Source organism: Prionailurus bengalensis, chromosome A2, assembly GCF_016509475.1.
Source record: "Prionailurus bengalensis isolate Pbe53 chromosome A2, Fcat_Pben_1.1_paternal_pri, whole genome shotgun sequence".
In the NCBI taxonomy this organism is placed as follows: Eukaryota; Metazoa; Chordata; class Mammalia; order Carnivora; family Felidae; genus Prionailurus; species Prionailurus bengalensis.
The window spans coordinates 52,184,620-52,472,977 of NC_057348.1; the positions used below are offsets into that span (position 1 = coordinate 52,184,620).

The 288,358-nt window shown below is 47.6% G+C and overlaps 2 protein-coding genes across 3 annotated transcripts; both read left to right on the top strand.

The window, feature by feature from the left end:
• Positions 1-815: 815 nt before the first annotated feature.
• On the top strand, positions 816-133,523 carry SLC6A11 (solute carrier family 6 member 11). 2 transcript variants are annotated; one of them, XM_043588126.1, is made up of 14 exons: positions 817-1,121; positions 4,089-4,223; positions 4,340-4,480; positions 7,761-7,851; positions 29,282-29,414; positions 64,096-64,230; positions 101,022-101,125; positions 106,337-106,461; positions 120,026-120,138; positions 123,190-123,327; positions 127,305-127,407; positions 128,264-128,364; positions 129,144-129,314; positions 133,274-133,523. In XM_043588126.1, the coding sequence occupies exons 1-14, from the start codon at positions 863-865 to the stop codon at positions 133,424-133,426; spliced, it is 1,902 nt and encodes a 633-aa protein (XP_043444061.1). In that variant the 5' UTR covers positions 817-862; the 3' UTR covers positions 133,427-133,523. The 2 variants fall into 2 exon arrangements, with proteins under 2 accessions (XP_043444062.1, XP_043444061.1); XM_043588127.1 differs by lacking the exon at positions 64,096-64,230 and having other exon boundaries at positions 816-1,121.
• Positions 133,524-183,178: 49,655 nt separating this feature from the next.
• Positions 183,179-226,526, top strand: SLC6A1 (solute carrier family 6 member 1). Its single transcript, XM_043588128.1, has 16 exons — positions 183,179-183,265; positions 205,729-205,791; positions 207,397-207,726; positions 208,133-208,264; positions 209,070-209,170; positions 210,038-210,147; positions 211,821-211,953; positions 215,041-215,175; positions 215,395-215,498; positions 215,820-215,944; positions 217,316-217,428; positions 217,844-217,975; positions 219,446-219,548; positions 221,140-221,240; positions 222,084-222,251; positions 224,146-226,526. The coding sequence occupies exons 3-16, from the start codon at positions 207,489-207,491 to the stop codon at positions 224,248-224,250; spliced, it is 1,800 nt and encodes a 599-aa protein (XP_043444063.1). The 5' UTR covers positions 183,179-183,265; positions 205,729-205,791; positions 207,397-207,488; the 3' UTR covers positions 224,251-226,526.
• The last annotated feature ends 61,832 nt before the right edge of the window (positions 226,527-288,358 follow it).

Consider the following 288,358-nt stretch of genomic DNA (forward strand, 5'->3'; position numbering starts at 1 on the left):
CTGTCATCAGACAGATGCCCTTAACTGCCACACTGTCCTGCCTCCTTGTGTTTAGAACAGTGAGCACGAGGATGAACAAGACATGAAGGTGTACCCATCCTATGGGAGCTCACAAACCTTGAGAAGTGGGAAGAAATTGAGTTCATTTACTCCCTGTTACGTTCAGGTGTGGTCTCCGGACCAGCAGCATCCACAGCACTTGGGTGCTTGCTAGAAACGCAGAAGCTCCAGCCCAGCTCAACCCCCTGGATCAGGATCTGCAGGGACCTGCAGGTGCTTGGTGTGCACCTTAAAGTTGGAAATGCCTGGTCTAGAGCCCACTTCTCTTATTAGAGATGGGCAACCGAGGCCCAAGCTGTTGGAGATTACAGTGAGTGGTGGAATTTGGGGGTTTGGCGTCAGCAGCCCAACCTAGGCCTGAATGGGCGCTTCCACTCTTGCGCTGAGGCCAGTAGGAAGGTGAACAGGAAGGGCGCGCAAGGTGCTCGGCGCGCGCAAGGTGCTCGGCGCGCGCAAGGTGCTCGGCGCGCGCAAGGTGCTCGGCGCGCGCAAGGTGCTCGGCGCGCGCAAGGTGCTCGGCGCGCGCAAGGTGCTCGGCGCGCGCAAGGTGCTCGGCGCGCGCAAGGTGCTCGGCGCGCGCAAGGTGCTCGCGGGCTCCCGGGCCCTGCCGGGCTGAGGCGGCGTGGGCGCCCTGAGGGCCGGGCCGCCGCGCCGCGTCCCGGTCCCCGCGCTGGCCCGGCCCGGCCCCTCAGCTCCACCCCCTGCCTCCCCCCCTCCCGCCCGCTCGCGCCTCCTGAAAAGCCAGCCCGCCCGGGGCGGCGGCGCAGAGCCGGGCCCGGCGCACGAGGCAGCCAGCGCGGCCATGACGGCGGAGAAGGCGCTGCCTCTGGGCAATGGGAAGGCTGCCGAGGAGGCGCGGGAGTCTGAGGCGCTGGGAGGCGGCGGCGGCTGCAGCGGGGGCGCGGCGCCCGCGCGCGACCCGCGCGACAAGCGCGACAAGGCGGTCCACGAGCGCGGCCACTGGAACAACAAGGTGGAGTTCGTGCTGAGCGTGGCTGGGGAGATCATCGGGCTGGGGAACGTGTGGCGCTTCCCTTACCTGTGCTACAAGAACGGAGGAGGTGAGGCGGCGCGCGCGCGGCGTGAGCGGGAACGAGGAGGGGAAAGCGGCCCGGTGGGGGCGGGGAGCAAGGGGGTGAGCGAGTGACCCCTCCCGCGCCTGCGTGTAGCGGGACCCTCGTGGGGAGTGCCTGCCTTGGGCCACCTGGCGCGTGAGCTCTCCCGGGGCTAGGCTCGCCTGTCCCAGGGCGCATGTGCACGTTTCTTCGCACCTGAATGTGCCGCCTGCCAGCACGCGAGGACGTGGTCGCCAGGTGTGTTCTGAACCAGCGTCGGGTGGAGGCCCATGCTGGGAGCCCTTCCTTGCTTTTGAGACGTGCCTTAGCGTCTGGGGCAGGAGACAACCCCTTGGAGCCTCAGCTTTCCCAACTGGAAACCAGTGTGAAGGAAAAGGACTCGGATCCGTGTAGGCTGGGGTTCTGAGCACTTAGTGAAATGCCAGACTCAGCTTTCCCTCCATCATCTCATTTCATCCTTAAAGTCATCTCTGCAGGCAGTGGCAAACCCATGTTGCAGATGAGGATGCAAAGGGTCAGAGAAGTAACCCCATAAAGAGATAAAGATGGGATTCTGACACCAAGGCCTTGTTTTAAATTGGGATTGGACTGACAACAGGGAGGACTTTTGGGCGAGGTGTTGATGTTCGATTGCCCGCCCCGTCTTTCATTTGCCCTTAAGGCCTTTACTAGGTCCTCTTTTCGGTCCTATCTGGCGGAAGCACTGGCACCAAGCGGTTTCTTTCACCGGTGTCAGAGACACGGACAAAGAGCAACGACACGGATTTAATATTTAGGAGATGCTTCGAGAGTGTGGAGTGGGGGACAGGGAGAGGAAGGTGATGAGAGAGTTGTGCCTAGTGGCTTGTCTGAGTCAGTTTGGTGGAGATTCTGCAGTGAATCCTCAAATCTTTCAGCTGAAGGACTTTAGGAGCCTCCACCTGTCCTATCAGCAGGACAGATGGTAGGTGTGTGGCAAGGGACCTTGTGAAACCTTCGTGGGTGGCACAGTTTCTCCCAGGAAAAGCTTGTGTCCATGTATTCCTCCCTCTTTGCTGTGCCCCTGCCCCTCTAGCAGATTCCCAAGACCCCAGTGGAGGTGGCTCAGAAGTTGGCTGGCAGGGACCACACTGTTAGGCCGCTCGGAGTAGGACTTCCTGTTCGAGCAGCTGCAGGGAGAGCGAGAAGGGTACTGCTTGGCCCAGGCCCTTTCTTTGGAGACATTCATCCTGAAAGCCCAGGCTGCTCCAAGCCTGCTCTGCACTGGTAATGAAGTGGCCGCCGGTGTTGGTGGCTTGGCACTGGGGACAGAGGGAGTGGACTTGGAGACCCGGAACGTGCCCTGTGGCCTCAGCTGAGTTCTGCCTTTGCAGATTCAGCCTTTATTAGCTGCCATGTCTTCTTAGAAACCTGTGGAAACCCTGTTTAGGGTAGTCCCAGGCAAAAATCGTTTTAGCATCTTTTTTTTTTTTTTAATACAGGAAATTGTTATACCAAAACAATGCATTCCTAAAAGGAGGAGACAGAGTAAATTGGGTTAATTACAAATTCTGCACAGATTAAAAGAAAAAAAAGTTGCAGTGAGTAAAATTTAAAAATTAGTAGGTTTTTTTTTTTTTTAACTCGCCAAGAGTCCCCATTGGGCGCACAAATATCCTGATTTAATTGAGGTAGTTATCTTGAGTACTAGCTTTGCGAATACATGGGTTAGAAGTCTTTCAGAAAGTGCTGTTAGGTTCTAGAGGGTTCAGAGCATATTAGCGAACCTGTTGTAGCTTCTTCTAATCACTTAGATTTATATTCAGCAAACAGACTGTCTTGTTCCTTTCACACACTTTTTGCCTTCTGCTATAGCTGGGGTATCTGATTATCCACTGCTTGCCTTTAAAAAAAAATCTATACAATTCTATTCATAGATCCCAGCACTAGTTTAAAGGATTTCTTTCCCAATGTGAAACTAAGAAAACGAAAACAGCAACAACAACAAAACAGTATCTTGCCCCAAAAAGCTTTTCAAAGACGCTTTCAAAATTTGATGGATGTGGTCCTACTATCAGGTTTGATCAAAATTGTTGCTATTAGTTCTAAGGCTGAAGAGACTTCATTTAGCAAAAAGCAATTTCAGTTAAAGCCTTCATTTGTTAGATTAGATCGTGAGGAATAGCATGTGTTTCCAAGCTTTGTTATTAAACAGGTGAGAGGGAATGAGGGATTTGGAAAATCCTTTTCTGGTTATAGTAGCTCATGCTCACCTGAGTTATTTCATTTGTTTCAAAGAAAGGCCCAGGCAGTGGGTATTGTGTACCAGGATAGGAGCACTAAAGTTTATGGCGGTCTTTCTCAGATTGATTCAGAGTCAGCCTTCTGGGGAGATAGATACTTGTTGCAAACCCCTTATAAGTCAACTCCATAGCTGGGTCTCATGTACTGGGGCGCCATATTGCTAATAGCACATCTCCTTGAGAATGCTTTTCTTAATGAAAAGTATTTTCTTTCTTTTTGCAGATCACTGCCAAAGTAAATAGGAGGAAGGGGTCCCCTTCACCTAGCCTGTTGAGGTTACTTTAGGATAAAAAAGAAGAATGTAATGTTCAGGGAGAGAATGGATTTAACCTAAAGAGTGCTAGAGAGTGAAATATATACATTATAGAATTAAGCAAAGAGAACACTTCCTTTTTACATTATCATCTTAGATGCACAACATTTCTGTGAGATGAGTGGTACGGATGTTAAATATTAAAAGCCCTATTTTACATATGAACAAGTTGAGGCTGGGAGATGTGAGGTAGATGTGCAGAGAGCACAAACCCAGGGCCATGTTTTCTGACTGTGGTCGTCAAGGTGTGAACTTGACCTCAAGCTCAGCGAACATTATGTCTTGCACGTCGTAGGTGATTATTAAAGATTTCTTGTGCTGAATTCGAAATAGTAGAGGCAATTTTAACCTCATTCCCTTACTTTGCATCCTTGTAGGGGCGTTCCTGATTCCCTATGTGGTGTTTTTTATTTGCTGTGGAATTCCTGTTTTTTTCTTGGAAACAGCTCTGGGACAGTTCACGAGTGAAGGTGGCATTACATGTTGGAGGAAAGTTTGCCCTTTGTTTGAAGGTAAGCACTGAGTTCAAGAATGAAATGGTGCCTGGGTGATGTCAGGCTGTGAAAGGCAGCTGAGACTGTTTTAACAAGGTGGTAAGAGACCCACATCACTCCCTTTGTTCTTTCAGGCATTGGCTATGCAACACAGGTGATCGAGGCCCATCTAAACGTGTACTACATCATTATCCTGGCATGGGCCATTTTCTACCTGAGCAACTGCTTCACCACCGAGCTCCCCTGGGCTACCTGTGGGCATGAGTGGAACACAGGTATGGTCCCCAGGGAGGGTCTCTCTGCAGGTCCTGCTGGGGGACCAGGGATTGGGGGTATGCCCTTGTCCTGGACATCAATCCTGGCCTCTTGACATGAGTCTAGATTCCACTGAAACTGGAGATCCGTTCTGTGCTGGGTCTGGTTGCCCTGGCTCAGTAATTGGCATGGGTAGAAGAATGGTGATGTTCTTTCCTCGCTTTGCTGAATACAGAGACTGAGCCCTTTGTGGACAGAGAGGGGTTCAGGCTCTAGTTCCAGCCGGGCCCCTCTGGGTGTCAGATTTTCCTCTGTAAAATGAACGGGTTAGGCTAGATCAAGGGTTGCAAACCATGGGTGTGTAGACCAGTTAGGCTTTAACTCAGTGATCAGTGAATTTCAAAAATGTGTTTGGTTGCCAAAATTTAAAAACCAGAAGACCTCACATGAAAATCCAGATTTCCCGCTTCTCTTGAAAAAAATAAATAAAAGATCTGGCAATAGCAGACCCACATTCTCACAGTCTTGCTTGACAGCAGCTGGGGCTGATAAGCAGTTGTCTTTGGATAAGGCATCTGTCCACAAGTTGGCCACAGTCTCCACTCAGCTCACAATGCTTATTTACTTTCCCAATCTAACCCAGGTAGAAATTTGAATGTACCATTCTCCCACTTCCTTGAATGGATAACTCTTTAGATTACTTTGGATTCTAATGTGCTGTTTGCTTTTCAGTTTGTCCATCCTATCAAGATGGTGTCTTAAAATCTAGGGAAAGCAACAACATATTTATTCCCTATCTGTGATGGCTGTGCTCAGAGCAGACATCACTAATTGACTGTAGAACTCTATCCTTTTGAGCCTAGTCTTGGCCTCAGAACCCTTCTCAGCAGTGCTCCAGGCAGCCACTGCCTTTTGACTGGAATGAACACACATGTTTTAAGCTGTTCACCATCTGTGTTATAACCTGTGGTTAGGTTATCCCTGGAAGGGTCGTTTCATCCTGCAGGCTGAAGTATGGTAAGATTGGGTGGGATGTTGGTTGTCAGCATAAGGAACAGGGAGTAGGGAGTAGTAGGTCTAGAAAGTGCTGTGATGTCACTTCCAGTGTTGTGGTGACTGCCCTGCTCCCACTGTTGGATTGTGTGGAGGTCTCACTATCTCTCTTTAGGGCACTGGTTCCTAACCTTTCTTTGGCTGGGGACTTCATAGAGATGTTTATCAAATTAAAATTCAAGGATATATTCTTGGAGGCCTGCAAGTCCTCCATGATAATTTAACTGTGTGTGTTTATTTTGAGGGCACTCTAAAAATACGCACATGTTCTAGATTATCTGCACAACCACCTTCCACCGAGGACAGTCAGGAGACTTCAGTGCCCAGCGTTGTGCGTGTTTACAGTTTAAGATGGGTTCTTGATAAGTAGGATGATGGTGGCCAATGGAGGAGAGCACAGAGATTTAATTTGTAAATGGTGCTTTGGTATTCATCAAAGTCCAGTTAGGAATGCCACAACCTGTAAGAATGAAGATATTGCGCAAGTGTGACCAGAGGAAAATGATAGTAGAATTGCTTCTCAAGTAGCCAGTGGAAGAATAGGCAAGCTGAACTCCACAGACCCTGCCTCCTCCCTTTGGCTCCACTCTCCTGTCAGGAAATCCATTTAATTTCACAAAATGGCATTGTCCTACACATACATTTTATGCTATCAGTTTGAATTGTGTTCCGTAGTTGGTATTTAATGTATAAATTTAATTCTGGTTTTATAGTCGTATGAGTACTATAATCACAAGGACTTTATAACTCATTTATTTGTACACAGGTGTCATTTTAATAAAAATACCTTGTCAATGTTGGATGTCTGAGAAATTTGTTTACTCTAGGGAGAAAAAAAAGAGACGCACTGTTTTAGAGACTGATCAAAACTAAGGGCTCCCTTCCCTGGAAAAAAGCATGAGGTTCCTATAATCTCAGGTTTTCAGACTCCTTTCAGGATGTCATGGCCCCACAGCCCCCCCCCCCCCCCGGCTTTCAGAATGTGGTTAGTCCTTGCCAGGAGGAGCAGGAAGGAGGCAGACGATTGGGGGACTTTTCCCCAGCAGACAGCAAACCTTTCTCCCACTGGTTTGCAGCCCCCTTTCTCTCCTAGCATGTGAACACTTGTGTTGTGTAAAAACGTCATGTGTGAGAGGTACTTCCTGCTCCAGAGGCTACAGATGTAGTTGGAGGGTTTGTACCCATGCGAGGAGAGAGCAGTGCCAGAGCGAAGCAGACCACTGACTCCGTGCTGGGTGCAGGGGCTCCAGAGTGAACAGTGCAGCTGCCCTCGGGGAGTTCACAGTCTGGCGCAGAGCTCTGTAAACAGGGGTGCTGTAAAGAGGTGCAGGTCCTGTGGTGGGAAACAGACCTGGGTGATAATCACGAGATGGGGCACTGGCTGGGGTGGACTCCCAGTTCTGTCCCTAACTGACTTTATAGAGGAGGGAGTGGGTAGGGATATGGGTCCCTTGACTGTTCCTGAACCTTAGATTCTCCTCTTCAAAATTGAAGGGAGTTGGAGAAGGTGGTTCCTTGGAGGGTCTTTACATTCTGCTTTTCTTAGAATTCAGGGGAGGGAGATAGATGAAGTCTCCCTGGAGGAGGGGGTCAATCTGGGCCTTTAAGATCGAACAGTTGGATATTTTTACTGGAAATTCAACTCCCCCTTGGTCATCAAGTTTCATGAAATGAGACATTCAATAAATCCTTTCTTGGATTGACCAATCAAGTAAGGGAATGAGGAAGAAAGCAGAAATTCTTTACACCTACAGGCTCACGCCATTTCGTCCAGTTCCCACATCTTTATGAGGCAGTTGCGATATTAGTGTCTTCCTACGTGAAGGAAAACGGAGTCTCAAATGCATTACCGTCGTAGGGACACTGTGACTGACTCACTCTTTTAGACCCTCCACCCCTGCTGAGGCCACTGGGCAGGACAGATAAATGCCATGGAGAGGGCTTCTGTAGGGAAGTGGAAAAAAGGAAAGGAAATTCGGAACTGTGCAGGAGGAGAGTTTGATAGGGCATTTGGAGTGGAAGTGAGAGAAGGTGTCGTGCCCCCAAACCTTTCCCTCCTGTTCTAATCAGACCAGACCTCTCATTTAAACTGTAAGTGATCGATTTTCCTCCTCGGTGTTCTCTGAGGCATGTTTGCTTAGAGCGGCTAGTTAAAACCACCTGGTTGCACCATCAGCTTTGAATGTTTCCCAAGGTCCAGCCCTTGCAGAGGTTAATCTTCTCTTTCTTGTCTTGTTTCCACTGTAGAGAATTGTGTGGAGTTCCAGAAACTGAACGTGAGCAACCACAGTCATGTGTCCCTGCAGAACGCCACCTCTCCCGTCATGGAGTTTTGGGAGTAAGTGGAAAGTGACTCGTGTCCCTTGGCCTGTGGGGCCTCTGTCCTGGTTCTGCTGAGTTAACATTGCCCCCACCCTTGGAAAAAGTCTGACCCTTTCTTTCTCTGGCTTCGCACTTCCTGGTTTCTGGGGACGTTTGACTGCTTTGGAAGCCAGTGCGGAGATTTTACACATTTCCTAAAGGAGCAGCTGAGAGGAATGTTTTCTTGTTCTTTGATGGCATGTCAGCATGCCTGGTTGCTTATTAGGGCAGGAAATGCTTGCTAAAAATGATAGTTTAAAAAAAAGGGTTTTTAACAAAAGAGGAGACATAGCATGTTTGCTATAAGCTAAGTCAGAAATGTATTTAGCCTGGAAAGCAGAAGTCTCCAGGGCAGAGAGGGCAGGTTAGCTTTCCTTCAGTACCTGAAGTGTCATGTGCAAAGGAAACAGGTGAACTTGAATGGTTAGAGGTTCTAAAGAGGCAAGTTTAAATGTGCTTAAGGGAGAGGTTAGTTTCATAGCACGGTCTGCAAGTACTTCTGAAGGTTGTGATCACCCAACCCTGAAAGTGTTTACCTGGTGGAGGGTCACTAAGCATTGTTGGGGAGGTGTCTGAACCCACCGACATTACAGGCAGTAATTGTGTGAATGGGCATTTCCCCCGAGGTGGGCATTCTTCCTTAACATCCCAAAGGGGTCTGTGACCTGGCAGTTACAGGGCTGCCACGTATGGTTATAGAAGTCGTGCACTGCACAACTCTAGGGGGCCTCATTCATATTGTGAAATGTGTGCTCCAGAATTGTACAGTGCCAACCTGCATAACAGTACACAGAGGCCCTGACTTGGGGTCTTCTGAGGTAGAAGGATCACCTTGTTTTGGGTATTGAAGAGATGTTTCCTCTGTGGGTCAGAGGTTGGGCTAAATGTTTTCTGAGACTATTCAATCTGAAAAAAGTATGGCTCTGTTCAAGAACATTGCCTACCCTAATGCTGATTATAAGTAGGGTAGAGGGGCAGTGGTTTTATGAGTCATTTTAATTCTCTTCCCAGATACCATTCATCTCCTTACCTCTCTAGAGGTCATGATGCTGAATTTAGACTTATCATTCTCATGTTTATAGTTGGTGTGTGTGTGTCATACATATATATACACATTCTATATCAATATGTAATTATAAACTTTAATAAGCTTTTATTATAAAAATTATAAAGCTTTATATAAAATTATAAAATTATAAAAATGTATAAGCTTTATATAAAATTATATATAAACTATTTGTATGTCAGCTATATATATGCTATATATACATCTCCCAAATAGTACCTAGATCTTTGTGGCATACTTAAAAGTTTTTTATTGATGGTATCCATTACTTTTCTTACAACTTTGTTCTTTGCTCAGTTTTGGTTTTGAGATGTTCCCCTGTTGATACATGCAGCTTTGGTTCATTTATTTTTTCCTGCTGTATAGTATTTCAATGTATAAAAAGACTACATTGTATTTAGCCAGCTCCTCTTGATGGGCATTTAGACTTTCTCTAGTTTCCCAGTGTTACTAAGAACACTGAATAAATGTCTTGCCCATGCTTCCCTGTGTGCGTGAAGGAAGGTTTCCTGGCCTGTACCTAAGAGTGGGATTGCTAATGGTAGTGTGCATGTTTATTATCGGTTTTATCAGATAACGTCCAATTGCTTTCTGAAAGGATTGTTCTAATTTACTTTCCAAACAGTAGTGTATGAGAATTCTACTGTTCCATATTCTAGACAGCATTTGGTCTGGTTAATTTTTAAGTTTTGCATCCGACTGTTCTAAATTTGCATTCCTCTAATGACTTGCGAGGTTGAGCACATTTCATGTGTTTTTCCCTATTTGGGTTCCTCATCTGTGAACTTCCCGTTCGTATTCTTTTCTCTTTGGATTGTGTGTCTTTCCTCATGGGTAGGAATTCTTGACACATTCTAGATATTAGTATCTTGACACATTCTAGATATAAATATGCTGCAAATTGCCTTCCCTAGTGTGTGGCTTTTCTTATTTATTTATGGCATTTGGAGTTTTAACTTTATTGAAGTCAAATTTGCCAGTCTGTTCTTTTTGGTTTGCACAGTTGGTATCTTATTTAAGATGTATTTCCCTACCCAAAGTTGGGGGAAAAATCTTTTATATGTTCTTCTAAAAGTTTTAAAGTTTTGGGGTGCCTGGGTAGCTCACTCGGTTAAGCATCCGACTTCAGCTCAGGTCATGATGTCGCAGTCCGTGAGTTTGAACCCCGCATCAGGCTCTGTGCTGACAGCTCAATGCCTGGAGCTTGCTTCAGATTCTGTGTCTCCCTCTCTCTGCCCCTCCCCCGCTCACTCTGTCTCTTAAAAATGAATAAATGTTGGGGCGCCTGGGTGGCACAGTCGGTTAAGCGTCTGACTTCAGCCAGGTCACGATCTTGCGGTCTGTGAGTTCGAGCCCCGTATCGGGCTCTGGCTGATGGCTCAGAGCCTGGAGCCTGTTTCTGATTCTGTGTCTCCCTCTCTCTCTGCCCTTCCCCCGTTCATGCTTTGTCTCTCTCTGTCCCAAAAATAAATAAACGTTGAAAAAAAAATGAATAAATGTTAAAAATTTTAAAGTTTTAAAGTTTTGTGTTTTCATATTTAAGAATATAATCTACTTGGAATTTTATTTTTGTACATGGCATGGTGTAGGAGTTCAGGGCTGTTGTTTTTTAATACAAATTATCAAATTTTCCAGCCATATTTACTGAATTATTCATCTTTTTCCTATGATTTATAATGCTATCTTCCATACATAGTTATCTTAAAAATACAGGTCTGCTTTGGGGCTCTTGTTCTGTTCCATTTGTCTCTCTAGCTAATTGTGTGTTAATACTACACCCACATTTTTATTGTAAGCCTGGAGCTGGTAAGACATGTGGGGACTTGTCTTTGTTCTTTTCCAAAATTGCCTACCAAATGAATTTTAGACCCAGTTTGTCAGGTTAAACAACAATAAAGAACAAAATAACTTCGTGGGGATTTTGGTAGGAAGTATATTGAATGATTAGGTTAATTAGAAGAAAATTGATATCTTTGTGTCTGAGCCTCTCTGTCCATGAACATGGTATAGCCCTCCATTTATTTAGGTTTTTTTTTAAATTCCTGATACAATAGTGTTACTTAAATGTCTACAAAGTAGTGGCATTAGAATACCTGATTAGAAATTCAGGTTCTCCATTCCTCCCCAGACCTACTGAGTCATAGTGTCAAATACAGCATATGTAAGACATGTGCTAGAGAGAGGATTGCTGTGGTAGGTGGACTGGTGTGGCCTTTCCCAGCCCCACTGGGCTATGATTTCCCAGAGGCATATTACAGAGACTTATTTGTGACCTGCATATTTTGAGGGTCTGTAAAACAGGGTCTCTTTGCTCCCTTAGAGAATCGATCCTGAAACCCCACAATGGAGAAGATCTCTGTGTAACTTACATTGTTTCTCACCATTTATTTCCTTTGTGTCATATATAGAAAACCTCAAATCATTTTTTTGTGTGTGAAATGTGTTTGTTTATTGTCTGTATTCACCAAAAGGTAGTCCTGAAGGAACACCTTGTCTGGCTTTACTTACTACTGCTGGTCTGTGGAAGATCCCCAAGGAATATTTACAGAATGCATAGATGCATGCGAGGAAGACAAGCAGGCAATATTTTCTTGGAAATACTACACGAAAACTCAGAGTGGGTTCTGGCAAGAATTCATCCTGTCACTAAGGTCCCTGGCCAACAGCATCGATTGCTTCCTGGATCCCTTTGCACTATCCATATCATCAACTTATTTGGACACAAAGTGGTGGGAGGAGACAGCTAATCTGCATCCTCGTGTGTAACTGAACCTTGTGGCCTACCGCGTGGCCATTCTAGATGAAAGTCCATGGGAGAATGAACCCATGGTTCTAGTTTTCTATTAGATTGCATCTGTATCATCTGTGCAGTGTTGAATTCTACATCCTAAAAGTACTCAGATACCTGTGTGACAATCACCTTTTCATAACATGCTTTTGTCAGACAGTTCTTTTATGTACGTATGTATTTATTTTTAATTTTTTAAATGTTCATTTATTTTTGAGAGAGATAGCATGAGCAGGGGAGGGGCAGAGAGAGAGGGAGACACAGAATCGGAAGCAGGATCCAACCTCTGAGCTGTTAGCACAGAGCCTGATGCGAGGCTTGAACTCACGAGCTGTGAGATCATGATCTGAGCCGAAATTGGACACATAACCAACTGAGCCACCCAGGCGCCCCTGTCAGGTGGTTCTAATTCATCTCTTCCCAGAGATGAGCTTGGAAAGGAGACTCTGTGAGATGTTCACAACATCCTATGAAAAGCCACTGGGGCCACATGCATTTGAGAAGTGTTGAAAACTGTGCCCTTTGGCAAGAACATCTGTTGTCTTTGATTAACTCAAATTGCCAAATGTATTTTCCTGTGGAATCATTTGGAGTCGTTCCTTTCTACCCCCACCCTACCCCCACTCCCTGAATGCTAGCCGTCCATGCAGCACAATTTGACACATACTTTGCTGGGAGGGAGTTCTTCCTTAAATTCAGCTGACAGTTGACTTCTGGGGCTTTGGATGGAGCATGTCTAATTCCTTGCCAGTGTGACAGCTCTTCAAGTATTGTATCAAGTTTCCTCAGAAGCGTTTCTTCTTTGGTTCTTTGTCCTGTTTCCCTGTGTGGCTGGCTCACGGGTGCCCCACCTCAGGGTGCTCCTGGTACCTTTCCTTACTGCCTCTGACCTCATTCAGGCCCACACACTGCTTGGTCCAAATAGACTGCCTTGGCTGCCTGCTCGTTCACTCATTCCATAAATGTGTGAGTTCCTGGTATTCATAGGAAGGACACTGCACGTTTGGAGGAGGCAGAAATGTGGGATGCAACTCTAGCCCTCTAGAAGCGGAGGTGAGACAAGCCCCTAAACGGCCATAAAATCAGGTACAAGGTGTTACTTCCCTGCACATGACTGGCCATAGCTTCACTTTGACCTTGGGCACCTGGCCCAACCCACCCCCTGTCTTACAGGTTCATTTCCCTTTTCAGGGTACAAGTTATTGGCTTAGCCAGTGAGAAAAGGTTGGGCCCTGGGTCAGTCTTGGACTGTGGCTCAAGCAAGGGGCCTATGGGGCAGGGGCAATTTGTCTTTCTCATGTCAAATTTCAAAATTAGGCCGTTCTGGTTTTCTTAGTAACTCATTATGCTTCTGGCATCTGAGCATTTATCTAAATATGTTTGCAGTCCTAAATTTTAAGCCTGTATCCTCTGCTGGGATTGAGTACTGCCAAGAGTGTAACCACCGTCGTGGCATCAGGTGGGCTTTGGTCTGTCCTCACATCAGGCCTTGGATTCCATTAGTCCACGTGTCTCCAGCAAGTCCATATTTGCTGTGTGTACAATTAAAATCACTTTTTCGTGGTGTCCATTCGACTAGCACTTGTTGAGCACATACTGTGTGCTGGGCCTGAATTAAGCTCTAAGGGTTTTCAGTTCTGTATCTTTGTTCAGAAGGATGTGGTCTTATCTTTCTGGTGTATCTTCACTGGACAAGGTTTTAAAATTTCATTATTTCTAAATCATGTGGCCACTTGATTTTCTCTGGACACAAAATTTGGGAGGCAGGGGAGCTGGAGTGAAGCCCTGATTCCTGTGGACCCAGGGCCCAGCTCTGCCTCCCTCTCAGACTCCTTCCCCTCCACCATCACCCTCCTCCACCTGGCTTTCCTTCTGTCCTTTGTACGTACTTGACCCATGCTCAGTCACAGGTCTTTGTTGTTCCCTTTGTTTGGAAGATTCCTCACCAGATCCTTATGTGTCTGGCTCCTTCTTACCATGAAATCTTCATGCAGATGTCATTTGGGAAGCCCTCTCTGGCCATCCTAGCTATATCAGCACTCAGCCCCTCTCAACCCCATAGCTCTGTTTTATTGTCTACGTAGCCCTTACTGAAATCCCCGCATCTTTGCTTATTTTCTCCCTCACTCCATTAGAATGTAAGCCCCATGCCAGGAAGGGCTGCCCTCATTTGTTCCCTGTTCTGCCAGCACATTCTAGGTGCTTAACAAATATTAGTTGAGATGGGTGAGTGGAAGGGTGAATAAATGAACAGATGTTTCTTTAAAAAAAAAATTTTTTTTTTAACATTTATTGAGAGACAGAGACAGAGCATGAGCGGAGGATGGGTCAGGAAGAGAAGGAGATACAGAATCCCAAGCAGGTTCCAGGCTCTGAGCTGTCAGCACAGAGCCCGACGTGGGGCTCGAACTCACAAACCGCGAGATCAAGACCTGGGCGCAAGTCGGACACTTTACCGACTGAGCCGCCCAGGCACCCCTGAACAGATGTTTCTTAACTCCTCAAAGTTCATTGTCCTCATTTGTAAATTGGAAATGATCATGATAACATTCACCTGCAGGGCTGAGATGAGGATTGAATGGGTCCTCCCCTGTCTTGAGCCCGGTATAGTTTAGACCCTTTGGAAAGGACTGAGTGCAGAAAGAGAATGTTTGTGATTGACTTTCCTATTTGTGAGTTGGAAATTAGTCACATTCCCTGCTTTGCCAGCCTCTCTGGATTTCTGTTGAGGATTAAAGGGGAGAACACATACTAACTTTGATGGGGTGTAAGTGGGGTGCCCAAGTTAGCTCCTGGTACTGAGGCTTGGTGCCCCACTTCGCCCCTGCCTCTACAGGTGTGGATTCATGGCTGATCCTCATGCAGCGTCAGCCTGTGCGTCTGAAGCAGCCATAGTGCCTCCTACTGCAGGTTCAGAAATGTCCCTTCCCTAACCCAGAACCCAGCACTGCATGGCACTGTCTACTCCTGCTAGTTTGGAGTACTCCACTCCCAGTGTATTACCTCCTTGACGTGCACAGTGTAGACTTGAGCGGCAAGTTCTAGAATCCAGTTTAAGTCATCGCTTCCTCTACCAGCCCAGTGCATGACCCCGGGCAGCTTACCCTCCTAAACCTCCATCTGCTTCTCTGAAGATGGGAGGGTCATAGGACCTAACTCTCAGGGTTTTCAGGAGTGTTAGAAGAGATGAGGCCTGTATGCTTTCTGGGTCGCAAGTGTTCAATATGTGGTAGCTAATTTTTACAAGGAAGATGTCATCCACATCTTTGAAAGTCTGCGTGGATTCTTCTAAGCATTCTTAGAGAAGTCTCATCAGCCAGGTCTGTGTGCCCCTCATGGTGGACCTGGAGAACTCTCAGTGCATTTTCTTCACCTGGTTGTTCTTTTGACATTTTCTGAGAACTTACTAGGTGTTGGACACCTTATCAGTAGTCAGAAACATGAGGGGGCGGTGCTATCTGTCCCCAAAGAAGCACACAGCTTGGTGGGGGAAGCTGGAAAGTAAAGATGTGATAAAATAAAAGATTTTTTGAAATACAAAGCAACGGATATGTGTAGGATGGTTGCATTGGGCCAAGATGAGGAAGTCTGGGCTTTGGGGAAAGCTTCATGGAGTTGATGAGGCTTAGCTGTGTTTTGAAGGGTGAATAGAAGTTTATGTGTTTGCCAGCGGAGTGATTGAATAGCATGCCAGGTGGAGAAATAGCGTAAGCAAGAACCGAAGCAAGACCTGAAGCTAAATGTTGAGGCTTGTAGACTTTACCTGCCATACTACTGCATGTGGAGCCTGGGGGATGGTGGGGGCTTTGCTGAGGAAGTAGGCAGGAGCCAGAGCATCTGGTCAGTCACAAGTCTTTACTGAGTACCTACTATATGTCAGATAGCATTGTAGGTTCTGGGATACGGTATAAACAGAACAACATACTCTCCTGGTGGAGCTGGCTTTGCAGACAATCAAATACGCAGAAAGTATTAGCTTAAGTCAGGATCGTTCTGCTGAAGAAAAAGCAGGCAGGGAACAAGAGTGTCACAGGACCAAGGAGGGCCTCTTTAAGGAGGTGACATTTGAGCAGGTACCTGAGAGAAGTGAGGGAGGCAGCCATGTGGATGTGGGGGATGAGGCCTCAGGCCGAAGGAGTAGCGGGGCCTGTGACCCTACAGCGGGAGAATGTTTGAGGTGTTGGGGGAAGAGCCGGCAGCCAGCAAGGCTGGAGCCGAGTGTGAAGGACCTTGGTGCCTTTCCAAAGGGTTTGAAATCATCCCATGGGCTGCCTCCAAAGGCCCCATCCATGGAATAATAGGAGTAAGACAGATCACCCATGCTGCCAGGTGGATGCAGGAGGCAGGGCTGGGGGGACACTTTCCTGGTCCAAGTGCATGAAATTGAGTTTTCTGCCTGAGAGAGGGCATGTGGGTGGGAAGGGATGGGCAGAAACAGTGTTGTGAGGATGATGGTAATTCTGCTTGGCCAATCTGTGCCCTGAGAAAGTAAGAACACATCCCTATGATCTGTTAATGCCTCCCAGCTACTTGCTGGCATGCATCTGTGGTGGGCTTTTCCTCATGGGGGCAGGGGGGAGGCTCCAAATTGGCCTGGACTCTCTCACAGCTTTTACACGGCAGTGGAAGCCAACTTAGCAATAACTCTCAGTGCTTGGGCAGTGTGTCAGCTTTGTCCCCAAAATTCCACTTCTGGAACTTTATCCTACTTGGGTAACCATTCTAGTTATGAACAGCATGCCAATGGCAACATCGTTTGTCATCGTTGGAAAAAAAAAGGGACACATGTAAAATGTGATACTGATTAGATACATTGTGGTATCGTCGCAAGAACTGCTAACAAGGAATGAACAGAAAATGTGTTGATATGGAAAAAAATCTCTAAGGTCAAATTAAGTGGAAAAGGCACAGTGCAGAAAGTTGTATATAATACCATAATTGTAAAAATATATGTACATGCCTTGTTTTCGTAGAATATTTCCGGAACCTTACACAGGAAGCTGTTAAACGTGGTGACCCGAGAGTGGGATGGGGGCACACAGGCGTGGAGAAAGAGAGTTTTGTTTGCTTTTTATTTTTTTTTGTACTATTTGAGTTAAAAAATTAAAACCAGGAACATGATTATTTCATAATTACAAAAAATAGGAGCTGAGAGGTTACAGAATACATTGTCATTTATTATAATGATCCCCCCTGAGTGACAAATCTTAATCACAGCCCTGGTAGTGACTTACTAGTCATTATTTATTTATCGTATAAACCGTTTTTCTTAACATTATCTCATTTAATTTTTATATTAGCCCCATGAGATAGGCAGATGAAAAACAATTCTGTTTTCCCGTTGAACAAACATAATCTTGGAGAAGCTAAGGGATTGCCCAGCTCATACACCAGAACTCAAAACTCCTGGCTCTGGCTGCCCCCAGGGCAGCCCTGGTTTCTCCAGAAGGTGCTGCTCTCCGGTGGGGTTGGGAGGGGCTGCCTCCCCCTACAGATGTTTCCTGTGGACCAGAGGAATTCACCTCCTTCTCTGCTCAATCCTCACCACCAGGGAGGCTCCTGGGGGCCTGAGTTAAGGAGAGCAGGGAGGAGATCACCAGCCCCCTTACAAGGGAGCAGGCCTGGGCCGCCCTTCCTAGCTCTCAGGAGATGCACCAAAGCAAACCCAAACTGGCACTTTGTGTCCTTTTCCTTCTAATTATTTAATATTTAACTGGTTGCAGAAGTAGTGAATGTTGTAAGTGATTCAAACACAACAGCTACATAAATGAGGTACATCTGTGCATCAGATATACATAATTTATAAATATGTGTTTTAGTCCGTTTGGGCTGCTATAACAAACATACCACAGATTGGGTGGCTTCTACAACAATTTATTTCTCACAGTTCTGGAGGCTGGAGGTCCAAGATCAAGGTGCCGGTAGATCTGGTGTGTCGTGAAAGCTCATTCCTGGTTCATAGGTGGCCATCTTCTCGCTGTGCCTTCACGTGGTGGAAGGGGCAAGAGAACTCTCTGGCCACTCGTCCCGTTAGGAGGGCTCTACCCTCATGACCTAATCACCTCCCAAAGGCCCTACCTCCTAATACCATCACCCTGGGGGTTAGGGTTTAACGTATAATTTGGGGCGACACAAACTTTGAGGCTGTTGTTAACAATTCAGAATCTCTTCCTGTCAGTATTTCCCTATGCATTTAGCTCCATTCTTCTTACCTTTCTTTTTGCTCTGTGTGTTGAAGAAAAGAAATTCCCAGGTTCAGGAATTTTATTCTGTAAAGGTCAGCTCCCTTTTACAGAAGTGGGTTCTCCAGTGGACACTCGATTTCCTTACTGGAAAAGTAGTCCATGTTTTTTTGCAGAAGATGTAGGAAGCATGTTTAAGTACATAAAGGAAAAAAACAGCACACACGATAGCATTCCAATGTCCACACTGCTGAAGCTGAGAGGGGTTACGTGTCAAAGCCCACTGTTGTGGCTCCCTTGTTTCCTCTAGATCTAGCCTGGTAACCACCCTCGAAGTCAGACCCAGGCCCCCGCTTTCAAGAAGCAGCATGCAGCACCTGTCCCCCACTGACAGTGATAGAGCCCCAAGGTGACGCTCCCACTCCGCCCCCCCCCCCCAGCGGTAAGCTATCTGCCCTCAGTTGTCAGCACTGGGGTGCCCGCTCACCCAGAGCCCCTGCCCCAAGAAGGAGCGGTTAACCCTTCTTCTGCTGATGCAGTCTGAATACACCACTGAGCTGAGAGTAGAAGCACTGCTTGTACGCAGAATTACTGAAATGCTCTTTAAAAGAATGGTGATGCGGTATGGGGATGCAGAGACCTGGGCTTTGGGACCCCAGGACAAGAATTTGAACCCTGTGGCTTCCACTTATGAGCTGTGTGTTCGTTACTTACACCTCCCGGCAACTCACTTTCTTTGCCCGCAGAATGGGAGGCGGAGGAGGAGTAATTCAGCTTATTAGGAAGTGCTGAAGAGCTATGATCTATTATCTTTTGTTCATTGGTGGAGTAAAGATATTTGTATATAGAATCAGCCACGAGTGTGTTTGTATTCACACACAAAAAAATGGTGGATGACTTACACTAAATAATGAGAGGTAGCAATTTAGTGAACCACAGGGCTTTGTCTGAGGTTTCTTTTATGTCTTGATGGTGCAGCAGGGGAAGGGGAAGCCCTGGCCCTGTGCCCTGGCCCGGAGCATGCCCTCCAGCCACGCTTTTTCAATTCCAACCACCCACCCAGGGGATAAATGATGTAACATCACTGTGGGGGTCCTCATCCCACACAGGGGATTCTGAGGCAGAGAGAGGTTAAGGGACTTGTCCAAATTGCCTCTCTTGGCAAGCCAGAGCCAGAACTGGGCTGAGAGAAGGACTCTCCACCCCACCCGCGTCCCTTCGCCCCTTCGCCCTTCCATGCTCCTCTTGCCTGTGTCTGAAATGCGGGCAGCTGCCTGTTTTATCCCATGGCAGAATCTGACCAGCATGTCCCTTCTCTTTGCAGGCTGCTGGACCTAGGTCCTTGAAGGAAGAGGTTTTTTTTAGCAGATTGGGGAGAATATAATTGATGGAAGGAGGGAAAAATGAATGGGAATGGGTGAAGAGAAGGCTCTGGTGCCCAGCAAAAACAAAACAAAAGCACCTGTTGGGTTATGTCTTTGCTGGATTTCAAGAGGTTCCTTTAGGAAAATGATTGAATCTTGATTTTGAAAGAATACTGTTGTTTTCAGCTGAGCCAGATGGTGCTTGTGACACTCAAAGACTCTGATCTACTGTGATGACAGATGTAAATTGATGCTGGCCTCCTGGTGTATAGCTTATGGCCCTGTAGCTGGTGGCACAGGTGTTAATGAATGACTTTAATTCAGGCTCAGGCACAGAATAATGCATAAGGGGCTGTTACCAAATTTCAGTGCATTAACTCTATTCTGGGTGATTTTTTTATGTTTATTTTTTGAGAGAGAGAGAGAGCGAGCAGGGGAGGGGCAGATAGAGAGAGGGAGACGCAGAATCCAAAGCAGGCTCCAGGCTCTGAGCTGTCAGCACAGAGCCTCCTGTGGGGCTTGAACCCACAAACTGTGAGCTCATGACCTGAGCTGAAGTTGGACGTTTAACCAACTGAGCCACCCAGGCATCCCTAGTCCAGATGATATTTAATGAAACCACAAGAAAGTATATGAAACTGTCAAGATGCCTGACACACATGTATCCTCACGTCTGCTCTAGACTGATGCTGGTAGACATCTTGATGGGGAAGAAGCACCAAAGCTGGGGAACCTGACCCTCCCACTTACTGGTGGGGTCCCTGGGCATGTGACTCGGAACCTCTGTTCCCTCGTTGGTGAAATGGTGTACCTGTCCCACCCTTCAAGGTGCTGTCAGTGTGAAGGGACAGTGGTGCATTGTGAGTAGCTGACCAATGGTAGCTCCTCTCACTTCTGCGTCCAGCCTGCCCCCCTTCCCGGTTGGTAAGGTGACATTCAAAGGATGGAGGTCTCCTGGTGATAGACACCAGAGCTGGGAATAGACCCCTCCTCCCCACTCTGGAGCTCCTTGTCCAGGGCTTTTCCTAATGGCACGTGTGCCTCTCCTGCGTGCTGTCCCTCCTTGGCAGACAGTAGCTCTTTGCTAGCCTCGGCACAGAACGTCTCAGAGGCGCGAGGGGTGGCAAAGATGGTCAGACTTCATCAGAGCTTTTGGTGGCTGGTGATGCAGAGGTGTGGTACTGTGAGGGCCCGTGGGGTGGGACTGGAAAGGCTTGGGCAGCACTTTTGGGCCATGCTGAGTCCTGGTGAGGAGGAGAAAGGGTCAGGAATTGGAGGGTCCTGGGACCCCAGCTGTGGGTGGTGAGATCCTCTCTGCTGCGTGGGACCTAGGTAATACATATGAGGATGTGCTATGTTACGAACCAGCGGGTTCCCCAAAGCCGTGGGAGCCTCTCTGTTGCTTGGCCTGCCCCTTCTGCACTTTGCCTCCTGACCTGCAGTACCTCTGTTCATGTCTCCCCATGAGGCACAAGTTTTAGGGCTCTTCCCTGAGTTTTGATGCCATAAGAGTCCCTTCTTCTAGACTCACGCTCCTCACTGCCTTCTACTTTCCTGGATCTCACCCTCCAGCCAGGGGGGCACTGGAACAGAAGACTGGGGCGCAAGCCCCGTCTGTGATCCAAGGCAAGCTCAGTAATACATGGAGCCTCAGTTTCCCCTGAACAATGGGAGCAAAACAGGACTAACAGACGCAAGAGTGCCAGTGTGCTGTTCCTAAGTGTGTGTTCTGCGTAATGCCCTCGAGGAAGTATTGCTTTGGAAAGGCAGAAACATGGCACAGTACACTTCTTACTAACAACTTAAAAAAAAAATTTTTTTTAATGTTTATTTTTGAGAGAGACAGAGAAACAATGTGAGCAGGGGAGGGGCAGAGAGAAAGAGAGACTCAGAATCTGAAGCAAGCTCCAGGCTCTGAACTGTCAGCACAGAGCTCGATGAGGGGCCTGAACTCATGAACCACTAGATCATGACCTGAGCCAAAGTCGGCCGCTTAATTGACTGAGCCACCCAGGCGCCCCCCTTCCTGACAACTTCTTAGTAACTGGGTTACAGTTTACATTCCATAAAGTGCTCCCCTTGTAGGTGCGCAAGTCAGTGATTTTGAATCACTGCCGATCGTGACATCATCACAATACAGGTTTGGAACATCTCCAACACGTCATAAGGGCTCTCAGTACCCATTTACACTTCATCTCTCCTCCAGCCTGCAGGCAACCACTCCTCCACTTTCTGTCTCCCTAAATTTGCCTAGTTGGGACTTGGCATATAAATGGAGTCATGCAAGGTCTCACTAACTTCCTTAATTTAGCATGTTTTCAAGGCTCACCCATGTTATCACATGTATCACTTCGTCATAAATAACATTCTTTGTGGCTAAATAACATTCCGTTGTATGGATACACCACCTTTTGTTGGTCAGTTAATGGACATTTGGGTGCTTTTCCGTTTTTGGCTATTAGGAATAACCTAGGGGTGGAATCTCTGAGTTGAATGTTTAGCTTTTTGAGAAACTGTCAAACCGTTTTCCGTTGTGGCTAAACCATTTTTGCATTTCCACCAAAAATATATGATGTTCCATTTCTCCACATCCTAGGGGACACTTGTTATTTTGATTACTGCCATCCTGGTAGGTGTACCCAAGTGGATATGAAACAGTATCTCATTGTGGTTTTAGTTTGGCTTTAATGGGGAATACTTCTGAATAAACTTGGGAAACATTGGGTTAATCAGAGTATAAAAGTATCTTTACCGCAGGACTCCTTAGAACCTTTAATATTCTGATGATCATTGAGATTCTCAAAGGAGGGCTACAGTGTACTTCGTTTTCTCCACTGAGGTCCTGGTGAGAACTCTTGAGTGTCTGGAAGGATTGCTGTTCTTTGGAAAGCCTAGGACAGGGTTCTAGAGACCACTGGCCAAACCCCGTCTCCTGCCTGTTTTTGTAAATAAAGTTTTATGGAAGACAGACACACTTGTTTATAAATTGTGTATGGCTGCTTTCACACTGCAAAGATAGATAGTTGGGACAGTGACCATATGGCTTGCAGACCCTAAAATATTTACACACTGGCCCTTTAAAGAAGGTTTGTTGACCCCTGATCTAGGAGTGCCTGGTGCACAGTAGATGCTCGCTTAACCTTTAGATGAAAGGATGGACTAACCCTTACGATATAGGTAGGGACCAAGAATACACTTTGTGAGGCTTTGTGTTATTTGAACTGGTGCTTAAAGGACAGGTAGAATTTTTACAGCTTGGGAGAATGAGGAAGAACGAGGAAGAATTCCTTACAGGAATGAATCCTGTAAGGTGGAGAAGTCAAGGTGTGCTTGGGGGCTGATGGGTACTTCCTCATGGCCTAGGGGGATTTCTGCAGTGACGGAAGAAATTGGAGCAGTAGCTCCTGACTCCTCATGCCAACCTGGGTCATTCTGTAAATGACACAGTTCTGTTCCATCTTCCCCATGACCAGACAGTGGCTCCAAGCTCTGCCTCTGAAGTCGAACAGGTGAGGCTTCGGATTCTGCCTCAGCCTCCCTGGGCATATTAATTTCCCTAAGCCACACTTTTCCCACTTGTAAAATGGGAACAACTGTTGCCTTTACCTTGGGAGTGAGCATGAGGAAATCCAGGCTATCATGGTCCTTGTTATTTTCTTCATACTCCTGGGTACAACCTGAGGGGGTGCTCTCTCAGGGCACCCCTGCTTCACTCATCGTTGTGGCTTTAGTCCTTAGGGTACGCGGCATGGAGTTAGCACCTGATAACTATCTGCTGGAAGATGGCATGATGCAGAGGCCTCAGTTGCTTGACAAGGAGGGTCCTTGCCCTGTGCCTCCAGCAGCATTTAGGATCTCTGCTGGGGCTCATAGGAGCAAGTCAGAGCTGGGGGCCTGCACTTCTTTCTTCCCAGAGAAGTGAGCGCAGAACCCCGAAGGCAGAGAAACTCTGGAGGGGGCAGGGAAGGCACATTAGTTTTGGTGATGGGCCCTTTTTTGTTTGTTTGTTGCTTGGGGAGACCAGAAAGGAAGACCAGCAAGGCTATTTATAGCCCAGCCCCTCAGCGCCAGTTTTTAGGGCGGTCTGTGCGTCCCTGGCAACACTTACTCCGTGGCAGGTTAAAGAAAGGTGATGTGTTTGCCGGCTCCGTGCTGGACATCAAGATGAGGCCTCTCCGGCCGGCCAGCCACGCTGGGAGCTGTTCCCACATGGCCTCTCCCAGGCTCTCTGCCGGTGGAGGAGAGGGGCCTGGCTGCCTGCTCCTTCTCCGCTTTCTGGGGTCAGACCATGCCTGGCTCTGCAAGCTAGGGAAGCCCCAGGTGTGAGGCTGTTTCCTCCTCTCCAGACTCAGCCTCTCTGTGTATGAGACACTGAGATGGAAATGAGGGTGATGTCTGGAGACTGGATTTGGGAACCCAGCCATTTTCCCTCAGACTGTGAAGGATGGGGGAGAAGCCTTGAGTGAGAGGCATCCTTTTGCTGGGGTCCATTTCTGGCGGGGCAGCAGTGGGGGAAAGGGTGTGGGCACCGGAAGAACCTGGTTTCAAGTCCTAATCTGGGCAAGTTCCTTTACCTCACTTGGCCTCAGTTTCCCCACCCATAAAATGGGTCTAATAATACCCTCACAGTGAACTGAATGTAATGAGCTGTACAGCTTTCATGTGGCACCTGCCATAGTCCCCTCTGCTTCCAGCTCCTTCCAATTCTCTCCTGGCAGTCTCTTAATAACGACAGATTGTGGGCGCCTGGGTGGCTCAGTGGGTTGAGTGCCAGACTTCGGCTCAGGTCGTGATCTCACGGTTCCTGAGTTCGAGCCCTGCATCTGTTGTCAGCGCAGAGCCCACTTTGGATCCTCTGTCCCCTCTCTCTGCCCCTCCCCTGCTCACGGGCATGTGCTTGCTGTCACTCTCTCAAAAATAAAAAAATAAAAAAATAATAAGGTTGGTTTCCTTCCAAACTGGCCTCTTGATTTCCCCAACACATTCACCCCATTATAAGTAAAACAGCTCTTGTGTTCTGTGTGGCCCTTCCAGCTACCACGGTCTCTGACCCATAAGAGGCAAACTCTCCAGGGTCCCACCAGCATCCCACTGCATGTCTGCTCCTCACTCACAGCTGCCTGAAGTCTACCCCACGAGGATCTGTTCTCCCTGCCTCACTCCCACCTTCTGGTCCCAAATCCCCTGACACCCTCCGTCTTGCCAGGCTGCCCTGCAGCACGTGGCAGGTGGACTGCTTCCCCTTCTGGAATGTCCTCCGCCTCCAGGGATGCCGGCTTCTCCTGTTGCTCCCTGCTTTTCTGCTCACACTTGTCTCCCTCCTGCAAGGGCTCCTCCCTTCCTCTCCTGTCCTGTAAATGTTGGGGTTCTGGAGGCTCTGTGCACGTCCTCCCCCTGCCTCCTCCTCCTCCTCCAGCTCTCCCAAGGGAGCCTCATGTGCTCCCAGAACACCCTGATGGCTCAGGTCTGAATCTCCTCCTTGTGTCTCTTTTCTGAGCTTTACACCCAGAGACCCAGTTGCCTCTGGGCATTGCAGCTTCCTACGTGTCCCACAGGCACCTCAAAATCATCTTGTCTAAAAGATTGATTCTTCACCTCTTCCTCCTCCAACCTTCTTGACAATTCACCCCTGCTCAGCTAATGCCCGCCATCCATCCAAGTATGAAGCTGGGTGTCACTTGGAAACCCCCTCTTCCCTCCTACCTGCCACCCCCAGCAGTCACCTTGTTCCTGTGCTTTTTTCAAGCCCACTTGTTCTCCTCTAGGGCCATTCCCCTACCTTGGTCCAGACCCTCACCAATTACTATGCAAACTAAGGCAGCCCTGCCCCATTCTACCCTTACTGCCCATTCTTCCCACTGCAGCCAAAGAGAGTCTTCCAGAATATGTATCTGATAGGGTCTCAGTCCTGTTTAAGATTCAGTGAGGCTCCTGTTGCCCTCAGGATGAAGCCCTAGCCCCTCAGCAAGGCTCATAGTCCAGCTCTGTCCTCATCCCACTTCTCACCCTGGCTTCTGCCGCGCTTACCCAACGTGCCATGCCTTTCCCTGGTCTCACTGAACTTTTGTTCCAGCCTTTTGCACCTGGTGGCCTTTCTGCCCCACGTGCTCCCCGCCCTTCTTTGCTGACTCCCTCCTACCCTCCAGGATCTCCTGGCTCACTCTGATCTCCACATCCTGGTAGTGGCCAAATCCCCGATGATGGTCCCAATGATTTCTCTGTCTTGATCCTCTCTATGCCCAGTTCTATTTTCTTGTCTGCTTTCCCCATTAGAACATGAGCTCTTTATGGACCACCGGTGTAACACTGGCACACTAAAGACATCTTACTAAGTGCTACTTGAATAAATTAATAAATTACGAAGGACATGTGCTGCGTACTACCTTTATGTTATATGCAAAAACACGTAAGATAGCTTTGGAGCATGCGTTTAATGACAGCTTTCATTAATGAAGAAGAGAAGAAGGCAGTGATGTTAGTGTTACAGAGGAATCTCAGAGCTAGCATTGAGGCTGGAAGTGCGGGCTTTGGAGCCAGGATCCCTAGGTTCAAATCCCAGCTCTGTTGCTTGCTCCTGGTATGACTTTGGGTGAGTTACTGAACTGCTCACACCTCAGTTTCCCCATCTTTGAAATGATGTTGATTCTCTTTACCTCAAGGATTGTTGGGAGGGTTAAATGATGCTTGGAAACCTGTCAAAGGGAGGTATTGTCATTCCCATTTTACAGATGAGGAAGCTGAGACTCAGAGAAGCGATGTCCCTTCCCAAGGTCATACAGCTGGTAAGGAACAGCGCTCAGTTTGAACCCAGTCCATCTCTACAGGTGCCAGGGGCTGGAGAAGCAGAGGCGCCAAGCTCTGGGTAGCTATCTCCAGAAATATTCTACACGTGTGGTCTGAAAAAGATACCTCGTGAAGGACCTGCTCCCATGCCTGGCTTATAGTAGGTGTTCAGAATAACTTGAGTAAATGCCTCCAAAGAGTTCTGTTTAGTCTTCAACATTTCCCGCTCCCTGGACAGTGTCAGGAGGTCTGTTCCTTGGTCCCCTTTTTTTTTTGCCAGGGTGTTGGCAGCAAACTCTTCCTTATTCAGACCTTTCTCCTCTCCAGCACTTCATGGGGAGGGTCATTAAAAAAGCTTTTTCCCAGGAAGAGCTGTGCCTTCTCCAAGTCTCCGGAGTTGAGTGCCCCAGCCCCTGGGCTCTCAAAGGCTGCCCTTGTGGGTTTCAAAACAACCCACAGCCCTGCAGGCTGAGAACCTGGCCCCTGAGCCTTCTATCTTTAGAAACCTGAGGTCCATTGCTAGTTAGAGTCAGTGCTGGTAAAACCTAAAGAAAATAGTTTGAGGATGTTTTCAAATAGTGTCTGGTGAAACAAAAGAGCAATTCATCCTGCGTAGCTTTTAGTAATCTGCTTCCCATTCTGGGAATTAGATTGTTCAATTAAGCGAGAGGGCGCCGAAGCAGGCTGCATGACTCAAAAGTTTGCGGCATCCAAAATGTGGAAGAGAGGGGACCTGAGCCAGCTCCCTCCTGGCTGCTCTGCCCCCTCTGCTGTCCCTCTGTCCCCATGCCGTTTCCAGTTTTCAAGTCCCAGTTCAGAAAACAACTACATCAACAAGAAGGCATATGTGTATGTGCACCCCTGCTAGCTGGGGACCTCATGTAAGTGCTTCTTTAATGAAAAATTCACAGCCTGGAGTGGAATGGGAAAAGCACACCATCTGCACTGGCCCACTTTCTCTCCTGAGCGGGCTTATTTCTTCTTGAATGAGAAGGAATGCCCACCTCATGGGCATTCAGGATGCTGTCGGGGGCAGTTTGTAAGGTGGTAGATATATGTAGGCTATGAGACTCTTAATCGAGAAACAAGGTCCTTGATGATCACTCTGAGGTTCCCTGCAGAATTTTGAGAGTGAGTGGGTACATCACAGTATTTTGGGGGAGGAGAAAGTCCAGTCCTTCAGGAGCTTCTCAAAGGATATCAGACCCCATCTCTAGGTCCTCTTCAAAAATACTATTCAGGTGGGGTTTATAGGTTATTCCTTCATTGTCAGGAAACTCTACTTCTGTGGTGCTGAGGCCTTCCCATGCATAAGCAATCCTTGGACGGGTGCAGCAAAATGCAGCTTCGGGAGAGTCGTTCGGCAAAGATCTGGACTCAGTAGGTCTGGGACGAGATGCAGGAATTTTTTTTATTTTTAGCAAGCACTCCACAAGGACCGTGCTCTGAGGCCCACTATTCTGTTATGATAATAGATACTCTTGAAGGTTTCATTTAATGGCCTGTAGTTTTTAACGGAATTAAAGCCAGAGACTACTAAGCATAAGAAACAAAATTAAAAAAAAATTGCTGTTACAATGATGTGGCTATCTCCTTCCTTAAAAACTTGGACTTTTTTTTTTTTTTGGTCCAACTTATACTTGTAGAGGGCAAAAGCCATACATGCTTTTGTTTTAATTCAGTTTTAATATAGTGCCTGGTCCATAGTAGGTGCTCAGTAAATGTGTATTTAAGTGGATGTTCGCACTTCTAGCGATAGGTCTGAAAGCTGGTTTCCTTTCAAATAAACCCACACAGCCCAATTTTGTTTGGGGGCCTGCCTGATTTCTCCAGCAGGGGTTGGGGCTGGAGGGAGCCTGTAGACCAGTGCTAATTGGTGTCATTGAGTAATTAATGCAGAATCAGGCCCTGAGCAGATTCCCAGGGAGACAGACACTGAGGGAGGCTTTCATGCTTGGTGGGATGGGAGCTGCTTGCTCAAAGGATGTTCCCAGAGCGCTGAGACGACTGGCGTGGTCCGACGGGGGTGGTTTGGCAGCCAGAATGGGGTTCGTGGAGCGAGTTTGGAGGGGGTTTGTGTTAGTGCCACGGTTCTGCACAATATGGAGCGTGGCGAGTTTGACTTTAAAGAAACACAAACCCCAGGCGTAGGCTCTGGGAGCCAGGCCTGTGTCAACCCTGAAGGATTGATGGGTTCTGAAGGAAGACTGTAGCTCGAGGCATTGACTCAGTGTAGCCCGGGGTCCTCCCCCTCCTGTGGCCTGGGCCTTCTGGGACATCCCTACTCTTGGCCTGCTATTCAAGGCTCCCAGGGATGCATCTCTGTTTACCTTTTCTGCGATTCCCTTATGACCCCTATGTTCCAGCATTCCCCAAGTATCCCATACTCTGTTTTCTGGCTTTTGCTTGTGCTATTCCCTCCATCTAAAACAATTTTAAGTCCCTTTCTCTCCTGGCTGAATCCCATCATCCTTCATGGTTTAGCTCAAATATCACTTCTTCCAGACTGCTTTTCCTAACCCCATGTATCAGTCAGGATTGGCTGGGTTTTGCTGCAATAACAAACATCTCCAAAGATCTCAGTAGTTTAAGGCTGCAAAGTTGCTTTCTTGCTCACACAACATCTTTGACAGAGGGTAGCAGGAGGGCTCATGTGTAGTCACTCAGGAAGTCAGGCTCCTAGGGGCTCCATCTTGACACATACTCTGTCATCACAGCAATAGTAGGAGAAGGCAACATGGTGAATCACCTCACCTGGCTCTGCAAGTGACACGGGTGCTATTGGCCAAAGCAAGTTCATTGGCTGCTGTTTAGTTCAGCAAGCCAGGGTTGTATAATTGCTCCCACTGAAATTCCCCACCTGGAATGTGTATGGATAGTCCTTCAGTCTCCTGGCAGTCGTCAGGTGGGCTAGATGCTTCTCAGTCTTTCCAGAACCCCTCTACTTCTTCCGTTTTAGCCCTTGCCTCACTTACTGTAAACCATTCCTAACTGGCCTGTCTTTCCCCAATGAGTGAATCCACGAAGACAGAGGGCTGGGTCTTGTTCCTCGCTGGGGTCCCAGCCCTGGGTTTGGCTCGGAGGAGATGCTTGGCAAATGGTGGTAGGGGAGGCAGGTGAATGATTGGGTGGCCCATTCTTGCTTCCCTATAGCACTAGCTTTGCCCCGGGTGGGGTCAGGGTGGGTCTCCAGCCCCTGTGACTCTCCCCTCTCCCCTCCACAGGCGCCGGGTCCTGGCCATCTCAGGTGGGATCGAGCACATTGGGAACCTCCGTTGGGAGCTGGCCTTGTGTCTCCTGGCAGCCTGGACCATCTGCTACTTCTGCATCTGGAAGGGGACCAAGTCCACAGGAAAGGTAAGAGGTGCATCTTCAAGCAACTAGCCACCAGCAGGGGAGGACATGAGCTGTCCTTGTATAAGATCACAGGTGACCCGGAGAGTGCCCCGAGTTTGAATTATAAAAGTTAGCTCTTATGCTGGAAGGTAGGAGGAGCACTAGACTAGGAGTCCACTCAGGAGCTCAGAGCTAGAACCCAGTGCACCACTCACGTGCCACACACCTCAGGGCTGGTCAGTTCTGCCTTTTGAGCCTCAGTTTGCTTGTCTGTGAAATAGCAAAGCCTGTCCTGTCTTACTGAGAGCTCTGCAAGGAAAGGGGAGGTAAAATGCTTTGAAAACTGGAAGTGCTGAAGTACAACCATATAGTTTTTGTAATGAAGACATGGGCTTCAGGCATGTGCCAGGGCAGGAAATGCTGGCTGCCTGCACTGATAGGCCCCAGGACCTCACCCACTAAAGTCTGTGGATGGAGGGCAGCTGTGTCCATCTCGTTGCCTTGCCGTGCCATCCGTACTGTGTGGCCTCCGGGACCTGCATCTCCTCTTGGGGGGGGGGGGGGGTCGGAGAAGTGGGAGGAAGCAGCCAGGTCTCAACAGCCCTGGCCAGGAAGTTAGCTCCCACTCACAGGCACCTGGCTGGAGCCTGAAGCATGGCCTCAGCTGCCTGCCAGGGAGGCTCAAGATGTAGGGGAACATGGGGGGAAGTGTAGTGAGCACAGCCATCTGTGCCATAAGAATCAATGCACATGTTGTACATGTAGCTCATGGACAAGTCCCGCCCACTCATGTGCTTTGAGGAAAAAAAAAAAAAGTAGAGATGCCTGGGTGGCTCAGCTGGTTGGGCAGCCTACTCTGATTTCAGCTCAGGTCATGATCCTGGGGTTGTGGGATCTAGCCCCGTGTTGGGCGCCATGCTGTCAGTGGAGCCTGCTTGGGATTCTCTCTCTCCCCCCCCCGCCCCTCTGCCTCTCCCTGCTGGTGTGTGCACAGGCGCACATGTGTGTGTGCTGTCTCTCAAATACATTAAAATAAAAGCATAGTTGCCAACACTTAAAAATCAGGAGATTTCATGTTGGAAAAGGAAGTATGATTCTGGTATCCTTTGGCAAGTTGAAAGGTTTGGCAGCACTGGGCCTGCATGCCTACACAGCAGTTGGGTTGGTGGAGCTGAGCAGTAGCCACCGCCTTCTAGGGATACTCTGGTTGGCCACAGTCCTCACCATTCCCTATTGCCCTGACGCTCTAGCTGAATGTCAGTGCCAGTAGTTTGCTCATTTGTGCTATTCCATTTTTTCTTGTGGAAAAGAGGACGTGCAGCTTTTCTTATTCCAGTCACCCTGACCATCTCACTCCTTGCCTGCCTGTTTCCGGTAGGCATCACCTTTATTCTAAGCTGTTGGCTGGATCAGGGACTGGAGGTCAAACCTCTAAGGAGATGGGAACTTAACCACTCTGGGTCCTTTTACAAAAGGTGGTTCCCTCATTTCCCACAGTGGTAGGTATTGACTGGTGGGCAGACCTGCTGGGGGGAAATTAGGCGAGCAGAAAAGAGATATTGACAAGTTTCCATGCTGAGGGTGGTAAGGGAGCCAAGGAGGTACTAGAAAGTAATCATAAATTTGCCTGGTGCACCAGAGAAAGGAGAACAGAGACTTATGTTCTGTCAGCCGAGATGATTTTGCTAATCTTTGCTTTCTCTAGTTTGCATCATGAAAACAATAGAATTTTTCTGTTTTTCCAAATCTAAAAATCAGTGCATTATTGATGTACTTCTTTAGACTACATACACGCTGCTCCTGTCCCCTTTTTTGCTGCCTCTTCTGGCTAAAGAGGAGGAGAATGACTTGGAGGAGTGAAGAACCAGAGTTTGGAATCAGGATTCACATCTGAGGTCTGTCACTCACTAGCTGTGACCTTGGTACATCACTTAACTTTTCTGAGCCTCAGTTTCCTCTTCTGCAAAATGGGGATTGATCATTAAGTTTGTCTCATGGGGTGATTGCCAGGATGAGATGCAAGGATGCATATTTAATGCTTAGCGGAGTGTGTGACTAATAGTAAGTGCTAAATAATGGTGATTCTTAAAAATCTTATTAAAATGATAAAATTTACTCATATGAGAAGTTGTTTCTGGGTATCTACTCTCTGCCTAGCATTAGTCAATGGATATCTAAAGGTGAATGAAACACAGCCTCTACCCTACCCAGTTAATATATGTGAGAGTGCTTTGTGAAGTGCAAAGGGAAGGGACACTGCTTCCACCATGATTACCACTTTCTTGGGAGTCAGTGCCAAGGCCAGCAGGCTTGGCTGGCTAGCAGTTGTGTGTGGTGGGGGCGAGGGCCATTGGATAAGGCATTTGTGCATGCGTGTACTTGGGTTGTCCATGTGGGCACATGTAGCCTTGAGCTCTTGGGTCCAGAACATGGGCCACAGCAAAATTTGGTTCCATTTGGCTCTTAGGAGGAAGCTGAGTCCCACTATAGGGCCACTTGCCATTGGCTGGGCTGTTGAGCCTGTGTGTTGAGAATTCTAATGCAGGGACTGGGTTTCAAGGAAGGACTAGCAGGCTGCATTCTTGGAGATTTCAAAAGAGACATATGGGGAAGCATGGGAGAGAACATTCATCCACAGCCTTCTGTTCGGTGCACACTCTGCCAGGCATTTTTCATCCACATTAGTACATGAGATCCCACAACCTAGGGAGATACTGCCTCGAGTTCATAGGTGGAGACCCAGAGGCTGAGAGATTGAGGAGCCTGGCCTGAGTTGGATGAAGACTGTGCCTCGGCACTGACCCCATGCTGCTCCCATCTTGCCTGTCCTTGGACTCAATCAAATTTTAGAAGATTGTGATATTTTGAGTGATGTCCTTTCACGCATTCTGCCTGAGCCTACTTTCTCTCATCACTAGTAGGCATGGTAATGAGGGCAGTAGTACTTGGTGATAGTAACGGGTGATGGTCATTGAGCGCCTCACATGCCCACTCCGTTTAGAACTTGAAACAAGCCCAGGAGACAGGGGCAGTCATTATCTCTGTTTCAGACGAGGAAACTGAGGCCTGGACGGAGTAAGTAACTTGCTTAAGGACCCTCAGGTAGGAAGCAGACCCCAAGCCTTGGTGGCCGCATAGCCTGGGCTTTGGATGAGAGTACTATCCTGCCTGCCCTTTGTGGTGTAGCGATAATGAGTTTTCTTATGGGCTGATTATAAAGAGGCAGTTGATGAGATAACATAGCACACAGTGGGGGCTCAGTGGTTGTTGGTTGCAGCTGTAATAAGATGGTGGTTTTAAGGGAAATGCTGAAATCCGATGAGCCAATTAAGCATTTTCCTGAAGGCTGGGTTTCAGGGGCTCTTCCCCTGTTCCATGCTCAAGACCAGGATTAGCATCAGGATGGAATGTGGTTTTCCAGAGCTGTTGTGATTTCTCAGAAACCATGTGCTTTACCCCCACCCCTGACATTTTATTAGTGAAGAAATTTAGGCTCAAAGAGCAGAAGGGACTTGTCCAAGGCCACACAGGGAGTAAGTGACAAGTGTCAGGTTAGGAACTAGAGCCTGGTGGCCCAGCTCCTCAGCTCTTTATATATGATGAGGTTCTGACAGTTTAAGGAGACCAGGGGTCCCCCATCAGCACATGGTGTCTTCTCAGGAGAGGGTCTGTTGCTTTTCTTACTGTTTATTGTTCGCCTCACCTTGGACATAAGCCCAGGGTCCAAAGGTTTTTCAGGTTCTGTACAAAAACAGCTAAAAATAAACACAGGTCATATGAGTCTTCCTGAGTGGGGAGCCACCGCTCCTGTCTCTTGCCTATGACCAGAGCCACTTTCATGAGGCTGTCCAAGGAAGGAGAACCCTGTCTTTCTGATCTTGTCCAGGCCATGACTGAGTTCCAGCCCACTTCCCATACTCAGATTTCAGCAGAAAATTCTGAAATTTCATTAGCTTGAGAAAAGTTTCCTGGCCCAGGTTTAACTTAATTCATTGAACGTGTCTCTTGCTGCTGGAGGCATGCATTACAGACTCACCTGTTAGCAGATGACTGTCTAAATGGAGGTTTGGGATCAGGCCACAAATGAGTAGATCACAGATGAGTCTGTGACAGGGCCATAGAGGAAGGCCCAGCCACCCTCTCCAGTGGCTCAACAGGCAGTGTGTGGGCTCCTGATCTGTGTTGATATTAGCATACCCCCCACAGATGGTCTCCGCAAATGTCCTTCAGTGCCCTCCCCTCCTGCTCCCTGTTTGAGTGCTTTACGGTCTTCTGACATCACAGAGGCCAGCATTCAGGATGTCCCCAGAGTCAGAGTGAGCAGCATCTCCTGTCAGAAGAAGCTGCTGTGGGTTGGAGAGACACAAACTAGATTCAAACTTCAGTACGTAGCAAGGTGCCACCTAACTGTTCTTAATAAACATTTGTGGAATGGATGAATTTCACCTGTGCCTGGGGCTCCCTGCAAGGTGCTGGGGATCCAATAGAGAGGGTGGTGGGCCATCTTGTCCCCATAGAGTGTGCCTAGCAGGGCAGGCACAGACAGATAAGCCATTGCAATTTAGTGTGTTAGTGCTAGCATTCACAATAGAACAGCTAGAGAATCAGATGCTGTGAATGTGGGGATTCTAATGGCTGCATACTGGCTCTGGAATATTGGAACATAGCATGTCAGAGCTGGGAGGCATCTTGGCTTTTAAGGTCAAACCCTATTGTACAAATAAGAGAGTAGAGGCCCAGAGAGGTTGCAAGGTTTGCTCAAGGCCACCCTGTTTGGAAGGAGCAGAGCCGGGATTCAAGCCTGGGTCTGTCTGCCTTCCCTAAGCCTGATCCTCCTCTGCTCTCATGCCCTCAGCTGGGAGTTCATGTGCAAGTTCAGCGTGAGCACGTTGATCATAGTTCTAAGCACACAGTAGGTGTTTATTTCCCTACCTCAGGGCAACAGCTATGGTTTATTTCTGCATAGCTTTTTTTTTTCTCTCTTTAGGCACAATTCAAAATTCTAGAAGTCTGAATTAGAAAAATAAATAAAAACCTTTCTCAATTGTTAATTAAATTCTGCCAAGATGTAGGATTCTAAGATACTTGATTTCTTCACGAGGAAACTTCCAGGCTGTTTGTAACTTGTCATCTTCTGCATGATAAACAGTTTTACTCCAGATAATTGAAATCAAGTGTTCACAACATGGAGACATCTTTGTGATTTTCCTGTGTCCTTGGTTTTTGTAGTTTGTTTTTAAAGACTTTATTTTTAAGAGCAGTTTTAGGTTCATAGCAAAATTGAGCAGAAAGTACAGAGATTTCCCATGTATCCTCCTGCCCCCACACACGTGTCACCTCCCCCTTTATCGACACCGACCACTGGAGTTGGGCATTTGTTACAGTTGATGAACCTACCTCATCATCACCCAAAGGCCCTAGTTTACACAAGGTTTCAGTCTTGTTGTACATTCTGTGCATTTGGATAAGTGTATAATGACACGTACCCGCCATTATAGTATCCTACAGAATAGTTTCACCACCCTAAAAATCTTCTGTGCCCCACCTTTTCCTCTCTCCTATCCCTAACCCCTGACAACCATTCATCCTTTTTTTTTTTTTTTTTTTTTTTTTACTGTCTCCATAGTTTCAACTTTTCCGGAATGTCATTATCATTGTAATCATACAGTATGTGGCCTTTTCAGATTGGTTTCCTTCACTTAGTAATATGCATTTAAGGTTCCTCCATGTCTTTTGATGGCTTACAAGTTCATTTCTTTTTTTTTTATGCTTTTTTTATTTTGAGGGGCAAGGAGGGACAGAGAGAGAACCCCAAGGAGGCCTCCAGGCTCAGCAGGAAGCTTGACATGGGGCTGGATCTCATGAACCATGAAATCATGATCTGAGGCGAAATCAAGAGTCAGACGCTTAACTGACTAAGGCCCAAGTGCCCCCCAAAGTTAATTTCTTTTTAGCACTGAATAATAGTCCATTGTCTGGATGTATCATGGTTTATCCATTCACCTTAATTTTTTTTCTTTGATAGTTGACACACAATGTTACATTCGTTTCAGGTGTCCAACATAGTGATTGGATATCTCTATATGTTATGCTATGCACACCACATGTGGATTTACCATCTGTCACCATACAACACTATTATGATACCACTCATATGCTCCCTATGTCTTACCTTTCATTCCTGTGACTTACTCATTCCGGCCTGTGCCTCCCACTCCTCTTCACCCATTTTCCCTGTCCTCCCACCCCCTCCCCTCTGGAAATCATCACTTTGTTCTCTGTATTTATAGGTCTGATTCTGCTTTTTGTTAGTTTATTCGTTCGTTTTGTTTTTTAGATTCCATGTATGAGTGAAGTCAAATGGTATTTGTCTTTCTCTGTCAGGCTTCTTTCATGTAGCATTATACCGTCTAGATCCATCCATGTTGCTGCAAATGGCAAGATTTCATTCTTTTCATAGCTGAGTAATATTCCATTGTGTATACATACCACATCTTTATCCATTCATCTGCTGATGGATACTTAGGGTGTGTCCATATCTTATCTATTATAAATAATACTGCAATTAACGTAGGGTGCGTATCTATTCACCTACTGATAGACATTTTGGGTACTTCCAAGTTTGGCAATTATGAATGAAGCTGTTATAAACATTTGTGTTCAGATTTTTGTGTGGACATCAGTTTTCAACTCTGGATAAATACCAAGGAGCGTGATTGCTGGATTGTATGGTGAGCGTTTTGTTTTATGAGAAGCTGCCACTCTGTCTTCCGTTTCACATTCCCACCGGCAGTGAATTACAGTTAGTATTGCCCCATATCCTCGCTAACATCCAAGTGTTTTGGATTTTGGCCATTGTCTCATTATTTTAATTTTCATTTCTCTGATGACACATAATACAGAGCATTTTTCATATGCCTACTTGCCATCTGAGTATCTTCTTTCGTGAGGTGTTTGTTAAGGTCTTGGGCCCATTTTTTTTTCCTTAATGTTTATTTTTATTTTTGAGTGAGAGAGGCAGAGCATGAATGGGGGAGGGGCAGAGAGAGAGGGAGACACAGAATCTGAAGCAGGCTCCAGACCCTGAGCTATCAGCACAGAGCCTGACACGGGGCTTGAACCCATGAGCTATGAGATGATCTAAGCCCAAGTCAGATGCTGAACCGACTGAGCCACCCAGGTGCCCAGAGCCCATTTTATAATCAGGTTGCTTTCTTATTGTTGAGTTTTAAGTGTTTGTGTGTGTGTGTGTGTGTGTGTGTGTGTGTATTTTGGATAACAATCCTCTATTAGATGTGTCTCTTGCAACTATTTAAAAAAATGTTTTTTAGGGGCGCCTGGGTGGCGCAGTCGGTTAAGCGTCCGACTTCAGCCAGGTCACGATCTCGCAGTCCGTGAGTTCGAGCCCCGCGTCAGGCTCTGGGCTGATGGCTCAGAGCCTGGAGCCTGTTTCTGATTCTGTGTCTCCCTCTCTCTCTGCCCCTCCCCCGTTCATGCTCTGTCTCTCTCTGTCCCAAAAATAAATAAACGTTGGAAAAAAAAATTTTTTTTTTAAAATGTTTTTTAAATGTTTATTTATTTTGAGAATGAGAGACACAGCACAAGCAAGGGAAGGGCAGAGAGGAAGACACAGAATCCGAAGCAGGCTCCCGGCTCTGAGCTGTCCTCACAGAGCCCAACATGGGTCTCAACCCCATGAGCTGTGAGATCATGACCTGAGCCAAAGTAGGACAGATGCTCAACTGACTGAACCACCCAGGTGCCCCTCTTGCAACTATTTTTTGAGCTTATTGTTCTTTAAATCTTTTTTAATGTTTATTTTTGAGAGAGAGAGAGACTGAGACAGAGAGACAAAGTATAAGTGGGGAAGGGGCAGAAAGAAAGTGAAACACAGATTCTGAAGCAGGCTCCAGACTCTGAGCTGTCAGCGCAGAGTCCATTCCATGGCTTGAACTCACAAACTGTGAGATCATGACCTGAGCCGAAGTCAGATGCTTAAGTGACTGAGTCACCCAGGTGCCCCTAAGCTTATTTTTTTTTTAATCTTTCAACATTTATTTGCCCATGAGAGGCAGACAGAGTGAGAGGGGGGAGGCAGAGAAAGGGAGACACAGAATCTGAAGCAGCCTCCAGGCTGTCAGCATAGAGCCTGACATGGGGCTCGAATCCACAAACTGTGAGATCATGACCTGAGCTGAAGCCAGACACTTAACCGACTGAGCCACCCAGGTGCCCCCCTAAGCTTATTTTTTAAAATAATCTCTGCAGCCAACATGGCACTCCAACTCACGACCCTGAGATTAAGAGTCATAGTCTCTACCTACTGAGCCAGCCAGGCACCCCTCTTGCAACTATTTTCTCCTAGTCTTTGGTTTCTCTTCTTACTCTCTTGACATTATCTTTGGCAGAACAGAAGTTTTCATTTTAATGAAGTGTATCTGATCACCTGCTTCATGGATCCTGCCTTTGGTGTTGTGTCTAAAAAGTCATTGCCGTACCCAAAGCCACTTAGGCTTTCTCCAATTATCTTCTAGGAGCTTTATAGTTTTATGTTTTATATTTAGGTCTATGATCATTTCAATTTAATTTTTGTGAAGGATGTAAGGTCTGTGTCTAGATTTATTTATTTTTTGCATGTGGATGTTCATCTGTTGAAAAGACTGTCTTTGCTCTGTCCTTATTTTTTTGTTTTTATTCATCAACCAAATTCATCTTGACCATCCCTGCCACCCACTCCTCCCCTGGTCTCATAAGCCTGAAACCACCAAGGCATTTTTGACAACTTCTCCCTTTATGTCTCATGCAGTTATTGACCAGCTTGCTTTTTGTAATTACCCTGGCAAACATCCTGTCCTCTCCATTTATTGTCCATCCATCTACTCACCCACACATGCAACAAATATTGAGCCCTCAGTAGCTCTTCAGTACCTCCAGAGTGACAATTGCTCTTAGAATTTCCCATTTGTACAAACATATTGCTGACACGCAGAATAATACAAATGAAATGCTGTATATTCTATGAAACAGCAATTTCAAATAACTTCTGTATGCTCCTGTCTTCATTGTATTTTATCAAATGACAGCATGTGAAGCAATGTTGTGGTTTTGCAATATTTTCCTGGTACCTCTATGCATATTTGTTGAAGATGGAAAAAACTGGTGATTACTGGTTGTCCTTCCTTTGTAGCTTTGCTAAACCTTAGTCTAACTCAGGGAGTAGCCAGATCTGGCCAAAGGCCTGTTTTTGTACATAAAGTTTTATTGGAACATAGCCACATCCCTTCCTGTAGGCATTGTAGGTGGCTGCTTTTGTGCTACTGTATAGCAGCAGACTTGAATGGTTGTGACAGAGACGATGTGACCCACAAAGCCTAAAATATTCACTCTCTGCTCCTTCACAGAAAAAGTTTGTGGATCTGTAATCTTTTTAAGTTTATTTATTTATGTTGAGAGAAGGGGGGGAGGGGAGGAGTGCAGAGGGAGAGAGAGAGAATCCCAAGCAGGCTCTGCACTGTCAGCACAGAGCCTGATGTGGAGCTCAAACTCACAAACTGTGAGATCATGACCTGAGTTGACATCAAGAGTCAGCCGCTTCACTGACTGAGCCACCCAGGCGCCCCAAATAGGTCTATAATCTGTGAAACTAATTCACGCAGACTCTCTGGCATCTAACAAGAAACTAATATAAACTGCTGTCACCCAAAACATGGATGGTTTCAAACACTGCAAAGCGTTAGTGATAGCTGCAGTGCAGAGGTTTTCTGAAAGGTCCTTAAAAATCTCACCCCAGCCTTTGTAGCCCGCAGATGTGCTATTTCTTGTGTCCAAATGCTCACTTACTATGGATGTTACTCATTCACTCATTAATTCATCCAGTAAGTGTTGCATACTTACTGTGTGCCAGGTACCAGGCTGGGGGTTCTTCTCAGCGGTGGGTAATCCAGACCGTGGAGTTACGGCCTGCTGGGGGAGATGCAGAATGAATACGTAACAGAAATGCTATGGATGGAAGACAAGTGGGGCTGGGAGAGAAAAGAACAAGGGCGGGGGAACCCTTCACAGGGGTCAGAGAAGCATTCCTTCAAGAGAGGTGTCCATCTGCAATGGGAAGGACGAGCAGGGCTTGGCCAGGTGAGCAGCACATGTGAAGTTTTCAAATGGGAAGGATCTGGTGAATGTGCAGCGAAGCAACTGGGAGTCCAGATAGAATCGGTGATGGCATGAGATGGGGCAGGGGAAGTCGGCAGGGGTCAGACCTTGCAGGTCATGGGGAAAGGGCAGGATTTTATTCTAAGTGTGATGGAGAGCCCCTGAACGTTTTTAAGCAGCATGATATAATGTTCATCCTTAAAAGCTGGTTCTGGCTGCTTGTTGCAAGTGGATGGGTGAGAGACAGGCTGTGGGAGCCCTGTTAGCAGGTGACCAAGGCAGAGGTAGCAGCGGAATGGAGAGAAGTGGTCGCATCAGTCGACTTTTGGCGTGGCATCCTTGTTCTGTGGGGCCAGAAGGTGCACAGGGGTTCGAGACCTTAAAATCCTTTGACTGTGGAATGGGGGTGGCTGGCCCAGCCTCGGTCCCGGACACTCTGCCCTCTGCAGGCAGCCGTCCTGCCCACCAGATAGTCAGGGTGTCCCCTCATGCTGCCCCCCACTCCCTCCCCTTCTGGCTCCTGGTTTTTGCTCTCTCCTCTGCCCAGTTTCTTCCTCTGTCCTCCTCTTGGTGGATGATTTATGGATTTTTCCCCCTCATTTCCTGGTCTCCAGGAGCAGAGGTTGGGAGGGGAGGGCACTGCAAAAACAATTCTGGTCCCTTCCCCGCCTCCTACTAGTGCCACTTTAAAGGAAGCTGCAGGATTAGCTGGGATTTTAAGAAGAATCCTGCCTTTTCACTGCTTTGGGGCTCTGTTTTTATTCTTTTCAGAGCTCTAGGACACCAAGGCAGGAGAAAAGAAAACACACGCGCGCGCGCGCGCGCACACACACACACACACACACACACACACAGAGAAACAGCTGCAAATAGCCTTGACTTGATTTTTTTTCTTCCCCTTCCTTCATTCACCAACAAGTAGAAGAATTGGAGGTGGCACAGGACTCTTAAACAGCCCGTGTCGTCTGCATGATGTTAATAGTAAAGCAAATGGTTAAGTGGCACTTTGTTGCAGGCCCTGTTCTAAGGCTCTAATTACATTAACCTACTGAGTCCTCACAACAACCCTGTGAGAAAGGCGTGACAATTACCCCATTTTGCAGATGAGAAGACCAAAGTTCGTAGGGCTTAAGTTGTGTGCCCTAAGATCCTGGGGGGACCAGAGCCTGTTGGGATGGAGGAGGAACAAGGTGGGGCCCCTGGACAGGTGAGGGCACCCACTCCAGGCAGTCTGCCCTAGAGCTGCCTCATGGATGCACAGCCCAGAGGGGCCCTGGGAGGCTCCTCCCCAGAGTGTGTGCCTTTTTTTCCCCCCGCCCCCCCCACCACTAAGGCGGGTTAGAGCCGCCAGCGGGGAAACCACCAGGAGCCCCACACAGAAAATTTATTCTTCAGGAGCACCCTCTAAAGTGGCTAATGGATTCAATGAGGCATAAAGCAGGAGTAAAGGGGGCAGGGGAAATAAAAGGGAAAGATGTGTGAAAGGGAAGAGAACAGGCCCAGGGAAGGAACTGGGCAGCGCTGTCTCTAGGCCCTCAAGTGGCCTTTGTTGTAGCCTGAAGCAAGTGGGGACGGCCTTGGTGGCAGGGCTCTCCCAGTGGCCCGGCTGATGTCTGCATTCAGAGAAGAAACTAGAGCGCTCATGAGCTGCATGCAGAGAGCCCAGGCGGCCGGCGCAGGGAGGTCCCTGCCCTCGGGCCCCCAGAGCCCGAGGACACCCGGAGCCTGAGCCACTGCGAGGGGGCTTTTGTGCCCAGTTGGGAGTGCTTCTCCCACAACTGTGGTTTGGGGAGAGCTGTAGATTGTCACATTAAGTCAAAGGAGTTTAGCATCTTGATTCAACCCTTTCTTTGGCCTTGAATGACAGCGCGTCACCTTTAGCGGGAACCCTGGCAGCGAGGAAGGTTGGAAAGGAGGGAAGCTTTGTGACTCAGTAATACTGTCTTTATTAAAGCACAAAGGCCCCCCAAAGTCCCAGTGGTTGCTGGATGGGAGGGGCTCTGCAGGGCTGGCCGCCTCCTGAGAAGGCCCGTTGGAGCACTGCACGGGGGACCTGGCTGGGGGCAGCGGGCGCTGTTAACCCTCATGGAGCGGAGCACCTCTGGGGACCTGGCACGCTTGGAGCCCACCCGCATGCGTGGCCTCCCTGGGAATCAGGAGCCCACCCTTCCCTATGGCAGGCATGGAAGAGTCAAAGTGGCTTTGCTGTCAATGTGAGGCCAAGAGCAGTGCTTTTGGAAAACTAAACCAGAAGCAAGTGGGTACTTATTTTGTGCCTACTGAATGTCAGCACCGTACTAGGCATTCACAAAAGAATTGTGAGCTATGTATCCTGCCCACAAGAATCTGGCAAAGGAGATGAAGAGAGATAGCAATTAAGAGGAACAGAATAAGCCAGTGTTTGGGGTCCAGAGTCCCACCCCACTACTCACCAATTGTGTGATTCAGTGCGTGCCACCATGACCTTGTATGGCTGTTCATATCACTTCATCTCTCAGGGCCTCAGTTTCCTCTTCTGTCAAGATTAGCATGACAAGTGCAGTGACAAGTTGGTAGCTGTGCTGATGTCACTAATGACAGAACAGATGAGGCAGGGGGTCCTGGCAGCCAGAGCATGCTGGAGGGGGAGGAAGACAGGGAAGGGGTCAGCGTGTCTAGGAGGTTCTGGGTAGGGGTGAATGGGAAGGGTGATGAGCATAGACCCAAAGGGGACTTCGGGGGAGCATTGAGAGGTCATGTGAGCCTGAGCAGACTGTGGAGTGGATGGCGAAGCAGGGGGCTGGCAAGTTACAGTGCACCTGCTTGCTCTTGGCTGGCAGCAGTTGGCTAGCTCAGTGTAGTGTAGCTGGAATTGACAGGGAGCCACTGTCTTCCTCCAGAGCCCCTGCTAGATCCCTCCTTCCTCCCCATCCCTGTGTCAGTCAGGGATATTGCCACTGTGTCAGTCAGCATTCAGCCAGAGCAGCAGAACCAGTAGGCGATGTAGAGATTTTGTGCAAGGCACTGCTGATTGTGGGTGCTTGCCGGACAAGTGTAAGGTCCGTAGGGGAGGCTGCAACTCTTGAGCAAGAGCTAATACCGCTGCCCACAGGCACCACTTCTTCCTGAGGGAAACCTTGCTTCTGTTCCTGAGGCCTTGTAGCTGATGGAATCAGACCCACCCAGATCATTTGGGATAATCTCCCTTATCATCAGTCAGCTGCTGGTGGACCTTAATCACATCTACAAAACACCTTCACAGCAACACCTACATTGGTGACTGTAGCCTAGCTACCTTGCACACTAGAGTCCTTCTTGTGCCATCATCCAGAGGTGTCCTACCCACCTGGCTGATAGCACAGGGGCTACCTTCTGTGCCCCCTGCCCAGGCCCATTGTCCACCACTGCCAGGCTCAGCTTCCTTCACCATGGCTTTCATTGCATCACTTCTCTGAGAACTCTGGAGCAGCCCCCATTACCTGTAGCACCCACTCGGGTCTCTCAAAATCAGCCAACCAATATCGTAGCACTGAGTATTTTTGGGTTTTGTACAGTTCCTTTTCCCTGCAATCTCCTTTCTCCTCTGTCGTGGGGTAAATTAATAACCATGCAGCTTGGATGTCACTGCTTCCCTGGGATCATTCCTAGCACAGGGATGTTTCGTAACTGCCTGTTTACTTGCCTGCTTACACTCCAGCCTCTAAACTTGTTTGGAGTTGCTATCTGCAGTCCCAGGCACAGGGCATGCTTAATAAATATTTGCCTCTCCAAGTAAGAAGTCTCCCTGAGCTCACAAGCCTGGCAGTCATGAGACAATGACAGGCAAACTTGGGCCGGCTGCATGCTGCTGGCAGGTGGCTGCCATCGAGGGCCACCAGAGGAGTTCAGAGAAGGCCCGGAAGGATGAGAGTGGAAGGGGTCTGGAAAGCTTCCTGGAGGAACAGGAGATATCAGAGTAGGGCATAAAAACAGCAAAAAGAGGAAGCAGGAGTGGGAAGAAGCCACGGTGCTGCCCGTCACCCTGCCAATGCCCGTTACTTGCCAGTGACACAGGGAGGACTGGCGGGGTGAGAGGCATAGAGGCAGGGAGGCAGGTTTGGGGGGAAAGCTAGCTTGCAGTGAGGAAGACTTAAATCTCCTCCATCCAATGCGAACATTTCCCAAATGCCAGGGAAGGATTCAAGCTGGACCTTCAAATGTGGGCAGAATGTCAGGGCGGGAGGGAAGGCAACCAGACACGAGGGAAGAGCTGTTGGCGGGGAGTGTCTTGCTGGGGGAGGCGGGGAGTGGACCAAGGTTTTCTGGATGGATGAGGCTGGTGATTTTGGCAGAAGTTTCACACTTTTTAACCTTCCTATCAAAATCACCTCCCATGGGGATGGGAAACCATATGAATAAAGTATTTCCTTCAGCATTTTCAATGGTGTAAAGAAAAAAAGGGATCCTAAGAGCCCAACAGTCATGGAATAGCTTATTATGTCATGGGATATTTACTCAGTGGAATTTAAAAATAGCTTTTGGCAAAATGGGGAGAACATGCTTTGCGAAGGACTGTTAAATGGAAAAGGTACATTATACAATATTGAATTACATCATGTTATGATTAAACAAGGTATAAACTCTGGTTATACGTGTATAAGGATCAGAAGGCAGCACAGGAACGTTCTGGGGAAACTGGCCTTTCACTTTGAAATACTCAGTGCTGTAATATTGGTTGGCTGATTTTGAGAGACCAGAGTGGGTGCTACAGGTAATGGGGGCTGCTCCAGAGTTCTCAGAGAAGTGATGCAATGAAAGCCTTGGTGAAAGAAGCTGAGCCTGGCAGTGGTGGACGATGGTCCCGGGCAGGGGGCACGGCAGGGTAGCCCCTGTGCACTCAGCCGGGCGTGGGTAGGACACCTCTGGACGAGAGTGTAGGAAAGACTCTATAACGTGCAAGGTAGCTAGGCTACAGTCACGTGATTCAAACACCTGTGTTAATGTTGCTGTGAAGGGGTTTTGTGCTTGTGATTACGGTCCACCAGCAGCTGGCTTACATCCTTTCCTCCCCCCCCACCCCGCTTTCCTCTCTTCTTTTTTCCTTCTCTCTTTTCCTCTTTCCCTTCCTCTTCCCTCCTCATTCAGTGAGTGAGCATCCATTGCTTATTGTCAGGGGCTCTTCTGCATTTCCTTATTTCTTGTTAGTTGATTCAATCAGCTGACAAGTATGTGTTGCCTGTCATGTGTTAGGACCCATTTCATTGATTGGGGTGAAAGTTCCAAAGCAATTTCCTGACAATCACACAACCAAGCCCTCTTCCTTCCACCTCCTCCCAACACCGGTGGCTAGGAAAACAGAGGGACAACCTATCTTGGGGGAGAGGAGTGAAAAATGAGGCGGAGTCCATAGGAATTGTGTGTGATCCCAAGTGTGCAGCTGTAGGTGTGATACCCTTATCTAAGGACCAGCAGAAAATGAGGGGTGATGATAGGTCTGGGGGGGATGCAGGATGATATGGAGGGTGTCACAGAAGCTATGGAGTCAGACTGACCCAGGTTCAAAGCTCAGGTCTTTGCCCTAAGTTGAGTAAACATTTACTGAGGACTTACTGTGTGTCTGACATTGGGCTGGGCACTCTACTTTCATGATTGAACTTAACCTTCACAACAGACTGTCAGGTGAGTATTAGCAAACTCACTTTATAAATGAAGATACTGAGGCCCAGAGGTGAGTGATGTGCAGAGGGGCCACTTAGCTGTTTGAGGAGTCAGGATTTGAACCCAGGTCTGCCAAAGTGGATCTCGAAACTGGTGTTGTTCCCACCAGTGTATGCAGAGCCCTGAATACGTGTTGGCTGCCTTCCTGGCCTAGATGAATATTCACCAGCCCAAGTGCTTAATATGTGCTTGGCACCATAGGCAGGTGACCTGGAGGTAGACAGGCAGAAGAGAGCAGAGCCTGGTGGTCCTGAGTTTGAACCGAAGCTCTGCCCTGCAGGTCTGGGCATGGGCCTTTCTTTTGCCTCTGAGCTATTTCCTCAGCCTTCACTGGGGACAGTAAGAGTGCCCATGTCAGTGGTCTGAGGCACGTTAAGGTTTAAGTAGGGTGAGGCATGCAAATACTTGCCTGGTGCTTGTCACACAGGACACACACAGATCACTGTTGTTTTTATTTAATTGCTTGTGTTTTTTTATAAACTCATTCTCTAACTTAAAAAGGTTCTCAGTCTAGTGGAGAAGTAAGACTGGACTCCCTTTCTTGGAGATAATTAACACTATTTTGTAGTACAGATTAGTTGTCAAATAATGGCACTGTCATGCTGGTACAGAGCTTGGATAAGGAAGCTACTGTGGCCCAGAGTAGTCTGGAAAAGCCTTCTGGAAGAGGTGGAAAAGCCTTCTGGAAGAAGCCTTCTGAGCTTCACTTTGAAGGACAGCCCAGGGGCAGGGGCTGAGCTGGGCCTTCCAGAGGATCAGGGGTATGGAAAGGGGGAGTCAGTTGTGGTCATGGAGATTGGGAAGCCATAGGCAAGGCCAGATTTCAGGGGAGGGGGGCACAAGTGCCAGACTAAGGTCACATGGATGGTCGGGATCCACTGAGGGTCCTTGACCAGGGGTGTGTTTAGGGAAAGTGGAGGGGGCACAGATAGGCCTCGCACTGTGCATCGTGCCATGGCAGTAGCTATCTTCCTTCCTGTTTGACAACCCCCCATGTGTAATGAATTTGAACCCCCAGTGAGAACATTGAAGCAGAAGATAATTCACTCTGCAGAAGCCAGACATGATCTTTATCCTGAATCGCAGGTATGTTGTGTCACAGTTACGATGGACCCAGTATACTGACAATAGCAGTATCAACACCAGGAGGCAGGTGCTCACTCCATGCCAGCCCTAACTGCCCCCCCACCCAGTGCCGCTTAAGCCACTCACAGACCCAGCACCCCTTCTTTATGGCAAAGATTTGCAATAATGCCTTTATCGCCCTGAAATGCGATTCATAAATAATCTACCTGCACAGATAAGTTCAAGAAAATTGACATAACACCCAGCTGTCTTTTTTTTTTTTTAATTTTTTTTAAACGTTTTATTTATTTTTGAGACAGGGAGAGACAGAGCATGAACAGGGGAGGGTCAGAGAGAGGGAGACACAGAATCTGTGTCAGCACAGAGCCTGACGCGGGGCTCGAACTCACGGACCGCGAGATCATGACCTGAGCCGAAGTCGGCCGCTTAACCGACTGAGCCACCCAGGTGCCCCATCACCCAGCTGTCTTTTAAAAGAGAAACAAAAAGGAAGCAACTTCTAATAAAATAGCATGTGTTTCAATATGTAAATGTTCCAGCATGCCACAAAGGTAATAGAGTCATCAGGTGCTGGCAGCAGCCTGGCACGAATACATCTGGATATAAGACAAGAGAGCCAACTTTGGGGCCCTTGGGTGGCTCCGTCGGTTGAGCATCTGACTTTGGCTCAGGTCATGATCTTGCCGTTTGTGAGTTTGAGCCCCGCGTTGGGCTCTCTGCTGACAGCTCGGAGCCTGGAGCTGGAGCCTGCTTTGGATTCTGTGTCTCCCCATCTCTCGGCCCCTCCCGTGCTCATGCCCTGTCTCTCTCTGTCTCTCAATAATAAATAAATGCTAAAAAAAATTTTTTTTTTAAAAAGAGAGCTAAGTTTTCACAGAATATTGTCAGTGCTTTTTCTGTGGTTTACATCTTGAAATAAGAGCTAACCACATCTGTTATGGAATCACCATGAATGCAGCAGCTACAAATGTGGGTAGACGGGTGTTTCATTGACCACTGGGCTCTATCTGTGGCGTTACCATCGGTGATAGGATTTTCTGAAATGATGAATGACATTAATGTTTGGTAAAGAACTGAATAAGAGAGTGTACAGTGTACCCTCAATTTACATGGTAATTCCATTTCTGGAAAATTCAGTTTATATTAAAATGAGGTAAAATATACTTTGAAGTTACTTGTAAAACAGATTCTAGGCTTGATAGAAACAGCTCCCCACCCCCATGAATGTCTAGTGGCACATTGGGAAAGCGTGTGAAACAGAGCAGTTTTTGTTATGTGGGGAGTGTCCCATGCGTTGCAGAATTACCAGCCCTCCTAGCCCTCGGTCGTTAAGTGCTGGGTCTCTATCTTTGTGATGACCTCAAATGGCCCGCGTGTCTCCAGGTCACCCCTTAGACAACAGTACTACTTCGTTGACAAGCACCAATGTACGTTAAGCTGTTTAGCCTTGACAACAATCCTCTGAGTAGATATTTTCATTCCCACATTATGGGTGTGCACGTCGAGGCTTGGAGAGGTGTTGTCACCTGCTCATGATCACAGAGCTGGGACTGGACCCACTTCATTCATCTGCTTCACCACAGCGTTTAATACTGCGTTAGTGTTTTATGGAAGTGTATGTTTAAAGATGAATTCAGGGGTGCCTTGGTGGCTCAGTCAGTTAAGTATCTGACTCTTGACTTTGGCTCAGGTCACGATTTCACAGTTCTTGGGGTTCAAGTCCTCTGTTGGGCTCTGCATTGACAGTGGGGAGCCTGCTTGGGATTCTCTCTCACTCTCTGCCCCTCCCCTGCTCTCTCTCTCTCTCTCAAATAAATAAACTTAAAGATGAATTCATCATGCATTTATTAAACACCTACTGGATTACAGGCACCGATAAGTCCTGTAGACACACAGGCAAATAACTAAGATGTGGTCCCTGTATAACACACGGGATGGTCCAGAGAGAGAGAGAGAGGGAGGGAACATGGCTCAGGAAAGGAAAAGAAAGAAAGGAATAGAAGGGATAGAAAGAGGGAACATGGCTCAGGAAAGGAATAGAAGGAAATCCACATTGTGGCCAATGTGCATTCCTCAAGAGGAAACGGAGAAAGGCAGGCTGGGTTGGTAGGCAGGGACCAGCTTAGGAGGGGTTTGTAGGCCAGCCTAGTAAGAAGATGAAAGGAATGGAGAGTCACTGGAAGGCTGAAAGCAGAGGGGTGACATGACCAGGGTTTCCTTATGAAAAGGCCCCTGTGACTGTGACATGGAGAGTGGGTCAACAGGAGCCAAGGCTGGGGCCCTCTTCTGCTGGTTCACCAGCACGCGGTGGCAGCTTTGCAGTGGGGACAAGAGGACAGGTTTGAGAACCAACACAGGAGTGCAAATCAGCCCCCACCCCGCCCCCCTGTGACTGAATGTAGAGGGTGAAAGGAACAGAGACGTCCTCAAGGAAACCCAGGTTCCTGGTTCAAGTGTGTGGTGCCTGGTGGCACTGCTGCCTGAGATGGGGGACCCGGCAGGAGGATGAGGCACGGCTAGAGCTGAGGGAGATCCCTGTTGCATTTGTGATGTCTGTAGCACTGTAAGTAGAGAGTGTCTGCACAGTGGTCTAAAGCCCAGGAAGGAGGGATGTCGGGGGGGGGGGGGGGGGACACCAGCATATATGTTAGGGGTCCACGGATGCTTAAGGGAGCCCTTAAACCTCTTGGAATTGTGTAAAACTTTTGGGACCATGTGGATAACCACATTTTTCTAGGGTGATGGTTCACAGCTGTCCTCTCATTTTCAAAGAGGCTTGTGTCCCCCAAATGGTGAGGAATTTCTGATAGTGTAATTTCATCTGATGTAAGTTACACCACTATTTTATATACCAGTACAAAATACTACCAATTGAGAAGGGTGTTTACCAGAAGCAAAAATACCTCTAATTCGTGTGCTCTGTGTTCCCTGAACTTCACCTGTGCCACATGAAATAACCAACCAAGACTCTAATGGACTCTCACTGTTCTGAAGTTTCTTTGGTGGATTCTCTTGTCTGCTGGCATATTGTTTGGATTTTAATAGCTATTGTTTGCATGTACTGCAGTAACAATGTAATACAGCTTCATGTCCTGGAAGGTATTTTCTTAGATCCATAAAGTACAGTTGATGCTTGAGCCACATGGGGGTTAGGGCTGCACAGTTGAAAATCAATATATTAAGTTTTGACTCCCCAAAGACTTAACTAATAGCCTGCCGTTGACCGATAACATAAGCAGGTGACTAACACATATTTTGTGTATGTATCATATATTGTAGTCTTACAGTCAAGTAAACTAAAGAAAATGTTATTAAGAAAATTATAAGGGGGGGTGCCTCAGTGGCTCAGTCGATTGAGCATCCGACTCTTGATTTTGGCTCAGGTCATGATCCCAGGGTCATGGGATTGAGCCACCACATCGGACTCCACGCTGAGCATTGGAGCCGACTTGAGATTCTGTCTCCCTCCCTCTCTCCTTCTACCACTCACCCCACTCATGCTCTTTCTCTTCTCTATAAAATAAAATCATAAGAGAAAATACATTTACAGCACTCTACTGGATTTATAATACAGTCCATATAAGAGGACCTGCAGAGTTCAAACCTATATTGTTCAAAGGTTAACTGTACTTGGTTGTTTCTTCATAAGAAAAGATAAAATTATGATTATTTTTCTAATGACTTATATTTGCTTTACAGTACCAATTTTCACCTCTTTTTGTGTGCCTGTCAGTGTAATCTTTTCAAAAGACCTTTTAAACACCAGAAGTTGATTGAAATTAATTTAAACTATTTTTTTCAATGTTTATTTATTATTTGAGAGAGGGAGAGAGAGAGAGAGCATGAGCAGAGGAGGGGCACAGAGAGACACAGAATCTGAAGCAGGTTCCAGGCTCCGAGCTGTCATCACAGAGCCCAATGTGGGGCTCGAACTCACAACCCATGAGTTCATGACCTGAGCTGAAGTCGGACACTTAACCAACTGAGCCACCCAGGGGCCCCTAAACGATTTTAACCTACAAAGCCCCTCAACTGAAGCGATGATAATAGGGACAGCTCTGACCTAGGGCCCTTATACTCAGGGAGCAGTGGCGACCCTGCAGCTGCCACCTGAGGGGGTGCATCGTGACTTCAGAGATAATAAGGTGAACAGTGCGGAAAGCATGCATCTTCGAATTGGTGGAATTGAAACTGTGGGAACAGATGGGCTACCCAGGGAGAGAATGCAAGAGAAGGGAGGAGGGGTAAATATCAGGGGTTTGGGGAGGCTGAGAGGTGGAGAAGGAACCTGAAAAGGAAGCTGAGTTCCCTGGGAAGTCGAGAAAAGCCAGAATTGAAAGGCCTGAGGAGGGAGTGAGGGAGGAGAGCCCACCACATCTGTTCACACGTGGTGAGAGCACGTCCAGCTTCAGTGCACTGAAGGGGCTCTGGGGCAGTGGAGTCCAACTGTGCATTTCTTAATTTATTCATGAAGAGGGGGGTGAGAGACAAAGGGTGACACCATTATCCAGCAAAGGGACACACAAGGAGGAACCTGTTTGGGGGAGAAAGTCGTGGTTTCGGTTTTGAGCATGTGGAATTATAGGTCAGAAATCCGGGTGGATGTACACATAAGGAACAAAAGGAGTTGAAAATGTGGGTCTTAAATTTGAGATACGGCTGGGCTGGTGAGAGAGACTGAAGGCCATCGGCACATCGGTGATGTGCTTAACTACCGGAGTAAGTAAGGCAAGTCAGGAGAGTGGGTAGAGAGCAAATAGAGGTTGGCTGAGGCCAGATTTTGGGGGATCAGCTTTGGAATCTACAGAGAGCAAGTGTAACTGTGAAACAGAGGGCGGGGCTCGCTCCCAATCTATCTTTGTATCCTCTCTGCCTCCCACGGCATCTGGCACAGGACACATGCTCATCAAAGTTGGTCAACTGGCTGATAAATTGATGGAAAGAAGGAGTGAAGAAATGAGTCTGTGAAAGAGACTAAAAAAAAATCACGCAGAACGGAAACAGGAAACCAGAGGCATCATCTAATGAGGGAAAGTGAAAGCTGCAAAATTGGAGGACACATGCTAAGAAATTACTGAGTTTGACCTAATAGGTGTGCCTGGTGTCTTCTGGGGTGGCTGCTGAGTGGAGAGGTGGCAGACAGAAGGTGGGTGTCCATCAACAGAGGCAAGTGTAGATTCTTCTTTCAAGTCATAAAGCTGTTTTGGAGGGAGCATTTTGCAGCCACAGGTGGCCTAGGTGGGATCCATGTTGTTCAGGACTCCTAAGGCAGACCCAGGAGAACAGCAGGTGATTGGCCTGTGGGCTGATGGGAAGTGGTTTGTCTTAGAGAACAGGTGATGCAGGATCCATGCAGGATCCAGGCAGCTCTTTCTGACTGAGACACAGTCCCTGAATGTTGGCTCTCCTCTCCACACCTCCATTGCCAAGAGGAAGCGTGTTAAAGACTAGCGTAAGAGGATGTAGTGTGGTGCTTCTCATCTGACAGCCTCCCCACAACCCCTGCCTGGGATTTAATGGTGTGCTTTAATGGTGCTCTTGGTCTCCATGGTGACACCAGCCTTCTAGTCCAAGAGAGATGGATGGGGTTTAAATCATTATTAGCCAAGGTACCAAGTGTGTTTTCCAGGCAGTAAATAATAGCTCCTAAAGCTCTTGTAAGCTTGGCTGGGCACTGCATGGAATATTTATGTCATTTGAGCTTGTCTGGGGATTTGTTTTCATTTTTGTGGTCTTTATGGTGGAGCTATGTAAAAATCAATAGCACTGCCTCTCTAGTTAATCTTAATTCACCATGAAATAGGCTTAAACACTAGACTCCCCCATCCAGTGATTTTTAGATATCCTGTGGACAAAGATTTGAATCGGGCTCAACCATCTTAATGAGCATGGTTGCTATTTAAGTACCTTGTCACCTCTGGGCCCCCAGCTTTTCTACTACCATGCAAAGCTGGTTTCTTTCCCTGGAGATGATGGTCCCAGGCTGAAGCACCCCACGTGCTCCATGTCCTGACAGTTCTTTCTTGCTCTGAGGAATGTATTCACATAGTACATTCTAGATCAGGACTCTTTAGAGCAATAGGGACAGTCTGTCTCCCTTCGCAGCCCAGGCCCATGAAGAGCTCTCTAGCTACACCACTGCCACCTGAGCTGCCTGCTCCCTCATCAGAGTGATGTGTTCCTGAGCTCCCGCTGCTACTACTGAATGGGTCCACCATTATGGCTGTCCATGTCTAGGGCTGGCTTGTATGCCCTTATAGGCAGGGGTCCGACTCATTCATCAGCATGCTTTCCAAAAACAGCAGAGGGCCTGACACACAGTGGGCTCAATAAATGGCTGGTGAATTGAATTAGAAAGCTCTTAATCCTCAGATGGAGAGGCTCAAAGTGAGAACTGTTTACATTTAAGGCCTGTTGCAGACACATGGGATTATATCCTGTTTTGTTCCATTTGTTCTTTCTGGGTTATTGAGGTCATAATGTGTTCATTCACCCACTATTTAGTCTGTGTAGGCCTTTGTGAAAAGCATTCAGAGCCTGCAAAGATGAATAAGGCGCTTGCCCTTCAGTGAATCCCACTTTAGAAGGAGAGGCAGGTGTACGAGAAGGTAGAATGATATCAGAACTAAGTGAAAGAAGGCTGGGAGGCTGTTTGCTATGAGCCAATGTGTGAAGTTTCTGTGCCTGGTATTGTGTAGGCATTGGTTCATTTAATTCTCACCCTTAACCATAAGAGGTAGGAACTGTTATCCATATTCCATAGAGTTAAGAGCCCAAGGCTCAAAGGGATTGAGTTAATTGGCTGTATGATTATCCCCATTTTGTAGAAGAAAATATCAAGACCTAGAAAGACAATAACTTGCCAAAAGTAGGTCATGTACACAGAAAGTGCCAGAGGCGGGATTTGAGCTTGGTTATTCTGCTGTCAAGGTTGATCCCCCTATACTGCCCCCATGTGCTGTAGGCTAAGGAAGGAGGATTTCATCCTGTAGCCTAATGCTGATTCCTGAAAGACATGGTAATTGACCAGTCTTGAAGGTTGGCAAGATTTTGTTAACTAGAAAAGGGGGAAAGGACCTTCCAGGTGAAGAGAATGACAAAAGCAAAGGCTTACACCCATGAAAGTGCAGGGTTTGTTCGGGGACCACAGGGAAATGTGTGAGATGAAGCTGGTTGGATTGTAAGGCCACTTGAATTCACTATGGGGCTGTGTAGTGGTTGAGTGCTGGTTTTGGAGCCAGACAGATCTGAGCTTGAATCCTGTTTTTTCTGTTTAACCATGGGCTAAATACTCAGCTTCTGGGCGCCTCACTTTCCACTTCTGTGAAAGGGGAAATGATAATGGTTTTTATCTTATAGAACTGGATAACATAAGAAGGAAGCATGTAGAACCAGCAATAAGTGTTAGTCCTGTCATTATTAGGGATCTCCTGATTTTCCATTTCTCCTGAACAGAGCACTTTTCCCTCTTAATCCCTCTGTTCCAACCAGCATACCCCTGATTGGTAAATAATAAAACCATGGGATCTCCAAATTGGACTAGTCCATGGGTGTAGATGATCTCTATGGCCCCAACCATTAACAAGAAGAAAGAATAACACCATTCCATTTGGTTCTGTGCCCACCATGCCCCAACCCCTGAAGATCCCTTATTGATCTAATCTTTCCTTCATAACCTATGAGGGCTGGCAGTGGCATTTTTGGGTCAGAATCTGAGAAGTCTTAGCAAATTTACCCCCATAAACTGTACCTGATTCCCCAACAGCCACATACCCCTCAATGGGGAGCCCCCAGGCTCCTTTCTCACTGGGTTCCTGAAGCCTCATGAGGGTTGGCAATGCTTATTGTCCTTGGCTTCCCCTGAAAGTCTGGCTCCCCCCTTTCACAGGGCAAGCTTTGTCCCTGTGATGACACAGCTGGGACCCATCCTTCCCTTCACTGCAGCCTTTCAGTCCCTTCTATTCTTTTAATTTGGAACTTGGTCTTAGGGGGTTTTATCCTGGTATAATTTCTCCTATTACATCTAAGAACTGTTTGCACCCTGCCCCCTTCAGTGACCATAGCTGTTGGCTGGAGTCAGGACTCCAGAGGATTCTCACCCATAATGGCCACTTTGGCTTATTCCTACCTCTCTCTAGCCTTCATTTCAGAGTCTGGCTGCTGCACCCCCTCACAGTGGCTATGTGCACTTCCCTTCTGTTCTGATGTTTTTCTTATCTCTGGTCCTCTTCACCTAGATTGTCCCAGCCAATGATTTACTACCTCTTTACACCAGCCTTCTGCTTTCTGCTGCCCCAACAATGCTCTTCACTCCCGTTGTTAATGAGAGGATCCCATAAGGGTTTTTAAGAGCCACTCTCCTGCCCCCCCCCCAACCCTTACCGCCGAGACAGAGATGACTCCAGCCTCTTTGTTTACATTCTTGAACCCCCAGATATGTTGATTTCTACTGGCCAAAGCTACTCACTCACTGGGCTGGAGGGACATTGCTTATTGACCTAGTGATGCAAAGGCAGTCACAGTTTTTCCAATTATTGAGCAGTGTCTGTGTGGCAGTTGCCTTGCATGGTGATCTCAAATTCTCACATCAACCTTTGAAATAAGTGTTATCCTCATTTCACACATGAAGAGGACAGGGGCTCAGGAAGACCTCAGAGACCTTCTAACCCATGTATGCACCTTTCTACTTGATGATGGGATCCACACCAAATTTGGCTACTCACCCTGTCAGGCTCATTCTAAACTGTGACAGAGAAGGTTAAAACAGTGGTTTGTTAGAAATGGTGATCTCTTTGACAGGTCTGTTTTAACTGCTCTTTTAATTTTACGGACTGGACCTTTCTGAAGACTTCCTGACTGTATTTGTTGCCATTGATGGTTGATTCCAGGTGTGGAAGGATGGTGGCTCTGAAGAGTCTACCTTCAGGATTCTCAGGTCATCCTTTGAATCTTCTTTTCATTCTGAGTAGAAAGGAATAAGGTGGGTCATTTGGGCTAGTGCCTTCATTTAAGAAAAAATGATACAGACTTAAAGCAGGACAGGGCCTATCCAAGATCACAGAGGCAATCCGTGGTTAGATATTTAGGTTACATGTTGGACTTCTTACAACGGAGACCTCAAAGAGCAGTAGTGGAAGGAACGTGTATTTCTCTCTCCCATAACAGTCCAGGTATAAGCTGCCTGCTGTTGGGGACCCAGGCTGTTTCTGTTCTGTTGCCATGTTTTTCTTCATTTCCTATTTCTGTTAGAATGGTTGCCCTCATTTCCATGGTCTAAGATTTCTCACAACTTGGTCTTCATTCCAGCCTGTGGGATGGACAAGAGGAGAAGAATAGGATACAGCTCTTCCCTTTAAAGATACAACCTGGAACTTGTACATAGTGTAGTCACATGGCCACACCTAGCTACAAGAGGGTCTGGGAAATGTTGCCTTTATTCTAGACAGCCATGGATCCAGTCAAAAATAGGAGTTTTGTTACTGCAGAAAAAGGGAATGCGAATCTTGAAAGGGGGCCCATGTTCTCTGCCACTATGGTAAAATGGGGACTAGAGCTAGCTCATCCCACCCTGCTTGCTGCCTCCAGTTCTAACCCTGTCCCTCTCAACCCAGATCTAGGACAGTACCCTGAAACATGGGTCCCAAGGCTGGCTGGTGATTTTAGGCCCCACACATGGACTAACTTTCATAGATAAAGATACACCACAAATCACTGCATAAAAATTATAACTTCAGCTTCCCAAGGAAATATTTCTGCATTGCTGAAATGCTGTTATCTCCTTGAATAGTGAATATCTTTGCTATACTCTTATGAAAACATGGCTCCATCCACCTATTTAGAATTTGATTGCTAGAACAGAATGTTTTTTTCTTCATTTCCTATTTCTGTTAGAATGGTCTAAGAATAATGTCTCTAAAAAGGGTGAAGAGGCCAGATGTGTTCATGGTGACATCCCTCCTTCAGATCCACATTCTCCTAGAACCTTGTTTTGAGAGATCAGTAACATCCTCTGGGAGATCATACCAGACTATTTGGTGCCTGCTATGGTGTCCCTACCTAGGAATTCAGGTAGTTTTCCCTCAAAAACCAGCACTGGGGAAAATCTGTTGTTATTAAAAACATTGATTCTCTAAGGATTGCAATCATATGTAATGGGCATATGTACCCTACACACAGAGGCAAGCCCAGCTAGAATGGAAAGGGTGGGGGGAAGGCTGGACTAATACAATGTTTCCCACACTGGGGTGGTAGGCTACCAGGAGTTGCTGGCAAAAGTCAAGAAAACTGGACCTTTGAAGTTAAGGACAGACAGAGGGAGAAACAGGAGTTGAAAATAGGAAGGCATGTCTGGCCAGGTTTATGGCATGGAGCACAGCTTGTATGGTAGAAAGAGCTGACTTCTGATTACTTACCGTTCTGTGACCTGGCACAATCCACTTCTTTCTTTAATCCTCAAGTGTTTTTGTTTTTTGTTTGTTTGTTTGTTTTTGTCTACAAAATGGGGCCAGAACCTATTCGACTGGCATGAAGATCAGTCAGAGATAGTATACGACACATCTTTGGCACCCGGTGGTGCCTCAGTTACCAACAGCATCTTCCAAGGCCCTGGGTAACTGGCTCTCAGAAGGTTCAGCCTAAATTAGAGTCAGGACCTTGGATAGCTCTACAAATCCTGGTCCTTTGAAAGGGTTGTGGTTAATCCTGGACTGTTCTAGAAAACATTGTGGTTGCTGGGCAGGACCCCAGCGATCATCCATGTGATCTATCCCACAAATATGGGAAGTGTTTTTTTCTACTGGCAGTCCACAGGATGATTTTAGTGATACATGAACCTGGATTAAAGAACATCCGATTACATAATGAGATAATATTCCCATGTTGCTTAAGGCAAAAGGTACAGTTAACTACTTCATCTTTTAGCACCTCCCTGACACTTGCTACTCTTGGTTTTGAACAGAGAACATAGCCCAGACTCTGACTGAGCCTTTGGCTATAATTTAATCATGCTTTGTTTTCATTGCATTTATTTTTGCATTTACCTTCTATATTTGTCATTAGATGTAATGGTTTTCTGTTTATGGGGGTAATTCAGTTTTTCCATTACATATATTTATTGAACATAAGAGAGAATATTGAATTATAGAAAAATATTAAGTAAATAATACAAAAGTATACATATATATGGCAAAAAAAAATTGAGAAAATGGTATAAAGATGATTGAAGCTTGGATTAGTTCATCCCTGCCTCTTGTGGATGGTAAAGTGCCAGCCCAGAGAGGCAATGGAACTTGCTCAAGCCACTTATTATATTGGATCTTCTGACCCTGTGGTTCTATGTCTTTGCCCCCACACCAGCCTACTTTCCCAAAGCCTTTTGAACAAGGCTCAACTTTCCAATTGACCCCATTATCCTGGAAAACTTAGGGAGGGGCAGCCTTTCTGCAACTTTTGTCATGTTCTCAATGATCAGACAGTCTCCCTGCTATGAAATAAATAGCTGTGTCCTGGAAGTAGGGGGAACATGCTCCACAATTCCAGTATTGGAATGCAAATGAGCAATTAGAGTCAATTAAAACAGGATACAGTATAATTACCACCAAGTGTGCTAACCTTTATATTCAAGAGGACTTGACCTGCTGAAAGGAAATTAAACAATAGTAAAAAACAAAACAAAACCTCTTCCTTAACCAAGGGGGATGTGCTTGGGGCAGGAGCCTCACTTCAGGGGCCTCTGAGGTCTGACAGATTAGACCCTCCTTCCCCCACACCCAACTTTCTGGGTCTGAGCTACCAGCCAGACTTGATGGTACCTTGTCAGTGACTTTTATGCCCATCACCAAACACTGCATATTTTAGCTAAATGCCCAAGCCCTGCTTGGGTCTTCCAGAGACTCCTGTAGCCTTGGGCATCTTGAAAGCCATGCTGAACTTTGCTGCAAAGTACCTTGTACCTGCACTTCCTTGACCTCTGCATCTGAACTGATCTGTCTTTTAAAGCAAGATCTCTTACTTCCTTATTTATAAACACTCCTCTGAAAATCCGATTCGATTTTCTGAATCCCATTTTATGCGGACCCAGCGTTTCCTACAGAGGAAGCACACGGTAGTGTTGTGAAACCCTGCAGTCTAACCTTGGGGTCCCAGACCTCAGCCTGCTTATTTGTTCATCCATCCACCAAATGTTTATTGAGCTTGTTTTATGTACCTTGTGCTGTCCTGGGCACTGTGGACACAGCAGGGAAAGTAAAAGACAAAACTCCCTTTCCTCAAGGAGCTTATGTTTTGGAAATCTTACACTTACAAGGTGATAAAACAGTGGGTGGAAAGCAGCTAGAGGGGACCAGAGAGCACTGGAGTGACAGGGATGTGTGTGTGGTGGGGGAGGGAGTCAGGGAGGAAGTGGCACTCCAGCTCTCCGTAACAGGTGGGCAGATGGCATGGCTTATAGGTTTAGAGGGTGGATCCTGAGCTGGGACTGAGGTACAGTAGTCCGGCCCCCCGCCCCTTATTCATGGTTTTGATCTCTGTGGTTTCAGTTCCTCCCTGGAAGCAGATGATCCTTCTCCTGATGTCAGAGGGTCAATAGTAGCCTAATGCTATGTCACAGTAGTCTAGGTCATTCACCTTGCTTCTCCTTACACAGGCACGTTACCATCTCACAGCATCACAAGAGGGATAAGTATAGTACAGTGAGGTATTTTGGGAGAGAGAGACCACATTCACTTAACTTTTATTGCAGTATATTGTTATAATTGTTCTAGTTTATTCTTAGTTAATGTTCATTAATGTGTTTAATCTCTTACTGTGACTAAGTTATTAATTAAACTTTATCATAGGTATGTACATACAGGAAAAAACATAGTATATATAGGGTTCAGTCCTACCTGTCTGGATCTTGGAACATATCCCCCATGGATAAGGGTGAGTGGGGGCTTATAGTACTTCAGAAACACCATTCTGGGCTTCAGCTGCCTGATGTATAAAGTAGGTAGGACAATGGTATCACACCTGGATGGCAGGGTCCCTGACTTTGAGGAGTCCTCAGCCTTGTGGGGATTCAAACACACCCAGGAGGAACACCTGGGGCTGGATAGTACAAATAGAAGAAGGCACAAAAAGATAAGGAGGCCTTGAAGGAGCCTGGCATGCTTTCCAAGGGTGAGGAACCTGGTACAGCAGAGGACAAAGTAGTTGGGGGAAGGATAGAGACTGATCAAGTCACACAGCAAGCCAGGGAAGCCCAAGATTTGAACACGGGGTCATCTGACTCAAAGCCTAATCCTTTGCGCTATATCCCACGGCCTTCAATGTGCGGTTGGGGAGGGCAGATTCAGAGAAGCAGGAAGACACATGCTGAATTCATAGTTTTGAAACTTGCCTGCAGTGTGGACAGAGTGGGGCTGGTGCATGACTAAGAAGAAAGATAATGAAAGGCTTTGGTGGTGGGTCTGAAGAGGGGGTGTAATTTCAGAATATAGTTGGAGATCAAGTTGGTGGGTCTTAATACCACTGATTGAATGGGGACACAGCTCAGGAAAGAGGGGAGGCAGACTCCAGCTTGAACACCTGGAGGACAACCCAGGGGACAGTATTCTCAGCCCACTTCCACATTGTTGGCTAGTTCCACATCTTCCCTGCCTGACTCAGCCTCTCCCATTCCTGCTTATCCTTGGAGACCCAGCTGCAACTCCACTGTCGGCACCCAAAGGCCGAATCCATTCACAAAGAACCTTCCAGCCTGTCTCTCTAGCCTCCTTTTCCTGTTTCACACTGCTCCTTTGGGTGTCATGACCCCAGGAATCCCATTCAGGTATGCACATTCAGCAGGTCTTTCCTTAAGCACGAGATCTGGGGCTTACCACTCTGGGCACAGGGACTAAGGACCTGCAGGAGACTGTGAAGGCATAAATGAAAAGTGGGCTAGATCAAGGGTAGAAGATAGTGGGTTTCTTCCCAGCTGATTATGGAGCTGCCTGGAGTACTGTGGAGGGTTCTGAGGCTGTGTCCATGCTTAGCTGCACAGAGTATTGTGATCGATTAGTGATGTCTGCCATGAACACAGGAGGGATAGGGCAGGGTAAATGCTATTTATGTACAATTTCTTAATGACAAGATCTGTATTGTATGGACAATCTACAGCTGTTCTCAGGAAAAATCAAAGATGATGTCCCAATGGCTGGTATAACTGAGGGCAGAAACAAATCAGAAGGGGGCTGTTAAGAGAACCAGGACAAGTGTCAGATACAGGCTGTCCTCAGCATTGCATTTCAACTTTCATACCACTTGTGTCCATTACATAATGATGCCCCTAAACCACCTTTTGTTCCCTGACTTGAGGCTCTCAAACCTCAGCTCACAAAGGGATTTTTCTAGCTAATGCCTGCCAGCCAGTGGTTTCGTTTTGGCAGCCTAAGTCATTGTCTGTACTGTGGTCTTTGAGCAGTTCATCTGAATATTTTGTTTCCCTTATGGTTTTATTTTAAAAAACGTAAAAATGAAGGTGTGGATACCAGTGGAGGGAGGGTAGTTCTCCTCAATGTAATGTAGAAGCAGAACATGCATTTAGAACTTTAAACAATGGAATTACTTCAAAATAATTGTTATCTATTTAATAAATCATACTACTGTGGTCATTGAGGAGTAGTCTGCTATGTATGTTGTTGAGGGCATAGTGAGAGTGCATTTGGCTAGGTTATAAGTGACCCCTTAATGTTCACTCAAAAACAGACCAGGTGGAGGGGCTCCTGGGTGCTCAGTTGGTTGAGTATCCAACTTGTCTCCTGATTTTGACTCAGGTCATGATCCCAGGGTCCTAGGATCCAGCCCCACATCAGGCTTCATGCTCAGCCTAAGATTCTCTCTCTCTCCCTCTGCCCCTCTACCTTGCTTGCTCGTGTGTGTGCTCTCTCGCTCTCTCTCTCTCAAAAAAAAAAAGACCAGGTGGAGTATAACCAACAAGTTTAGTCACATCAAGGTGGTCCCACAGAGTAAAGATAAAGTCCTATGATTTTCACTTGTTCTATTTTATAGGATAACATTCTTTTCCTTACATTTTGTGAGCATTGGGGGTTAAGATAGATATGTCATCCTTCAGGGCCTGGGCATTCTGGATAATTAATCTTCTGCCATACCACAGAGACAAAAGTGGAAATTATGCAATTAAAAGCAATAGATTTTAGCTTCCTCCTGTCTTTTCACAGACATAAGCCAGTTGACCATGGTGTGGGGGTTCATTTTGAAGGAAGATACTCAAGAATTTATATGAAATGCTGAAGATCCACGCAAGATTGTGTCTGTAAGGCTAAGAGAAATGGGAGCTTTTATACCACGATGAGCTGTCTGGGCAGGAACCGTCAGCCCTATTGACTGCTGGCCTCTCATTTTTGACTATTAATATCAGCTGTTGGCTCCGATTCTTATACATCTGACTTGCATTCACCTGGATTACAGTATATGTTACAGCCAGAGGTTGTTTGAAATAACTGACATATCAGTAGAGCTGACTGTTGGTTTGGAAACAGGATGCTTAACTGGCTGGGGCAGGGCTGTGAGTAGGCTGAGGATGCTGCCAGCCCTGTGGGCCAAGGACAGTGTCTGGATGAAACAACCCAGTCCTCCAGATGTGAGCTCCAGGACCCAATGACACCACCCTCTGCTGGTTCTTATTTCTTGTTTTTGAGGACTGGGTTTAAATCCCTGCTTTGTCACCAACTGAATGACTTACATTTGCATTTATGTAAAGTATGGACTCTTACTTTTTTGTTTGAAGGTTAAGTGCAAAGAAGCAATACCTTTTTTTGTTACTGCTTTGCAATGTTCCTGTCCCCTTTAGTCCCTCTAATGCGTATATGACCATTCTTCAATGAAGTAATAGCCCAGTTAACACAAGGATCACTGTGTGTCCTGCCATAAATAGCATCTCTATTTCAGTTTTTCGAAGATGTTAATTTATATGAAAATAAAAAATAATACAAGGAAAAATTCAAGTTACATAAATGTAACTATTTCCATTGTCATGTGTAAAGTGGCTGGCATTTAGTAAGATTTTATTCTCTTCTTCCCTCTGTCCCCGTTTCCCATGTCCTGAACTCCTTTATGGTTCAATACCTGGATCACCTCCTTGGAGAAGCCCTCCCTGACTGCCTCTGTAATTAGCTACTCTTTGGTCCTCCATCCTTTATATTCCGCTGATTACATAATGCATTAATTATCTACTTACCTACATGTCTGTCTTTTCTACCAGAGTGGGGCCTCTTGAGGCAGAAACTTCCATTTTGAGACTTATTTGCATATTCCAGAGTCTAGCTCAGCGCTTGGTGCATAGGAGTGTTTTTGGTGAGTGAGTGAGTAAGTAGGTGGATGAGTGAGTAAATGAATGAATGCAAAAACTGAGTGAGGGACTAGACCACTGGTAAAAGAAACCCTGAGCTGGGAAGGTCTTCAACTAGAAGAATTAAGACCGTAGGTCACACAGCATAAGTACTTTAGCAGGGAAGTCTGAGTCTCTGAACCATACAAAAGCTGGTACACATATCTGTGTCTGTGCACCTTTGGGGGAAGAGAGGAGAGTCTGTAGCTGTCCTCAGATTCTCAGAGACATCCATGGCCCCCAAATGTTGACAAGTTGCTGATGTAAACAGATGGAACAGGCAGGCCCCACCGAGAGGGCACAACGAAGTGATTACAGAAGAGATGTGACAAAGGAGGAAAAATCAGACCTGGAGGAGGAGACACCGAGTCCTGCATGGACCTCAAGGAGAGGTTGTGGCCCAAGGACAGGATAGAGTCTTGAGGGTGTTGCTATTTGCTTATAAGCAGTGCTTGTGTGAGGAAACCCAGGGAAGATTCTGTTTCTTGTACAGAATCTGTGGGCTGAAAAGAACTGCTCAGTTTGCTGGTTCCAATCATTGGCCTCCAGGCACACCGAGCAGAAATGATCCCAGGCAAACACTGGGTCTTTCTTGCCCCAAATAGCTTCCCTCCCCCATTTCCCTGCACTTTACTCTTCTCTCCTCTCCTCTCCTCTCCTCTCCTCTCCTCTCCTCTCCTCTCCTCTCCTCTCCTCTTCTCTCCTCAGTATGTATGTATGTATTTATTTATTTATTTAGAGAGGGCATGTGAACAGGGGAGGGGCAGAGAGAGAGAGATAGAGAGAGAGAGGGAATCCCAAGCAGGCTCCACACTGTCAGCACAGAGCCCAAGGTGGGGCTTGATCTCTCAAACCCTGAGATCACGACCTGAGTCAAAGTCAAGAGTCAGACACTCAACCGACTGGGCCACCCAGGTGCCCCTCCCCTGCATCTTTCTATTCTATCCTTGGCTGTGAAAACTTGATTATCATTAAGAGCAGTCTTTTTCAAAAATGTGGGTCATGGCCCATTGGTGAATCGTGACGTAAATTTAGAGGGTCATGACCAGCCTTATGAAAACATGAAATAGAATATGATAGAAAATATTGAGTGCCTCACACATGTAAGAGTGAGTATCATGTGGGACGTCCTGTTTCAGCTCAATATGTATGGGATTTTGATATCATATGTATTTCCTTTTGTGGGTTGTGGTCACAAATGATTGATAAGCACCGGTCTCAAGCATCATTGTAGGCATTCATGAGATACTCGCTGAAAGGCCAGGCCCCTGAGCGGACAGTGGTGAGAGATGAGGTGGGAGAAGAAGCCACGTTGGGGTTCTACACTAGAAAGCCCTCTGCTCCTGGCCAGAAGTTAGGGCCCTGCCACATTGCCCACCACCATCACCCCTTCTTGATTCTTTCCTCTCCTCCCCTGGGCAGGTTGTATACGTCACTGCAACATTTCCCTATATCATGCTTCTGATCCTCCTGATCCGAGGCGTCACCTTGCCCGGGGCCTCCGAAGGCATCAAGTTCTACCTGTATCCTGACCTCTCCCGGCTCTCCGACCCACAGGTAAAGTTGCTTGCTTCGTGTCCAGTTGCCTGTTACCACTGGGACGCCCTCTGCCAGCCTCTGCTGCCAGCCACGGGGGCTTAGCAGCTGGCTGAGCATGTAGAAGTCCATGGACCCCTTCTCACAATAATCATTTTCCATGCATAAATTAAATGCCTAGGAAATCCAGTATATTGAAATACAACCATCAAAACATCAACAAAAGACAAATTTGTGGCATGTAATAATATATGTGCTTGTTTATCAATACATTAAAGAGCAAGATCCAGCAACAGGTCCTATGATTTTTATGGTTTCAAAGTCATGGTGAGCATAAATGATGTGTGGAGATATCTGTACTGTGATATGAAAGTATCTGGGATTTCTACTGCTGACAATTCTGCAGTTTGTTGTCTATGTTCATAATTGAAGAAATGCTAAATTTGTTAGAGGTAAGTGTAAACAGAAAGTTTTTCCTCTACCTAAGATCACAGATCCCCCAGCCATGCATCTCAGTGAGACCAACTGGGTCTTTGTTGGTGATTGATTTTCCTTGTGGGTGCAGCTCGCAGAAAGAAAATAAATGGTGAAAACTGGCTCACCTCTTAGTTGTGTCCGGTAAGGCGTTGGTTGTGCTGAATCTTGGATAGTGACTGTTTATACCTAAGCTTCTCTAAGTGGGCAGTGATGGTGTTCCCAGGTGTATGTTAGACAAGAGGTGAAAACAGACATCTTGCAGGCCCAGAAATGCTCCACCTCACTACTTGTTAGAAGCTCCTGGGACCTTTTGAAAAATCCCAATTCCCAGAGTGTAACCCATACCAATTAAATTAAATTTTCTGGGGGTGGTTCCCAGGTATCAGTGTTTCCTAAAGGCCATCAGGTAAATCCAGGGTGTCAGATAATGTGCTCAAAGACATCTGATGGCCAAGGAGACATCCATTGTTGTTTAACTGAAGTATAGTTGATATACAATGTTATATTAGTTTCAGCTGTACGACATAGTGATTCTGGCATTTTTGTACATTGCAAAGTGATCACCCTGGTAAATCTAGCTACCATCTGTCAGCGTACACAGTTGTTATATATTATCAACTATATTCCATGTAGTGTACGTTGTATCCCTCTGACTTATTTATTTTATAACTGGAAGTTTGTACCTTTTAATCCCCTTCTGCTATTTTGCCTACCCCCATCCCAGCAACCACTAGATTGTTCTCTGTATCTTGGAGTCTGTTTCTGTTCTGTTTTGTTTTTTTTTTTTTTTTTGGATTCAACATATAAACAAAATCATACAGTATTTGTCTTTCTCTGACTTATTTCACTTAAATAATACCCCCAGGTCCATCCATGTTGTTGCAAATGGCAAGATTTCATTCTTCTTTGTGACTGAATAGTATTCCGTTGTATCTGTGTACCATATTTTCTTTATCCATTTGTCAATCAGTGGACACTTGGGCTGCTTTTATAATTTGGCTATTGTAAATAATGCCGTGATGAACATAGAGGCACCCATATTTCTATTAAAATGAACATAGATACATCATGCATTAGAATGTAGAATCTGCATTCATAGTAGATGAGACTGCAGGAAACTCTGAGTCTGCAGTCTGTAGCTTCCAGCCACCCCCTGTTAGGAGAACTTGGGTGGAAAGGTTTATGGAGGGCGAGTTATTGCAGCTCAGGTGTAGCTCATTACACTGATTAAGGTCCATGGTGAAGTGGCAACGTGTGCTCGTTTCTTCTCAGTTTGCTGTGCCGTGAGGGGCCCCTGAGGCTCGGGGCACCACCGGGCACCTGACGCAGCATCCTGAGTTGCAGGCAGAATCCCTAGGAAGAAGGAAATTAGCTCCTGACTGTTGGCCTCACCAACTCCAACCTCCTATGGCAAAGGCTCAGTTGGAGAGTGAGTTTTGGAAAACGTATTTCCAGAATCACTGGTCTGTGCCTTTTTGTCAGATCTACAAATTCTTGACCCAGTACAGATTTCCTGTTCTTTCCTCTGCTCACAGGTTTCCTTATCCTATTCCTCAGGGTCTGTCAGGAAGGAGATCCTGGGCATCACCCACATTTTCCAAACCTAACTGATCATCGGAACACCTTGGAACATGTTAAGAATGCAGTTTTGGGGGTATGTGATGGCACCTGCCTATTTATACAATTAGGAAGCTGCCGAGGAGATTCTGATGATCAGAAAAGTTTGGGAAAAGCCAGCCAACACTTACGACCGTAGAGCCCTATCTACACATATACACATGTACCACAAACGCACATACCCACACACAGAACAGAGGTGAAGCCAGGTGTTCACCATTCACACTGTCTGCCTCATCATCCCAGTTTCCTGCCATCTCCCTTCCTCTCAGGCTTTGGCTCCCAGGCCAGCACTCACTTGCAAGGCTGTTCTGAGGAATGGCCACTTGGAGTCGTGGTACGAACATTGGGCCAGCAGTCAGGACCTGGCTTTCCTCGGACTCTGCTGCTGATCCTAAGTGACCTTGGACAGGTTCCTTCTCTTTTTCTCCTTCTGGGCCTTCGTTTTCCCATGAAGGCAAGAAAAGGTTGATTTCATTCCCAGGTTCAAAGTGGATTTTGAGATACCTGCATTTCCCATGAACATGGGTTGACTGATAGACTTACAGGCCACCTTCAGCCTTCTGCCCATTTTTGTAAATAAAGTCTTATTGGAACACAGCCATGTTACTTATTTTTCCCCATATTGTTTGGCTGCTCAAAGGCATAGCTCAGAGGCAGAGATGAGTAGCTGAGACAGAAACCATATGACCCCTATGCCCCGCCCCCTACCACATTGAATGACTCACTAGAGGGGCTCAGAGGACTCAGAGCAGTCATACTCTTTAATACAGCTTATTTCCAGCATCAGCGAGAGAAAAAGACACATCACATCAAGTCGGGAGGAATCCATGCATAGGCTTCCCACAGTCACCTGCCAGGAGGAACCACACAGAACGTGTTCCTTCTTGCAGCATCAAAATGCAGCAGCATGTGGGCAGTATTTCTCCCCAGAGGAGATTGGTCAGGACTCGGGTTTTTAATGGGGAAGTTTTATTAAGTGCGCAGGTACTTTGTGGCCATGTGATCGATCACACGGTCTCCAGAAGGAAAGCAGGTACTCACCGTAAGTTGCATTGCTTGTACAAATAGTCCAGGCAAGCTGGCACAGCAGAATTCAGTGCCCCTGGCAAACAAAATGACGGTGTGACTTAGTACCAGGGGAATATCTTAGCTAAGTTCCCAGATATCAGCCAAGAGCCAATCCTGCCAGCAGGCCCTTTGGGACAGGAACATCAGGTCTGCTGTGGTAACTCTTTGCCGCACACTGGCAAAACGTAAAATATTTACTATTTGGGCTATTCTAGAAAAAAGTGCTAATTTTGAGCTGCAGAACCCTCAAATGCCTGTAAGGGGAGACTTGTTGGCCTCTGATCTCTGCTTGACTCCCTCACTCTACCCATGTTGCTCTCTGCCTCGGCTGCCACCAGCCTGGTCCAGTCACCACCATCTCCCCCTTGACAGTAGCCTCCTAACTGGTCTTCCAGAAATGTCCCTTAACCCCTTGGTCCTGTGGGCCACTCTCATTCCGCAGCAGAGTGATCTTTTTGAAATCTAAATCTGACAGGCATCTCTTGGCTTAAATCCCTTCTGGGGTTCCCTGTGGTCTTTGGTAGGGCCTCCAAGGGCTTCCTTCAGCTGTCTCCTTGCTGCATCCCCATCATTTCTCCCCCTCTCTCAGTTCATGCCAGATACTGGCCTTCTTTCTGCCTCAGGACCTTTGCACATGTTACTTCTCTGCTAAGAATGCTCCCTCTTTCCTCCCCAGACCCTCCTTCTGCACCTTGCCCAACATCCACTCATCCTTTAGGACTCAGTTTAAACATCACTTTTTCAGGCAAGTCTTTCCGAACTGCTAACCATGCACCCTCTAGTATTTCATACTTATTTTCCAAAGTGCTTACCATGTTTGCAGGGAAATATTTATATATGTATATACATGTATGTATGTATTACATGTGTGATTTGTTTAATGTCCATTCATTTGCTTGACAGATACTTACTAAGTGCCTGTTCTGTATCAGAGATTATTATAGGTATCAGGGATATATAGCAGTGGACATTGAACAAAATAATGATCCCTTCCCCAAGAATTTTATATGCCAGTCAAAGAAGAAAGCAGTGAACAGAATAAAAAATAAAATATGCAGTCCATTAAATGGCAACAAGACCCAAAGAGGCCAAGGATGGAGTGGCACGGGGAGTGCTTAAGAGAGGGTGGATACAAAGTTCCTCCCAGAGAAGACAGCTTGGAAGCAAGGTCTGTATCTGTTTTTCCCACCATTGTATCTCCAATCCCTAGCTAGCTCAGTGCGTGGGACATAATAGGTGCTCAATAAATGTTTGCTGAATGACTGTAAGAGCCAAAGCTATTTTGAGATTTTTGAAGAAAGATTCTGTTGCTTTAGCCAAAAATTTAAAAACCTCCAGCTCACCAGATCTATGAGTTGTAATTTTTTTTGATTCTCCTTGTGTGAGCATGCCCACCAAAAGGAACAGAGATAGTTAATTGGGATAGAGGTAAGGATAGTGACTGCAAGAGGGAAGGGTAAACAAAATTCCATGTAACTGGTGTCTTTGGAAGCTGGAGTGTGTTGCAGGAAGGGCCCAACATGGCTGAGAAGAGAGGTGGGGGTGGCCCTGAGCCTGCTTTTTGTCTGCTCCGGGGGCTGAAGGGCTGGTGTTGGGGTGTATAGTAACCTGGAATCTGTGGAGGGGTCTTGATAACTCCTCGAACTTTGGAGGCTAGCACATCACACAGATTCGTTTCGGCGTGCTGAGGGAAGGCAGCCTGTGTGTGGGTCAGTAGAATCACAGTACCCCAGCTAGAATGTCCACTCAGTAGATAGATCCAGGTCAGAGAGGCTGAGCTACTTGTCTGTGGCCACACAGCAGCTCAGTGGCCCAATTAGGACTTACAGCCCAGGGTTTCTGGGCTCTGAATGAAGGAAGGTAAGATCTAAAGAATAAAATGACAGATCCACACCAAGAAGTTCTAAGTGTTCCTATTTGTGCACACCCCAGGCATGAACCATCGGGAAGGCCCAGGCTGGAAATCCTGCTCTCCCATTACAGTTCGTGTGGCCTCTAGCAAGGCTCCTCCCTCTCTGGAACCTGGTCATCTCTTCCCTAGAATGAGGGTCACAGGTTGTAGTCGCCTGCCCCATCAGATGGCTGTGAAGGTGAAGTGCAATGACCCAGTTAGTGGAGGAATGTTTTTTCTTTTTGCAGTTACGTGTTTTAATGTGCATTAGAAAAAAAAAACAAACCTGGGACATCCATCAACCGTATCAGAACCGTGACTTCATAGTTATTGCTGGAGTGAAGCTGTATCTATATACACTTTACACACACACACACACACACACACACACACACACACTACACATTTACATACATGTATGTGGTAGGTAAGGAGCAAGGTTAATTTACAAGCAGCTATCAAATAAATACTAGAATGAACATGGACTTGGCAAAAATAGTACAGGGTGAAGACGGTGTGCTGAGGTTCGGGACACGGCTGGGGCTGGAGAATCATCCTGAAGTAGCATTAGGACTTCAGGTAGCCACATGGTCCCGCTCAAGACAATTGAGGCATGACTCTCAGAAGTAGAGAAAGTAGGTCAGGAGAGCTGTCAGCCAGAAATACTTAATCAGGAGATCAGAAAATGGCTCAGCCTCTTGGTGGTTTTCTCCTTTTATCAAGTCCTTGTTGTGACTAATGAACCTGACTTAGTTTCCCATTTGTGCTTCAGAATGCACAGGAAGAAGGACTCCCAGAAAGGCCTGGCCACTTTGCTTGTCTATGAGTGTGAACACCCTTGTTTCTTCGGGGTGATCTAGAAGTTGCAGTGGTCAGGCTTCCCGCAGCTACAAGGGACTAAAAGGTTGATGCTGGACCTATCAGAGTGTCTCTTGTGTGTGAACCAATGGGAAGGATAGGTGATGGGGGTGGTGAGCCGGGGAGTCGGGCTGGTCAGAGGGGAGGCTGCTGGACACATTCAGACCTCCAGCCTCAGAGACTCATTGGGTCCCTGCACTGCTCCAGCCATTCCCAGAGTGTGGGCGTGGTCTCAGAGGGACTGGGGGCCACCAGGGGGTGAAATAAGCCCTTACTGGGAGTCCTCCCCAGGCTGCCAACTCCATGAGGAAAGGGATCGCGACTGTCCTGTGGACCACTCACCTGTCACCAGAGCCCAGCAAAGCTGTTCCGTATCTTATCCCACGGATATTTATAGCATGCCTACCTCTGCCAGGCAGTCAGTATATAAGTGAGTAAGAGCACTCTGTGACTGGGTGGGCTTCCCTCCCTGGAAGAAGGAAGAGGGTTGGAAGAGATCGGAGCTTTGCATCCTTCCTTTGGTCTGTTGAGAAGAACGTGCACCTTGTTCTTGGTGATGGTCCTCGTGCCAAAGCCTGTGAATAACTCCTGCCTTTTAAATACTAGGGCAGATCTAAAGGGGCTGCATCCATGCCATCACTCTCTGTCTTTTGCTTCCTGGGGGCTTATGTGGGTGGGGACTTCACAGGAGGGCTGATAGCTGATGCTCTGGGTGCTAAATGGAACCCCCAGCTTGCCTTCTCTCTCCTGCAGCTGGAAAAGCCAGCCCTGTCCCAGTGCTTTAGGAATAGCTATGGGGCTCACATGTTATCATCACAGCTTTACCTCCCTGAAGCCATGTTTGGAATTTGGTGAAGTTGGGGGCCTGGGGTGGGAGGGCTTGCCTGTACAGGTCAGCAGAGGGAGGACAGGCAATGACCCACCTGAGGAAAACAACCCTCAGGGTGCCTTCTACCCCATAGGAAACTCTTGCTTCCTGGATCCCATATCCTGGCCGGAGTGACAGCAAGGTGGGGCCTCTCCGTGATCCAGGATCTCCATTAATTCCAGACCCGGGCTCCAGCTTCCCTTCCCTGCTGCTTATAAGGGGTTCAGACATGCATGTGTGCTGTGTCATTTACGTTTCTAAAGGGGCACATGTTCCTGACTGATGCAACGCTCTGGACCCCAGCTCCCAGGGCCTTAAGGGAAAAATCCTTTTGAGGGGTGCTCCTGAGCCCTCTGGGCTTGTGTGGAATTCTGCATGAAGACTAAGTCTTGATCTGGACAGGCAGATGCATTCACAGCGGCCCCCTCCTTCTATCTCCCCAGCCAGCGAGGCAGGAGAACTCCAAAAAGCATGTAAAGAGAACTCAGTTGTAGGGAGCCTGGGAGCCAAGAACACCTTCCTCACAGGGTAACTGTGAAGTCCAGAGAGAGAGCCATGGAAGTTATTTTAAGGTCTAAAGGGCTGTGCACCCTACTGTTGTAGTCTCCGTGAGGGCTTCCTGACCACCTTGTATAAAATCATGCTCTCCACCCTGCACATCCTGTCTACACACCCACCCACCCCCCAGCTTTCGTTTTCACCATGACACTTGCCAACATCTAAGACACCTTTCATTTTGTGACACCATACTCCACTCACTAGAATGTTAGCTCCAGGAGGGCAGAGGATTGATCTGTTACATTCACTGTTAGATGTCCTGCCCCTGGAAACAGAGCCTGCCAACATTAAGAGCTTAGTAAATACTTTTAGGCAGGCAGGCAGGAAGAGAGGGGGGAGGGAAGGAAGGAAGGAAGGAATTGAAGGAAGGAAAAAAGGAAGGACGGACAGTTTCAGGAGAAGCCTATGTGACTCTGTTACAATGACCTAGCATGGACTGCAGTTGTGGGTAAGCTCTCCAGAGACAGGATTTTTGAATTGGTATGTAGGAAAGGAATCTGGTATGTAGGAAAGGAAATTTGAGTCACTCTGTTGCCATTGACCAGCTTGGTGGCCTTCAGGCTGTCTCTTTACCTCTCAGAGCTCAGGGTTCTCACCTGTCTGTTGGGGTTAGAATATCCACCACACAGAGCAGTTGTGGAGCAGGTTTGCATGTGAATGCAAAAGCACTTCTATTTCTCATTTTCAGTGCCCAGCCCAGGGTCTGGCATGCAGTAGGGCTCCAGGGACACCAGTGATGTTCTTCATTTGCCTCCGTGTCACTGGGCTCTGGGCAGGATGAGTCAGAGCTCCACAGGCCTAGAGGGAGGCTTTGAACTCAGAACCGAGTGCCTTCATTGTGAATCCAGTAAATTAAGTTTCTCATCAAGAACTTGAAGCAACACGGCTCGCCTTCTTTGTCCTCTGGCAATTTGCATTCCATGGTCTCTTATAACTTTCTAAACATCTATTTGCCTTCACTGTCAGCCCTGTGTTCTCTCCGAAGTGTGAAGTGCTTCCACTCCATTTTTCCCCCCCAAATTTTTATTTTCTGTCTTTTCAGTCTTTGGGGAATGGAGGGCCGCTTTCAGGAAATCACATTTTCCCTGCCCCAGATTCCTGCCACTCTCACTCTTCATTGTGTTTCGAGTGTATGTTTTCAGGGCAAGAACAGAAAGGCCTGTCACGGATCCAAATCGCGGGGTCTGCTTTCCCAGGGTGTGCACACGTCCCCCAAGTCAGCCTCTTCTATGGAGGGAACTGGAGCTGGCAGCTAAGGTGTCCCAAGTCCTGGAGGTGGGGTAGAAGGATGCCCAAAGAGTGAGCACCTCAGAACACTGGAAATCTCCTCCACCTGCCCTCACCCCATAAGGACAAATCAGGGAAAACAAGATCCTCATTTAAAACCTCACCTGATGAACCTCGTGGACACGCCCATGGAATCGCTGCCACCTGGTGGCAATGTACTTTGGCTCCAGACAGGGACCCAAGGAAACATGAGTGTCTTCACTGCTGGACTTCCCGACTGAAATGGAAATAATGATACTGACTTGTAGACATTGGATATGTTTTTGAAAATATTGCAAACCTCCCTGGACACGAGGGCTAGTCCCTGGGACTGAAAATCAACCAAGGTTTCCTTTTGGTATATTTGGTTTGGGGCTAGGGTCACTGTTCTACCAGCATTCATCTGTTGTCTACTCAGCACCAGGTACTGCGGATGCAGAATCAGATGATGCGTGATTCTTGTCTTCAAGGAGATGATAGTCTCTTGGGAGACACACATAATTAGGTCAGTGTTAACAGTAGTGAAGGAGGGGGTACTAGGGTTGGAGTTCACCTGACCCAGGTATGCTTCCCGTCACTGGGTGAATGCCTCCAGAATTAGAGACACATTACTGATCTAACACACACACTGAAAGGAAGGTAGTGAGCATTTCTTCTTTCTTGACTGCTTAAAATTCCTCAAGAGTTGCTGGTCTGTGGAATCAGAATTCCTGTATATTCCACTGAGATTCTGTGCGTCGCTGGGGTTCCTCATTAAATTCTTTCAGCCATAGGCTTACTCAGGGGGAAGTGTTGTGAATTTTAGTTCTCAGCTGTTTCAGTAGCCCCTTATTAATCTGCAGTCTCAGTGGTTGAAGAGCTGCTTGGGTACACATATGAGTAGTGATACTAGTTATTGTTTCTTTTTCTAATGTTTGTTTATTTTTGAGAGAGAGAGAGAGAGAGAGAGAGAGAGAGAGAGCGCAAACAGGGGAGGAGCAGACAGAGAGGGAGACAGAGAATCCCAAACAGGTTCTGCACCATCAGCTCAGAGCCTGATGTGGGGCTCGAACTCACACCCTGTGAGATAATGACCTGAGCAGCAATCAAGAGTCAGACACTTGGGGCACCTGGGTGGCTCAGTCGGTTGAGCCTCCGACTTCAGCTCAGGTCATGGTCTCACAGTTTGTGAGTTCCAAGCCCCGCATCAGGCTCTGTGCTAACAAACAGCTCAGAGTCTAGAATCTTCTTCGGATTCTGTATCTCTCTCTCTCTCTCTCTCTCTCTCTGTCTCCCTCCCTCCCTCCCTCCCTTTCCACCCCCCCCCATGCTCTGCCTCTGTCTCTCAAAAATAAATAAATGTTAAAAAAAAAAAGTCAGACACTCAACTGACTGAGCCACCCAGGCATCCCATTAGTTATCGTTTCTTGATGGCTGATTTTATGACAGGTATTATACTTCACAAACTTGTCATTTAATTTATCCTATTCACTCAATCAGCAAGTAGTTATTGATAATTATTATTTTCTAGACCCAGGCACTAAATGCTATGTATAAGTACCTTAAATTTTTATGACCTGTAAGACAGGACCTATGGTCCTATTACCATATGAAAGGTTCTCTCCTATGGGTCATGAGAGTTTTAAAACCTATGTCCTAAAGGTTTTTCAGATGAAGGGACTGAGACTCCAAGAGGTTAAACTACTTGCCTTGTGCTTATAGAGATAGCCCTTGAACCCAGGTGAGTCTGACTTGGGCAACTAAAGGATGCAATGCTGAAACCCTTTGTCATATCTGATTTTTCTGGCCTTGCTCTTACTCTGCAGCCCTGGGCTAGCAATTCTGGCTCTGGTGTCTTTGAGCATCCCAGACCTGCATGACTACCTTGCAAGAATCCTAGAATCTCAGCATCAGGTGGGTTTAGTCCCCACCCAGTGCAGGAATCTCCTCTGTAGTAACCTGGTCAGTTTCTGATTGGCCCCTCCTGTGACAAGGAAACCCTTCAACTCCACTTTGGAACACTCCTTGCTCACCTGGTTCCCAATGTTGACATTCATTCATTCTTTGTTTCATTTGCTTGTTCTTTTTTGATTCATCTACCCTAATTTGTACCCCACTTTGAGAGAATCTACCAGGGTTCAACATGCTAATATAAGTGCAGCTTAAACAAATGAGGTACAGACCAGCCTCCTGTGGGCTAAGAGCCTCCAAGATGGGCTCCTGCCCCTTACCACGATCTCCTTCCTCACCCAACAGACTGAGGGAACTTTGAAAAAGGAATCCTGGATTATGTAACTTCCTGGAATTGTTCTTTAAATGTGTTTTGCTTTAATTCTTTGCATATGTTTATTCTAACATCTTCTTTCCCCAGTTCATGGATCATATTTTCCTGTTTCTGTGCATATCTGTTAGTTTTTGATTGAATACTGTGGGTTGTAGTTAAATATTATGGATATGATATTATAGAGGCTCTGAATTCTGTTATCTTCCTCTGAAGAGTGTTGGGTTTTATTTGAATAGGTATTTCAAATACTGATTGACACCTTAAACTTATGTAGACTCAACTTCATGTTTTCTTGCTGCAGGCATGTGGAAATCCCAAGCTGTTTCTTAAGACCCTCTAACTTAATAGGACTCAGTGGGCCTTCATTGGTTCTAAGCTCTGTCTCCTCTGTAGAGCTTGTCAGGGCTCTGTTTAGGCTTTGTTAGGATGGGTCTAGAAGAGTTCTTACTCTAGAGCATTGGTGCTCAACTAGGGAAATTTTGCATCCCAGGAGACATAAGTCAATGTCTGGAAACCGTGTTAATGTCACTAGTGACAATCTAGTGAGTAAAGGCCAGGGATGCTGCTAAACATCCTACATTGCACGGGACAGCCCCCCAAACAAAGAGCTATGGGGCCCAAAATATCCGTAATGCCATGGTAGAGAAACCTTACCTGGAGGTCTGGTTCTTGCTCCTAAGGGGAGGTCCTTCTGTGTCTCAGCCAGGTGCCAAGGGTGAATACTTGGTGTTGACCGATCTGTCATGCTTGTAGGCAGTCCCCCGGCCGTGCTCTTCCCCCGGTAGTGTCCGACCTCTAGCATATCTGTTCCACTCTCAACCCCTGGCAGCACTATCTGGCCTTGGGTGGGCTCACGCTGGACGTTTACAGCTCAGCGCTCAGCCACAGTCTCCCAGGTGACCTCCACATGGACATCTGGGGCCCTGTTCTGTATAGCTCCCCCTTTCTGGTGCCCCACACTATAGATTATAACTCTTTCAGCTGTCCTGCACTCAGGCCCTGCCTCCTTGGCCCGGTGAGACTATGTATTCTGCCCAGATTCTAGCCCTGTCTGCTGTGGTCAAGAAACTGTCCCCAGGTAGAGGGCTGGGGAAAACCCCCTTGGAGGTTGCCATCTCTCAGAGATAACAATCTTGCCCTGCATATTATCCACTGCCTGAAAGGGTCGCCTCCCCTATTGTGACTTCTTTGATAGCTGCTTATGGCAGGAGGGCTAGTCTGATACCACTCATTCATGACCAGAAACAGAGGTCAACCCCCCAGCAGCTTCCCCTCGCACTAGGATTAAAATCGAGACTGCTTACCATGGCCCTCTGTGGCCTGGTCCCATGTCCCACATGGCCTTGGGCATCCTAGACTCCTTCCTACCATAAACCCTGCCTGTCTAGATCACTGTTCCCTCAGATAATCCTGTGGCCTGCTCCTTCTTGTCCTGTAAGTCTTAGCTCCAAAGTCAGGTTGCCTCTGACCAGCCGAGCTCAAACCTTCACTAAACCCCGTGACTTTAATGAAACCCCTGTTTTCTTTTATTCACGGCACTGATGGCTGTCTGAAGCAATCTCATGTGTTTGTTGATTAGTCTCCCCAGTTAATGCAGCTCTATGTAAGCAAAGAACGGGTTTGTCTTGTGCACTGTAGTCTCCCTGGCACCTGTCATACAGCCTGGCACATGTTAGACTCTCAGTCAATACTGGATGGGTGGGTGGGTGGATACCATATGGTGGTTTAGATAAAGGACTGCACACAGAGGAGAACAAAACTATTTCCAGTTGCACATCCTTTGGAAGACTTTTTGAAACAGGTAGCCTTTGATTTTATCTTTGAAGGATAGGGAAAAGAAGGCTGTTTGGAGATAAGCAAACACCAGAACTAGGAAAGTCTGCATATATGAAGGGAATGGTCAGTAACTCAGTGTGGCTATAGAACAGGTTTTGTTACAGGGAGTCGTAGGAAGTAAGAGTGAGACAGCAGACTGAGGCCCTGTCACTGGGAACCTTTGGTGCCAGCCCAAAGAGTTTAAGACTCCAGTCAGTGGTCAGGAGGCTGCTGTTGAAAGTTTCTGGGCAAGAAGTTGATTGGCATAACAAAGCTGTAACTTCGAAGATTGCTCAGACTGGAGGGACTCAGTAGACATTGGCAGCAGAGTTTTAGAGTCAGACAGAACTGCATTTGAATGCCTGCCTCTTGCTTACCCCACTGTGTGACCTCAGGCAGGCACTCACCCTCTCTGAACCTCAGTTTCCTCTCTTACAAGCCTCAACATACAATCTTTTACTAATATGCGCCCCTTGTAGACGTGGTGAGGTTAGATGAAACAGTAATGTGTAAACTTCTCTAGGGACAGAAAAAGAGAAAGAGAAGAGAGTAAGTTTGGAGGTGAGTAAAGAAGTGGACACACGTATCAAATGACCTTGATTTTGGAGCCGGTGGGGGGGGGGGCGGTGGGGGAGGACAGTGTAAAGCAAGGAAGAAGTCTGTCTTCCCAGGACACTGGAGACTTTGCAATGTCATAGGGGACACGAGAAGCAGCCCCCCAGTTGTGACATTGTGGGTTTATGGGCACATGGACCTAGGGTTAGTGCCGTTGTTTGAATTCATGTGGCTACTTCTGGAAGCCCAAGAGACTCCTCAGAGAAAAGAGACATGGGGCTCATTCTGAAAAGATGTCAGCAAACCCTGAAGATATGCCTGCTGCCTTCCAGGTCTGACCATATATTCGTAGTATGAGGGGTGAACTGGGCAGTGCTGTTGTCCTTGAGGATTTTGTATTCTCATAGGGAGAAAGAGAGATGTCACCAAGAGTGGCCACAGTGTGGGTTGATGAGGACCATGGACAGTCGTGACTCTAGCTGTACCAGCACAGGAGACTGACCGTGAGACTTCTCTAAGAATCTCCAGGGCTTCTTAGGCTGTTTCTGTTTTGTTTTGTTTTGTTTTTAGAATTCCAGCCTTATATTTTTTCATATAGCAAGTACTATTGAACACCTACTGTGTGCCATGTGCTGGCTACGCCTTTGCCTTTTAGATGAATCAACAGACATGTACAAAGTATCTACTCTTGCTAGACATTTGCTGCTCTCTGTGGGAGCGGGTGGAGTATGTGGATGAGTGGTGTTTTCTAGGACAGGAGTTTTTAACTGGGGAGGGGTTTTGCCTGCCCCCCCCCCCCACAGTTAGACATAGAATTGTGTGCACTAAGCATGTTCTTTTTTTTTTTTTAATTAATAGGATTTCTAAAAGCAGTTTTATCTTTACAGAAAAATTAAGCAGAGAATTCCCATACACCTCCTCACCCTGCTCTCATTTCCCCTATTATTTACATTTTATGTGTGGCACATTTGTTGCAATTGATGAGGCAATCTTGAGATTATTACTAGCCAGAGTTTACATTCAGTTTCACTCTTTGTGTTGTGCACTTGATGGGTTTTAACAAGTGCATAATGTCATGTATCTGCCATGACACACAGAATAGCTTCAGTGTCCTAAACATCCTGTGCTCTGCCCATTCATCCTTCCTTCCTCCCCAAGCCCCTGGCAACCACTGATCTTGTTCCTGTCTCCATAGTTTTGCCTTTTCCAGAGTGTCCTACAGCGTGTAGCCTTTTCAGATTGGCGTCCTTCACCTAGTCATAAGCATTTTAGGTTTATGCATGTCTTTCTGTGGCTTAGAAGCTCGTTTCTTTTTATCACTGAATAATTGTCTGTCCTCAAGATGTACCGTAGTTTGTTTATCCTTTCATTTATTGATGGACGTCTTGGGTACTTCCAAGTTGGGCAATTATGAATAAAGCTGCTAGGAACATTTGTGTGCAGATACCTCATTAAGCATGTTTTTCTGTAAAGGAGTCCATCCACTGCCAACAATCAAGATCCCTGGACTTGAGCTTTCCATCAGAGCTCTGGTATAGTGTGGGGTTTCCCATCAGATTGCTTGGATTTGAATCATGGCTCATCCGCTTACTAACTGTAACCTCAGGCAATTACTGAGCTCTCTGGGCCTTCATTGGTTTTGTTGTTGTTGTTTTTCTTTTTTTTTTTTTTTAACGTTTATTCATTTTTGAGAGACACAGAACAGAGCCTGACATGGAGCTCAAACTCACCAACCGTGAGATCGTGACCTGAGCTGATGTCGGATGTGACGCTTAACTGACTGAGCCACCCAGGCACCCCTGGTTTTTTTTTAATCTATAAAAAGGGTTGTTGAGAGGATCAAATGAGATCATCCTCATTCATGATGTGCGTAACATCATATCCAGTGCATAGTAAATGCTCAATGAACGTTGGCTCTTGTTTTCTTTAAGAGATGAATACGCCTTTAATTTTATGTTCTTGACTAACACTTCAGGGTTTTTTGGCAGCTCTGTTCAGCATGAGCTGATTTGACCTATCCTGTTCTCATAGAGTTTGCTTTTAAAACCCCGTGGAAAACAGGTATGGCAAAAACAGAAGATACAAATATTAATGGGAGCTGATATGATGCCAGCTGTCATGGTGCCTACAGGCAGAGTGACGTGACATTTCAAGACAACTGTCCTAAAACTGTCTTGCTCAAAGTGTGGTCCCCAGACCACCAGCAGCAGCAACAGCCTCATTTGCCAGCTTGTTGAAAAATGCAGACTTGCAGGCTCCATCCCAAACATATTCATCAGAGTCTGCATTTTAACAACAGCTGTCTCTGGTTTGTGTACACAGGCAGGTTTGAGGCGTGCTGGTCTGAGAGAGCACGCAGGGCGGGCTGAGGCTGCCAGACGAGCATGAGGGTTGTGGTCAGGGGAAGGAGAGGGGTGGGGGCCGAGTGTTGGGGCCCCCCACCTGCCCTCATGCACACGCCAGAGCAGAGGGAGGGTGAGCTCACTTCAGAGATTCCTGTAGAGGCAGGGGACTGTCTCTCAAGAATCATTTGGGGGTAGAATGGATCCCTTCAGGGATGCCCACCCTTTAGAATTATGCAGTCAGTTAAGGTAGCCACAAGCTATAACTCACTATTAAAACTTAAAGTAATCAAAATTAAATAAAAGTTAAGGTTCAGTTTCCTCAGTTTCATTCGGCAAATACCTGGTGCTTAATAGCCACATGTGGCCAGGGGCTACCATACTGTACAGAGCAGATATAGAACATTTCTATCATTGCAGATAGAATTCTATTGGCCAGTAGTGCTCTAGAGGGAAAAGGGCCCAGGAACCAGGGATGGGGGTGTCTATGGAAACTGAAACTCAAATTACTCCAGAAACTTGGAAATGGAGCAGTGACCCCTGACTCTTCGAAGGCATGCTATCAGTATTCTGGGGTTCCTTACTGTACACCGTAGGGCCCAGGTTATTTCCAGAAGAGTTCAGAGCATGCCCATTAAAGAATCAGCACCAGAACTGTGGCCACAGTTGTCTTGGGCAGAAAGCACGGCAACTGGAGGGCCGCCCTGTGAAGTGCTGAGAAGGAGGTGGTAGCTGCCCATGTGGCAGTTCCCAGCTGGGAAGAAAGAGTCTCTCTTGGGGTACACTGGAAAGACAAAAGATGCTGAGTTAATCAGAGTGGCTGTTAACCAGCCTTGTCCTTTTTCTTAACAAGAAAATAACAAAGATGCAAAATTCCCTCCAAATTCCACACGCACACCCTCACCCTTGTTATGGTTATTTACTACTTTTTAAAATATTGCCTTGTTACTTTCTAGAGTTGATTCTTGGATTTTATAATATGTTTACCAATTTCTTTGCTCCCCATTTCTTTCACTTCTTTCTACTGAATTAAATTTCCTTTGTATTGCAGTGCATCCTTTAATATTTCTTTAAGCAGCCCCATGGGAACTAGTCTGTTTATGTCTGAAAAGATATTTATTTCACTGTCATTCTTGAATGGTAGTTTTGCTGGGTATGGAATTCTAGGATGGTGATTTTCAAGTTGCAGTTTAAGCTTGGGTGCCTACTTTACAGGAGCCATGTGTGGTCATATCCATACCTAGAAGTTCCATGTTGAGTTCTGGGCTAAGGGGCAGAATTTTCTAATACCACATTCATCATAGGACAGTCCTTTTCTAGCTCCTCACTTTTTGCAGTAAGCCCACTCAGCTTTTGGTCATGCTCAGAGGCTGTAATCTTAATTCTATCCTTGAAAAGGAATTTAAACCTCAGCCTCTTGGGCTTCTATCTGGTTGGATATCCCAATGGGTTGCTAAGTCTCTTCCTCCTCCTTCTCTTTCAGCTTTGACTTCTCTCATTCAGGCATCTGGGAGAATTTTATATCTTCCTTTCAAGCCAGGCTATGAATTTTTAAATGGTTATGATATTTTATAATTATGTGTTTTCTGTATCTCCCATAAAAATATGTTTAACCCTCAGGTATTTGCTTCTCTTCATCTACTAGTCTTGAATATGACACACTGAATGTTCAGGTAGCACATTTAAGAGAATTAGCCCTTAGTCATTCATGCTTAATTCAGCAGCTCAATTTTATCCATAAAGTCATATGTTTATGGTGATTTCATATTTCATACTACCCACTGAATATATTTTCTGACAATAAGTATACTTCCAGCACATTCAGTAAAAATCATATTCATCAAGATAAAAAGCCCCATGGAGCCCATTTATTTGCTATTTTAACAAGTTTGAAAGTCAATATCTAGGCCTTCTTTCTTCTTTTGTGGATGAGTGGCTGAATCCTAGAGAGAGGACCTGACTTACCCAAGACCTCAAGCTGGCAGAGAACTGGACTGGAATGCAGAACTTATTGTTGAAACATCTGTCATCTTTCTACCCCTTTGAGCTTGTTTTCCCATCTGTGAAGTTAAGGAGTTAGGCTACACATAGAATCAGCTCCTGACTCCCTAGCTTTGTGACCTTGGGCAGATCACTTAACCTCTCTGGGCTTCCATTTTAATAAGGCCTCCCATCTGTACCTCAGATGACTGCCGAGAGTAACAAACAGGTTGATGTGCACAACAGAGCCCTGAGAAACACAAGGGTTGCAGAGAGGTGCATGCAGTTCTTATAATTAAGATGCTGTGACTGCCTCCTGCAACCCCTCCTTAGTTAAGAAGAAGTCTGCTTTGCAAATGCAATGTGTTCTGATGATTTCTGACCCAGCACATATTGGAACAAGGAAAGCAAGGATCTCTTCTGTCTGTAAGCAGCAAGATGACAAGGCTTTGATACATCTTAGTTTTCTGGGATTGTGACATTTGATGTTCTTCTCTGTGAAAACTCACTGGTGTGTGAATCTCATGTTCCGCTTCCCTCACTTCTCATGTGCAAACCAAGCACTGGAAAGCCCTGCAGGGCAAGCACTGAGTCCTGCATAATGTTCACAAAGAGGTCAAACATAGCTCTGTCTCCTTTATTAGAGCCTTAGAGATGTTCCAAATACTAGGGGCTGGTGGGCAAAGCTCAGCCTCCGTTGTTGTAAGTGCCTTGGTCCTTGTATTTCCCACCCTCCCCTGCCCCAAGGAGGCAGTGTCGCATAGTGGGTAACTCCCAGACTTAGAATCAGGGAACCCAGTTCCATCACTGACCTTGAAAAGACATTGTCCTTCCTTGTGCCACACTGTTCCCTCAACCATAAAATTAGAGCATCAAGTAAAATCACTTGTTTTCAAGCTTTTCATTACCAGTAGCTCTTTGCTTTTCTTTTCTCCCTTATGACCCATTCCTGTGGGCTACTTCATACCCATGGAAGGTGCTTATTAGCAGTTGTATGTGTCTGATTAATAAAAGGTGTCAGCCCAGGAATTATTCTTTAAAATGTCCTTTGTGAAAATGAGACTCAGAGATATGAGATGATATATCTGCAGTCATGTGAGTATTTTTATGTTATAAATCATCCACATGCCTCCAAGATAATGGATGATAGTGCATTAAGATTTCTCAAGGCCATAAGATTGGGGGAAAGGGTCAGATGAACAGCATTCTAAGTGAGTATGTGGTTAACTTCCTTGTGGAGATAATCCAAACTACACTTGCATCGCCCAAGACTACCCTTCCAGAACCTGGACAACATCTTATTCAACTATACCTCTCCCATGGTGGAGGCTTGTGCATGGCTCAGCACATAGCAAGTACTCACTAAGTGCTTGTGTAGAATATGGTCATCATTTCAGTGTTTTGATCATGCCTGGGACAGTGGGTGCCGTGATAACTGTTTATACGTCAGAATTGGTGACAAAGTGGAGAAGAAACAGAGTGGAAAGAAAGAAAGGGTTCTAAGAAAGGCGGGAAGATAAATTATGGGCATGGGCTTCTTTCTGAGTGCCCAAGAACCAAATATAAAATGAATCCATACAGTCTCAAGGGCAACTGGGGACTGCTACGTTCTGGTCCATTGTTCCTCCTTCTCCCGTAAGCCCTGGAAGGCTGATCTACCTCATCCAGAAGACAATTGTGGCTGAAAATGAGCTTTAAAAACTCGGATAAAACCATGAATTTCAGTTGGATGATTTAAGGAATTCAGAAGTGTTTTTAATCAATGAGGTGATGTCAAGGACAATAAACTGCCAGGTTTTCTGGTTGGGAGCTGACACTGAGTGTGGCTTCTGACTGTCACCTGGACAGCAGAGGGATTACCTAAGTTTACCCCTCAGTGATTTGATCATGAGTTACTGGTCACAAAGTCTAGGTATTCTCACTGATGCATCCCTGGGAAGCATTTCCCTCCCCAGTTTGCGTATATGATTCATCTCATTAAGCCCACCAGTTCCGACTGCTGGCATGGGAGCATCCTTTTTGTCATCTTGTTGGTTCTGCCTGCACAGGGAACACCCACATACCCACCACCTAGATTCTGCCATCGATGTTTTGCTGTGTCTGCTTCATCGCAGGCCTCTCCAAGCCTTCTATCCATCCATCCGTTTAATTTATTTTTTGATACATTTCAGAGTAAGTTGCAGACATCAGCACACTTTACCCGCTAAACACTTCAGCATTCATGCCTTGATTTATTTTTAAAATGATCATTCTTGGTTTTGTTCCTCAAGCCAATGCCCGCAGAACTTGCTAAGGGAGGGCATGAGGAATGAGGTCAGCCCCTCAGTCATGACCGCTTTGCCCAGAGCTGAGGCCACACCGGTGGAGCATCATTTGGGAGGACATGTTGTGGTAACCCGTCAGTGTCTCCCATTAGTCTGTCTGTGAGGTTAGCCATCCCTCCTGGGTTCTGGCCCCTCTAAGACATTGCAGTGCTCAGGCAGCTGGTGTCAGAGTCTGCGGGTACTGCTGTGGTGGCTCACTCAGTCCATCACTTGAACCTGCTTCTGTCATCTGCCCTGCATGCTCTGGGTGCCATGATTCTCAAGGATCTGCTGGTGTTTAAAGCTGTCACCTCTCCATTCAGATGAGCAGGGGAGAGGCAGTGTGGGTCAGGTAGCCATGGGGCCATGCAGTTTGACAAGGATGCAGGGAGGTGGAAGGAAACAGTATGTGAGTGGATGTGGGCAGGCCACTGCATGTTATCCAGATCCATCTGGACTTTGGGCCTATGAGGGTGGTCACCCTGGGTACTCTCTTCTTGGTTGACACAGTGGCAGTGTCCTGGCTTTGGAATCAGGCACATAGGGTTTGAACCTTCCACTTTCTGGTTGGGTGATCAAAGGCCACGTCCATGACCTCTCTGGGCCTCAGCTTCCTTATCCATAAATAGAGATAATAATAGTACCAGGGCGCCTCGGTGGCTCTGTTGGTTAAGTGGCTGACTTCAGCTCAGGTCACAATCTCACGATTGGTGAGTTCGAGCCCTGTATCGGGCTCTGTGCTGACAGCTCAGAGCCTGGAGCCTGCTTCAGATTCTGTGTCTCCCTCTCTCTCTCTGCCCCTCCCCCATTCACACTCTGTCTCCCTGTCTCTCTCAAATAAGCATTAAAAAAAATAATAGTACCTAGCTCAAAGCATTTTTGGAAGGACTGAGGTAACAGCCTTTTTAGGCCTCCAGAAAAGAGAGTGAGGTGCATGAGGATTTGAGGGCCTGGGTTTCTGCTGCTGAGATGATAGAACACACACCTTTTTCAGGAGCAAGCTGGTGTCTGCATTCTCAGGTGGTACTCAGGCGAGCAGCGTGCATAGTTCCTTGAAGGCCCATATGGAGGTGGTGGGTTTCCCCTCTGCTCTCACTCCTGACCCTGCCCAAAAGTGAGGTCCCAGGGAGAGGAAGTGAAGCCTGAAGAGCTCAGCTCCCTGGGGTTTGTCTGCTGGACCCGGGAGAGGAGGCATGAGCTTCCTGGCCCTCATGGGAACACTCACCCTGGGGTGGAGACAAGGCCAGGGCTCTGGGACCAGTCTAGAATAGCTGACTGCTCTTTTGCTTCTCCTCCTGGGACACATCTACTTGGCTTTTCAGACTCCTCAGACTCTTCCTCAAGCCGGAAGTAATGACCCCTCTGGCCACTCGGCCCCTCCCACTGGATGCAGCTTTTAACGTGAGCCAGGGGCCAGTGTGTGCTCTACATGTGTTGTCTTGTGTCCAGAACAATGCCAGCACCTTGGAGCTGTTGTTATCCCCACAGTACCCCTGAAGAAACTGAGGTTCAAAGAAGTGCCCCCTCCATGTCACCTAGCAGAGCAGGCACTCAAGATCTGTCTGATACTGTGGACCGGGGAAGGTCTTGTTTGACTTCCTTTCCCCTCATTCACTTGCTAGATTACAAGCTTCTGAGCAGGGACTAGGGGTCTTATTATTTGTGTATTCTCTACACCTGGCAGATAGGTGATGCTCAGAAAGTGTTGTTGGGGGGGAATTGACCCCCTGATCGTTAAGTTTGTTAACAGCAGAAAACCTCTGAGATTTCTGCCCTAACTTCCAATGCAGTGCAAGAATTTCCTCACTGCACCCCCAACTACTTAGCAAGAGGGAGCTCATCCTGGGGCTGGAGCTCTCAGCTGGGGACAAAGCTCTTTTGCTGCTGTGACTGTCCCCATACCCTCACCACCATGGAACCCCTCAAGGAGGCTCTTCCAGGCAGGAATTTGAGTTCCTTTCCCTTTCACTCTCAGAATTCTGTTTCCTATGGAAGTGAGTAGCATCTTCCTGCCTCGTCCCTATGACTACCACAGGCGTTTTCCAACTCAAAGTAAGAGCAACTTCCAGCCAAACATATAGTCATGAATGAAATGCCAGCTCTGTAAATCCATGCAGTTCAGGAAGGCACATTCTATCCCCGCTCGACATCCTTTGCTTAGCTTGGAAGCATTTCTGCTGGGCAACTTCACATAGATCTTTCTTTCCCCTGCCTCTAGGCCTTTCTTTGCTGATACCACTTGCACCCCTAGAATATCCCTCCTCTTCCTTTCAGCCTTCCAGGCCAGGACAAGTGCTGCAAACCTATTGAAAATGTATATTTCCATGAGTGTGGCATCCTCCTCCTCTTCCCTTTATAAAGACTCTCTGCTCCTTGCGTTTGAATTGAAGTTTGCTCCTGGGAAGGGGCAGGAGCTTAAACTCTGTGGTGTCACAGTGTCTTCCTGGGCTTTCAAGACTAGAAGGTCAAAACACCTCAAGGAAAGTGAGTCTCCACTGACCCCAGAACATATCCTTGCTATATAAGCCTGGTGTCCAGGGCTAGAAGACCATCTTTCACAGGTTTCAGCTCACTTACCAACTCTGACTGATGGAGGAGTTCTACCATAGCTGGGCAGAGGGGAGGGCAAGAGAGTGTTGTGAATGATTAACAATATCTGCTGTGAGAGGAAAGGTAGGGAAGGGGGAGGGTTGATTAACAGTGTTTACCATGGGCAGGAATATGAATGGGATTGATTAGCAATGTCTGCCATGGATGGGAAGAAATGGGGGTTAAATTCATTAGCAATGTCTTCCATGGGCAGGAATTGGAGGGGGACTGATTAACAGTGTCTGCCATGGATGGGAAGAAACGGAGTGAAATTGATTAGCAATGTCTGCCATGGGCAGGAATTGGAGTGGGATTGATTAACAATGTCTGCCATGGATGGAAAGAAATGGAGTGAAATTGATTAGCAGTGTCTGCCATGGGTAGGAATTGGAGGGGGATGTGCTTACCACATACTTGTCATTGCCATTACAACCCAGTTTCCTCATTTTACAGATTAGAAAACTGAGGCCAGGAGAAAGAATTTGAGGGAGAACACCTAGGAACTATCAGGGCAACCTGGAATTGGAAACAGGGGTCCTAACCTTGTCAGTCCAGCACATTCTCCACTTAGCCTGGTAGCTAGGACTCTGCATGAGCCTTGAATGTTCCCTTCCTATGTCCTGGAGACTCCAAGCAGCTGTGGGCTTTCAGCACATGTTATTGAGTATTTACCATGTGCCAGGCAGTGTGCAAAGTGCCAGAGATGCATCAGTGAACAAACAAATGAAAGTCCCTGCTCATTGAGTCTCTGTTCTAGGTGGAAGAGACAGACCATAAGCAATGAATATGATGATGGGATTAAATGTATTTACTCTTTTGTCTCTGGGCAAATGCAGAGGTGGCTGCCTTCACCAACTGTGGCTGCTTTCTTTTTCATTTTCCTCTCAAGGGAGTCCTTTCTGTAGACAGGACTGCATGTGGCCACTTGGCTCTCCCAGGGCATGGAGCATCCTGGCGTGCCCTCTCTTTCCTTGGCTCTCTGCCTTGAACCAGCTCAGTGATTATGAGAGGAGAGAAGTGGTTATGGCAGAAGCTGATGAGGCTTCATCTTGGCTGCTTGCTCAGCTGACATGGGAGAATGTGCCAGTTTGGGGCTTGGTTGGGAGCTCAGGTCTCATTTGGCCAAGAAGTCCCTGGCCCTGTGCTCCCAGAGATGGGATGTGGGCTCTGCAGCCCCACCACTGATGCCAGCTCAGATTCCTCGTGCCTCAGTGGTTCTCAACCAGGGCTAGATAGGACCACTGTCCAAGGATCACTTAGAAACACATGGAAGCCTAGTTCTGGTTTCTGTGCTGACTGCGGCTACTTCTAGTATTTAGAGAGTAGAAGCCAGTGATGTTACACCCCTGCAGTGAAGAGGACATCTTGCACAGTGAATTGTCCTGTCCAGAGTGCCAGTTGTGTCCCCCCAGAGGAACACTTTGGGCCTAAAGTGCAACCCCTTGAGGGTGCATGGGCAGTCCTGGGAAAAGCTCAGGGCAGGGAACATGCTATCTGTGGGCCTTGCTCACGCTTCCTACTCTCAGAACCTCCTCTGTTTAGCCATTTGGTAAGATGGGACTCCATTGTCTCATGTGATGGATTAAGGGGTAGGCATGCACAGGCCTCAGGATTCCACCACAGAAGGCACGAGGTCATTGCCATCAGCTCAGTGCCAACAACACCCATACACTCCCTCAGCTCTCTGTGACTGGGACATGGCTGTCCAGCCTCCGGGCAAAGACCCAGCCACAGTGACCCCGCTCCCTGCTCCACACAAAAGGGCCACCAGGGTTAGCCTACACGCCCCCCCCCCCCCCCCCCCCCCCCCCCCCCCCCGCAGAACTGAACAGCTCCTCACCGCCCGCAGTGCAACCCTTCAGCCCAATGACACTTTACTGGCAGGGCCTTTGGCAGGGCCCCAGTCCAGCCCCCAGGGCCGGCTGCCCAGGGAAGTGCTTGGCTCCAGAGCCAGAGGCTGTAGAACATATTTCCAGTGGGGCTTCCAGGCCAAGAGCTTCTGCCCCTTCCCACCACTGTTCCCACTGGCCCTGCCCGCCTGCCCAGTGCATTAGCATTTAAATATATCCAGAGTGGACTCCCCCAAAGCCCTCTCCCCACCATTGAATCCATCAGGGAGGGAGCATTTGAATCCTTCTCTCTCCCAACTCCCTTCCCTCATAATGGCCATACTGTATTCATCAGCTTCTGTATGTGGCATTAGCAGAAAGAAGGAGAGAGGGCGCCTAGCAACCCAGAGGGGGTTGAGAAAGAGGTGGGAAGGAAGTGATTTTCATGTAATTATTCACTTCTACAAAAGCCGTTGTCAGGTACACACTGGAAACACAGCTGTTGTATTATTCTCCTAACCTACTTTTAATCTTTTGAGAATCTTTACCAATATAAAAGGAGAAAAGAAAGAGCTTAACTCAGCCATTTTCTGCCGGGCCATATAAGTTATGTTTTAGCCTCAGTCGAAGGCTCCGCTAACAAAAGTTGTGTTGTGTATGTGTGTTTGTGTGTCTTTGTGTGGTGGTCTGTATAAAAGAAAATGTTAAAGAGACAAAAGCCTGTAGGTTGTGAGCCCCAGAAGGGCCACCAAGCCCTGTTCTGGCTACTTGGACCCAAAAGCCAAATGCTGCATGTGCTGTTGGGTCTGGCAGTTTTCACGCATCTTCTTGGCCAGGCATTCGGACGGCAAGGAGCCTGGGAGTGGTGAGACGCTGGCTCCTTCCACCCCTCACTGGCGTACCCATGTTCCAGGCTCTAGAAGTAAGTGGGTCTGCGTTAGTGATGGGCAGCTGCAGTGTTTGGTGCTACTCAGACATCTGATTTGTTCACCTGGTCTGAAGAGGCCGTGATGGGGGAAAAGAAGCAAGAGCTTGTTTTCATGGTACAGTTGAGAAGTGTTAGCCCCCAAAAGAAAGCACATTAAGGAAATCTTACCAGGTATCCCACTGTGTACCTTATACTCGCCATATCTTTCACGGACAAAGAAGTCCAAGTTCAGAGAGGTGAAGTAACTTGCCTAGGGTTACACAGCAGGTAAGTGGACAAGCTGGGCCCCTGCCTGACCCCAAAGCTCACATCCTTCCATTAAGCCATAGCAAGGCTTGGAATCAGGCACCTGACAGAAGCCACGTGATTTAATTTAGTCCCCCTTAGCATGGTCTCCCAGAGGGCAGGCCACATGCCAAAGGGCAGTTCCAGAGGCTCATTTGTCCCTAAGGCTGACTCCTCACACAGTGGCCAGGGTGTCTGTCTGTCCAAAGCTAAAGAGACAAGTGACTTCACTCCTGTTGGCACTAGTTTTTCATCTATAAAAGGGGGATAATAATAGCACTGACTTCAACAGTGAGTCTGACACTTGGAACACAGCCCCTGCCGTGTCATAGGCACTAACAGAGGTGAGCTGGTGTCATGATCATTGGCATCACTGTCCTCACTCCCCTCCTTTCACTGAGGGCAGGATGGGCTAATGCTGCATTTGTCAGGGACCTGGAAGGGTCAGTGCCATAAATCCCACCCACTCCAGGACACAGATAGGGGCATACCGGGCCCGCCCACTGGCCTCTGCTTTGGTGATGCGCAGAGGAACTGCCCTTCTGCTCTGATGGTCAGCTCTGTTTGTGGACCTGAAAGCACGTTTCTAGGGAAGTGTCTTCCTGTCCCCCATGCTGTGCCAGACACCACAGAAAATGAGACCTTTGGCTCCAGTTCCCTCTCAGCCTCCAGAGACAGCAGCGGCACCTTCATTGCCTCGAAACCTCGTCTCCCATATAGTCCCTGCTTGCTCCTGTCCACCAGGTGTTGTATCGCCTCTTCTGTGCTTTGGTGTGTGGTCTGTCTCTCCTGCTAGAATGGAAGCTCCCTGAGGGCGGGAGATGCTGGTACTGTGCCTGGCACATGGTAGACTCCCAGTGCATGTTTACTGTAGGGAAAAGAAGGGAAGAGGTTTTTGGTTTGTTTTTTTTCTAGATTTTTCAATACTGGCGTATCTGAGGAGGGATTGATATTGATTAAACACCTACTCTTAGAGCTCATGGCTGGGTTTCTGAGCACTTCCTCAGTGCCCTCCAAGAGCTAGCCACTGTGTCGAATATCTCTTTCACACACATTGTCTTATTGAACCTTTTGCTTGTGAGAGAAAAAGAGGGAGGTGCTAACCACCTAGGCACAATAACCCTCTCCTTGATCCCTGCTGAGTAGAAGTCTCACTCCAAGAGGTGAGAAAAAGACACTAAGCTTTCGTTCCCAAACTTCTAAGGGATAAGACATTCTACATATATGGTCAAGGTAGAAATGTGGGGAGAGGGAAAGCATGTGTCTGCCCCTCCCCACAGCTGTCTCTAACCTGGGGATAATCATGTCCACCTCAGGGCGGCCTGTGGGTCACAGAACATAAGCAGGTGCTTTGCAAACTGTAAAGTGTTCTTCATGTGGACTGGGGCAGCAAATACTGAGCGTCTGTCATGAAAAACATAGCTTCTGAGTGTGGGTAGGGAAGAATTTGTCCTTGTCCATCCACCATTCTTTGTTCCTCCTGGCTAATATCATCAAGGACCTACTACTCTGTGCAGCCCTGTGCTGGGCCCTGTGGGTCTCATTGGGAAGTGGGGTTACACTCTGATCCTTTGCTTTCTGTACCTACTGTGCACCAGCGCTCACTGGAACCAACTGTCCCGAAAGATGTGAGGTTACCCCAGAGCTAGAGGGCGGAACCACCTCTCTTCTAAAAGGGGCTCTGCTCCCCTGTTCCCATGCAAATCTGTTCTCCAAACCTCTGAATGTGGACCGCCTACGTTCATGCTGCCAGAACGCCCCCCATTCATTGCTGTAGAACATGGGAAGTGATCCGTTCCTCAGCTACTTACCCAGCTTCCTTAGGGTTTGTTTTGTGGAGACTATTTTCCCTTCAAATTGTGTTGAGAAATAGGAAGCCCTTTCTCCACTGAGCTTCCCCCTTTGTAGCATCCTGGGAGATGCTGGTCAATGGGGTTCAGTTGCCTGGTCTTCCTTTCATTAAGGTGGGGTTGCCTTTGTCCTATTTGACTGGACAGCCACAGAGCTGTTTATATCCTAGTGGAGACTCCAGGCCTACTCAGCACACCAGGAGGCCCGAGCTTTTCTCTGAAACATGGAGCCAGAGTACTTTGGGTTCAAACCTGACTCTCTCCTTGATTAGCTGTTTGACTTTGTATGGACTCATTTCCTCTTCTATAAAAATGGAGATAGGAGTACTTGCCTTAGTGGGATGGTTATGTAAATGATGACATTGTGTCTGTGAAAACCTCTAGTACAAGGCAGGTTTTCAACAGTTAACTCATGTTTCCCACTTTTTTTAAAAAATGTATTTATTTATTTTCGAGAGACAGAGAAAGATGGAGCCCAAGCAGGGGAGGAACAGGGAGAGAGGGAGACACAGAATTTGAAGCAGGCTCCAGGCTCTGAGCTGTCAGCACAGAGCCCAACGCGGGGCTTGAACTCACAAACCGCGAGTTCATGACCTGAGCTGAATTCAGACACTTAACCAACTGAGCCACCCAGGCGCCCCTGAAGTTTCCCACTTCTTAAGGCATCACCTTAAGATTGGTGGAAGGGTTCATAAATGTTATTAGTCTGTTTTATTAGCCTCTCTTTCTCTTTTTATCTTTTATAGAGTCATTCCAGGAGCCACCATAATCTTGTTTGATCTCTGGGTGTTTGTGGAATTCCTAGTTGAAGTAAGAAGTAGGGGAAATAGACTTGGGATAATGCCTATAGCAGAGATAATACTGTGTGTTTACCAACCAGTTCTCACTTCCTTTTTTCTTCCTGCATAAGTAGGAAGAGTACATTTCCCAGACTCCCTTGCTTTTAGGTTGGGGCCATGCAACCTGGTTCTGGTTAGTGATATGTGGGCAGAATTGATTTAATCAACCCCTGGGTCTAACTCTTAAAACTTCCCAAGCAGACCTCCAATTCTATGCTCCTTTGCCTCAGAGGGTGCGTTGATGTAGAAGTATCAAGATAAGATAGAAGGGCTTGTATTGCTAAGTCACTGGGTTGAAGAGAGCCCCTTCATAATCTGTGTTTGGCTTTTTGTGGGAAAACAAACGAAAAACGATAAACTTATGTTGTCCTAAGCCATTGAGATTTGGGAGTTTATTGTTTATTCTTGCGTAGCCCAGCAGTAATTATCTTAACAAATATAGCAGCTCCCTCATAAGTTAACTATTTCCTTCCCTGATGTGGAGGAAGGCTGACAACTGGGGCCTTATTGCATTTTTGCAACGACAGGCAGATGTTTAAGAACATAGACACACCTCACTTAGGCAAGTCTGTTAAGGAGGCTTCATGTGAAGATATATCATGCTTCTTCATGAGATACTTTCATGAAGTCTAACCCTGAAGATTCTTGGTTCTTGAATGCCCAATGAGCATGTGTCTAAGCAGAGTTTTATCAACCTGAGTTTTACAAATGTGGAAAATGGAAAAAGCCAGTGGAGAAAGGTTTGGATCTGGAGTCAAGGAGATGTAAAGTTACTGCTAAAATTGTGATGACTCCTAAATGTGTGTCTCCAGCCCAGGCTGTGATATTTAGCCCTTGACTATCCCCCTGCCTCCTGCACATCTCAGTTGGATGTCTCAAACTTGCCTTGTCCAAAACCATACTTCCCCATTTCCCCACTTTATACTTCCACCCTCCCTTTAAAATTTTTTTTTCCAACGTTTATTTATTTTTGGGACAGAGAGAGACAGAGCATGAACGGGGGAGGGGCAGAGAGAGAGGGAGACACAGAATCGGAAACAGGCTCCAGGCTCTGAGCCATCAGCCCAGAGCCCGATGCGGGGCTCGAACTCACGAACCGTGAGATCGTGACCTGGCTGAAGTCGGACGCTTAACCGACTGTGCTCGAACTCACGGACCGCGAGATTGTGACCTGGCTGAAGACGGACGCTTAACCGACTGCGCCACCCAGGCGCCCTCCACCCTCCCTTTAAAAAACTAGCTCATCTTCTGTTATCCTCTGTCTACTAAATTGCTCAACCCTAGGTATTCTGTCATCTCCAGTTGAGGCCAATCTTGTTTCATCTCCCCCCTGATCATTTCTTGGGAACCAAGGAGACAAGATGGCAGCAGAAAAAAAAAAAAAAAAAAAACCTTAAAATTTTCCAGACTCTCTCCACCCAAAGAGAAAACCCAGGATAGTAAAACAAAAAAACCTACAGACAACATCTTCACAATAATTACTCCATGAATTAGAGCTAATGACTCCAAGAACCACAAAATGTGACCAAGTGGAGCGAAATGCTGATAGCAGTAACATTTGCATGATGTCAACTTTGTGAGAGAAGATGAATATGAAGATAAAGGCAAAGGCCAAAGGAATTCAGAAGCCTGAGAGCCAGGAAAACCAGAACTCTCTAAAACATGTTCACCCCTGGAAGGAGAGGACTCTAGGAGGGGAAGCTTGGAAAGTCTATCTTAGAAGGTCAGCCAATTTTTTCCTCTGGGACTTTGATGGCTTCCTGTCTTACATTTAGGTTTTTCATCCATTTTGAGTTTATTTTTCTGTGTGGTGTAAGAAAGTGGTCCAGGTTCATCCTTCTGCATGTCGCTGTCCAGTTTTCCCAGCACCACTTGCTGAGGGACTGTCTTTATTCCATTGGATATTCTTTCCTGCATTGTCAACAATTAGTTGGCCATACATTTGTGGTTCCACTTCTGGGTTCTCTATTTTGTTCCACTGATCAAAATCCTAGAAGAGAAAACAGGCAACAACCTCGTTGACCTTGAGTGCAGCAACTTCTTAGTTGTCTCTGGAGGCAAGGGAAACAAAAGCAAAAATGAACTATTGGGACCTCATCAACATAAAAAGCTTCTGCACAGCAAAGAAAACAATCAGCAAATCTAAAAGGCAACCAATGGAATTGGAGAAGATATTTGCAAATGATATATCAGATAAAGGGTTAATATCCAAGACCTATAAAAACTTATCAAACTCAACACTCCAAAAAACAAATAATCCAGTGAAGAAATGGGCAAAAGACATGAATAGACAACTTTTCCAAAGACATCCAGATGGCTAACAGACACATGAAAAAATGCTCAACATTACTCATCATCAGGAAAATGCAAATCAAAGCCACAACGAGATACTACCTCACACCTGTCAGAATGGCTAGAACCAACAACTCAGGCAACAACAGATATTGGCAAGGATGCGGGGAAAGGGGAACCCTTTTGCACTGTTGGTGGGAATGCAAACTGGTGTAGCCACTCTGGAAAACAGCATGGAGGTTCTTCAAAAAATTTAAAAATAGAACTACCCTATGACTCAGCAATCGCACTACTTGGTATTATCCAAAGGATACAGCGTGCTGATTCAAAGGCACACATGCACCCCGATGTTTATGGCAATACTATTGACAGTAGCCAAAGTATGGAAAGAGCCCAAATGTCCATCAAGTGATGAATGGATAAAGAAAATGTGGTATATATATTCAATGGAATATTACTCAGCATTCAAAGAGAATGAAATCTTGCCATTTGCAACAACGTGGATGGAACTGGAGTGTATTATGCTAAGAGAGGTAAGTCAGAAAAAGGCAAATATCATATGACTTCACTCATATGTGGAATTTAAGATACAAAACAGATGAACATGAGGGAAGGGAAGCAAAACTAATATAAAAACAGAGAGGGATATAAACCATAAGAGACAAAAACAGAGAACAAACTGAGGGTTTCTGGTGGGATGTTGGGTGGGGGAATGAGCTAAATGGGCAAGGGATATTAAGGAGGACACTTGTTGGAATGAGCACTGGGTATTGTATGTAAGTGATGAATCACTAAATTCTGTTCCTGAAATCATTATTACCCTATATGTCAACTAACTTGGATTTAAACTAAAAAATAAATAAAAAATAGAGAATAAGGTCAGCCAAAACTAGAGGAATATATGTGGGCCCCAAGCTATAGGTGAATGTGGGAAGGCTTTGGGAAGCTCGAGCATGAGGTCTGGGCCCTGGGAACTCTAAGGACCAAGCAGCTGAGGCTCCATAGCCAGAGAGAACACCACCCAGGGGAGAAACCACTAGAAGCAGAATCCAAATTGAGCAGATCAGTGACACTAGAGGAAACAAAAAGAGAAATTTGGGATAAGAGTAGGGGAAGGGAACAGAGAACAGTAATTTCAGAATGTACTGTCTGCACAGTCATAGTTTTCAAGACTGTTTGATAATAACAGAAGAGGTAACTATGAGGCTAGAAAATCTACCCTGGATCATCTATCCCCCCATTCCTCTACACAAGAAAATCTCCTCCTAAGAGGACAAGAAAATGTGTCTGCCCTACACATGAACAACAGAAAAGAATCATGTCAAATCCCATACAAAGCTATTATAAGAAAAAGAATTGTGAACATAATAGTATTCCTATAGATAATGTATGCATTCCACAGACAAGCCCACAATACAGCCGAATGCTAAAACTTAATATTTCAAAACAAGCTGAAAGAAATGGAGAACCAACAGGTGTGATAAAACAACAGCATAGGTGAAATTGTGAGACAAAAAGAACATTTGAAAATAAGGCTGACAGGAAGTCCTGCTTAAGAAAGGCAAAACATTTTGGGAGGAATAACTAAATAGAAGGACTAAAGAGGTGAATAGACACCATGGGTAATATCATAAGGTAAATAGGGGATGGAAAAGAGGAAAGTAAAAAAAAAAAATAAAGTCAGAAATGAAGAGATAATTTAAAGAATAAAAGAAAAAGTGATATAAAAAAAAGATCCAACGTATACATGAGTATGCCAAGAAGAAACCCAAAGCAGTGGAAGAAAAATAAATACTAAAAACAATAATTCAGGGATTCTTTTTTCCTGAAATAAAAGAGAAGACTTGAACTTTATCTTGAAAAAGTACACCAGAAGCCTAGGAAAATCAACCCAGACTAGTCAACGTTAAGACCTATTCTAATAAAAATGACTGAACATTAAAGAGAGAGAAAAAAAAAAAACAAAACACCTGAATGTCGGTCATTCAAACAAAAAGTAAGTGAGAAGAATGGATTCAGGCTTTTCTACATTTCACTCTGTGCCAGGGGAAAACTATGCAATGTATTTAAGATTCTCTGGAAAAGAAAAAGAGAACCAAGGATATTATATGCAGCCATACTGACGTTCAAGTATGAAAGCCATCAGCCAACTATTACGAACATACAAGAAGCCAGGAAATCTTACTTCTCATGAGCCTTGCCTGAGGGACTTACTAGAGAACAGGCTACCGGCAACCAAACTGACAGGAGAGGTATTATCATAAGGGCTGGAGTAAGCATTAAATTAATAGTCACCTGTAGAGCTCACACTGAATCGTGGCTGTCACAGAGACAATATGTAATGGCTATACATTGTGATCATGCTGTTACGGAACAAAATTTAAAGTTGGGAAACGGTGGAGTATGTATATGGAAGATAGGATAAGTTCACATGTTGCTTTTACCTATCAACTGGAAACCAATGAATATTTCTTCTATTTAGTTGCTAGAGGAAAGGGAAGAAAAATAAACTGAGACTACTGGCTAATTTCAATTTCAATATTCCTCATAGTTGGGAAGCAACACACAGTGTCACAAAGAGGGGGGAATTGTATAGAGGCATGAATTTGATGGTAACGACCAGAATAATAATGACAGGCATTTTACCTTGGAGATAGGGGAGCAAGAAGGAAAAGTTATTTGAGAAAACATCCCCCTGTCACATGAACCTCCAGACCCAAAATGTCCTCCCCCATCTTTCTTGTCTTTAAAGGTGTGCCTTTAAGCACACCTTCTCTGATTGCCCTAGCACGTTAATTATCCTTCCCCCACCCTCACCACCATCAGCCACTCCTAGGTACTGGCTACCTTGTGCTCTGAATGTTTCAGCTTCTCTCATCTGCAGACAAAGATGAAGTGCTATATGTAACTGTACAGTATTTCTTTCAGGTTCTGGCACAGGGTTCTGCATACAGAAGGCACTCAGTAAATGCTGGTTTACCAGTAATTCAGGATTGATTGAAGGATTTGGGCTTATATCCCCTGGACTTTTCTAAGCACTTAATGTTGCTACTAGTCAGAATTCTTTGAGTTTGAAGTGACAGCAATCCAGTTCAAGTTGACTTAAGGAAAAGAGGAATTTGGGGCACCTAGATGGATGGCTCAGTTGGTTGAACGTCTGATTTCGGCTCAGGTCATGATCTCACAGTTCGTGGGTTTGAGCCCTGTGTCAGGCTGTGTGCTGACAGCTCAGAGTCTGGAGCCTGCTTCAGATTCTGTCTCCCTCTCTCTCTCTCTCTGCCCCTCCCCTGCTTGTGTGCTCTCTCTCTTTCTCTGTCTCTCAAAAATAAATAAGTAAACATTTTTAAAAAGAGAGGAATTTATAGGCCTCTGAAAGTGCAATGTTCTAGGGTAGGCCTCCATTTCAGGCATAACTGGATCCAGGTACTCAAGTCATATCATCAATATCAGTCTTTCTTTGCTCTAAACTCTGCTTTCCTCTGTGTTGGTTTTATTCTCGGGCAGGCTGTTCCCTCATGCTCAGTGATGACCCCCAGGAATTACAAGCTTAGCATCTCTAGGAGAAAAGAAGGTATCCCATTTGCAGTAGCTTCAGTAAAAGTCCCAGGATTGAGTTTAATTGTCTTGGCTTGCATCATATGCTCATCTCTGAATCAATCACTGTGGTCAAGAGAAATGCTTTGATTGGCCAGGCCTGGGTCATGTGACCATCTCTGAAGCTACCTCCCAGTAGAGAAGAGGTGGTTTCCCAAAGGAAAACTGGGGAGCTGTTACCTGAAAGGGGGAGATGGATGCTGGGTGGGCAAAACCAGCAGATGTCTGTTTTAGTGCTGACGTGCTCAATGCACAGACTGCAAGGAAAATTCCCCATAAGTGAAAGTCATTCTTTGGGGGTTACATCTTCAGGGTGTGTGGATAGAAAGCTCTCCGGTGTTTTCAAAGTCACAGAGAGCTTGTTTACCATGTTCTGGGTGGAGAGGAACCAGTGGCCATGGAGCTCAGTCATGATGGACAAACTAGATTTCCCACAAGTCTGGCAGTTTTTCTCAAGCAGTTCTGTACAGTCTGCCAGAGGACAGGAAAGGGGCTGGGTATAGGGACATCTAATTTGCAGAGGCATTACAGGCAAGAGTGAGGTACCAGAGGAGCTGTGCTTGATAGAGTGCCAGGAGTCCCACTGGGTAGCTCCTGTGATCTGGTCTTCGGTTTCCTGGGGCAGCAGCTGTTCTGTGTTTTACCCCTCTGTATGATTTACTACTGGTCTTAGAGATTCAGAGAAAGCACCCCTGCCCTTAGACCCTAGAACTCTCCCTCCTCCAGGCAAAATACCTCTCTTTCCTTCTTGGGGATTTGATGACTCAGTAAGGTCACTACCCTGGATTTGGGTAAAGAAAATCCACTGACGTAGCAAATAGGGGAACTGAGGCAGAGCGGGAGGACTTAAAAATGCATCCATTTCTCTCCTAAATCTTTAACATTTGTGTCTGCACTGGACCCTCCCTATCAACATTTAAGCATCCTTGAGTTTCTACCATTAAAAAAAAAAATTCTCCCTCAATTCCCCTTCCACTACCTATCTCCCAACTCCCTTTGGAGGCAAAATTTCTTGAAAAAGCTCTTGTTGTATTCACTCTTTCCATTTCCTCTTCCCCATATCTCAGTCCATTCTGTTATACTGGCACCCCTGCTCTCCACACACACACACACACACACACACACACACACACACACACACACACTTCATGAAAAGGGCTGTCCTTGAGATGCTCATTTAGCTCCAGGACACTCCAGTGAGGGAAAAAATGTATTCATTTCTTAGGTTGAGAAGCAGCCTAAGATTAAGATCTTTAATTTTAATAAGTATTTGCTGAATGATTAACACACTCCAGCAAATCCAGGGTAGAGTGACCTGTACTGTTGTAATCAAATCCCTGAGAGAAGAAAAAAGAGATTTTCCTGGAGAAGGACGAGATCTAGGATCCAAGGGGCACTGGTGCTTTCTCCAAATCTCTAAAGTACTACTGCATAGAAGAGGAAGGTGTGGTCTGGATGGCTCCAGAACTAGGAACCTTCAGGAAGGGGGACTTCCTCTCATTTTAAGAAATGTTCTCATGGTCAGAACTCTCTAAAGAAGAAAGGGCCACATCAGGATATAGTGAGTTTCCTGTCACTAGCAGTAATCAGAGACTATTCTAATAGTCAGGAGTACTCAGAAGAGTCTTGGGTGGGAGATTATCCCAGAGGACTTCTGAAATTCTGGGATTGGTTAAGTATGTATCTCTAGAGGTGGGTCTCCACAGACTTGCCTCTGCCATTCCCAGCTGTGTGGTCTTGAATAAATTGCTCAACTTCTCTGTTCCTCACTTTCCTCAGCTATAAATAATAGCACTTACCATGTAGGGATGCTGTGAATATTCAAATGCCCTAATGCTCAAAGGGCTCAGCCCTGGTGCCCAGCATATAACAAGTGCTCAGTAAATGTAGCTAGTATTTGTATTTAGTGCAAAGCCTTGTTCTCTAGATGGCACCCTATCAGCATCATCGGCTGCATTTGGCTTTTAGCTCTGGATTTTCCTTGGAGCTGGGCTCACAGAGAGCCTGGGGAAACATGTTAGAAAAGCCATTGTAACTCCTGGTGTGCGTCTCATGCTGTCAACAGCAGTTTTTGTCAGAGAGGAGCCTGGAAACTAAGAAAGTAGTTTCCATTAAGTACCACAGAGGAAGCCTAAAATGCATCTGTTTTGAAAGGTGAAAGATACAGGTGGGCCTCCCCGTTCTCCTACCCTTTCCCTGCCACCTCTTATGCTCAGATCAGCTATGCAAATATTTTCTCATGGGCAGAATCCTGTGACAGTTTTCTCATGGTAATCTTAATCACAAAGATAAGAAGTCACTCAATTTGGCTTAAATATGACTTGCCTTATGAGCTGGGTCCCAGGAGCTTCCATTCCGTATCACACCAATCCTCTTGACAATCCTAAGAGGGAAGTTCATTCCCCACTTCGCGGATGAGGAGACTAAGCCTCAGAGAGGTTAAGTAGCTTTTCCAAGGTCACACAAGCTGGAGCAGGGACCTAAACATCCAAATTCTTGCTGTTCAGCGAACTGTTACCCATAACCTCTGGAAGATTCTGGAATTAATTAAGGACATGTATATTTAATGAAGCAGTCCCCAATAACAGAACTTCTAAAACACGTTCCTGAGAAGTTTAGGAAGTTCGTTTATTTCTCCGTCTAGACTTTTTGGATGGTAAGGTGTGGGTGGGGGATTTCAGAGAACAGGGCCATCACTCATCTGACTTCTCTTTATGCTGACCTCTTTGTGCCTTCCTGCAGGTCTGGGTAGATGCTGGGACACAGATCTTTTTCTCCTATGCCATCTGCCTGGGTTGCCTGACTGCTCTGGGAAGTTATAACAATTATAACAACAACTGCTACAGGTGAGCATTTTGTGGCCCTGCCAAACCCCAAACCTCCACCAGACCCCAAGAGCTCCACACTGTCAGGCTAGGTCACATTCGTCTTCCCGCCTTGCAGGGCCAGGACAAGACAGGCAGTCTGTTTCTCGGCCTCTCCCTGCCCCAGGATCAAAGAGCGGGCCACTTGAGGAGCTAGGAAAATAACGAATGTGATCAGAGTGTGTTGCAGACTGAATGTGAATCCACCCCAGGAGTCTTATTCAGGCCCCCATCCCACCCTGTGTGGCAAAGATTTATCCCAGGGCAGGTAAGTGACTTGCCCAAGGTCACATCGCTAGTAAGCGGCAAAACTGGGACTTTAACTCAGGTCTTCTGACAGTGAGGGCTTTGTTCTTCTGCCTTCTGTTCAGAACCCTGCTTCTTGCCCCTTCTCACTTGATTTTAGGGTCCTCTCCTATCCCATCTGGAATGACTAGTGCCCCATCTTACCCCTTGGCCTCCCTGTCTGGCCTCCTGCATGTGCCCACACCCAGAACTGGGAAGGGAATTGCCCAGGTTGGGAGGTGACCTTGAGGCTGTCTGACCCTGGCTGCCTGGCTTCTCATGCCTGCAGCCTGATTTCTACTGTGAGGCTGAGACCCACTGAGGGCCAGGAACCCACTCAAGGTCACCAAGCAGTGCATGGCAGAAGGGAAATTGGCACTCTGGATTCTAGCCAATGGTCTGTTTGCTGAGATCTCTGTACCCCTGAATTCAACTCCTGGTCATAGTAGGTGGCTCTTCAGGAGACTTGTATTTAATAACCACACAATTTGGTTGCTATGTGGCTCAAGGGAGATCATGCATTTGAAAGAACTTTTGGCATGATAAAAGTCCCTCCCATGTTATCCCCATCTTTGAGATGGGGAAAGAGAGGCTCACGGAAGTGACCCCCCTCAGCTGTACACAGTAGAGCCTGGACTCTGCCTGAGGTCTCCCATTTTTCCATCCCAGGGCCCTGCCACATCTCTCTGAAAGCTAGCTGTGTGATTGCTTTATTAACCCATTCGTTAAAACCATGTGCATTGCGTGTCTGCTGAGTGCAAGACACCAGCATTGGTACCTTAGGAGATAACACACAGGAATGGCACAGCCTCGGTCTACAGATTTTGTAAGTTGGGGAAACGGAGGCACTGAGGAAGTGAAAGTGGCCAGGTCCAGCATGCTGTAAGGAAAAGCCATTGTGGAATCCAGTGTGCCATTAGGCAGCAAGTTCTGTTGTTCCTGGGGGCCCTTGGGCAGAGAGGTATTGGGTATGGCTGGGCAGAAGGATGCTGGAGAGGCAGAAGACCACACCAAGTTGTCCATATGATCCTTTCTACCTTCCAGGCGTTCGTGGGGAGGTGGGTGTTGGGGGTGAGAGGCAAAGCACTCTGTCAGCCACAATGCAAAACAGTAACCACGGACAGGAAGAGAAAGGCACGGGGCAGGGAGAACAGCATGGCAGTCCTCTGGTCAGGGTTGAGTGTGAGCCGCTTGGGATGTTGAAGAATGCTGTCTGCACACAGCTGTCACCACACCAGCGTGACTGCTGACTTAGACCAGCCTTCTGTGCAGGACACTGCAGAAATCACTTGGCCACTGCCCGGCTGTCAGCTCCATGAGGACACAAGCTAGTTCTTGTTGGCCACCATCCCTTGAGCCTACTACAGTGCTGCCCAGTGTGTCAGGAAGCAGGGAAGGAGCCATCTGTTACACAGATGAGGAAACTGAGGCCCCCAAATAAGTCACTTGCTCATGTTCATTATTACCAGTGGTGGAACATGGCTTTGAACTCAGGGCTTTCTAGTTCCTGCACCGCTATTCCTCAGCAACAGGGATGGCCAGTTCTTTCCCAACATCTGTAGCTGACAAGGATTTGGCCAAGATTGCCCTGTCTTCGGGCCATGTCCTACAACCGTCTCCCCCACGGAGCGTGTGGGTAAGATATGCTGGCAACCACAGATCTCTTCTGCTGTCCCATCCAAGAGGCAGCAGAAGAAAGAAAATCCCCCAGGGGATGTTGCAACATCTTAAGGCCCATTTTATTTCCATTTCTCTGCGAACAGGTCTTCCCAACTCAGAGGGAGTAAATTAGTACCCTCCCTTCTGACAGCCTAATAGCTTCTGGAGGTCTTCAAAGCCCAGCTCAGTTCCTGCCAACTTTAAAGCGCTTGTTACATAAGCTTTTCACCTAGAAGGTGCCCTGCAGGAAGGAATTAGAGGGATGGGAAATGCAGCAAACCAGGCGGGGAAAATCCTCACTTCAGAACACAGGCTGCTAAGCTCCTTCTGCTTAAAAGGTGTGAGTGCTCTGAGGGCCAAGGGGCGGGATGCAGGGCTGGAAGGGACCTCAGGTCTGCTTAGTGCTTCTCTGTCCTTCTGTGGTATGAGGAGCTCACTCAAGAGGCCCCTGGGGACAGATGGGGAGTTTGCAATAAGGGATATTTGTTTTTCAACATCCACATGAGTGCCCACAGATAACTGTCCACAAGTCAGGATCTGAAAGTCTTAATTCTTAGGGGGCATTGTTTTTGTGTAGCTCCTGGAAAAAGCATGGGTTTTAGCATCTGAGACAAATGGACACACATCCCAACCTCATCCCAAGATGCCCCTGAGACCTTGAGTAGGTGATTCTCCTCCCTGAGCCTCAAGATTCAGTGACACAATGTTCAAGAAACCATAGCACAGGACTAGGTACATTGCAGATTCAAATTATACAGGAGATTTCCAGAATTGAGAGGATATAGAGAAAGTGCTTTCCTCAGGACCCCCTTATTTCCCACTGTTTGATAAGGCAGGGTCAGGAAATAGGCATGAAGAGCAGCTTTACCCCAACTGTAGGGATAAATCTCCCCTTACCTTGACTGAGCTGCATTTCCTTTTAAGAGGAGAGAAATCTGGGATGCCCGGGTGGCTCAGTCAGTTGAGCATCTGACTTCAGCTCAGGTCATGATCTAATGGTTCGGTTCATGGGTTTGAGTCCCACATCAGGCTCTCTGCTGTCAGTGCAGAGCCCACTTGGAATCTTCTGTCTCCCTCTCTCTCTGCCCCTCCTTATCTCTCTGTCTCTCTCTCTGTCTCTCTCTCTCATAAATAAATAAACAGACAGACAGACAGACATTTAAAAAAAAAAGAGGAGAGGTATCAGGCTTGCAGATAGTCTTCAGGTCTGCCAGCCCAGCCTACATCCACAGTGCCAGAAGAGTTATTTAAAGAGACCTGTAATCAGTCACTGACTGCTATAGTAATGCTGTATAACAAACATCCCCATGAACTCAGTGGTTTAACATGACAAGCATTTGCTTTTATTACTCTCAAGTCTCCTGGACAACTGGGCAAGCTCTCCCGCAGGCTGTGAATTGGTTGGATTCAGCCCCAGGACCCAGGGCAGGCTCAAGTCTGCTTCATGTGTGTACATCGTGGGGTGCAGACTATGAGGACAGCAGCTCCCCTGGGGCAGTTCCTCTCATGGCAAGTCACAGAAGGCATAAAGGGAAAGTTCAATCACCTAAGTGTTATCTGAAGCCTCTGTTTGTATCACATCTGCTAATATCCTGTGACCAAAGAAAGTCATGTGGCTAAGCCCAAAGTCAGTGGGGAAGCATACTTGAACCCAAGGAAGAAGGTAGGGGGAGATGACTACTTGCTGGAAAATTACATAATTTGTCATAAGGCCCAAGAAACCCTGTTCTTAAGCACTTTGTCCCATGGGGAGGTCAGGTCCAGAGAGAAGATTCTGCAGGGGGAAGTAGGGCCCACGTCTCCTGACCCCCAGGGTAATGCCTACTCCAATGTGCCCTTGATTCTCAGAGTCATTGCAAGGCAGCTGGGTGTCACAAATCACCAACATTAGTGTAGGCCTTGGTTACATTACAAAAGGCAGGCTGTCCGGAGAAGAGGAGGTGAGAGCCCTGCTGTGTTCTTGAGTCAAGCACTCAGTCCTGGATAGGGCATTTGAAGAGGGGCTGGGTCAGCTGGAGTGGATTCCAGATCGCAAGCCAGATGAACAACTGGTAAAGGAACTGGGGCAGTTAACTGAGGGAACCGAAAACCCAAAGGGGATATCGGGCCACTATCTTCAGATCTGCCAAAGCTGAAGGAGCTGCAGGCTGTTAGGGAGGGCAGAACTAAAACTCACCAGAGAAGGCTGGTTTTGGTCGAACACACACGAGGAAGTTCTTACTGCTGTAGGCAGCACTAGCTGGCCGGCCATGGGAAAGCACCATGGGACGAGGGGACTAGGCCTGCTAGGGTGTGACCAGAGGAAGCCCACCAGCACCACCACAGGGACGCCCCCGGTGCATCATACCCCAGACAAATGTCTGGACAGGCCACTTGGGAGCTCCTCCCTGTAAAATGGGGCATCGTGCGTGTCGTGTCGTAATCCTAACTTCCTGGCGCATGCTGGCAGCAGCTGAGATCCGGGGAGGCCGATTCCCTGAGTTGGCCCCGTGAGAATGCAGTGCCTGAGGTAGGAGAGGCCGGGACTTGAGGGTTCTGTTTTCATCTTGACAAAACCCAGTCGTTTGTACTCCGATTTCTCCTGGTTGCAGCTTTATGCTGGTGCTTCTTTGCTGGTAAGCTCCTCCCAAGGGCAAGAGACAGTCACTGCTCCCGTAATCCCTCCATGCGGGATCCAACCTGGGAGGGGCTGCTGCCTCATAGGGACTTCAGTGAGGCCAGTGAGGCTCTGCTCCAGTAAACAGCCTGGCAAGAAGCTTGACCTTCGGGAGTGTGTTTCCTCCTGAAGCTGCTGGGAGCTGCCGGTGTAAAGTCTGTGGATGCTCCCCTGAGAAGGAGCCATTTCTCAGAGGCCTCTCCGGCCCTCCTTGGGCTCCCAGGAAATCACTCCTCTGTCATTTCCCTGGTTTTGTTTCCTTCTGGGGATTTGGAGGAGTGTTGCTTTGTCTCCAACTATCTTCTCACTAGTGCATTTTCTCACTTGCCAGCCTTTCTTCCTTCCCATCCCTCTTCCATGCGTCTGGTCCGTGACCCACCTTATCTTCTAAAAATGCAGGAGCAGCTGTGTGACCGTCAGCCAGCCACCTAACCTCTCTGAACCACCAGGGCTTCATCAGGCAAATGGGGCTGTCTGTGCCCACCCTGCCCTGCCTGCCCCACAGGATTGGCGGTGGTGCTCACACAGAATGTTCAAGCAGGGCACCTGTTCCGCCCACTCTGACCTCAGCCCCTCTCACTGCTTCCCCACAGGGACTGCATCATGCTGTGTTGCCTGAACAGTGGCACCAGCTTTGTGGCTGGCTTTGCCATCTTCTCAGTCCTGGGCTTCATGGCATACGAGCAGGGGGTGCCCATTGCCGAGGTGGCAGAGTCAGGTAAGTTCGCCAAAGGCAAGGGAGGCCTCGGGTGATTGAAGGTCATAGCACAAGTGTGATCTGCCTCCTCAGCTCATTCTCCTCCTGGGTTCAGGTCTTAGGAGGTGGCCCGCCATCCATCCTCAAACCAGGATCACGGGAGAAAAACCTTGACACCTCCTCATTTCCATATCCAAGATGTCCTCGGGTTGTATAGCTTCCGCCTCCTCAGTGTTGCTCCACTTCATGTACTTTCCCCCAGCTACACTGTCTCCCCACCAGCCCAGACCACTGTCACCGCTCACCTGGATGATCGCAGGAACCTTCCACAGGCCTCCTAGCCTCCACTATTGCCCCTTCTGTTCCATGTGTAGATTGATTTCTTTCAAAATGCAGATCTGAGTATGTCCATCTCTGGTGAAAAGCTCTTCTTTACTTCTCATAGTAGTGGATTCTAAGCATGGCCCCAAGGCCCCGTGTTGCCCAGCCTTTGTAGCCTCACCCCCAACATCATCCCCCTCGTGCTCATGCTGCCCCACTGCAGTGATCTGCTTTTGCAACGTCACTTGCTCCCTCCCACCACAGGGTCTTTGCACATACCGTTCTCTCTGCCTAGAGAACCTCTCTCCCTTTCCCTCTTTTAGATGTAGAATCACTGAGTGTGACATTCTTAAGTATAGATTGATGTGTTTGTATCAAACACACTACAGGCAGAGTTATTGTTGCTGAGGCGATGACACAAAATGGTGAATTTACATGGTTGTGATTCACAATCTACATGGTGTTTGAATTCTAGGAAAATGTGTGTTAAAAAATATGAAAATAGTTCGTGTTCTCATGACAAATGGTTAGGTTCTAAACTCAGTTAAGTCTAAATAAGTTTTTCACCTACAAGAATGTGTAGTAGAACAGTTTGTCAAGACCAGCACAGGGAGCTTAGCCTTTCTGGCCTCCATCTACTCAGTGCAAGTCATGCCCCCATTTATTGTGACCACCCCCAAGCACTTGTGGGAGCCACACTGCCTCTGTGGAAAATGTTGTTCCACAGTATCCTTTTTTATGTGGCACACATAGATCAGGAAGCACCCCTCTAACCCACCAGGAAGCACCCCTCTAACCCACCAAGCTGGGCAAGGTGGTGGATATGGACATCAGAGCAGGGACGTGGTTGCAAAGCTTTGCTCCGTGACCACTCAGGGTCCACCTTCCTCTGGATAATGTATGTCAGAGAGAGAGAGAGAGAGAGAGAGAGAGAGACACCATCCCTGCTGAAATCAGGATGCCAGAGCTAGCCTAGAGGATATTAATCTGACCAAAGCTCTCACTCATCAAGTGCTTACTCTGTAAAGAAGCTACCCCTGTTTTACAGATAAGGAAGCTGAGGCTCAGAGAGGTGAAGTCACTCAACCAAGATTACACAAGCTGGAAGGCTGGAAGGGACAGGGCTGGGATTTAATACAGGCCCTCTGGCTCCAGAGCCCATGCTCTGACCATGCCATCCTACTGCCCACTGTGGGCACCTGACCCTTGACCAAACACCCATGCTCCTTCCTGGCATCAAACCACAGACAGCCCTGTAAGGAAAGAGTGTTACCTTCTATATGGGAGCACTGCCCACTCCAAGAATTCATTTCCTCCTCTATAAAATGAATGTCCTAATTTCTGCCTTAGGTGTGCAGTGGGATAAGATATCTGCAGCATTATGTTTTCTCTTTTTATCATTATTTCCATTTTATAGATGGAGTTCAGAGAAGATTCATAGAAAGGAAAAGAGCCAACTAAAAATAAATTTTATTATTTTTTTTTCTAATTTCAAATTGAAAGCATATTCATGTTAGAAAAATGTGGAAATCTTAACAAAGGAAAAACGCTGCACTCCAAATCAGACAACATTTTGGGTTTTTCCTGTCATGGCATTTTCCATGCCTACATATCCATATGTGTGTTGATGGAAATCAGATCAAATTGCCCCTGGTATTCAGTAGACTACATTTCCCCCTTCACAATAAAGCATGAGGAACTTTGTGCCTCAGTAAACAGAGATCTCAATCAAGAGTTTTCATGGCTCTGTGGTATTCCACTGGATGGATGGATCATAATGGATTTACTGTGTCTCGTTTGTCAGGCTCTGGGGTGGTTGTGTTTCATAGTCTACCTCACGAAATTCTCACAGCACCTCTGCAGGGTAGGCTTTGTCCGGGCTTCCACTCGTGGCTGTGCAGAATAAGCTCTGCACAACTGCAGGGGGCACTGTTCACATAAACAGCGCTAGGTTTTACCATGCCCATTGAGATATGGACCCCATACCTCAGAGCCTCAAGTGGTTCACCCAAGGTCACACAGCTCATAGGTGTTACAACCTGGCTGTAGCCTTTTCTGGCTCACCTTCCTGTGTTGCTCCTGGTATCCAGCCGGTAAATCTGCTCTGTGCCCTTGGTTGGGCATAGGGGTCAGGCTAAGATTCTCCTTGGGAACATCTGCCATATGGAGAAATTGCAAGTTTTAAGTGAGTGTGTGGCCACCTCACCTTGCTCGGAAGGACCTGGGCTTGCTTTCTGATGAGTGATTTTTGGAAAATACCTAATTAGATGGCAGAATGCTCAATGGGATGTCCCAGAATACCTGGAAACTGAGCCAGAAAGGCAACGTATACTTCTCACAGGACTCAGATTTTGTCATGCTATGATCCCAAGCCCTTACCCACATGTCCCTTGGTCTGTTTCTGTGATACTTTCTGTGAGATACCCTCTCCTGGAGGTTGAGATTTTAGACAGCTTATAATTGGGTCTTGCTTTTTTATTCAGTCTGATTATCTATGTCTTTTAATTGGAGTATCTGTCTCTTTCCATTTCATAATTATTGATGTGGTTAAGTCCTGAATTCTGTTTTGAGACAGAAAATGTCAGAATGATCATCAGAAGTGGAAAGAGTCAGATGTGTGGTGGCAGGATAAAGTAATATGTTGCTAACTCCAGATAGACTTTAATGAGTTATGGGTGCATATTGTTGGCTAACTGCTTAGAAAATAATAATAGGAGGTAGAGCTACAAAGCTTAGATGAAGTACAATTGGACATTTCAAAATATTGATCAGCCCAAAAGAAGGCAATAAAAACACAACAGAGTAAACAAAAAAACAAAACCTCCAAAATTCAGAAGGGACAAAAGTAAAACAAATATGAAATGGTAAAATTACACCCAACTATATCAATAATTATATTAAGTGCAAATGAGCCAAATACTCCAAGTAAAAGGCAGAGATTATCAGACTGAGTAAAAGAGCAAGACTCAACTATAAGCTTTCAACAAGAGATCCTTTAAATTTAAAGACACAGATAACGTGTAACACAAAGTGAAAAGATAATACCATGTAAACAACAAGCATAAGAAAAGTGGCTTTGCTATGTTAATATTAGAGTAGACTTCAAGTCAAAGAGTATTACTAGAGATAATGGGGAGCACACTTCATAATGTTTATAAAAGGAGCAGTTCATTTATAAGATAGCTAATCCTTAATGTGTTGGTACCTAATGCCAGGGATTTTAAAAACATGAAGCAGTGGTGCCTGGGTGGCTCAGTTGGTTGAGTGTATGACTCTTGATTTTGGCTCAGGTCATGATCTCACAGTTCGTGGGTCTGCACCCTGCATCAGGCTCCATGCTGACATGGAGAATCCCTGCCTGGGATTCTCCCTTTCTTTGTGCCCCCCTCCCCATCTCTCAAAATAAATAAATAAACTTTTAAAAATAAAATACATGGGGCGCCTAGGTGGCGCAGTCGGTTAAGCGTCCGACTTCAGCCAGGTCATGATCTCGCGGTCTGTGAGTTCAAGCCCCGCGTCAGGCTCTGGGCTGATGGCTCAGAGCCTGGAGCCTGTTTCCGATTCTGTGTCTCCCTCTCTCTCTGCCCCTCCCCCGTTCATGCTCTGTCTCTCTCTGTCCCCAAAATAAATAAACGTTGAAAAAAAAATTTTTTTTTTAAAATAAAAATAAAATACATGAAGCAAAAACTGACAAACTGAAAGTAAAAATAGACAAACTCACAATCATAGTGGGAGATTTTAACACCCCTTGTTCGTTAATGTTAAAACAACTATACAAAATATTAATAAAGACATAGAGATCTGAATACTGTCAAACAACTTAGCTTAATTGACATCTATAAAACACTGCAAGGAACAACTGCAAAGTACAGTTCTTTTCAAATGAACATGAAATATTCACCAAGATAGGATATAAATTGGGCCATAAATTAAATCTCAATAGGTTTCAAAAGATTGAAATTACAAAGTATATTCTCTGACTACCACTGAATTAAATTATGAATCCATAATGAAAATATACCTAGAAAATCCTTAAGTATGTGTAAATTAAGCAGCATGTTTCTAAATTTCCCATGAGCCAAAGAAGACAGTATTTCAAATTGAATGGTAGTGAAAACATATCAAAACTTGTGGGATACAGTTAAAGTACTTACAGGGAAATTTATAACCTTAAAGCCTAATTAGAAAGAAGGATTTAAAGTAAAAAATTAAAGTTTCTATCTGAAGAAGCTGAAAAAAAGAAGTATAAATTAAAACCAAAGTAAGTATAAACAAAGAAATAATAAAGGGAAGACATACCCACAATAAAATTCCAAAGCCAAATTCAGTATTAAACAACACAATTTATAATTCCCCTAGTAAGACTAATCAAGGAAAAAAAAATGAGAGAAAACACAAATTACTAATATCAGGAATGAAAGAAGGGGGATGAAGTTCTACAGACATTAAAAATGAGAATAGGAAATATTATGAACAACTTCAAGCTAATATATTTGATAATGTAGATTAAATGGAAAATTCCTTTAAAAATATAATTTACTCAAAATGACTCAAGAAGAAATAGAAACACTGAATAGCTCTATACTTTTTAGAAGACATTGGATTCATATCAAAAACCCTTCTACCAAGAAAACTTGAAGCCCTGATGGTTTCACTGGTGAAATCTACCGAACATGTAAGAAAAAAGTAATATCAATCTTACGTGGGTCTTTTAAAAGTTAGAGTATGTTAGACCTCTGAATATCTGAGGACTATGAGAGCTGTATAGCTACTTGTATCCTAATTTCCTTCCCAAACAAGAAAAAAACAAGAAGGGAAAATATATTTTGTACAAAACCATGCCCCTGCTTAACTCAAAGACAGAAAATATTAAAGCTACAGATAACAGTAACAAAAAGAAAAAATACCAATCTCAGTGCATAATCCCTTCTGCTACCACCTGCACCCTCACAGCTGGTAAGGCTTTGTGATGAACAAAAGCAAACGGAGAAAAACTATGGGGGAAACAGAAGACAGGCTGGTGAAGGGACCTAAGAGTGATTTGGAGCAATCCCCAGAAAGATGAAATTCACTGTAAGTCTGAAAAACCTGGAAAAGATCCAGACAGATCCCTGAGCAGGGACAACAGAGAAGGGATTCGATGTGTAATTCAAGGAACAGGGGCCATTTAAAGGAACCAGCACAATTTAAAGGAGACACCACTTGAAACACAGAACTTCTGGGAGAGAAAAAGGCAAAAAGAAAAGGAGAAGTGCCCTTTGACGATTAGATGGTGAAGGGAAAACCAAAAAAAAGGAGATAAAATAAAGTCCTGAAAAACCAAAGAGAACCATTAAATCAGGGTGTGGGAAGGGAAGATCACCCTTCCCCACCCTCAAAACAAAAAGCTGCTAGAGTACCTGGACTTTGCCATACTGACAAAAGAGGGCACTATTAAGTTGGGAATATTATAAAATACCCACAAACATGAACATGAGAAAAGTCAAGTCCATACAGAGCTACTGCAGAAAATCAGGAATAGAAACTCCCCACATATCAATGACCATGAAACCAACCATGACATAGAGGAAAATTGTAAGTCAACACTCCAGACAGAATTAAATATATCCAAAGAAGCCTCTGAGGATGTGAGAAAAACAAACAAAAACCTTGAACCTGGAATTTTAAAACTACCAGATAGGAGAAGAGGGCACAGGAATGAATGAAGAGAAAGTTAATTGAACTCAGGGGGGAAGAAATGAGAAAAAAGATAAGGCCAAGTTATCTCAGAAATGAAGAATAAATTACAAATGTCCACTGGAGAATGGTCTCAATAAAGGGGCATTTTATTATTTTTTTATTAAAATTTTTTAAATGTTTATTTATTTTTGAGAGAGAGAGAGAGAGACAAAGTGTGAGCGGGCGACGGGCAGAGAGGGTGAGAGACACAGAATCCGAAGCAGGCTCCAGGCTCCAAGCCACCAGCACAGAACCTGACGTGGGGCTCGAACTCACAAACCGCGAGACCATGACCTGAGCTGAAGTCAGATGCTTAACCGACTGAGCCACTCAGGCAAATAAAGGGACATTTTAAAAAGGAAGGAAAACAACCAGATGAATGAAAATGACATAAAGAAGTAAAAACGATCCCACCAAAAACTAGAAATGGAAGACCAGCAGAGAAGAAGATACTCACATTATAGGGTCCCTGAAGAAGAAAAATAAAACAATGGAACAGCGGTAATATTTAAAACTATAATCCAAGAAGACTCTTCAGAAACAGAAAAAGAGCTCAATCTACACATTGAAAGGACTTCTCAGGTACTAATGAAAATTAACCCAGGTTGATCAACTCCAAGACATCCTGATAAAGATATTAGCTTTCAAAGATAAAGATAAAATCCTCAAAGCTTCCAGGCAAAAAAGATTAAATAACTTAAAAGGGCAAAAGACTTAGACTGGTATCATACTTTTCAAAACCAACATACAAAGAAAGGCAACTATGAAGCAGTATCTTTTTTTTTTTTTAATTTACAAAAAGAAGTGTGAATCAAGGCTATGGAAAATGTCGAGGTTATAGGAAAACCATATTAAGCAGAACTTTGAGACTTCTACACTCATAAGTCCTTTGGAGGAATCTACTATGGGGTGAGCTTCATCCAACCCAGGAATAACTAGGAAAACTTAGAAAAAAGACTGAAAAGTAAATCTCTAAATAAATAACATTCAAAAATATGTAAGTACACATCTAAGACCAAAACAAAGGTAGGGAAAAAGATAGACGAGTAATGTAGAAATATGCTGTGTACTGTTAACAGAGTTGAAATCATCAACCTAAAAGATGGAGAGAGAAGGCAAAAGGAAAACAGAAAAGCTCATTGTTGTGTAGACCATAAATGATGTCAAATGATACGGGGGGTGGGGTGGGGTGGGGTGGGGGCAGACCTGGAAAGCCAGACAGTAAAGGTTTAAATAAAATATAAGGGTCTAAGGGCATTTTTAAAAGATGTAATAAGTATAAAGATAACCACTAGGACAAAAACATAAACCTTCCTAAATACCAAAAAACATTTATAAATAAAAGAACAAATGGCTCCTAGAGAAACATAACAAATATTTAAAAATACACATAACCACCAAGTATTTTGTCAAAATTAAGACTGATCATATCAATAAATGTGAGTGGGCTTAATTCATCCATTAAAAGAAAAAGACTTTCGGTCACCTGGGTGGCTCAGTCAGTTAGGCGTCTGACTTTGGCTCCGGTCATGCTATCACAGCTTGTGGGTTCAAGCCCCATTTTGGGCTCTGTGCTGACAGCTTAGAGCCTGGAGCCTGCTTTGGATTCTGTGTCTCTCCCTCTTTTTCTGCCCCTCCCTTCTCTCTCTCTCTCTCTCTCTCTCTCTCTCTCAAAAAAAAATAAGGGGCGCCTGGGTGGCGCAGTCGGTTAAGCGTCCGACTTCAGCCAGGTCACGATCTCGTGGTCCGTGAGTTCGAGCCCCGCGTCAGGCTCTGCGCTGATGGCTCAGAGCCTGGAGCCTGTTTCCGATTCTGTGTCTCCCTCTCTCTCTGCCCCTCCCCCGTTCATGCTCTGTCTCTCTCTGTCCCAAAATAAAAAAAATAAAAAAAAAAAAACGTTGAAAAAAAAATAAATAAACATTAAAAAAGAAAAGAAAAAGATTTTCAATTTGGCTCACAAAACATGACCTATATATATGCTGTATATAAGAGATACACCTAAAACAAAGTGATTCATAAAAGCTAAAAATAAGGGAATAGACAATGACAGCAATATCAGGGAAAGTAGAATTCAAGCGCCAAAGCACTAAGCATTACAAAGGACATTTTTTAAATGGTAAAAACTATAATTCATAATAAAGATACAGCACACGTAAAAATATATGCACCAAATAATACAGCAATAACCTTTATGAAGCAAAACTGCAGGAGGTACAAGGAGACACAGATAGAAATAAACTGATAATAAGAGAAAACTATACTAAAAACACATCGATAAAAGTGAAAGAATGAAAATTAATTACATTAAGAAAAACAGCAAAGTGAACTAAAAGAAAGCACAGGAAAGGAAATAATAAAGATAAAATCAGGAAGGAGTGAAATAATTATGGATAGATAATTACAAACAGTAGATCTAATTAAAATTCTGGGTTTTAAAAATATACAAGTTACCAAACGGCCAAGAATAAAAGAGCTTACCAAGAGCAAAATAAGAAATGATAAAGGGGAAATAACCATTGAAGTGGAAGACATTTATATGGTAAGCAAAATAAGTCAGAGAAAGATAAATATATGATTTCACTCATTGGTGGAATTTAAGAAGCAAAACAGATGAACATAGGGGAAAGGAAGGAAAAATAAGGTAAAAAGAGAGAGGGAGGTAAACCATAAGGGGACTCTTCAATACAGAGAACACATTTGAGTTGCTGGAGGAGAGGTGGGGGGGGATGGGCTAAATGGGTGATGGACATTAAGGAGGGCACTTGTTGGGATGAGCCCTATATGTAAGTGATGAATCACTAAATTCTCCTGAAATCATTATTACACTATATGTTAACTAACTTGGATTTAAATAAAATTTAAAAATTAAAAAAAAAATCACAAGAGCCTGCTTTGTAGTCTTCTTAACACATAAATTTGAAAAATTAGAGAAAATGAATATTTTCCTGGGAAAAAACAGATTGCCACAATTGACCACATTTGATTTAGAAAACCTAAGCCAATTTCCATAGAAGGAAAAAAGTTATTACCTACCCTACCAACAAAACAAAACAAAACAAAACAAAAAGCAACACTAGGCCCAGATGGCTTCTCAGATAATGCTATCAAACCTTCAAGTATCCAGGGCACCTGGTTGGCTCAGTTGATTAAGTGTCCGACTGTTGATTTTGGTTCAGGTCATGATCTCACAGTTCATGAGATCAAGCCCCATGTAAGGCTCTGTGCTGACAGTGCAGGGACTGCTTGGAGTTCTCTCTCTCTCCCTTCCTTTCTTCCCCTCCCCCACTCACACTCCCCCCTCCCTCTCTGTCTCTAAATAAATAAATAAACACAACAACAACAACAAAAACTTCAAGCACCAGATAATCCCAGTGCTCTATAAATTATTCCAGAGGGAAAGGAAAGGAACATTTATATGAAGCATGAATAACATTGATACCTATACCAAATAGACAATGCAAAGAAACAAAGTATCACTCATGCATAGTGATGTAAAAATAGTAAATACAATATTAGCAAATCCAAATCCAAACCATTAGAATCCAAAATCACATTAAAAAGGTAATATACCTAAACAATTAAAAAAAATGTAAAAAAAATAAATAAAGCGGGGGGCGCCTGGGTGGCTCAGTCGGTTGGGCAGCCGACTACAGCTCAGATCATGATCTCGCAGTTTGTGAGGTCGAGCCCTGCATCGGGCTCTGTCCTAGATGCTCAGAGCCTGGAGCCTGCTTCCGATTCTGTGGCTCCCTCTCTCTCTGCCCCTTCCCTGCTTGTTCACTCTCTGTCTTTCTTTCTCTCAAAAATAATAATTTAAAAAAATTTTTAAAAAGAAGGTAATCCAAGTAAGATTTACTCCAGGAATAATGCAAGGTTGGTGTAATGCTAGGAAATCCAGTAATATCATACATCCTATTAATAGCCCAAATAAAATAAATTATAAAATTATCTTCATATATACTAAAAAAGTCTTTGAAAAAATACAATAGTCATTCACAATATAAAAATAATCAAGTAAATGGAAATTTATGAGTATTTTTTAAAGGATAAATGTGTGTATGTAAGTTTAAAAAGCAAATATCTATAGTATCCTACCCATTGTAGAAGAAAGGAGGAGATGTAAGAAAATATGTCTGCTCATTTGTGCAAAAGAAATATGGAAAGGATAAACTAAAAAATGAAGAGAATGGTTACCTATAGGGCATGAGTGGACAAGGAATAGAAAGAAGGGTGGAATTAAGTAAAGATGGAAAGGAAAAAATACTTCTTAGTATATTTCTATTAGTTCTGACTCTTAGAGAACCACGGTAACAGTAACATTTCACATAGCACCCAAAATAAACAGTTCTTTTTTTGAGTGGAATTAAAATGGAATACAAACAGTAAAAAATGAACCTAACTGCATTACAAATAAAAAAATGTAACCATACTGAAGAGAATGGGAAAGAAAAGACCAAATCTAAGTAAATTTCTGGACACAGTATTTTGACTGGACACTATAAGGCTAAAAACAAAAATCACTGTACTGTTCTCTTGTCAGTACAGGAGTATGGGTTTGCAATTCTGTAACTATGGTATGTGTATGTGGGGACTGAACAAACAAGTCAATAGGGATCATTAGAGACAGAATTTTCACTGAGGAAGAAGTTACACATGAAGAAAATGGAGAAGCTACAGTGATCTGTATTAGAATTGGAGGTATCAGGATGGACTCGTGGGCTTAAAATATATGCAGTTAGATATAGAAACATATGTGTGTGTATATGTGTAGATAGACATACATATGTCTCTTAGCTTTGTGTGCTGAGAGGGCCTGCAAGAAATGATATTCCAGTAGCAACGAACATACCCAGAAGCCAGATCTTGATTTCTGAACACCATTTTTCAATTAAAGGAACTCAGGCTTTTTGGAGAAACAGTTGATTCTAGTGCTGGAGCAAGACATGATAAGCTGAAACATTTAGTAGTGCCAGAAAGTAAGGAAGTACTCAGAAAAAGGACGGAGGCATGTCATAAGGACACAGGAACCAAACTGAAGAAGCTAATAATGATAGTATTGGATTGTAATCTGTAGAATAAACTGAATACCCAGGAGTCCACATTGAAATAAATAAAAATTGAATAAATGAGTGTGAAGGAGCAGTCTTTCTTACAGAAGAATTCTAATTGATAAATGTAGAAGGAATGAAGAAAAGAAACCCACTAGGCAAACCTCAAAGGAGTTATTGTTGCAAGCAAGATCTACCAATGGATACTACAATCAGTGGGTAAAAGTTTTACTTGAAGCAGGATAGTTTCATAATCTCAAATTATCCTCACCAAGATACTTATCAGTTATAAAGGGAAACACAGTAACTTTACACTGGAGGAAACTGGCATTCACCAACCTAACCAAGTAATCAGGGTAAACATTACCAGTACTAAAGTTTACAGATATCATGTGCCCCTTTAACCTGATGCACTGAGAAGGACACAGCATCACTTCTGTGATGTTCTTGCCAAAAAAAAAAATGCATAACCTTAAAAAAATTGTATAACCTCTGTTTAATAATGATAAAACATCAGACAAACCCATACAGAGGAACATTCCACAAAAGAATAACCAGTACTCGTTGAAATGTCAAGGTCATGAAAGTGAAGATTGGGAAACTATTGCAAATTTGGAGGAGAGTAAAGAAATACAATCGTGAAGTATGGTGTGGAATCCTGAATTGGATACTAGAATAGGAAAAAAGGACGTAAGGAGAAAAACTGGTAGATTAAAAAAAAAAAAGGTCTGTGGTTATTGCACAAATGTTAATTTCCTAGCCATTAAATATTGAATGCTTGCCCCTAAAATCAGAAATAAAGCAAGGCTGTATGCTGTTTCTGCTTTTATGCCATATGGTACTAGAATTTCTAGACAGTGCAATAAAGCAAGAAAAATAAATAAAAATAATTAAGATTGGAAATGAAGGATCAAAATTGTATTTACTTATAAACAGCATGATTGACCATATAGAAAATTGTAAGAAAGCCACACACAAAAATTAACAAGTGAACTTAGTATTGCAAAAAGGACAATAAACAAAAACCTATTGTATTTTTAATATGCTAGCAACAAACAAGTGGAAAATTTAAAACTTCTGTTCTTCACAAGATACCATTAAGAAAATGACAAGGCAAGCCACAGAGTAGGAGGAAATATTAATCATCCTTCTCTGATAAAGGATTTATATCCCAAATATATCAGGAATTCTCATAACTCAAGAAAAGGGAGACAACCCAGTAAAAAAAATGGGCAAAATCAACAAGGACTTCACAAAAGAAGGCGTTTGAGCAGACAACAAAGCTACGTGAAGATCCTCCACATCTGATAACATCAGGTGTTGCCAAGGTTGTGGAGCCACTGGAACCCTCCAACATTACTGGTAGAAATATAAAATGGCAGCTACTTTGGAAATCTGTTTGGCATTTCTTAGACAGTTAAAGCTATGTTACCATATGACCCAGCAATTCCACTCCTAAATAGGATGGGCAAAGCTAATATAAGGTGGAAAAAAAAATCAGATCAATGGTTGCCTGGAGCTAAGACAGAGAATGGGGATAGAGAGACCACAGAGGGGCCCAATGGGGCAATAGAAATGTTCTCCATCTTGAATGCAGTTATCTGGGTATATATACTTCACAACTCACTGAAGTTGTACAATTAAAATGAGTGCTTATTATAGGTAAATTAGACTTTAATAATGTTGTTTTTAAGAACAAATATAATAATCAGTTAATGTTTACTGAGTATTTATTTTAAGTGCTTTCCATATTCTGCATCATCTTATTGGATTTTCAAAACCATTTCATTAGGTAGGACTTTATCATCCCCATTTTTCAGCTGAGGAGACAGATACAGATCACAATAAAGAATAAGCATTTGAACCCAGGCCATCTGCCTATAGAACCTGTGCCCTTGACCACTGTGCTTCAGGGCTAGAATATCAGGTATCTCTCCCTCAATATTAATAAAGTTCATCCTCAGGATGTGCTAACCAAGCTCTTTATTTGGAGCAGCCAAAATAAGTGAGTATAGACACAGGAAATGAAGGGAAGAAGCAGAGGAAGGGGCAGCCTGGGGTAGGCTATTCCTGCTACCCATTTGGAATCACCTGGTGCCTGGTCCTTGCCCCACCCTAGACTGACCCAATTAGAATCTGTGAGGTGGGCCTGAGAACCCGCATTTTAATAAGCCACCATCCCCACGTCTGCCCCAGTGAGAACAGTAGAGACAGATCTATGCAGGGGAAAGTCTGCGTGTCAGACCAACCTGGGTTTGAATCCTGACCCCTGCTGACCCTTGCGTACCTTTCTATGCCTCAGCTTGCTCATCCCTGCAATGGGCATCAAAATAGTACCAACAGCTTAGGAGGGTGGCTGGGAAATTTACCTGACTTGAGGGAGAATGAGGCATAGTACCCAGCACAAAGGGGGCACTCAATATATGATGGATTCAAATAACAACTGAATGAGGGACCAAGCTCTACCCAGCACCTTTCTCTCTCTCCTTCCTCTCTAGGCCCCGGCCTGGCCTTTATTGCTTACCCCAAGGCTGTCACCATGATGCCTCTCTCCCCACTGTGGGCTGCCTTGTTCTTCATGATGCTGATCTTCTTGGGCCTGGACAGCCAGGTAAGGGGGAGAACCCAGGCTGGGAGGGCAGGGAGGCCAGACACTGCACCTGGGAGCAGCTCAGGGGCCTGATTGCCACCTCTAGGTGCTGCTTGTCAGGGCCCTGCTTGCTGTCCCCATGTGGTCTCCTCTCAGCACCCCCTTCCAGGCGGTCTCCTCTGTCACCCCCAGATGCACCTGTATGAGTCCCTCCATGTCTTCCCAAACATACTTTCCCTTACCCAGAATTCCCAACTCCCAATAAAAAAATTTTTTTAATTGTTAAATACTTCCATTTGGTGAAAATATTTCTGCCTAGTAGCACCACTTAGCAAGCAGGAAGAAATTCTCAGAGAGAGGCTTATAGTTAATGGCATATCTGAGGGCTCTGTCCCAGTCAAATCGTGGGGGACACAGGAACACAGAAAAGTACCTTCTTCCTTCCTTCTTCTCGGTGTTACGGCCCCCCAAGGCACTCCAGGATGCCACAAGGGTCCTCAGTACCACCACCAGCTCCCACTCACCCCACATCCCACCCATCTGCTCTCTTCTCATTGTTGCTAATAGGGCTCCCCCCACCCACCCTGCACTTGGCAGCCTGCCTTCCTCAGTGAAGGGTGTATAGTTAGAACTAGCAATTTATCTGTGCACGTTTTCCGTTTTCTCCTCACGAAGGCATGCATTTAATCTCACCCTGTAAAACTCACCCCAGCCTGCACTCCCAGCCCTTCCCCAGTCCTCTCCTCGGCTTTCCAGCCAGACCCCCATGGCCTCCAGTCACTCTCCACTCGACGAAGTCCACCCTTTTGCCTGCTGTTCCAGCACAGCGGGCTTTCCTGTGAGCCCCAGTGAACATCTTCTACCCAAGGCTGGAGGCTGTGCTGTCAGCCTCTGCGGCAAGGTGCTACGCCCCACCCATGACCTTGTGCAAGTCACTTAGCACCCAGACCTCATGGCCGGTGTGTCTGTCAACCCAGCCAAGTCCGATCTCCCCCCTGGATGATTTCTCAGAAACTGCAAAGCTGAGCTGCTGAAGCACCGGGTGTTCCTGCTGATAATCTTCCCTTCTATTGTTGAGGGCCGAGGCCTCGGGAGGGATTGGCAGCTTGTGCGTGACAGTGACTGTCCTGCAGTGGAAGGTGGGGGACAGGGGCCTCGGCTCTGTGAGTCCCTGGGGGTGTTGAGCGGAGCCAGCACTTGGGCTGAGACACTGTGCTAGCAAGGGAGACCCGGGGGCCCAGCGGGCAGGTGGTGATCTGCTCACCCCCGTGTGTGCTGTGCTATGCTGGGACCACATCCTCTGTTCTTTGTCACAATAACCACATGGACCGAGGGCCCTTGTGTCATCCCCATTTTGCAGATGAAGAAACTGAGGCCGTGTGACCAGCTGGGACATGCACCCAGGTTTTTGTGCCTCTTAGCTACTGCATGCTCTGATGTCTCTTCAGTTTGGGTCCTGGATAAACAGCCTTCCCTGAATTGCATCTCCTTCCTTCCCTGGGGACCCCAGAGAAAGGATGAGTGCAGCCAGCCTTACTGTAGAGACAGGGTAGCCTGGAGGCTAGGAGCCTGGGCTTTGGGGTCAAACAGGGCTGGGTGTGAGTCCCAGCTCCATGACTTTCACTAGCTGTGTTCCTCTGGGCTAGTCACTTCACCTCTCTGTGCAGGCACAGTGAAGTTGGAAATACCTTTTTTGAGGGGGTAGAAATGAAAAGTAGAAAGGATATGGGTCCAACAAATGGCCCCAGGGAAGGGGGTATCTCAACATGGTGACCAGTAAAAGAATTCTTTACTCTTTTTGCTGCCCTCCCTCTTGGCAGTCCAGCACAGTGGTTAAAGCCCAGTCTGTAGAACAAGATTCCCTGCTTCCTACCCAGGCTGTATCACTGAATACCTCTGTGACCTCAGGCAGGTGGCCTACCCCCTATACTTACACGTCCTCACTTATGAAACAGGGATAATAATAGTACCATAGAGATTAAATAAATTAGTATCTGTTAAATGCTTAGAATAGAGCCTGGCTCACCATAAGTACCATGCATTTGCCATTATTTATTATTATTATGAATTTATCAACCTTTTCTGAGGCCTTTCCTCTGTGCCACTGGAAAGAGATGAAAATCCAGGGTCCCACCTTGTAAGGGGATAGATATAAGCAAGCACGGGACCCATGAGGTGAAGCAGAGGTAGGGGGGCTGGGGTAGAGGAGAGGAAAGGTCTGTTCTGCCCAAGTTGGGGGCAAGAAGGAGCAGTCAGGAAAAGGCTTATGCAGGAGATCTGCCCATGGTCTGGAAGAACCCAGGGAGGAGGGTGACTGTGTGTTGGGATATTTGGGCTGGGTGTTGATGGTTGAGTAGGAATAGAAGTGACACCGTGCGTCTGGCCCTGTCTCAGCATGGTGGGATACAGACAGGGGCTCCAGCTGTGTTGTCTTGAGCCTGCCCGGTCTGGCCGGGCCCAGAGTCTCCCACAGCACAAACACAAGAGCTGGGAGTTGGCTCGCCTCTGATTGCTCTCCATGCATCAGAGGGGTGCTTGCCCAGCAGAAGCAAAGGACAGGGGAAGTGTCACAGTCCTAGAGAATGAGGAAATCAAGCTCTGCCTGCAGACACTGACCAGAGCCTGCCACTACCAGAGCACTCACTCTCAGGATAGGTACAGAGACGCCTATCTTGCCTCCCAGACAGCGTCTCACTTAAGTAGTCGACCCCAGAACAGGGCCCAGCATGTAGGCTCCTGATAGGAAATATGGGGGAGAAGGAGTACTAGCTTTGGAGTCAGAGACCCCAGTTCAAGTCCTGACTCTGCCGCTTCCTTGCTGAGTGACCTTAGGCAGGTTACTTCCCCTCTCGGAGTTTCAGGGTCTCCATCTTTTCCATGCACTTGCTGAAGTTCTATTAAGTGCTGGGATTGTTGTTATTCTCTGGTCCTCTGTCAGTGTGAGTGTGGGAAGGAAGGTAAGGCCAGCGGGCGAGAAGCCCAGGGGTTAGACGTGTTGCACTTGTCCAGAGCCAGGGCCGCTGAGAACCAGCTTTCTCCTGGACTTGACACCATCCTCTCTGCCCCGTCCAGTTTGTGTGCGTGGAAAGCCTCGTGACCGCTGTGGTGGACATGTACCCCAAGGTCTTTCGGAGGGGCTACCGGCGGGAGCTGCTCATCCTGGCTCTATCAGTCGTCTCCTATTTCCTGGGCCTTGTGATGCTAACGGAGGTGAGCCATGTGGACGCAAGTAAGCAATGTGAACACGGTAACGTGATGGTTAAGTGCCTGGGCTCTGGCTTAGGCAGGTCTGAGGTCAAAGCCCAGCTCTGGAATTGGCCCTATGACCCTGGGCAGGTCTAGTACAGGTCTAGGACTCAGTTTCTCCTCTTTGTAATGGGTTGTTGTGCAAATCATTCGAAGTTCTCCTTGAGCCCCTAGCATAATGTCTTATGCGTGTGAAGGCTCAGCTAAAGGTCACCGTGGTCGCTACCAGACAGGAGTGAAACTCGGAAAGGGAGATACTGGGTTTATCTGTAGTCATGAGCCTCTGGATGCCCGGACCACTCTCACTGTAACTTCTGGGTGAAAGGGACAGTGTTAGCTATGCACCCTTCAACGAGGTACTGCTCTTGGACTAACGTTCAGAGCAGGCTTTTCTGGGACATCACTGAGAACGACACACATGAGGATGTATGGCACCTTCAGGCACTGTGTGTCTGATCCCCAGAACCCCTTATGTATCCCTCTTCTTGCCTCTGCTGGGCCTGTGGGTGAGGAGGGGTTCACCATTAACCCCTCAAATTAAGACTCTCTTGGGGCACCTGGGGGGGCACCTCGGTTAAACGTTAGACTTCAGCTCAGGTATGATCTCACGGTTTGTGGGTTTGAGCCCCATGTCAGGCTCTGTGCTGACAGCTCAGAGCCTGGAGCCTGCTTTGGATTCTTTGTCCTCCTCTTTCTCTGCCCCTCCCCAACTCTGTCTCTCTCTCTGTCTCAAAAATAAATAAACATTAAAAAAAAAAAGACTCATAATACCATGTTTCTCCTGCAACCATCCTGTCCAATAAATACTTTCTCAAGTACCTTGAGGTGGTGACATTAGGTATCTTTACCCCCATACTCACAAAATTAGTTAGTTTAAAAAGAAAAAAACACAGAAAACTGTTGCTGGGAGACAAGAAGAGGTTTTGTAAGAAACGTGGAAAGAGAGGAGGGAATTCCAGATCCATCAAAGCGGCTGAGGTGATACTGAGGTCAGTCTGGGGAATCTTCAGCATCCTCTGCTTCTCAGCTCAGAGGCTGCCTCCTGGAAGCCTCCTCTGCTTTCCTTCCTCCAAGCACTTTGTTCCAGGCTCAGCCCAGCCTTTCTCCCACCTTAGAATGACCCCTCCAAGCACCTGTCTCTCCCCTACCAGGCTCTGAGGTCCTTGAAAACAGGAGCTGGCCTTGCGGGGGGGGGGGGGGGGGTGCCGGTGGGCTCTCTTCCCTTGGGGCCTCATAGGGGGCAGGCACTCAGGGCGTGGTGGTTGGTGTTATTAGTGTTCCTAGTCATTGTCACATTAATGGAAGTGATAATCAGCTTTGTGCAAATGAATGGTGTGGCATTCTATCTCTCCTCTTCCCACTGGGGACACCAGCCCTGCAGTGAGCAGGGCTTCATTAAGTGCTGATTCATTACACAAAGTAGAGTCTTTTGTCACCTACGTACAAATTGGGAGGTTAACGTGATGAGTTAAGGGGGGCTGGTGGGGACTGGGCTGCAAGAAGATAAGCCGGGCCGTGGGCGTGGATGTCACTGGCCTGGAGCAGGCGGGCAGAGGACCCTGCTGGACCTCCGGTGCTGGGGGCCCCGGGCCTCCCAGAGCCTGCTTGCCCACCCTTCAACCTGAGGGCGTGGATCTGCCCAGGGGTGCCTCCTGGCCCCCAGGGAGGAGCTGACCATTCATCAGCAGACGCGTGGGCTTCACATGCCGACCTTCTGCCTCCCCGCAGGAAGATCCGTGAGTGAGTGCAGCAGGAAGTTCAGATGGCCAAATGGGCCATGTCCGCCCCAGCCTCCACAGTAATTGCCGGCGAGATCCTCTCCCTTAAGTATACACATTTAAACTTCGGCTCTGGGGAAGAAATAGGCCACAGATTTCTTGTCTTCCACGAAGGCAGTGTGGTGGAGGGTTAAAAGCACAGGCTGTGCGGCAGTCGGCCTAGGTTGAGTCCTCAGCCCAGTGACTGGCTAAAGCCGGATGACTCTGTGCCTTGGTTTTCCCCCATGAACGCCGAGGACAGCAGTCGTGCCTGCCTCATAATTAATTACACACACTGCAAGGAACCAGACTGAGACCCGGCATGCAGTTCACTCAGAGCCTGGTGCTTGGAGAGCGCTGCATACTCATGTATGGTGTTCATGGAAGGAGACGCTCAGGAGAGCCCTTGGGAGTGTGGTCTCTGCTTTTAACTCAGAAAGCCACGCCCACTGCTGGTCGCAGAGGAGCCTCCGGTTGGCTCCTTACTCTCACAGACCTGAATATCCACCATGTCCGGCACCGATGGGAGGCCCCAGACCAGATACGGCCCAGAGATCCCCTTTGTTTCACCCCCAATGTGTTTTTAAGAACGTGAAGAGGTTGCCAACTATTCAGGAGAGAAAGATTTCTCAGGAAAGCCTGGATTTCTGGCATCTTCTAGAAAATCTGCATATCTGGCCACACTCAGACCTGCCTCCCCCAGCGAGTCAACCAGACTTGTGTGTGGCCAAATAGCACTAGTCCCCACCACTTCCTGCCAACTGGGCCAATGTCTCTCCCTTGTGTTACCTGTCTGGCCCTGTAGGCACTGAGATGTTGCCCCTGATGCAGCTGAAGAGATGTGAGGAAATAGTCCCAGCCTGTGTGTGGAAATAGTCCCAGGAGGAGGCCCTGGGGGCTGTGGGAGCACAGACCAGAAGCTTAATTTCAATTACGTCCCTGTGGCAGACACACAGGAGGCTGTCCAGGCTTTGTCCTGGCCTCTTACCCTCCTGTCCTGGCATTCACAGTGCCTCCCCCAACCAGACCCTCCTTCCCTTTTCGACTTTTATTTCTCCTGCTGTTGGTTGTGTTCCCCTAAGGGCAGTCACGTATTATAAAGATTTTCTGTAAGGATCCCAACCCTTCCCACACTGTAGCTGGCCTCCCCACCTCCCCCAGCCCAGATGCCATCCCTCCTTTTTAGGAACCTTCCCGGACCACCTTGGCCACCTGAGCTTATACCTCCCAGGCCTTTCCCTGAAGTCCATCATCACAGATGTATATACCACAGAGCTGGCCCACACCAATCCTGCATTCCACAAACATTGCACACCTAGTCTGTGCCAAGGCCTTGACCAGAAATGGACACAGCTGTGAACAAGCCATTCAGAGTCCCTCCCCCACGGGGCTCTCAGTCCACACAATTCAACTTGCAACTATCGGGGACCTACTTCGAGCCAGGCCCTGCACTGGCAGGAGACAAAACTGGTGTGGGGGCCTCCCCAGCAGAAGCCCAGAGCTAATAGAGCAGCTGATGGGAAAACTTGTTTTAAAAACTGTGAATCCAGAAAATGTGCTACAGAGGCTTTCAGGGAGGGCTTCCTAGATGAGGTAACATTTGAGCTGAGCTTTGAAAGAACTTACCAAGCAAAAGGGAACAGCACAGAGGCAGGACGATCCCTTGGTCTGTCGGGGGGAAGCGTGTTGAAGTCGGCTGGTAGGAAGGCAGACAAGGCCGAGTGAGAGGGCAGCTGTGACTGCCAGGCTGCCTGAAGCCAAGGGGTAACGTTAAGCTGTGGAGGCACATGGTTGGATTTGCGTGTTATAAAGGTCCTGGTGAAAGCTGATGCGCCCAACATCTAGAGAGAGGGAGACCTGTGGGGAGGCTGTTAGAGCCATCAGGGAGAGGGGCTGAGGCCACCTCTGGTTTTCCATGTTGTCTTTGGCATGTGGGGAACAGAGACAAGACAAACGATTGCAATCTGAGCAGCCCCAGAGGGTGGAATCTTATGGGGTGCCCAGGTGCAGAAGGGATATCGTTTGGGGAGGATAGGGAGATGCAGTCTGCCCTGGCGGAAGTGACTCCTGGCCGATGGTAGCCCCAGGGCAGAGCAGAGGCCTTTCCAAGGCCAGCTGGCCAACCCTGCTCTCCCATATGTGTTTGCGTCCCTCTGTCCATGTATCTGTCCTCCTGCTCTGCAGGGTGGCATGTACATCTTCCAGCTCTTCGACTCCTATGCTGCCAGCGGGATGTGCCTTCTCTTTGTAGCCATCTTTGAGTGTATCTGCATCGGCTGGGTGTATGGTGAGTAGAGGCCGGGCCCACCCACACCCCAGCAGCCTGCCGTGGTGCCCAGCATATGGACGCCTGGGGCCTGGGAGGGCTCAGGTTCTCCATGGCTTGTCTCCATCTGTGTCCACCTCTTCTTCCTTTCCTCAGGGGCTCGGCCTTTCATACTTGTCAAGAGAGTTTCTTACTCGTACACCCCTGCAGCACAGGGAGGGGTTCCAGACTCAAGGCACTGTGACCTTGGGCCTGTGCTTCTCTGCCCCTGAGCCTCAATTTTCCCATCTGTAAAATGGAGTAGCCCTCACCATGTCTACAAGTAGGAGATAGTGTGGGCAAAACAACAAGCACAGTGCCTGGCCCTCAGTCAGCAGCTGCCTTGTGGTCCTCCTGTTTCCTCCTATATCCTATGAGTGGATGAGGATCTGGACTCATTGGTGATGGACACCCCCACTGGGAGCATAGCTTGGGAACAGGGCCCCCTGTGGGCTGCCCTACTCATTAACAGTCCAGCCAAGCAGTCGCCTTCAGAGCCCTGCCCCTGCCCCCACGCATGTCAGCCAGGCCCAGGGTCTGCCTCTCAAAGGGACCACCTTCTACTTTGCTCCCAGAAATGTTTCCTCTTTACTGTTTCCTGGGCCTCACTGCCCAAGGTCAGTGGTGTTCCCAATATCAGACCAGAATTCCTCCTACTGCAGTATATTCTGAAACCTCACATACATAACATCTTGGTAGCTGTTCAGTGGTAAATAAGGTCCCTGCCATCATTTGTCTGTCTCGGGCTGGGAAAAGCAAACACTTCTAGCCTTCTGTCTGAGTCTTGTACAAAAATTCTCTGGGATGTGTGTGTGGCTGTCTGTTTTATCCTGGACAGGAAGCAATCGCTTCTACGATAACATCGAAGACATGATTGGCTACCGGCCACTGTCGCTCATTAAATGGTGCTGGAAGGTTGTGACCCCCGGGATCTGTGCGGTAAGGGCCCTGCCAGAAGCTGCCTCCAGCCCACCCACCCGCTTTTCCACTCTAGCGCCACAAGCCTGGCCGAGGCTGAAACTGAGGAGGTGATGGCCCCCTGGGTGACCCTCTGTGAATTCAGAGTCCACGGCACCCGACAGCTTTCTAAGTTGGAGTCATGGGGTCAGTTTCTGGGCTCGGCCAGGGAGGGGCCTCCCTGGGATCCCAGCTCTGCCACCAGCTTGCTGGGTGACCACAAGCAAGTCTTCTCCCTTCTCGAAGCCTTGGATTCTATACCCACAAGCTAAGTGTCTGGGGCCTGTCTCCGTGGCGCCCAAGGGTTGTACCACGGACAATGTTTAGCTTTGCAATTAACTGAGAAAGCCACAGAATTGAGGGTAAAGTTGGAACTCATGCTCTGCCCCTCAGGCCAGACCCTGGAGGGGACTTTGTGAATGGACGTTTGATAAAAACTGCAGCCCCGCTGCTCTTTACCAGGTTCTTGGCATGTGAAGCATCTCAGAGCATCTTCACAAACCATCATGGTTTTGAAAGGCAACTTTGAAAGCAACGCCAAGAAGTAGCTAGGGAAAAATGAAAATCCTTGATTGGGCAGAGGCGGCAGATGGGGCTCCTGAGGGGGGAAGGAGCTCCGAGCCCCGAGGAGGCGCTGGGCCCTGTGGGCGTCCCTTCCCTGTGCCCGCGGTGCTGGCGATCCCGTGCAGCGCCTCCCCTGTCCAAGGCCGTCACATGGGCCTGCAGCCGAGCCCCCAGGGACCTCTCCTGTCTCTCCACAGGGCATCTTCATCTTCTTCCTGGTCAAGTACAAGCCTCTCAAGTACAACAACATGTATACCTACCCCACCTGGGGCTACGGAATTGGCTGGCTCATGGCACTCTCGTCCATGCTGTGCATCCCACTCTGGGTCTTCATCAAGGTGTGGAAGACAGAGGGGACGCTGCCTGAGGTGAGACAGCCCTGGGCAGGAGGCCGGCTGGCAAGGGCAGCTCTGAGGGGGGCTGAGGCACATGCGGGGACTGGCTCTGCCTCGGGTGGGCCAAAGAGCAGGAGCAAGTCCATGGGTCTTACCTGAGCAGGGAGTGTATTAAGAATGAGCCCTCGTGTGTCTCTCAGGGAAGCCACTGCCAGTCCCTCCCTGGCAGGTGTTCATTGTTTCCGTTATATGAGGTCATCTGTATGAGGCCTTGAGGTTGGGCCAGGTTCTCTGAGTTTCCTCATCTGTAAAATGGGGACAAGAGCAGTTCCTGACTTACAGAGGATTTTGTAAGGACTTGGTGAGTTCATACAGGGAAAAGCACTCAGACCAGGACCTGGAACAGAGACTGACCAAGTGGTAGCTTTTACTGTCCTGTTAATTCATGAAGGACCCCATACCTGGGGCGAAGGGAGGGGCAACACCTATCCCGTGTCATCACCGTGCCAGACTCTGTACATGCTATATCTCCTTTAGTCCTCAGAGCAAAGCAGGTGCTGGCCTCATTTTCTGCATTCAATAGGTAGAGAAACTGAAGCTTGGAGAAGTTAAATCATTCAACCCAAAGTGAGCATCACACAGCCAAAGCTTAGCAAACCAATTTCTTTTAATTGAGATATGATTGACATATAGCATTAGTTTTAGGTAACAACATAATGATCTAACATTTGTATGTTTTGTGAAGTGATCACCACAGTTAAGTCTAGTTAACATCTATCACCCCGCAGTTCCAAATGTTTTTCTTGTGATGAGAACTTTTAAGATCTATTATCTTAGCAACTTTCAAATATATAGTACTGTATTATCAACCATAGTCACCATGTTGTGCATTATGTCTCTGACTTCTTTATTATGTCTCCATGAAGTTTGTACATGTGGACCCCCTTCACCCATTTCCCCACCCACCCCCACCTCTGGCAACCACCAGTCTGTTCTCTGTATCTTTGAGCTCTGTTAGGTGTTGTTTGTTTGTGTGTTAGGTTTTTGTTTGTTTTTCAGTTTTTGGGTTTTTTTAGGTTCCACATATAAGTGATGCCATATGGTATTTGTCCTTCTCTGATTCATCTCACTTAGCATGATACCCTCAACGTCCATCCATGTTGTCACAAACAGGATTTCCCTTTCTATGACTGGGTAATATTCCAGTGTGTGTGTGTGTGTGTGTGTGTGTACACATACACATACATACATATATATGCGTGCCACATCTTCTTTATACATTCATCCACGGATGGACAGTTAGGTTGTTTCCATGTCCTGGCTGCTGTAAATAATGCTGCAGTGATCATGGAGGCATACATACCTTTTCAAGTTAGTATTTTCCTTTCCTTCAGATAAATACCAGAAGTGAAATTGCTGGATCATATGGTACGTTCTATTTTTAACTGTTTGAGGAAACTTCAGAATGCTTTCCATGGTGGAAAACAAATTTTTTAAAAACAATCTTGTTACAGTATGTTTTATATATCCTAAAATTCACATGTCAGGTGTACCATTCAGTGATTTTTGTAGTAACTTTCTGTGTGTGAGAATCATCACCAGGAGTCAGCTTTAAAACCTGTCCACCACCCTAAGAAGACCCCTCATGCCCTTTCATGGTTTTCCCCATTCCCACCCCAGACACCACGCATCTCCCGTCTCTGTGGATTTGCCTGCTCGGGACACTTCCTGTCAGCGGCATCGCACCATATGTGGTCCCTTGGTGGCAGGCAGAATTACAAACACACCGTGGTACTCCAGAGCATCCGCTGGCTCTTTACTCTCCTTTCCCACCTGCTGGCACATCAGATGGTTTTGAGTCACTTTCTCACTCATTTAGGGAACTGCTACGTGCCAGACGCTGTTCTGTTTACAAACACTGCACCATCGAATTCTCATAGTAGTCCCCTGCAGTGGAGGCTCTTCCTGCCCCCGCTTCGCAGAGGAGAAAGCTGAAGCACAGAGAAGTGAAGCAGCTTGTCCAAGAGCACACAGCCTCAGAGTGACAGAGCAGAAACTCTGAAGTCTGGGCTCTCATTGCCTGAGTTTTGCGGCCTCCTTCATCTGCTAGCCTGGCCACACTCCACTGCCAGCCCCTGTCTCTGCCCCAGTGCCACATGACAGGGATCTCAGGGGTTGACCTTTCTCTCTCCAGGACAAGGCCAAAGGGAAATGGGAGTAGTTGTGTATGCAGACACCCAAATCCAGCTCAGGCTGCAACCAGCCTGCCTGCCCACCGAAGGGCCTAAGCTCCAGAAAAAAGCTCCACATATCCAGCCAGAAGGAGCAAGCTGAGAGGGAAAGTCCCTTTCTCAGACCTGCTCATGCCCCCAAAGAAAGTTTCCTTGGCTCCTGCAGGGAATATAGGTCAAGGGCAGTTGGTGAATTTTGATCTGGAACCAAACCATGTCCGTGGTCCCTGCCGGCCCCTGTCCAAACTTCTGTGGCCTTTGGTATTCAGGAATGCTCTGTGTCGCCTTACAAATCCTCCAGAGATCAGCTCAGGCCTGGCAAGGAGGGAGGGAGGGAGCGAGGGAGGGCTGGGGAAGGAGAGGCTACTTTCCTGAGCTTCTTCCACGTCCCTAAGCTCCCATACCTGCCTCCACATACAGCAAGGTTCGTTAAAGACAGCAGAACTGGCTTCCAGGCCTTCCCTGAAGGTTCTACCAGCTGACAGGAAGGATCTGGAAGGAATAATGGGGTCAATGGTACTTAGGCCTCTGAGAACTGCTGTGAGGATAGATATCTGTGCTAGTCTGTGACAAGCTCAACTAAACTGGACCTCATGTTAATCCTAGGAGACAGGTGCCCTTGTTCTCCCCCTTTGACAAATGAGGACACTGAAACGCAGAGAGGTTAAGTTTCTTGCCCCAGTTCAGTGGCAGAGCTGTGATTCAAACCCAAGCGCCTGGCTCTGGAGCCAGTAGTCTTTGCCCCTGTCCTGTGTCAAGAGCTTAGTGCAGTGCCTGGCACACAGGAGGCGTTCAGCACGGGGGAATCGGGCTGCTTATCCCACCTGGACAACGTAGGTTCAGCCTCTTAGGCATGCCAGTATCTGCAAGAGAAGACGGAACCTTGATCATGAAAAAACAGGCCTCCCGAGTCTTTGCGGCTTCCCTGGGGGAAAGGGTTTATGCCCAGCAAGGACATCTCAAATCCTGGTATAGTGTCTTCTCCTGATGGAATGTGTGGGGTACATGTGAAGCTGAGGTGTGGGGCCCCAGGCAGCATTGTGGCAGCAGACGTGTGTCAGGAGTCTGCCTGTGTCCTCTGCTCCCTCACTGGTACAGTCAGGATGAGAGTCATGCCATCTGTGCCCAGCCCAGTGCTGGCCACTTTCCAAGTGGAATGGGGCTGTGGCTGTGACAATGTTCCCACCTTCAAGCGTGGCCAGAGGAGCACATGGCACACACCACGTGTTCCCCTGGACAGTGGCAATGTGATGACATCCCTTTTGTGGAAAATATACCCATTTATCCAGCAATCATGTAAACAGCCCTAGAGTGAGCCTTAGCTCCCTCATACAACACCCCTTGCAGGCAAGTACTATTATCCCATTTCACAGAACAGGAAAGCGCAGCTCATAGAGGTTAGATAACTTCCCCAACACAGCTAGTGAGTGGCTGAGCAGAGATTCAAAGCCTAGCTGGTCTTCTCTACCACAGGGAGGGACGAGGCGGTCAGCCCCCGATTACCCCCAGTAGGCCAGGTACAAGGCTAAGCACTTGTACAAGCCATCTCCTTACTCCTCATTGTCCCCATTTTCCAGAGGAGGAAACTGAGACCCACGAAGGTCAGTTCATTAGAACAGAGCTCTAAATGACAGCGCTAAGGCCCAGATCTTGGTCTGATGGCTCTGTGGCCCCGTGGTGTCCACCCATGCAGGTGGGAGAGGCCGAGGCAGGTGCCGGGACCCCGGCAATCCCTCTCAGACAGCTCTTCTCTCCACGTAGAAATTCCGGAAGTTGACCATCCCCAGCGCTGATCTGAAAATGCGGGGCAAGCTTGGGGGAGGCCCACGGACGGTGATGGTTAATGACTGTGACGCCAAACTCAAGGGCGATGGGACCATTGCAGCCATCACAGAGAAGGAGACACACTTCTGAGCAACACCTCCACCTCGGATGCCTCTCCTTCCTTTCCTCCCCCCACCCCATGTGTGTAAATGAATACCTGAAACATGTATTTCACCTAATGATAGAGGCTTGCTCGTTTTGCACAGGATTTATTAACAAGTTAATTTTAAGGTGGCCGTGTACACTCTGGAAAGTCGCATTCCCCTCCTTGCCCCCAGTTATCATGTAAGTAACATTACAAAGAGATAATACTGTACAGGGACTAGCAGAATCTTCTGTGCTAGGATGGTGTTAACCAATGTTTTCTAGGGGGTAGGGAGAAGTTGTATCATATGGTCAAACTTTTATACTTGGGCTGTGGGGCAGGTGGGGTGGGAGTGATGCCTGTTCTCCGTCAGCCTTTTAGCTGACCAGACCGCATCCCACGCTCGTCCCTGATGAGCTGCCTGTCCTCCATGCCCCCAGGAAGCCTTTGCCTTCAAATCCTGCCTTTGCCATCCCCGATCCCTTAGTAGTGGGTTTGCAGACAGCAAGGCTATGTCAGAGGAGAGAAAGTCCCACCAGACTCAGGATTCCTGGGTTATAGCCCACCCCCAACCCCACCTCCGCCCTGATCCCTCTAAGTGACCTTGGGCGCTTCCATCACCTCCCTGGGCCTCAGTTTCCCCATTTCTCAAATGGGGAGGGCTGGATCCGGTGATCTCTGAGGTCCTTCCTGGCCCTGCCACATCTCTTGGGGGTTCTCTCAGTGTGCCTCACTGGCTGGCAGGCCTGACCTTGATCTTGGATTATTCTGAAGACTCACTCCCAAGCTATCATCCCTGCATTGCACCTCCTGCTTATTTAAAATCAAGTTTGTTGCGAAAATGATGTGGTGTTTCCCCCTAAAACTCTAGTTTGATGCGTCTGTGAGTGGCTCCATTCTCTGGAGTCCTTCCAGGTCCTCAGTCCCCATGACAGGGCTCCTCCTGTCCTATCCATCTGCTCTCCCCCCTCATCTCTGCCTCTCCATTCTCATGGGGCTCGCTGGCATCTCCTGGGCGCTAATATTTGGGGTCAGGAAGCAGCCGCTATTCCCTTGTGGCTGTTTGTCCTGCTGCTGCCCCAGCAGGGATCTGTGTCTAGAACCTTCCACCAGCCTCCCAGGGGAAGGAGCCATAGTAGGGCCTGAACCCTGGTTTTCTCCTCTGACCCCTTCTCCATCTGCCTGTCACCTCTTCTCCTTCTTGCTGTCCTCTGCCCTCCTCTCTCTCCCCCTGTCCTACTTCCTCTCAGTCCTCCCCATCTTCTTTCCTATCACCAGCAGACCCTCCTCTCAGAGGCTTCTTCCCCACCCTGTTTTTGGGAGCCATCCTACCTGCCTCTCTCACCAGGTGGCTGAGAAGCCTTGGCACTTATACTGGAGGGGAGAACTTGGCTCCCACCCCTCCCTCTGTGCAGGCCTGGGGTTGCTGGGGGGTGCAGCCAGTGCTGCCTCACACCCCTCTGCCTGACCTCTCTTCTTTAACTGGATTTCATCAACCCTCTCTCTTGGATTCTGAGTTATTTGGGGACAGGGAAGGTGCATTCTTTATCCTTTTCCTGTATGTTGCCGGTTTTATTTGATGGAAACAGGAGCTTTCTCCAAACTAAGACTTGAGTTTCCCATAGGGAACCCACCTGTTTGATTCACCCAAAACTTTCCAAACTGACAGCTTCTCTGCTCTGGCCAGCCCCCACCTGAAGCCCAAGTTTGCTAGAAGGGATGCCCAGTGCCCACCCCCGAGGCAGGTTGGGACGCCTGGTTCTGGGCCCCCTTTTGCACACACTGCCCAGGCCTGCCTGGCTCTCCCTACGCTATCTGACCTGGTGGCCCCAGAAGTGGACCGAGGAAGATTGGGCCTTGTGCTGAGCCCTCTGCTTGTGTCTGTCCTCGGCTACTCTTCTTCTCCCACCAGGTCCCGGGGAACGAGACTCCCCCCTGCTGCTGCTACCGATTCTCCACCTACAGCTCTGAGGTCTTGCTGGGGACACACTGCATTGTACCTGTGGCACTTAACATTTCACTCACTTAACACTACTCATGGGGCAGGGCGGAGGGAGGGCTTTTGCTCTTTGTTTTTTGTAATTTCCTACTAGTATTTGGGCAACTTGGGGTGGGGTAGGGAGGGAAATGTGGGGGCAGGGGAAATGTCATTGTGGTGACTTTTTTGATATTCATTAGAAACAATACATCCTTTCTGAGATATTTACAGAATTATTAAAAAATGAAAAAGGTTGTACTGTTTTACATAATGAACGTTTTTATTGGGTATTCAAAGGGCACACGATTGTCTGCTTACTCATTTTTAAAAATTAAAGGAATGAACACACTATATGTGGCTGTTCCCAGCAGAGTGGTATTCATTGAGTTGCTCTTCCTGTACTGTATTACCTCCACGATATACCTGCAAAACCACCTTGGTTCCATACTTGGAGGTTGCCGTTTTAACTCAGGATTGCAAATTAGAAGCACCCGGGGGTGTTGTAGGAACCCACACTTCCTTTCCTTCCTCGCCATACATTGAACATCTCCTTGTGCTAGGTCCTCTACAAAAGTTGTCTCTTTACTCCTTCAAAATAGTCCCATAACAGAGGCTCCTCCCACGTATTACATCCCCCACTTTACAGATAGGGGAAATTGAGACACAGAGAAGTCAGGTCTGTCTGAACTCAAAACCCAGTCTTGAATCACTGTGCCTTACTGTCTCCATGCTGGCAGACCTGCATGTCTGAGGCAGACAAGGTAGGGTGGAAAGACATGATGATTTGAAACATGCAGCCCTGGTTTGGGCTCCAGGATAGTCCACATAACAGTGAGATCATCCATATACAGTGTCTGCTTATTCCTGTGTGGTTGACTCTTCTGTTTAAAATCCCCGATCTCAGGATCCACCCAAACCTGTCTTGGCCTCTCACCCTCTCTCAGGCAGTAGCATCCACTCACAAGGAAAGCATCCCCACAGAGTTCCAGGTTCAGAAAATCTCTGATGGCCAGATGGTCCCTGAGAATTTAATAATTTCATAGAGCCACAGGGATTGGTACAGTCACCTATCTGCCACCATTCCCTCTTCGTGTCTGAAAGTGTATTAAGCAGTTGGTGCAAAGCATTTAAGACACAAAGAGACTGGGTCACAGAAATGTGGGTCTCCCTCATCCCCAGGAAATCTGATTTGCAGACACTTAAGCTTACAGAATTGTAACCTATGGCATTATTTTACCCAGTAGACCCTGTAGCCTGCAGTGTGTGCTAGTGACCCCTGCTGGCCAAATGTGACCCTGCAGCCTAGCTCTGTTAGGCACTGCAAATAACCAGAGCACAGAGGAGGTTTGGAAGTGAAGTCAAAGTCTACTCAGACCTAGGAGATTTTCCTCTGGTTTTGGGAAAGGGGGCAGGGGAGGGAATCAGACACTGAGGAGCTGATACTTTCTGCTGAGGGCTGCAGATTTTAGAAATTGGGTCATGTATTCAGCAGGCTTTTACTGAGTACCCGTCATGTTTCCTGCCTGGACCTAGAACTGGGGATATTAAGACAAATGGGAAATCCCCTTTCCTTGAATGTTTCTGCTCTTTCAGGTCAAGAGGACAGGTGTCCACACTCCCCTGGACAGGGGTAAGTACATGGAGAAGCTGTTCTTGCTTCCTATCCCCAGCCTTCTCCAGCTAGTTTGAGCTCTGCACTGCATCCCTGGGCAAGTCTGCCCACTTTTCTGGACTTCAGCTTAGCCATTGGCAGAAAGGTGAAGAAAATGAAATGCAGAGAGGAAACAGCTGGCTTAAGAGTCCCCTAGAGACCCTCTGCACCGTCTCAGACGGTTAAAAATCAAATGGATCATTGACCCAGGCAGCTTGTTAGCCATTAGGGAGCAAAGTCCATCTGTTGCCAACTCTTGGCCTTCTCTGCCTCTCAGGTTTGAATAAGATCACTTTACGAGGGGGCGGGGGGGGGGGGGCGGAATGCACATGTACTGTTCCAGAAACTACAGGGTGGAATGTGCCAGGGACAAAGTGCTCTGGGAGTGCCAAGCATGGGGAAAGAACTCTTTACTGAGCACCTACTGTGTTCCAAGTGTCATTCCTGCATTACTTCACCAGAGCATCACAGCAAATCTAAGAAGTGTTATTAATCCCATTTTCATATGGAGGAACTAAAATTCTGGAGATGGTAAAAAAATTTCCCCCCCCCCACCTACCCAAATGATACCAGATATACCTCCTGGAAGATGAAGAAGCTGGGCTGGACCAAGGCTTGTTGGGTCTAAATAGAGCCCATGTGCCCAACCTCTTAACCAAGGATGTGGGGACTTGAGCTGCACCTTGAGGGATGTGAAGATTTCACCAGCAAGAAGAACATTTGAGATGAGGGAACAGCCCAAGCCAAAGTAGAGGTAGTGTACTGTCTTCGGGGAACATGGTGGAAAAGAAAGTCCTCCCCATCCCTGGTATACTCTTACAACTCCTTGTACAACCTCACCAGCTGTGAGGGTGGCCCCTCCTCATTCTCTCAGAGCTCCTTTTGGATGGCACTGTGCAAGTCCTGGCACAGAGTGGGTGCTCCACAGGACAGGGCCTCCAACGAACAAATGCTTGGCTTGCCATAGAGTGGGGAACCATGGGAAAGGGAATCAAAAGGCACTGAAGACCCACTCGGTGCTGAAACCATGCTGGGATCCTTCATATGTATCACCTTGCCCTCAATCCCCTTGTGGATTGCCATGGTGTTCATTTTCTACCAATGAGGAAACAGGCTCAGAGAAGTAGAGTAGGCAGCCCAAGGTCCCAGAGCTGGATAGTTGCAGGGCTGCTGTAACAGCCCCATGGGATTCTGGCTCCAAGGCTCATGCACTTTCCACAGACCACTTTTGGGAGGCATTGAGTGCCATCACAGCCATCGGCACTGAAGAATCATTAAAGGCCATGGAGAAACGGATGATGGAGGCCAGGTGGGGAAGGTTGGAAAGTCTCTAGGAGCCTTGAAATATCTTTTGGACACAAGAGACTTCTGGAAGCCTCCATAGTTTCTCAGAAATGATAGAAGGTCACTGGGGTTCAGTGAGATGGACAAAGGGATGTTTGGGGCTAATGAGAGGCACTGAGAGTGGAAGGGACCATTGGAACCCTGGAGACCTGCAGGAGAGGTTGAGAGGTACTGAATGAGGAGCTAGAATTATGTGGAATCAGTGAGAGATGGAGCCTTTAGGAGTTAAGAGGGGTTGAGCATACTGGAGGGTGGGTATGGGAGTTCTTAGGGGACCACTGGAAAAAATGAAGGCTTTTGGGGGGCACTTCAGAGTTGCTAGGGGCCATAAAGAGCTGTAAAAAAGTATCAGAGCCCTTGGTCATTACTGAGGGACACTAGAGCCATGCAGAGTTCTGGGGCCACTTAGGGTCCCTGTGGGAAGCAAGTCTCTGAGGGGCACCCTGTAGGATGCAGCCTTGAGGGAAGTGAAGGAGGGGAGGAGGAGAGCTTGGAAATGCTCCTAGAGGCGGGGCATAGATGTTAGAGCTAAGGTGACTGAATGAGGACAGGGAGGGCCTACCTGGCAGTGATGGGGAGGCCCAGCCAGAACCGCAAACATCAGGAGGCAGTGGGCAAGTTGTGCCTGGGCCCAGGACTCCATGAACTTGACCTCAGAAGAGTGGAGCAGGCTTGATTCTTCTGGAGATCCCCCACCTGGGTGTACCAATTAGCCAACACTTGGCTTTTCTTATTCTCCACGGAATTTTCTCTGCCTGCCTTTTGAGTATCTCTCCAAAGCCAACCATTTCTGGAAGGAGCAGGCTCTGGTAGTCTGAGCAGGAGCTTGGCCCCAATAGGGAAGTCTGGGATTTTTCTGTGGGAGCCCCTGGTCAGAGGGAGAGAGGGGACAGAGGAAAGAGTAGAGCACAGGCCAGTACCATTGACCACCTGAAGTACCATTTATTCAGCACCTACCATGCACCTGGGATAGGTTCAGGTATTTTCCATAAGCTGGAAAACAACCACTTCAAGTGTGATTCATTCCCATTTTACAGATATGGAAACAGGCCCAGAGAGGTAGGGGAAGAACTTACCCGATGTCACATAGACTGAGCTGGAATTCAAAGCCAGGTGTATCAAACCCGGAGTCCTTAGTTTTTTCTCTATACCAGGTGACTATTGGGTTGGCCTGAGTCTCTTGCAGAGAAGACTGGGCCTTGGGCCTCCCTCTCCTTCTTCGTCACCTCTCTCCCACCCAGAGTCCTGGGCTCAGGCGGGCGCTGGTGACAGCAAATCAGCCACCAGGTGGCGCTGCTGCTAAACCCAAGCCCCCTCCCCATGGTCCAGGCTCTGACTAGTAAGGTCAGAATTGGACCTAGGGCTGCAGGGTCCAGAGGCTTTGCTCTGGGTGCCCAGATGAGGGACCAAGAGGCTGCCCTTGACAAAAGGATGCAATTCACCCTTCTCACCTCGCCCTATCCCTTGCTTCTGTTGGAAGCATTACCCCAACAGCTAGACACACCTGCTTTCAGCTCTCAGCTTCCCCATAATGGCTGGTGGCCTTAGGCAAGTGGCTTCACTCTGACTTCAGTTTCCTCATCTGTGCAAATGGACAGAATAGGGCTTTTCTGGCAGGGCCGTTGAGAGAATTAAATGAGATAATAGTGTGCGCCAAGCGTCTGGCAAATGGAATGTTATTCTTCTCGGTACCTGGATAGCTCAATGAGTTAAGTGTCCAACTCGATTTTGGCTCAAGTCATGATCTCACAGTTTCGTCAGTTTGAGTCCCACATTGGGCTCTATGCACTGACTTAGTGGAGCCTACTTGGGATTCTCTCTCTCTCTCTCTCTCTCTCTCTCTCTCTCTCTGCCCCTCCCCTGCTCACATTCTGTCTCTCTCTAAATAAACTAAAAAAAAAAGTTATTCTCACATGTCCCCGTTCTCAGGATGACATTAAGAAGGGCCCCAACCCATGTCAAGAGACCCATGTCCTAGTTCTGAACTGTTTGTATGCCTTGGACAAAATCACTGTGCCTCCCGGGGCCTCAGGTCCCTCATCTGTAAAATGGGGCTAAGCACAGGAACTCTCTGATTTGGTTATTCTGTGAATTAGGTGACATAGTGGCTCTATGTCATTTATTTTATAGAGCTCCAAATAAACAGGAAAAATGATTATTGAAAATATTAAAGTTTCCAGGAGGTTGTAGTTAGGTGAATATGCAGAAGGTGATAAGGTATGAGGAGGGCAGGCCAGCCCCTCACGGTCTGACCAGGAGTATGGGCCGGACTGTGGGTTTTGCCCTGACCATGTACCCACAATCACACAGGCCCTATCCTCCAGACCCTGCCTTGGTATCTGCCCAGCCTCCCCCTAGTCCTTACCTTCCTTTACCTTCCCTCAAGTCCTGCCCCCAACGCATTTGGACCCAAAAATATAGAACAGAGATGAGAAAGCTACACACTGAAATATACACGGTGGTTATCTCTCAGTTGATAAGATTTGGGCTGATTTTTATTTACTCCCTTTTTTTGGTACCATCTAATTTTTCTTCGGCAAAGAACATCTATTGCTTATATTCCAAAAAAATAAAAAACAAAATCAATAAAGCTATTTTAAAAAATCCTCTCCTCACCACTTAGAGGTTGGTTACAAATGAAGAGTCGGGGAATGAAGAATGATTCTGATATGGTTGGAAGAAATGGCGAGCGGGAAAAGGGAGGAGGGTGCTGCCACTACAAACATTCCTTCAGTCCTCAGGCTCCAGCCTCCCCTGGGGGATCCTGAGCCTCAGGATGTGGGAGAAGCAAATGGAGCAGGATCTCTCCTCTGGGCCACGTATTTGCACAGCATGTCTGGGCGGTCCCACGTTCCAACATCTTCAAGTGTTGCAGGGAGTTCACTGCAACTGTTTGAGGAGAGAAGGAAGCAGACATGCAAGGCAAGGCTGCCTTGCTTTGTTGAGGGCTGACTGTGTCCTAATTACTGCCACTCCTTTTATCTCATCAGACTCCCCCCCACCCTATCCACCCATACCCATTGAGGGAGCTAGGATTATTAGCCCAATTTTCAGAGGAGGAAACCAAGGTATGAACTTGTATATCTGACTGCCTTCTAGGTATCTCCTTTTGGGTGTCTGTTGGGACATCTCCAACTCAGTTTTCCCAATTAAATTCATCTCTAACCCCCATCTCCCCCAGTCTGTCCCTCCTAGTCTCAATAAATGACACAATCATTCAACAACTTCCTTCATTCAGCAAATATGGTTTAGCACTTGCTGTGGCCCTGCCCTCATGGAGCTTATATTCTAGTGGGAAGACAAGACAATGAGCATTTTTTTAAAAGTAAAGATATATACTATAGCAGAAGATAAGAAATAATCTGGATAAAAATAAAGTGAGGCAGAGGCATAGGGAGGACCAGGGAGTATGGGTTGGGGTTGGATTTTTAAATTGGATGGTGAGGGGTGCCTGGGTCAGTTAAGCATCCAACTCTCTTGGTTTCAGCTCAGGTCATGATCTCGCAGTTTGTGAGATCAAGCCCCCATTGGGAACCTGCTTGGGATTCTCTATCTCCCTCTCTCTCTCTGCCCCTCCCTGTGCTTTCTCTCTCTCTCTCTCTCTCTCTCTCTCTCTCTCTCTCTCTGTCTCTGTCTCTAATAATAAATAAGTAAACATTTTAAAAATTTAAATAGAGGGGCACCTGGGTGGCTCGGTTGAGTGTCCAGCTTCAGCTCAGGTCATGATCTCACCGTTGGTGAGTTTGAACCCTGCATCAGGCTCTGTGCTGACAGCTCAGAGCCTGGAGCCTGCTTTGGATTCTGGTCCCCCTCTCTCTCCGCCCAACCCTGCTGGTGCTCTGTCTCTCTCTGTCTTTCAAAAATGAATAAACATTTAAAAAATTAAAAAAAAATTAAACAGAATGGTGAGGGAATGCCTCACTGAGAAGGTGAGGGACAGAGCCTGTGGCTGTCTAGGGAAGAGCTTCCAGACAAAGGCAGCAGCATGTGCAAAGGCCCTGGGGTGAGACCTTCTCTGCAGTGTTCCCAGGGAAGCTAGGAAACCATGGTGACCGAAGCAAAGCGAGCAAGGGGAAAGTATAGAAAGTGAGATGAGAGAGTTGTTGGGAAGATCACAAAGGACCTGGGAGGCTGCCCTAGATGTGAGATGAGGGTTTTGAGCAGAAGACAGTCATAATTTGATTTCTGTTCTGGTAAGTTCCCTCTGGCTGCAGTGGTGGGCTTGGGTGTAAGCAAGGAGACCAGTGAGGAGGGTGTTGTAATCCAGTAGAAAGGTGATGGTGACTGGACTGGTGGAGACAGAGAAGGGCAGACATGATCAGATTCTGGACATATTTTAAAGGTAAAGTAACGGGATTTCCTAGGGGACTAGATGTGGGGTATGAGAGGAATCAAGTGTGACTGTTGTGTAGGGCCAAATGGTCAAGTGGAAAATCCTCCCTCCTCACATTCAAGCAATTGGTGAATTTCCTTGGTTCTTTTTCCTCGAAATCTCTCAAATGCACCCGCTTTCCTCTGACTCAGCCACTGCCCTGGACCATCCGCCATCACCTGGACCACTGCTGTGGCCTCCTGCCTGCACACCCCTAGTACATTCTCTTCTGATGATAAAGCACTTCACTTATTGTGCTCCTGGCTGGGTATACCTGAGCCAGGGCACTTCCCACCTCAGTCACAGCCTCTGGCAGGAAGATTTCCTTCTGCCTGAGAGTTACCATCCCAAAACAAATCAGGGGAGCACTGGCACCAAGAGAAGAGGGAAAGATGCTGGGTCGCCAAAAACCCCATGAAGTCTGCCTTCCAGCCATACCCACCCAGTTCCATGGTAACCAAGCAGCAATCAAAGGGGAGGGAACAGTGGCCCCAGAGATAACAGGGAAGGCTTCCTAGAGGAAGGGCGGGGGGTGGGTCTTTGAAGAAGCTCGGAGCTTAGTGATTTCAAGTGGTGGGCTTTGGCACTTCACAGATGTGGGTTTGAATCCTGGTTCCACCACTCACACACCATCTGGGTGACCCTGAACTTGTCCCTTCACATCTCTGAACCTCAATTTGCCTCATCGGCAAATTGGAACCAATAATCCTCAAGTCTAGAGACTTTTGCAAGACCTAGGAATTCCATTAAGGGTGTTGGCTTACCCTAGGATAACATCTCCTGGGCCTGATGGTGCCCCCCCATAAAAGAAATAGGTCCAAGCTTTGGAGTCAGACAGACTTGATTCCCACCCCAGCTCTGCCACTTACCAGCCCAGTGACCTAGGGCAAAGCACTGTCATCTCTGAGCCTCCAATCCTTCCCCTGCAGAATGGAAGCAGGGTTGCAGCGGTGGGGGTGGGGGTGGGGAGTGGGGAATGGAAGCTGCCCATGCACCCAGCACATAGTAGGTGCCCAGCCAAGGTGCTGAAGAGTTTGGACTTCACCCTGGAGGCAGCTGGACCCACTGCATGAACGCTCCCCTTCCTGGGCCAAGGCAGCTGCAGCCCCTGTGTGGTGTTTTTTGTCTCCAAGCTGCAGTGGGCTCTGAAGAAGAGCTCGGCAGAGTCCCTGGACAAAGGGCTGTTTTTCCCGCGGATCTAAAATTGCCTCCCTCTGATTGCCGCTATACAAACCCAGGCGGCTGCTCGCTTCCCCCATCCAGTTGGGTCTATTTCAAGAACATGCTGATTAACGTTGATTGCGCCTTGATTATGGAGAACGCATTGCTCAGCCCCCTCCCCAGGATCTGTGGGGAGTACATGCTCCCACACCCACCGACCACCTCCCCGCTGGCACCCAGGGGTACCCAGTAAGTGGTGCAGCATCCCTGGGTTAGGATCCTTATTCTGCCTCTACCACCCATGGGACTTTGGGCAGGCCACTTTCCCTCTCCCTGGCCCCTGTTTACTCCACTGCAAAATTCTCCTATGCTCAAAAAGGCGCCAAACAAAATTGTGCCCAGGGAAATGTGACTTTAATGGTGGGCTTTTAGACATTGTGATAGGTCACAAGGGGGAAGGACATGGTTTTGGCCAGGGGAAGCAACTCTTCAAGACACCCCATCACACATACATGCATGTACACACATGCAAACATGTGCACGCACATGCATACACACACACACACACACACACACACACACACACTGCTTCTGCCTCTGCCTGTACTTGAGGCTGCCCTCGGTAGGGTGGGATTGAGCTTAAATATCAGAGCTTCCCTTTACTGAGCACATCCCAGGTGCCTTGGGCACAATATCAAGTACAAATGCCACAACGATTTTTTGAGGCACATATTTTGTGCCCGTGTGCAGGTGACGACCCCGAGACTAACACAAGTGATGTGAATTGCCCAACTAGAGAATGGTGAAGTCAGAATTTGAACCAAGGTCAGTGTGAAGGCAGAGCCTGTGTTTCTCCCCATCCCACAGCATGCTCTGGATTCTTCGCCAGGTTGAAGGGAAACCACAAATGGGTATTGTGTATCAGAAGCCTCTTGCTAGTTATTTCTACCATGCTAGTCCTGTGTGGTCCTGGAAAAGTATTTTCCCCTTCCAGGACCTGTTTTTTTTCCTCTGTAGAAAGGGGAATGCACTCAGAGTGGCCCAAACTCTAGACTGTTGCCTGGGGCAGGTGGACTGATTCTTGAAATAACCCAGAAGTGCATTTTTAAGATGCAGGTTCTGGACCTCATCCTTAGAGATCTGAAATCAATAATCCTGGAATGGGCCCAGAAGTCAGTATTTTAAAACACTATCCAGTGAGGGTCAGTGGTTCTGACATCAGTCAATTCTGCCCCAAACTTTCTCTCCCAACCAGCCCCATCTATACACAAGACCTGTCTGTTCTACTCTCTAATGGGTCTACAATCTGGCTGGTTCTCCACACCCCTGTTGACCCTGCCTTCAGCCCAACCTCCCATCATCTCATACCCAGACCACTGCAGCAGCCTCCTCCCTGGACTCCCTGCTACTTCTCTGGTCCTCTTTGGTCCATTTTTTATACAACAGATTGAAGGATGGTCTTGTGCAAATCTAAATACCAACACCACCACCACCAGCCAATCCTCCCTGCCCCTGGCTTCAACCACCAATGGCTCCCTATTGCTTCAGGGATAAAGACTAAATCCTATACTTTGCCTACTAGACCCTGCAGGGACTGCCCCCCCCCCCAGCCTCATTTTACATGACCAAACTTCCCCTTGCAGTCCCCTGGTGTTCTTTCATATTTCAGATCTCAACCCACAGTGTGACTATCCACCAGAGAGGGCCTTTGCATCGCTGTCCCTTCTTGGAGCACATTTTCTCCCTTCTTCTTGTTCATGCCTGCCCATCCATTATACAGAGCTCAAACCTCACTTCCAAGAGGAATCCTGGGGATGATTGGGCCACCATGGGGGACATAAGCTCCCCGTGCAGGGAGACATGCAAGAAGATTCTGCTTATCTACTTGGAAGGAGATCGTGGAGAGGATCTCTGCTTTGGGTCTGAGTCCTAGATCCTTCCCCCTACCTAGGAGAGACTGTGGTTCTCTGGAACAAGGGAGCCCTGCCCTCCTGGGGTGTGGGGAGCTGGGGTGGGCAGTGGAAACCTGGCCCTGGTCCCTAGAACCCCAAGCGGCCTACGCCTAGGGTGATTGGCAGCAGCGGGGTCTCCGGAGCTCTGGCAACGAGACCGGAATTCTCATTAGATTGTCCACTTGGCCCCTGACTCCTGGCCGGCAAGTGCTGGCAGCTGCAAGGGGTTTTTGAGGATCAGGTCAACTCCTCCTCCTCACCTGTCTACTACTCTGAGAACTTGTCTCTCTCTGGCAGCCCCTGTCCTTTTCCCCACCCCCTGTCTCTTCCACATCTCCTCTCCCCTCTCCCCAAATCCCCCTCTGAATGCTGTCTCTTCTTCCTCCCCCCACTCTCACAGGTGGCTCTCCCCTCTGCACACCCCTACTGCCTCCTCTGCCCTTCCAATCTTTTTGCACCCTTCCCTGTCTCACTACTTGGTCCCTGTTTGTCTCCCTCTCTGCAGCATCCCCCCCCCCATACACACACACACACACCCCCACCTGTTTGCCAGACTGAGGACCTCTGTTCACCTGGGCCAGGGTGCCAGGGAGGGCTGCAAGTGTCAGGCCAGAGCAGGATGTTTCTACAAATAGCCTGAGGAATGGCCTCCCTGTGGACAGGCCGGGCAGGAAACTTGACCTTTTGCTGTTCTCCCTGGACTTCAAAGCCCCCCTACACCACTGTTAGGGGATGGGCTCCAAAGTCTTGATCTTTAAAAGCCCTTCCCTAATGTCCTCCTGCAGAGCAGAGGGGCCTTGTGGGCAGAGAGGAGGCCTCGCTGGTAGGAGGACCTAGAACAAAGGGGAGTCTAGGGGAGGGCTTGTCAGGTTGGGTTTTAAGAACCTAAGCTCTGGATTCACACAGGCCTGGATTCAGATCCTGACTTTGCCACTCCGCCGCTTCCTGGCTGTGTGATACTGGGCTAGTGACCCGACCTCTCTGAGCCTCAGTTTCTCCATCTGTGAGATGGGGATAAAGCTAGTTCCTGCCTCCCATGGTTGTTGTCAGGATTCCATAAGCTAATATATGCAAATGTAGCACCAGGCACGACACACAGTGCATGCTCTTAATAGGTGACTAGGGACAGATCATGGTCTCAGGCTTGACTGGGGTGGGAGATGGACATCTGAGCCAGTCTCTGAGTTTTTAGATGAGCCCTCTGAGGGAGGAGGCAGGTTCCAGGGTTGGAGTGGCTTTTCTCCAGTGTTCTACATGAAGGAACTGCGAGGGTGCCCAGGGTGCCCTAAGTCTTTCAGCATGTCTCCCATGGCCAGGGCTTGAACTCAGCTCTGAGGACTCTCGGTGGGCCGACATGGAATGTTCGAGACCCGTGCCTGGGCTGTGGAAGATAAGCGGGATGTGTGCCCAGATTCTGGGATTCTGCAGACCCCTCCAATTCCCCCCACCCGTCCCCCGTTGCTAGGCAACAGCTGCTCATTGCTGAGGGTACAAGCAGAGGGAAGCCGAGCAGCCAGCTTTGTCCTTTGCAGAAACGCCAGTGGAAGCTGTTCCCAGGTCAAGCCTAGTGAGGATCTGTGTCTCGGGGACGTGCAAGGACTTGTCCAAGGCCACTACAGTTACAGGTTAAGATCCCAGCGCCAAAATACCCAAGCTGGTCGGATACTCAAAAAGTCAGCTCTCACACAGCACATGCACTGTCACCCCTCGGTTCCTGAGGCAGGGCAGCCAGTGCCATTCGGGGACCATGCTTCTTCCACTGAGCCCAGCCTTAGCCCCACAATTCTCAACAGAGTGGTTGGGCAAGTCTAACAATGGGTCAGAGCTGGCGTGCAAGATAAATCTTTTTATTATCTCTTACCTGTTCCTACGATCTCGTTTTACAGATATGGAGGCCCTGAGAAATATGGTGGAACAGAGTTCACCTGGGGCCTGGGAGTCAGAACCTCAGGACCTAGCTCTGCACTGTCCTCTGTGTGACTGCAGGTGAGCTGCTGTGCCTCTCTGAACCTCAGACTCTACTGTACGTAGAATGGGTTTGATGAAAGCAAGCCTTCCCTGTAAAAATTAAGTGGGGGAGTGGTCGCAAGCACCGCCCCCCCCCCCCAGAGTGTCAGACACAGAAGCGGCGCTCAAGGAATTTTTGACCCTGTCCTTCCTTTCTTGTCTGTCTCCTCTGGGACTTGGCGGTAGCCAAGCTGAAACCCCAGCACCCTCCATCCCAGGACACACCGTGCTCAGTCCCAGCTTTGCCAGCAGCTCTGTTCCTGGAAAGGCAGATGTCGGCCCAACAAATGGGTTTCGCTGAGGGGCGCTGGGGGACGGGATCAGAACCCTAACCTCACCAGGTCTCTGGTTAGCGGGCGAGGGAAGGAAAAGATGGTGGCCCGCGAGGGCGGGGTGCAGGTGTCAGGCTGCCAAGTGGAATGGTTGCTTGGCAACTGTTGGGCTTCACCTGAGCGTCTCACTGGCTTAAGGTGGGTTTGACTCTGCAAGCTTCTCTCTCTCCCTCCAGCGTCCTCTCTCCCATTCCCTAGACTCAGACCCCATCCGCTCGTTCCGCCTCCTTATGGCTGCTGGGGGGGTAACCTAGCAGGCTCCCCCTCCACCTGCCCCACGCATGTCACACACATGCCACGCACACACCACACACATCACTTACCGCACACATCTTAAGTGAGCTCATTCAACCCCACAACACAGGGAGAGTCGCTGAGCCCAGAGCCAGGCACTTACCACTGGACCACTGGGTCTCAGCTCCTCTGACCCATGCAGGGCACACAGGACACGGGCCCACGAACAACCCAAGGCCTTGCAATCCCTTCCCCAGTCACCCTCACGGGGAAGACTGAGCCCCTTACGTGGGTGCTCATCAAACCCATGGTCATCCCACTCTCCCAGCCAGGGCTCCCTGAAGGCAGGGTCTTGGCTTGGGGAGAGGGTAGCCCTATTCACCCAGAGCACACAGCAGGTGGTTTCATAGATGTACAGAGTGTCAATGAGCATGTGCTGGACTGTCACCTTCCCAGAAACAGGGCCGCGTCCTAGCTTAAGCACCAAACTGAGAGTCAGAAGGTGGCTCTGTCCCTGGCATGCCCCTGATGACTACATGACCTTGGGCGAGTCCCTCCCCTGCCCAGCCTCCGTTTTCTCCTCTGCCAATTGAGGAGTCAGAACAGATGCTCAGGCTCTGCAACTCAGAACACGCATGGACGTGGTTTATAACCCGCAAGACCTGTTCCAAGGAATGCAGGTGGATTAGGAGGCAGCTGACACGGGAGACGGGAGGGAGAGAGCCTTCCCCTCCCCAGTGGGTCTGCTTGGGATCATCCTTTGCCAGGGACAGGCACCCTGTCCGGGTCAGAAGGATGTGGTATATTTTCTGCCACCGTGGAGCGGAGGTGAGGGCTGGGGAGGGAGTTTTGGATAAGAATCGTGCTGGAAGGAGCTTCCTGTGAAGATTCTCTAAACACAAGGGTGGGACTTGAGAACATCTGAGGGAGATGTGCACTCCCCCTGCACGTGCATACGTGTGCACATACATGCATATGTATCACAACACTCTCCACACACATGTGCAAGCACACACATGCTGTTTTTCCTGTGGAGCTGGGGTTTCTTCTCTCCCTGAAATGTTTCCATGGTCTCCTTGATCTTCTCATCTCAAATAGGATCATTCATGACCCAGCCAAGAAATACAGGAGGTTCTGATGTTGGGCGACAAAGAGCAGGGCTACCAGTAAGGGAGGGTGGGGGGGGCTATGACACCAGGTGGCGGAAAGAGGTGAACAAGCTGTGTCCCCCTCCCCCACTCCATGGTCAGTTCTGCCTGGGAGCCCAGGGCACGGTGGCCTATCCCGTGTGCAGGGGGCAGCCCTGGACCTAACCTGGCCCTGCCTAGCAGCCCTCTCTGCCCAGCCCCTCACTCTGACCACACTGGTTCTCACTGCACCTAATTTTTCTTTACATTTTGTTAAAGTCATCTTTTCACTATGATTATGTGAGTGCCTTTTGTCTTGTTTTCAAAAGATCCCAGAAGTGGCAGGGAGCCAAGAGCAGGAGCCAAGACATCTAGTCAGAAGCCCGAGTTTGAGATTGTTTGTTAATCATTCATTAACTCACTAGATAAAATTGTATTGAGCACCTACTATGAACCAACCACTAGCTTGATGCATGTTTCTTGCCCCGTGGAGAAGATATACTAATACATTGAACCATAAAAAAAGAAGATGATGATAATGATGTGGGCTAGAAGGAGGTCAAGGGCCCAAGACAGTGAATGTTAAGGCCAGGGATGGGTTGCTCCTGAGGGGGTGCTCAGGAAAGGCCCCTCTGAAGGTGACACTCAAAGGGAGAAGGAGCAAGCCCGGCAGAGTGGAGGCATTACAGGGAAGAGAAAATAGCAAATGCAAATCCCCAGGCACGAGAGTGTGCACAGTACAGACAGGAGGCCAGAAGAACTGGCAGCTGGTGGGGGCAGACGGTGCCACAGAGGTTAGACAGGTAGGCCGGACCTAGTGTTGGGTCTGGTGTGGCGGGCAGAGAGCAGGGCCATGGGGGAGAGAACAGAATCGAGGATGAGTCGATTTCTGCTTTGGGCGACTGGAGGCTGTAGCTGTGATGTGTTGAGGGCCTGCCACATGCCAGATCCTTGTGCTTCATTGAGCTGACGTGTGGTCCGTCACTGCCTCCCCCAACAGCCCTGCCCTAGGATTGAGTCCGCCGGCCAGGCAGGGCCTCAGTCAGAGGTCAAGGCAGCAGCTGCAAACACATCTTCCTTTGCTGCCTTCCCCTGACCCACAGCAGTTCCAGGCATGTGGGCCCCAGGCAGGGGCTCTCATCTGAGCCCCGCCTGCTGGGGTTGAAACTGGAGAGCACACAGGAGGCCTGGTGCTCAGAGAACAAATTCCCTCCAATTCTAGGAATCTCTGCCATTTTGTTCCCTAGTTGTCCAATCCAGGGGGACTCAACCCAGGTAAAGACGGATAGACGCTTAGTCCCTGGCTACTAAGACCCGCACCTAGAATGTAACTTGCACTTTCAGATTGGGCATCTCCTTAAATTAGGGCTCCCAATCCCACCAAAACTTCTAAAAAGAAATCCAGTTTCCCAGGACCCATCTCTGACTTGCAGTTCAGAATCTCCCAGGGAATTCTGGATTTTTCGTAAGTTTCTCTGTGACTGGGAACCACTGCTCTAGAATAGAGAACTGGCAAGGCTGAGCATAGGATAGAGGGAAAAGCTGGAGGCTCTGGAAGCAGAAAGCCCTGGGCTTAAATCCCAGCAGACCTACTGTGTGATCCTGGGCAAGTAGCTAAACCTCTCTGAGCCTCCCTTCCTCATCTAGAGTGGGGCAGTTGAACATAACTCCAGTCCCTCCACCCATTGAGAGCACTCTTTGCAAGATATGTCAAGTTCTTGGCACATAGTGGGTGCTGAATCAATGGCGGCAGCTTTCACAGTTGTCTTTGAGGGATGTCCTTTTTGTGGATGTTCAGATTAGAAACCGCCGACTTGTAACAACTCTCCAAACGATTCCCAGGCCCGCCAAGCTGGCCCCTTGTTCCTGCTCAGACGGGCATGCTGAAATCTCCCAGGCAGGTCTCCTTGATGCTGAGGGTGCCAGGCGTGTGCTTACCCCGGCAAAGGCAAAGAGGGAAAGATCTTTCTAGTGTCCCCAGTTGCCCTGTGGATGGGGGGCAACCCTGCTCACCCAGTCCGGATGGGCAGAGAAGGAGGGGCCTGAGGAAGGCTTAGAGAGAGGAAACAAACCCCAAAGTGGGTCAGCGCTGCCCTGGACACTAACCCATTTCCACTCCCTCCTGCCCACAGGCCCGCCGGCCACGGGACTGTCATCTTGCATTCATTCCTCTCCTGCCGGAGACTTTGACCCCATTTTCTACCTCTTGGTAGCACAGGGAGAGAGAGCTTTGAACAACCTGAGCACAGATCATGGGGGCTGCAGGGACGGGTTTACGGTGCATGCTGGATGTTCTAGGAGGATTTGTCACCCACATATCCCGACTTTATTTGGAGTGGGGATTATTGGGGGATCTGGGGACACTATGCTAGTCAAAATAATATAGGCTTTAGGGCAGCCAGATGTGGGTTCTGAACCCAACTCCCCTATTTCTGAACCCTGGGGTCTCGTGCAACTGGCTTCATTTCTTCTGAGCCTGTTTCCTCATCCATTCAATGGGCTGTTGCAAAGGTTAAATGAGACAGTATCTACAAAAATCCTTGCTGGGGCCTTGCTCACAGGAATACTCTGTCAACAGTAGCTAGTAGCTGCAGTGCTGATTTAGCATAACAGAGGCTAAGAGGCCAGACCTGGGAGTCAGCCAGACCCAGACTAGGATCCCTGTTTTGTCCCAACTAGCAGTGTGAAGGGGAATAAGCGGCTCAACCTTTCTCAGTGTCCATTTCTTAATCTGCAAAATGGAGATGCTCACCTCCCAGGCCTTTGCAGATCACATGCAGTGATGTTTGTAACAGAGCCTCGTGCAGAGGCAACTCTCAGCCAGCGATCGCCATTAATAATAATAATAATAATAATAATCGGGAATTGTATGTGAATCTATTCACTACATGTTCATTAAGCACTTGCCTGCTTGTGTGACAATGGCATCTAGCAGGGAAGAAGATATACAGGCCCCAGAGACACAGCTTACTGACTAGTGGATGCATGGTCCCAATGTAGATCATGACCCTACTCCATCCTCTATAACCCCGAGTGGGGAAACCTGGTTTATCCCCATCCCTTTGCTGTCCAGAGGGATCCTAGGGAGGGTGAGGGACACCAAGATGCCCAGCTGGGGAGGGAGCCAGGTGCCCCAGTACATCGTACTGCCCGCCACCACTGCATATGCCCCCTTGGTGAGCCTTGACCCCTGCCCAAGTGAGCAGAGAGGAGCAGGCCTTGAGCTTCCAAGAAGTCATGCACTCAGAAGCAATCAGCTGGCACTGGTGGCCTGGCTGGCTTCCCAGCTATCAATGACCTGGCAACTCAGATGCCACAGCGGCTGGAAAGCAAGCTGAAGAGGCCCCTTGAGCTGGGTGTCTGTTTCTCAGCAGCCCTTATGCCTGCACCTCTAGGATGTGAGACAAGGTTCTGCTGAGACCCAGGCCCGGATGGGCGGCCAGAGGCAGAGGAAAAAGCCTAGAGAAGTCTGCAAAGAGCAGTCTCACTCAAGTCCTACAGGGGTTAAAAGAGACACCCCCAGGCTATGAGGGTCAGGGGACCCCTATTCTCTGGGTGCTGCCCAAACTCACATTCATCCCTCCCCAGGAACTGACCTGAGCTACCTGTTGGCCACATGCTGCTGAGATAGAAATCTCTCAGAGCTCCTTCTGGGGGTCAGGTTAACTGGAATTTGGGGTATCATAGGAATGGAACTAGAGACTCAGACTTTGGACCCACGTTTGTACCCAACCTTTGCCACTTACTAGCTATGCCTCCATTTTTTCTACTGTAAAATGGAAACAATAATAATAGCACTGACCTCGCAGGGTGGTTGGGAGGTTTAAATGAATTCCTATATGTAAAGTGAGGAGAACGGGGCTTGGCACACGGCAAAGGCTTAGTGAGTGTTATCGGGTCTTATTATTATTCAGAGTGAGTGATCCTGCCAGGGGCAGGGGCACAAATAGGTGAATTGTCAAGGAGTTACCCAAAGAAAGCCGATGTATTTGGCAGATGCGTTTGGTGCCCAGAATACATCTGACACCTCTGATTTTGACTCACATGCTCTTGACCCTTCTGATTTCTGTCATGGCTATCTATGCCATCTCCTTCTCACTTTGTTCAAGGACATGCCAGAGACTTTGCCTAAATGTGGTGGTGTCCATGGAGCTCATTAGGACCTCATGCACATGCAGCTCAGCAGTAAGGGGAATCAGCACCCCTGTCCCAGGCAACCCTTGACAAATGGGGGCCTGAACCTAATGGACAATTCTGGAAGACTTCTATATACTCTGCAGAAGGTTCTGGCAGATTTGAGGTCTTGTTGCCACGACGGCAACGTGGATCATACACCCCTGCATTAACGTTCCCTTCGCAGTCTTCCTGCTCCCCCATTTCTATGCCTTACATCACCTTTCACACAAACCACCTCAAACAAGTCCTTGCCTCAGATCCAGAGTTCAGGAAAGTCTGAGCCTGGATGAGGAGCTTGGGGTCTTCCTGACTCTGCAATCTACACATGGTATGACCTTGCACAGGGCGATGCCCACTCTGAGTCTTGGTTTTTTCATCTGCTACATGGATTGGTTGGATCTCTGCAACTGTGACATGTGGCCATGAATGGTGTGGGTATTGGAGGGAAGTCTGGGTGTTCCCTGGTGACCTCACCCTCCACTTGTTCCTCTCCTCCCTGAAAACGTTGGAGCTTGTCCTCAGGCTAAATCCCTCCTTCATCTGCTGTGGAATTCTCCCACCATCTGGCCTTCTGTCTCACCCAGCACTGTGTATTATGGCTCAGGGGAAAATGTCTGTCCATATGCAGGGTCATAAACACATGTTCACACACACACACACACACACACACACGTGTGTGTGTGTGTTCAAGTCCTGCACCCATATGAACACACATGTGCAAGTAGACATACGAAGATGTGCTAGCCCACAGTGCATGTGCATGCATAAATGTGCACACTTTCTCAATATCCACAATTGTGGCCTAGGAACTCTCATACAATCCAGCCACAGCTACCCATAGGCAGAGTAGGCTGAAGGTGCACACAGCCTGAGAAGGAGCCCCACAGGTCATCTGTCTGCAATACAGACCAGTCAGCCCCAGGGAGAATGGGGGGAGAGGCGTGAGGCGTCAGAAGTATTGGAAGGGGGGTAGATTAAGGAGGAAAAGGAAGAAAGGAACTTAGTGACTGGCACCAAGTGCTTCACAGACATCATCCCCTCTTACCCCACAACCGTTGGGTAAGGACTATAAACTCAGTTTATAGGCCAGGTAAAGTGGCAGAGGAGAGGAGACTCATATAGACTCTGAAGTTCAAATCCTGGACTCAGCACTCACAAGCTTTGAGAAAGGGCCTTGACATCTTTGAATCTCAGTATCCTCATCTGTAAAATGGGGCTAATGATTCCTACCTCTCAACATTCTAGTGGATGTCAGAGGGAAAAGGAATTACGCGCAAAGTGCTTTTACCCCAGTACCTGGCATAGAGAAAATGGTTATAAATGGGGGTTGTGATTATAACTAGAATGACATAGATGGGAGCCAGAGACCCTGGTTCAGACTTTCATCCTGTGCTCAAGATCCTCTTCTTCCTCATTAGTGGCCCTTTGGTGGCATTGGTCAGCTCCTTGTCCTTGGCTCCCTAAGGTGGAAGACAGCTTTTGTGGGAGGCATCATCCTTGTCCCCGCCAAGTGCACCCACTACTCAAAAGCAGAGCCTTGGAGAAGGCAGTTAAGGTCACGAGAGCCCCCGTCCCAACCTCCCAGAGACAAAAATAAAGTATGGAACTGTCAGAACCGTTATGGAACTGTCAAAGGTATATGAAATCACTCCCGTGAATTATTAATAAGTCACGGGCCTAATTATTCAGTGACAGTATAAAAAGAGACAAAATGTTTATCAAGAGATAAAGAATTTAAAGAACCAAAGAAAAGATGTGAGCTATGGGAATAGGTGGCCATGACTTTCCGGAACCAGGAGCCAGGAGTTCGGAGAAGCCAGGAGTTCCCGTGCACAGTGATTCAGGACCATGGAAAGCGGTGTGGATGGGAGAAAGGCGGCCTCTTGCTGCTCTGGCTCCTCTGACCAGGGAAAGCAGCCCCAGCTGTCTGGATCTTCACTCCTGTGACGTCTCCTCCAACTGCAATTGCTTTTGCCTAAACCAGAGTCAGAGCTGGCACCTCGGCGGCTGCGACTTCATCTCCCTAGATTCCTGCTCACTGTAGAAGTCATGGAGCCCAGTGCTCCCATCATGGCAGGAGAGGCTGGGGGTGCATCCTGAGGATAATTATCTTTCTCTGAGCAACTCGAGGTAACTAATCAGCACCATGATGCTGGCAGCTGTGACTGCTAATGGGGTTAGAAACTGTCAAACTGAAGGTAATAATTGTCTCCTTAAAAAAAAAAAACTACTTAATTAGCATAATCAGGGCATACATGGGCCAATATTCCTAACCCAAAGTGGGAGGTGAATATGAATTTTGGTGCCTTCAGTGGCTCCAGTAGAGACACTGACACCAGCCAGGAGTTGGGGTCACCAGTTCAGAGGGGAGAGAAGAGGGCAGGAAATATGTGTGCTCTGGGCTGTTGCTGTGTGAGTGTCCACAGGAGATGTTATTTTATGTAAAACGCACCCTTGTTTTCAAGGCATGGATGTTCATTTGGCATTTCCAATCCATACTTTGATGTGTATTTACTGAGCACCTGCTGGGAAGGCAGCCAGGATTCATTCTTGGCAAGAAAAAAAAAAAGAAAAAGAAAATTAAGTTCATAGAATATGCTCCCCATCCTCATCCCCCTTCTCACTCCCAAAGAGATTTGCTGTCTGTTGTGGGCTAAGGTGAGAGCTCACTCTGAGTTATATGTCTGGTAAGGGTTCATAGGGGGCACTGGGAATTGCAAAAAATCATCTCTCATGTCTCTCAAAGTCTTCTCTCAAATCATGGCAGGTAATGGCTCCCTGAGCTATGTGCCCTTCAGATGGGTATGACTAGGAAGAATGGAGACAGGCATGGCATGGTCCTAGTAAAGCAAACACTTATACAGCACTTCCGTGTTCTGGGCACTGACTAAGAATATGCATACATTCATGTTCCTCCCCACAACACTATAAAGTAGATACCATTATTATCCCCTTTTTATGGAGGAAGAAACTGAAGCACAAAACAGGTAAAGGACTTGCCCACAGTCACCCTGCCAGTGAGTTCCAGAGCCAGGATTTGAATGCAGCCTAACTCCAGAATTTATCTTCTGAAATCTCAATCTAAAAAGGGGGAAGTATGCTTACTGCAGCCAAATATCCAGAATAAAAGCCAGTGAGGGGGGAGCAGAAAGGAAGCAGCATATACTGAGCATCTAGTATATGGGAGGCACTGAGCTGGGTTCTGAGGCCACCAAGGGAACTGAGACCTCATTCCTGTGACCAAGGCACCTGCAGGTTGGAGCTGAGAGTGACCAGCACACACAGTACTGGGCTCTTGGACAGTCACTCCATGTGCTCTGGGTTCAAATCCTATCTCTTTCATTTACCAGATAGGTGTCTTTGGGTAATGGTCTGAGTTTCCCCAGGAGCTCACCTTGAAACAAGGATTTAAGTTTAAATAGTTTGTTTGGGAGGTGAATATAGGAAACATCAGTAGTGAAGTGAGAAAGTGTATTAGTTATCTACTGTCAAAACAAATTAACCCAACGCTTAGCAGTGTGAAACAACAAATGCCTATTATCTAAGAGTTGCTGAGGGTCAGGAATCTGGAAGTGGTTTAGCTTGGCACTTCTAGCTCAGAGCCTCTCATGAGGTTTCAGTTAAGCTGTCAGCCAGGGCTGTGGTCATTTGAAGACTCAACTGAGGCTGAAAGATTCACTCCCAAGTTCACTCTCAGGGTTGTTGGCAGACCTGGATTCCTCACCAGCTGCTGGCCAGGGGTTTTTCAGTTCCTTGCAATGTGGGTCTCTCCACAGGGCTGCCCCATGACATGGAAGCAGGCTACCCCTCAGAGTGAGTGATGGGGGATGTGGTGGGGCGGGGCGGGGGGAGTAGATAGATCAAGAGAGAAGCCATGGTGTATTTTATAACTTAATCTCAGATACAATATACCATCACTTTTGCATATTTTATTGGCCACACACACTAAACCCTGATAAGGCTATAAGGGTGTGAATACCAGGAGTTGGTGATCATGGGAGCCATCTTAGTGGCTCTCTGTGACAGAAAATGAGACAGGGAGAATCAATGGAAGCCAAGAGAGGACCTGTCAAGCCAGGTCCCATGGGTGACTAGAGCTTAACCCCCACAGGATGGGGGGTCCTTGAGGACAGCATAGAACATGCCTCAGAGTCGCCTCATGACTCAGAGCATGAGGACTCTGGGATATTTTCCCATCCAATCCTTACCCATCACTGGTTGAGAGCTATCTCCATGGGCATTAACTCCAGCATTCTCAGCTTGCTCTGTGCAGTGGGTAAGCATGATGGGGGGTAAGCACTGATAGAATCTACTGCAGTAGTGACTCTCTTTGACCAGGATTCCCTAGGTGAGGGTGCTAAGAGCACTTAGATGCTAGAGTAACTGTGCACTGGATGTGCCTGGTAAGTGTTCAGTAAAGCATGTGATGTAGCTAAGGCAGTCATTCTGATGGATGATTATAAGGATGAATGAGATAATGTCAACACCGGTCTAGTGAAATCCGATTTTCCTGACTCCCATTCCTGCACTCTTTCCAGCTCAGCACATCATTTCCCAAACTCCAGGCAATAACACTTCAGGAATCAGTGCTCTGAAGCTTAGAGGAACTCCGAGGCAAACTGAGGGTGGGAGCACATTATTTCAAAAGTTGCTGCCGACCTCAGCATCCATGATGTGCACAGAACTCAAGGAACCCCAAACGGAATCACCTTTGACAGCTTCCAAAGACATGGTCCTGGCACAAACCCCCTCAACCTGATTTTATCCCCTCCTTGTTAACAATGCCTCTGAAGTAGTAATGTGTCTTGAGGCACTCCTGTATGCCACTTAAGTAGTTTGTCTGAAGCCTCACACCTAGAAAGGCACAGAGCCAGGACCCAAGTCCAAGTGTAACTATCTTGGATAAGGTGTCAGATCTCTCTGCCTCCAGTTTGCTCATGTGAAACAAGGGAACAAGGTTGGCTTGTCATGGGCAGATGACATGGCTTAATTCTCTCTCATCACTGTTTTGAAGTTCTTAATAATTTTTAACAAGAATATTGGCATTTTCATTTTTGCACGAGGCCCTAAAAATCCCTTAGCCAGTCCTGTGTGAGAATGATGATTATAGCACCTCCCTCAGCTGGACATGTTCTGTTCCCCACTCCAGGTCTACTCTCCAGCCCTTTGCACCTTGCCCTGTGGCCCAGAAGGCTGGCCTATAATGACTACACCATCAAGCTCCCAGGTCCTCTGACACACAGGTGTATTCAGCCAATGGGAGGCCCTGGCAGGAGATGAGAGGGCAAGGAGAGGGTGCACACTCAAGTCCAAGGGCATGCTACCCATCCCACAGTGGGATGTTTTCCCCAGGGCTCCCTCCTTGCTGAGTCACTTCAGATTGGCTGCGTTCCTCTGTTGAAGACACAGCTTCTGTCAGGCAGCCCTGCCAAGGGCTGTGGCCATGCTCATCGTTTTCCAGTAACATCTCCTTCCCTTGGTCCATTTGGACCCATAGTTGCTGACCTCAGATGGTTCATTACCTTTTGTTGGTTTCCCTGTACCTTTTGCGAAATGCTCTTGGACTTCCCCATGTGTGTGCACCTTCTCTTTCACTCCAGGACCTGCCTTGTCCCATTGGATTTCTGCGAAGGCTAAGAAAACCCTGCATGGAACACACTTGGCATGGCCACAGGTACACCATAAGCACTGAGTAAAAGTTCACTTTTGCCACTATTGGCTATGCAGCTCCAAAGGCCAAAAGGTTTTAGTCGTTACCCTGACCAGCCACAACACTCCCAACATGCGCGCAAATGCACACAGACATACATACCACCCCCCTGAAAAACAGTTCACCTGGTGGTGTGTAAATAACCAGAGAGTGCTTTCTAGAGGTTTCTAGCTTTGGGAATGAAGCTTGGAATATAAATTACCCCAGGAACCTCTCATTTCCAGCCCATGGGCTCTAAGCTGTTCTATGATTCTCATCTTGAGAATTTCTCTTTCTCGGTCTTTCACCCTTTCTTTCCCCTCATTCTCTCTAAGAAATCCAGCTGACCAGCTGGTCTGTGAAGGCTTTATTACCCCACCCCAAGGCTTGGTTCTCTGCAGTTTTGATGTTCTTCTAAGTCACATGAGCTCTGCCTGGAAAGACAGAAGGCAGGACTTGGTTTCTCTCTCTATTGGGATGAGCCAATCACGTCTAAGCCCCTTTCCAACGGTAACTGGGAGAACTTGCAAGACCAGAGGGTATAAAAAGACCTCTACAATATGGCCAAGAAGGTGCCAGCACCACCAACCATGGGTGCAAATTAACTGATCACTGCTATTTCCCAAAGCAGTGCTAGGGACCCTCAGAGGGCAAGTTCAGCTCCCTTCACTGGAGACCAAATCCACCAGACTCCCAATAACACAGATCCCCAAAGTCTGAAGCTACCACATCCCTAAAATGGCCTTGTTGTCCCAGAGCCATATCTGTCTTGTCTTCCACTGCATCACTGGATCCTGACACATGGGGTGGGGTCTCCATAAATGTATGCTGAGGACATGAGTGAATGAACAGTTGAGTCCACAAGCTGGTACAGGAGCCAGCTGAACTCTTCCTGTATTTTAGGACCAACCTATTTCAGACCAGTTCTCCCTTTATGTATGGCCTGAGGATGTCCTAGAAGAATTCCCCCCCACAAGGCATTTTCCTCCCAGTGACCTTTTGACTCAACCAAATATACTCTTCTTTGACCTGTGGCAACTCTAGTTGGAGGGAAGAAAATCCTCAACTACCTTAAGTAGTTCTTCCTCTCATGCAGCCCAGGTGCTGACCAGGAGCTCCATTGTGGGAACAGGTGGAACTTCAAAGGCAAGTTCCAAGGCCACTTTTGAGAAAACCACAGAGACAACTCTTGGGATGGAGAGTCCTGGCCAGTTTGGTAAAGAAAAGATGGCACATGTTCCCCATGAAGACCTCCCCCCTTCAAAAATCCACCTGTCTTGAGTTGACTCCCCCCAGAAACAGACCCTGTGACAAGGATTTGAATGCAAGCAGCTTATTTAGGAGATGACCCCAGGAAGCACTGATAGAGGAATGGAGAAGGTGGAGAGGGGAAGGAGTATACAAGTGACTCACTACTGAGTAGGTTACTCTTGTGAGTAACTGGAGACAATCCCCCCAGAATAGAGCACAGCCAAGTGCCATCCTATGGAGAGGCAGGAAGCTGGGTATCCATTCTACACCTGCCATCCCTCATTGGCCAACATGTGCTTCTAGGAGCAAGAAGTTCTAGCATGTCCAGCCTGCCCCGAATGACCAAGAGAAAGCACTTGGCTGGAGAGGTGCAGGGCCTTGTATTGGGAACTACCCACACCACCATCACCCGAAATGCATCATCACTCACCCCACAACAGGACAGAGCCCCCTGTGACATGTGTCCAGTTCACTACTGGGTCCATGGGTCTGTATCACTACCCAGTACAGAGCTTTGCCCCTTACACACCCACGACTCCAGTCTTCAAATAACACTGTTAGGTTGTAGGTATAATCGTCTGCACTTTACAGATGGGGAAACTGAGGCATAGGGATTACATCACTTTCTCAAGGTCTTTCAGCCAGTATGTGAACAAAATAAATGAAAACTCCTGCCCTGACATCGCTTAAATTCGTGGAAAAGAAGACAGACAATAAGCACGTAGATAAGTGGAATGTATAGGGCTTTTAAAGACGACAACTCTGTGTGTGTGTATGGAGGAAAATAAAGGAACTATATATAAAATACAGGAGCTATATATAAAATACAGGGGATTGGGAATACTGGGGGATCAGTACAAAATGAAATAGGCGATCAGAGAAAGTTTCCCTGAAACCACAGCCTTATGCCAAAATTTGCAGAAGGAATCCAAGGGAGGGAACCAAGTTCTAGGTGGAAGGAAGGGAAATACAACCCCCTGAGGCAAGAGTCTGCCTGAGTGTGGAGACAGGAGCCCTCAGGAAGTTAATGTGGGTTCCCTGACCGGGGAGTGGGCTTCCCAGGGGATGGGGCTGTGAGGCAAGGTCACGCAAGGCCTCACAGGCCATGGCAGGGATTTTTATTTCCACTCTGAGGAAGGTGGCCTCTGAGCAGAGGAGGGGCCCGGTCTGACATAACACTCACCAGGATCCCTCTGGGGACAGGCTTGAGAAGAGAATAAAGTAATATGTGAATGAATGAATGAGTGAGTGAATGAATGCATGAGTATCCGTGCACCTTTTCACAGATTGGTCCTGCCTGCTTACTTTATGGAGAGACAGGAGGCAAGAAAGACTGAGAAGCTGTTGGAAGCCTCTGCCACATGAGGAGTCTGGAATGCAGGCCCTGCAGACAGGCAGCTGGGCCTGGCGGGAAGCTGATGGGCTTTGCTGTGTCCCCAGCTGCCTCTGCCATCCCTGTGTTCTTCCCGCCAGTACAACCTCAGGGAGCTAGTGTGATCATGGACATGAAAGTGAGTCCCACGCAGAGAAGATAATCCCACGTCTTGTGACAGCTGTTTTCCCTCAGAGTGCTGCTTCCAAGAGGCCCCAGGCCATCCCTCACAGCCCTTCTCATCCTCCTCCAGCCCCAGGCTGGTGGCCTCAGGCAGCAGCCAATAGGAGAAAGCTCTCACAGCTGCCCATGAAGCATTCCTTAGGGGTGCCAGTTAGAGATGGGGCCATAGATGCCGGAAAGCCCCCCAACAGAGCATTAGCTCCTTTGAATCAGGCATTGTCTCTTCTTTCTCTCTCCTCTCTTTCTCTCTCATTCTCTTTCTGCCTTTAATTGTCATTGGGAAGTTTGAGAGAGAGCAGAAGGAAGACAAGGAGCTGAAGCTGAAAGGGGAAAGGATGAGGGAAAGAAGAGACAGAGCAGAAAGGAAGAAAGGGACGAATTCCCCCAATTCTGGGCAGACACATTGCCGGAGGCTTCCTATCCATTATTTCATTTAGTCCACACAACAGCTCTAGGAGGTAGGTCTCATCGCTGTGCCTATTTCACAGATGTGGAAAGTGGAGCCCCAAGAGGTCAGAGCTAGGGTTCTGTGTCCTACCACTGACCCTGACTGCATACCACAGTCTGATGTACAGCATATACTGAGCCTGGCTCCTTGGCAGGGTCTGAACTGGTCAATAGCCCAGGGAGTGGTGGAGCCTAAGAGAGAGAAGGATGTTAGGTGAAGGGCTAGAGTCCAGACACCAGGTCTCACTCAGCTCCAAGCACCCTGGTTTTCCCTCTCAACCATCACCCATGGGCTGGACTATGCTGAGGACTCTGAGAGGACTCTGACATCATGGGGGTCATGGGGCTCATGGGGCTATCACTTCTGAGACACACATGACCAAAACCCGAGGCAGAGGTTTTCAACTTCTCCCTAAGGACCTCCTTTGATCTTCAACAGGATTTGACTAATTCTATTCACCTCCCCACCCCCATTCCCTGAGTAGCTCTCCATGATAGGCTCTGCGCCTGATCCTGGGGCTACCGTGGTGAATGAGATGAGGTCTCTGCCCTCAAGGAGCTCTCAGCCAGTCTACAGGGGAGGCACATATGTATACAAAGAGATCCAGCGAAAGATTGCAAATGCCTATACGGCTATCTTTCCTGAACTGAGTGGAAACCCATAAAGGGCTGATTGGAGAAACTAGAGTGGGCTTTGATACATGATTAGGAATTTTCTCAGAACAATAAGAGAGGCCTAGGCATTCTAGAAGGAGGGAACAGCTTGAGCAAAGGCCCAAGGATATGAAAGGTCACGGTGAGAGTTTCCAGGAGACTAACACAAAAGGAACAGCTTTTAAGGTGTGCCCCACGTCTCTTCCTTTCTCTTCTTACCACATAGTCTTTAAAAGTCCTCTCTCCTGCTAGAGCAAATCCACTCTGCCCTCAATTTGCATTGCTCAACTGGTCATTTGTTCAATATTCCCATCGGGGATCTCACTTCCAATCCCCAAAATAGTATACAAGTATTCATCAAAATAAAACACCTGTCTTCCTAGGGAGAAAATGCGCTTCTGAGAGTATATTATTTTCTGCACATTGTTACCCAAGAGACGGGAAAGTGTTATTTCATTCCACTGGAGGACAACAGTAGAGGAAGAGGCCATCATTCCAGCTGGGGAGGCTGAGTGATTTAGTATATTATGGGAGTTTATTAGGGCACAGGGAGAAGTGATGGATGGAAAGGAGAGAGAGGCCGGGTCCCAGATTAGGAATGGCAAGAACGCAGGCTGAGCTGCTGACGTGCTGCTGAGGGCAGGGGGTGCCGTGGGCAGCTAGGCCGGCCTTGGCCCTGGGTGGCTCAGCCAGCAGCCACCCCAGGCTTGCTCCGGGTGAGCACAGAGTTGGCATTCAAAGCTGTCAGAAGTGATTAATTCATCAACAGCACTGCCCACTGGACAACTGGCTCTGACTCAATGGCTCATTAATACTCAGATTCTGATCGGGCCACAGATGCTAATTTAAGCCACTCTGAATAAAGGGCCGCCTCCTGAGAGGTCTGGCATTAACCTCTCCCTCACTTCCCCTGGCAGGGCACACACTCAGGGCCTGGAGGAGGTGAGCACGGGCGTGGGCCCTGGCTGCTGGTAGCACTCCAGTGTGAGAACAGACTCGTGCTTGGCAACTCTTGAGAGACAGAGCCCTGTAGCACTTAGAGATGGTCAGGCCCTACCCCTGCCATTTTGCAGATGGAGAAACTAAGGCTCAGGGAGGTGCAGGGACTTGGCTGAGGCTATGAAAGTAGCAGAGCTTGGACGTGACTCCTGAGCCCTTCCTACTCTGTCCCTCTGTCTCCCAGACCCCGATTCACATCTATGTGCCAGTTACCACTCCAGGCAGCTGGAAAGAAAAGAGCACAGCGCCAGGCCTCAGCCTGACTACAGGCCAATAGAGGAGACATTTCCGGGAGGGCACCAATCTCATCTTATTCAACTCCACATCGTAGCCCCCAGCCCAAGGCCTGGGACGGTGAAGATTCTCGCTCAATAAAATGTAGAACAAATTCATGAGTGATTGAGCTCTGTCATGCCAGAATGTGAAGAGGTGTACAAATTGCTCCGTGAGTTTGGAAGAAGAAGAGAGCAAGAAAAGCTTCCTGGAGGTGGGAGCATCAGAAGTGGGCCTTCAAGCAAAGACACATAGACTGGCTGTGCCTGGGTCTTCCCTGAGCATCTTCTCACTTTATTCTCACAACAACAACCCAGTGATAAGTATAGCAATGATTATACCCATTTTGCAGATGAGGACATTGAGGCCTGATCAGGGTAAGTCCTATACCCGAAATTCCACAGCCAGGCAGCAAAGGAGTTGGGACTTGTTGTCGAAGCCCATGCTCTCACCAGCATCTGGAGGCCCAGCTCAAACACCCTTGCCAAAGGAAGTCTTCCCAAACTCCTTCAGGATATGGCCACTCACTCCTTGGGACCCCTATATCACTCCTTCCCTGGATCACACTTGCCTTCTTCTTCTGCAGGTTCCAGTCAGCTGTGCCCACACCCGGCCTGGGGCGCTGGCAGCCACCGCTCACGTTTGCCAAGGGGACTTTAATCTGGTGAAACCTGAGATCACAGAGCTCTGCTGTGAGGAATCCATGAGCAGACACTTGCAAAAAGACTGGCTTGGCTGGGCACACAGTAAGTACTTAGCACAGGGGAAGGCCACTGCTGGGCTGCTTACTGTTATTCAGATTCAATCAACACCCCTTCCTGGATTCAAAGCAATTCCTGCCCCCAGAGAGGGCCAGACCAGAGAAGATCACACAGCCACATGAGGCTCAAAGCCAAGTTGCCTAACTCCCAACTCCCCAGCAAGTGCTCCTTGATCCTCAGAAACCTCGCCATCCAGGCATGGTCTAGTGCCGCATCCTTTGATAACATAAAAGCCTATTCTAATGAAATAATTCCACCACAACCCTATCATGGAAGCACACACCTGCTCCTGTCTCATCCTCTCCGCATCCTGTCCCTGCACATCAGACCAGCCTGGAGTGTGCTAGGGAATGTGTGAGCCCAGGGGAGCGTGCATACGCGTGCGCACATGTGTGTGTGTGTGTGTGTGTGTGTGCGCGTGTGTGTGAGCCCATCAGGAGTGTGTGCGTAGCTGTGTTTTCAGTCAGCCAAGACTGTGCTGCACTGCTGTAACAAAAGCCCCTAGACCTCCGTAGTTCACAGCAGCAGGGGCATCTTTTTCAGCACCTACCAGTTATTCACGGGTCATCTGCTCCCTGCCAACTGCACCCTGAGCCCAGAGTAAATGGGCAGCCTCCACCTGGGTTGCCGTGGGCTGCCACGGCAGAGGGCACGGAAAACACGAGGAACTGTGAACTGGCTCTCAGCGCTCCTGCCCTGACATGACGCGTGGCTCTCCCGCCCCTGTTTCATGGCCATGTGAGTGAGCCCGACTTCAACAGGAGGGGAAGCGGACCCCTCCTTCAGGGAGAGCTAGGAAATCTGTGAACAGAGAGACAGCCGACCCCACCGTGACTCCCGGATGTGTGAGACGCCGGTTCAAATGGGCTTTTGCGTCTTAATGGGTGTTGGTTTGTGTGAGAAAATACAAGGGTGCAAATCTACCTGTTGGGGGGCCTGAGCTCTGGGTGTAGATGGAGTAGGTTGGCATTTCCAGATGTGAAAAGCACGTGAGAGGTGTGTACAAGAGCCTGTGGGTGAAGAGACAACTGTGAGTGTGTGTGTAGTGGGAAGAATGTGGCTCAGGGGCGTGTAAGCATGTGGGTGTGCAAGCATGGGTGTCAGCACGTGTGCGTGTGTCCATATGTGTATGCAAGCGCCTGGGCACTCATGCAGGTGAGAGCATGCATGTGAGCGTGTACGTATGTAAGCATGCAAGTGTACCCACACGTGTGTGTGCACGCACGCCCTAGCCACAGCGCTTGTCTGAGTGCGTGCATACGTCCGCTGAACGCCCCCCACGTGCACATCTAAACATATGCTCCTTTCCACGGGGAAGAGGCTCTCGCAGATGGGAGGTGAGATGCTCAATTTCCCAGCTGATGATTTAGCAGGTTCATTCACCCCTCATTTGTGGCCATCTGTCACCTTCCACATGGTGGCTGTCTCTACCTGGCCTGTGAGCTGTGGCTACAAAGGAATGCTGGTAGGACCGGAAGGCAGGCATTTTGCCCTCAGCTACCAGTTCCAGAGAATAAGGTCCCTCTCCTGGTCCAGGACTGGCTCTCTTGGAGCTGCCCTGGGGGACGGGAGCCCAGTAGGGGACAGCCCTGAGCAGTCCCCAAGGATAGAAGGGATTTGGGCATCTTCAAGATAACTCGGACTCCCCTGAGCCTCCAGCAACCCTTTCCATTTCCCAGCTCATTCCCCCACCCCTGTAGGGACCTCCAGCCAAAGCAAAGCAGACCCTAATAATTGCTGAGAGAGTCTCCACTCCTCCGGTGCTGATCCTATGGCAGGCTGTGTGCTAAGTGCTTTACATGCGCAGTCTCCCTTACTCCTCGCAAAACCCGACAGACAGGTGCTAGTGTTCTCCCTGTTTGACAGGTAAGGAAACTGAGGCATAGAGAGATATCCAAGCTTCCACGGCCCACTTGTAACAAAACTGGGTCTTGTGCTAACATCTCCCTGTTCAGCCCTTCTGGGTGAGCAGCTAGGGCTGCTCCAGGTCACCTCCTCCAGGAAGCTGTCCCAATTCATAGCCTGGAGGGGTCTGGCCTGGGACTGTAGCTGGATGGCAACCTCGAGCCATAGATGCTAGGGGAAGGAGGTGGAGCAGAGAGTCTAGGACACCCCATCTTCTTCTCTTCCACCCCACTCCTTTCCAGGGGAGAAACCCTCCCCCTGGACAGGCCCCTCCCCTTGGCACTGCCTTCTTATTCTAACACATCCTTGAAATGAGTCTTCTAATCCCATGGTTGATTTTGTCACATCCCTGCTAAACCACTGCTTAGGGGCCCCACCACCCTCTGGATGAAGTCCAGTCCCTCCAAAACACTGTACCAGGCCTGCTTGTCCAAACTTATCTCCCCATGCTCACTTCCTCTCTTACTTTGAGTTCCTCACTGACACAACATCATCTTTGATTCTTTGCATACACGGGGGACTTCTGGCTGAGGAATCAATAAGTGCAAAGGCCCTGGAGTAGGAGTAAGTTTGGCATGTTTGGGTTATGCCCAGGTAGCTGGAGTATAGAGAGCTGGGGAAGGGGAGGGTTCAGAGAGGTAGCAAAGCATTTCCTGAACATTTAAAAAATTTGTCCTTGAATGCTCTAGACAGCCTCTTCCAGAAAACCTTCTCTGGGTGCCCACCCCTTGTGCCTATGAACTCTCTCAGTCCCTACCCCTCATGACCTGAATCAGCTCTTGGTCCCTTTAAGATTGAGGAGTCTCTAAACCCCTGTGTCATCTTATTCAAAGGATGGTAAAAGCATTTTACAGCTGGGCCTTCCTCTGGTCCTGGGTCCCAGGGCCAGCAGAGCATCTGTGGGAATTAGATAGAGTCCCAAACAGGACAGTTGTCCTCCGTATCAGCTCCAGCTCCAGTTAGCATGTCTCTAGAGGAGGCAGGGTGGACTGGCTAGGATGTGAGCCTTGGTTATTTATGGATTTCAATTTCCCTGGTTCCCTGTGACTCCCAGGAGCATCCCAGGGAAGCTGCAGAAAGGTATTTGTCTCGGCCTAGGAGAAAGATTCACTTGTCAAATGAATCAAACATCCTCAGAAGGACCCATGGACATTTCAATGTCTGAGGGACCGAGAGAGACAATTCAAAGGGTTCTGGATGGCAGTCAGAAAACCTAAGCTCTGACTCTGGACCTGCCCCAATTTTAGGTTAGCCCTACTCTGGGCCCTAGTTTCTACCTTAATAAGAGGTGAGAGAGATTAAGCTGGGTCAGGGCTTGGCAAACATTTCGTAAAAGTCCATATAGTAAATATTTAAGGTTCTGTGGGCCATAGCAGGGCTTGGCAAACATTTCGTAAAAAGTCCATATAGTAAATATTTAAGGTTCTGTGGGCCATAGGGTCTGTGTCATAAGAGCTGAACTCTGCCCTTGTAGTGCAAAACAGCCATAGATCGTATGTAAGCAAATGGGCATGGCTATGTTCTAATAAAATTTTATTTATAAGAAAGCGGTGGTAGGCCCAAACTTGGCCCATGGACTATAGATTGCTTACCCCTAACCCAGGTGAACCTTCTGGTGTATCAGTCAGGACAAGTTGGGTTGCAGGCAACAGAATCCCAATGTATACTGGCTTAAGTTAAACATTGTCTGAGGGAGGAGGGATTATTGTGTCATATAAGAGAAAAGTCCTGGGGACTTCAGTCATGGCTGGATGCCATGGATGGCTGACTTCAGGCATGGCTGGATGCCATGGATGGCTTCATGCATGGCTGGGGCCTGGATGATATCTATAGGACTCATCGTGACCGAGTTTGCTCCTTTGACATCCTTTGTCGAGAGTTGAGGATTCTTTGTGGGGAACTTATATTCAGGGCTTCTCCTCAAAATGTCGTCATCATTTCTCCTTGGATAACCTCTTAATCTCCACCCACTTTCTCCCCATCCAACCCACAGCATACACCACCACCAGGTTAATCTTCCCATAGTTGCCAAATCACTCCCCCGCTCAAGAACCTTCCTTGGCTCCCAGTTGCCATCAGGACAAGATCTTCATGCCTCAGCCTGATGCTCAAGGCCCCCAAGGTCTCACCCTACTTCTCCTTCTCAGCTTTGTCTCTTCCAATCTTCTAGGCTTGACTAAGAGTCCAAGACTTGGGTTAGTACCACTGTTCTAGTGAACAGTGACCTTATGTGACCTTGAACAAATTTCTGTCTCTCTGGGCCCTAATCTGTAAATTGGGGCTAACAATAGATAGGTCTTGGGAAAAAAATGAGTCATATATTCTACAAATAAAAAGAATTATACCTTGAGTTGTCCTTGAGCTCCTTAGCTTATGGATTCAAATGTGGCTCTGGAAACAGTCCTAACTCATACTTCATTGGTTCTACATCCCCCCACCCAATAGGTCCTATGACGTCTCCCCCATGCTCACCAACCAGCCCATCAGCGGCAGTTACCTGCAGCGTCTACTGTGCTCTTCCTGTCTAGCAGCCACACTGGCTACTGCCAGCAAGGCTGTCCCTAGCTATCCTTGCTGATGACTAGGCCCAAGGTGCTATACCCAAGTGTCTCTCAAGCTGCTGGATAGGTGCTCCAGGCAAGGCATAAATGGGACAAGAAAGTACCTTCTCTCCTCTGTCCACCTGCCACCGAGACTGGACAGAGCTGCATGGGTCCAGAGCCTCATGGGGACTCCCATGGAAGGGACCCTTCCAGCTTCCATGGTAGCCCCTTCCTTCTGGTCTATAGACCGTGGTGCAGAGAACTCAAGGCATCCGTAAACTTGCATGGGGAAAGCGTCGTAACTTTATGTTCATTAATTCCCTTCCACTCTGAATGAAAGTAACAAACCACAGTCACGTTGGCTATACCTGTGCCTATGTGCAACCAACAGAAATCATGTAAGTGGCTCACAAAAATTAACACAAAATGGATCATAGACCCAAATGTAAAATGCAAAACCATAAAGCACCTAGAAGATAGGAGAAAATCTATATAACTTTGGGGACAGAAATGACTTTTTAGATACAATGCCAAAGGCGTGATATAAGATGCCTTCAGTAAGTGAATGGACAAATAAACTGTGGGAAATCCAGACAATGGAATGTTATTCTGCACTAAAAAGAAATGAGCTAGCAAGCCGAGGAAAGACATGGAAGAATCTTAACCACAAACTATGTGAAAGAAACCATTCTGGAAAGGCTACATACTATATGATTCTGACTGTATGGCATTCTGGAAAAGGCAAAACTATGGGGAGAATGAAAAGATCAGTGGCTGACAGGGCTGGGAGAATGGGGAGGGATGAAAAAGCGGAGCACAGGGGATTTTTAGGGCAATGAAAATGATGGATATGGTATGATACTATAATGATGGATACGTGTCATTATACATTTGTGGAAACTCATATAATGTACAACACCAAGTGAGCCCTGATGTAACCTGTGGACTCTGGATGCGGTAGTGTAGGTTCATGGATTATAACTCGTGTACCCTCAGGTGGGGGAGGGTACCCTCTGGTTGATAACAGGGGAGGCTGTGCATGTGTGGGGGCAGGGAGAATGTGAGAATCCACTATACCTTCTTCTCAATTTTGCTGTGAGCCTAGATCTACTCTACAGAAAAGTCTTTTTTAAAAAAAGCAAGTGGCAGAATGATAACTAGAGTACGATGCTATATTTAGAATATAAGCGCACGCACAGAAAACCATTGTTAGATGTTTTCTAGGTATATATAGATGTATGCCACTGGAAAGGGAAAAGTCTGGAAGGACATGCAGTACACCCTTCATGTTTTCTCTGGGAAGGGAGGAGTAAATGAAGATTAAGCAGTGGATCAAAAGGTCTTAGTTTTTTTTTTTAATTTTTGTTTATTTTTGAAACAGAGAGACAGAGCACAAGTGGGGGAGGGGCAGAAAGAGAAGGAGACAGAATCCGAAGTAGGCTCCAGGCTCCCAGCTGGCAGCACAGAGCCTGAAGTGGGGCCTGAACTCACAAACTGCAAGATCATGACCTGAGCCCCAGTCAGATTCTTAACCGACTGAGTCACCCAGGTGCCCGGATCAAAAGGTCTTAAGTATTGTCACAGTTTACAAAGAGTACATATCAGAAATATTGTGTCATTAATATATTTTTTAAGAGGAAAAATGAAGGAGAACAAAATAAGGAAAGAAAGGAGGGAGAGGGAGGAAGAGAGACAAGGGAGGTAAAAGGGCAGAGGGAGGGTTAGGGAGGAAGTGAGGGAGGGGAGGAAGCAGGGGTGGGGAAGCAGGCTGCAGAAACCCCTTGCAGCCCCCTCCCTCTGCACCCGCCAAGATCTCTCCAGCCCCATCAGCCCGGGGCAGACAAGCTGAAATCCCAGGGCTCTGCTGTGTTCTCTCCCATTAAGATGTCAACTCCACTCCTGGCTCCTGCCTGCCCCTAGCCCTGGCCTCCTGCAGAGGCCTTTATTCCTCTTATCAGAGAAGACCAGAAAGGACCACATGGCTGGCCCCACGCCTGGCCCACTGATTGCAAATTGTTTCTGAAGGAGTGTTTAGCAATGGGTTTTCCCTCTCCCAGGACTATTCTAGGAATGTCAATAGCTTCTGTTTGGAATAAAAATGCTGAATCCATTTTTCTCATAAATACCGATATTGTGATTAGCTGCCATTCTGATGGCAGATAATGAAAGTAGAGCATGCATTTGCTGCTTCTAGATCTCCTAAGATAGAGATGTGTGGGTGCCACAGGCCCTGTTGGGGCATCTGTTCCATGCCAGGCTCTGAGTCCACACACTGTTTCCACCTCTCCTGGGCAGTCGTGGCTGTGTCTACATGACAGAGGAGTAAACTGTGACCCACTGACATCATCCACCTACAGAATCCTAGAATGGGGGCTCCCTGGGTGGCTCAGTCAGGTCAGCATCCAACTCTTGACTTGGGCTCAGGTCATGATCTCACGGTTTATGAGTTCAAGCCCCATGTTGGGCTCTGCATTGACAGTGCAGAGCCTGCTTGAGATTTTCCCTTTCTCTCCTTCTCCCTCTCTCTCTCAAAATAAATAAATAAACTAAAAAAAAACTTTAAAAAAACCCAACAACGAAGACCTAGAATGAACTGAGGACTTCTCTCTCCAAGATCAGGATTCGCATGTCTACACCCCAGCTGCCCATTACTCTTGGAAAGCAGAAATTCCAGAAGACAAATGGACTCAGGGTAGTGCTCACCCCTATCAGGCATCATCAGCCCACCCCTTCCCCAGTGGAGAGACACAGCATATGACCCATAACCCTGGACCTGACCTTTCCTAGGGAGTCTGGCTGACCTCCCACTCAGTCACCCGCATCTCTGCCTGGGCACTTCCCCACGACCCCTAGAAGACTGTTCAGCCAAATGCTCACTAGTCCAGAGGTGCCAGGAAATTAGCACCCTTGGAGCAGGTGCTCCCTCGACCAACAGCTGGCAGGAGTTGGTATGTAGATACCCCAGTGCCCTCTCCTTTCAGGTGGGGTGATTCTGAGGCTCATGTGCTACACCCTCTCCTAGAGGTTCCCCCTGGAATTGAGCGCCAGTTGTCCACAGGCTGACGGGCTGGATCACGCACTCCATACCGGCTGCCTTCCTTTCCCAATCCCACATCCCACTTCCCTACTGTGTTCCCCGTGCCTCCCAAACAGACCACTTGCACTCAAATCTGTCTCGGGGTGGGCCTCTGGGGGAACCCAATCAAAGAGCACCTTGGAAGCAACGATCCAGATACACTCCAACAAAAACTTCAGTCACCAGCAGTAAATCTCCCAGAAGGAACTTCCTAAGACTCAGGTCTGGTCACATCCTTCAAGGCTCCCTAAGTTAAGTTCAACTTTTTTCTTTGTTTTTGGCTTTGGTTTTGTTTTTGATTGAGGTACAATTGCCATATAGCATTACATTAGCTTCAGGTACAATGTAATGATTTGATATACGTGCTTATTGTGAAATGATCACCATAATTGATCTAGTTAACATCTGTCACTACACGTAGTTACGAACTTTTTTCTTTGATGAGGATGTTTAAAATTTACTTTCTTAGCAACTTGCAAATATGCGTTACAATATTATGAACTATAGTCACCAGGCTGTGCACTTCACCCCTGTGACCTAGTTACTTGCTAACTGGAAGTTTACTTTTAGACTCCCTTCACCCACCTGCACTCTCCACCCCTGGCAACCACGGGTTCAAACTCCTTAAGGTGGTATTTGGACGTTTAGAGGTTTTGCCTGTTTGGCAACCCTTGTCTCTGGTCTGGTTGCAATCCCTCAATTTGGGGAGTGGGGGGATTACTTCTCCAAACTTAGTCCAAACAGAAATCGGATAGATAGCACCCTTGACAAGATCATGGCTAAGAGTGTATGGATTTGAATCCTGTCTGGTGATGTGAGCAAGTACTTCACGGAGCCTCTATTCTTTAGGTGTGTTCTTTACGTTGATAGGCAACAAGGAGAGAACCTTGCACATAGGTCTTGTGTGGATTAGATGAGCTCATACATGCACAGGGTTCAGTACAGTGCCTGGCACATGGTTCAGGTGGATTGTTTCCGCCAAGGCTCCATGAAGATGGGGTACCTATGACTCAGGCTTAGAGCCCTAAAGAGCATCAAACACCTCTGACCATAGTGGCTGGCTCAGGAATGGGCCCAAGCTAGTTAAACGAATGTCAACTCCAGGAAGTTTCTGGGGATGCTGGGAAAAAGAGGGTTTTTCCTGATGAGAAAATGGAGATGTTTGTCTGGAGCTCTTGGGAGCCATACTGTCAACACATGGGAGACAGGCTGCCAGCCCTGAGAAAGGAGGACTAAGAAAGGGAGAGGAGAGACGGAGAGACAGAAAGACAAATACAGACAGAGAAACAGAGAGACAGAGAGACAGAATAGAACCAGCTACACCAACTGGATATACCCTTGACATTTTGGCTGTGCAAGCCAGTAAATTCCATTTGGTATTTTGGGTGGTTTGAGCTCAGATTCCATCTCCTGCAACCAAGAGAATTTGGAATGGAAGCTTGCTCAAGAACTAAATAGAATGAGCCAGACAGCCATTTAAGATTTTAAAGCCAATGACTTCTTTTATCTTTAGCTGTGCAAAAATTATATCAAACAAAATCCTAAGTAGAAGCCCAGATAATAAAAGTAGATCTGTTCTGGTTGAATCAGACATGTGGGTCCTTGAGATCCCCACTCCCCAACCACCACTCACATGTTACTGACCCGCAGAGGCACCTCCACAGGAAGGTCCAGGGACCAACAGGACCTCAAACCACTGCCCACTCCCAGCTGAGGAGTCAGGAAACTCATGGGCACACGAAAGCTTCAGAGGCACTACACTGTGGCAGAATCTCCCTTCATGTCAGATGTCTACCACTGGGGGGTTGGAGGGGCTCCAGGTAGTATCTGGGTATGGCATTAAATACCCACAAACATGGAAAGTGACTTCCTCTTCAATTCACTCCCAATCTTTCTGTTCACATCAAAAGGAAATGTTAACACTAAAGAAGGTGTGCTCTTGGGCAAATCACCTCCTGTGACTTGCCCAAGGTCACACATTCAGAGCCATAAATGGAATCCAGGTGAGCCCCTGGGCTTCTGAAGTTTCAGCCATTCACATGCCACATTGATTTTTTTTTTCAACATTCACACCCCAGTTTAGGAATTTTGCCAGATCTGGGCAGTACTCAGATCTCTCTTTAAAGCAACTCTCCTTTAAACAACAGTAAATTTATTGAAAAGGAAACATTTCACCACTGCAAATGGAAAGCTAATATTCCTTGCCAAAATAGAAAGCAACTAAAAATAATTACAATAACAATAATAAGCAAAGAGCAATGCTATTAAATTCTACATTGCAGGAGGGAGTCTAAAGCTGGCTCTTTGTTAAAAAGAGAGATTAGCAAGTATTGGCAAGGTGTTAAAGGCATGGTGGCTCTAATCTGAAACTTTCTTTTTGATGTGACAGCCAGGAGCCAGGCTGAAGGAAGCCAAGGAGATAAATCCACCCGTCGTCTTTGCCACCCCTCCCCAGTTAAGGCTGGAATCTAAAACTTTTTCGTTTTTAACAAATATAAATAAAGGAGATTGTATAGAACGCAGCATGGACAAAAATCACATCAAATGGTTAAATATTTTGATGGGGTGAGGAGCATAGCTGTCAGATGAAGGAATTAATTAGCCCTTGAACCTTCTGAGTCAAAGACGTTGGTGCACACCCTCCATTTGGCACCAGGGGTTTGAAAGCAGAGCCCTGCACACATCATCTTCAGCCTCCCCAAGGCTCGGTGGGGAAGTTCGACACGAGTCCATTTCAAGGGTTCCTTCTTTCCTGTCAAAAGAGGAAGATCTGGGTTCTTTCCACCAAGGATCAAGAGCTCTTAAGTGGGCTACCAAACTTACATACCTACCAAACTTAAACACCTATGACCAGTAATCCCATTCCAGAGACTGGAAAGACAAATCTGTAAGTGAGTCTTGGCTTAAAAATATGTGGCATTTTGGGGTGCCTGGGTGGCTCAGTCAGTTAAGCGCCCGACTTCAGCTCAGGTCATGATCTCGCGGTTCGTGAGTACGAGCCCCATGTGGGGCTCTGTGCTGACAGCTCAGAGCCTGGAGCCTGCTTTGGATTCTATGTCTCCCTCTCTCTCTGCCCCTCCCTTGCCTGCACCCTTTTGAGGGGCTCTCTCTCTCTCTCTGACAAATAAATGAACATTAAAAAAATTTTAAAAATATGTGGCATTTTATCAGCAAATAAAAGAAGACCACCAACCAGAAATGCATTCACATGTGCACATAAGGGCATATATAAAATATTCCCAGGAGCAGTATCTATAATTGCTCCAAATGGAAAACAATGTAAGTCTTCATAATAGGAAAATACATAAAGAAATCATAGCATAGTCATATAATGGAATACTACATGGCCCTGATAAAGAATAAATTAATTCCTGCACCCAATAGAATGGATGAATCTTACAGACATGACACTGAGTGAAAAAAGCCAGACACGTAAGAAAACAATTCTACTTATATGAAGTTCAAGATCAGAACTAATTCATGATGCTAGAAGTCAGAAGAGTCGTTCCTTCTTCGGGTGATGTATTGAGTGGGAATCTCTGGAAAGCTCAAAATGCTCTATCTTGCACATGAAGGTGTGCACATGTAAAATTTCACTGAGCCGTCCACACAAGGTGAGTACTTTCTGTATACGTAATTTTTAAAAAAATTTTTCATTGCAGTTTAGTTATCTATAATATTATGTTGATGTGTACAACACAGTGATTATGTACATTACGAAGCGCTCGCCCTAAGTGTAATTACAATCCGTCACTACACGAAATTGTTACAATTTTATTGACACTTTAAGGCGAATATGTTATACCTCAATTTGAAAACTGTATATAGGCTGCTGGCTGAGCCAACAGGTAAGGTGGGTTGGCTGCTATGGGTGAGGGAGTGAGGCTGGGAAGATCAGGCTGCTGGTGGCTTTGGTCACCAGTTCTGGGCAAGAATGGAATCAGAGAGGCACTCAAGGGAATGGCAGTGGGGGAACGACTCTCCCTCCTTTCTCTTAGAAGTGCCCATTTCTCACAGACGCTTATCTCAAAAGCTGCCCAAAGATGCCATGATTTTTAAGGCCACAAAAGCCCTCTCCTGGGGCTGCCACTGCACAAACTGCTACCTTGGCTGGGCATGAGATACTTGTTAGTCATGACTTACTGACCCCAGACCACCAGCCAAGGAGCAGAGACACAGCAGCGAGTTTGAGCAGCTTGCCTGAGATCGTCCGGCTGGGAAGGGGTGATCTGGTTTTTAGCCCTTTTGTAACTAATTCTAGAGCTCACACCTGCATCACATATGAATGCTCTATAGATATATAGAGTCTGTCCCCCCAAATTCCTTACATAGATGTGATGAGAGGATGTGAGGTGGACGACATAGGTGTTGTGACAGAGTGTGAGGCTACTATTTGACCTTTGGATGATTCCTCGAGGGGGGGGGGATTATCTGCCTCCCAAGTGTCATTAACCCTGGGTAATTGACCCAGAGGAAAGCAAAAGCAAAACCATGGTCCAGGGGACAACTGTATGCAGCCTGAATACACGAGGGAACTGGCCCAAGCCAGAAGGGCAAGGGCTGATCTGCTGGCATCCAAGCTGAAGCCTGCCGACCAAAGAAGGGTCCATCAGGAAAGGAGGATAAGGGAACAGCATTCCTGGCAGTCAGAATGTCATATGTAAAGGTCCAGAGGTGGAAACCTTTTGAGGGGCACTGAAACTAGCCCTATGGCTGAATGTAGGTAATGAGTGTGGAAGGAATCCGAGAGTCCTGGGAGATGATATGAGTCAACAAATACTGAGCCCCTATTGCATGCGGGGCTCCAAGGGACAATGGTCCCTGAATCCACCAAAGGGAGAGTGTAAGTACCTAACGGGAGGCAGGAATAAGACCCATGTGGGGATTTGAGGAAGAAGAAATCACAAACAGCTGGGCCAAAATCCACCAGGCTTCCTGGAGGAATTTGAGACTTATTTCAGCCCTCGACTAGGATCTTGTCGACTGGGAGGCGAAAGCAAGGAGATTGCTCATGAATGGCACCTGAATAATGAAAGTATGTCGAGCATTTGCCAGGGATCAGAGCATTATCTGGCTTTTTCCTAGCAATGTTGTCAGGTAGATGCCATTATGAGTCTCATCTTATGGATGAGGAAACTGAGGCCCAGAAAGTGAGGTCACTTGTCCACGGTCTGTTTAGCTGCAAAGCCCGCACGTCATCCACAGTGGAGGGAGGTTTACTGGGCCACTTCCTCAGGGACAGGCTCAGGCCCCGCTGAGCACAGGCTGCTCTCCGCCCATGCCCATTCGGGGAGTTGTTTCTTTGGAAGTGGCGTTCTGTTGAAGAGTTCGAGCACAGATCCCAGCACAGTATGACACACACAAATATTTGAACATTCCGCAGCCAGGCCGCTGTCAGGGAGCTGCCCCAGCGTGACTCACGGACAGGATAACAAAATGATCTTATGTCCTATTATGCCCCGTGAGGTTTATTGTGGCTTTCCGAGTGATTACACACATTACAGCTGCGGCTCTCTTGCTAATGGGGGAATTTCTGGCATGGAGGGGGGTGTGGTTAAGATAACAGCATCCCTTCAGGAAACAAAACACCACGAAGCTCTGTTTCCCCACAGTGGATGTTTTCTTAGGTGGAAGGGATGCGTCTCAGATTTACTATAATTTTGGAGAAACTGGAAGAGGGAATTCTGCTGTCCGTGGAGATAGTCTGCTACAAGCAGCAGACAGGGGTTCAGGGTAGGAGGCCTGGGAAAGGCAGTGGGGAGCAGACTTGGACGTAGCCTTCCTCCAAGCCCCTCCCCCAGCAGCCTGGTGACTGGGGATGGCAGAAGGGAAGTGCCATCTTTTTAATTTACAGGTGAGGAAATTGGGGCTCAGAGAGGGAAAGGGACTTGCCCAAGGTGACACAGAGGGTTGGTGACAGCATCCTGACCCCCAGCATCACCTGTGGCCAGATGGGAGGCTCCCTGGGATGGCAGAAACTGCACCCCCCAACCTTTCCATCCCTGCCCCCGCCCCCAGCCCTGGGGCAAGATTAATGAGCTTGATGGCCCAGAGTGCTGGCTTTGAGGTGACCCAGCTTGAACTGGGATCTCAGCTCTGCTCCTCTCCTGCTGTGTGACTTTGGGCCAGTGACTCTCTGGGCCTCTTGTTTCCCTACATGTCAGTACTTATCATACAGCAAGCGCTGCTCCAGAAACTAGCAGGTAGCCTTCGTCTTTCTCGCTCAGCCATCACACAGCAAGGTGCTGGCAGGCAAGTTACTGCCTCTCTCTGGGCCTTGATTTACCCATTTGTAAAATCAAAGGATTAGACTAGGTAAAGCAAGGGCCAGTTCCAGTCTGAAGCCCTGTAAGTCTGACTTCATGAATTACTTCACGTCAAGGAAGGGCAAGGACTACAGCAATAATATTAACAATAATCGTTTCAATCATTTATTGCATGTCTACTGTGGGCTGGGATTTCTGCTAGGTGCTAGCCTACCTCCTATCACACCTACACTGCTATTTAACAGCTCCGTGCTGGTTTCCTGGCTTCCAGTCTTCTCCCCTTCCATCCACCTTGCATACCTGGCCAGTCTCAGCTTTCTTAAACCTTACCTTCCTCTTTTGCTCCAGCACAGTCGCTGGTTCCTCAGTGCCCTCCAAGGTCAAGTCCAATTCTTTAATGTGGTGGTTAAGCCTTCCATGCTCAGGCCATGCCCTCTCTAATGGAATTTCTTATCAACTCTATGGTCTCTTTGTCTGGTCCTCTCCTCTGGTCCTGTGCCTGGTACTCAGAGGTGCTTAATAAACATTCCTTAAATGAATGAACACGTGGGTGTAATGTTTCTCTAAATTAGGCTACTCAAACTTTAGTCATTTGCAAACCACTTATCAGAGTTTTCTGAAATCTGTGCACCGTGTCTATTTTTATTTACTTAAATATTTTTCTTTTTTAGATTAAATAAATGTATCCCAAAAGGAAACTGTACATCATGCTATAACTAGAAGACCAGTATTGCTTGCCAGAAATAGGTCTCCATTAAAAGAAATGCAAGGACAAATGAGCAATGCATTCAGTTCTAACTAGATACTGCTGTCTACCAAGGCTGGAGTCTGAGGGCTTCTCTCTCTCTCTTAGCTAAAATGGGATTGGTCAGCACTTTGGAGAAGTGTTAAAGACAGATGAGCACCAACCTGAGACTTACCCATGGACAGAAATTGAATGTCACAGGGAGATGGACAGAGAAGAGCATTTGCCCTTCAGGTTATTCTGCTGCAGTGACAATTATCCTAGCTACCACCTGTGGTTGCCAAGCCACACTTTGGGAACACTGCTTAATGGAACCCACCACTGTAGCCCATGGGAGACGCCTGTGAGTTCTCTGGAATGCTTTAACTGGGGACGTAGGAAGGACATAGAGGTCCTGTATACACCGAACTCAGCCTTATGGCGTAGTGAGTCTTACCCAAACCTCAAGGCCCAGGAGACCGTTCTCAGAACTGCACTGAGATAAGAGTTTGTTGTTTGAAACCATCTGCATGGTGGAATAAGGAGCTCCCATCCTTGGAGATGTGCAGATAGATGCTAGACAGTCATGGGGATGGAGGGGGTGGGGGACGGAGCAGGGAATGTCGTGAAGATAATTCAAGCATCAGATGGCAGCCTATGAAACTGACCTGACAACCAGACTTTGCTTTGGTATGTACGCAAAACACGTACAGCAATGAAAACAGCGGAGAATTAACTTCTGATCAGGAATCTAGAAAAAAGAGAGACAGTTGCGAGCGAGGTTATCCAGGAGACATGAAGGAAGAAAGGTGGAGGGAAGTGGTGATGATTACTCCTTTATATAGGTAATGTTTCATATTTCTCAATCCAGATCTTGATTCATCAGGACAATTTTGGCTTTAAGCAACATAAACTGAATTCAAAATTTTAATCATTGACAAAAAAAGGAATTTAATGGGATTTCAAATAACTAAACAGCCTTCAGGCATGGCTAGATTCAGAGACTCAAACATTTTTCATTAGGACTCGGTCCACTCTCCATCTCGCAGCTCTGCCGTGGTCTCTGCTGGCTTCATTTTCAGGTAGGGTCTGACAAAAATGGTGTGACAAAAAAGGCTGCTGGCATCTCCAGGCTTAAGAACTGTGATGGAGATCAAGCTTCTGTTTGACAATAGTTTTAGCAAAACTCAGGGAGAGCTCTCATCGAGTCAGCCTATGTCACATGTTCCCTTACCCCCACCATTGAGGTCAGGGTGATGTGCTCTGGCTGTGCTTGGGTCACATATCCACCTCTGGAAGGAGGGAACCCCACCTAGCCATAGCAATGTGAATGGAGGAAGAGAAGTTCCCCAAATCAAAACTGAGGTGCTATTACCTGAAGAAGTAGAAATGAATTTCAGGCAAGCAAAAATAGCTTCCATATTTTGCTACCCTCATATCCTTGCTCAAAGCTGTGCCCCACATCTCCATCCAGGCAGCTCCTAATCATCCCCTGACCCTCAGTTCAAATGGCACTTCCTTGAGGAAACCGTCTCCAATCATCCCGAGCTGGCCTGAGATTCCCCTGAAATGTATGCTCCTGGCAGAACTTGTCACTCTGGGTTTATTTGACTACTGGACAGAAGCCTATCTCCCATGCTGGACCAAGACCATCTTGAGGTTTGTCTTGTCTACCACTGTGTCCCCAGAGCCTAAGACTATGCTTGGCGAGTAGAAGGAGCTCAGTAAATACTTATTTGAAGCACCACTGGAGGTTAAAAGCATATGGGAGCTAGTGGCCAGTGAAAAGGGGAGGGATGGATGGAAAATATCAAGGAAGATATAGAGGAAAGTATCAGGATTCCATGCTTGTGAGTGAGTGTGGGGAAAGAACCAGGAGAAGTCAGGGTGGCCTTGGGGAGCACTGTGTTGTGGGACCCCAGGATGGATGACCAGAGTGGGGGCAAGTTAGGGTAGAGGATGGCAAGTTAATCAGGAAATGCCAGCCCTGGGGAAAGAGAGAGGATGGTGAAGAGCAGGTCACTCTATGAGTCCTTGAGGGACCCAGAGGGAAGGGCAGCTGTGGCCCCATTCCCAGGAGGCTTTGTGAAAGTGAAGGCGGGGGGGGGGGGGGGGGGCGATGTCAGGACTTGGCAAAGGGAAGGGAGGGAGTCCTCAGGCATTGGGCTGGGATTGGCTAGGAGAGAGGCTTCTCTGGGACAATCTCTTAAACCTCAAAAACTGGAAGTAGGATGTCTTGGGGGTTCTGCCACCATCCCTTGGGTGTTCTTCCAGGCTGTTTCCCTTTTTAGTCATCTGTTTATCCAACTGTCCTTGCACACACATAGCCACTAGTGTCTCCAAGACCAACTCCTGGTAGCAACCCACCCCTCCCTGCCTACTGCAGGCACGCCCCCAGCCTGACACCAACAGCATTAGTGAGCTCTAGGTCAGAAGTTGTGGTCCCCTCCTAACAGCGCGGGAGGCTGCCCTGGGGGGAGAGCAGAGGAGGGGTAGGAGTCCACTATCACCGCCACCCACAATGGCCGGGCCTTATGACCTACAGAGAGAAGTGGGTGCCAGAGAAAAACAAAAAGGACAGACCAACAGAAGCAGACTGTAAGGCTGGAAAGAGAAAAGCCAAGCGGGAAAGACGGGTTGAAAGGGACTGGGAAACAGAGACCAACACAGGCAGGCTGAGGACCCCAGGCCAAGGCAGGGAAGAGGCCAACAGACCTAAAGAGAAGGAGGGAAGGAATGGGAGGAGGAGGAGGGGGAGAAGGGAGCGGGAGGCGGGAGGCGGGAGGCGGGGGGGGGGGGGGGGGGGGGGGGGGGAGTGGGGGGGGAGACGGGAGGGGGTGGGCTGGCAGGGGGAGGTAGGGAGGGAGGAGGGAGAGAAGGAAAGGAGACCGGGAGGAGAGGGGAGAACTGGAAGGCGGGATGGAGAGAGAACGGGGCAGAGGAGGGGAAGGCAGAGAGAGTGGCGAAGGCCAGCGGTAGAAGCTGCCGACTGGGAGGCCGCGGGGCGGCGGCCGCGTGGGGAGCGCGCGGCGCGGGCCGGGGGTAGCGCGGGCGGGGGGCGGGCGGCGGGCGGCGCCCCTCCCCGGGCTGGGCGGGCTCCCGGAGCAGCGCCCCGCCCCCCCCCCCCCCCCGCCCGCGCGCGCTCCCGCCCTCCTTCCCTCGCTCCCTCGCTCCCCCGCCCTGCCCCTTCCCCGCGTCCCTCCGCCCGCCCTCGGAAGACCGAGCGAGGTTGCGGGCGAGCCGCGCCGAGCGGAGGAGCCGAGGAGCGGAGGAGCCGGGAGCGCAGCGCGGCCCGAGCCCGGAGCGCACCGGAGCGGCCGAGCTGCCCGCGCGGCGCCCGCTGCGGGCGGCGCAGCCTGGGCCGCAGGTAGGAACGGGCGGCCGGCGTCGGGGCGCGGGGCACAGAGCCCCGGACGGCCCGGGCTGGTCGGGCTGGGCGGGGTGGGGGCCGACACCCAGATGCCAACCCCGGCGCCTCGCCTCACCTCAGGGCCGCGCGGAGGAGCCCGGGACGCCGCTCCGACCGCCGACGTGAGCCCGGGCCATGCCTCTGGGACGCGCGGGGGCAGGGGGACTCGCGCGAGGGGCGCGAGGGGCGCGAGAGTCTCGTGCCCCTTCCCGGTCGTGGGGCCCCTTGGATCCCCTAACTGGCGCTGGATTCTGTTCGAGCCGTCGAAGCGCCGCGTTCATTCCCTAGGGGACGGCGGGACTCCGGGAGTGAATAATACGAAGAGCGTTTGGGGGGCAGTGCGCCACTTTTCCGTGTCGAGGTCAGCTGCGCCGAGGTAGAGCCGTGCGCTTTATTTATTCTCCAAGGGCTCTGGGCGAGCGACTTGGGCATGGGGCACCTCCGTCCCATCCTGGGGCAGCTCAAGCTCTCAAGAGATGTTGGCTAAAAAGCATACTACAGCCTGGGCCGAGCGCACAGGAGCTCGCGCCGCGCTCTCCACTCCTTTCCTCCAAGCAATGTAGGGTGAGGGGAGTCCCCCAGAGGGCTGGAAGACAGTGTCCCCATGTCGCGGCGGAAACTGTTTTCACCTTCTTGTATCCCTCATTTATTCTCTGGGGATGGGTAAAGGGAAACTGCCTGCCACGGTTACTCCAGGGCAATGGCCATAGGGTCTCCATGCTCCGTCCCTTTGTGCCCACCATCCCCACGGGTGGTGCCCACAGATGCCCTGTTCTAGCTTGGCTTGGTCTTCAGATGAGGAACTTAGACCAGGCAGCTCACTACTAAGGCTCTTAGCTAATCTTTTTGCAAAATAGACATGGACCCCAAGGAGAAAATTGGGTTTTAAAAAGCCAAATGATACAGCCCTGTTTCTTCTTCCTGATATGGGTCTGGAGCACTCGCTCCCTCTCCCAGAAACCCCAACCTCATCCCCCATGAACTGGGGTGGAGGGGGAAAGCGCTGAGCAAAATGGCCCCTGAGCTTTGGTGACACCCCCAAAATCCATGGACTTTGGAGTCGACCTTCATTTTTCTGTGACACACAAAGTGGGTTTTTGGCAAAAGAGGAGGTGGTTGGTGAGAGGGGGTGTTGGGTGCTGGATATTGTTCAGATTTTTCTCTCTCTTTGGGAACTTTGGGGAAAATGTATACATAAGGGAGTCTGAAAAGCCTGCCCAACTCCCAAATTCCAGAACAAAGGAGATCAGTGGGAACTACAGGCAACTTGCACCCTCTGTCTGTCTGTCTTTCTCTCTTTCTCTCTCTCTCTGGAGCACTCTCTCAGGGAAGGGTTGACCCAGCCTCTGCTCTGGTTCTGGTTGGAGTGGTCTCAGACCCTCCCAGGCAAAGGAGGAAGAGGAGACATTGCCCTTAGAGGTGCAAGTCCTTGGAGGAGTGGGAGGGACTTTCCCCCAGAGCATCCAGGGCAAAATGGCTGAGCCTCTCTTGAGTCTCAGAAATAAATTGTCAGGCAAGCAGCAAACAAAGAAAGTGCTCTCTCTCTCTCCAGCCAAGGGCTGGCTCAGTGGCCAGGGCTTGGAGGACAAACAGTGAGTCCCAGGCAGGGGCACACAGCCGGGCTTGTCTGGCACAGCATCTGGAGAGTGGGGCGATTCCTAAGAACCACAACAGGAGAGAGGCAGCTGCTGTGGAGAGAAAGCAGGGACCATCTCTCTTGTGTGCAGCCCTTCCAGAGCCTGGAGATTTGGTGAGAAGTGGCCCACCCAAGAGCTGAGAGGGGCATCTGGAGGCCCAGGAGGAAGCACCTCAGAGGGTAAAGACGGAGGAAAGAGCAAGTCCATCAGAGCTAAAAGAAGCACAATTGCTCTGTCTCCCAGATTTCACATGCCTAGAGATCAGGAACTCCAAACGTTGTAATTTGTTTATGCCTGGTCCAGCTTCATAGCAGGCACTCGGCAAGTGTCTTAGAATAAAGCCTGCATGGATGGAAGGCAATGATGGGCCCGGCGTGGACCGACCTGTGATATCTGTCTGTGTCATGGAGCCAGGGAGGCTATGAAACATGGACTCTGAGACCAGAACCAGCCCTGAGTTGGCCTTAAGCTAGGGTGCTGCCATTATCTGGCCAGGTGACCTTGGGTAAGTTCTCATCCCCACTGGAAGCAAAGAATGGAGTACTGAAAGCTTCCAGCATGCCCGGCTCATAAGCCCTCTAATAACCTTGTGCAGCAGGTAGTATTCTAATCCCCACTGCAGAGGTAAGGAAACTGCAGTACAGAGAAGGGAACTGACTTGCCCAAGGTCACCCAGCTAGGAAGAGGCAGGGCAGGGATTTGAACCCTGCTCCTCTGATTTCCTGGCCAACAGTTTGCTCCACGGCTGGGTCTCTAGGCCTCAGTTATCACCTCTATAGAGTGAGGTGGAAGGGTAATGGTGAGGATTTAATGATTGACAGTGAGGCCTCTGGGTCTGCTGTCTGAGCAGTGGCTGCTTCTCTACCTTCCCAGCATATGCTAAGAGCTTAAATAAAACACAAATGTCAGGTGGCTTCTGGCCATCACATAAAGACACTGTTCCTAGGCTTGGCTGTGAGCTCGGCAGCTGAGAAAGAGATGTCCCAAGCCACCTGGAATTCAGAGACGTCTTTTTCCCTCCTCCCTTAGCCTGCATATGCATGACAGGCCCAGTGCCAACCAGTAAGCCTTGCCTGCCACCTCTAGCCCCCTGCATCCCAAGTCCATCCCCTTCGTCCATGGGAGCAGATGGGATGCCCGAGCCCTTCCCTGTCACCTGGCCCCAGGTGTACCCAGCTTCCACCCCAGCAGCCTTGTCCCTCAGCTGCACCTACAATGCCAAACCCAATTAGAGCCCCTCAATCGCCTTGTTCCCCGAAAGGAAACGGAGATGTGAGTGTCAGCTGGCCTGTTTATCCCGCATCGGAACTGCCCCTTCAATTTCCCTGTGCAGAGTCCCCTGAGCTTCTCTGTGCCCAGAGAACAGTGGACAGAGCACAGTCCCTGCCGTGATGAAAACAACCTTGAATTGACTCCAATTGCAAAGAGCAGCAGGGCCCCTCTGAGCGAGGAGAACAGGAGAACGCCAGCCGGGCCGCTGCTCCATCGCATTCCTTGGCACCAGCTCCTCAAATGGGCCCAGCACTGTGCTTCTTTCTGTCACCTTTTTGCCCCATTCTCTGAAGGTTGCTGGGAGGTGGAGGGAGAGAGTGTGGAGGGGGGCAGAGAGGGGCAAACGGCTGGGAGGACAGAGATAGACCCCAAAATAGGGCTTCTCAGGCAATGTGCCTCTGTGAGCTTTGTGAACATCCAGCATCTCTGCTCGGAGCTCACCTGCAGACCTCAGAGCCAGGGGGAAGGGGCGTGAGAGTTAGTGGGAAGCCCAGCTAATAGCGGGGATAAGGGCTGCCTGGCAGAGACGATAGGTGCAAACACAAGCTGTGATATTTCAGCACAGACTTGGATTCAGTCACAAACAGAAAACAAAGCAAAACAACACACTAAATGTTGTTCCAATGGTAATGTCATCATTAACAATAATAAGTAACAGTTATTGCAAGTCGATGATCTGCCAGGGAACGTGCTGTGTGCTTTACTTACACGATTGCATTTAATTTTCACAAAACCCTGTGGGGTACACGGAATTGTCCCTTTGCAGATGAGGAAACTGAGAAGAAGAGAGCTGAGGGCCCTTGCTGTGGGATTGCTAGGCTAGTAGGTGACCCTGGAGCCCAAGCTCTGCCGTACTGTGCTGACATTCCTGCCACGGAAGAGCCACCCCCCCCCATCCTCCCCCCAGGGTGGTTCGCTTGGCAAGGACCACACTCCCCATTTAAGGAGCTGCACAGTTAGAAAGCACTTCCCCGCTTTGTTTTCCAAGGATTGAGCTTTGAGCTTTGCTGCAGCTGGGGGAGTGGGGGTGGGGGTCGGTGGTGTTCTTTAGGGGAAGCCGAGGCATGGAGAGAGGAGTTTGTGCCCAAGGTCCCTGAGCTGCTAAGGTGCAGAACTGGGATTCTCACTCAAGTGCCCTGCCTCTTAAATGCTTCTTTTTTTTTTTTTAACATTTATTTATTATTGAGAGACAGAGCATGAACAGGGGAGGGGCAGAGAGAGAGGGAGACACAGAATCGGAAGCAGGCTCCAGGCTCTGAGCTGTCAGCACAGAGCCTGACACAGGGCTCGAACTCACAGACCGCAAGATCGTGACCTGAGCCGAAGTTGGACGCAAGTGCCCTACTTCTTACAGCAGATTTCTGACCTAGAGTTCAAATTCATTTAAAGCTGTTTTGAGTGTTGTGCACCCAGCCACCTTTCGCTAACTCTTAGGTATCTCCCAGTTTGTCAGCACCCTCTCACTGCTCTGGAAGCCATTGAGAGTGGCCGACGAAGTCATCAGCTCCGTTTACCGTGATCTGACATGACACGAAAGCGGCATCCAATTTGATGCAAGCTGCCTGCATCGAATGGCCTTCTATTTTTACATTTGTCACAAATTGGAAATTACAAGGAGGCCAGGTCTTGCAGAGGGATTGGCTGTGGCTCCCTGAAAGCCCAGGGTGTGCAGCCAGGTGGAACGGGCCACATTAGGGTACCTGGGACCCTCTTGGATGGGGCCGGATGGGATCCTGGCATGTAGAACAGGCCGGAGAATGCAGGAGTTAGTGGCCGCCTCGGACGGTAACCTGCAGCACTCTGCCCACCTGTCAGCTGCATGGTGTCTGCAGGATCAGCATTGCATGCCAGCTCCCGAGATGACTGAGCCCTGGCCAGAGGGACATTCAAGGTCAAAGATGCCCTGAAAGACACTGACAGCAGGTTGTTTTCATGGCCTTATTGTTTGGTGAGGAGGTTGTGTACATGGAGAGGGCAGCAGCCACGGGAGGTGAACATTTGGTGTCGGTATTGCAGTTTGCTGGAACTGACTGCTGATCGTACGCTGGGTCATCAGAAGAGTACTTTGCAGTTGCAGAAAAATGTTCTTGAAGCTGTTCTGCCTTTTGATCCTGTATGAAGTATTCCAGAGGAAGAAAATATGGTCCTTGATATCCCGGAGAAGAATCCTCTGTCGAACCAAAAGAGACATTTTTTTAAAGCTTGTTTTCTCGTAAAGCCCAAGTTAGAATGACCTTGACTCCAATGAGGTCTCTTTGTACACATGTGAGTACACACACGCTTAATAGGTAGAATTTGATAGTCCGAGTGCTTTTTCCGCTGAAGTTTGCAACAGCCCTAGGAGATCCATGTGAAGATATTATTATTATTACCATTATTGTCTCTGTCCTTTGGATGGGGAAACTGAGGCTTAGCAAGCCCTGAACACACTTATCCCTGACCTCTGGATTCCCAGCTGGTGGTATTCACCTCTACTAAACCCAAGTCCAAATTCACCAGGTTGCCCCTTGAGAAGTCCAGTCAAGCCCAATCTGCAGCAGACAGAACACCAAGCAGAGGGGACTGATTGCAGGATAGTGTGGGAAGGCATCACCATGCAGTTTGGGAGAACAGGGCTCTGGCAGAGTTTAAGCCTTAGTTCCAGTTCTGAGCTCTGGCCAGAAGCTAACATGTCCTCAGTTATGCCCAGAGTTTGTGAAGTCTGACGTGTGCTCATTTGGCTAGGGGGCCCCCAGTGGTGGCCAGATTTGGGGGGGTGGTGGTGCTGGGGAAGAGGGAATGATTGATTACTCTCAGACACCCGCATGAACACAAGCATGCTTCTCTAGATGGATTTGGGTGGAAACAAATAAACCAGGAGCCCCATGAAGTTGTCTAGAAGGATCTCAGGGCCTTGGTAACCAGGAAGCGTGTGGGGAAGTATTCATAGGTGCGCCTTGGGTTGTCTGGGACCTACTGGAGGAGCAGACTGGGTGGTTCTGAGTCGTTCCCAGCCAAGAGGGTAGGAAAGGGGAGGGAGTCCATCACTCATTCTGGCCATTACCTTATACCCTGGAGATTATGAAAAATCACAAGTTCTGGGAGCTTCCTTCTGGGGTTGGGGAGGGGGCAGGGACACCTGACAGTTTGACTCATCCTCTTGCTGGTGGCCAGCCAGTCCCCAACTACTGAGTATGGAGTGCCCCCTGGGCACCAGTCCTGGGCCATCTGAGGTTTGTGAGAAGGATGCTAGGGATTGGTGGGGGGGGGGGGGGTTAGGTGCTACTGTCCCCATTAGTCAGAGGAGGACCTGGAAGCTGAAGGAGGTGGAGTCACTTACCCTGCTTTGCACAGCAGAGTTTCAACCCAATCCTTGCTGATGCCGACCCCCATGTACCTTTTCCTGTTGCCCATTGCCTCTGGAATGCACCTGGGTGGAGGTCATAGTAGAAGAGACAGGGGCTCTGACTCACTGAGGCAGAGTGTAAGCTATATTAAACAAGCAACCAAAGCCAAAGGCTTCTGTGCCCTTGATTCTGAGGTCCAGCTCCCCTGCTGCGTGAACCCCTTTGCCCCTTTGCTCCCATGTCAGATGTTTTCGGAGCTTGGGATCAAGGTCTCACCCATGATTTTTGTTTTTTAAAGTCGTTTTGGGAACAGGGAAGAAGTTATCATACTGAAGAGTATTATGTGAAGATGGAGTTGAAATGTATACATTTTTAACAGGTTGGTAGCAAATGATCAGATACCGACAAGCCCTGATTTTGAACTCTGACTGTGATCCAGGCACTGAGCTGAGCAATTGACAAGCAGTGTTCTAGGATCCTCAGTAAGGAAACTGAGGCCCAGGGAGCTCACGTGGTTGCCCAGGCTCGCTTTGCTGACACGCTGCAGAGTTGTGACTCAGATCTGGGTCTGCCGGATCCCTGAGGCTTGGGCTTGCAGTCCAGGCAGGCCTCAAGCCTGTAGGGGACAAAGGGTAGGGTCCTTCCCCTCTCTGGACTTTGCTTTCTCAGCCCGTAAAGCCAAGAGGTTTGGACTGGACTGGACCATGGGCTGCTCCCCAAGCCCGGCGCCAGCTCTCCAGGCAGGGGAAGGGTGGCTGCACACCCCGCTTCCTCCTCCATTTCCCCCATAATAGCCTCCTGAGACTAATGACTGGGGAAGATAAGAGCCCTTTCTCCAAATGGCAGTGAATGCCACTAATGACAGAGCAGATGCAGCACTGTTAATTATGCCGCGGGTATTAAATGAAAATGCCAACCCCGGAGGAGTTTAATAGTGCCGCTGGGCTGGCAGTGGCCATGCCTAAAAGCGGTGCCATGGACCTGCGCCAAGGCAGAACAGCCCCCTCCCCAACTGTGGGGCCAAACAGGAGCCACAAAGCTTGTCTACACGGGTCCCCCTCCCCAGCGTGGGGTCCGCAGTGGCTCCTTGGAGCCGGGGATGTCGGTGGCTGCTCTGGGACATTTTTGCAGAGGCCTCTGGGGGCCTGGATGAGTTGCCTTCAGGGGCAGATGTGGGCAGACAACTGGGCCAGATAAAATTTTGAGCGCCTTCTGTATGCCAGGTCCTAGTTGGGTTGTGGAGACAAATCAGGTATTGTTTCTGGCCTTTGACGAGCTACTCACAGTCAAAGTGTATGTTCCCTGTAAATAGAAATGCCATGTCTTCGGGAGTCTCTGGGGCCCAGCATAGTGGGACACGTAGTAGGTACTTACCTCTTGCTTTCTGTTGTCTACAAGGCTTCTTCAGTGAGAGCCAGAGGCCACACGTGTGGGGGCCAGAGCACGATCAGCTGTGTGCTGAATGAGGCCCAACAGGCAGGCGGACTGGCTCTCTTCTCTAGGCACACCAACCTAGCCTTCCTGGACAGCTGGACTTGCCACCTGCGGGGTGACCATGGACAACATTTTTGCCCTCCGAACTTCAGTTTACACATCTGTAAAATGGGGAGAGTTGGGGCTATGATAGCTGCAGGCAAACTTGTGTCTTTTAAGCATCCCCAGCTCTGAACCCACAGGGTCACAGAGATTGCATAAGCATCTGAAAAGTGACATTTTGGTGGGCAGTTCAGCAGAAGGAGAGACTTCGGTCACCAAAGGTAGCTTCTGGTTCTTTCCTGTGGACTTAAGATGTCACTCAGACCTCTGTCTGATCTCCAGTAGCTCCAGACCCCTGCCTCCTGCTTCCCGGACCTGGAAAATTGTTTCTTAGGTTTTTCTAGGCCAGAGAAAGTCACAAAACCCACCCATTTCCGACACCCTTGCATTACAGATGGGTAAACTGAGGCCCAGAGAGGAGGACCCCTAGGGCCGCAGGTGCTAGGACCCAGAACTTCTAACCCCTAACCCAGTGCTCTTTCCCCTTCCCCAAGCCAGCCCAGCTCCACTGTTGAGAAATTATTAAATAGAGTTGGTGGAAGGACTCTGGTTGCCGTGACAACGGAGCCTGTGTCCTCGGGAGATAATGGCGTTGCACAGGCAGAGTGATGTGTGTTGAATGCTGATTCAGGACCTGCTAGAGTGAGTGAGCAAGAGTGCAGAGGGGACAGTGTCTGGGGTTTGAGCTCCCCAAGAAGGAGGCTTGGGCTGAGTAGGTGGGGACAGCTGTGGGGACACTCGCCTTGCCTAGTTCCATCGCTCCCACAACCTCGCACAGAGGGGTAATTACCTCCCCTTCGTGGAGGCACGAAGTAGGGCCAGGAGAGGTGAAGTGACTCTTCACCCAATCACACAGCCAGGGGAGAGGTGGAGCTGGGATTTAAATCTCAGGCTGGTGCCGGAAGTCTAGGCCCCAGAGAGTGCCTGGAGAGGGCACCCAGAGGGGGGGGACAGGTTGGTGGGACAGGGAACCAGAATGGACCCCACTCTGAACCCTGCCCTCTGGGCACCTCAACCCCTCTGAAGACTGCTGAAGAGAGTGCTCACAGAGATCCTGATGGGCCAGGGGTGACAATCCCAGCCCAAGAGGAATGGGTAAACAGTATGGCAAGGTGGCTACCCCTATCAGCTTTGAAGCCAAAGTCAAACCCCGCCCTGCCGCTTCCTAGCTGCGTGACCCTGGACAAGTCACCGTACCTCTCTGAGTCCCCGTGTCCTCATCTGCAAAAACGGAGACAAAATAACGGACTGAGCTCATAGGATTGTTCTCAGACCAAATAAGGTAAGGGAGTTAGAGCGTCAAACCCTGCTTGTGAGCGTAGCTCAATCAACAGTAGCTATAATTATTGACCAAAGAGGAGAGGCCAGGAGAAGAGCCCGCTCCCAGCCATGTATCAGCTTGTAATTCGGAAGAGTGGAACTGGCTAAAATGAGTGTGAAAGTGATAAATAACAGAGCTCTTCGTTCCAGGCTAGTGGGTATCAGTAGAACAAATGAACAGCCCCCATCACCAAAAATATACATAAATATTTTGCATTTGGAAAGCATGATTGATGTACCTCACTGCAGTGCACTGTCCCTAAAAGCCCATGTGCAAACCACGATGGGGGAAATTGCCTTTTCTCTCTGCCAGCTATCTAAATGACCCCATGCTGTAAACCCTTTTGGAAAGTGAATACTCTCACCCACGCTCGTCAGTTCTCCCTCTCACACAGCTGGTGCAAAATATTGACTCCCCTAATAGGGGATTGGAGAGCATGGGGTTAACACCCTGAGAAACCCCAAAGTGCATCATTTGCATGCTGGCAAAGATGTGATGGAGCTGGCAGACAACCCCACTCCTTTTGGGAAGCAGAAAGAGGGTGCTGGATTCAGGCATTTAGCTGTTTTAAAAGCAGTGGTGAGAGCTGGGATCCTGATTACTTGGACGCAAGCAACCATTTTGTTTGTTTCCGCAAACCTGTCTGAGGGAGATCCACCCCCGGGGATAGCAAGCAACCTGCTTCTGGATACCCAGAGAGGGAGGGTCATTTGTTGGCTGCTGATCCTGGGGCTGGGTGACAGGGTGTGAAGCAATGAGCCCCAAGACCTTGGACTCCCACTCCTCCAACTTGGCCAGGCAGGAGAGGGGTCAGGGAGACTCATTCAGTGGACAAATGAAGACAGCTGACATTTAACCAGGATTGGAACGAACGTGCTAATTGCAGGAAAGGTACACATGTCCACTTCAGGAGTTGTGTTTAATGAACAATTTGCTCTGAGAATTTGATTTGATCAGCACTTCCCAGTGGTTTGCACCGCTCTTCTTCTATTGATTGCCTATAGGTTAAGATAACGGTGGCATTCTGCCCAGGACTTTTTCCCACAGCTATCAAAAACAAAACAAAACAAATAATACTAGCCCTAATCAAGTGATTTATTATATCTGCCAGGTAGCAAGCATTTACTCTGTACCAGGTTCTGTGTTAACCACTTTACATATTAGCTCATTTAATCCTCATAGTAGCTAAAAGTAGATACCATCGCCTCTGTCTGAGAGAGGTTGGGTGACTAACTTGGGTCACACAGCATCTGAGCTGAGACTCAAAACCCAGATTTTCTTGCCCTCAGGGCCAGTGCCCTTAACCACTACCCTGTTCTGCCTGCCCCTATCACAGCTGACAGATCAATCTCTGAAGACCTTTGACCTGTTCAGCAGAAGTTATTCATGACTTCCTTCATTGTCCATGGACTTCGGAAAACTCGCTCAATAAAAATCCCGTTTTCCCAAGTGGGTAGGTTTTTCTTGCTGCATGTGATTTTTCACTTTACAAAGAAGGGGAGATTCGTACTGTAAAGATTCCTTTAGAAACCTAACTGCATGAATCAAGAACAGATGCATTGGCCAAAGTGAGCATTCATGTGAGTCTTTTAAAAAATAAAATCAGCTTTCTCTTGTGGGAAATATTTGAGACCCAGGAATCTGACCCTTAATCAACTCTGAAAATACACACCCTCCTCATTCTCGCAAAATATTCTAAAGCAGAGTCTCTCAACATTTTTTTTTAAATCCAACTGAGCTTGTATTAAGAGAACAATAGGATTTGTTGTTTCCCAAATATAAAATTACAATACTGAATGTGCCTTTTTGATGCTCCCATCCCAGTGAGTTTTGCATATCTCCGCTAGGGAAGGGGAAAGAGTAACTTTGTCCTTCTACCGCTTAGGGGAAGAGCTTTCTGGAGTGACTAGATTGCACCATGTATGTTAAGATTGCAAACTCAAGGTCCAGTGAAGGCTGGGCAGGTCAAACAAATGAGTAAAGAGGGCAGGGATGAGATAATTATCATGGCGGGACTTACAGTAAACTGGGAAACACATAACTGCTCCCTCCCCCCAGTCCCTGCAAACTGAAGTTTTAAAATTCTGATACTGCTGAACCAAACACTTACAGGGGACCCGTTCGGCCCCGCAAGCCATTAGTTTGAGATCCCTGCTGGTTCTTATTGTGACTTTGTATGATCTTGATCCAGACGGTCTATCTTTGGGGCTTCAGTGTGTTCATCTCTAGAATGGAAGCAACAAAGCCTGCAGAGTGGAAACAGCGCCCCAGGTGTGGATGCTCGATAACGAACTGTGGAAATGCCCAGAAGTGCCATTCTGTGAAGCGGAGTCAGCTCTCCATCTAGGCTGCGCGTCTGCGTGTGACTTATTACAGATTATCACTTAGTTCAGCCAGTCCCTGCAGTACTGTGTTTTCTTTTTTCCCAAATCTGAGTTTTTTAAGGGCGTTTATCCTAATGCCCTTCAGAGTCCTTCAAGCACATCATGCACAGGAGAGAATGCTTATTTAACCCCCTGGTTTTCTCACAAGTGTGTCTTAAAAGGCAAGGAGTGATGTAAAAGAACGCCAGGTGGTCAGCATGTGACTCTTATTTCCTGATCTGAATTAATCTTTTCTGACCAGTTGAGCTGGGGGGGGGGGGGCGGGGGGAGGTCTTTTCAGAAGAAGCCCCCGGAGTGCAATGCTGCAGAATTCCACCTCACCAAGCAAGGAGCCAAGAACAGTAGGAGGAAATCCGCAGCCGGGAACAGCCGGGAACAGGACTGTGAGGGCCCCGAGGCTGAGAACCTTGACCTGTTCTGCTGTGGGCTCCCCTTGTGCCTGGCACAGGGTACTTCCCAGTAGGTGCCTCGAGCCCTCCTGAGGACACTGACTGATGGTCACTGACAGTGAATCCAGTGAGACCAAATGGAGGAAGCCAGTCAGGCAGGTCCGGAAGCCTGCGTTCCAGTCAGAGCTCCTTAACCACTGGAGACCGCAGGCTCTGCCAACCAGCTCTTCCTGCTGAAATATAGGCCCCCTCTTTCCTTGGGTTCTCTGGAGGCTACAGTGAGATCACAGAGTAGAGCCTAGTGCAGCGTCCGGTTCAGGAACAGCACCCTGACTCCCCTCCCTCTGCTGTCCTTACTTTTTTTTCCTCCCGTCTTCCTCCTGTGGCCCTGTTCCCACCACTCTGTACTGGCCTCTCGCTCCGGTTTTCTTCACTCTCCTTTCCCCTCCTCCTTCCTGCCCTCCTCTCTGCATCCCTCCCCACTCCTAAACACCCAAGGAGGGCTGGACCCTGGACCCCAAGCACCTGCAGGAGCAGCGGGCGGCCTCCCCTCCAGGGCCAGCCGAGGAGGCTATGTCGAGGCTCTCCTTGCAGGAAGCACTCAAGAGCCCACTCCTGGGGTGTACGCGTCTCCTCCGGGTCATGTGACCTCATGGTGGCACCCTGAACTGGCTGCAGTGGAAGCATTTACGCCATGGAAATCAACCTTCTGTTTGCCCTCCTGAGGGCCCGTTGGTGAACTCTGGCACACTGCTGCTTTGGAGACCAGTGTCACCTTCTCCTACGCAGACATTTCTTGAGGACTTAATAATAACAACGTCCCCTGTCACAGAGAGGGACATGGGATAGAGGGGGACAGAGGGTGGAACTCAGTGCAACACGTTTGCATCTATCACTGAAGTGCTATGGGGGAAACAGGGCAAGTGGAAGACCTGGGTTCCATTCGTACAGAGGTGACAATGTCGCTGGGGGGATGAGACTGGATAGAAGTCAAGGTATGTGTAGCGACAGGGCCTTCGCCTTCACCCCCACCGTGAACCCAGCTCAGTTACTACCCTCCGTCCCCCTTCTGCTGCCCCCCTCCCCAGGTGCCAGACTCTGGCCAAGTCATCAGACCAAATCCCTCCACCTTAAAAGGCTCTGGTGACCCCCAAGTTTCCCCTGGTATCCAAGGTGGGGAAGGGCAGTTAGAAGCAGAGGCTCCGGAATCAAACTGCTGCCTCCTGGATCTGGGACCACAGGCAAGGCGCTTTCCTGCTTTGAGCCTCAGTTTCCACATCTGTGCAGTGAGAGGTCAACATGATCATCTGTGAAATGCACTAAACATATTAAGCACTCGATAAACGTTCAGTTTGGTCACTGCTCTTACTACAGGACATGGTGCACCCCCTTTTCCTACATTTGAAACCCCTTATTGCTGCTTTTCCCCTGTCTAGCCACACACCCTGAATAACCCCAGCTTCTAGCCAGCCATACCAGGCTCCTCACTGTCCCTAAAATACATTATGCGTCTTCACCCTGTTCTATCTGCCTAGAATAGATCAGCAGCCAGGCTTGGGGTAAGGCAAGGATTCCGGTCCTGCTTTTCTAGCTGTAATTATAAAGAGAACGTCCCCACTTCTGTCCCCATCTGTCAGGGGGACAGAGTGCCATCCTCTCCCAGTTGCCTGCTGAGGGGGCCATCCCTCCTCTGGGCTGAGGAAGAACTTATCACAGGGATGCTGGTTACCTGTGGCCCATCCCCCAGTCGTCCCAAGAGCTCAGTGGCGGGCAGGGCCAGACTCCAGCTGGTATCTTTGTCCCCCTGCACCCAGTGTGGGACCTGCTCCCCAGAGGCACACAGTCCATGCGGACAGGATTGGATTGAATACTGCCTTGACAAGAGGAGGTGCTCCGTCGGGCTTTGCAGACATTTAGGGGCCAGGGCACATGTTAGCAAACCACTGATTGAGCTAGATAAGCAGGGTGAGAGGAGAATAAGGATGCAGATCAGAAGTGTCATTGGAAGGCGCTGTCTGCCTCCTCTCCTTGCACTCGGAGGAGAACCAAGGCACAGAGAGCGGAAGGGACTGCTAGAGATCACACAGCTAGTAATGTGTGGAGTGGATTCCCACAGGGGCCTGCGACTCCAAAGTCTCCAGCTAGCCACGCTCTCTCCTTGCCCTGCAGACGTGGCCCCGAGGGCCAGCTCCTTGCTGCTGCACACAGGGCACATGTGTGCAGCTGGAGGAGAGCTGGGGACCCCCGGAGGGGATCACAGCCCCTTGGGGCTGGCTGCCTCCCCAAAGGACTCTAATTAGACCCCTGGGGCCTGGCAAGAGCTGCTCAGCCTGGATCCCATGTGGTTGCTTGTTGGCCCCTGGGATACCGGCGGGTTTGCCCAATATGACCGTGGGGACGTTAGCCTCTTACGGAGCCAGACCTCAGCAGCCTCTTGGGTTTCTTAAAAAGAGTGAGAGGCCTTGTCCTTGTGGGGGTTTTCCCTGGAGGGAGTTGCTTGCTGGAGATGGGCCACTCTTACACACCCCAAAGGTGGCATGTGGGGGTTCCACAAGCATCCCACTAGAGACAGCAGAATAGAGTGTTTAAGAGCGTGGACACAAGAGCCCAGCTTCCTGGGTTCAATAGTTAATACATATAAATCATTTACAGCAGGCCTTGGGCATGTTAGTAAGGGCCTAACTCACTTCCTTCCCCCACTCTGAGCTCTTTTTCTTTCTCTTTGTTAATGAAAAGTTGTTTTTGTTGCTTTTGCTGCGTGCAACCCCAAAGAAAGAGCCTTAACTCCTGGAGTTTATTCCACCGTTAAATGGGTCTGTTAAGCCTCTAGCAGTTATAAAGCTGATTTTTTTTTTTTTCCTCACTCTGGTTGTTGGGGCAGGGGAGGGGTGTGTTCTCTGGCCTTCTCCTATATTCTGGTTTGGAGGGCACCCCGGAGAACTGGACCTGCAGGCTCTCAGAGGCTGCAAACAGAGGGGGAGGGCTTGAGCCTGGGTTTTCTCATCTGCATGGGGCTGTGAGTCTGGGGAAACTCATCTGTGTGAGTCACATCTCTTCTCCTCAGTATCCAGCAGGCAGGCATGAATAGTAGTAAGGCTACATATAAAGGCTTCAGAGAATTTCACACAAGCCCCTGTCTGGGAGGCACCTGCTAGGTGAGCTGACACCACCAGACTGTGAGTCAGCGGGCCTGGGTTAAATCCTGTGTGACCTTGAACAGGTCATTTGACCTCTCTGAGCCTCGGTACCATCATCTGCGAAATGGGAGCTAGTAATCATTGTAGCTTCAATGTATTTAGCACTTGCTGGGCCTGGCACAGCACTAGAAAATTCTAATCCAGTCCTCACGCTTTGTGAAGTGGTTACTGTTGGCCCCATTTCCTGAAGAGGAAACAAACACTTGGAGAAAATAAGTAACGTGCTTGAAAATCACAACAGGATGCTGTGAGGCATAGGCATTCAATAGATGCTCTTGAGAAATGCACCCGGGTCTGTAAATGACCTCTCGGGTATGTTGAGGCAAGTCAGGAGTGTGCACCAGCACAGACCTGCTTTCTTTCATCTCTTAAGTATGAATGTGTAATGAGCTGGGGGGTCTAAAAGAATCATACCGTTTGTGTCCCGTGTGACCTTGGGCCGGCCACCAGCCTTCTCTGGGCCCTGTTCTTCATCTGTAGACTGCTGGGGTAGACCAGGTGTACTAGTGTGGAAGAGACTAAGTCTCAAACAGGAAGGAAGTTGCATAGGCCCTAAACCCCGCTGGCTGAGGGTCCAAGGAAAAGGGCTAGCCGTCTAGACCTGAGGTCGTCTATTTTGCCTGCAGCTCTCACCCTGGTGAAGATTGACTTGTTGCCCACCCCCACCCGACTCAGGGGAGGCCTCGTAGGCCCTCTCCAGCTGCCCCCTCTCCATCCGAGCACCTTCTTCGGGGAACCTTCCCTGGCCTTCAGGGCAGTCGGTGTCAAAGGCTGCCCACGACACCGGCATCCATCTGCACGCATCCAACCTCCTTCTGACCTTCCGCACATGATGATCAGCTATTAATTGGTCCTCGTATTTGTGCCACATTTTTCAATTACAAAGCACTTCCCCGGCCATTCATCTCTTTGAATAGCAATCCGAGCTGCTATTTACTGAGCACTTCCTGTGCGCCAGGCCCTCTGTTTTCACCAGCCTCTCTCCACGCATCATCTTGATTCAGAGTTTCACAACAATCCTGTGAGGTACAGGAGTCCACATTTACAGATGAGGAAACTGGTACTCCAGCACGCTTACGTATCTGGCCCCTGGTCATACAGGGATTTGAACCAAGCTCTGTGGAAGAATCAGGGTCATCCCTAACCTAGAGCTTCCAAAGCTGCCCTGGGCACCTGAATGACTGGGTCCTTGTTAAAACGCAGCTTCTGATCCTGTGGGTCTGGAGTGGGGCCCAAGGTTCGCTCTTTCTTTCTTTCTTTCTTTCTTTCTTTCTTTCTTTCTTTCTTTCTTTCTTTCTTTCTCTTTCTTTGTTTTTAATGTTTATTTATTTTTGAGAAAGAGAGAGAGAGAGTGTATGTGAACAGGAGAGGGACAGAGAGCGAGGGAGACACAGAATCCAAAGCAGGCTCCAGGCTCTGAGCTATCAGCACAGAGACCAATGTAGGTCTCAAACTCACGATCTGAACCATGAGATCATAACCTGAGCCCAAGTTGGACGCAAAACCGATTGAGCCATCCAGGCGCCCCATAAGAGAATCACACTGGATAACGATGCCCCGGGTCAGTGAACAATCTGAGACTGCTTTACAGTAGCCCCAGGCTGGCAAGCCTCAGTTTTCCTGTCTGTCAGATGGATGAAATAGCTTTTGGCTTATGGAGATGGAATGGGGACTGGATGATATAACACCTGTGAAATGCCTGGCACACAATAGGTGCTCAATAAATGCTGGCTCTTCTCCCTTGATAGGAGCTGGCATGGGTCTGGATACACAACAGATGCTCACTAAATCTAATGAGCCCAGCATTTTCCCCCAAAGCAGAGAATAAACTGCATTATGTTTCCCTTTGGAATGAAGCCAAACCCAATATTAATTTTTTTCTTGAACCGCAGAGTTCCAAAAAGAAATAAAAGCAAGTAGAGTGATTGCAGTATGAAGCAAGCCTCTGTAATTTCTGTAATTACAGAATGGGAGCAAGACAAAGCAGGAGTATGCACAGCGTCATGGGAGGGAGCGGGGGCCCCTACTATCAAGCCTGCTGCTCCCCCCCTTGCCTTCCTGGCTCTTCATGGTGCCCCACTCGCTCTGAGTGGGTTCTGGGCCCACCCCCGGACCTGGACAATGGCAGCCCTGAGACACTGGCCTTGACCTTTTGGCCTCTGCCCAAGTCTCCACCCCATGCAGCCACCAGTCCCTCTGATGCAGTGGGACAGAGGGAGGATTGTCCAAGGAGGCTGCCACACACTCCCCTCCCCCCAGCCTGCCATCTGTGCAGGGGGCTGCTGACAGCCAGTCTGCTAGCAAGGCCTGTAAGCCCCACCTCCAAAAGAGAAACCCGGTCAACTCCTCACCACCTCTGCCCTAGCTGCCACCATTCAAGTCACTGTCCTCTCTCCCTGGACTTTCAGCCTCTTAATGCCCCCCCCCGCTCCCCCCCCCCCCCGCCCTTCTGCAGCCTCTTCTGGGCAGAGTGAGACTTTTAAATGTAAGTCAGATTTCCCCCACCACTTAAACCCTCTACTCTCTTCCATCCCGTTTAGAAGAAAATGTGAACTCCTTGCTGTGGTCTCTGAGACCTTGTGTGATCTGGCCCTTGCCTGCCTCTGACTAGTTCTGTTCCCTCCTGTACTGGACTGCAGCCAGCCCAGCCTCCATGCTGACTCTCAAACATGCCAAGCTTATTCCTGCCTCAGGGCCTTTGCACTTGCTGTTCCCCCTGTTTGAAATAATGTATCCTAGAGAGTCATATTTCTGGCTTCTAATGCAAACTGAAAAAAATTTTTGTTCAGGCCAAATAAAACAAGCCCAAGGGCCAACTTTGACCCATTTTGCCAGTTCTGATCTAGAGCTTCCAAACTACATTTTTTTTTTTTCTTATAAAGCATTTCCTCACTCAGGGGTTGGCAGAGGTATTCTTTCTGCTTGGTTTGGCCCTGTTTTTAACGATGGCTTTGGGACTTGGTCTCAACGTGCACATCGAGGAAGGAACATTTTCATGGGAACATGTTCATGGAAACATTTTCACCACTTTGCTGCCTTGAGTCTCTTTCTTTAACTCCTTCCCAGAGCCTCCCTGTGTGAGTCTTCTTCTCTAATACTAATCTGATCATATTATCACCCCCGTTGCATCCCTGTAACTGGCCCCTAAGTTCCTTAGCCTGGCTTTCAAGGTCCTTCACAAACTGACCTTCCTATCTTCAAACCTCCCTACTTCTGTTTCTCCACCTGGGATGCCCTTCCCTCTTTCTGACCCTGATGAACACCTATTCAGCCTTCAAAACCCAGTTCCAATGTCCCCTCATCTGGGATGCCTTCTCTGGTTGAATTAAATCATTCCTTCTAGGCCTACGGTGTCTTGTTCGTACACTCTTGCTGCACGTATCATAAGGTATTATGATTGGCTGTAGACAGAGATATTTCTCCTTCTAGGCTGTGACCTTGTCAAGGTCAAGGACCTGGTGTTGTTAATGTTTGCAACCCAAGTGTCCGGCCCAGCTCCGTGTACACATTAGACCCTAGTAAACATTTACAACATGGAATCTTTCTGCTGGTCCCTGTTAGTTCACGGATTCAAACTCCGGTTCAAAATGCAAAGTGCTAGAAATGATTGTCCCATCCCTGTTTCAGCACCCAGCATATGCTGAGTAAGTACTTACTGAAGAAAGGAAGGAGTGAATGAGTAGGTGAGCGAAAGTGGAAAATGGGTCACTTGCGGTCACACATTAACAGTGCCCTTTAGAATGTTAACTTCGGTGGAATTCAGCTAACATGGGAAAGTACTAAGGAGGAACACGTAGCCAGATTCTTGGTCTGCGGAATATCGTCACCTGATGGGGAAGATCCAGAAGGCTCTGGAAGTGGGCCTTGGAAAAATGTCCCAAATCACGAGGTGGTGAGAGGCATTCCTATTACCCATTGCGTCAGCAGGTGGAGGAGGGCTGCAGAATGGCACTGTACAGGCTGGTGAAGAAATGCCTGGTCTCATGGCGGTGGGTCCACAGAGCCATCTCAACACTGAGCAGCCCCTGGCGGCAAAGCGCAGGAACCTGTTTCGGGAAAGGGGAAATAGCAACTGGCTAGAAGGTTGGCTCCTGCTTCAGAGAGCATTACGTTTCTAGAAAGACAGCCAGATTCCTCCTGTGAACTTGAACATGCCTGTGCTTTCCATGTGCCGTTTTTCAGAGAAAGGGAGCGACAGGTTAACCAGCTGGTGTCAGGAATGAAAATTGGCAAGAAGCTATTCTTGGGGGCTATTAGCCAGGCCGCTTCTGAATGTGCTGTCTGTAAGCATCGGGCCCTAGGCTTTTTAATGAACAGGGGCCCTTTGATCATTTTCCTGCCATCTACTAGATGCTTTGGACTGTCTTTTTCTTGCCAGACTTGACTTATTACAGAACGGTTCTTTATTTTATTAACTGACCACACAAACGTACCACTCCCACCTTCGACTGGCCCAAGGTGATCAGCTAGACCACTCCTAAGTTGGTATACAGAGAACCCAAAGCATGGAGATTTGAAATTTTCATTAGCTAGTTTCCCCCTGGAGGCTAAGAGGACTATTTCCATCGGTCTGAAAATGCTGAAAGTCTGTGAAGGACCGGATGATACGCCCTCAATAAATGTTAGCTGCTCTTAGTAGTGGTATTGTCATCGTCACTACCACGATGGCCTTCTGGGAAGCTGTGACACCTAGATTTGGAACCACAATCCGCACACATACAGAAATAATCACAGTGATGATGAGGGCTGAGATTTCCTAAGCACTCACTCTGAGCTAGGTATTCCTTCCCCTGCTCTACATGCATGATCTCATGTAACCCTTCACCGCCCCATTTTACAGATGAGGATCAAAAAGGGGGTGGAACTTGCCCAGCGTTAGTAAATGTGAAGGGGAGCTGAGGTCTCTGATGTAGCCCCAGGGCCGTCTGTCCCACTGCCTTGCAAGCCAGAGGGCCTTCTCCATGGGGATCCCCAAAGAAGCACCAGTTACATCAGTGCGTGGCCTTATATTGTTACCTTCACATTTTGCACGTCTTCCAAAAGGAAGGCTGTACACGCGGAGACGTGGCTCTTCAGAGGGCAGTTACAGGCATCTGGCTAAATCCTTCTCATATTCTGAAGATAGCATGTATGCCTCTCTCATGCTGAGCTCTTCAAGCAGCCATGGACTCTGATCTCTCTGGCCTTTGCACGAGGTGATGCTAAATGTACTCATGGAGAGGGTGGTGGAATAAACCGCCCGGCGAACCAGAACTCTGCTTCCTCCCGACCTTCCACCTTTCCTATGTGTCAATGTTGAATGATTTTTTCAAAGGACATACACACCGTGTTTCCCCCTTAAACACACCCTGCCATCTCCCCTGCTTTCTGGGAGTAGGCCAGAGGGGCACCTGTCTGCCTGCCTGCCTGCCTGTCACTGTCTCTCTCCCTGAGTGGTGTGGGGCAATCTGAGGCCCCAGTGCACAGCACCGTAAATTTTAGTTTGGTTTGACTCTCTGTGGATAATCAACAAATGTATCCAGAGTGGAGGCCAGAAGTTGTTGTTCCCGTAGGCTACAGAGAACTTGGTCAAGTGGTAAGGGAGCAGAGATTCAAGACTTTAGCAGGAATCCTCTGAGTCAATGGTAGCAAACAGGAAATTTATGTTACCGCTATGGGGATGCTTTCTTTGTCACCTCTAAACACAGGTATGTAACCCAGCCTTAAGAAAGCCTGGAATGGCAGACACAAATGCTTCCAAGGTTCTCCATCTTTTTTTTTTTTTTTTTTTTTAGTTTCTTTATTTTTAGAGCGAGAATGGGTGGGGGAGGGGCAGAGAGAGAGAGAGAGAGAGAGAGAATCCCCAGCAGGTCTGCGCTGTCAGTACAGAGCCTGACGTAGGACTCGAGCCCACGAATTGTGAGATCATGACCTGAGCCCAAGTCAAGAGTCAGACACTTAACCGACTGAGCCACGCAGGTACTCCTCTCTCCATCTTTGGACTTCTGATTTCCTTCCTTCTCAGCAGATAGATGGGAGAGGCTGGTCTTCTTTCTCAGTCTCATGCCAAATTCCCAGGCTAGGAGCTTTGATTGACTAGCCAGAGTCAGGTGATCAGCCCTGGTCCAAGGTGATTGGATCCTTTTGGACAAACATGGTGGCTGGAGCCCACAAGGGTAGGTCATGGGGACAGTAAAGGGCATCACTGCTTTGATAGTGAATGGCTAACTGCCCCCGCCCACAAAAGGGGTTCCATTTTAGCCTCCCCTTTTCCTGATGCTGCTCTCTCTCTTGCATATCCCAAGACTTCCTGGTAGACAACAGAATGAGCTACCATCCCTGACAATGGGAGGTCACCCTACCTGAGTCTGGAGTTCCTTCTGATGGCGCCAGGCCCAAGTCAGGAGCTAGATGGGCATCTGAGACAAGGCTGTGGGTCATCCTTGAGAACAAGAAACAGGGTTGGCAGTAAAGTTTCGATGGCCTGAAGGTGGTCTGGTTTTCTGTGAACTCTAGGAAGAGACAATGGTGTTTGGTAATGAGGACTGCGCGTGAGGGGCTGTCAGGTGGGTGCACAGCCCCCAGGGTCCCCCAGTGGGGCAGCGCTGAGGGAGGAGGCCGCACATTGCTTTGGCTCCCCTCCTACATCTCAGACCTCAGACCAGTGCTTCACACATTCCTGTGAGCCCTGGGGATTCCATACATTTATTCTGCATGGTTTTATTAATTTAAAAATGTCTTATAGAAACTTAGAAATGTAATTTTTTGCAGAAATTTAGAAATAATTCTAAAAATCCAGAAAAGCACACACACACACACAAAGGAAATAAAAATGACTCTTATAAACTAATCACTGTGAATACCTTAGGATATATCCCTTGGGTTTTGGAGGGTTTTTTTAATGAACAGATTTGGGGGTGGGGAGTGGGCAAAATTAGGATCATACTAAATGAACTATTTTGAGGTCTGCTTTTTTCACTCCATAAAACAAGGTACCGTCTCACATGTTCTTAAGGTGGTCTTTTACAACATTTCTGCATGTTTGGTTGGAGGATGGAGAAAAATCTCGGCTGAGTTCGCCGGCTCCCATTTGGGCCCTGAGGAGCTGCGTCCTCTCTGTCGCCTTCTCTTTTCCTTCTCATAAAATGATGGAGTGACATCCTTGCCTTGCCCTCAAGGCAAGGTCCTGAGAGGCAGCAGGCCCCTTCCAGCATGTTCCCAGTGCCCCGTGGCCAGCACCACACTGCATGGACTCACGTGGTCACCCAGCGGGGGCGCTCAGAGAGAGGCTTCCCGCACCCCTACCGCCCTCCCCCCAGGGCTGCCCATTAGCCACTGCCTGCCAGCTCACCAGGGTCCCTCCTCATGTCTGCTTTTCAGGATCCCACCCAGGGGCTGCAGAGGGCACTGCTCTGGAGCTGACGCACCACTGAAAATCATCAGGTAACATCTGTAACCAAAATCATTACAACCATTTGTGGAGTTCTCTCTGTAAACCAGTCAGGTGAAAAGTACTCTTACAGCTATTAAAGCTTAGTTTTGCCACCCTTCTACAGGCTAGATAAGATTACTCCCATTATATAGATGAAGAAACTGAGGCTAGAGCAATAAAAAACAGTGCTTAGGGTCACTCAGCTTGTAAAAGGCAGACTGGAGATTTGAATCCAGGATGGGACCGAGCCCAACGTCATACACCGCCCTCTACCCCACGCTGCCTCCGGAACTAAAGAGGTAAGGAGAGTGCAGGGTGTAGGTGGGATATATCTTGGGTCAGAGAGGTCATGTAAACTAGTGGTCCTTCTTCAACTGATGGCTGGGACTGGCTCCCAGCATAAGAAGCTCCTTTTGCAGAATATGTTAAATGTATGGATTCAGGATGCATCTCCTTGAGATTCTGATGTGGGACATCTGGCGTGTGACCTGGGAATCTGCATCGTTACAGAGTTTCGCAAAGAACTTGGAAGCGTGGCCAGGCTTGGGGTTGCTGAGAAAATAGTAACAAGTTCCCACCATTTGCCAGGCGCAGGGTCCTCACTGAATAAGCAAAGAACAACCACCCAATGAGGGACATACTATTATCATAACTCAATTTTTAAATATATTTTTAAATTTATTTTTAACTTACATCCAAGTTAGTTAGCATATAGTGCAACAATGATTTCAGGAGTAGATTCCTTAATGCCCCTTACCCATTTAGCCCCTGCCCCCTCCCACAACCCCTCCAGTAACCCTCAGTTTGTTCTGTGTATTTAAGAGTCTCTTATGTTTTTGTCCCCCTCCCTGTTTTTATATTATTTTTGCTTCCCTTCTCTTATGTTCATCTGTTTTGTATCATAAAGTCCTCATATGAGTGAAGTCATAGGGTATTTGTCTTTCTCTGACTAATTTCACTTAGCATAATACTCTCCAGTTCCATCCACGTAGTTGCAAATGGCAAGATTTCATTCTTTTTGATTGCCGAGTAATACTCCATTGTGTGTGTTCTTTATTTATTCACTTATCTTCTTTATCCATTTATCCATAGATGGACATTTGGGCTCTTTCCATACTTTGGCTATTGTTGATGGCACTGCTATAAACATCGGGGTGCACAAGGGGTGTACCGCCTTCACTCACCATCTGTAGCTGGGTCACTTCCCTGTTCCAACCCACGGTTAAGCCCCACCATTGCTTACATTGGTCATGGTTACTATGACCTCCGGGAATGAGAAATCTAGTTGTACCCCACGAGGCAAAGATGAGGAACACTTAATATTTCTGTCTGAATATTTGGTCTCCTCGGTTTTCTTCTCTGAGCAAGACCCATAACAAGGGCATGTGACGCAGATGCAGGTTTGACGTTAGCTCAGGAGCTATGAAGACACCACATCCCCACGCACAAGTCTAGAAACAAAGGGTACTGCCCTTCCTCTAGGAGAAAGAGAGCTTATGAGAGAGCCTTCTCCAGCTCCTAGGTTGTTTGGGGTTATTTTATTTTTGTAATTTTGGGGCAACTCCAGGATCTTGCCACCCTTCTGTGCCTATCACCCCACCTCTCTCTTCTCCCAGGGTGACCTTGAGCCGCAAAACTGCTGTCCGCGTGGACCGGGGCCGACATCGCACGTCCATCTGCCAGGACCTCTGTGTCCAAACTCCGAGACATGGCGACCAATGGCAGCAAGGTGGCCGACGGGCAGATCTCCACGGAGGTCAGCGAGGCCCCTGTGGCCAATGACAAGCCCAAAACTCTGGTGGTCAAGGTACAGAAGAAGGCAGCGGACCTTCCAGACCGGGACACGTGGAAGGGCCGCTTCGACTTCCTCATGTCCTGTGTGGGCTATGCCATCGGCCTGGGCAACGTCTGGAGATTCCCCTATCTCTGCGGCAAAAACGGAGGTGGTAGGTGCTGGCCTGGCAACCTCCCAGCCCGTTCTGGACCCCTTGGAGAGTGTCACACTTGGGTGTTTTCTGGGGCAAACTCAGGGGAAGGGGTCCCCTCAAGACTCCAAAGGGAGTACCAGGCCCCATTTCCTGTTTCTTGTCCCTTAACCAAAAGATTCCCAAAAGGCCAAGTGTCCTTTGTTAACACCACCAAAAAGTTCACCTCTTCATTTTGCAAAGAACGGGGGACATAGTTTGAGCAAAGGACATCCTTGGACCTCAGTTTGGCTATGGGTGCTGCTTTTGAGGCAGAGGGTAAGGATATCATGGCCGGGACCCGAAAACGCCCTGCCGTGATGCTCCCTCTGACCGGGGCTTCTCCAAAGCCTTGGGGTCATGAGCGTCTCTCTTCTCAACCCCACAGGGGCCTTCCTGATCCCCTACTTCCTGACTCTTATCTTTGCGGGGGTCCCTCTCTTCCTGCTGGAGTGCTCCCTGGGCCAGTACACATCCATCGGGGGCCTGGGGGTGTGGAAGCTGGCCCCCATGTTCAAGGGTAAGTCTGCAGAGTGGGGGGCCATGTGCTGGTGCCTCTGCCCACAGAACTATGGTGAAACTAGGCCCTTCCTGGCACTTCCATCCCCACTGGAGAGGGGACCTGCTCGGTTCGCTTCTGAGCAGAGTGGAGCCCTCACAAGGAGCCAGGTGATAGATGGTGGCATTGACTATAATCTAGGGTGAGGGAGGTGGACAGGAGTGCCCAGTGCAGAGGCCCTCCCCACACACACACACCAGCCTGCTGTCCTGTGAACTTATTTCCCTAGCCAGGGCTGGTGCAATTTTCTTTGCTTCCTTACTCAGTGCCTGACACTCAGATAGATATGTGGAGAAGCATTCTTGTCTGGCAAGCTCAGACTCCTGCCCCACCTGCAACCAGCCAGTGCTGGGCCGCAGACCCAAGTCCCCACTTGCCAGATGTGTGTGACCTTACCTAAGTTCCTGCCTCTCTCTTAGCCTCAGTACCTCAATAACACCTGTCTCCAAGGGCCAGTGAGCTGGTGGGCATCATGGAAAATGATAAGAATGGCACTCACTAGAGTGTTATAATTTTTTTTAATGTTTATTTATTTTTGAGAGAGACAGAGACAGAATGCGAGTGGGTTAGGGGCAGAGAGAGGGAGACACAGAGTCCGAAGCAGGCCCGAGGCTCTGAGCCGGCAGCACAGAACCTGATGCAGGGGTTAAACTCACAGACTGTGAGATCATGACCTGAGCCGAAGTCGGACGCTCAACCGACTGAGCCACCCAGGCGCCCCATGTAATTATTCTATGAAATGTCATGCTGCCGTGTCCATTCCCAGGTGTGGGCCTTGCCGCTGCTGTGTTGTCATTCTGGCTGAACATCTACTACATCGTGATCATCTCCTGGGCCATCTACTACCTGTACAATTCCTTCACCACAGTGAGTGGACCCTTGCACCGCCCCCTCCAGAAGGAGCCAGACCCAGAGCCTGCTCTCTGTCTACTGGGACTACCTTTCTGTTCACAGTGCTGTTCCTTGGGTGGAGGGTGTGGTTTGTGTTCAGTGGTCCCTGTCTCCCTGCAAGTTGTAGCACCATGAACCAACAGCTGCTCTGGGCCAGCCACTGGGCCAGGTGCTTCATGGGGGCTAACATCTACTCCTCTTGACACCCTCCTTAAGGTGGCTTTTGTTAGCTCATTTCATATGGATCCAGACTTCCTTGGTTCCAATTCTGACCCCAGGATATACCAGCTGTGCAACTTCGAGAAAGAAACTTAACCTCTCTGAGCCACAGTGCTTATTTATGCAATGAAGGTAGAAAGGAAACCTGCCTCATAGAGTTGTTGTGAGGATTAAGGAGTAAATATGTGCAAAAGGCTTAGGATTGTACCTCACAAAGAACAAGTACCGTAAAGTGTTCACTGTTAACATCAGTGTGCAGAGGGTCAAACAGGCGAGATCTCTTACTCAAGGTCACATAGCTAGGAAGCGGCCCCCAGATGAACAGACAAGATATTGTGGTGCCGCTCAGAAAGCTGGTTTTCAGAGGGATATGATCAAGGTTCAAGTTTCAGCTCTGACACTTAGGAGCTGTGCGATCTCGAACAAGTTGCTGCCCCTCTCTGATCTCTAAAATGGGGATCTCAACAAGACCTGCACCTGAGAGCTGTTGGAGAGGGGAGGCGAGGTAATGGATGGCTATGAGGAGGCTCGGGGGACTGTGAGGATGGACGAGGTGCACTGGGACCACTGTTGCCATCCCCTGGGGGCTCAATTGTGTTTGTCCGTGCCCCTGTGCCTTTGCAGACGCTGCCGTGGAAACAGTGTGACAACCCCTGGAACACAGACCGTTGCTTCTCCAACTATAGCGTCGTCAACACCACCAACATGACCAGCGCCGTGGTAGAGTTCTGGGAGTAAGTGTGGGGCCATCGGTGGTGGGGGTGTCTATCAGCCAGGGCCAGCAGGAGACAGAGGTGCCCTCAAAAAGGGTGATGGGAGCTGATGATGTGCGCAGGGCTGAGGGGGAAGCGAGGGAGAGTGAAGTCCCTTTCTCCCTCCTAGAGAGCTGGGCCATGGAAAGGGCCACTAGTTACAAACTAGGGAGAATGAATTGCTTCAGTACAGAGAATGAATTCCTGCCTTCTCTCTCCTCCTGACCAGTGGCTCCTGCCATTGGTCAAACCTAGCTAGAAGCCAGAGGACAAGGGAGCCAGCCATATAGGCATAGAAGCCAGCCTCCCGGGGCACAGAACAGAATGGACAAGGGTGAAGAGTGAGTCCCCGGAAGGGAGTAACCAGCACAGGACAGGGAGAATTGCCAGGAGAGGACAACAAAATCCCAGCTCATCCTGAAAACCAGTCCAGTCTACTTAGAAACCCAGAGTTGTTTGGACTAAAGGCACACATGCATACACACACACGCATACACACATACATACACACACACACACACTGTACATACTGAAGGCCGTGCTGATTGTATCTTCAGGAGAACACATCATAGATTGTGTGTTGGGATATTGATTACTAAAAGGGGCCTTGGGATCCAAATCTCTTTGGCATGAAGGAGGCATTTGTGTTGGGTAGCTTGAAAGGGTCTGAGAGTACTCTGAAAGGTTCCACAGCACCTTAGATAAGCTGCCAGGAGGAACTGTTCTCAGGAGGTGTCAGAACACGTGATGCTAGTCTTTGTGCAGAAGTGTCCTTGGCTAGGTTGGTCTCCTTACAAATAAAATTAGATTCTTTGGCTTCTGCTTCTTTCCAGCATCTGCCACATACCAATTCCGGACTGCATTCAGCCATTTATTCAGTAAACATTTCTTGAGTGCTTACTGTGTGCAGTGTGGTTAGAGGCATGGCAAACATAAGCAAACAGGCAGTCATAACACCAGATGAGCAAGGCTAAGAGTGGGGGGATGCACTGGAGGCTAGAGGTGCCCCAAGTTGGTACCTGGACCAGCTCAGGTGAGGAGTGACATCTAAGGATGAAAACCACATAGGAAGGACAGGTGTCAGCAGGAGGAAGAGAATGCATGAAGGCTTGGAGGCAGGTGAGCGCAAGCCAGGCACAGGTGAGGGGATGGGAGTCATCCAGGCTGATGAGCATTTGAGGGGCTTCAGGGGGGGCTGAGACTGGAGAGAAAAGTGGGGCCAGCCCAGAAGGGCCTTGCAAGGTTAGCCTGGGGAGGCTGGGCTTCATGCTGAGGAAGTAAAGAGCTATTCACTGTAGGGTTTTAAGTAGGCGAGTGATACGATCAGACGTACCACTTAGAAGGGCCTCTGGGGCTAGAAGGGAGTGGGGACAGAGCAAAAATGAAGGTGAGGGTCTAGCTAGGAGGGCACTGCAGCCAAACAGGTGAGCAATAAGGGTGGCCAGACTAAGGTTCCGGCAGGTCCCTTGAGCAAATAGCACACTCTCTGCCAATTAGTATAATGGACCCCACGGTCTCCAGCCAGCTCCTGGATCTCAGTGACCACAGATGTCAGCACAGTCCCAGTGGAGGATGTCATCTGTGTTCAGTCCCTGGGTACCCCCAGGTCACTCCAGCTCCCACGTGACTTTCTGCTCTCTCCACTGTTCCACCAGGCGGAATATGCATCAGATGACAGACGGGCTAGATAAGCCAGGTCAGATCCGCTGGCCTCTGGCCATCACCTTGGCCATCGCCTGGATCCTTGTGTATTTCTGTATCTGGAAGGGTGTTGGATGGACTGGAAAGGTAAGGCCTGTGCACAGTGGGGACCAGAAGGGGACAGATCTACAAGGGGATTTCTGCTCTGCTCTGGGCAAGGAGTCTGCACCTCGAGGAATGCCGTCGAACCTGGAGTGAAGCAGTTCTCTTCATCTCCCTCTGCCTTGGTTTCCTTTCCTGTAAAATGGGAATAATAATACTACCTACCTTCTGGGCAGCTCTGAGGATTACATACCACAATGCAAGTCAGACAGTTACACAGAGCCATGACAAAACACGTGGTAAACTTTGCTCAAGGACCATTGAACAAACTGTCCCCGCACATCTCCACTGAGCCAGGCCTTGTAGGGTGATCCAGAGATGAATGTTCCACATCCCAGCCTTTGAGGAGCATCAGAAATGGATCAATGGATGGTTAAATACTCAGGCCCTGTTCTGGAACAGTCCTGAGTTTAGATCCCAACTTCCCTGTTTACCTGGCTAGGTGACCTTAGACAGGTCCCTGCTCTGAAACTCCATTTCCTTCTTTAAAAAATGGGGCTCATCTGTTGGTTTGTCATAAAAATCAAATGGGGTGATGATTTTGTAAAGCTCTCAGCAGCTAGCGAGAGGAATTGTACTTGTTTTGTTTTTATTATTGGCAAGGGCAGAGCAGGTCAAGCTTGGAGGGGCGGGGAGGTCCATCCTGGGGACATCTGGGGAGCTCGCCAATCAAGTTAGGGGTAAGGGGACTGGCCTCACTCCCATTCCTTTCTCCTTAAAGCCCCACCCCAAGAGTCCAGGGTCAGAAGATGGCTCAGCCTGTCACTGGCCCTAGCCTGAAGGGAACTTAGAGACCTGTCTGAGTTCTTATAGCAAGTAAGGGAGAGAAGGGATTTGAACTGAATCAGGCAAGAGCAGGGAGGTCCAGACTACCTAAGCTGATGTAAGCAAAACAGAACCTTAACAAACATGCTTGGGCATGAGTGCAGGTGATGAAAAACTCACCAATTCCAGTCTGGTGGGACCTTTGGACCTACCAGGTTCTCAGTTCCAAATCCAGTGTCAAAACCTCTCGAATGTGTCCTTAGACTAGGCAGTCAGGAGGAGGGCACAGGTATCTCCCATCCCGATTTTAAGAAACAGAAGAATGTAGGGGCTAAAGGCACTGGAAGAAATAGAGCTCAGCTTGAATCTCAGGCCCCTGATTCCTAGCTGTGTGTGCTCGGGCAATCTATTTCACCTCTCTGTGCCTCAGTCTCCTCATCTGTTAAATGGATACAATAATAGTACCTTACAGGGTTGTCATAAAGACTGAGGAGAATAATCTATGCAGAATATGTAGCATATGCCTAGCCACCATATACCATATACCATGTAGACAATCCATGATATCAGTTATCTTTTGAGTCGTCCAATCCAACAGTAAACACTTATTAAGCACCTAGTGTATACCTGACTCCATTCTGAACATGGAAGACAGATTAAAGTGTAAGACCTAGGCAATATATATTAAGCATGTTGTATGTCCTCTGAGTAGGCAGGTTGATTGTATCCATTTTCCAGACAAGAAAATGCATGGTTCAGAGAGGATGAGAAATTGATCCAACGTCACACAGCTTATAGGTGCTGCAGGTGTTTCAAATTCCTTTTTCCTAATTCCGAGTACAGTGGTGTTTCTAGTGGATTATGGCTGCCTTTGCTAACCCTGAAGAATCTCAGATCCATTGAGGGAAATGAAACTATGAAATACAAGGGTTATTGAACTTGAAAACTGCTCTTTCACAACAGTGGACAAAGAAGTGTAATCTCAGACAATGACATCAGTCTTTTGATTATCAATTTGGCAAAAAAAAAAAAAAAAAACAACCCACGTACTTTTTAATGATTATACTCAGTGCTGGCACCTTTGTGGGGAAGGTGCGCTCTGAAATGCTGGACAAAGTTCGGTTTCTGGAAGGTAATTGAGCAATATGAATCACAAGCCATTGAGAAATTTATCCCTTTTTAGTCATTAATTCTACTTCTACAAAATTTTCCCAAGAGTGGTATAATAATTTTCTGGACAAAGTTTTATATATAGGGGTGTCCAATGTTGTATTAGTGACATTCATATAAAATGCATAAAAAAGTTAGTGAAATTCACATAAATGGATAACAGTAGGGGGAACTTTAAAAAGAATGGTAGAGCCTTCTGAGGGACTATTTTGCATAATTAAATATCACATTTTTAAGAGACAATAAAACAATTTTTAGTAAACAAATAAAGTTGTATGTACTGTGTTTTTGAATTTTAAACATGTTAAATGAAGATGCAAGTACATAATTTGAGCATCACTTTGTAAGAAAATGTGATCATATATGCAAAGCAAATTCTCAAAAAGGAACATTAAAATGTTCACCCCCATGCTTTTATGTACTAGGCATTTAATTGAGTGTCTCTTATATACCATGGGCCGTTCTAGGCACTGGGAAAACAGAACTGAACAAGACAAGCCCTCTCCTTCATGTAACTTAAATTCTAGGAGCTGTTGAAGGGAACTTTGTGTGTGTGTTTGTGTGTGTGTGTGTGTGTGTGTGTGTGTGTGTGTGTAAAATTTTCCTGACACCATATTGTACTTGAACAATTTATTTTTTTTTTTAATTTTTTTTTCAATGTTTATTATTTTATTTTTGGGACAGAGAGAGACAGAGCATGAACGGGGGAGGGGCAGAGAGAGAGGGAGACACAGAATCGGAAGCAGGCTCCAGGCTCTGAGCCATCAGCCCAGAGCCTGACGCGGGGCTCGAACTCACGGACCGCGAGATCGTGACCTGGCTGAAGTCGGACGCTTAACCGACTGCGCCACCCAGGCACCCCTGTACTTGAACAATTTAGACCCAAGTCAAAAAATAAAGGAGAGGTTGAGGGAAGGAAACTCCAGGTACTGAGCTGGTTGGTTCATACTCCAAGGAGAGGCTTCAGAAAAGTGGGCAAATACAGCCAGTTAGGAATCCAGGAAGGCTTCCTGGAGGAAGATGAACTGGAAGTAAGCCCAGGGCCACAGGAGATACTGATGTAGGTGAAGTGGGGGGAGGGGAAGAATGGGCGCGCTGGAGGGGGGGTGACGACCTCGTTGCCAACTCTTCTCCCAGGTGGTTTACTTCTCCGCCACCTATCCATACATCATGCTGATCATCCTGTTCTTCCGTGGAGTTACGCTGCCCGGGGCCAAGGAGGGCATCCTCTTCTACATCACGCCCAACTTCCGCAAGCTGTCCGACTCTGAGGTGAGTGCCTTCCCCGGGGCCCCGCCCCTCTGGCCGGGTGAAGGGCCCACCTGAGTCCTGAGCCACCGTTTACCAGCTTTAGGAAAAGTTCCTGTACCTCTCTATCCCTCATGGAAACCAAGATGGTTCCCAGGTAGAACTGGTTACCACGTGTAAAAGGCCATGGGGCACTGTGGCAATGATTATAATTTTGACTAGTTCTTGATCATCCACTTACAGGTGTGGCTGGATGCGGCAACCCAGATCTTCTTCTCCTATGGACTGGGCCTGGGATCCCTGATCGCTCTCGGGAGCTATAACTCGTTCCACAACAATGTCTACAGGTGCGGGAGCCCAAGAGCCCCTTCCTTCCCGGCCACGCCTCTCTAAGGTCAAGCCTGCACGTGACCACGCCCCCGTACAGACCACGCCCCCTGGCCTATCTCTACTTTCAGCTCCACTCCTCTCTAAGCCTATTCCTTTGTGGCCACTCCTTCCTCTTCCACCCCTTCCCTGGGATGGGGTGGGGGCACCTGCCCTGTGGCCCTTCTCCCAGGCATCTTTTTCTGCCCCTGCCCCTCATCCCTCACCCCTCCTAACCACTGCTCCTAGCTCGCCTCCTGACCAGCCCCACCCTCACTGACTCCGCCCTTTCCTCTCTGCAGGGACTCCATCATTGTTTGCTGTATCAATTCGTGCACCAGCATGTTCGCAGGATTTGTCATCTTTTCCATCGTGGGCTTCATGGCCCATGTCACCAAGAGGTCCATTGCTGATGTGGCGGCCTCAGGTTCGGGCCGCACATTGGAGGGCCCGGGCTCCTGGGGTGGGAGGGGATAACACGGGGCATCTGTGGCCATCGTCAACATCACCAGCAGCAGCCTGGGGACAAGCCTGCGGGCAGAGGGAAGAGCCAGTACACAGGCCTGGAGACAGGGATGAGTGTGGTGTGTGGGCTCCCTGGCATTGAGCATCACTATGTGCCAGGCAGGGCACGGAGCATTTTAGTTGGAAAGCATCTCTGAAACTTTCCAACACGATGGAGCGGACGCTTTTGTTATCCTATTTACTAGGTGAGGAAACTGAGGCTCATGGATCACGTTCTCCAAGCTAGAAAAGTGGTGGAATTGGAATTGAGCATCGACCTAGCCCATCAAGAAGCCTGGGCTCTTAATCCCGTGACCATACTGGCTCTTCCAAGCACAATGCTGCCTTTTGCAGGGAGGAGACAGACTCTTTCTTGCCCCCTGGGATATAAACCTTGTTCCAACTCAGACATGCTCACCACCCTGACACAAAGTGTCTGAATCTTTGCTTTTGTCCCACTGCCAAACACGTCCTCATCAAGCAGGCTGTACCCACTCTGTTCACCACACAGTCATCAGTGGTGCAGGGTCCCAGGAGAACCCCAGGCAACCCTCACCTCCCTACTCACCCAAGAAAGCAGTGAGATGAGGGCCCCACTGTGTACACAGCAGAGGCCCTGAGGCTCAGGGAGGCATCTTCTCCATCATGGAGAACTGGGCCGGTCATGTGGAAAGGAACTTTCTCCACTGATGTCATCTTCCCTCCAACGGCCAGCTCATTTCTCTGGGACTCCCCAGCCGCCACCCCCCTTTCCTGAGCCAGACCCAGGGAGGATACAGTTTCTTTCCTTCTCCTTGTAAGGTTTCCCCTGATCTCTTGACTACCCCCTACCCAGATGCTCAAACGCAATATTGATCTCTTTAAGCCTTCTCCTTCCCTGTGCTCCCCAAAGGTACCACCGTCCAGGAGCCAGGACAGCCCCAGCATCATTCTGGACCCTTCCTTCACCTTCACTCCACAAACCAGCCAATACCAGGACCTGCCCTTTCCACCTCCTCACTATCTCTCCATTGGGTCATCTCTCTGCACCCGCACTGTCCCCACTGCTGGTCAAGCCACCAAAGTCCCTCATTTCATCTCACTGGCACCCTGGCCTCCAGACATAACCCTACTCCCTCCCCTGCCCACACGCACTCTGTATCCTCATCTAGGAAAAGGGGGGCTGACGACACTCACCTAAAAGGTTACTCTGAAGATGAAATGCAATAAAACTTAGAAAGTGGGTAGTGTGCTGGGTATGCTGTAGGGGCTCAGTACCTTTTTTTTGTTTTCTTTTTTACCCTTTGCTCCACAGGCCCTGGCTTGGCATTCCTGGCATACCCGGAGGCAGTGACCCAGCTGCCCATCTCTCCCCTCTGGGCCATCCTCTTCTTCTCAATGCTGCTGATGCTGGGCATTGACAGCCAGGTGAGGATGGCCTCCCTGGCACTTTGAAGAGCCCCCAGCCAGCTTTGTGGGTCTGGGAATAAGCAGGGAGAGGAGGCCATTGTCTCAGGCCCCCAGGAAGATGGTCAAGAGTTTCAGACCCCTAGCCTGTTCCACCACATGAGACTTCAGGGATCAGCTCATCCACTTTCCCCATTTTCCAGATGGGGAAACTGATGTCCAGAGGGAAAGGACCCCGGCGAGTTCCCTGGACTGATGTCCAGAGGGAAGGATCACAAAGAGAGGCAGAGGCAGAATCAGGCCTGGATCCTGGGGCCCTCCTAGCCCTGCTATCCCGACATTGCCGGACCCCTTGGGTCTTGCCCCAGAGAGTCAGGCTTTGGGTGGGTTGGGGCTGGGGTCCGCTGCATGTGGTTGACCTTTGACCCCCTTGAAGTTCTGCACCGTGGAGGGCTTTATCACGGCCCTGGTGGACGAGTATCCCAGACTTCTCCGCAACCGCAGGGAGCTCTTCATTGCTGCCGTCTGCATCGTGTCCTACCTGATTGGCCTCTCTAACATCACCCAGGTGAGCTCACTGGGCACGTGGCTCGCCTCTGGTGCAGCCACTTCCAGGTCCTCTCCACCCCAGCCTTGTACTGTGTCACCCTTCATCTTTTCGTTGAGCACCATCTCTGTTCCAAGCCCTGTACACACAGCAGTGGGTCAGACAGGGTCCCGGCCCTTAGGGTGGGATGGTGGGAAACACACACACTGAGTTAGAAATGATAAGACACAGCTAGAGAATACAGCCCCTACCCCAGCCAGGGGCACCCAGGACTACTTCCTGGAGGAAGGGATGCAGGGACTGTGTTTTTAAAAACTCATAAAAATTAACTGGAGAGTCGAGCTGGAGTTGAGCCTTTGACATCAATACTGTCTCTTCTTCTTGTTCCCACTTTGCTTTTTTCTATCGATATTAATGAGCACTCCTGTCTGCATTCAAGGCCTTCCTGGTCTAGTCAGAAGGCATACATATAGCTGATGAATTGTACAATAAATATCAATGACCCTAAAGCCATGAGCTCAGCCCTGTGGTCTGCTTTATTATCGGCAAAACTACCCCTGGATTCAAATATAGCTCATTCCCAGAATATTGTTCATTTATTCCTTTATTCCTCCATAGTTGTTAAACACTCACCATGGGCCTAGCATTACACTGGAGATTCAACAGTTAACGTGACAGACACAGTATCTGCTCTCTTGGGGCTTACACTTGGGTGGGCAAGACTGACATACAAATTAGATCATTTCAGAGAGTGTTCAGTGCCCCCCCCCAAAAAAGGGAATGACCAGTGAGAGTGGGAAGGATGCTACCTCAGACAGAGTAGTCAGGAGAGGGCCCTTTGAGGAAGTGGCAGTTGAACTGAAACTCAAATGATAAGGAAGAGACAGCCAGGGGAAGATCGAGCTGGGGGAATAAAGCATAGCAGGTGCTAAGGTCCTGAGGTGGGCATGGGCTTGGTAAATTTGAGGAGCAGAGGGAGTGAGGGGACAGAGGTTGGGGGTGCAGAACCACATCATGCAGGACCTTGCTGGCCAAAGCCATTTGTATTTTGTATTGTACTGCATTGCATTGCAGTATATTGTATTGTATTGTATTGTATTGTATTGTATTTTAATCTCTCAACTTTTGATGTGTTATATTTATGTCTTGTGTAATCCATGGGAGGTTTTAAGCAGGGAAGAGGCACAACTGATTTAGCTTTGTGGAGAGCTGGCTCTAATGACCAGCTCCTCTCTCAGTCCTCCAGCATTCCCAGGAATGGGATGTTTTTCTTCCCCAGACATTTTCTTCCCAATTCCCAGGGAGGCAGTGATCACCTCCTCTCATAGTCACTAGGCCCTCGATGCTTCTTTCAATCTTCCCTTAAGCCTTCTCCTTGCAGCATCGTCTAACACTTACCTGGCCAGACTGCAAAGGCCATGTGGTCTGTGAACTGCGTGTCCTGGGCACTGGCCGGAAGTGGACCCCCTCTTACTGCTTTTCCTCTTTTAGGGAGGCATTTATGTCTTCAAACTGTTTGATTACTACTCTGCCAGCGGCATGAGCCTACTCTTCCTTGTGTTCTTCGAATGTGTCTCCATTTCCTGGTTTTATGGTGAGTGTCAACTCTCCTTCCTCCTACCCTCCCTCATTCATTCAGTCAGTCAGTCAGTCATTCCTTTCTTCAGTTATCATTCAACAAAGACAACTTGGACACCAAGCCCATTCTATACATTAGTTTACAACTGACCCTTGAACAACCCGGGTTGGAACGGCACAGTCTGCTTATTCTGCATGTAAATATAGTGCAGTGTTTTTTCTGATACTTTTTTCAGGATAGTACGGTGCTATAAATGTATTTTCTCTTCCTTCAGATTTTCTTAATCACATTTGTTTTCTCTAGCTTACTTCATTGTAAAAACACGGTACATAATGCATAGAACTTACCAAATGTGTATTAGTCAACTGTTATTGGTAAGGCTTCTACTCAGCAGTAAGTTATTGGTGGTTACGTTTGTGGAGAGTCAGAAGTTATATGCAGATTTTTGGCTGCATGTTGGGGGATCAGCGCCCCTGGCTGCTACATTGCTCAAAGGTCAACTGTCGTTAGTCCTTACAACAATCTGATGAAGTTAGCACAGGAGATTCTATGCTTAGAAGATGGTATAAAGGCGGGTTAAATACATTCGTTGGAAATGGGAGCCAAAGTTTCTTCATAAATTTTGGGTTAAGAGCGTTTGAGATTTTATCTAGAAAAGTAAAACCAGGGGTTCCTGGGTGGTTCAGTTTGTCAGGCATCTGATTCTTGATCTCAGCTCGGGTCTTGATCTCAGGGTCGTGAATTCAAAGCCCCACGTTGGGCTCCACAATGGGCATGAAGCCTACTTAAAACAAACAAACAAACTACAAAAAAAAGTTCTGAAGTTAAATATGTAACAAAAATGGGGCTATAATTAAAGGTGTGCACTACCTTAGAACAAAGAATGTGGTAAACAGTGATTTTATGTGTGTGTGTGTGTTTTTTTATGGCCTAAGTTTCCAGACCCTGCTACGTGATAGTCCAAAGTAATCTTCCCCTGCACTTTGATTATCACAGCAAGACGATTTTGAACCGTTTTCCTGGGTCCCTCTTAGTCCTTGGTAGCCACTGTTTCTTCTTCACCTCCTCTTCCTCCTTGTCATCTCCCGCCTCACTCCCAACTGGCCTAACGCTGTCAGATCCTCACTGGTCAGTGGCTCTGCTTAGAATTCGGGCAATGCCCAACGTCAGTCTTGGGAACTTCATGACACCTGTGATTTTCTGCCAGCTTTGAGGTTCTTCTTTGCAGTCTGTCCCCGGTTGCTTATAGCATCAGATCATCAGGGGAAAACGCCCTGTCCAGCAGAGCCTTGAAGGAATGTCTAGGCTAGCTGTTGGGTGGGAGGGACATTGAGAGAGGCGGGGACATCTTTATGAGCATATCCTTTTGTTGGTGGGTATTTTCATGTGAAGGTGCCTGGCTTTCCCACACAACCCACACGCTGGGGGGTTTGGTTATTGAATGCTTGGATCGCGAGGACCCCAGGGAGCATTAGCCCCCTGTTACAGACAAAGAAGCGGAAGCTCCGAGAGGTCAGGTGACTTCCCCGTGGTCATACTGCAAGAAAGTGGCAGATTGGGGCTTCGAGCTCATTCATCCCTGCTGCTCTTGCTCCAAATGTCACAGGTGTCAACCGATTCTATGACAACATCCAAGAGATGGTTGGCTCCAGGCCCTGCATCTGGTGGAAACTCTGCTGGTCCTTCTTCACCCCAATCATTGTAGCGGTAAGGACAAGGCTTGACCAGCCCTGTTAGTGTGAGGCCAGACCAGGCCCTGGGGCCACTCAGGTCCAGAGAGAAACTTCTGGAAGCAAAGGCGCCCATTCCGTAATAATACTACTGCCTCCCGTTTGCTGAGCGTCTGCTTTGTGCCCTGCATGGTACCGTGGTACGTTACACCATCCTCACAAACCTCGGCAAAATAGGCATTCTTGTCCCTGCTTTACCGCTGAGGGACCCAGGCTCAGCCTGCCAGCATCACCCAGCTAGTTGGTATTGCGTTCAAACCAGGCGGGCCCGATTCTGAAGCTCAAACCACGGGAGGCCTCTTATTCTCAGCATCCTTCATTGCCTTAGGCAGGAGGAAGCTGAGGCATGAGCAGGCCTAGGAGGGCTGCCCCAGTCCTTGGGGTGGGGGCTAGGCCACTCTGTATGTTGTGTCCTGCACAAAGACACTCGACTGATGGCCGACCAGAGGCTGATTTCCAGTCCTCATTCTGCTTGCCAAGCTGCTTATCTTGGAGGAAGGGTCCTCCCAGAGAGGGCACCAACTTCAAACTGGTCCTCCCGGAAGGACTGCCATTTTCTGCTGGTTCTCACAGAGAGGGAACCTTTGGCTATTGGTCCTACCCGAAGTGGGTGCCTTTTTATATTCTATACAAAGATGTCTTATGTACCAGCAGTGGCCTTGGGTGCAGGATTCCCAAGATACTGGGCCCTTATGAGGGTCAACCTCACGGCGAAGGAGGTGGTCAATGGACCTATCAGCTTCAGGGTCTAGAAAGAGGCATTGATTGTCCATTCTGGGTGACTGACTGTGTGCCATCCCCTCTCCTCCACCCTCCCCAGGGCGTGTTCATTTTCAGCGCTGTGCAGATGACTCCTCTCACCATGGGGAACTACGTTTTCCCCAAGTGGGGCCAGGGCGTGGGCTGGCTCATGGCTCTGTCTTCCATGGTCCTCATCCCTGGTTACATGGCCTACATGTTCCTCACCTTAAAGGGCTCTCTGAAGCAGGTAAGCCCCTTCTGCACCCTTTAGATTGCTAGTCCCCTTACCCTGCTGTGCTGGGCACAGCCCCCTACCCTTGCGGAGCTCACAGTCTAGTTAGGATACAGACAGGCCAATATCCAATGACAATAGGGTGTTAGAAGTACCATGATTTGGGTAAATCAAGGAGGTGGGTTAGCCCTGCCTGGGCTGGGGAGGGTTAAGAAAGGCTTCTTGAAAGAGGAGATAGCTAAGAAGGTGCCTAAGGGTGAGCCAGCGGTAAAAGTAGAAGCACAGAAAGAATGTTTCTAGAAGGGGATGGAAAGGAAGCATTTGCAAAGGCCTAGGGGTATAAAGTGCATATGGTGAACTGAAGGCAGAGCACCGTGACTGAATGGTAGAGAGGGGTGCAGAGGGGATGATAAGAGATGAGGCTGGGCATGTAAGAAGGTCAGGCTCATGAAGGGCTTTGAAAATTAGGACAAGAACTTTGGACTTTATCCTGAGGGCAGAGGGGAGCCTCAAAGATTTGAAACGGGTGAAGGGTAGGGTCGGATGTATTGAGGGCTTACTCTAGACCTCTTTTGTGGGCTTGATAAAGACAAAACATGGTCTTACCCTCGAGGAAAGATAATGTAAAGCATGCTGCCCTCAGCAGGGGCCTACTAGCACATTCTAGGCCCATACCAGCTCTTTGTTAAATTATATGGACTTCTCAAGTGAAACAAGGCCATGTTGCAAGTACCCAAGTGCTAGAGACATTGATGGAGTAACTGCACGCTGAGATTTCACTGAGGAGAGGTGGATAATCAGAATGTGGAGGGCCTGGGATCAGTGGTTCTCAACCTTATTTCTACCAAGATGGACCTTCCAGACCAATCAGAGCCAGAAGAGGGAGCTCTATGGTCTGCGGCCTAAGGAGGACAAGGTGGAGGTTTGTGTGTAGCCCCTGGGCCAGGCTCCTCCTTTCACAGATGGAGAAACTGAGATCAGGTGGGATAAAATACTTCCCCACCCCTTGCAGTAAGTCATTAAGTCATTAGAGGAGCTGAGGCTTACAGCCCCTTCTTCCAACTCCAGGCCCAATGCTTTGATTTTCCATAATCCTCTGCTGAGTACCCAAAGGCGGCCAGGTCTTGGAGTGGCAGAGGCAAAGGCAGTGCATTTGAGGAGGGGAGCTCAGCCTGTGGGCAAAGGCCCAGAGGTGGGCATCTCTGAAGACAGTGCATTATCTGAAGGGACAGGATTTCGGGGAATATGTGTAGAGAAAGTAGTGGGACATCCATTCAGGAAATACGTATTGAACACCTACTATGTGACAGTATTATCAGTGCTAGAGACACATTTTGCCATGAGAAAAATAGGCAAAAATCCCACCCTCCTGGGGCTTACATTCTAGTAGAGGAAGACCAACAATTAACAAAATAAAAATGTGTTAGATAAGGATGAGTACTGTGGAGAAAAATAAAGTAGAAAGGGGTTTTAGGGAGTGCTGAGCAAGGCCTTGCTGAGAAGGTAACACTGAGCCAAGACCTAAGGAGGTAGAGATTGAGCTGTCTAATTATCTGAGAGGAAGGATGTACCAGACAGGGCGAGTGCAAAGGCCCTGAGGCAGGTGTATGTTTGGCGTGCCTGAGGAGCAGTGAGGAGGCCAGTGTGGCTGGAGTGGAGTAAGTGGTGGGGAGGGCAGGAGCGGCAGGGAGAGGGTCAGCCGGGAGCTATTACAATAACCCAAATGTGACAGATGCCACTCGGCCCAGGTAGGAACATGGGAGAGTATGGAGGATGTGGGGGTGAGGCTAGAGTCTGGGGGCACTCTGAAGGCAGAACAGGCAGGCAGGACAGACCTGAAAGGGGGGTGGGGGAAGGGAGCTGCCGGTCTTCCTCCCCCCACAGCCCACATTCTCCCCGGTGCCTGCAGCGCATCCAGGTCATGATCCAGCCCAGCGAAGACATCGTCCGCCCCGAGAACGGCCCGGAGCAGCCCCAGGCCAGCGGCTCAGCCAGCAAAGAGGCCTACATCTAGGGGCGTCTGGCAGCTCCCCGACCCAACACTCTCACCCCCCGACCTGGCTGAACGTGACCACCGCTTGCTGTCTGAAGATACCGTCTGTCTCAACCTACCTCGAGTGACGGCGAGTCCAGACATCATCACCATGCAGAGAGAGGGGAGGTGGGGGACAGTCACACCCCCGGTGGGCCCCGCCAGGGGCAGAGATACCCCACGGCTCCAGCTCCTGTAGGCTGGTGACCTTTTTAATCGGGCCCCATAAGCATCAAGCAATCAGCCTTTGTGACTGTGTGGTAAATCCTTTTCATCCTGCCCGAGAGTGTGGTGTGGTGTGGCCACACACCTCGAGGCTCTTAGTCATGTTCCTGACTGTTCTCTTACTGCCGAAACCCACGACTCTTATCTCGGACTTCGCAGGAGTTCGGTTCCGTCAGAACGCTGCTCTGTACACATGAAAAGGGCATTTCATATAATGGGGATTTCCAGGGAGAGCTCACTCGTACGAAGCAGGGAGCCTGCGGAGCTCTTACTTTCATTTTTTTGTTTATCCTTCCCGAGGCAGCTGGACAAAACAACCCCCCCCGCCAACCCGAGGACCTCCATCCTTGTTCCCTGAGCTGCATCTCCAGCAATCTGTGGAGCGTCCTTCCCTGCCCCCTTCCCGTCAGGCCATTCTGATTGCACCTGGCCCAACGGCCATCATTCCAGACGGCCCAGCTCTCCCTCGCTCCCTCCTTGGAAAACTGCCACAAGCACAATTGATTTTTTTATTGCCATTCTGGGGGCCTGAGGTCCCTCTGGGGAAATTCCCTAATCAGGAGCCCCAGTTTCTCTGAGGCTGCCCCATTTTATGGAACGCAGATCAGGTGCGGAAGAAATCAAGGCGAAGGTTCGTCTGTCCTTGAGTCAAAATGGATGCAGTTCTCTTTCTGGCTCCCCTTTCTGCTGTGTCCTCACTGCCGCCCCTAGTCAAAATGCTGCCTTCTTCATTCATATTCCTCAGCGGGAATCCCCTCACTGCCAGGAAAATCTCCCCAGCCCACTAACTGAGGAGCTAGTGTTAACCCAGACCACCCCCCACCCCCAAAGTGCTTCCAAGATTAAACTACTTCGTCGAGAAGTACTATTTGTTTCTTTCCGGAACTGGGCTCCATGGTGGTGGTGGTGGTGGTGCTGGTGCTGGTGGACAGCAAATCTGGCAAAGACACTTTCTTGCAAGTTCCGGTGACTCAGCGTTTCTCATTTGCCAGGAAGATGGGTTCCCATGTAGCAAACTGTATGTTGTGCCCCGTAGCTCCTTAGCTAGTTAGCTCACAAATCGTGTTTTACGACTAATCCTTAATAATTATGGTGAATTAACTGTGACCGTGGGTTTTTTAATCTCTTGTCATTCTCATCCGACAGTGACCAGCATACCAATTCTCGCAATAAGGTATGACCCTCAGAATATTAAGCACATCCTTGTAGAGAAAACAAAAAGTACGTGTACACGTAGAAAGGCACACACCTATACGTTCATCCTCGCGCGTGGTATATAGGGTCTTACTTGGTAACGTGTAGGGAATCTCAGACCTTTTCCTGAGGTCATCTGTAAAATAGTCTCATTGCTAAGGCATCCCACATGCCAACTGGTGAATCCATGATCAAGATGCTTACGTGTTGTTACATTGTAGGGTTTAGGATGAAAGGAACCCTTCACTGTGTCTCATGGTCCCACCTCCCCAGCCTGTGTGAATTCCTTTAGAATAAGGGCAGGAAGACTTCTGACATTCTCTTTGTCCTTCAATGTGAAACTAAGACCAAGTCTTTCCAAGATAAATGCAGTGTACTTAATGTTTGTAAGCAAATCTAATTGAGATGTTTGGCAAGAAATCCCCTAACTGATTTCCATCCAAACCTACTTATATAGCACAATATTCCGTGTCGTACAATTTCTGTGAGAACTGTGAATATGTGTACCTTTTTTTAGTATTTGCCCTGGGGGAGAAGATATTGTATTATCATATATGCTTTTTTTGCAATAAGGATTTATTCTCAGAACATCAAGTAAATCTATCTCTATATAAAAAAATATATGTAATATATACATATTCAAACTATATACAGAGCCTGTTTTAAAAAAAATTACACTATTATTTAGAAAAATTATCTGTTCTATGGACCAAATGTAAAATATTTATAAATGAAGATGCATTTTAAATGTCTATAAATGGTGTCATAACTAGAGCACGGGCGTTATGTACGTTTCTAAGAATTTAGAGGAAAAATAATAAAGGTTCTATGATATACGATGGCAGACCTTCAGTTCTTTGGGTTGTGGATACAAGAGCCTCGTTCACTGGAACAGCAACACATACACACAAAACTGTTTTTTTCCCCAACAGGGAGAGAGATGTGGGCTCAAAACTCCAGAAAGATACAGCTGGGCTTCCCAAAACCCTGGAATGAGTGAATAAAAAGTGACTCTGAGCTACATAAGGGAGGTTTTTTCACTCGTAAGCAGGGCTCTGAGAGGCCACAACTCTCTGTTAAACTGCAAGCTGCCTCCCACCCAGAAGGAAGACAGCAGGGCTCTAGGAAACACTCAGCACCCCATCATATGCTTCCTTACTTGAGTCACTTCCTCATACGAGCCAACCGCTCGCCCTGAAAACGATGGCATGGAAGGGAAGGGAAAGATACGGCACCCCATTCTTTCCCCGATCAGAAAGCAGAAGTTGGGGGTATGGGCAGCATGTGAAAACCTCAGGAAGTGAAATCGAAACACCTCTGTTTTGTGTCAGTTTCTCCTGTTCTGGAAAGAATGAAATGCACGTGCACGTACCAGTTCTGAAATACGTAGTCTGTAATTCACATAGAAGTTCTGTGCTCTTCCATTGGCATTTGCAGAGTATGAAGATGAACAGTAGATCGTCTGCTGAAGATTTAGATTTTAAATTTTCCTTTACTTAGAAGGATATAAAGTAGCAAATTCTAAAACACCACGACTGGTCAAGAGAAAGACCATGGAAGGAAGGAAAAGCCTTATACTCTAGTACCTTTATTGGCTTTTTTCCAGCTCATTGAACACAGGGGCCCTGCGTTTGCCTTCTTCCCTGGAACCTGCAGGTAAAGTACTGCCCTGGGGAAGGCCAGTGCCTCCACAGAGCTTCCAGCTCTGGATGTGTGATGGACAGCCTCATGCCGCTGGTCAGCAGGGCCCAGGCCGAGGGACAGCAAGGATAAGCCAGCTCCCTCCAGCTCTTCCGTGAGCACTTCCAGCTCTCACAGACTCTGACTCTGGAGGCCTTCAGAGAAGTGATAGCTCCTGCTCCACTCCTGCCTTCTAAATCTTGGGCAAAAGTTGCTTCTAACCAGTTCTCACTCTGAACCATACGTGGAAGGGGATTTGGGGAAACGTGGTTTTAGCTTAAGCAAGTAGAGCATATAATACGTCCTGCCTTAATTTTTCTGTCTCTCTCCCTCTCATACACACACACACACACACACACCATAATCAGAATCATACAATGATGATTTTGCTAAGCCGTTTGAGAGTGAACTGTGGACAGTTGGACCCTATTTTTCTTTAAACACGATCATGTCTCCTCTGAAAAAGGACATCCCCTTACATAATCACAATACGTTTATCAAGTTCGAGAAATTTCACACTGTTGCAATACGATTACCTCACCTACAGTCCATATCCAATTTCTGCAATAGTGCCCTTTATGGCAATTCCTGTCTGATCCAGGATCACGCGTGGCATTTAATTGTTGTGTCTCTTGGCTAACGTTTGTGAGCGCCTACTACCTGCCAAGCCCACAGGACACCGCCAGCCTCCCCTCCCCATCCCCCAAACCTCCCCCTCCTCCCCCCACCCCGGTCTCTGAAGGAGGCAGGAGAAGGCCCCTCTGTCTGCTCTCCCAAAAAACAACAGCCGGGATTTTGTTCCGGGCATCACAAAAAAGAATGTGTCTCTCCCTCAGGAGAGCAGATGTAGGGTTCCGTTAAGGAAGTCACTTCCCTCCCAGGGCTGCGTCCCAGCTGCTCTCATCATTTCTTTCTCTGGCTACTTCTCCTGCCCACTCTCCTTTCCATGCCCTTCCTGGCCCTGCATCCCTTAGCCCTAAGCATTTAAAGCACAAACAGAAGAAAAGAAAATCCAAAATGTGAACGTCACGGGTCAAATATGGCCACAGTGATTTTTTTGCACCGCCCCTTCTGCCCCCACACAGGGGTGCTTCCTCCTCAGCTGCTCTGTCGTCAGCTCAGAGGGAAGACAGAAACAGGTCAGAGGGCCCAGGACCGGGCAGAATCTTAAAGGTCACCCGGTTCTACTGACGTTTGGACTGCTTTCGGGGACTTGTTTCTCTGACTGCAATGTGCATACAAATCACCTAGGAGACCCTGTCAAAATGCAGGTGCTGATTCCATAGGTCTGGGGTAAGGCCGGACTCTGCATTTCCAAGAAACTCTCAGGTATTGTTGATGGACCCCTCCCACCCTTTACGTAGCAAGTATCCAAAGAAAAGCCACACGGCCTCTTCTTAAATACTCAGAGCTTTTACAACCTCCTTAGGAAACTGACAGACAGTCAAATTGTCTTAGGCATAAAAGAGAATTTGTTGACTCATAAAAATTTCCAGGGGCTCTTGCTTCGGGCACAGCTGGATCCAGGTGCTCAAAGGATGGCATCGGGAATCCATCTCTCCACCTGTCTGCTTTTCTCTGCCCAAGCTTTACCTTCCGACTGTTCCTGTTGCTGATGGGGGAGTGAGAAAAGGCTTCCAGAAGCTTCAGGCTAACATCCTACCAAATTGGCGACCACACTATGAAGTGAGATTCTCATCCCCAAAACTTCTGTCACAGTCCTGGGACTGAGTCCCGTTGAGCCTAGATTGCAGGCCTGTCTCCTAATCGATCAGTGTGGCCGATGATGGAAGGGACTGACTGGTGGGCTTGGGTCACCCCGGCCGCCTCTCGAGCTGGGGGATGGATGAGTTGTGCCCAAGCATGTGAACTGAGAATGGGGGAGGAGGGAAGTGGGTCCCTAATGGAAGAAGGTGGGAATAGATGCTGGGCAGACAAACATGACAAAGACCCCCACCCCCACCCCAACCCCAGAGAAAGCCACTATCTCTTCAAATAACCCTCTGAGGTCCTTCCCTGACACGAGCCTCTGAACGGTTGTGCCCATTTGGTCCGTTTCTAGTGCAAGTCCTTTGTGCTGTGGTGCGATAAGGAGGGCAGAGGAACTAGAGGTGTCTGGGACGAGGTGGGACAGTCCAGGGTGGGGCTACTGTTAGACAGACCCAGGGGTAGAAATCAGGAATGCTGCCTCCACTCAGCCCAGATCATCACCATCGCCCAGCCGGACCACCGCAACAGATTCCCAACTTGTCTCCTGCCCCTCGTCTCCTCGCCGTCACTCGCTCTACAAGTGCACTCTGTAGCCAGAGTGATCTCCAGAAATTATAAATCCTGTCATCTCCTTGCTTGAAACTCTCCAATAGCTTCTCCTACTGCATTTGGAAGGATGTTCCACCTCCCTGCTCTGACCTGTAATGCTGTGATCTGATGACCACTATCTACCTTTCCAGTTTCAGTGTGGACCATTCACCCCTTCATTCAGAGCATTTGGCCATCTCTGTCCCTTGAGCCCTGCAACTTTGTTTCTGCCACAGGACCTTGGCCCTTGCCATTCCCTGTGCTTGGAATATGCTCGGGGAGTTGTGGGGTCACCAAAGAGGCAGGCTGGAAGGACTGATTCATCCTGGAAGGACAAGGATGGCTCGCTGAGGAAGGAGCCACTTAAGCTGGGAACCTAAGAATGACTTAGCCATGGAACTTTGGTCCAGCTATGGTCCCAAGCCTGCTCAAAGATGAGAGATGACAAAGACTTAGCGAGAGGGACAGAGGAGGCAGAGCAAACGAAGACCCAGGGCCTTGGAACACAGAGGCAGAAATCTTTCACGGTTCTGTATGGGGGGGAGGGGCTCTGCTCTGCTCGTCCTCTAAATATCTTTAAGTCTTCCTTCCTTCATTCAGGTCTCTGCTCAAATGTCACCTCCTCCCAGAAGCCTTCTCTGACCATGCTAGCTAAAACAACATCCTCCCTTGTCTCTCTCTGTCCCCTAACCCTGCTTTATTTTTCTTATTCTCAACACTCATATGCTTGTTAACTTGTCTGTCTTCTTCTACTCTAAAGGAAACTCCGGGAAGACAGGGTTTTTTTTTTTTTTCTGTTCACTGCTGTGTCCTAAATGTCCAGAACAGTGTCTGACAGTAAGAGCTCAAAGAACACGAGAATAAATGAATGAATGAATGAATGAATATGAATGGACAGGGAATGGCGGCATAACAACCCTCAAGGTCACAGGCTTTGAGATCAGATGGCCTTCGATGTGCATTTTGGCTCTGCCACTCAATCTCCATGGGACTCTGAACTTATTATTTACATCTCTTTGTGCCTCGGTTTCCTCACAAAATTGTAGTAACATGAAGTGAGTTAAAACAAGGAAAGCACAGAGGGCAGTGCGTGGCCCACAATGAGCGTGCACAAAATAGCCAGTGTTGTTACAGCGATGGTTAGGAGATGCTCCCCTAGAAAGACTGCTTTCATCAGCGTCCACTCCCCACCCATAGCCCCAGGTTTTGAAGGATGTGTCTCCTGAACTGTTGCTTAATAAGCAAGGCCTCCTTTTGATGAATCAGATGTGGCTGCTAATTAGAGCTCCTGATTAGCATGAGGTAGCCAGGGCGACAGCACTGAGCTGATAACAGTCTAGACAAAAGCAGAGCAATGTGGCATTTTGGGTACACGGCTCACCCTGATGGTGGATTATTATGTGATTTCCTCTGGGCTCCTTGTAACGTGGAGAAATTGCTTCCAGATGCCCCGTTGGTCTCTCCGGGGACTCTCGCAGGTCCTGGGCCTCAGGTGGGGTCTGCGTCTCCATTAGTTCACCAAACATTTGGCTGCAGACTTTGTGTTTCCCCTCTTTAAAATCAAAGCCACGCAGGTTGCTTTGAGGAACGAGCCTCTACGTGGGGTGGCCGCAGCCCTGGCTCAAGCAAATCGAAAGCCTCAGGAAAACAGCTCATGGCCTTGAAGTCCCACTTGTGGGAATCCTCTTTTTTCTTCAGAAAAACTTGTACCCGCAGGACTCACAAGTCCGTTTTTAAGGCCTGCGTGCTTTCTTTTTTTCTGTTTATTTTTTTAAATTTTTTTTCAACGTTTTTTATTTATTTTTGGGACAGAGAGAAACAGAGCATGAACGGGGGAGGGGCAGAGAGAGAGGGAGACACAGAATCGGAAGCAGGCTCCAGGCTCTGAGCCATCAGCCCAGAGCCTGACGCGGGGCTCGAACTCACGGACCGCGAGATCGTGACCTGGCTGAAGTCGGACGCTTAACCGACTGCGCCACCCAGGCGCCCCTATGTTTAATTGAAGTATAGTTGAAATATAATATTCGATTCATTTCAGGTGTAGGATATATGAATTCAGCCATTATATACATTAAGAAATGCTCAGCGTCAGTGTATTACAGTAGTATCGACTATATTCCCTATGCTGTACTTTTCATCCCTGTGACTTATTTATTTTATAATTGGAAGTTTGTATCTGTTAATCCCCTTCACCTATTTCACCCCTCCCCCCCACCCATTCATATCTAGTGCTAAATTACCTTCTGGGAAAATCATGTCTGTTTTCATTCCCCCCAAATTAAGAAGTGACAGTCCTCCCACACTCTTCCCAAAAGCAGGCTTTGTTATTTTCAAAAATCATTTGCAGTTTCATAGCCAAAGATATCTGAATATTTGAGTTTATATGTGTTTGACTGCCACTGACGCTTGTCTTTTTTTCATGTGTTTTCTGGCCTTTTATATTTGTTTTGTAAATTTACAGTTCATAGACATGTTGTTTTTGTAGCTGATTTTTGTGGTAGGGTTTTTTTTTAAATCCATTGAGAACATTAACACCTTATCTGATGAAGTTTTGGGGTGATGGTGGGGTAGTCCAGAGCTAACGACCAAGAAGGAATTCTTGAAGATATCTTTGGCGCAAAAAGGTGATTTTATTAAAGCATGGGGACAGGACCCATGGGCAGAAAGAGCTGCACTGGGGTTGTGATGAGTAACTGATTATATACCCTTAGGTTGGGAGGAGGTCAGGGATAGAGTAAGTGTCTAAGGAATTTTGGAAGCAAGGTTTCCAGGACCTTGAGGGGCTAGCTGTTGCTAGGGAAACACCATTTATTACCATTTAATAATACCTCAGTCGTGAGACCCTTCAGATATATATCAGGGGCCATAAGCTTGGAGTGTGATTGCCAGCATATATGCTGGGGCAGTTGAGATACAAGAAGTAGACTTACGGGGTCCTCAAGGTTGGAATCATGTTAAGCTAAAGTTCTCTTTTGCCCCCTGAAAAGTGTCATCCTTGAGGCAGCTGAGCTCTTAGAGGGAGGACACTCTGATGGTCTCAAGGACTTGTCAAATCGACTGTAGGCAATAGGGGAATTTAATTTTCCATTTGCCTTAGTTTCCCACATCGCCATGGCAAACACTTATACCCCTTTCCTTTGTTCTTGGGTAGCCAGGAGTGTCTGAGGAATATCACACAGCTCCTACCGAGGCAGGGGGTGGGGGGTAAGTGTGCCGGCCTGTATTTTGTCCTCAGCTTGCCCCACGCTCCCTCATCATTATCTATGTTAAAAGTACACATTAAATCTTGGGCAGCTAAATCACAACACACAGATGTAGATGCGCGGGTGTAAATGTATACGTTTGGTGTAGGTGTAGATGTTCAGGTACAGATGCAGACGTAGATGTATAGGTATAGATGTGTGGGTATAGATGTGCAGGCGTATTCGTGTAGGTGCAGGTGTAGATGTGTAGGTGTAGGTATCTTCTCCCAAAGAAGTCTTCTTCTTGATTGCCTGTGTTCCAGTTCCTGGCTTCTCCAGCTTCAGCTCTTTTATAGTTTGACATGAGTGTTGAGTTAAAATCAAAAAACCATTTCCAGGCACCCTCTCTTCCCATTCTGGGCTGGTCTAAGCCCTCACTCGGGTGGGAATGTGGGAGCTGCACCTTCCTCACAGAGTTGAGGATTAATGACTTACTGCATGTCAAGTACTTAGAGCAGCACCTGGAACATATCCACGTGCAGATCACATCATTCTGACGACTGGCTCTCTGAGACCCCACAGTAGTGCCAGTGGGGTATTCCTTCCCTGTCCCCACAAACCATTCCTTTCACGAACCTCGTAGAACCTTCCCTGGGACACCCCTCAGGCTCACTGAGCTGTGGCAGGGCCACCTGAGATGCCGCCCGATCGGGTGTTGGTACCCTGGTGGTCGCACAGCAGTGACGATGATCATGAGTGCTAAGTACGAGGTCCTGGGCCCACAGCCTCCCAAGCACTTTCTCATTTAACCTCAGGACACCCCATGAAGCGCCCCAGCCTTGGGGTCCCTTCCCCATTTTCACTCTGCGTACCTGTGCCTTCCCTCCCATATGTGGCACCTCCAGTCTGTGCTGCAGACGCGGTTGTCACTTTTTATAATAGCAAATACATAATAAACTGTATTTTTTTTAATCACAAAGCCACATGGGCTTGCTAATGTGGAGGAGGACAGTTTACTGACAAGAACGTCTCATTATGATGTACATACAATTAAGGACGATGCATATGGTCTCGGAAGAAAGTCTTCTTGTATGAAAAAAATGCTACTGGGTACATGGGTGAGCAGCTCAAGCACAATGGAGAGTTCTAATAATATCAGAACACCGTCTAAGAAGAAACCGGGGGCTCCAGCGACGTGATCACCGGAGGTTTCTTTCGCCTGATGTTTTCAAGAGGATTTGTTGGTGTTTTCCTTGAGGTCTGGGTCAATTCAGGTCTGAAAAGAAGCAGACGCCAAGACAGAATTAGAAGTGTAAGAGATTTGCAGAGATAAATGCCTTTGAATGACACAGGGGAGGAAGGGCAGGAGCAGGTGGGGACACCCAGGCCATGGTGTCGGCACCTGTGCAAGAAGGGAGAGCAAAGGGGGCCCTGGTAGGAAGAGCCTCAGGCAGTGGGGCTGCACGGAGACGGTGTTGGCCGAGCCTGTTAGAGCCCCAGGTCAGCGGCTGTCATTAGAGGAGTCCCACTGGAGCATCGTCCAGGCACCAGCACCTCCACCATGCTCAGTCCCTGACCGCGGCTTGCCAGGGGGACTGTGGACACGTTCAAAGGTGCTGTGGCTGGAGGCCATGCCGACTATACTCTCCACTGTAGTTCCACGAAATGCAGAAATTTAGGGACAAGAAAAGGTAGCCACGTTTCCTGCAAATGTTCTACCTGCCCAGCACTTTCTCAAGGGATGCGGTTTCCTCCCCACTGCCACGCTGCAAAAAGGCACAGGTCATTCTTTCCATTTGTAGATGAGTAGTATCCTGAGGCTCAGACAGGGATAGCAATTTCCCCAGAGCCACACAACTAACTACAAGTCATGGGGCTGGACACCATCGTGGCTTCCTTGGGCAGAGACACCAAGCAAAGGTCTAAGACCAGGTAGAGTTAAGGCCAGAGGGTGATCAGGAAAAATCCATGGCAGGAACATCAGGGGCTTCTGACTCTTTTCTGTTGGAGCCTCAGGGATTAGCCCCACCTCTTGTGCCAGCCCCTCTGGATGTAAGGACCCGCGCTGACCCAGGGCACCCAGGGAGCTCCACTGTAGACATGCACAGTAGAGTTTACAAGGACCATGCCAGGTAGCACCGGCCTGGAGGCCTCGAGCACAGAGAACCTTAACTGCGTCTCCAGAAGGAGAAAGCTTTAAACCAGCGGTGCACAAGAGAATCAGGGAGGGTGCCAGATCAAAAGCTGACATCCAGGCCCATTTCAAACATTCTGATGCAAGAAGTCTGGGCTGGGGCCCAGCAATGGCCTGCCTTTTAGCAGCCCAAGCTCTTCTGATGGAGCAAAATGGCGGCCAATCACAGCCAGAAACGCTGTTTAAAACAATCCAGGAACCCAGACTGAGGGACATTTTTCAAAACAACTGGCCTATGCTCTTGAAAAATGTCAAGGTCTTAAAAAACAAAGGTGGTAGACTTTTTCAGTTTAAGAAATGCCAACTGAATGTAACAGGGGATCCCGAATTAGATTCTGGATCGAAAAAAAAAAAATGTGTTTTTCTTTTGCGAGAAAGAGCGTTAGTGGGACAATGGGTAAAATTTGAATAAGAAATGTAGATTAGATAATGATATCGTATCACTGTTAATTTCCTGATTTTGATCGATGCTTTGTGGTTATGTAAGAGAATATCCTTGTTTAAGGAAATGCATGCCGAAGTACTCAGGGGTAAACAGATAACGTGTACAATTTATTCTCAAATGATTGAGAGAAGTGTTAATATAATATACCCATATGTGTGCATGTGTGTAGGATGAAGCAGGAAACAGGGGAGAAAACCCTTGAGGAACCTGGGTGAAGGCTATATAAAAACTCCTTACACAAGTTTTGCAACTTCTAAGTCTGAAGTTATTTAAGCAGATGACCAGGGAAGAGCCTGGGTGTCACCTGCATTTGATGAGAACAGTCCAGGGTGGTGGGCATGGGGGATCCTACGGGGGCACAGCGGGCCCGGCCATGGACACACAGGTTTAGTTTAGAGCAGACTCACTCGTCCCTCACACTCGCCCATTCTGGAATTGCCCCCTTCTTCTGGACAACAACCCCCTCAGGCCTCGGGTGAGAAGTCACCTCCTTGCAGCCTCTCAGGAGCAACAGCTCCCAGGCTATGCTAGATGCCCCCGCCGTGCTCCCTGGCGGGTGCTCCTCTCCCCTCTTGCTCACTGGTCTCTCCCACTGGCCCACTGGCCCACAGTCCACTGGGAGTGGACTGTGCGTCATTTGTCTTTGCGTCCCCAGACCCGGCATGTTTGCCACAGACCTATGCTCGAAAGTCTGCTTTTGGTTTCTTAAGGCTGAAATCCAGCATTCTGCAATATACACTCGCTAACTTACCCGTAGGGTAGGTCTGATTACCAATACACTCGTTAACTAACCAGCTAACCTGTAAGATAGGTCTGATTACTCCTGTCTGATGGATGAAAAAATGATGCTTAGGAAAATGAAGTGACTTTCTTGAAAACAAAATGAATGAATAAGTAAATAAGGCAGAAGGTGCAGTGTTCTGCGACCCCAGAGAGGCTGAAGGCATGTGTATTTGGGGTACGAGGAGGGCCCAGGAGATAAACTCCAATTCTACTGAAGGAAGCACATTGTCACGTTCAGGACTATCCTATAACACAACAAGCTGCCTTGGTAGTGAGTGAGCTCCCCGTCCCTGGAGCTGGGCAAGCAGGGGGCCCCACCTGGACAGAGATGAGGGGCCCGTTCTATGAGGGGCTGATTCTTCCGGCAGCTTATGGTTTCTGAGCTGAGGCAGTGGGAGAAGGGATTTGGGACCCCCGATACCTGAAGATAAGTCTTTATTCTCTGTCCTCACCCCCGGGTCCAAGAATGGCATTTCCCTGAGGGCACGTGGCCAAGTCCTGGCCCATTAAAACACTAATGTAAAAAACTGGCCCTTGCACCTAGACTATTTTTAAGCTGAGGCTTTGCAACAAAACAATGGTCTCATTAGACTTTATTTGAAATGAGGAAGCCAACCCCCAAAACAGACAAATAGTGGTCACGTGGGGCCTGCAGCTGGCCTCATCTGGGGCTTGAGAGCCAACTGGGACGCTCACAATTGCCTCTTCTCGGCCTCAGCCAGAACCCTGCTCCCGGCACCCATCCCCACCCGGCTCTCCACTCCAGGTCCCCATGAGCCCTCGATGTGGGACGTTCACCTGGGGCTAGCCCCTCCACATACATCTCACCTTGGGTCTTCCCTGTCCCCCGTCTAGCCCACGCCCTGCTTCACCTGGCAGCTGCAGGGGCCTCCTCGCTGGACTCTGTCTTCCAGTGTTCACCCTCCAACCCATTCTCCACCCACGGCCACAGAGCTCTTTCTAAAGCTTAAGGCAGGTGGTGAGACTCTCCTGCTGAAAACTCTCCAAGATCTTCCCACTGTGCTGAAAAGTTCAAACTCCGGGCTGTGCTCAGCAAGGCCCTGTCTGACCTGCTCTCATAACCTCAGCCACATCCAGCCGCCCCTTGTCCTCCGCACACTCACCTAAGTTGTTCATCCCTCTGGCTTTGCTAGTGCCTGCCCTCCACCTGTTGTGCCCTGTGCTCCCTCTGCTCTGCCTTGGAAACTCCTATTCATACTTCAAAAGCCCTCCGGGGCACCTTCTCCCTGCAGAACCCTTCCCTGAGCCAGCCACCCCACCCCGTGCTCTGGAGGTGTCCGGACCTGCCCTGCTGTGCACGATACACACTGTGTTGGTACCATCTCTTCCACACTCCTTCTCCGGCTAGACTGTCAGTCTTGTGAGGACAAGGGCCATCTTGTTCAGCATTATTTCCCCAGCACCGAGTGTATGTCCGCCACATCATAAAGGCTCAATAACTATGTGTTGGCTGAAATGGGCAAATGGATGAATCTGTGAGAATACCAGAGGACAGATTAGATGGGGAATACCATTCGATCGTGTTCTGCACAGGAGCAAACTAGCAAATATAAACACACAAACATGAACACAAATGAATGCTCACATGCATGAATGCTTAAATGTAAGTAAACAAGTAAGTGACAGGACACTCCCCCCAAAACGTTTAAAGCAATGGTGCTCAACCCTGGCTTCCTGCTAGAACCACATGGGAGCTTTGACAGTAGCCCGGCCCAGGCCCAGCCTGGATCAATTAGCTCAGAATCTTTAGCCACGAGGCCAAGTGATTGTAACACACAGCCAGGGTTGAGTGGTTCTCAAATTGTGGTCCCGAGACCAACAGCATCGGCGTCCCTGGGAACATCAGTGTTTCTGCAACTTAGCCTGGCATTTTCCCAATTCCTGAGCTCTGTGGTGGGTCCTGGGCCTCCGCTTGTCTGACAAGTTCCCAGATGCTGCTTGTGCTGCTGGTCGGGGGTGACACTTGAAAGCCCAGGGCTCTAGAGGCACTCTGTCTCTCCTTCCTTAACAGAAAAAAAGAGAAGAATGGAAGGGGTGACAGATAATGCTTGCTGTTCTGGGAGCAGGAAGCCATGTAAGGGGGTGAGAGGTGGGGACAGAGATTGTTCTATCAATTTTTTTTTTCCTTTTCTTTACTTTCCCATTTTTGTAGATGAAGAATCTGAAGCCCGGGGAGGAGCACTAATTTGCCCAAAGGCTGGAATCAAATCTTTTTTTTTTTTTTAATGATGTAACAGAATATTTATTGAGTCCTTGCTAAGTACCAGGTATGGCTCTGAACTGGGGCATCAGGCCTCTTAACTCAGCCCTACCCCCTTCGGAGCCGACACCAGCACCCCAAGGGCAGAGCGTAGCGATGGGAGGTTTCTGGTGGGGCCTCAGCTCCAAATTACCTGGGCCAGGCCTCCTGCTCCCCCCATACCCCGGTAGAGAAAGTAGATTTATCCTCCGCTTCCTAAGCCTCTGGGGTCTGCCAAGTCACAAGGGGAAAATAACGAGGAGCCAATGAGGCAAGGCAGCCAACTGGAGGCTACCCGCTGGCTGTCACATAGGATGCTCCCTTCCTTGGGGGATGCTCGGCTTCTGCACGGCCCATTTTCCTGTCTGCCAAGGTGGTCTCTGGAGACAGGGTGAAAGACACAGCTGGCAGGGGAAGCAGCAGCCACTCCCCCACTTCTCCCTCAGGATGAAACCCTGATCTCGTTCAGGTATCAGGCAGCCTAGGTCTACAGGAGAGGAGGGGCTCTGCCCCTGCTCCAGAAGGTAAATCTTCATTGGTCTATGTCAATTCTGCGATTCTATTCTCCTGGGCAGTGATTGGTGGAGTCCTGGGCACGGGAGCAATTATGGCCAATGAAGTGTAAGGAGCCGACTGGGGGGGTGGGGCGAGGGAGGTTTTTTTGTTGTTGGTTTTTGGTTTTTGTGGGTTTTCTTTTTTTTTTTTGGCTCTTTTTTTGGCTTTTTGTTTTGTTTTGGCTTTTTTTTTTTTGGTCTTTTTTTTGCTCTGGAAAATGGATACTGAAAAAGATGAGGGAACCGCATTTGCCCAACACACAGCTGGGTGGTCCAGGGCCCCTTATTATGCATCCCAGGGCCCTAATGTCAAGGCTGAAAGCCGCCTTCTCTTCTGTGCACCTACTTCTGTGTAGTATCCAGCACCCATGTTATTCTCATTCGTTGACCAGCCCACATCCTCCTGCCTAGGCTGGGATCTCCTGAGGGCAGGGTGGGATGGAGTAGGTGCTCAGTGAATCTTGATTAACCAGAACAAGTGTGGGGCTCACCATAAGGGTTACACACCCATAACCATTCCTCCCTTCCATGTTGATGGACCTCAGTTGTATTTGGACAGCGATAAGGGTTACGCACCCATAACCATTCCTCCCCTCCATGTTGATGGACCTCAGTTGTATTTGGACAGCGATGGGTCCCATCATGGAGGACAGACCACTACTGGCCTAGTCTAGTGGTTCTCAACTCTGACCATACATCAGAATCATCTGAGGATATGTATATGTATCTTAGAGAGACAGCATGAGCAAACAGGGGAGAGGAGCAGAAGGAGAGGGAGAATCTTTAAGCAGGCTCCATGCTCAGTGTGGAGCTGGATACAGGGATTCATCCATGACCCCGGGATCATGACCTGAGCAGAAATCAAGCATCCGATGCTCCCGTGCCTGAGCCACCCAGGAGCCCCCATCTGAGAAGATTTTTTAAAAACACCAGTCTGTGCCTCACACGGAAAGATTCGGGCTGGTTTAGTTGGGTATTCAAGCGTCAGTATTTTCTGAAAGCTCTTCAGATTACACTAAGGGGCAACTACTGGTCTAAGCCAATCATGGTAAACCCATCCACCTTTGCCAGATGCTCATTTTCCCAGTCTCTCATAGCTCCTGGGGTGCTCATGGCACAGCTGTGTTCAATGAGCAATGAGGATATATCCGGGAGGAGGAGGGAAAAGGAGTTTCCGAGACAGAGTTTCCTCCCTGAGAAAAAGATAACAGAGAGCTCCTGGCTTGCTTCCTGCTCTGAAAACAGTTGCAAGGAGTGTGATGTTTGAAGATGTGGCAGCCCTATTGTGATCAGGAGGTAAGAAGACAAAAAGCAAAGGACACCTGTGCTTGATGACATCATTAAGCTATTGGGTCAAATCTGCCTCCTGCATTCTTATTATGGAAGATAATTATTTATGCTATTGGGGTCTCTGTTATTTAGGTTTTCTGTAACTTGCAGTTGTATACATCCCAACCCATACCAAACAATAGGAGAATGGATGAACAAATGAGTGTTTCTTCCTATTAGCCCCCTTCCAGAACCTTCTACCCAGCCAGAAACATCTCTCCTCTCAAATCCCCTCTCTGCACCCATATATTTGCCCCAAAGTTCCTCCTGTCATTCTTGGAGCTCTTCTGCATAGCACCGTGCCAACCCCACATGGGTTCAACTTTTGGTTCTGCCACCTACTTCTCTGAGGGAAACAGGACTCACCTTGAGTCTCCGTTCCTTCATCTGGACCGACTGGTAGAGAAGCTGTGAGAAATAAACAGGGCGCCGTCTGTAAAATTCAGCATTCAACACCCAGCAAGTGCCCAGGAATGAGCTATTACTATTATTCTTGGATAAGACACATTCCCCAGAGATTGCTCCCATACACCCTTTCTTCATCTCTCCTGGGCCCCTCCCTCAATGTCTCCAACCTCCCTTCACATAATAATATTCGTGTAACAATCAGTAATAACTACAATTCATGGCCCATATACTCTGGTAGACAGTTTTCTGAGCCCCTAACACACGAGATCTATCAAATCCTCCCTCAGACCATAAGAGGTGGGGCCTGTCATCATTCCTGTTTTATCCCCCAGGATGCTGAGGCCTGCAGAAAAAGCTTAGAAAGTCCCCACACCGCTGTGATGTTTACGCTCCAGTTTTCTCAGGGCAGGGATGTGGTGCCAATGCAAACAAATTCAACAGTAGATGTTACATGCAGGACAGAGCAGAGACAGCTCCTTGGAGGGGGGCTGGATGGACCCCTGCGGGCTGGGGTGTCTGGGAACCCTCTCCTCGCAAGTCACATCGAAGAGGCTCCTGCCTCTTCTCTCACCCTTCACTGTCCCCCCACACTCTGGGGACACCGAGGTCCCCAACCCTGGAGGCCCTTCTACCTTTGCCCTTTGTACATGCTGTTTGCTCTCCCTGGAGCTCCCCCTCCTTTCGTCCAGCTGGCTAACTCCATCTCCTCCTTCAAGTCTTGGCTTAGGTGCCCTTCCAAGAAGACTTCCCGGACTGCCCATGCATCTCTTTGGAATCTGAACTCCGTCAAGCAAGAAGAGAGGCAGTAAACCCTTACATGTATCCAGATCTCTGAGAGGCAAGTCCACATTCAGTACCTCCAACAGCTTTCCATGGCAGGCAAGACAGGCTTTCTTAGCCCCATCTGACAGATTAAGCCACGAGGACCAGAGAGGACATGAGACCTATGCAAAATTACGCAGCGTACTTTCTATCAGGAGACAGATCCTGGCCCATGTCTATGGATTTAGCAACAACAGCAACAAAGGTAATAATGCATGCCGAGGGTTATTTGGCATTTATTGGGAAGGGCACTAAAGGCTTTATATGTATTAGCTCATTTAATCTTAACAACAACCCTGTGAGATAGATACTGTTATTATCCTCAATTTCTAGGTAAGGAACCAGATGTGCAAAGAGATGAGAAACTCACTCTCTCAACTATCAAATAGTCATCAAGTTCCAAAATATTCCCTTTTCACCCAGTAACTAAAGCAACTAGAGAGATCTTCCTCATCCATTAAGTCCACAAAACTTTAAAAAAATCATTGATGGCGGTATCAGCAAGGAAAAGAAACACACTCATGCCTGTTGGACAGATACATAAATTGATTTTTAAAAATCTTTTTGGATATAGTTTGCTAATAATATGGTATAAAATGTGGCACCCGGAGCCCCGAAACATGAATCGGCCATCAAAGATGATGTTATAAAAGAGAAGTAGATGTCGTTTTTTAAAAAAAATTCTTATGTTTCATTTTATATTTGAGAGAGAGAGAGAGAGAGAGAGAGAGAGAGAGAGAGAGAGAGAGAGAATAAGCAGGAAGGGGCAGAAGAGAGAGGGAGACACGGACTCTGAAGCAGGCTCCAGGCTCTGAACTGTCGGCACAGAGCCTGCTGCGGGGCTCGAACTCACGAACTGTGAGATCATGACCTGAGCTAAAGTCGGGTGCTTAAACGATTGAGCCACCCAGGTACCCCGAAAAGTAGATGTCATTTTTTAAAAAACATCCAAAATTCAGCTATGAGTAAAAATAAGTAGGATGCGAAATTATGTATACATAGTATCATTCATACTGTGTTGTGCGGTGTCATTATAGGCTTGGAAGGAAACCTCCCCAAGGGTTGGGACTGTGTGTAGCATACTGGATAAATTTATTGAACAGACTGGACAGGATGCATGATGACGTCATTCCTCCTCATAACAGCCTGAAGATAGCCACTGCTGTATTGTATCCCATTCCATAGATGGGACCAGTGAGGCACAGGAAATTAAGTTCCTCCTCAAGGCCAGAACTGTCAAACTCCAGTGCCCACACCTAGGCCCACACCTTCTATCCCCTCCTTCTCTATACACAGTATCTCGGTATGACCCTATAGGTAGATGGTTAAAACTTTTTCTATGCTTTTAAAACTTTTTTCTAAGCTGTTCACAATAAACATCTATCACTTATATAATCAAGGGGAGAAAGGCAATAAAACCGTTTGTGTATGCAAAGCGTCCAGAAAGTTCCAGAAGGTTGTTCACACTCAGGTGTTAACCATGATTACCTCCAGCTGGCGGGAGGACTGAGCTCTTCATTTCACTCTATTTTGTTATTTCTCTGTAGCAAGTGAGCCCATGAGTTGTTTAGAAGTCAGATGTGTTTGGCATCTGGAGCTCGGATGGGGTCTGCAGCAGCTGGGAGGGGGCCTGCCCTGATGCGGGGGTGGGGGGGCACTCCGGACCCCTGCCCACCAGCCTGGGGCACGGCTGCTCCCTCCCACAGGAAACGCAGGGAGCCAGCACCAGCTTGTGCCTCTCCTCACTCCCTCCCAAGAGGGCCATGTCCTTGCTCATCTGTAACTTTCAATTAACCAGGCACCAGGCTCCGGCTCAGAGGCTGAGCAAATGTTCTGAGGAGGAAAAGGAAAAACGGCCCAACAACTCCAGGAGGACGTTTCCTTTTAATTAAAGTGAGGATCCAGGCGGCTCTAAAATCCCTTTCTGATGAAAGTGAAGTTGGCCAGGAGGGCAGAACGGGCAGGGGCGGGTGCCAGAGGGAGCAGGAGTGTGGAGGCGGGGAGCCACCCTCCTGTCCCTGCAACTCTCTCCCGGTCCCTTGCAATTCTGGGGCCTTCTCGCCACAGTGAGGAAGGGTGGCCAGCCGATCTCAGAACCCAGGACCCCCTGAGAGAGACATTATTGCTGGCACTCTGAGGAGCCATGGGGAAGGCGGGGACAATGTGGACGCAAACCACACAGGAGAACGGGGCTCTGGGCTTGGCCCACAGAGAGCTCTGGGTCTCCAGGCCTCCTTGCTCCCTCTCTCACTTGCTGGGCCACTGGCTTCTCAGGTTTTCTGTTCAGACAGAGCGAAGGGGAGGAAGGACGCTGCTTGAGGTTGTCACGTCTCCTGAGCCAGCTTCCCAGAGGCCTGTGAGCCCAGCTGGCCATGCACAGGATGGTGGGGGGTGCGTGCCAACACCCAACATTTATTGCAGTCAACGTTTACTGAATGTAATGACTGCCCCTGGAGGGGCACCCATAGGAGCACAGACTTTGGGGCTCAGCCTGTGTGGGTTTGACTCCTGCCTCTGCTACTTCCTAGCTGTGTGGCTGAGGACAACTTAATTCACCTCTCTGGACCTCAGTTTTCCCATCTGTAAAATAGGGATAATAGTGAGGCCTGTGTCCTAGAGAATAAAATTAGTAAATACGTGTCTCGTGTAAGAACAGTGCCTGGCACATGGCCCACACTCCATAAACGATAGTTGTTATTAAAACACCACATTTATTCAGGTTAACTCATTGATCCGTCCCTGTATCCCATGTGGTCATTTTCATGATCTCTCCTGGTAGACGCAAACACAGAGGCACAGAGAGGCTAAGTAACTTGCCCAAGCTCACACAGCTAACCTAGTAAGGAGAGGAGCAGGATACGGACCCAGGCCCTTACGGGCATCATCTTGTTCTGCCTCTCAGTGCGGATGTGGAAACATGGGTGTGAATAGTGCTGAGCTGCAGTTGTTTTTAAAAGACGAGGAACGGAGTGGCTGTCAAGGTTGCAGGGCAGGGGCTCAGGGCCCAGGCAGACTGGCAATCAAGCCTCGGTGCGGCTGCTTTCTAGGCGCTTGCCTTTGGGCAAGTCACCCTGAGCCTCCACCTCCTCGTCCGCACAACGGGACCCTTGCCCCCTCGCAGGGCTTCAGTAGAGTGAGACGTGGTGCAAGAACAGTCCCTGGGAAGGGTTGCTGGGAGAGGTGGGAGGGCAGGGGCACCAGGAGCAGAGCCTGTCCCCCATAGGTCCTGGACCCCTGCCCTGGAAGGGGCTCCTCCCCTCTCCCTCACTTCCTGCCCCTCGCAGCAGCCCGAGACCCCATGTCCGGAGCCGGGACTACCACCATGGCTTCTCCCCACCGCCTCCTCCAGGCCGGCTCCCTCCAATCCAGCCTCCACGCTGCCGCAGAGGGGTCTGTCTAAATGTGGGTCTGATCTGATCTTGTCACTCTGTTGTCAAAACTCTCCAAGGTTCCCCACTGCCGTCTGCATCATGTCCAAACTCTTTACCGTGACCCTGAAGCCCCTTTCCTGTGGTCTGGCCCTTCCATCCTCTCCGGCCACTGCCCTTCCCACTTCACTGGCTAGACTCAGCCACTCCTGAGCATTCCTTCATGCCATGCTCTCTCACCTCTGCATTTGACCATGGAGTTCCCTCTGCAAGAAGCTCCCCTCCTGCCCCTTCCCTTCACCGCCCCACCAAAACTGCTACACTTATACACTGCTTCCTTGAGGAAACTTCCCAACACTCCCAAAGTCCACTGCTGAAGGTTTCCGCAAACTTCTAAGCTTCCCTCATTGAGCATTCACCATACTGTGTTGTAATTACTTTAGAAGTGTGTCTTCTCCATTGGATTTAGGGAACTTCGAGGATAGAGACTAGGTTGGAGTGGCTTATTACTGAAATAATGGTACCTGGGACAGAGACAATGTCAAAGGGTCTGCTGCATGGATGGATGGATGGATGAATGGATAGGTGGATGGGTGGATGGATGGATGGATGGATGGTTTGTTGATTGCCTAGATGGTAGATGAGTACATAAATGAGTGGATGGATGGATGGTTGGATGAATAGATAAGTAGAGGAATGGAGAGAAGGAATGATATATTGGTAGATTAATACTAGAAGGATAGATCGATTAATAAATCAATAGTGGGTGAGTGGGTGAATGATTGTGTAGATGAACTATTGGAAGGTGAGTGGACACAGATGGATGGATGCTGGCCTTCTGTATCATTAGAGGGAGAAAAACTCCAGACTTCAATATCAAGGTTTGGAAGGTCTCTGTGCCTGCCCCAGCTCTTTTTTTCAGTGGTCACAACAATCATAACATATTCTTAAACCAGACTTCCTTTTATTTAATTGAGGTAAAATTCATATGACATAAAATTAACTATTTTATTTTTTTATTAATAATTTATTTATTTTTAAAATTTGCATCCAAGTTAGTTCGCATATAGTGCAACAATGATTTCAGGAGTAGATTCCTTAATACCCCTTCCCCATTTAGCCCATCCCCCCTCCCACAACCCCTCCAGCAACCTTCAGTTTGTTCTCCATATTTTTGAGTCTGTTTTGTCCCCCTCCCTGTTTTTATATTATTTTTGCTTCCCTTCCCTTATGTCATCTGTTTTGTCTCTTAAAGTCCTCATACGAGTGAAGTCCTATGATATTTGTCTTTCTCTAATTTCGCTTAGCATAATACTTTGTAGTTCCATCCACATAGTTGCAAATGGCAAGATTTCATTCTTTTTGATTGCCAAGTAATACTCCATTGTATATATATATACCACATCTTCTTTATCCATTCATCCATCGATGGACATTTGGGCTCTTTCCATACTTTGGCTATTGTCAATAGTGCTGCTATAAACATGGGGGTGCATGTATCCCTTCGAAACAGCACACCTGTATCCCGTGGATAAATGCCTAGTAGTGCAATTGCTGGGTTATAGGGTAGTTCCATTTTGAATAAAATTAACCATTTTATTTTATTTTTTTAATGTTTATTTATTTTTGAGAGAGAGAGAGAGAGAGTGAGCAGGGGAGGGGCAGAGAGAGAGAGGGAGACACAGAATTCAAAGCAGGCTCCGGGATCTGAGCTGTCATCACAGAGCCCAACACAGAGCTTGAACCCACAAACCCTGATATCATGACCTGAGCCAAAGTCAGACGCTTAACCAACTGAGCCACCCAGATGCTCCTAAAATTAACCATTTTATTTTATTTTTTTTAATTTTTTTTTCAACGTTTATTTATTTTTGGGACAGAGAGAGACAGAGCATGAACGGGGGAGGGGCAGAGTGAGAGGGAGACACAGAATCGGAAACAGGCTCCAGGCTCTGAGCCATCAGCCCAGAGCCCGATGCGGGGCTCGAACTCCCGGACCGCGAGATCGTGACCTGGCTGAAGTCGGACGCTTAACCGACTGCGCCCCCCAGGCGCCCCTAAAATTAACCATTTTAAAGTGAACAGTTCAGTGGTGTTTAGTACAGTCATAATGGTGTGCAACCACCACCTCTATCTGATTCTAAAATATTTTCACCCCAAAATAAACCCCCATTAAGCAGTTTCTCACCATCCTCCACCGCCCCCCCCCCCCAAGTAGGCAATCTCTAACCTACTTTCTGTCTCTATGGTTTTACCTTTTCTGGACCTTGCATATAAATGGAATCAACAGTATGTGACTTTTTGTGTCTGGCTTCTCAAATCAGACTTCTTATGGGCAACAAAACCTAGTTTCCAAGGTTGGGGAGGAATCTGTGAAATAGAAACGGAACAACCCCTGCCTGGCCACTCCCAGTGGGAAGACAAAAGAACTCCTGCAATCAGCTGGCGCTTGGAGGCAGAGGGTTCCAGGGCTCCAGGCTATGAAGTGGGTTTGGAGAAGAGCCCACTTCTCGCAGTTTGCCAACACCTGGCTTAGGGTCTGGCAGGCAGTGACTCCTTGGTAAGTAGGAATTGGAGTACCCTTTATTCAATGGCATGAGGAGGAATAAAGATTGTCCTCACCTCCTGGTTCTGTAGCAGTCACAGGGAGGACCTCTCTCCTCCGTGTCAGTAAACACCAATAAATGCCAATAAACATGGAGCACTTGCTGTGTGCCAGCAGCTCTAGAATGCCCTTTCACTCACTCAGGGTCCCGACAACCCTGCAGAGAGTCTATCAGAAGACCCATTTTACAGATTTGGAAGGGCAAGCTCAGAGAGGTAAAGACACTCACCCAGTGCCACACAGCAGAAAAGCACATGAGCTGGGCTGGATCCCACGTTTATCCAGAGCCAACCAGCTGCTCTTACCTCTGCAACATGTTGCCCCTTCCTGTCCTCCTCCTTGTTTTGAGCTTTGCTTTCTGTTCGGGATTCAAACTCTAAAGGATATAGAACCTCCTTAATTTCTTCCGGCTGCTGGTGGAATCCCAGAGAGGCTCCTGCTTCCCACGGCATCCCGCGGCTCCACTCCAAGGCAGCAAAGGCTCCTTCATGGCACGATGCTGCCACCTGGTGTCCATTCAGAGTACAGCAGCAATAGAAGCGCTGGAGGCAGCAGTCCCAGTTCCCTGCCCAGGGTCCCCGCAGCCTGAAGAGCATGCAGGGGACCCGGCCAATTTTATGTGGCCTCTTCCTCTGTGACTGGCCCTGTTCTAGGTGCTTCACCTGCATTGATCTCACTCAATACTCACTTTAGCACTATAAGAGCTACTCCCTGTGTATGTAGTGGGGGCTCAAGAAATACACATGGCAAAAAGATAAATGCCATATGATTCCACTTCTGTGAGGTCCCTAGAGGAGTCAAGTTCCAAGAGACAGAAAGTAGGATGGTGGGGCTGGGGGGAGGGGGATGGGGAGCTCGTGTTTAATGGGGACAAAGTTTCCATTTGGGAAGATGAGAAAGTTCTACAGATGGATGGTGGTGACCGTTGTACAACACTGTGAATGGACTTAACACGTTAGAACTGCACACTTTAAAACAGTAAAAGTGGCAAATTGTATGTCCCGTGTATTTGGCCACGAGAAAAAGCGTATGTGAATGAATAGACTAAGAGATGAGCGAATGAACACACGAATTCATAATCACAACAACGGTAATATTGCCTGAGCACTCAGCATGTATCAGTCCTCGTGCGCCATGTTCTTCGCTCTCACAGGTAGTTTTTTTAGGACGTGGCCAGCGGTGCCGGAAGCTTTGGCCGTACAGCAGTGAGCAAAGCCTCTACCGCGATAGACCCGGCATTTTGTGGGGCAGATAGTAAACAAGGAATATGAAAACGTCAAATGGTGCTGTGTGCTGAAAAAGTCAATTTGTATATTGGGACCCTCAATATGGAGGCTGCCCCGGTGGCCTGGCCCACGTGGCAAATATAAATCTCAGTTGGGCTGCACTTACAGGAAACACCTGTCAAGGAAGCTTAACCTACGCCAATCAAATCCTCCAACTCAGCTTTAGCTAGCTTGCCTTACCCCAGAAAACTGTGCCAGCCTTATGAGGAAATCCCACATCTCCTGGTCGGTCATGCCCTGTTTCTGCCTTGCCCCTTCCAAAGTTCTGTAAAACTCACACTTGGCCCAAATCCCCCTGGAACACTGCTCCCCTGCTTGGGAGACACGGAACTCCCCCAATCGATGGATCGTTTTCCCTTAAAATAAAGGTCATCAAGCCTGTTACTAAATTGTTTCCTTTTTGTCATTTGACAGTGCTATAAAGAAAAGTAAATAAGGCAACGTGAAAGGATGAAGAGTGCCTTGGCTGGAGATGGGGGAGTTCTTTCAGACCGACGTAACCTGGGAAGGGCTCTCTGAGGAGGCCGTAATTTGGGCGTCCTGGCTTGATCTTTGCCACACCCCTATGGGGTAGGTACTGTGATTATACCCATTTTGTAGATGAGGCAACTGAGGCTCGGGGTGTGGGGTGCTCAGGGTTGCCCAGCTCAGGAAGTGGCCCAGGCAGGAATTGAGTCCAGGTGTGTTGGTGCCTAGCCCTGGGACTCTTAACCACACCGTGAGTAAGTAAGGACCTTGTTGAACTTCTCAGTTCACACCCTGCAGGCAAATCCTTCAACCATTTGAGGGCCTCAAGGCTAGGCCCAGGTGTGAGCCTGGGGCGTCCCTCCCGGCCCTCAGGTGGCAAGAGGAGGCGCAGATGGCTGCAGGTGTCCAGCAGGTGGCGCTGCTGCCCGACTCAGAGACGCCAGCCCGCAGTGCCAGCCGGCAACGGGAGCCTGCCTGCGGCCCCTGGAAGGTGGGGGGACCCAGGGCAGAGGATCTGCCTGAAGTGAGACTAGGCGGGGCGCTTCAGACTCAGATGAAAGGCCTCCTGCAGTGTTGCCCGTGTGCCAGGTAGGTCACTTACAGCTGATGCTGGGTCTCTACTTCCTCCTCTGCGGGTGGGCTCACAATCCCTCACTGGAAGATTCAAGGAGCTGGTGTATTCACACATTCGAATGAATTGCCTCCTCAATATCGGGCCCCTGGGATTCAGCAGGGATCAAAGCTGACAAGAATCTCTGCCCTAGGGGAGACCCTATTCCAGTGGGGAGACAGACAGCAAACAAGAGAAATAAGGCAAACATTATATCAGGGGAAGTGATCAGGAGGAAAAAATTATAAAGCAGAGAAGGCAGGTGGGAAATGTGTGTTCAGGGGGTCAAACATAGAGACGGAGTTGGGTACTGAGGAACACTTTGCTGAAAAAGTGACATCTGAGTAAAGGAGGTGAGGTGGCCCTAAGGAAACACAGGGGCATCGCGTTCGGGGCAGAAGGAATAATATCAAGGGCAAAGGCCCTGGGCAGGGAGCATGCGTGGCGTGCTGGAGGAAGAGCGAGAAGGCGGCCAGGACTGGAGTGGAGTAAGCTGGGAGGGGAGTCAGAGGAGAGGAGGTCCAAGCAGGGCACCAGGAAATGAAGGGCTCTCTGGGTCAGAGTGGAAGGGATTGGGCTTTCGCTGTGAATGAGAAATGAGGAAGCCAAGAACATTTGTGACAGTGGAGCGCCATGACTCTTACATGGCAACAGCGCTCTTCTAGCTGTACGGCTAGAGCCTGGCTCATAGTAGATGCTCAATAAATGGTGGCTTTTGTATACCAGTCAGAATAGCCTAGGTTAGGCTGGGTAAGGAATAGCACCAAGTCCCAGCAGCTTGAAGGAACAAAGATACATTTCTTGCTCACAGTACATGTCCAAAAATGAGTTGGCTGGGCTGGGTTGGGGTATCCTTCACTAAGGGATCCAGCTGACTTCACTGCCACCAATCAATGATGCTGATGCTTTGACATAAGCCTTCAGGGTTCACCAAGCCAGGGGAAGGGCATGGTGAAAAGTTGAACAGCAGCAGGTAGCAACTAGGTGCTTCTGACTAGAAATCACATACGTCACTGCCTCTCATGTTTCAGTGGTCAGAATTAGACTCATGCCTGGCTTCGGGGGTTTATTAGTCAGGATTTTTCAGAGAAACAGAACCAACAGGGGATAGAGAGATATCTCTATCTGTCTATATTTCCATTTATTATATGTCTATGTCTATGTGTGTATTCCTAAAGAGATTATGGGAATTGGCTCATGCAGTTATGGAGGCTGAGAAGTCCCACAGTCTGCTGTCTGCACGCTGAAGACCCAGGGGGGCTGGTGGTGGTGTCGTTCTAGTCTGAGTCGGGATGCCTGCCAACTGGAAGAACTGATGGTGGGAGTCCCAGTCTGAGGGCAGAAGAAGAACAATGTCCCAGCTCAACAGTGAGAGAGAGAGAGAGAGAGAGAGAGAGAGAGAGAGAGAGAGAGAGAATTCTCTCTTCTCCTGCCTTTTTGTTCTAGTCAAGCCTTTAACAGATTGGGTGATGCCCACCTGCATTGGTGAGTGAGATCTTTATGCAGTCTGCCAATTCAGATACTAACCTCTTCTGGAAACACCCTCACAGACATGCCCAGAAATAATATTTAGCCAGGTATCCAGGCACCCCATGGCCCAGTCAAGCTCATACAGTCCAGTAACCATCCTGGAGGGAGGGGGTGGGGTAGAGTGTAACCCTCCAGATACTCGGAATAGGGGAAGTTAGACTGGCAATAGAGATCACAATCCTATTACTGTTTTCTACTATCGTAATATTTGAAAATATTATAAAGTTATAGAACCTCTTCTCCCACTGGAGGGCTGAGTAACTACCTCGACTTCCCAAGGAGAGAGCCTGTGATAACGTTAGGCGGAGACCCTTGAAAAGAGCAGAATCGAGGGGCCCTATTTGAGTCAATGGCCTCCCCAGCCATCCAGCTTCTCACATCAGGAACCCAGGCATTGTTGTGGACTCTTCCAAATGCCCCCTTCCCAGGCGCAGTCATCACTGCCCGTGCATGTTACCTCCTAAACCACACTGCAAGTGTATCCTTATCTCCCAGCCCCAACCACAGACCTCCTCCTGGCTCCTGTTACAACAGTCTCTCACCACATAATAGCCAGTCTCCCTCTGGTTTCCCTGCCCAGGTCTTGGCCGGCGTGGCCTCTCTAAATGGCCACTCTGATGACATTACTTCCGTGACTTCTCTCCAGTGGTCCCCCATGGTATCATAATAAAACCCAAGTGCTTTTCCTGGAATTCAGGCCCTTTGGGATCCAGCCTGACCTCATACCATTTCCAGCCACACCTTCCATGCTCTGGACTCCCTGGTGGTGTGGCTCTTCTCTCCGCTTTTCTATGCCTCTGTGCTTTGGGGCACACTATTCCCTCTACCTGTAATCCCTTTCCTCTTTCTTTAGTGAAAAAAAATTCCTGCTCATGGTTCAATACCCAGCCCAGACGTCACCTTTTGTGTGAGACCTCCCCAGTGTCGTCCTGGCAGAGGGACTGAGCTCTGCCGGGCCCCCCAGCACGTCTGGCCATGGCCCCCACCTGCGGTGTTGGCATTTGTTTCCACAGCCCCCACCCCCACCAGAAAATACGTTTCACATCAAAATCCAATACCCACATTCACACGCACGCTGGGTGCAAAAAAGTTTCTCAAACACCATTTTCCCTTGCTACCTGCTATGCACGCTGATATTTTCAATTACGGTCTATTCTGTTTCACATTGTAAGACGTGCTAGTCAAGCCATTACATTCATTTCGCTACAGTCTGTAAAACACTGCCCTAGCACCTCCCGCCAGGCTGCAGGGACCGCGTCTTTAATTATCTCTCCATCTCCCAGCACTTAAGACGTTTATACATGTTCGTTTAAATAAATAAGTCGATAAATGAGGGAATGGTTTTTTAGGCATGAGTGGATGAATGAATAATTGAATGAAGGAGTAAACTGGTGAGTGGGTATGTGAATTGATGAATCAGTGAATGAATGAATGAAGTGACCGGCTCTGTTGTGGGAGTCAGCAGTGGAAGCCAGCGTGGGCTGCCCTGGGTCCCGCACTAAGGGTGCAGGGTTTCTCCAGCTGCAGTTCCTGGGGAGCATATTAAAAATGCAGGTGTCCAGTGCTCCTTAGAGCCAATGAATCAGACTTTTTGGGACAGGGCACGGGAGTGGGCATTTGTGACAGTGCATTTTGCCCAGGTGGTTTTGAGGTGTGCTCAAGTTTGAAGCAAAGGCACCAAAGGCAGATAGCCACCTCCCTGCATCCTTCCCTGTCCTGCATCCTTAGGAAGGCACTTCCGGGGAGCCTGGCCGGCATGAGGGGGCGACAGAGCCCCAGCCCACACTGCTGACAGAAGTGCAGGAAGCAGCAGTTGCTATGGCAACACATTAAAAGCCACCTCCAGTTTCTGTGTCTGGAAAGGGTCAAGCCTTTGGAACATGGAGTGGGAAAGAAAGCCACTCCCCCAGGGTCTTTATAACGAACAAAGCTGTGGCACAGTGCCTGCTACAAAGCCCTTTCACAAGCATTACCTTGTGGGGTTCTCCCAAGGAAACTAGCGGATGGCGTTCCCATTTTACAGATCAGAAAACTGGAGCTGGAGTCACTTGCTAAGCCAGTCGGTGGCAGAGCTGGTATTTGAACCCAGCCTTCGGAATTGCAAAGCCTGTGACCTTGTCCTTCTTTGGAAGTGACAGACAAGGACACAGAGACTCCAGAATCCCATTGGCATTGGGGTTTGGGGCGGTAGGGTCACGTGCATTGCCCTCGTGCCATCTACACCCCACCGTGCTTGGTCCCTATCTAGGAAAGGTCACATTTGCACAGACACATAAGCAGAAAAGCTTCCAAAACATGCCCATGCATGCATGCATGTAGCACATGTATTCACACTCAGAGAAAGTACACACACAGCAGCCTCACATGCACACACACTTATGCCTGAACATGCTTATATTCACATATAAATGCACAGATACCTGTAAACGTATAACACCTGCTGATGTTCTGTGGCTGTTTGCTGTGTGTACACACATCTAGTATACCAGTAGATAACCGATTCATATGTATACCACCAAGGAACTTGTCATGTTGGTGCATTGGTCCTTAAAAGGTCCTAGGAGGGGCCCCTGGCAATGTGTTTACCTAGTCATATGCTTTTCTAAAATTTGCAAAAGTAATGTTCTCTTTAATGTTTTGCAATTTGTTTTCAACGTTTATTTATTTTTGAGAGACACAGAGTGAGTGGGGGAGGGGTAGAGAGAGAGGGAGACGCAGAATTCGAAGCAGGCTCCAGGCTTTGAGCTGTCAGCACGGAGCCTGACATGAGGCTTGAACTCACAAGCCGTGAGATCATGGCCTGAGCCAAAGTCAGATGCTTAAAATGTGAGCCACCATGCACCCCTGTAATATTATTTTTTAAATAATAGCTTGAGATATAATTCACATACATAAGACTTAAACACTTAAAGTGTACAATTCTGGGTGGGTTTTTTTTTTAGCATATTCACAGAGTTGTACAACCATAACTACTATCTTATTCCAGAACTTTTTCATCACCCCAAGAAGAAACTCTGTACCCATTAGCTGTCACTCCCCATTCCCCTGCCTCCAACCCCCAGGCAACCACTCATCTACTTTCTGACTCTATAGATTTGCCTCTTCTGGGAAGTTCATATAAATGGAATCAGACAATATGTGTGTCTTTGTGTGTCTTCCTTCTTTCATGTACCACAGTATATTCAGGGTCCATCCATCTTATAGCATGTATCTGTTCTTCATTCTTTTTATGACTGGATAATATCCCATTGTGTGGATGTGCCACATTTGGTTTATCTATTTGTCAGTTGATGGACATTCAGAAAAAGTAACACATTCTAACCACAGTTGGTTAAAACTACTAGCTCCTTCTTCACTAACCCACTTGGTCACATGACAGGTAGCATTTGGGGCAAGTTGAGTTGGGGACACTTTTAATTTGGGACCAGTGGGGTATATGCATGTGGTTCACCTTCCCCTCCAGAGACAGTTTATTATTAGCCATGCTGGTATAGTGATGGCTTCCAGAAATCGTGCTGCTGCCCTGAGGCCACCTGCCTTGGTTCATGACACGAAGGAGTAGGGCCTGTGGTCATGCAGAAAGACCAGCGTGTGCCCTGGTGCCTACCATGCTGGAAATATGCGGGTAACAAGAGAAACACGGTTGGAAAGGGACAGAGCTGGAAATTAGTCTTGGAAATGGGCGCGGAAACTTCTTCTCATCATCAGACATGTAGTATCATAATTGAATTCCATTCTCATCGACACCCGGTCAAAAATGAAGAGCTAATCTGGGGTTATACAGCCAAAAAGGAAAAAAAAAGTAGGAAATACATTTCAGAAAGTACCAGGAAGTCCATTAATACATGTTGTTTTCCTAGGTTTTGTGATGTTTCTGGTATTTGTAGGTTTTTAGAAATTTGCGACGTTGTGATTTCTTCCTTAATTCCAAATAAATATTCACATGGGTACCTACGTTTGTATTGATAATTTTGAAATCTTTTGCTTAAACAGGGTCCCCCAAGTTATACAAAATGTAAATCCCCTCCCCCATGAAACATGTGGATCCTTCCTTGTTACACACCAGTGCACAGGACCCTGCATGTGTGCACACGTGTGCCTAAGCAGGTGCTGGTCAGGGTCAGGGATGGAGGAGGAATCACAGCTCTATTCATAGGAGGCAAGTGAGCCCTCAGTCACATATATGATCTCACCTGGCACGCTTTTCTGTAAAGGGCCAGAGAGTATGTTAACGTTCTGTGGGCCAGATACAGTTGTTGCCACAACCCAGCTCTGCCATTGGGTGAAAGCAGCCATAAACAACTCAAATGAATGAGCACAGCAGTATTACAAAGAAACTTTGCTCACAAGCCTGTGCAGTGGGCCAGGGTGGGCCCGAGGGCTGCCGTGTGCCGACCCTGCTCTATACTCTAAGCTCCGTGAGGGTGAGGCATGGTTTGGTGTTCACCACTAAATCCTAGGGGCCTCCCAGCATGGCTGGCTTGGAGTGAGATCTCAACACCTATTAGTTGGCCCTGACCCTCTGTGTCTCTGTGCTGCTTTGTTTCCTGCTCCTCTGACTCCCTGTAGCCATGAGAACTCACTGGGCCTCAGCCTTTCGGAATCACAGCCACCTGCTCCCACATGAGCCAGGCAAGGACGAGCACCTTCTGGCCTGGCAATCTGCCGATGGGCACAGCTCCACCAAGCACTCAGGCGGTGGAGGGAGCTGGGCACTTCATTCAGCCTCTCTCAAGGCTCACCACCGACCTGGGAGAGGTGTTAAGATGAGGGGCCAAGGAAACCTCAGGGACGGGCAGAGCTGGCATCTCTCCAGCCACAAACCTCTTTCTCCTTTTCTGCTACTCATTTATGTGCTTATTCAGGATTTCCTGAGGGCCAACACTGTGCTAGGCACAGGGGGTGCAGCTTATGGTCTCTAGCCAGGGAGACAGAAAATGAACACTAACACAGTCACAGGCACGTGGAAAATAGCCAAAAAGTTGGTAGGGAACAAATGGATGATCAGTGGAACAGAAGAATGGAAGTAAGGATTGGTTCCACCAGTGAAAAACAGGAACGTTTTCCTCAGGATAAGCATAGTACAACTGGGGTCTCAGGATGAGCAAGTATCATCTCTCCACAAAGGGAGGCCTAACTAGGGGGCAGGACCGGTTTGCCAAAACGAAAGGCGTTAACAAAAAATGTGATTTAAAAAAATAGGCAGGGGATCTGAACAGACGTTTTTCCAAAGAAGTCATACAGATGGCCAAAAGATGCATGAAAAGGTGCTCAATGTCCTAGTCATCAGGGAAATGTAAATCAAAACCACAATGAGATATCACCTCCCACCTGTTAGCATGGCTATTTTCAAATGACAAGAGATAACAAGTGTCGGTGAAGATATGCAGACAAGGAAGCCCTGGGGCGCTGTTGGTGGGCATGTGAACTGGTGCAGCCACTGTGGAAAGTAGGAAGGTTCCTCAAAACATTACAAATAAAATTAGCATATGATCCTGCAGTTCCACTTATGGGTATTTATCTGAAGGAAATGAAAACCCTAACTCGAAACTAAACTATAACACCCCCATGTTCACAGCAGAATTATTTACAACAGCCAAGATATGGAGGCAACCTCAGTGTCTATTAACGGACAAGTGGATAAAGAAAACGTGGCACATGTATACAATGGAATACTAGTCAGCCATAAAAAGGAAGGAAATCTTGCCATTTGTGACAACATAGATGGATCTCGAGGGCATTATGTTCCATGAAAGAAATCAGACTGAGAAAGATAAATACAATATGATCTCCCTTATATGTGGAATATAAAATAAAAATGAAAACAAAACAGAGTCATAGGGTCAAAAGGTACAAACGTCCAGTTATAGGATAAGCACGTCTTGGGGGTATGATGAACAGCATGGCGACTGTAGTTAATAATACTTGATTCTATATTTGAAAGTTACTAAGAGAGTGAATTTTAAAAATTCTCATCACAGGAAAAGAAATTGTAACTATGAATGGTGATGGATGTTCACTAGACTTATTGTGGTAATCATTTCACATATATATATATATATATGAATATCGAATCATTATGTTGTACATTTGGAACTAATATGTTATAGGTCACTTGTATCTATGAAAAAAAAAGGCATTGGAAAATGATCAGTCTTGTGCACAGGGAGCTTGGAACAGCCTCCCCAAGACTCCGCCTTCAGAGAGGAGTTTGTGCCAAGGGCATGGGGCACCAGTTATTTTAGAGATCGGGACACTGAAGCCCAATGGGGGGTTGGCTATGGGAAGATTATCACCACTATGTTGGAAGTTAAATGAAACACTTCAAGGAAGATAATGTGATATAAGCCTGTGATGGTGTTCAAGCTACAATTCCACGGGAGTTGTCCGTTGCTTATTCTGGAATTCACAGTCCAGGGGTGGCCAGCTGGCATCCTCTCCAGGAAGGCCTCACTGGCTCCAGAAGGCACTAGCACAAAAGGTTCGTTTATCCTTGATGTTGATCAACACTAGAGGTTTTGCTGATTAGCATAATGACTGTTAAAAATAAATGGGTTTTCAGAGATGAAATCAGTGGCTTGTTAGTCAGCTTAATGAATGCTAGAAACAGGCACTTGTTGATGAAATTGATGGGATTCAGAAGGTAGAGCTTGTAGAGATGCTCCCTCGCTGGCCCGGACAAGGTGGAAGGGTCCTGCAAACCCTCAGGAGGGCACTCCCGGCTGGTCCTTGTGGATCTCATCCAGCCATTGGTGTAGGGTGATTCCAGTTGTTTGACATGGATTCTAACAGTCACAGAATGTGGCTCTGGAATATTTTTAGGTCTGCCTCAGATTTATTGAACTTAATAATATGTTGTATGCACTGTTTGGGGCCTATTTGCTCATAATAGTTGCTTAATAAATGTCATTGTGGGCGTAGAATTCCACCCACTGGTTGCTTCATTATAGTCTGGTAGCAAGCCTGTGGGGAAGCAGCAAACCATGCCTCGATCCTAATTGTTGGCCATTGCTGCCATCCACCAAAAAGAACCTCAATTGTGCATTTCAGGTCGGATTAGGTCTTTTTGCAATAATGGCCCAAAAGAGTCAGTGACTCTGGAACTAGGCAGGGTTAACTCCCAGGCCATTGCTCTGCCACTGTCAGTTGGGAGGGGACTAGGTGTCACTCTGCCACTTGCTTGAAGACATCTTTCCTCCAGCCCCACACTGGCCTCTGGCCAGAAGCCATTTGCTTAGCAAATGGGATGGCTGGAGGAGAGCAAGGCAAGGGTGGAAAATACCTCGGACTTCCTGAGTTCCATTAGAGATAGTTGTGCTTGAGATCCATCTTTTTTGCGCTTCTGTGGTCATCAAAGAATGACCCCTCCATGACCCTGTGGAAATTAATGAAAGAAAATTTAGAATGGAGTGGGGAGGCCAGAAGGGGGAGCTCTCACACCCTACCACTCCTTGTCAATAGCAGATCCAACAGGAAGAGAGGGACCTTGCATGTGGACACTACCATCCCAGCAGGAGGAAGACAGGCTTTCCTCCTCCCTTGGCAACAGCTCAGCCAGTGAGTGGCAGTCATGACTCAGCCAATGAAAAGCCATGATACTTCAGCACTCAGTTTACTCCAATGGATGTTTTGTTTATAACAGCTCTCGAGCCCTCCCCCTTTCCTCTATAAAAGAGCCTTTCCCTGTTCTGCAGTTTTTGCCTATGATTTTGTTGCAGGTTGCTTGTCCTGGGTCACAGTTTTCTGCTATTCCCGAATAAACCCATTTTTGCTGGTAAAATAACTGGCAATTTTATTTTCAAGGTTAACAACCCAAGCCACAGGCACAGGCTGCCCTCTATTATTCACAGCTTGTCCGGGAAATTCCTTCTTTCCAAAGTCTTTGAGAGTCCAGGAGGCAAGAGGTCCAGAGAGGAGGAGAAGGAAACAAATCTACTTCTCACCAGTGTACCCTGTGCCCACCTGGACCAGTAGCAGAGGCACTGGGTGGAGAAAGTGTCCTGTTGGACACAGTGAGACATGTAGCTTTGGATGGGTGTCTGGAAAGAGTCTGGGGCTTTGGGAAGATGTACTGCTCCAGAAAATACTTTTCTAGGACTCAGAGGAACCAGCAGAAATCCTGGGGACTTGCGCGATGGCACATGAGCCACCCCTCTGACAGGCTGCTGAATTTGGAGCTGTCCCTCCACCTGGCATACTCCCCCAGACCCTCTGAAGCTACATGGAAAATGTCACCTCCTGTACCTGACTATTCTGGGTCAAAACTCTGATTCAGCCTGGGCTGGGCTGGGCCGGACAGCTGCCCTCGGGCTCCTCCCATGGATGGGACACTGGAGAAGCTGGCTGGGCCTTCTACAGAGAGTATCTCCCCCCTCCCTTTGGAGGCTTACTGCCAGGAAACTTTCTGCCCCCTATTCAAGTGGTCTCAGGAGTTGCCCCAGTAATGAGCTTGATAACATAATTTGATATGTTGGTTTTTCTCCTGCCCTGGCCCACTACCCTTCACCCTCCTTGCTGCTCCCCAGGGCACTTCCCTACTACAAATAAACCCCTTGATACAGAGTCCCTGCCTCAGGCTCCACTCTTGCAGGTCTGAGGCTGAGACCCTCTTCATGGAAGGCTTTTCTGACCCCTCAGAGGAGGCTGGGTCATCCCTATACACTCTGTAAACTCCCTATACTTCCCATTCATAGCTTTTATCACTCTTGCATCTGAGAAACTTTTATGCAGTTATCTATTCATGCCTCTCTCCTAGCTAGACTATACACTCCACAGGCCAAGATGAGGGTGTCCTGTTAACCACTTTATGCCCAGAACATGTCATAGGTGTTAAATAAATATGTTGAGTGAATGAATGATGGGTGGGCAGTAGATCGAGTGGATTTGGTTACTACCACATACCAGCTCTGCCGTGTTGATGAAGCTACTAAGAGCCTCCCTGCTGAGTTTCCTCCCCTGCATGGGAACAAGGTCCCAAGGGGCTGTCCCAGGGGCTGAAGGAGACTTCCAGCCCTTTGACATTGTAAAGGGTTGAGAAGAAGGAGATAAGGACCATGGTACCCAGAGAAGTGCTGGGCCCTCCAGTTTACCTGTGAGAGGTTAGAGGAGGGGGAATTACCATTTGTAGAGCATCTACTATGTGCCAAGCTCTTGGTTGACATTACTAAATGTACATGTATATGTCCTATCATGCTCCCCAGAGCCCATGAAGAGCTGTGAAGGAGAAGGCCTGCCTCTGCCCACCCTGGAGAGTTCACCTTCCCATCACTGTACAGCAGGCCCTTATTGATCTTCAACAACAACAGGAGAAGATGCCACTCACTCCTCGCAGGCAGGGTGGCTCAATAGCCCTTCCAGGTAAGGTCCATGGTTATCCCCATTTCACACGATCTGAGCAATGAAGTCACTTATGCAAGGGCGTGCAGTTTAAAATGAACAAGACAGATGCCAGATCTGTCTGACATCAAAGCGCAGACACTTCGCCTCTCCCTGGAGAAGGCCTCATTAACCATGTTTCCACACGGGCAGAGGAAGGCACAGGAGCCAGGAATCCAGATGGTTTCCTGGAACCTTGGGGTGTGCCTTTCTTTGCCGTCTTGTCCGTGTGCCGAAGGCAGGCGTAGAGGGTACAGGGGGAGAGCCTGAGGACAATAAACAAATACCAACACTCCGTTAATGGCAGGGAGTCATCTTGTTGCCCTTGAGCTAAACTTATACTACCATGACAACTATAACACAAAGACAAGCAGGAAGCCCTCCTCTGGGAAGCTGATCCTGGGCCAGAGGGCGGGTGGGGGCTTGGGCCCCAAATGTGTCATCTCACCCTCAGGGGAACCAGCAAGGTGGGCATACTCACCCCCGTTTTGCAGAGGAGGAAAAAAAGGCTCAGAGAGGGGAAGCGTTTGCCCAGTTTCCTGTGGCTGGTAGGTGACTGAATCAGGATTCAACACTCAGTCTGAACCCAATGTCCCCATTCTTTCCAATTACCACCTTGCCCCTGTTAAAAAACATAAATTCAGCTGTGTAAATTTAAAGAACAAATTGGCTTTATTCAGTGGTTCATGCATCAGGCAGCATCCCAGCTAGCAGTAGAAAGGAGCTCTGCTAAGCAGTTAGAGAAAGAAAGGTCTTGAGGGGCGCCTGGGTGGCTCAGTCGGTTGAGCATCCGACTTCAGCTCAGGTCACGATCTTGCGGTCCGTGAGTTTGAGCCCCGCGTCAGGCTCTGGGCTGATGGCCCAGAGCCTGGAGCCTGCTTCCGATTCTGTGTCTCCCTCTGTCTCTGCCCCTCCCCCGTTCATGCTCTGTCTCTCTCTGTCTCAAAAATAAATAAATGTTAAAAAAAAAAAAAAAAAAAAGAAAGGTCTTGAAAGGTGAGAGGGGGGACAGAAGAGGAAATGATTCCCCAAGAATGTATTGTTTTGGGCAAGGTCGCCCTCCTGAAGGGAGCAGAAGGGATCTTTCTGGCAGATTGCCTCACTGGTGCTGGCCAGATAATTCCAGGATGACTGGTTCAAGTTTGCATTTCTGGGGGTTTAAAACTGGTTAGGTGAGGTATTAAGTCTTGGTTTGCTGAGTCAGGGTTTAGCACCCATGACTCCCTTTTGAGCTTGCTGCCTTTGTAACAGTTTTCTCCTTTGGATCAGACTCTCAGCTTAACTGAGAGAGATTGTCAAAACTTAAAGCTTTAGTGCCATTGCCAACTACTACTCTGTAGTTCTAGAAGCTTTTCTTAATCCTTTTCGTGGTAGTCATGGGTCATGACAGTTTTGTCATGAAAGTTTAATCTTCGTGATATTCACAAGCCGTGACCTTAGGTTCACAATTCTTAAGTTGTTCTTTTCATTCCTTTCTCGACATTCCAGCCTTCGGGAGATTTGTTTTTCTTGGTGTTTAGTGGCTGCAAACACACATTTACATCTTTGGGGACAATACCAGGCACCGGGGAGGTTATTATGATTATTATAGGCAGGATACTTCCCAATGTCTGGACTGTGCTTCAGAGCCGTGGCCCCCAAGATCCAAACCAATCAAAATCAAATAAATCAAAGAAAAACCTATTGGAGGGAATCACCTTTTTAAGCCAAGTGGTTTGCTCAGTGATCTTACATAACTGAGTCTCAACTTCCCCAGAAGTGTTAACCCAGGTATAGCAGGTAGTGTTGGCCACAGCACAGACACCTCCTTGCTCAGCTAAAAGGTAATCGAGCTGATAACAAGACAGCTTTGACCAGAGTCTAAGGATTTTTGTTGGGCAGCAATTGTTTTCACAGTGGATTCTGTAACACTGTCAAGAGTTAAGGAGAGATTCCTGATCATGGTCTCATTTACACTTACCTCTAATCAGGCAACTATTGCCCTACCAGAGCAAGTGAATCCTGAGTTATGAATGCCTCCTGTAATTCCTAACTCGTTGGTGTAAATCCAGGGGAGTTGACCAATCAGCTGTGTCAGTTTGTTTGTGGGCAATTAGGGACACAGTTAAACAACCTAAGAGGCATTGCCTAGTTAAATACCTGCCATCCAGGCATTCATAGGTCCAAGAAGAACAATAACTTCAGCAGACAAAGCCAATCCCTGTTGGGGCATAAACCACTTCCTGCTAAGAGGGGCACGGTTAATGGACAGACGAGGTTTTGATGACAAATCCAGCAGTCCAAGAAGTAAAGACTACCCATCTTAGCAGTGGCCTGGGAGAGATGCATAAGGGTGTTATCCATCCAGGCCTGTGCCAGAGTAAAGGAGAGAAAGGGAGGAAGAGAGGATTTCATGTTTAAAGTATGAAGTCTTTATCTGGCATCTTGAGAGGAGGCAGTCTACCTCCACATCAGCTACTTCTTCTGGTCAGTTGCATTTGGAGATGCCCAGTGTTTGCACAGGACAGAGCCTTCTTCAAGTGGAGCCTTCTTCAGCTGTGAGATGTGGACTCAAGGCTCAAGCCCCTCAAGTGTGGCTGCCATCTGGGTAGCAAGGAGGACCTTGTACATCCCCTTCAAGGAGATTCAAGGGCCATCTTTGTTCTTAGTGATTCCAAATCAGAAGGGTGAGAGAAAGTTGGAAACGTTAGTTTGATGAGTCACAGCCAGATGTTTGAAGAAATTAGAATTCAGAATCTAGTACAGCTTAAAGATATGTAACAAAACCAGCAGACAATTAACGGTACTAGAATCTAATAGCTACAAAGGTACAAACATAATTTTCCTTCCTATAACTATCTCCAAATTTTAAAAAAGATATTTACAGTAAAACGTCTGTCTGCATTAAACTGGGCCTGATCATTTACATAAGTGCAGCGAGACTAGTGACTGACCCTAAAAGCTCTTTTTTAAGACTGTTTTGCTGGAACCTTGTGAGCAAGGTATCAGGTCAATTTTTCCAAAAGGTTTTATTGGCTCCATAAAGTCAATCTTAAAGTGGGGACCATGGACTGGAACTGAGGAATTTTGGACCAAACCAAAGGCCACGGACTGGGGTTCCAGATTGAACTGTCTGCCAGCAAGTTTCTGGACCGGAAAGTCAATTTGATTGGGAGTACGGTGCAAAGAGAGGAGAGCTCAGAACCAAGAGGGGTTCACTCAAGGCCCTCAGAAATGGCGAGAAAAGCAGCAATCTCAAAAGGGTTTGCAGGGTACCATGGCTGTGTGTCTTGCTGTCCCCAGATGCCATCAGGAGATGACTTTGGATCCCACAGCTACCAACCAAATCTGTTAAAACACAGATTCAACTGAATACATTTCAAGATGAAATTGTCTTTATTCAATGGTTCATGAATCAGACAGCATCTTATCTATCAGTAGAAAGAAGTTCCACCTTGGGCGCCTAGGTGACTCAGTCAGTTAAGCATCCGACTCTTGATATTGACTCAGGCCATGATCTCAGGGTTCATGGATTCCAGCCCTGCATCAAACTCTGCACTGACAGCATGGAGCCTGCTTGGGATTCTCTCTCTTTTGCCCTCTCTTTCTGTCCCTCCCCTGATCATATGCTCTCTCTCTCTCTCTCTCTCTCTCTCTCTCTCTCTCTCTCTCAAAATAAATAAATAAACATTCAAAAGGGAGGGTGAGGGGCGCCTGGGTGGCTCAGTCAGTTAAGTGTCTGACTTCATGAGTTTGAGCCCCAAGTTGGGCTCTCTAACTGTCAACAAGGAGCCTGCTTTGGATCCTCTGTCTCCCTCTCTCTCTGCCCCTCCCCACCTCTGAAAAATAAATATTAAAAAATTAAAAATAAGTAAATAAATAGAAAATAGAAAATAAAAGGAAAGAAAGAAGCTTCACTAAAGCTATAGAAAAGGAAAGGTTTTTAATGGCAGAAGGGGAGTGGACAGAGAGAATTATTAGCAGAAAATGCATTGTTTCAGGCAAGGTCACCCTCCTAAGGGGAATGGAAAGGATCTATCAGATGGACGTTGTCACTTGTGCAGACCAGGTAATTCCATGTTGACTGGTTAAAGGTTACATTTGCAGGGCCAGTGGCGGTGGGGGGGGGGGGTGTTGAAACAGCAGTTAGGTCAGGTATTAAGTCTTGGTTTAATGAAGCGGGGTTAAGCATGAGTGACCCCCTTTTGGGCCTGTTTGTCTCCCCCTCTAGAAAAGAGAATAATCTTTTTTTTTTTAATATATGAAATTTATTGTCAAATTGGTTTCCATACAACACCCAGTGCTCATCCCAAAAGGTGCCCTCCTCAATACCCATCACCCACCCTCCCCTCCCTCCCACCCCCCATCAACCCTCAGTTTGTTCTCAGTTTTTAACAGTCGAAAAGAGAAGAATCTTAAAAATAAAAAAAGGGCTGCCGTAGCAGTACAGAATTCAGTTAATTATATTGCTATAACTTATTACAACTCAATTATATTGCTATGATTGGTAGACAGGGAGATTAAGGAATGATGAATCCTTAACCCATTGTAACCCCACCCAGATGCTGTCTGTCCTACCATCTGAGAACTTCAGTCAGCTTTTAATCACTGTATTTGTTTCACATCTGTGACTTATTGGTGCTGCTCAACCACTGTGTGAAGTGGGTTCTAGTCATCCCCCCAATTTACAGATGAGGAAATGGAGGCCCAAAGGACTTAAGCAGGTTTTCCGAGGTTCACACAGCTAGGAAGTGGTGGGGACAGGGTTTAAGCCCAGCTTGAATCGCACCCCCATTCTTTTATCCACTGCACATCCCCTGGCTCTGTGTTACGTGCTTTGCAATCATGGCTTCATTTAATCCTCATGATGATCTTGCAATATCAGGGGAGTTATTTAATCCCATTTTACAGTGAAAGTACCAGAAACTGAGAGAGAGGGAGTCACATGGCGAGCAGCATCTGACCATCAAGAAAACCCCAAGACCTACCTTTGCTTCCCACGAAGAATGGGAAGCATGTCCTTCCGTCATGGGTGCTGGGCTTGTCTCCTTGTCCTGGAGACAGGCAGATGTGAACTGTGGCGATGCCCGTGGAAGCTGCTGGGCTGAGCCTGGATCTGGGATGGGGGGTGGGGGCAGGCATCAGTAACTTCACAGCTCAGCTAGTTGGTGTGGCCTGGAGACTGATCCACCATCAAGTAGGAAAAGACAAAGGAATTCAACCTGACCCATCAGCTTTCTCCTGTTGTCAGGTCATTGGATCCTCCTGTCCGTCCCAATGGAATGGCTCCCCTCCCTCACAGATGAAGAAACTGAGGCCCACGGAGGGGAAAATGACTCACCCAGAGCCACGCGGCTTACTGAGCCGGGATCCCAACACAGGATTGATTGTCCAGCAAGCCGGGCTCCCTCGTCTGCTCCAGATACTCCAACTCTTGTGGCTAGCCCTGTTCATGGGGGTCTCCCAAGGCCCTGAAGAGTTGAAAAAAAGAAAATCAGAGTTGCCTACTTGGGGCCCTTCTCTTCTTCTTGTCTTGCTGCTCAACCTTCCCCAGGCTCAGTGCCAGGCTGGAGCTTCACACCAAGGCTGTCTTTGCCCAGCCCTGTGCCCTCCAGATTACACAAGCCCTTGCCCTTTTCCCGGCCTCCCTTTCTAAGATGCAACCCTGGAGAGAGCAAAGCAGATAGACAAGGTCAGGTGCCAGAGGACTGAAAACATTTCAGCTCTTGCCAAGGAAAACGTCAAACTTTATAAGGAGAAAATGGTCTCTCACACACTCCAGACCAAATCCCCGCTTCCCTGCCACTGACATGCCTAAAAGAATGTGTCCTTTTAGGAAGGAAAGAATTAATTTTTCCACATTTTTAAAAAATGTATGGTCAGATAGGAGAGGAATAAAGAGCCTTGACTGGCCAGAGAAGTGGAAGATTTGGCTTGGATCTTAGTTCTGGTCGGGACCTCAGGGTACTCACTTTCCTTCTCTGGGCCTAATGTGAAAAATAAGTTGAGAGAGATGATCCCAAGGGCTCCTTCCATTCAGCCCTGACATTCTGTTCACTGAAATTCAACATGTCCTGTGTCTGCTTTGCTTTAAAATAAGTCGGCTGTTTCAATATATGAAATTTATTGTCAAATTGGTTAAAAAAAATAAATAAATAAAAATAATAAATAAAAATTAAATAAATAAATAAATAAATAAATAAACAAACATTTAAAAAAATTTTTAAAAAGAGGAAAAATATGATTCAAGCAAAGGGGCTTCATCACAGGACAACTGATGCTTACCTTTGTACCAAGTGTCATTTACAGACTGAGTGATAGCATATGGGAGCCTTCAGAAGGGTAAGCAATGTTCTGTACCTTGCTCTAAGTAGTAGGTATGCAATGTTCATGGAAAAACAAAATTGATTATGCATTAAGATTTAAGCATTTTACTGTATATTTAATTATATTGGTATAAAGTAAATAAAAACAAAACAAAAACTAAAGTATAAAAAAATAAAATAAAATAAAATAAAATAAAATAAAATAAAATAAAATAAAGTAAGTCGGCTGTTACCCATCCACCGGACACTGGATACACAGAGGTATAGTGATACAATGGAATACTATTCAGCAATAATAATAATAATAATAATAATAATAAAGAATGGCTACAAATCAATGCAACAATGTGAATGAATCTTAGAAGGGTATTGAATGAAAGAAACCAGGCACAAAGGACTATGGATTACATGAGCTTATACAAAGTTCAGAACTTCAGTGATGCCAGTTACATAGGGAGTGGGGAGGGTGGTTACTGAATACAGAGGAACAAGGGGAAGTTGTTCCTCTAGTTGACAAGAGGATGACGCTATATTCTATAGCTTGATCAGGGTGGGAGTTACAACAATCGAAAAGGGTGCAAATTCATCGAGCTATGTACCTAAGACGTATGCGTTTTCCTGTACTTTAATAATAACTCAACATATGTAATTATATAAACTGCAGTATATAAACATTTATATATCAAAATAAAAAAGTCGGGGTGTGTTGCTTCTAGAACTATACAAAATAAAAACCACTAGAAGTGTCCAAATGCCAAGTTTTCACAAAACAATTGACAAAGTATACCCATGGGTGTGATCATGTCCTCAAAGGAAGAAAAATGATCTGATCCTGCTTGATAAAAATTTCTTGGTGTGACCAAGCTTTGGAAAATGACACTGTGTCCAAGAAGTGGGAGAAAAAAAAACAAAAAAACAAAAAACTTCGGGTTTGAGGAAGTCTGTTAAGGCCCAGGGCAGCCAAATCAATGCCACGTGATCCAAGAGCAGTTTTCCAGACGCGACAGAATCACCACCGAGCCCTGCCCTTCTCGATACAGCGGGAGGTCTCTGGGAAGTCGACGTGTCTGGCCTCAGGCCTCATCCAGCTGCAGGCCTTTGAGCCCTTCTGGGGGGCCATCTGCCCATCACCCCCAGACTGAGTTCTTGCCTGAAAAGCCACAGCAGCTGCCTTGGCCATGTTGTATCCACCGGCTTGGGCAGCCGTCTATAACAGCAGCACAGATCGGCTGGCTTTAAAACACCAGAAATGTGTCTTCACATGGTTCTGGAGGCTGGACATCCAAGATCAGGGTGTCAGCAGGGTTGATTTCTTTTGAGGCTTCTCTCCTCGGTTTGCAGCTGGCCATCTTCCCGCTGTCTGTCTTCTGTCCCAATTTCATCTTTTTATAAAAACACCAGACATCTTGTGTTAGGGCCCATCCACATGACCTTATTTTACCTTACTTACCTCTTATTCATTCATTCATTCATTCATTCATTCATTCATTTCTTTGCCCTTTGAAAGGCCCTATCTCCAAATGCAGTCACATTCTGAATTTCTAGGGTTCCAACTTCAGCATATGAATTTGGGAGTAGGGCATGACTCAGCCCATAATACCCGTCAAGAACACTTTCTGCTCAGTCGCCAAAGGGAGCTTTCTAAAACACAAATGGGATTGTGTTGCCTCCCACTCAAGGTATGTTTCCCTGCCATCCTCAGGATACTTTTCAAGCCTCTCATCTGGCACAAGGCCCCCCTCTGGTCTGGCCTCTGCCCACTATCCCAGCCTCTTCTCTCACCACTCTCCCCTTGTTCTCTCTGCCCACCCCTGCCTCCTTGTGGTTCCCCTCCTGCCCCCTTTGCACAGCAGGTCCTTCTGTCTAACATGTGTGTGGCAAAGTCATTGGAGAACTCATCTGTGACTAATTCTGACTCCTGCAGGCGATTCAGAAAAGTTACAAGCCTTTATCAATTCCTCCTTTCTCTTCCAAATCCCTTTATAGTTCTGAGTGTGGAGTCTGATACTTCCAGGAGCTTTTGTGTTTCAGAGCCTTAAATGGAACTCACCAGGCCTCTGGAAAGGCCCTCACCTGCACCAGACTTCAGCCAGGGAGAGAAGTCTATGGTAGGAGCCTGGGGTGGGGGCTGAGCTCTGACCTGGGAGGGACAGGCAGGAAAGGAAATGGAAGGATTCTTAGGGTGGTTGTTTTTGCAAGTGGAAGAGAGGTAGTGTCCTTGCCATTGCAGAATGCCTGGGGAGATGGCCTTGAGATAGATCTTAAGTTCACTCAAGATGGAAACTGATGTTTCCACAGCCAGGCATGTGGCTGGTGGTGAAAGGAAACTTTGGAGCCAGTAGGGGCTGATGGAGCAGAGAAGCGGGTCAAACAGCTGCCTTGGGGAGCAGAGGGAGAAATTGCCACAGTATCCTTCACATGTACTACAGAGCAAGCCCCAAGGATGCCCTCAGCCTTGATTTTTGTTGGAGCCTAAAAAGGGGTAGCCTGAAAAAACATAGTTGAGACTGAAGTGCTTGAAAATCTGATGAGTGTGAAGAGAGGGACACTCTTAAGTGGCTGAGACAAAATAGTGTGATTTTTCATATGTCTGTATGTTGTGAAGTAAACTGGTACCCACCTATAACGGTCAGTTTTATGTGTCAGTTTAGCTGGACCACAGTGCCCAGACATCTGGTAAGACATTGTTCTGGAAGTTTCTGTGAAGGGGCACTTTGGTTGAGATCAAAATTTAAATGGGTGGGCTTTGAGTAAAGCAGAATGCCCTCCATAATGGGGAGGTGGGCCTCATCTAATCAGGTGAAGGCTTTAATAGAATAAAGACTAATTTTCCCTGAGCAAGAAGAAATTCTGCTTGCAGGTGGCCTTTGAACTCAAAATGCAACTCTTCCCTGGGTATCCAGCCTACTGGTTTACTCTGCAGATTTTGGATTTACCATACACTTCCACAGTCATGTGAACTAATTCCTTAAAATAAGTCTCTAGGTCAATATTTACGTGTTCTGTTGGTTCCGTTTCTCTGAGAACTCTGACTAATACACCACCATACACTTTTTAGCTCTCCCCAGGGAAGACTGCTCATATTCTCGTGAATTCTTCTCATCCTTCCTAGTCTCTGCCTAGATGGCACTTCCTACAGGAAGTCTTCCCTGGGCACCATCAGTCTTGCCCCACAAGCTGCGTCAGGTGTCCCCTTGGTGTTCCCATAGCAACATTTAAATTTCCCATTTTACAGCTTCAATTTTTGCATTCCAGAGCTTTTCAAACTGAGTATAATTTTCTGTATCCCCAAGTAGATTATAAGCAGGGATGAAATAGATTTTACTAACAGGGCCTGATACATAGTTGCCAAATGATGAATGAATGAAAAGAACACGTAAATGTGCGAATGCTTGTCTGAGTTCATGTCACTGTTGTTAACAAATTACCACAAACTCCGTGGCTAAAAACAAAATAAATTGATTATCTTACAGTTCTGGAAGTTAGGAGGCTTGACACGGGTCTCTCTGGGCTCAAATCAAGTGTTGGCAAGGCTATGTTGCTTTCTGTAAGATCTAGGGAGAATCCATTTCTTTACCTTTTCCAGCTTCTTAGAAGCTGCCACATTCCTTGGCTTTAGGCCCCCTTTCTCCACCTTCAAAGCCAACAACATTGCATCTCTGACCTGATTCTTGGATTCTTTTTAAGGACTTGCCTGGTCAGGTTGGACCCATCTATATATTCTAGGAGGATCTCAAAATCGTTAATTTAATCACATCTGCTAAAATTCTTTGACCATATAGTGTAACTTATTCACAGGCTTTGGGGATTAGGATGTGAACATTTTGGGAAGGAGGCACGTTGTTCTTCCTACCCGAATGCTCCCCTCTTACTTTAACAGACTTCCCAGATTTCCCCATCTATGGTCTCCACCTCTGTTAAGAAGCATTGGGATACATCTGACAAATGAGAAAACAGACCCTGGAGAAAGGGGCATTTATTGAGTGCCTACTGTGTGTCAGGCACTGTGCTAGGAGCCTCTCATGGCTTATCTTCAAACAACCAAAGGGGGGATGCATTATTGTTGTATATATGATACAGAAGAAGGAATCTTCAGTTGCAAAGGACAGAAAGCCCAACACAAACTGGCTTTAGCAAAAAAAAAAAAAAAAAAAAAAGCAAAGAAACAGTGATTAAAAATTCTGAAGAGATGTTCAGGTCCAGCTGGATCCAGGTGTTCAAAGGATGTTCTCAGGAAACTTCCACTCCATCCTATGGCTTTGTGTTGTCTCTTTTCTCAGTCAGGTTCTCCTTTTTGTGGAAGCAAAATGACCTTGAGCAGCCCTGAGTACAACCCCCCCCCCCGAGAGATCTCTGAAACCCCTTTGGAAAGAGAGCTGTTTCTCAACATTTCCAACAGAAGTCCTGGAATTGAGTTTCATTGAGCCTTCAGGGGTCCAGCGTCCATCTCTGAACAACCAGGGAGGGCATAAGGATGGAATGAATGTGCTTTTTGTCCAGGGCTGAAATACCTGCCCCATTTGAAGGCCAGCCTTTCCCAAGCACAGGGCCTGGGAGTGCAGGAGCTGCTCTCCAGGAGAAGCAGGTGCTACTACCAGATGGGACAATGCCTCTGTGTAAAGGAGGAAGACCCCCCACTCTCAGAAAAAAAATGCTGATTATTATTATCCCTTTTATAGGAGTGGCAACGGAGGCACAAAGAGGTTTGGTAAAGTGCCCTAGGTCACATAGCTGGTGACTGGCCATGCCAGGACTCAAGCCCAGGTTCCCCCCCCCCACCTGCCCCCCGTGAGTGGTGGTTCTAGAACTCAGGGCAAGGCACCTGCACACTTGGATTTCTCTCGCCGTGTCTGAACTCCCAGACTGAATCAAAAGACACACTTCACTTGTTAGCTACCTTCCTGGACCTCAAGGTCAGGCTGGGATCGTGCTGTCTGAGCCCTGACATTTATGATCCGTAAGTGCCTTCTCTCCTGCAAAAGCTCCTCTAAGAAAGGGAGGAAATAGGCACTGACCACAAGCCCCTTTGAAGTCACGTGTGATGGCAAATTCCACGTGGTTCTTCATACCATCTTATCAGGATTCCTAACAACGGACACAGTTTACTGGCAAAGGGGCCACTTCAGCCCAAACCATCTTTCCAAGGAAAGGGAGGCCGGATGGAGGGGACAATGAGGGTGCTCATAAAAAAGATGAGTCTTCTGGGACGTGTAAGAAATAGCTGGAGGAAAATAACTGGGCCTTTGTGGGGCGGTTCCTGAAATTGGGGCCAGAGACCAAAAGGAAAAGGGTCCCCTCCCAGAGGGTCAAGAAGTTCATTGGGGTAAACCCCCTAATGCAGGTGATGGATCCACCTGCAAACGTTTATCAAGGGCTTACTGTGTGCTAAGCACATTGCATGGTGAGGCTCACTCCTCCCAGTCACCATTTGGAGCAGGCACGTTAATTTAGCCTTTTTCTTTATTCCCACAGAGAGGGAAGCTGAGGCTCAGGGAGGTAAGGCAACTCCCTCAAGAGTACACAGCCAAGAAATGGCAGAGCTGGATTCAAAACCAGGTCTGTTTGATTCCAAAGTCAATGTTCTTTGCTCCCTTGATGTACATACTGTAGTTTATTAGAGAAAATGTAGACCTCCCAAGAACATTTTAAACTCACTGTTTCTGGAAAGCCCCATCAAAAGCAGAGTCCTAGGTTGAATGGACCAGATGATGCTCAATGATCAGTTCTCAACTTCTTAGAAGCACGTAATAGAGAAATGTCAGGGGGAGGAGTGGGGACAGGGGACTGGAGGCTCCCCTGTCTCCAGGAGGTGTGCATAAAGATCATCCGAGTGCATGCCAGAGTGATGTGGCAAGCTGGTAAGTCCAGATGATCGGTAGCCACTGCCCCAGTTTCCTAAAGGGCTGGCCCCCCACCAGTCCCCCAGCCACTGTCCTCAGGAGCCCCAAACTTTCCTATGATCCAGAAACTAAAGGAGACCTCCAGGACCCAGATGTTCTGCCAGCTACTTTCTGGCTATTGAGTATTTTTGATATTACTCTTGCTTAGGTGCATAGACTTTGGATTCTCACCCTACCCTGGTCCTCAAAAGTGTTGAATTCATAGTAGGAAGGGCACGCACATTTATAGTACCGGGTGCCAGTTCACTGCCTATTGTGTGAACTCACAGAAGAGCCCTGGGCAAATGTGTATGTTGCCTCTTTAACATGTGCTGCTGAGGCCCCAGTCAGGTCTCCATAACCAGGCCAGCAAGCCTACCCACCAGTGTTGGCTGCCTAGAGCTCACAGCTGCCCACCTTCTCTGGAGAATTGCCCTTGGTTGATGGGAGCCTCACCAGTTGGTTATAACCCTCCAAGAGCATCCTACAGTCAGTAGGATGCTGGCAAGGGGGTGCAAAACGCTGGCTCCCCGTCTCATCTGGGGCTATGAACAACTTTGGAGTGTGATTGACCCCACAGCCCCCAGTGGACCAGGCTGAGGCTGGACCTTACCTGGGGTCACTTTCCCCCTTGGCTCCTCCCCCTTCCCTATCCTGTTTCCCTCACCCTTTACAGGTTTTTTCCTCAGGGCACTTTCTCAATGAATCACATGCACCCAAAGCCCTAAAACATCCCTACCCCATTTTATAGAAAAAGAAACTAAGCTTACATAGGAGGACCCCAACTCAGTCTGTCCCCAAAATTCAAGCCTTTTCTGCTCTTTTCATCCTGCCTGGACAGATTGGACAACAGACAGGTCAGGAGTGGAAACGGAAACCCCAAGTCCCCACAGGGATGGGCAGCTTTTCCTCCCCCAGCAGCAGCCCTGGCCGCCTTGGCAGCAGCATGGCTCCTGTCCCCTCCCCCACACTGAGTCATCGCCCATGCAGAGCGGTGATAAATCCTAGAGCTGGCACTTAAAATGAGATTTCTCAGAAGCCTCGTCCTGCTCGGCTCAGGAAAGCTGGGGTTGGGGAGGGCCCCGGGTGGTGGGGGGAGTCGTCACTCCTGGCTCACCCAGGGCTGGGGACTGGAGGCCCAGGGGCTGCTCTGCCTCCAGCTGAGTGTCTCTTCAGGGACAAGCTCTCCAAGGTGTTTCAGGAAGGATGGGGCAGATAGCAAAGCCCAGGTCCTAGGAGCTAAGCTGACTCAGCCACCAAAGCTGTACAGCAGGGTAACAGGAGACCAACAATGTCCCCGGAACGCAGCAAAGGCTGAGCCACACACCCCTGCTTAGACACCTCCCAGGGCCCCAGGGCCCCCAGAACAGCAGAGGCAAACTCTTTATGCTCAAATTCTGACCTCTTTCAATTTGGCCCCAGACACCTCCCCTCCTGCCTCTTGCCTTTTTTACTTCTTTTAATTGAATGTAAATTTGCATACACTGAAATGCACAGATCTTGGGTATACCAATAAACAGATTTTGATAAATGTATACACCTGTGTAATCAACATGATTCTCAGAATATAGAACTTTCCCATCACCCCAGAAAGTGTTTTCATGTTCCTTTCCAATTAACCCCCATAAACAACAATCACTGTTCTGATTACTGTCACCATGAATTAGATGAACTTGTTCTTGAAAAATCGTATACATGGAATCACACAGTATGTACTTTTGGGGGCCTGACTTCTTTCATTCAACAGCATGTCTGTGAAATCCGTCCATGTTGGACAGCTGTGCGTTCCTTTCCATTTCTAAGTGGCATTCCGTTGTATGAATACACCACAATTTGTTTATCTGTTCTCCCGTTGACGGCCATTTGGGTTGTTTCTACTTTTTGGCTTATGAATAGGCTGCTATGAATATTCTTGAACAAGTCTTTCTGAAGGCGTTTGTTTTCATTTCTCGTGGAATAATTACTAGGAGTGGGATGGGTGGGTTGTGGGGTATATTGTTTAACTTGTAAGAAACGAACAAACTGTTCTCCAAAGTGGGTGTACCATTTATACTGCCACTGGCAATGTTTGACATCTGGACCTGCTTTTTGTCCTCACAAACACTTGGTGTTTCAGCGCTGTTAATTTTAGAAGTGGCATTTCTCTGATGACTTATGAAGTCACCTTCTCACGTGCTCATCAGCCATTAGAATGTATTATTCCGTGAAGAATCTGTTCAAGTCTTTGGCCTGTTTTTAAAAAAGCTTTTTTTTATTATTCATTTTTATATATAAATAGAAAAGAAATACTCTACGACTCATCCTGTCTTGGAAATAATTAGAAATTGATTCATTGGTGCTGTGATACGCATAACATGTTCCCAGGTTGGGGTTCTCTCTATTCTGTAGCTAAGGTCTCTTCTAGGGGATGTTCAGTTATTAGAAGATGGAACCTCTCTGAAGAACCTCTAGCAGTGAGGATGGAGGTTGTGATGTATCGTTGGTTGGCACTATTACTTGTTAAGTCTCCATGGAGAACACTGGCTTTCACATTGTCCATGTACTTCTTTCCAGCTCATTGACTGAATGTTTTAACACTTGGTAATCTAATTTATAAAAGTTGAATCAATCATCTGTTGAGGTAACTTAACTATTGGCTTCCCATCCAACATCTATTTCCCCCTTCCTTCCTAGTTTTTACTTTGTTTAGTATCCATTCCTTCCCCATTCAGCCAGTTGCTGCAGAGAAGGTTGACAGCACCCCAAAATCCAGGCTGGGCCTCAGTGGTTTGAAAGTAATGCTGTTCCTGATTTTGGCAACTGGCTTAGGATGGGCACATGAGCTACTTCTGGCCATGAGATGTAAGGGCATGACTGTTGAGGGCTTTTGGGAAAAGTTTCCTCTTTATTGAGAGAAAAACCTCAAGAAGATTAGCTCTCTTTGCTGCTTTGGGACATTTCTTTGTCCAGATGTGATGCCTGCGGTCACTTGAAATAGCTTACTACCAGTCTGAAAAAATAATCTGACACTGAGGACTTCCAAGCAGAGAGATGTACAAAAATCTGAGTCCTTGACACCAACATTCAGCCACCAAAGCATTCAATCTAGAGGGCTCCTTCTGCCTCTGGACTGCAAGCTTCCTGAGTCAATAAATTTTCTTACTGATTAAACTAGGTACCTGCAGCTAAAAGCCTCCTAACACAAATGCTGTGTGTATTGCTATTTATTTTATTATTTTATTAAACTATATAACAAAGTATATGGTTCAATGTTCTTAATATATTCATAAGGTTGTGCAACCACCTCCACTATTTAATTCCAGAACATTTTCATCACCCAAAAGGGAATCCTGTACCTATTAGCAGCCACTCCCAATTCCCCTCCCCCAGCAGCACCTGGCAACCCTTAATCTACTGACAGTCTGACTCTATGAATTTTCCCATTATGGAAATTTTATGTATATGTAATCATACAATATATGGCCTTATAAGTTTAGCCTCTTTTACTTGGCATAATGTTTTCAATATTCATCCATGTTTATATCTACATTCCTTTTTATGGCTGAATAATATTCCATTGTATGGATAGACCACATTTATTTATCCATTCACCAGTTGGTGGATATTTGGATTCTTTCTACTGTTTGGCTCTTATGCATAACGTTGCTCTGAATATTTGTGCACAATTTTTTGTGTGAACACATGTTTTCCAGTTCTCTTGGGCATATACCTGGGGGTGATATTGTTGGGCCATATAGTAAGTCTATGTTTAACTTTTGGAGGAACTGCCAACCTGTTTTCTACAGCAGCTTATACCATTTTATATTCCCACTAGCAGTATATAAGGGTTACAGGGTCTCTGCATCCTTGCCAACACTTGTTATTGCTGGGTTTTTTTTTTTTCATTCTGGTCATCATAGTGTGATGTGAAATCTTCATAGATGTGAAGTGGTACCTTGTTGTGATTTTGATTTGCATTTCCTAAATGACTAGTGATATGAGTTTCATGTGCTTATTGGCACTTGTACATCTTCTTTGGAGAAATGTCTTTTCAAATCCTTTGTTTTTAAATTGGATTGTCTTTTTTATTGTTGAGTTATAAGGGTTCTTTATATATTCTGAACATTAGATCTTTGTCAGAGATATGGTTTGCAAATATTTTCTTCCATTCTGTGGGTTGCCTTTATCATTTCATTGATGGTGTCCTTTAAAGCACAATAGTGGTTAATTTCGATGAAGTCCAATTTGATTTTTTGCTTATGTTTTTCATGTCTAAGAAACTATCATCTTTTTTTTTAAGTTTACATATTTATTTTGGGAGAGAGTGTGCATGTGAGTGAGGGAGGGGAAGAGAGAGAGAGGGAGAGAGAATCCCAAGCAGGGATTCTAACGGCACTAACAGCCCACAGCCTAATTTGGGACAGGATCTCAGGAACCATGAGATCATGACCTGAACTGAAATCAAGAGTCAGACGCTTAACCGACTGAGCCACCCAGCCATCCCTAAGAAACCATTGTCTAATCCAGCTAAAACTAACACCTATATTTCCTCCAAGAGTTCTGCAGCTTTGGCTCTTACTGTATGATCTCTGATTCAATTTGTATGTGGATATCCAGTTCTCCTAGAACCTTTTGTTGAAAAGATAATTCTGTCATGGTACTCTGTCAGAAGCCCAGTCATAAATGCAGGGGCTTCTTTCTGGACTCTCTATTCCAGATATATTATATATATATAATTCTATTCCATATATATATACATATGTATATACATATACATACACACACACACACACACACACACACACACACTCATGCTAGTACCATAGTCTTGACTCCTGTAGGTTTGAAGTAAGTTTTGAAATTAGGAAGTATGATTTCTCCAACTTTGTTGTTAATTTTGAAGATTGTTTTAGCTATTCTGGCTCTCTTGCATTTCCATATGAATTTTAGGATCAGCTTATCAAAAAAAAGGATCAGCTTATCAATTTCTGCCCAAAAAAGGGACAACTATTTTAATAGAGAATGCATTGAATCTGTAGATAAATGTGGACAGTATTACCCTCTTAACAATATTAAGTCTTACCCATGAACACAAATGTCTTTCTAGTCTTTTTAAGTTTATTTATTTTGAGAAAGAGAGACAGATGTCCCCTGGGGAAGGGACAGAGAGAGGGAGAAACAGAATCCCAAGCAGGCTCCATGCTGTTAGCGCAGAACCTGATGCGGGGCTCAAATCTGTGAACTGTGAGATCATGACCTGAGCCGAGATCAAGAGTTGGATACTTAACTGACTGAGGCTCTCAGGTGCCTCAACACACATGTCCTTCCATTCAGTTAGGTCTTTTTTTAGTTATTTTCAAAGGACTTTGTAGTTTTCAGTGTAAAAGTCTCTCACCTCTTTTGTTTAAATTGCTAAGAATTTTCATCTTTTGATTGTAAACGGAATTGTTTTGTTATTGTTGTTTTGCTTGTTTTTTAAAAAATTTATTTATTGTCTAATTTACATCCAAGTTAGTTAGCATATGGTGCAATGATTTCAGAAGTAGATTCCTTAAGCCCCTTACCAATTTAGCCCATCCACCCTCCCACAATCCCTCTAGTAACCCTCTGTTTGTTCTCCATATTTATGAGTCTTTTATGTTTTGTCCCCCTCCCTGTTTTTACATTATTTTTGCTTCCCTTCCCTTATGTTCATCTGTTTTCTATCTTAAAGTCCTCATATGAGTGAAGTCCTATGATACTTGTCTTTCTCTGACTAATTTCTCTGAGCATAATACCCTCTAGTTCCATCCACATAGTTGCAAATGGCAAGATTTCATTCTTTTTGATTGCCAAGTAATACTCCATTGTATGTATGTATGTGTGTGTGTGTGTGTGTGTGTGTGTGTGTGTATATATATATATATATATATATATATATATATATATATATGCCACATCTTCTTTATCCAGTCATCTGCCAATGGAAATTTGGGCTCTTTCCATACTTTGGCTATTGTTGACAGTGCTGCTATAAACATTGGGGTGCATGTGCCCCTTCGCACACCTGTATCCCTTGGATGAATACCTAGTATTTCAGTTGCTGGGTTATTGGGTAGTTCTATTTTCAGTTTTTTGAGGAACCTCCACACTGTTTTCCAAAGTGGCTGCACCAGTTTGTATTCCCACCAGCAATGCAAAAGAGTTCCTCTTTCTCTGCATCCTTGCCAACATCTGTCGTTGCCTGAGTTGTTAATGTTAGCCTTTCTGACAGGTGTGAGGTGACATCTCATTGTAGTTTTGATTTGTATTTCTCTGATTATGAGTGATGTTGAACATTTTTTCATGTGTCTGCCATCTGGATGTCTTCTTTTTGGAAGTGTCTATTCATGTCTTTTGCCCATTTCTTCACTGGATTATTTGGTTTTGGGTGTTGAGTTTGGTAAGTTCTTTATAGATTTTGGATAGTAACCCTTTATCTGATATGTCATTTGAAAATATCTTCTCCCATTCTGTCTGTTGCCTTTTAGTTTTGCTGAGTGTTTCCTTCGCTGTGCAGAAGCTTTTTATTTTGATGAGGTCCCACTAGTTCATTTTCTCTTTTGTTTCCCTTGCCTCCAGAGATATGTTGAGTAAGAAGTTGCTGTGGCTGAGGTGAAAGAGGTTTCTGCCTGCTTTCTCCTCTAGAATTTTGATGGCTTCCCATCTTAAATTTAGGTCTTTCATCCATTTTGAGTTTATTTTTGTCTTTGGTGTAAGAAATTTGTCCAGGTTCATTTTTCTGCATGTTGCTGTCCAGTTTTCCCAGCCCCACTTGCTGAAGAGACTGTCTTTATTCCATTGGGTATTCTTTCCTGCTTTGTCATAGATTAGTTGGCCATACATTTGTGGGTCCATTTCTGGGTTCTCGATTCTGTTCCATTGATCTGTCTGTTTTTGTTCCAGTACCATGCTATCTTGATGACTACAGCTTTGTGATACATCTTGAAGTCTGGAAGTGTGATGCCTCCAGCTTCAGTTTTCTCTTTCAAGATTGCTTTGGTTATCCAGGGTCTTTTCAGGTTCCACACAAATTTTAGGATTGTTTTTTCTAGCTCTGTGAAGAATGCTGGTGTTATTTTGATAGGGATTGTATTGAATATGTAGATTGCTCTGGGTAGTATTGATATTTTAACAATGTTTGTTCTTCCATTCCAGGAGCATGGAATATTTTTTCATTTTTTGGTTTCTTCTTCAATTTCTTTCAAATAGTTTTCAGTGTATAGATTTTTCACCTCCTTGATTAGATTTATTCCTAGGTATTTTATGGGTTTTGGTGCAATGTAAATGGGATCAATTCCTTCATTTCTCTTACTGTTGCTTCCTTATTGGTGTAGAGTGCAACCTATTTCTGTGCATTGGTTTTATATCCTGCAACTTTTCTGAAATGATGGATCAGTTCTAGCAGTTTTTGGTTCAATCTTTTGGGTTTTCCATATAAAGTATCATGCCATCTATGAAGAGTGAAAGTTTGACTTCCTTCTGGCCAATTTGGATGCCTTTTATTCTTTTGTGTTGTCTGATTGCTGAGGCTAAGACTGCCAACACTATGTTGAATAACAGTGGACATCCCTGTCGTGTTTCTGACCTTAGGGGGAAAGCTCTTAGCTTTTCCCCGTTGAGGATGATGTTATCAGTGAGACTTTCATATATGGCTTTTATGATCTTGAGGTATGATCCTTCAATCCCTACTTTCTTGAGGGTTTGTATCAAGAAAGGAAGCTATATTTTGTCAAATGCTTTCTCTGCATCTATTGAGAGGATCATGTGGTTCTTGTCCTTTCTTTTATTGATGTGATGTATCACACTTACTGATTTGTGGATATTGAACCAGCGCTGCATCCCAGGTATAAATTCCACTGGGTCATGGTGAATAATTCTTTTAATGTATTGTTGGATCAGGTTGGCTAATATCTTCTTGAGGATTTTCGCATCCATGTTTATCAGGGAAATTGGTCTATACTTCTCCTTTTTAGTGGGGTCTTTGCCTGGTTTTGGAATCAAGATAATGCTGGATTGATAGAAAAAGTCTGGAAGTTTTCCTTCCATTTCTATTTTTTTTGGAACAGCTTCAAAAGCATAGGTGTTAACTCTTCTTTAAATGTTTGGTAGAATTCCTTGGAAAGCCATCCAGCCCTGGACTCTTGCTTTTTGGGATATTTTTGATTACTAATTTGATTTCTTTACTAGTTATGGGTCTGTTCAAATTTTCTATTTCTTCCTATTTCAGTTTTGTTAGTTTATATGTCTCTAGGAATTTGTCCATTTCTTCCAGATTGCCCATTTTAGTGGCTTATAATTGCTCATAATATTCTCTTATTATTGTTCGTATTTCTGCAGCGTTGGTTGTGATCTCTCCTCTTTCATTCTTGATTTTATTTATTTGGGTCCTTCCCTTTTTCTTTTTGATCAAAGTGGCTAGAGGTGTATCAATTTTGTTAATTCTTTCAAAGAACCAGGCTCTGGTTTCATTGATCTGTTCTACTGTTGGGTTTTGGGGTTTTTTTGTTTTTGTTTTTGTTTTTTTTTTGTTTTTTGTTTTTTGGGTTTTGTTTTTTTTTTTTTTTTTTGGTTTTGATAGCATTGATTTCTGCTCTAATCTTTATTATTTCCAGTCTTCTGCTGGCTTTGGATTTTATTTGCTGTTCTTTTTCCAGCTCTTTGAGGTGTAAGGTTAAGTTGTATATCTTTCTTCCTTCTTTAGAAGGCTCGGATTGCTATGTACTTCCCTCTTATCCTCGCCTTTGCTGCGTCCCAAAGGCTTTGGGCTGTGGTGTTGTCATTTTCATTGGCTTCCATGTACTTTTTAATTCCCTCTTTAATTTCTTGGTTAGTCCATTCATTCTTTAGTAGGATGTTGTTCAGTCTCCAAGTATTTGTTATCTTTCCAAATTTTTTCTTGTGGTTAATTTAGACTTTCATAGCGTTGTGGTTTGAAAACATGCACAGTATGATCTCGATCTTTTTGTACTTGTTGAGGGCTGATTTGTGTCCCAGCATGTGGTCTATTCTGGAGAATGTTCCATGTGCACTCGAGAAGAATGTGTATTCTGCTGCTTTAGGATGAAATGTTCTGAATATATCTGTTAAGTCCATCTGGTCCAGTGTGTCATTCAAAGCCATTGTTTCCTTGTTGATTTTCTGTTTAGACAATCTGTCCATTGCTGTGAGTGGGGTGTTGAAGACCCCTACTATTATGGTATTAGTATCAATGAGTTTCTTTATATTTGTGATTAATTGATTTTTATATTTGGGTGTTCCACGTTTGGAACACAAATGTTTATAATTGTTAGGTCTTCTTGGTGGATAGACCCCTTAATTATGATATAATTTCCTTTTTTATCTCTTGTTATAGTCTTTATTTTAAAATCTAGATTGTCTGATATAAGTATGGCTACTCCAGCTGTCTTTTGGAGACCATTAGCAAGATAGATGGTTCTCCATCCCTTTACTTTCAATCTGAAGGTGTCTTTAGGTCTAAAGTGGGTCTCTTGTAAACAGCATATAGATGGATCTTGTTTTCTTATCCATTCTGTTACTGTATGTCTTGATTGGAGCATTTAGACCATTGACATTTATAGTGAGTACTGAAAGATATGAGTTTATTGCCATTATGTCACCTGTAGAGTCAGAGTTTCTGGTAGTGTTCTCTGGTCCTTTCTAGTCTTTGTTGCTTTTGGTCTTTTGGTTTTTGTTGTTTTTGTTGTTGTTGTTGTTGTAGTTTTTCTGTCTTTTCTCCCCTCAGAGATTCCCCCTTAAAATTTCTTGCAGGACTTGTTTAGTGGTCACAAACTCCTTTAATTTTTGTTTGTCTGTGAAACTTTTTGTCTCTCCTTCTATTTTGAATGACAGCCTTGCTGGGTAAAGAATTCTTGGCTGCATATTTTTCTGATTCAGCACACTGAATATATCCTGCCACTCCTTTCTGGCCTGCCAAGTTTCTGTGGATAGTCTTCTGCAAACCTGATCTGTCTTCCCTTGTAGGTTAGGGACTTTTTTCCCCTTGCTACTTTCATGATTCTCTCCTTGCCTGAGTACCCTGTGAATTTGACTATGACATGCCATGTTGATGGTAAATTTTTGTTGAATTTAATTGGAGTCCTCTGGTCTTCCTAGGTTTTGATGTCTGTGTCTTTCCCCAGGTTAGGAAAGTTTTCCACTATGATTTGCTCACATAAATTTCTACCCCTTTTTCTCTCTCTTCATCTTCTGGGATCCCTATGATTCTGATGTTATTCCATTTTAATGAGTCACTGAGTTCTCTAATTTTCATTTTGTGCTCTTTTGCCTTAGTTTCCCTCTTTTTTTCTGCTTCATTATTCTCCATAAACTTGTCCTCTATGTCACTGATTCGCTGCTCTGCCTCATCCATCCTTGCCTCCATGGCATCCATCCATGATTGCAGCTCAGTTATAGCATCTTTTATTTCATCATGACTAGATTTTACTTCTTTTATCTCCACAGAAAGAGATTCTAATCTATTTTCAACCCCAGCTAGTATTATTTATTGTGGTTCTAAATTCTGGTTCAGACATCTTGCTTGTATCTGTGTTGATTAAGCCCCTGCTGTCATTTCTTCCTGTTCTTTCTTTTGGGCTGAATTCCTTCATTTAGTCATTTTGGAAGAAGAAAGGGTATTCATAACATTAAAAAATTTAAAATTAAAAACAACACAAGGAAATCAAATAAAGGATGCTGGATCCTAGGTATGTTTTGGTCTGGTTGTTGAAAGAAGCTTGATAGATTATAGAAAAAAGGGAAAGATAAGAAAAGAAAAAAAGGAACAAAAAGGAAAATGTTTGAAAATTTGAAAAAAATGAATGCAATAAAATAGAATAAAATGTAGTGATGAAAGTAAAAGAGAATTTTTAAAATTTACAAAACTAAAAAATATAGTAGAAAAAATTAAAGAAAAAAAATTTTTTTTAATTTTTTTTTTTAATTTTTTTTTCAATGTTTATTTATTTTTGGGACAGAGAGAGACAGAGCATGAACGGGGGAGGGGCAGAGAGAGAGGGAGACACAGAATCGGAAACAGGCTCCAGGCTCTGAGCCATCAGCCCAGAGCCCGACACGGGGCTCGAACTCACGGACCACGAGATCGTGACCTGGCTGAAGTCGGACGCTTAACCGACTGCGCCACCCAGGCGCCCCAAAAATATTTTTAATAAAAATGAAAAATAAAAACAGTTTTCTTTCTGTATTCAAGAATAAGAAAAGAAAAGAAAAAGAAAAAAAAATTGAATAAAAGGACAAGTGAACACAATGAAGTATGACTGAAGTTACATCTGGTTTCCCATTGATGTCATGCTATGAAGCACTTTATACTCTGTAAACTAAGCAGGCAGACACATGTGTTGGTCAAGAGCGCTGTTGGCCCATTTGGGTGGGGTTTAGTGTGATGGCTCTGTTCTCCACTAGATGGTGCTGCTTAGCTTCCTAGGGTGGATTGACATGGTTCACGTAGGCATGTATGCGCATGCGCAGGAGGGGTGAAAGTGGCCTCACCCAGGTACCCGCTCTCTAGTATCGGAACTCTGTGTTCTCACTGACCAGCAATCAAGCAACCCTCCTTTGTCTCTGACTTCTCTCCACTCCCTGCTTCTACACCGTCTGTGACCAAACTGTCAGGATGCCAGGTGGCACCTCCATCCTGAGTTTTATCTCAAATGGGGCTGTGTTTCCCAACCACTCGCTTCTGAGGGACAGAAGCTTTCACCCGCTAAGACCTTCTGGGGGAGGGTCTTGCTGAGGAATGGCCAGGTGCCCACCCACCCCCAAGAATGTTCTGGAGACCACGTTGCTGCCGATGCCCAGAGACTGCAGCTGGGTGCCAGCCTTCCCCAGAAAAAGTTCAGGAGATTGTGCAGCTGCAGGTTTCAGGGATTATGGAAAATCACAACACACATCTGGAGCCAGGCTTCCCCTTTAATGTCCTTGTTCCAGAACCAGTGAATGTGGTTGTTCTCCAGGGTCTGCTGGAACCACCTCTCCCCTGTGGCCCGAGGATCCCCAGACCTCACTCTGCTCTTGGGGATTTGCCCTTCCCACCAGAACACCACCAGGTATCGAGCTGCGGAGTTTCAGACTCTGCACTCCCCCTCTTTATAGAGTCATAATGGAATTTAAACCCTCTTCTTTCTCCTTTCTCCCTTTTTAGTTCAGTCCCCATGGCTGTTTCCACTTTTCAACTTTCTCTCCAGCTCCTTTTGGGGGTTACTTTTCCCATACTCTCCCCCCCATCTGTGTCCTCTCTCCACAAGCAAAAACAGCTCCCTGCCCTCCACGGCTTCTCTCTCCCCCGGTTCACCTCTCCACACGGCATACCTGCCAAGTTCTGTGGTTCAGGTTGTGCAGATTGTTGTGTTAATCTTCAAATCAGTTTTCTAGGTGTGCAAGATGGTTTAGTGTTGATCTGGCTACATTTCAGGGATGAGAGACACAAAAAAACTTCCATGCTGTTCCGCCATGGTGGCCTCTGCCTCAGAATTGTTTTTTTAATCTCATTTTTTGGATTATGCATTGCTAGTACATAGAAATAGAATTGATTTTTGTACATTTATCTTGTGCCCTGCAGTCTTCCTATACTCAGTTATTAGCACAATAGTTCCTTTCTTCTTTCTTTCCTTTCTCCCTTCTTTCTTTATTTGTAATTTCTTCTTCTTTCTCCTCTTCCTCTTCTTCTCCTTCTTCTCCTTCTCCTCCTTCTTCTTTCTGGTGTTCATTTCTTAGGATTTTCCATATTCATGATTATGTCTTCTGAAAATAGAGACAGTTTCTGTCTTTCCAATGTGGAGACTTTTCTTTTTCTTGCCTGATTTTCCTGGCTATAACCTACATTATAATAGTGAATAGAAGTGATGAGAATAGATACCCTTGTCTCATTCATTATCTTAGAGAGAAAGCTTTCAGTCTTTCACTAGTAAGTAGCAGTAGTTTTTCATAGATATCTTTCGTCAAATTGAGAATGTTATATATTTCTGTTCCTAGTGGGTTGAGATTTTCTTATCATGCAAAGGTATTGGGTTTTGTCAAATGCTCTTTTCTACAACTATTGAGATTACCATGTGATTTTTGTTTATTGTTCTATTGATATGATTACTTGATTTTTGGATGATGAACTAACCTTGCTTTTCTGGGATAAATCTGATTTTGTAATAGTGTATAATCCTTCCTATAGGTTGGTAGATTCAGTTTACTAGGATTTTGTTGAGGACTTTGCATCTATATTTACAAAGGATATTGTCTATATATAATTGTCCATATATAACAAAGCATGTTGGTCAGTGGTTTTCTTATGCCTTTTTCCTGGTTTAGGTATCAAGGTAACTTTGGCCCTTTATAATTTTTATTTCTGTAAGGTCGGTAATAATGTCCCCTCTTTTATTTCTGATTTTAGTAATTTGAGTCTTCTCTCTTCTGTTCCTGGTGATCTGGTCAAATGTTTGCAATTTTGTTTATCTTTTCAAACAAACAACTTTTGGTTGTATTAATTTTCTGTATTGTTTTTCTGTACTCTCTCATTCATTTCTACCATAATCCTTATTATTTATTTCCTTTTGCTCACTTTTAGTTCAATTTGCTCCTCTTTCTCTAGTTTCTTAGAGGTATTAATTAAAGATAGGTTATCGATTTGACATTTTTCTCCTTTTTTTAAAGTTTATTTATTTATTTTGAGAGAGAGCAAGCGTGTGAGCGCACTTGTGGGGAAGGGGCAGAGAGCAAGGGAGAGAGAGAATCCCAAGCAGGCTACGTGCTGTCAGCGTGGAGTCAGATTTGGTCAGTCTGATAGTTCTCCTTGTCCTAAAGTCAGTTTTGTCTGATATTTACACAATAACACCAGCTTTCTTTAGCTTACCATTTGTGTGGTGTATCTTTTTCTGTCTTTTGTACTAGTGCATAGCCCTAATGCTTGATCTTTACTCTTAAGGTGTAGCCTTTCTGAGATGTCAAATGAATGTCCAAGATACTCAGTGTGGTCTGTCCACTGTGACTGCTATGGAACTCCATCAGGTGACCACCAGTGTCTTCATTCAGCCCTTAGTGACAGCATTTACTCTCTGCTGGGCCTTGCAGAGTCTCCCTGTACATGTGCACCACAGCCCCTGGCCAAGAACCTATCAGAAACTCCCAAATGGACTTCTCCCCCTATCATCCTCCCCTGCATAACTCCCTTCCCTCTGGTACTTTGCCCTGCTAATATCAACGACTTCAGCAGATTCAAACTCTGCTCTCTGCCACCATCCTACACTGTGATCTGGAAAGCACCTCTAGGCTGAACATCAGGGTGAACATGATGCTTCACTTGTGTGTGTCCCTTCTTTCCCTCTGGCTATTGCATTTTTTATGGATGAAAGTGAAATTCCCATTATTAATTTTTTTAATTTCATAAGTTAAAATGAACACCATAAAAAATTAAAAGTGTATAGGAAGTTATATGGTAAAGGGTAAGTATCTCCACCATCTTGACTCTAAATATCCCAGTTTCCCTCCCCAGAGGCAACCAATGTCACCAGCATCTTAGCTATCCTTTCAGAGCTATTCTATAGCCATTCCTTTTTATTTTTTTTTTTATTTTTTATTTTTTTTAAAATTTTTTTTCAACGTTTATTTATTTTTTGGGACAGAGAGAGACAGAGCATGAACGGGCGAGGGGCAGAGAGAGAGGGAGACACAGAATCAGAAACAGGCTCCAGGCTCTGAGCCATCAGCCCAGAGCCCGACGCGGGGCTCGAACTCACGGACCGCGAGATCGTGACCTGGCTGATGTCGGACGCTTAACCGACTGCGCCACCCAGGTGCCCCTAGCCATTCCTTTTTAAAAGCAAGAACTACAGTTTATCACAAACCTGGTCTAACAGGCACTTCTGATGTCCTGGCCATACTCTGTGTACTTGCTGTACACACTGACTCTGCTTCCAACTCCAAGCACCTGAGTTTTCTTGCCTAAAGGTTTCTTTTGGTCACAGGAGTCCTCTGGCATGCTCCAGGGCAGAGTACTGTAGTGCCAGGAACTTAATCCCTCCCTCTAAGAATTGACATCAACCAATGAGTAGCAGGCGTCCATATATAAGCACGCCATCTTCTTGCCTCTCTATTGAGATCACTGAAGTGTGTTCAACATTGTCTCCCAGAGCTCCACAGAGGGATTGAGGCTCAGTTACTGAAAAATTAATTTGCTCAGTAGCACACCCTTTGTTGGCTCCTCCCCCTTTCTCATCTCACTTCCCTCTCCCCTACCAATGCTTCCTGGGATAAACTATTTATATTCACTTTTCTGTCTCAAGGTCTGC

Coding starts and splice junctions, on each gene's coding strand:
- SLC6A1 (XM_043588128.1), top strand. CDS start 207,489: ATGGCGACCAATGGCAGCAAGGTGGCCGACGGGCAGATCTCCACGGAG. Junction 210,148..211,820: donor GCCGTGGTAGAGTTCTGGGA/GTAAGTGTGGGG, acceptor CTGTTCCACCAG/GCGGAATATGCATCAGATGA. Junction 211,954..215,040: donor GTGTTGGATGGACTGGAAAG/GTAAGGCCTGTG, acceptor CTCTTCTCCCAG/GTGGTTTACTTCTCCGCCAC.
- SLC6A11 (XM_043588126.1), top strand. CDS start 863: ATGACGGCGGAGAAGGCGCTGCCTCTGGGCAATGGGAAGGCTGCCGAG. Junction 29,415..64,095: donor GGACCAAGTCCACAGGAAAG/GTAAGAGGTGCA, acceptor TCCCCTGGGCAG/GTTGTATACGTCACTGCAAC. Junction 101,126..106,336: donor TATAACAACAACTGCTACAG/GTGAGCATTTTG, acceptor GCTTCCCCACAG/GGACTGCATCATGCTGTGTT.